Consider the following 233,636-nt stretch of genomic DNA (forward strand, 5'->3'; position numbering starts at 1 on the left):
CCGAGGGGACGAGGGCGGCGGGGGACCGCCGGGAGAGAGGGCTGTGCCGCGTCTCCCTTGAGCTCCCCGGGTGCGGGGCCTGGGTCCTCCTCACTGGTGAACCCTGCAGCTTCAGCAATGCATAGGACTCGGTTGCATGGTGACTGGCTGACTGACTTGCACAATGAATAAATGAATGAATTTGGTGCCAAGTAATCTCAATTGAATTTAAAAATTGTGGAGCAGCAGAAAAAGCCCAGCCAAGAGTCAACAACTTCACGCTACTTTCCCCACGTCTCAGTAACCTGAACAGATAAGACTGGGTGTTTCCTCGGCTGGGTTGGCAGATGAGAGCTACAGGGAAAGAAAAAAAAAAAAAGAATAAGGAGAATAGTAGGATATACAAAGCATTTCTGAAATGTCTGACCGGCGGGTCCAGGCAGCGCAGCGGGGAGGACGACACGACGCAGGCGGAGGACTGAGAGCGCGAGAGGCGCCGACGTGCTTGCCATTGCGAGTTTACAAGCTTTGCAGGTGGGGCCTAGGGTCAGTGCTTGTGGAGCCGCCTCAAGTACTTCCAAAGTGCAGTCAGGGCTGGGTTAGAGGGAACTGGAGAGAAGGTTGGCAAGTTCAGAATCTGCACCACTGAACAGTTTCAGGTATGAGTCCAAGCCCACGATGGTGACTGATTGGGGTGGGAAGTCGGGTAACTGGAAGTGGTGATTCTGAGCTTGAGGGAACTGTAGGGGCATCTTGGTTCTGATGCCTTTGGCTAAATCATAGGATAGTGATTTTCACTAAAGGAAAAACCAAGAGTCAACCCTAAAGGACTATATAGTCAGGTAAAATCTGTAAAAAGGGCTTAAATCATGACTCATCCAGCAGTCACCAAAGCACAGGGAAAAGGCACTGGGCCAGCTTAATATCCCTTCATCTATTTGACACCCTCCCCGCTCCTGGCAGGTGCGCGCAGCTGACAGCTGAAGTCAGATAAAGTGGCAGATTTGGCTGGAAGGGCAGATGTTACAGGTAAATCAGCCAAGGTTTTGATGAGCTTCACATTCCAGAATTAAGCTATGATTTGTTCTTCTGCCAGCTCACTGTCTCATAGTACTTTGGCGCATGTGTACGTACAGCTATAAATGTGTGTACACGCACATACATACATTTAAGGGAAAAAATAAGTCTTCCTGATTCTACCTTAAGATATAGAAGTCTGTTAACCACAATGTGTATCTTGTTTTTGTCTCTTGTTTTAGTTTGTTACTTCTCTGAACTTCTCTTAGTTATGGGGGGTGAAGGAGTAGATGTAGGAGGGACAGGACAAAACTTCACATACATTTTTTCCATATGGATGACTACAAGCACGTTTCTCTCCTACCGTTTAAGAAGGTTAAGGAACACCTTTCTAAGGCATTTGTAGTATTCCTCACTGCATGATAGCTGAAATTCATATGGTAATTGAGCTAAATCTAACCATACTTTTCATATCCATTTTTTCCCCCCAGAATGAACAGAACTTGTTATGTTGCATGCGGTTTGAGGTCAGGATTTTGGTGCCTGAACCGTACCGGTTTCTGCATTGCAATCCTGCCAAGGAGGCTGTAACGGTAAGGAAGATGAGCCAATGGAAAAGAGAGCACCACTCACATGGTAGCTTTAGAAGAGCGCCCTGACCGCAGGCCTGCTCAGGTGAGCTGCAACGGAACAACTCAGAGTCCCATCATCCCCTACCCTGAATAGAGAAAGTCTGGCTCAGGAAAGCCCCAGGTCTAATTCCCCACCTCGCTTGGAAGAGATGATGGCAGGCCTGCCCACTAAGAGGGCAAGAGTGAGTGACTGCACGTGGTTTCTGCAGTCATGTTCATTTGTAAAAACACAGCCCAATGAATAGCTTGGGCTCACTGCAATCTGGTTAGTAACTCCTCTTCCCTTAGGAGGGGCGACGAGGAAGGAGACAGGTGGGGAAGAGTAGAACTTCCTAAGTACTACAGATGGAGCCCACTCAGCCACACTGAGCCTTCAGTGCCACACCAAGTGTGAGTCATGTTTTGGTTTTATAGCAATTCCTTTGCTATACCGCTGTTAAGCTGAAGAAAAATTTCAGTTGTCTTATTTTTAAAAGAAAATATTGCAAGTTGTCAGCCACGTTAGGAGATGTCTTAGACCTTCCAGATACACTCAGCTCCAGCTCAGTAACCGCCGAGTGACCGCGTTTGTTTCCAAGTAGAGCACAAGTCACCCAGCCAAGCCCTGAACCCCTGGATCACGAGATACGTAATAAAATGGTGGTGGTTTTGAGTCACTGACTTCTGGGATAATTTGCTGTGCAGCAGTAGCTGGGATGGATGTACACCATCCGCCACCCACCACCTGAATCTCAAGTAGTTCTGCCTTTCTTACGGCTGGTGTTCAGTATTTACTGGCAGCCTTTTCCATTTCAGAGTCTCCTCCACTGTTACATCTGAGCTCGCCTTTCACAGGTTTGAGATGTTCCAGTTCTTTGATAAAGCACTCATCTGCTTAAGGCATTTAATTACAGGTCATGCTATTGACCTTGCTCCTTGGACGCTACTAGAAATTGAAAGCATTCCTTCTTCACTTTAAAGCTGGAAACATTTCTTGTTTTTAAATTGACTAACAATAAGACCTGAATTTGACATTTTAGTCAGATGTGTGGGGAATTGGTTAAAAAGCATTTTGTTTCATCCTCAACTGAAAACATTCAGTAAAATGTTGTAGTTATTCTGAACAGTACTGTCATTGCTCGAGAGACTGAAATGAATGAGTACCTGCACATACCCCAGAAATGGCACTGAAAACTTTTTCCATGTTTTCTTGTAACTTGCTGTCTCTGAGAGTGGGATCCCTTGAGTTTATCCCCATTACTCAAGGTTTTATTAGTTTCTATACAGACTTTCCTTCTTTTTTCCTTCCTTTTAAAACCCTGCCATATATCCTCTGGACAGCCAAGCACGCCTGTAGTGTGACATCCTTGTTACAGGGACCCATGAGACATTTTCTCCTGTCTTAATAACAGATGTAGTGTTTCTCTAAAGCAGCTGATTTGTTTTTATCTTGCACTAAAACACTGAACACAGAGCTCATGTTCTGTGTTAGATGCCAGGATGCGCAGAGCTTACCTTTATCCACTGTTGGCTTCCTAATTTCTTCCACCTTCATTTTCCTTTCCTTAATTTCCTGTTTAAAAAAAAATAACTTTGCAGATTTTTCTTAATAAGCTGTCTTAAAAGCATTTTGGAAATCTTTCAAGATCTTAAGGTATCACGAAGGCCCTCCTTTCTCTAGCACACCGTACCAGCACTCTGTATGCTTTGTAATGCTTTTCAGTTGAGAAGAGGAGCCATCTGGTAGTCATTAAGCCTCAGAATAATTCCAGTAAGTGAACTGAGTTTAGTGACATAAGCCAGTCACTAAACTTTTCTCAACAGTTGCTTTGCTTAAAAAAAGACAGATACAGCCATTATTCAAATACACATTTTTGTAGAAGGCTAGGAGTACTGAGACGTCCTTCTGATCTTTACCTATGGTTCTACTTTGATACTCTTCAGTTTTGACGACTTAAATTTGTGAAGATCACATGTGAGATGAAGCCATACATCTTACCAGTTTTAATTCCTTACAATAAATGTTAAGGTGATTTTAAATGATTTTTAGTTGAATAATGTTTATTTCACTGATAAGTATTTTACATTTGTTAAGAACTCTCTCCTTTTTCCAAATTATTTAAGTGGCTTACAAAAATACATACAATTAAAAAACCAATCAATGGAGACAAAAAAGAGCATGTTAAAATATAACTATAATACAGCTGACCCTTGAACACAGGTTTGAACTGGGCGGGCCTACTCACGCGGATTTTCTCAGCAAGCCCCCACTACAGTACTGCATGATCTGCAAGCACTTGGTTGAACCCTCAGATGCGGAACTGTAGACACAAAGGGCCTATGGTAAAGTTTTTTATTTTCAACTGTGTGGGGCTCAGCACCCCTAACCCCCGTGTTGTTCAAGGGTCACCTGTCCTCAGAACACTTGCTGTGAGGACCTCTAAGGTGGGTGTGCGAGCTGGACTTGGCACCTAGGTTCAGTTCTCTCTCCTCATCACTGCTTTCTAATCCAGAAGGCTTGAATGCTACGTGTGGGAAAGATCACAGGTCACTAATCTTGTTTTCCCTGTAAAACACACTATCATGTTGCAAATATCTGTCATAACTACAGTTTTGAAGTACCAGATAATTCAACCTATTCTAGCACTCAGGAGTGAGAAATCAGCATAAAAGTTATGATAAAAAGTTGACCCCACCTTGAGTCTGACAAAACCTGGGTAAGTCCTCAGTTGTCTGCAGAGAAACACCATACACAATGATTGACAACTTTGAGTCTTCTTATAGCATGGTAGTGTAAGTTGAAGAAATGTTCTAACAACGTCTCCTTCTGGAAGAACGTATAAAGGGTAAATTAACTATTATCTCTTCTTGTTTTGGTATTTAATTTTCTCATAGCAGGTCCTTATTTTACCCAGAAGGCAAAACTTAATATTCTTGGAATGAAAGCTTTTCTATAAAAGAACAGACACAGATGCTTCCCTAACTCCACCTATGAATGTCATTGTCAGTTCTGTTAACTAGTTTGCTTTTGATCCCAAGCAGTAAACACAATAAAGGAGACTTCTAAATAAGTATTTACTGAAATACTAAGGAAGCAGTATGCTGGAAAATAGGACATCCCATGAATAATGACATAAAGGAAGCAACAACTCGCTAAGACGTATTAATGGCAGTGACCATCGCTCCTTGGGTGCCCTGTGTAGCTTAGCCAGGATGCACATTTCTGCCACTGGAGATGACGTTGAGTCGGGCCACTTTGCCTCCTGACCAAGTTAAAATTATATTGCTTTAATCCTATCATTGACTCTGGGTAAAAATCTCTCTCCTCCTGTTTCAGTTGCTAAGGAAGGAAAAGAGCTCTCCTGTGTCTAACTTTGACCCAGACTTTCTAGGCAGTCTCTCTTTCAGGTCCTTTTTATAGCTTCATGTAGTTCTCTGGTCATACACTAACATACATTTGCTCTAAGAACACTTGTATCATTCCTTTGGTTTCAACTATGACTTTTATACTGGCCAACAAGATCTCTGTATCCCAGCTTCGCCAATTTTCTGGACTTGCATGTGCAACCAACTACAGGCCATTTCCTATCTATCTGCCATCTCCCCCTAAACACACATACCTCTACATAATAATTATAATACTGTTTATATATGTTTGATCATATTGAAGTTTTGTGAATATGTTAGCAAACTTTATGCTTTCTAAATGTTTTTTAATTCAAATTTCTTTAAATAACCAAAGGTTGAAAACTTTACAAAAAAGTTAATTATCTTTAAATCGGTGAAGTTCTTTTCCATTTCTTGCCCTCAAAGGGTCTAAGCACGAGTGGATCTTTGTAGATATACCAAGGGGCACATGACTGATCCTTTCTCAAGTCAACTTTTTCCAAACAGAAATCTCTACATAAATAGGATCAGCCTATGTTAATTTATGTGGTGGTGATGTTACTTTTCAAAACATCGTTAGTAAATAAATACAGAGGAGGTGTAAAATTTTGTGGTTTGCCTGGTGAATCTTAATTGCGAAATTTCTTCTTCTTTCGAAACTTCTTTCCTGCTGCGTTTGCTGCCTTTTCAGCCATGATCTCTGAGTACTTTCTTCGGTTATATCTAAAAAGAAAAACCAAAAAGTATATGAGACACCAGACATTAGATGTTAATGTAACCTTTTATGGGGGGGAGGGGATGGGGGGGCGAGGAGATTTCTTTTTTTTTTTTTTTTTTTTTGCATTTTCACTATTCATCACAGTTGCACTAAGTTCCACCATGTGTAAGGAGCCCTAACAGGAGTTAGGGACAGAGCTGTGAACCAGACAGCCACAGCCCCTGCCCTCATAGTCTGCAGTCTAGTAAGGGAAAAATGGCAATGGGAAGGGAGGCTTTTGAAAACCTTCAGCCACTAGAGACCCATGCACTACATCAGCTACCAGATGGTATCAAGTGCTTTAAATATTTTTGTGGGATGAAAATTTAAAATAAGAACTAAGCAAAACCAAAGGTCTACACTTACTTGAAAATACAATATATTTCTTAGAACCTTAAGAAATATATCACAAATGGTTTTCAGAATGTGATGTGGGAATGAGACTCTTTGAAGGTGTCCATTAAGTAAAAACCATATTTACAAAAATACTAAGGCATTTAGTTGCTTTTTTCACTCTTATGCTCTCAAGAGTGTATAGTGGAGTTTTTCAGAGGCTACACGAAGTGTGGTATCATGGCAGACTGATGCAGAAGCAGATGGGAGGCTCCAGTTGTCTTTAGGCCAGACAGTAAAGAGATCTGCACTAAATTATTTTTGTTTTGTTCATGAAAATAAATGTTAATGTGTGATGAGTTATTATTTTTAAATGAATTCATATTTTTAAGGTTTCTTAAGTTTAACTTCCATTTGGCAAATATTGATAATTGTAACTGACAAAACAGAAATCTTTGGGTCTTCAATAATATTTAAGAGTTAAAAGGCATCCCCCCCCCCCCCCCCAAAAAAAGGCATCCTCAGACCAAGGAATTGCTGTTTGAGACTATTATTACCCTTTGGGCTTTGGAAACACAGAAGCACAACTGCAGAAAAATAATGATGTTGTAATTAGAAGCTTCAGTAAAAGAAGGGCTTTCAGTTCAGTTACTAAGGAAAAGTTAAAAATTCTGTAAAAATTCCTTTGTTCTAAAACACTTTCACTGTTACATAAATCTGTTACACATTACTAAAGCTGGGGATTAGATAATATTCTCATTAAAACAGAAGCTATTTAGGCCTTTTACAACTTTAAGCTCACTCAGTGCCACAAGAAGTCAGCAGCAAAATTTACAGACTTTCTAACAAACCTAAGGTTAGATTAACAATGAAACAAAACCAAATATACACAATACAGGAAAGCACATTTTCTCCTATATATTACGCTTATTTCTACTGTCCCAGGACAGTCCTACTAATGAACATATAGTTAAAGATGTTCTGTGGAGTTCCTTATCCCAAGGTATTTAGAGGCCAGAAAACCTCTTAAGGAGCACGTTGTGGTAAGGATTAAAACATTCCATGGACAGATGGGCTAGTGGAATGTTTCACACGGTGTGCTGTGTAAATCTGTGTGACAGACAATATTCATTTTAAGTAATGTAATTATCATATTTATCATAAGTTAAGATGCATTTATCTTAATGTATATTAGCAAAAATATGTCAACAAACTCATTTTCAGTAGTAATACAGTTTCCTTTTAAAACAAAGTAGGCAGCATACAGAGAAGGCAAGCACAGTGGAGATGGTATTCCGTGATGGGAGTACGGGAAGCAATGAACCGACACGATAACCTCTAACCTGCAATTTTATGAGTTCCAGTCTACTAACTTTCTAGCTTACTGCCTCAACTTCCTTATTCTAAGATGACTTTTTAGCAAAAGCACCAACACTGCTGTGATTTCTGACACTGCTGTCGTGAACATTACAAAGCGTAGGTCAATTTTTATCACCAATGTATAGTGAACACTTAGGCAAGCAAAGATTCGATCAGCTTGTACCACACCTCTGTGGGGAAGGAGGGAAAGAGAGAGGCTTCAGAGACGGGAAAATGGGAGGGACTCTGACACTCCACACATGGGACTGAAGGGAGGAGTGTCAAGGACTTGCCCTGATGGATGGATGATCGGATGCCATTCGGTCATGAGATACAGAACACTGGGAGCGGACTAGATTGTTCAGGGCGGCCGGGGTCAGGAGAGACCACAAGGTAGCTCCCACAGGGGCTTGTGGGATGCCCATAAGATGTTCTGAGGCAGCAGCTGGTTACGTGGGTCTGGGCTTGGGAGAGACCCAGACCAGACTTACACATTTGGAAGCTGGCAGTATATACAGATGATAATCAAAACTCTGTGGGGATGAGATCTCCAAGGAGAGAGCAGTGAGAAAAGAGTGCTGCTTATTCCTACAATCTTTAAAGCGCTTACAGGACACGTGGGTTACATTTGTTTTTCATGCCTGTATGTTACATTATTTTTTAAACCGTTGATAAGTATTTTCACTTTTGCTATTAAGCCATTTTGGAAATTCAGCAGAAGTTTCTATATGAGGATGCTTTTAAATCTGTAATATATACGCACCTACTTCAAGAACATTGAAACATACTCAAATTTCTCCCAGCTCAAAAAAAAAAAAAAAAAATCCAACTCCATCCACATCCACCTCGCCCTTGTTCCTCACAACCAAACTTCTCCAAGTAATTCTGTTTCTTCATTTTCAACTCACTCTCAAGTCCTCTCCAGTCTGGCTTCTTCCCCATCCCTCCCTTAAAACTCCTCCTGCCAAGGTTGCTGTGACCTCCATGTACTAAATCCAAAGGAAGTTTTTAGTTCTTATCTCCTCGGCGCTCTCAGCATCATTTATTCCTGTGACCCTCCCGCTCCGGCTTACACCTGCTCACAGCGTTACCTTCCCTTGACTTAACAGCACTGTGCTCTCCTGGTTTTCTTCAACCCCCTTGGCTGTTCTTTTCCAGTCTCCTTTGCAGGCCTGTTCTCCTCTAGCCAGTCAAATACTTTCACCTTCCCTGTAAATCACTGGTTCTAAACTGGGAATGCTTATGTCCCACAGAGGATAAAAACCTGAAAATGTTCGAAGACATTTTTGATTGTCATGAATTGGGGGTGGGAGGAGGTGTGTCTGTTACTGGCAAATAGTGGATAGAAGCCAGGGATGCTGTGTGACATCTTACAGTGCACAGGACAGTCCCCAAATAAAGAATTACCCCATCCAAAACGTAACAGTGCTGCTGTTGAGAAATTCTGTGCAAAACGTTTAAAAGTTACCTAAAATTTCAAGTTTATGAAAATTCTAAAGGAAAGCACACATATTATAAAATGAAACATAAATTCCATTACCTTCTGAACTCAGAATCAGCCAGCAGTTCCTCCACAATAGTTCTCTTCCTTTGTTTCTTGGGAATTCGTGAATGGTAGAAGTCAGCTGGATTGTCAACAATGGTTCCAACCTACAAACGATTGACTGAAGTAAGTCATGCAACACCTGAAGGCCAAGTTCCTTGCGTATCTCAGGGCAGCACTAACAAAGGATATTTACAGAAAGCAATGGAAAACAAAGCTTACATTTTACCAATATTGAAGTTAGCATTGCCATTTTCAAAGGAAAATAATCACTTATTCAGTCTGCACTGGGCCTGACATTTCATTAGAGTTATAATAAAACTGAAGTTCCTTTTATATAATTTAGTGCTACAGAGCAACTTCCTGATGAACAGTGTAACTAGAGGAGAAAAGTGAGACAGATAAAAATAAATCTTTTTAGTTTCCCAATTTAATAAAATTGACACATAAATTCTATTACCTATCTATCTGACCTCCTAGATTATCATAAATGCTGCCAGCTTAGAACCTTCTCAAAGTCCACTCTGCGTTTGTTCATACATTCAACCAAGTAAAATTCAGTGTCTGCTATGTGCCAGGCACTGTGCTCAGTGTGAGGGAAACAAAGATAGAGAACGTCTGGTCCCTGCCGGTGTGGAGTCTAGGGTCTTATAGAAGACTCATGGACACGCAATTAAAAAATTAAAACATAACCTAATATAAGGAAGACACACTCTAGATGCTCTGAAAACCAAGTGACCCATTCTACCTACTGGAGGTACAGGTTTCACAAAGGATGACATTTTAGCTTGGATGTATGGGTAAAACTTCACCAAGCAAACATGGCAGAGCCAAACACATGCAAAGTCAGAATGCCAAGACCAGTCTGCACGTATTCTCAGAAGAATGAGCTGAGCGTGCTGGAGCTTAAGAGGGCTGTGTGACGAAAGAAGGGTTGCTGGGCTGGCCAGGGTGCAGACTGCAGAGGGCCACATTAAGGAGCACAGCTTCCATCCTACAGGTAATGAAGAATCATTGAAGGTACCACCCAATGATATCTTGGTATCACTGAGCAGAGATGTATCATGAACAGATTGCTTTTTTTAAAGACTAGATGAATGGCTACAATGTGAGCGAGGAACTGAAAGGGAGAGCAGACCTGCAGGCAAAGGACTACTACAGTAATCCATGAGTGACAAGAAAGGTGGTCAGGAATGAACTTGAGAGCCAGAGGGTGAATCACTGGACTTTAATCTGGAAGCACTTTGGAAACCAATTCTAATTTTCAGAATAAAGAACCTTGAAAAAAAGAAGAGTCTGGTACAAATGACCCCTCTTCCCCCCTCCACCCCGCAAGGGGTCTTGCTCGTCGGGCTCATGTTATTTACGTAGGACACACCCATCTTACAGGCTCCGTAACTTCTAGAAAGCTGAGCGGGAAACCTAGCCGCCATCTGGAACGCGGTCTTTCCACATGGAAAGCCACTGCAAGTGCTGGCTGTCTGAGCTGGGTTCTGGCCATTATCTTACGGGCTAAGCCATGGAAACATGCATTTATTTTAAGAGTAAACAGATCACTACAGTGCTTTCCAAACTAAAGTCCACTGAGCGTCACTATCCTTATTCTGTTTGCTTCATACCTGGAAGTACTTGGGGAAGCCGTCTCTATCATTTTTCTTGTAAAACCTTTTTGGGTCCATGCTCGCTCGCATCTTCAGCGCTTTGAGATCGTTTTTCAGTTCATCTGTCAGTTCCGGTGCCTTCATACCAAACCAGCCATCACCTGCTGTTTTTTGTCGCTCTTGCTGAAATTCAAATTTCAAAACCAATTAGACAGAAAATTCTAATTTTAAGGAGGAATTAAATCACAAAAGTGATTTCTTGGTAAGTTAGGCACAGTACTATCAGTTCCATGAGGGCTCCTTAAAATTTACTTTCTATCTTAGTAAGAATTGCCAACTTGATGGGACAATAACCCACAGCTTCAATTTTTATTGTCTAAAGTAGCCTACACAAGATATATAAAAACATTTTTACTTCTGGAGCTTATACATAAACATTAACACTTACTCACTCATTTATTTTAGTTGTCTCAGAAAGTTACTCACTTCAACAGTCCAGCAATTGGTATTACTTTTAAAATTCAAAAAAAAAAATCCTATTCTTTCGAAAACTCCTAGCAAGTTATTTGCTTACTTTTACCTTTGTTCATTCATGTAACAACTATTACGGAGTGTCTACCGTGAGCCAGCGCACTCCAGTCATACTAGCGACAAGACATTACTGGGGCACCAGGCTCAAATTTCCTCCAGCCTCTCTTGACAACGTCTTTAGTTTTTATTGGTTAAAATGGCAGATGGAAGTAACCCATATATTTTACTATAGAAGATGGTTTCTACCCCCTCACTTAGCAGATGAAACAGACCAGTGTTCTCAGCCAGTTACGTTCAGTTCCTGACGACAGCCTGCGGCAGAGCTCCTGACCCGCCGTGAGCAGGGTCTGTGAGCCAAGAGGCATGGCAGTGCCCTCGTGTGCTGGCTGCCACTTCTCAAGGAAGGAAAGAAGGAGCTGTACCTACGGGTGCCCCTCCGTGTACTTTCAACTTCGTAAGAATCCGTGAGGTGTGTTTATGGAACCAAATTTATGGGCTCTTAGATATGTGTGATAATTGTCTTTGGAAACGTATTTTAATGTACTTATTATACACACTGAACACATTTATAGTCAAACACATGTTAACACTAGAAGTCACTGTACTCACTCTGCGTTTTTTCTGAAGTTGATGCTTTGATTCACTATATGGTGGGATGCAGTAGTTTTTTTCAAAATCAGGAGTAATGATGGCCTTCTGCAGAAGCTACAAAAATATAAAATTAATTTGAAAATAATGCTGGAATGTCATAATTTTTTCAACATTTTTGCCTTATAAAGGAAGTATCTTCCACACTGAAGACTATTCCAAAAATACTAACTTTTTTCATAGTTAGACATACTACTGCAAAAGTGTTCCTGTCCTTAAATTCGTAAATTGTATCAAAAAACGCTTTAGGAGACAAGCTGAAGGATTACTTTAGGGACTCTATAAAATCAACATTCACCTCAAATTTCTTTTTCTAATCTGAATCTGCACACACCAGATTCACATTAATGCGCCCGCTTGCATTTCATTGGTTCGCAACCAGCTACCAGCACCAAACAACTGGAAAATAAAGACAACAGATGCAATGCCGTAACAGTTCTTAAACTCCCTGAAAAACCTGACTAGGCTTTAATGAGTTCTTATAACTTTGGTACTACGGCTGCCTGTGATCTGAGGAGACTGGCTAGACTGTTAATGAGAACAGCGGTATAGATGTCCATTGAACAACATACGCTTTTTATGTTTTACCGATGAGATCCTTCCATCAAGCAAATCTGCTTTTTGTAACTCAGCATATCAGAGGTGCTCCTTCAGTGTCAGTTCATACACAGATCGACCTCATTACCTTTAATAGCTATTATGCACAATTTTTCTTCTGGATACTCAGTTTAAAGGTCTCCGTTAAACTTTTTTCCACTGAACAGTGTAAACATCATCTCTGCATACTTGTGATTGTTTCTATAAAACTGATTCCAAAATGTGTCACTTAGATTTTGATAGGTACTACTAAACTGCCTTACATCCAAGTAGTCTGAACTCCTACCACGAGTCAATCAGTTCCCTCTTCTTCCCACGGCCAGCACTGGGACGTGGGGTGTTATCTTTCTCTGTGTTGTCGCCGGTGCCTCACGGATGTTTCTATTTGCTGTGGATCACCTTTCTGTGTATGTGCATGTCTTCCATGGAATGCCTGTATTTTGGCGGGTTCTTTTTCATTTTTATATAGGGTTGTGTTCTTATTAATTTGTAGAAATATATTTGTATCTTAGTGGTATTAACCCATGGTCTTTTATTTGTCTTTCTTAACGTGTTTTTAGTTGCGTAAGTTACAAAACTTTATGTAGTCAATCTGTTCATCTTTTCTTAAATGTCTTCTGCATTCATTGTTAGTTGCCTAGGATGATTAAATACTGTCAATACTGTGAGTGTGACTAAAAGGAATCTCAGGGTAACTAGTCATTACCCTCAGTACAAGGACTAAAGAGGACTTCTCCTTAGCTCTCAAAACAGTTTGAAGGATCCCTCAGAGAGCATGACATTATTAAGAGCCAGTTGTGTATAAAGTACTATGCTAGGGTTTAGGAGAGTGGTTCTCAACTGGAAACATCTGACAACATTTTTGGGGTGAGAGAGAGAAAGAAAGAATGAGTGTATATGAGTGAGTGAGTGAGTGAGTGTGTGTGTGTGTGTGTGTGTTGGGAGTTGGGCACCAGGGAGGATGGACGCTACCTCCTTATACAAGGTAGGTGCCAGAGATGCTGCTGAACATCCTACAACGCACAGGACATTCTCCCACAACAAAGAAATATCCAGCCCAAAACATCAGTTTTGCCGACGCTGAGAAGTCCTGTTTTAGGAATACAAAGAAAGATAAAAGACAGTAAAGTAACAGTGACACCACATGATCAATGATCACTTACATCTATACTAGGTGTTGCAGAAGCAGGGAGGAGGTGGGGGAAGGACCAGGGTCAAAGAAAGTTTCCCAAGGGTGGTGATCTACGACCTCTGCACTGGCCTGGGAAAGCGTAGGGTTTGTTCAGGGAACTAGAGCTGTTTTCAGTGGGAAGGACACAGCAGATGGATGGTCAGAGCCAGAGCAGCAGAGGCACCCTGAAGGCTCTGAGGAAACTTTGAGGGACTTAAACAGAATATCATGGTCAGATTTGTGTTTTTACAAAGAGAAGCCTAGCAGGACAATTGAGGATGGCTCGAAGAAGAAAGAGTAAGGAGGACATTGCAGTCGTCTAGATGGAAATTAACTAGATGTCACTAGTAAGTGACAGTGGGGTAGAAAGGAGCCAAAAGGAGGTAAGGAGCATCGTCCCCTAGGCTTAGTGACTGACTGTAAAAGGGAAACAGGTTTTGGTATCATTAACCAGGATGAAGAAGACAAACGGAGAAGCTGCTTCAGGCAGGGAAGAGAAGGGCAGTTAGTGAGGTCAAGTGCCCGAGCACCCCTGAATAAACAAACAACAGCGCCTGGATTTAAAGACCCGCGCAGGCTGCAAGGCTAGAAACTACCTCAGGTATGGAAGCCACGCAAGGGGGCAGCTGAAACTGAGGGTTTGGATGAGGTTACCTACCCTGTAAATTCTTCTGAAATTATATGTACAAATTTAAGTCTGTGTGCACATGTGCTCTTTTACCTGATGGGGGCAGGTGGGCACTCACAGCTTTCAGATTCTCAACAGAGTCCAGAACAGTTAAGAACTAAAAGTATAGCAGGAAAAGAGGAGAAAAAGAAAACACAGTCCTTGGGATCTTAACCGGTGGGTGCAAGAAGAGGAACACCAATCCTACGTTACTTTAGCCTTCAAGTGTCATCTTTTATACCTAGGGCTTTATGATGACTGTTCTGGAAAAAGGGAAAAAAGGAGAACAGTAGGAAAAATAGTAGGAAGATTAGTTTCTTACCAAGGACTAATCATTTCTAGAAGTGACTGGTTAACTCTATGAAAACCAGTGGGGGACACTGTGCAACTTACCTCATTTTTCTTTTTCTCCTTGATCTGTGTTAGGGTTCTCTTGTTCAGCTGCAGCTTGTCTGCGTTGAAATTAATATACAAACCACCCAACTGCTTAATACTTAGGCCAGGGTCTATGCTGCTGCTCGTTAACTTCAGACTGAAAGAGAAAGGATCACTTAAAGATCAAGTAATTCAGAGTGGAAACAACTGAGACTGTGTTTTGAATTAGAAGCAAATTACGGGATGAATAATGAATTAAAAAAGCTTTTGGGGAGCACATCCAAATTATTCCTCAGATTTCCTTAAGGAAGATTAAGACCATATAATATGCCAATAAATTTCTTAAAGGGGTTTTATAAAGAAAAGAGGAGGAAATACATCTGGCAATTTAGCTCAACTTCATGTAAAGGTAGTGAGTTAAATGCACATAGCCTTTGATCTGCTAATGAAAAAGACAGGTTCTTCAATTGCAAATTTCCAAGTTATCCAAACCTGGAATGTTTTTCTGGGCAATTTAAAGGCATTTGGTAGTACCTCTAAGTCAGTGAGTTTTAAACAGCAGAGAACATCTGTATTTCCCACATGAGCTTTTAAAAACGATTAATGTCATACCCGAGATCTACCAAATCACAGTCTTCTGCAGTTGGCTTGGGCTTCTGCTGTATTTATCTAATGAGAGTTTCTACTTTATATTACCAAAGAGTCCTTTTTATAAGCAAGGACACCCAGACTTATAGTCACTTTCTTCCCTAATTACTCATATAAACGGAGCCGTTGAAAGCTTTGATAATCTACCTCTACTGGAACGTGAAGTCATTAAATTGCAGTGCGCTGGCAGTGATTCTCAGCTCTGAGTGTATACTGCAATTATCCCAAACAGGAGAGCGGCTTTTAAAAAAAAAGTACACCTGAGACTAGCCTCAGCGCTCTCTCTGGTTAGAGTGAAGACTGGGCACCTGTTAATGGATAGTTCCCAACCAAGGATACCTGCGTTTCCAGTAGATAGGCTGCCACCTGGGACCTGTGCTTAGGAAAAACAAACTCACAAAATGGAAAAAGACTAAAACAAACAGCCCCAAACAGTGCTCTGCAATGAGTGGCAGATGGGGTTACAGGGTGTTACTTTACTCAGGCTCTTCTCTGGTTTTCAATTTCTCTACAATCAACACATAGGAAAAAAAGTTCCTCCCCTTCCCTGTCATGTTGCTCTTAACAATCATGCAGGAAAGTCTTTTAACAGGTGGTTTATAACACCCCAATGAGAGGTGCCGGATGAAAAAGCTCTTCCATAAAGAACCCAAGGCAAATTTTCTCAACTCCTATGCTTTGTAATATTTTTATGGTAAATTAGCCACTTGAAATATGTATGAAAACCTTACTTTTAAGAGAAAACTTACAGTTTAGATTTTGTGCTGTTTAGTAAGTTGTCTTCATCACTAAACTCATTATCTTTACTGTCATGTTCTGATGGTTCTTCTTCACTTTCTTCTTCCTCTTCCTCCTCCTCCTCTTCCTTTTCTTCCTCAGTGGCAACCTCACTTGCCTTGTCTTCTTCATCCAAATAAAAATTTTTATCAGCACTCAATCCAGGAGTTGTGTCAATTACAAACAATGCCTTGTCACGTGACGTATCTTCTGAGTTCCCATTTAATGTCTCCTTCTGACCACTGTTTTCAACAAAACACAGAGTGTCCTCTTCATTCTCACTGTTTTCGGACTGCTGGCTTTCATCACTGCTGAGAACTAATAAAACAGAATCATCTTTATCCTGAGATGTTTTCAGCTCAAGTTTATACAGTTCGCTATCACACACAAAATCAACATCCCTTTCTTTGTTCACGTCTCCACTAACACCTACAACTGTGTGCTCTTCTTCATCACTACCACCACCATCACCAAATTCTGTCCAGTCACTTGTTTTCATGGTGCTCTTTTTCTCTTCATTCCATCTGTCCACCTCCACAACTGCAAATGTTTGAGCTAATGATCTCATCACAGCCTCACAGTCCAGATTTGAGGGCCTTGATGTGGTTTTGTTATTTTCAGGGGTTGAATGTCTTTGAGAAACCAACTGTGGAAGGCTAGTGTCCTTATGTTCAGAAAGACTCTTCAACTGAGAATCTTCCTCATTAGTTTGTTTTCCCTCATCTATTATTCCTTTGGCTTCTGCATCTAAACTCTTACAACTCTGCTTTGTTACTTCTCTGAAAGGTGAAACAATGTCCTGCTTTTCCTCTCTCATATTAAAACACTGGTATTTTTGCACTCTCAGGTTTTTTTCTGAATTTTCACAGAAGGAATCATCCTCAAAGTCCTTATATGTTTCATTGTTGTAGAAATTTGGCTTCTTTATCTGAGAAAGAGATCTTGCTAGTAAACGAGAACTTCGCCTGGTATCGGAATCCTCTGAACCCACAGGTGTGTTTACGACTTGCTTTCCATTTCCAAGTACAGTCTTAGTGTCTCTCTCCTCGGTCCGTGCCTGTAACTTCCTTTGCATACTCCTTGTTCTTCTCCTCGTTGCAATTCCAGAAAATGAAGAAATGTCTGAGCACGATGACTCAGCATCAGAAATAGCCTCCATATGTGATTCTTGGCTTGGCTTTGTCAGGGATTTAGCCTTACTTTTTCTGGTTCTTGGAGTTACTGCTGTGGGAGGCACAATTCTAGAAATACCCGAAACATGTGATTCTGCTTCAGAGACTTCTTCAGTATGAGACTCCTTTACTGGAGTTATTTTCATCCTTTTCCTTACACTGGACACTGGGGTGCCCGCAACTAAGATCTGTCTTCTCCTAGTTACTCTTAAAATGGGACCCTGGACCTCAGACACAGAAGAACAGTTTGACTCTGCTTCAGAGATCTCTCCATCAGCAGGTTTGTTCATTTCCGGTAATGAGCCTGTAGTTCCGCTCTTCCTCATCTTGGTTCTAGGAGCCGGACTTTGTTTCCTAGTGACTTGTGATTCAGCAGTTCTAGGATCCTCAGATGGAAATTCCTTCTTGCCTTTTGGATGCGTCTGAATTCTTCTAGCAGCAGAATTCTGTAAGACAGTGAAAATACATTGTAATTTAGGTAGGGCTAGGACAAGGGCAGAGTGAGCGAGACACTCCCCTCAAGCAGATTTTAAGAGGGCATTAAGGAACTCAATATACAAGATTAATACAAAACAACAACAATCACCGCCCACAATTAAAAAAAAAATCAAAACTTAAATACTGAATCTGACTTTGCATTTGTAGGCACTGCCTCACTAGCATCACCTACGCCTAGGATCTGACTTTAGGGAACAAAATAAGTAATTGAAAAAGAAAATCTTCTCCAGTTACATATGCTAGGTGGACCTACATTCCGACACGTATAGGGGAAAAGGGAAGAAAGGGACTATTAACTGAGCAAAAATATGTTTAGGAACATACCCCCCCCCCCCGATAGAATCGGTCGCTCCCCTTACCTTTTCATACTTAAGTGAATTAATGCTCTCTTCCCTTCATCGCCGCATCAAAGGCAGCAGACTAGAGCCACTGAGTCACCAAATGACCTCACCGCAGCCCTCCCAAAGTCAAGAGGAGGTGCTGCGGAGCCACCGCCAGCCGTCCCAAGTGAAAATGGTGCCTTCTCCAAAGCAGCTAAATTAGGCTCACGCTTGGTGGCTCAAATTAATCCTCCTTAACACGGTGTTACCAGTAAGATGAAAAGTTCTGTGCATCTACATTACGGAGCTGAACTACCCAAAGCAAGTTACCTAATCTCTCTAATCCACGCTAAGCATTGACTGAAGACCCTAGTGAGGTATGAAAAGGAAGCTACAGGCTTGGCGTGCAGCTCGGTACACAGTAGCGCGCCGCAAGCAGGGGTCCTTTCTGCCGCACCTCCCCGCGCTCCGCGGCACCCCTGCGCCGCCACCTCCACGAACGACGCTCTGCGAAGCCGTGAGGAGGAATGAGGGAGACTTGCGATCTCCTACCTTCTGCCGGGAGCTTTCAGCCGACGTGGCTTGGACCCCGGCCTGAGGCCGCGCAGACCTGGTGACCACCATCTTCCAAGCGCGCGGCGCGGTCTCCCACTGTTCCGGCGCCCCGGAAGTGCGTCAGAGAGGCGCGTCGCTCGCGTTTCCCGCGAGAATCCCGGAACTCACTTCCGCCCCTCCGACCTAGGTCAAGGCGGATGGACCCGGGGATGCCCGAGGGCGCAGGTCTTAGCGTTCACTACGGCGCGGTAGGAGACACATCAGGTTTGCGCCGGGAGGGACCTTAGTGGGGGCGGCGAAACCCAGTGGCCTAGGGCCTGTTTCACATGAACGCTTTGGAAAGTAGCAACTTCTGCCCCACTCCGCCCATCTTCTTTGTTCAGCAGTTCTAAAGGTCTTAATGTAGCCGTGCGTGTGGCCGAAGGAGACGTTTGCATTTGTAATACCTTTAAAAAGATCACATGCTCATGTAGTACTTGTGAGGTTAAATATAAATAAAATTTAAAGACTTGGCGGGGAAGAGGAGGGAAGGGATAAATTGGGAGTTCGAGATTTGCAGATACTACTATATTTAAAATAAACGGTAAGTTTATACTATGTAGCACAGGGAAATTCAATGTCTTGTAGTGACATGGTTAAATATGAAAATGAATACGTGGATGTTCCTGTATGACTGAAGTATCGTGCTGTACCCCAGAAATTGACCCAACATTGTAAACTGACTATACTTCAATAAAAATACACCATTAAAAAAAAAGACTTGGGGTAAAATATATCGCTGCCCCAGGAACTTGTAGACTAATTAGTTATATAATCTAAAGGTGAGATAGTGAGTAGGGGTTTACCCAATTTTAGGTAAATACAATATAAAAACAGTTGTTATTACTCCGGCCCAAAGGGAAACTCTTAATAGTCTGTATGTTTTACTTAACTAGACCCTTAAATTGTAGGGTTGAATCTCTCCCCGGAATTTTAGGCATTAACCAAAAGATAAGAGTTTCAGTGTATAGGCCTTTTAAAAATACACACTATTCGTGGTCATTTTGCATTATTACATATAAGACATTACTTTTAAATTAAGTTGACTTGTAAGATGGTCTCCAATGATCCCATCTTCTGGTCTTCAAACCTTTGAATATGGACTAGATCTAGTGACTTATAATGAAAAACTATAACAAAAGTGGTGGCTGTCACTTTTCAAGATTAGGTTACACAAATCTCTGACTTCCACCTTGCACTTTCTCACTTGTTCATTCTGTGGAAAGCTAGTGGCTGCTTGTTATGAGCTGCCCTGTGGAGAGGGCCACGTGGCAAGGAAGTGAGGGAGGCCTCTGCCTGCCTTATAGCCAGAGAGGAACTGAGTCCAGCCAACAGCCACATGAGCAAGCTTGGAAGCAGACCAGCCTCAATCAAGATCATATATGACACTATGGTCCCAGATGACCTCTGTGGCAACGTTTTGAGAGGCCTTTAGGTACCCAGATGCAGCAATAGATTAACAGTCACGATTATTTTTGTTCTAAAATTTAATGCAAAGGAAGTAATTTACATACTTTTTCATGTCTAACTTCTTTCTGCGCGTTTCTGAGACTCATCCATGTCACTGTGTATACTAGTAGTTCATTATTTTTTTATTGCGGAGTAGTACCCCCCTGTATGATTATACTACAGTTCATTTATCCATTCAACTGCCGACAGACATTTGGGTTGTTTCCAGTTTTCAGCTTCTATGAGTAAAGTGCTATAAACATTCATATATACCTTTTTGGATATGTGTTATATTTCTCTTGAGTAAATACCTAGAAGTGGAATTGCTGGGTCACATGGTACATGTACATTTAATTTTGTAACAAATCCCTAGTTATTTATTTATTTCAATATACATATGTATGTTTACTGGCATATAGTCAGTTTACCCAAGTTATTTTCCATAGTGGTTGTACCATTTTACATTTCCACCAGCACTATAGGAGAGTTCTGCTTCCTTCTTGTCCTTGTCAACACATGGTATTGTCAGTTTTTAAAAATTTTAGCTATTTTAGTGATATTTGTTTTAATTTGCATTTCCCTTATGACTAATGGTGTTGAACATCTTATAATGTCCTTATTGACTATTCGTATGTCTTCTTTGGAGAAAAATCTACTCTTAACTTTTTCCCTACTTTTTATTGGGTTATCAGTAAGTTGTAAGAGTTCTTTACATATTCTAGATACAAGACCCTTATCAGGTACGATTTTCAAATGCTGTCTCCTATTCTGTGGGTTGTCTTTACTTACTTGATGTTTTTCAAAGTGTGATTTTGAAACCTGATTATGTCCAATTTATTTTTCATGAGAAATATTTATTGCAAATACTTCACCTTAGTCTGTGGCTCACATTTTTACTTTAATAGTATTGTTTGAAGAACAAAAGACTAATTTTGATTAAATCCAGTTATCAATGTTTTCCTTTATGATGACTTTTTTGTGTTATCAGAAAACTTAGAAGCCAGTTTTAATTTTCTTGCTTTATTCTATTCCCATATACATCAAAATGAAAGTTTCAATTGAAAAAAGTGACCAGAGGGAAAGACGGATATTTCTAGGCAAGGAAGTCCAGATTTTTATCAGCAAGAGTATATACGCTGGAAATCAATGGAGTATTATCTTCCAGATGCCAAGGGAAATTGTCTAGTGTCAAATGATCATTTAAGATTATTAACAAAATAAAGACATTTTCAGGCAAACAAGACCTAGGAAGTTTATGGCCCAAAGACCTTCAGTGAAAGAATTACTAAGGATATATTTTAAAAAGTAAACTTAAATGGAGTAGGATGCAAGAATCAACAGTGGGCAAAGAAACAGAGAAAACAGCGCTGAGTCCAAATAAATAATGCTCACTGTAAAACATGGACCTTCTTAAAATAATGGACCAAAACACACACCAAAATCTTGCATGACATTTTACACTTTTATTCGTTGTTGAGGGATACATGTTAAGGTTTTCTTTGACTTTTCTGACAGGCACACCACATACAGCCATATCCTAATATATTTAGGGGATTGGGGCAAGTTTTTGTCTTTTACAAAATGTGACTTTTCAAACCTCACCTACTCTTACAAGTCTCACCAGAAGCCATTCCTTTCTATCTGATAAGAACAAGCTCTTAAAGTGTTTTCACTGAATTTCTGAAGTTTACACATAAACTGTTCACCATTCAATATAAGCAAATTTACACAGCAGGCACACCCCACGCCCCATCCTCGGATCTTACTCTAACACTTGTTTCTGTGGGGGAGACTTCTTGTCCTTACCCTGCTTCCTGGTGGCCCCATTCCTTCCCCATTTCCCCACTCCCTTTTTACCGCTTCCATCATTAACAGATGCAGCCACCTGTTCACTGCTCTCATTCACATACAGATCTCTCTCCCTCTCCAAGTATACTTATCTGCTCCTTGAAGATAGGGCTGTTTTCATCTCTGTGTCTATCTGCCGGCACCTTGTACAATGCCTGACACACAGGAGGCATTCAATAAATCTTTGCTGAATGAATGTATGAATAATTTTATGGCCTGGATATTTAAATTTTTTTCATAATTTATTTTCAAATCACGCTAAGTTTGAGTTCAAATAGTTCAAAATCAATATAATGTTCCAGTATGCTTCCAACTATTGAAACAACTCAATTAAAAAATGTACAACTAACACTTTATCTTAATTGATAATATAGGTAAAATTAAAAACATTTAATAATGCTTTATATTTTGCATTTATTTTATAGTATACTACTACAGACACATAAAAGTAGAATTATCTAATTAAAACATTTTCCCCTCCTAGGTATATTTCTAACTCTGAAAACTATAGAAAGTATTAATGAAAGTTATAGTACATATTTTTTAAAAATAAAACTGACATATCCCGCCACCAACTTTATGGGGAAACAACAGGTACAAGTTCTGGTACGTTAGGAATTTTGGGAAAAAAATAGGTTTGGAATCATAAGTTGGTATATTTGAGTATGAAAACACAATAGATTAAATTCTAATTAAAACAACTTCAGATTTCTCTAAATGTACATTTGGCAGAAAGATGAATTGTTGGCCAGTATACAATAAATATATCAATTGCTTACATTCCCAAATATTAAAAAGGCTGGGTGGAAAAGTTAGAAAAAAAATCTGTTCTAAAAAGAGACATACTTAAATGAGCCATAGACCTTTTATCACTGAAAATCGAGGATCCTATTTCAGTTTCTGCTTAGCTCTGGTAGGGAAAAGTCTGAACCACTCATTCAAAATAGAGTAACTTCAATTTCCATTTCACAAATAGCTGTCTGAGTGATCTTATCTGTGAATGGGAAAATTATTAGCTATTACTTGTGATTCAAGTTCTAGCACTGGCCATTCCTAAATGGATACTCTATTATCACACTGGCACAATGTGGTCTTCAGAATTTATACCATGTGAACAACTTTTGTAAGACATCTTGCTCCTTTTGTTGACTACAGTTTCTCAGATGAGAATTCAAGATAGACTAATCACAGGACGAATTCCAAGTTACAGTACGCTGTGTTAAAGTAAGGCTCCAGTGTATTTTGGACATTTAATAATAAGCTGTGGCTTCTTGTCATGTTTACTGGGAAAAAAATTATATAAATTCTTTCTACCTTGGGTCGCTGGATACACATCTCCCCAGAAAAATATCTGTTATATATACTATCAGTAACTTAGCTTTCAGCAATTATTTGGTAGTATTACCACTCTTTTATTTTATGGCTTTTTAAACATTAAGTCCTTAAGTATTTGAGAAGCAGTCACTATATTGATGGTTCACCAAGAAGAGAAACGCTTATCACCTTAGAAATGATAAGTCCTTAAAAAAATCAGTTTCTAAACAAAAGGTTATTCAATAACAGAAATTAAAGGTACAGAAGCAAAACAAAGACAAAACACATTTTAAAATGCCATACATGATCCCCTTCACAAAATGAATCCATAATCTTGCTTCTTTGTCAAGAGTAGGGGGAAAAACACAAAACAGCTCCTGCTCAAGTCTGCATATATTAACAATATACCTTGTTTCCTATTTTCAAAATAACCTTTCAAATAGTCCATTTTTGTAGTCCAAGGTATTAAAAAATAATGTGATATTAAAGTTCCCTCTTAAAATATTTTGGCCAATTCACTGTATAGGCTAAAATTAAAATGAGCATTTGTTTAAACACTTAGGTTACATGAAAAAATGTTGTACATTTCCAAATAAAAAAGTTAATTACACACACTTAACAACATTACATACAATTAATATAAAGGCTATATAAAGCTTTAGGAGGCTCAAAGTCTAAGCAAGTCTTAGCAGGTAAATCAGCTGATTTCACATTACAATTCTAATGATCAAATTATCCAACTAGTAAACTATAAACCCTTACTTAGGATAGGAAAAAAGTCTACTGTATTTATTTTGAATATGGAACCACAGCTCTTTTTCCTAAGATGAAAACATTTGGGCAAAATTAGTTTTATATATTAGTTTACATATATATAATTATATAATTAATTTCATTTTATAAACCATGTGTTAACATGGTTTAAAAGTGTTGAGATAGGAGAGATTTTTAAAGAAATTTTTAAACTATTTGGGTTACAGATACAAATTTATAGAATTACAAAGACCTATGGTATACATCAAAGATCACAGCTTATTTGCTATTTTCTGGTTCTTAAACTAATGAGGAATTATATTAAATGAGCTATAGTCTCTTCTAGCTCTAAAGTTTTGGTTATATTGCTTTGCTTTTAAATAGTTAAGACCACATCTCAAATAAAGTTGCCTAAATAGACAACACTGGCCCTGAATTAAGTATTTTTTCCACCCCTCTTTTGGCTTTTAGTCCCCTGCAGTCGGTTACCAGCGGGGAGCAAAGGCTGCGCATTTTACTCACCTGACTCTTCATCCCCATGCCCCTGCCCCTCTCCAGAGCCCACGGTGCCCAGCGCATGGTAAGTGCTCAATGCCTACTGAACACTCCTGATGAGCAGCAAAATAGTAAGGATAGACTGAGAATTAAAAAGAGTCTGGAGGTGACAACAGCTGCTTTTATAAAAACCCCAAACAATAATTTCAAAGCTTTTAGTCTCCTTTATAGATTTACTTTGGCTTGTTTTTGTAATAAGCAAGAGCAAATATGGCACAAGAATATAAGGTTAAATCGTTATATGTCAACTATAAGCAAGGACACATAAAAAAATTTAAGTTTCCATTCCTGTACTGAAGAAAGGAATTTTATTTACACTACTAGTGGATCCCAGCTACTCCGGTTATGCTGAGATAATAATCATCTCATCAATGACAGGAAAAATATCTTCCAGTATTTCAGTTTTAACAATTGTAATTAAGTCGCTTAGTTATACTGTAGAGTAAGGAGTAATTAATGAATTTTTTAGAAATAAAAAATATGTATAAATATGTAATATATATACCTGATGCCTAGGCCAAAATATATCTAACAACAAATTTTCTTGATTTCTATTGTCATAAAAATAAAGGAAAAATATATTGCAAGTGTTTTCTTTATAGACAATTTCAATTAGAAAACAATAGTTTAATGAAAACAATACAGTGGTTCATGTGAGTGAACTGACACGGAAGCAAGAGAAGTATTCAAAACTTGCCAGTCAAATAGAACGAAAGCATGTCTGCCTCAGTGACACCATTTGCAGGCAGTAACTAGACTGTACACATCTCAACTTTGTCTCACGTTCAAGGAAAATACAAGTCAGCAGGATGTGCTCCTAAGACGCAGTTAAGAACCCTTCCTCTTAGCCTGTAAGATGTAGCCTTTTGACTTGATAACTCCCCTGCTTTTAACGATGACCGAGTACCGCAGCAGCCACAGCGGCGCCCACTCCCGCGCCTGGATGCCGGGGATGCTCTCCTGAAGAGCTTCCTGGAAGCTTGCTTCCGAAAGCAGTTCTTCAAACAAACAGACAACAATTGAAAACCCAAATTGTTAAGTTTGAAAACAAAAGCACTTCACTATGTAGGCAAGCAGTTAAACACAACTAAAGCAACACCTCAGAACTGAACATAAAACACACTCATCCTTAATATGTGCTATGAGCCTGAACCAGAGTGTCAGAAAGACCCCGGAGGTTCTTCAGGAAGCATCTACACCTGTACCTCAGCCAGTTTACTCCATAGTTTCTAGCGAGTGGAGCCTGGAAGCCTGTGTTTTTTGAAGATTTCCAGGTGATTCTAATGTACAGCCAGGGACGATACAGGAAAGTACAAAGAAGGAAAAAAAAAAAGTATTCACAATCCTGTCAACCACAGATGGACCATTTCCATTGCCATGTATTTCCATCCAGCTTCTATTATGCGTGACTTTATGTGTGTATGTATTTATCTATCCATATCTTAAAAACTAGAAATCATATCGTAGTTATAGCCTAATTTACTTATTTTTTACTTGCATTATGAATATTTTATCGTGTAATTAAATATTCTGTGAAAACATTATTTTTAATAATTCTCCCAACATTAAATTTTATAGGTATCATAATTTATACACTTCCTTATTGTTGACAAAAAAACAAGTTTTTTCTTAATATTCCGCTAATAAAAATAATGCTTGATGAACATCCTTAAAATGCATGCCTGGCTATGGAACAAGGTCAAAGTACAAGTACACTTTGAAGGCTGGTTACATAGCATACCGCCAACTGCCTTCCAGGAAGGCTGTGCTCCACACGCAGCAGGTAACACTGGAGTGCCGACTGTACCATGTCCTCGCCAGCACCAGCGCTCATTTTAAAAATCCTTCCCAATGGGTGTATTTTAATCTGCATCTCTTTGATGAATCATTATTTTCCACCTCTACACTGATGTCCAAGCCACTGTTCTGAATTACCACTCCCCTCCTCGCTGCCCCTGCCCCAGCCCCTCTGGCCTCAGAGCCGGACCCTGAAATCCTCAAGCGTATTCACACCCTGGGGACTGCGAACCAGCTGCCCCCTCTTCCCCGAGCACTCTTCTTCCAGATGCCCACACGGCTCGGTCCATTCTTGTAGGCTCTGATTAACGTCACCTCAGTGGAGAGGCCTCCCTGACCATCAGCCCTCCCATACAGAACACCAGCCCCTCATCTGGGCACTCTTTTCTCCCCCAGCCATCTTGTCTCCATAGCTTACACCACTGCTTACCATATTCAACTTTATTTTATTGTGTCTTCTCCTGTCAGAATATAAATTCCGTATAGGTTGAAATTTTTCCGACTTGGTTCTGTATTTCTAGTACTTAAAACAATGCCTGGCACAGAGTAGGTGCTCAAGTAAATGTCTACTGAATCAGTCAATATGGAAAGATTCCCCGGGTTTAGAACCAACTCTACAGACAGGGACTAAGCAGTCATCTGTACAGTAAGACACGGGAGCGTGAAGAACCTGCCCCCCCAGATGACCTGCTGTGCTATTAGATCAGCATCAATAGCAAACTCTCAGGAAGTATTAGCTGTTACTATGTGCCAGGCACTTTGCTGAGTACTTTACATGTATTAACTCTTTTAATCCACAGGTTAATAACCCAATGAGACAGATAATAATATTTCCTTTTACATGGGGAAACTGAGACAGAGAGATTAAATAACCTGCCCAAGGTCACACAGCTAGCAAACGGTCGTTTTCATGACTGAAATGCAAATGTCTTTGGATAAATAACTGTAATATGGCTTCGTCTATCAGACTGTCCAACAGAGAAGAAGACCGTGAGGGCATGAGGCGTAATACAGATTAGATTCAATGGGAGTAGGGGGAGGAGCAAGGCCAATAAAAAGGGGAAAGTTCTAAAGTCAGAATCACCTACTTCACAATTTTACCCTGACTGCAGTTAAACTGTTACCACAACTTCTAGGACAAAGAGTAATGGAAAATAAACATTTCTGAGGAATAAGGGTAATTTTAGAACAGAGGAAAGCCTTTAGGTGACTTATAAACAAAATCCTACTTTAGATGACAAGCAGGATTAAATGTTTTACAACTTGATCGCTTAAAAAAGTAAATTTGACACAAAATCAGGACTATGTAATTCATTAACTACATACTTTTAATTTCACTATGTTAACTCGTGAGAATCAGTAAACATGACAAAACTTTTAAGAGAATTGCTTCATCACAGATCGAAGTGTCTGAAGATCAGTTAACAGTATATGCGGGATCGGCCTATAAATTCTAATTACAGAGTTTAGAATTAAAATTAAAGAGACACCCAATGCCAAATTACACCAGTACAGCAAAAACATACCCTCCAAAAAGAACGAAACCTCTCTTTTCACATACACATACATATGCATATGCAACGCATTTTTCCGCAACAATGATGTGTTAGCACATCACCCACACGCCAACATTTAGATAAAGTGGAAATAAAACACGAGCCATCTAGTCTTTTCCTGCTTCCTTTGCTACTGGAAAAAGGACAGTGTTTTTCTAGTGGCGCTGGAACAGGGTACAGGCTCATCCAGCAGCTGTTGGTAATAACTACTATTGGTAATAATTACTGTTGGACGAACTCCACCCCCAAAGTAAACAGAAAAATGGTATCATGTCTGCCAACATATGGGAAGTTAAAATTTAAATGGCTTATATATTTTAGAACAAATCAGTCAAGCAATTCTTTGTTAGATTTTCACTAAAATGACCTTCTTTTAAAGAAATGAATCTAATTACCTGCTTGTGAAAGCTCTGCTGTGGAGGGGAGGCAAAAGTCACCATCTCCTGTTCTGGTAGGACTTAAATGGGAACTGATAAGAAAGTAAAGTTTCAGACTGAAATACTGTAACAAGAACGTTTCAAATCAGAGGTGGCTCGGTATGGTGAGGAAAAGCTCCACCTTCAGCCAAGACTTAGGTCCAAGTTCAGACTTTGCTCTGTGCCAGTGCTGTGACCTCAGTTAGTTGCTTAAACTCTATTTTCTCATCAATAAAATGTCTAGTTTCAGTAGTTGTGAGGATTACAGATAATCTTGGAGGCATCCGCGTGATGCCTGGCATGTGAGGAACAACATTAGAACTCCTCCTGCACTTCCTACAGAACAAGTAAAACAATGGACTCGGCAGACTACTAATGCACAGTATCAAGTCTTAAGACGCTACCCACAAGCATCCTAAAAGTAAACCGACGCTAACCACCAACGTAACACCACAGTTTCAGAAATGAAGTAAAAGCTGAAGGTTTTCTCCAGGAATTACCTACAAAGTGTAATTTCCTCCAGTTAAACCAGAACTTCTGTAACACTGTCATGGAGATTTAACACTCCCACAAGATATCTCACTTAAGTATACCAAAAATACTGTTTCCCAGAGCCTGTACATTTACTAAGTAAAACTCTGCCTCTGCTCCCTATGAAACGGTGAAAAAGGGAGCATGGAGCAGACTGCTAATAAACAGGATGAAGTGTAAACTACTTCCTTCCCAGATCTCCAAGTTATCTTGTAAAATGTTGATTAAAAATTATTCTATAAAAGGAAAATAAGCCATAGTCATTAATCAATGTTTCTGATTAACAGCAAACATTTATGTCTTGATATACGATTAATAAAATAGCTAATCAAATACCTAGTCTAAGATGCTTAAGTTTCAAATTAAATTTTATCTGCGTCCTTTTCTAGACATTTGTCCTCTTTAATTAAGTGGCTCTTTGATACAATCTTTGCTGTACTAGACAAGATTATATGTGATATTATTCAGAATATCTTAAAAGATCCTTTCTGCGTAGCTTAATGCCTATAAACCTCAACAGACTGAAAGTTTAGGAAATGAGTCCGTCACTTCTTTTCCCTTTGGTACAAACATGAAGCTGAAGCTTTCTGAAACTAAAATAAAGGCATATATGTTTTGAACTAATAATTAAGGATAGTTCTAGGTAACAGCATTGTACCTTTCACTGTACACAATTAAAAATTAAATTTTAACAAGTAGCTTCTTGTAAGATAAAACCTCATGACCAATTTCTATAAATGAAAATCTCAGCCTTACCTTTCGGATCATTATGAGTCAACAGCTGTATGTCAAATTGTTTAGCAAATGCAGTTAAATCAGGCGGCATCACACAGCAGGAGGCAAGATTAACTTGGTTACTATTTGGTTTTACCTAGAAGTGGAAAAAAAAATCATGACATCTCGACTAAATTAAGTGCTACAAAAAGTAGAAAGCAATAAAAGGACTCAGTTTTAGAACAGAAGAAGCATCACATTCCACAACGTTTTTATGTGAATATATTACTGAATGCTTCTCTAACTCACGTTAGTGGTAACACGGAGGGGAAAAATAGCTCTAGGAGAGGGAAAAGCCACAAGTACCACAATATTAAAATGCCTCCTGCCAGAACCTGCCACCTAATACATCTGCCTGGGAAACAAACATGATTCTAAGTGTATGGTTTGAGCTACAGAGGGAATATGTCTTAAAAGACAGAGAATCAAATATAAGTAAGTATATTTAATGTTAATGTTAAAATATGGCTATTAATCAGGCACATTTGAAAAATAGAAGAATTGGATAATTTCTAATAGATGCTCTGGTAAATTTACAGATACATTTCGGATCACCCAAATCTCTTCAGAAGGCTCTTAGCCACACTCTGGCTATCACCAAGTCAAAGTGACAAGCGGCCACTTCTCTCTAGGGTCTTCCTGCCCATAAGAAACTGAAAGCTCTGAAAAGGAGAAGGCTGGGGATGAAGTAAAAGGAATAAAGAAAAACAGAGAATAAAGGTAAGATACTAGTAAGCAACTTCCCTAATAATTTTGTAGGTTATTAGGCCAGAGAGTGTCCGTGATTGATTTATGATTCCCCCTCCACATCAGGTTATACAAACTGAGGGTCTTATATAGCTTTAAATAACAGTGAGCAAAATACTTGTTATATATGATATCCTCTTACTTAGGAAATAAGAGCCACGGACTAATAATACACAAGAAAAATGTAATACTTTTATCACGTAACTAAAACTGAAGGAAAACAGCCTTAATTCATTTGGCTGTGAATGCTTAACTAAACACATCTTCAAGTGTTTTTGTCAAAGCCTGCCTCAAAAATTCCCGTATTTGGAACAGCCAACCCGCGGCAGTGTCCACTAGGTGCACGATGTTTAACGGGAGGCATCAAAGACTGTAAAAGACAGGCTCCCCCTGAGTGCTCGTGATCTAGACGGCCTCTACCTGTGCCCACTGATACAGCTGCTCCAACTGGGTCTTGTCCAGATCTGAGGTGCCTATAGCAACGATCTTTTTGCTGTGAACTAAGTTTTGTAATTCCTCCCAGTAAGGCTGCAAATGCTCCAAGGAAAGGTTAACGCCATCTTCAATGGGAGGCGAAGCAATGATCACAGAGTCCAGCTGTGCAACTCCGAGGACTGAACAGGCTGGTGTGAAGGGAGACACGGAAGAGGATAGATGTTTATTATTTAATAAAAACAAGTTGTTTCTAATGTCTTTCAAGTACCCCAACTGAATTCTGTCCGTACAGTTCCCTAGTTTTCTATATAACAGATGGTCTCATTTGGTTTCATAATTTACCTGCTACTTAGAACATTTCCATCTTTTAAAAAAAGTGTAAGTGCACATTTCTCTACTTGGTCTGTGTGGCAGACAAGTGGGCCTCTCTGGCCTGCCTCTTCCTGGGGAACTCACAACCCCTCCAGGCACTGCTTCCTGGGGAACAGCGCTCCTTGCTTCCTAGGCCCCAGGATTTTTTGGTAGCTTCTGACCTAATATTCTGTCATTGGTAATCATAGCAAAGAATAAATCTGAGATACTGAAAAACTCAATTTATGGTCTTAATCTGTATTTATAGAGGTAGATAATTTCTTAATTTCTATAAAAATAACTTGAGTATATTTTTATGATTATTGTTCACTCCACCATTATATTAAAGAGCTGCACGGTTCAATGTATATAGATACTGGAAGAATGTTATAAAAGAAAAAATACTAAGCAACTGTAATGCCACAATAACCTAACCAAGTGCTGAAAATAGATCAAAATGCTTGTTTTTGTTGTTGGGACTGTTTTGGTATTTCACCTGCAGTACTGAAAGTGTTAAAAGTATGATTAAGGAGAATTTCTATCTCCAAACATAGTTAACATTTAGTAATGTTACATCTTTTACATTCCTCTTATATATCAAAATATGACCTTACACAAGTTGATGTGATCTACAGAAGCCATAAGGAACTGGGCTAGAACCTTAAAAGGTAAAACTGGAATAAACTTACTTTCTTTTTTTCCTGGACCTGAACACAGGATATAGCTACTACACCTACAAAAATTTAAAGTCCTCTATGAAAATAAGGTTAAAATTCTGCTTACCCATGTCAACTGCATTTCTAGTTGATGATGAAGAGTTTGATCCCACAATGAACAGCTTTGCTGGGTAACAAAGGAAACAAAACTGATTACTACATTTGAATAGCATCCTACCTCATAGCAGTAACACCGCAAACAATACTAAGATGACAGATAATCCTGAATGAATTATTTTTCTTTTCCTAGTCACATTGTTTTTTTTGTTTTCATTTTAAGATCTAAGAGTATATATCCATTGTAATTTAAAAACTATATGCTAGTTGACAACAAACATCTATTTGTCAAAACAAAAAATCAGATATTAACTTCCCATTTATTAGAAGGCAGGTCAGATAAATACAGAAACTGAAATTACTTAATTTGTATATTTTAAAGTGTATATTTTTTATGAATTAAACATTAATGGAGTGTATTATGTATTTTCTCCAATAAACTAAAATCTATATAAAGACTAAATTAAAATTGCTTGTAATGAGAAGAAAATTGGGAAAAAAACCCCACAAAAACAAAAACACCCCATAACCCCACCTTCCAAATACAATCATTTTCATTTTTAGACGTTGCCTTCACGTTCTCAGTCATATGAAGGAGGGTATATTTTTCTACTTCTATTTGGTTTACCTTTATGCAAAAATACTTTTTTTACATCTCTATGCAGTATTTAGTTATCTTAATTTCTTTTATCATAACAATATTCACTCTAGAAACGAGGAAAACCTTTAAGAGTAGAAAGACCAAAAAAAAAAAAAAAACTGCCAATAGTCTTATCACCAAAAGTAATTACTGCTTAGATTTTTATGTACTCTGTATTTTTAATGAATAATTGTACATACTCTTTTTTTTTTTTAATTTAACTGAACCATAGTTGATTTACATTGTTGTGTTAGTTTCTGGTGTACAGCTTAGTGATTCAGTTATACTATATATATATTTCATATGCTTTTTCAATATAGGTTATTACAAGCTATATTATGTATCACTTATATGTGGAATCTTAAAAAATGACACAAATGAACTTACTTGCAAAACAGAAACAGACTGACAGACATAGAAAACAAACTTAGGGTGATCAAAAGGGTAAGGGGGCGAAGGGAGAAATTAGGAGCCTGGGATTAGCAGTTACAAACTACTATGTATAAAACAGATAAACCACAAGGTCCTCTGTATAGCACAGGGAACTATATACACACTCATTTTTAATGGTTGCACATTATTCCATAATTTTGATAGGGTACAATTTACCAAATGATTTCCTGCTTTGTGACTGTTTAGATTAGTTCCAGTTTTTTGTTATCACATATAATGCTGAAATAAACATCGATAGTAACTTTTTGTTCAACTTTATGCCTGAAGCATTTCCCAAGGACAAATTGTCAGAAATGTGATTATGAGTCAAAGGATATGATCTTTTTTCTGAGTCTTGTTCTATTTTATTTACCTCCTACTTTAGAAAAGATTTGTATCAGTTTACCAGACCACTAAAAGTTAGGGGTTACTCTCCTAACAACATAGAATGCTATTAGAAACATATATATAACATACGTATATATTTGCTAACTTGATAAATACAAAATATACCTGCCCAGGACCACATTAACTGGCATTTCTTTGGTTATTAGGAAAGTTGAGTCATTTTTCATATTTAAGAAATTGAAACTTTGTCTTGATTTCAACTCAACTTTATATGCATATGTTCAAAAATCTCAATAGACAAATAAGTGGAGTAAGAGGAAAGCAGGAAGAGAGAAAATCAGAAAGGGGAACAGAGGGAAAACAGGGTTCATGAAACATCCTTACGTAAAGTGCCTGGCATTCAACACATGCAACAAATTTTCCTTGTACACTGTATTTGTCATTTCCTTTCTACTGCTGGATAATTGTCCTAAAATACGGCTTTCCTCATGTTACTGCTCTACTTACAAGCCATCACAGCTTCCTAACCAGCTGAGAGTCAGTCTTCACCACTGTGGTCCACCCTTGGCTCCTGTAACTACACTCTATGAAGACCCTCCCATTACTGCTCCTTTGGCCATGAATTTGTGCCATTTGAAATGGTCTCCTCTCTCTGAAAGATGAGGCATTTTTAGGTAGATGGAGAGAGTAAAGCTCTTCACAGGTAGAGAGCTTATCAAAAATCTCAAGCCCTCTAGGAACTAAGGACAACTCGTAAGAGCTCCAAGATGGATCCCTGCCATGAGGAGCTGCAATCAACTACAGAGAAAATGTTGCTTTGATGTCCTTCCCAACACAAATAGCAATGTGAAATTAACAGAAAAAAGTGGGGTTTGTAGTCAGGCATACCTAGATGGATTCCTGGTGCAACCACTTACTTGCCGTATGACAGCTTTCAAGTTATTTAATGTCACTTGTGCAATGGGGAAAATAAATCTACCTTACAGAACTGTTTTGAAAATTCTATGAAGAAGTATAACCATAAAGTGTCAAGTACAGCGCCTTGTATAAAGCAAGACTCAACAAATGGTAGTAATTTTTAAAGTCAAATGGCAATGCCCTATCTCACCTTACATGTCCATCCCGGTAACACTAACAATATAGAATGACCACCACTACAACACAGCCACAAACGGTAATAAGCAACAGCTGCCTGGCACTGACTCCGTGCAAGCACTGTGCTAAGCGTTTCTTTTGCTACTTCACCTCACTTACAAAGAAGCCTGTGAAACAGACGTATGCCCATTTCATAGACGAAGAGTCTGAACCCACAGAGAGTAAATCATATGTTAGCCCAAAATTTTATCAGTCAGTAATCTGCACGTCTGGGAATTTCAGCCTACTTAAGCTCAAGCATTTAATGACTATGCTACGCTGACTGTGAGCTGAGGGCGAGAACAGCACATCTTTTCATTTCCTGAGCTGACTAGTGCTGCCTCTGGAAAGAAGGAGTCACTCAATACATCTGCTGAATGGGCACAATGTCTGTTTTATCTACCTTCATGTAACCTGCTGCCCGGCCTTCTCTCCGTGCTCCCAGGCAACCTCAGCCACTGCTCAGCAGTGTCGCACCAGGACGGCAAGGCTCGCGCTTGTTTCAGGGAGCCGCTGCTCTTAAGCCTTCCCTTTATTCTTTCCGTTTCCTCCACCTTCCTCTCCCTGCTGCTCTGACGTCCCACGCGACAGTCACTGAGAACACGGGTAAGAGCAGCAGGGTGCAGCTCTATGCTGACTTCACTGATGGAGCCAACAGGGACCTCCTGCAACTCCTTTTTTAAGGCTGACTTTAAAATTATGTTATAAAGCTTGCTATTTGCCACACTTAGTGACTGAGGTACTCAGTACCAGAAGCAAAGAAAGCAAAAAAAAGTGACAAAACCTCACTTTGACTTCTGTATGACAAAATGAATTTAAGGCTGGACTTTACCAGAAACTTTCATTTCTTCTCTTTCATCGGGATTTATCTTTTCCACTGCATGAGACACAGTACATTCCAAGACATCTGGAAACTCCTATAATAAACACATGATACTTACAATAAATATAAAATTAATGTTTCTGATTAGCTATATATTTTCTATTGTCCATAACACTCATTAGAAGCAGAGAACCCATAAAACAACACGGTTCTTTACCTGAGGTCTGTATGGGCTTCAGAAGGTTTGTAAAGCCCTGAAATAAAAGTAAAATGCTCTATGTGTGTGTGTCTTCGTTTTCTGGGAAAAAGTGTCTTATTTTGATCAGCTACTCAGAGGGATGTATGATCAACAACTGGGCAGTGTGTGAGGAGTTAGAACCACTAGCACAGTAAGTAATTTTATTCAGAAAAGAAACCAATGAAAAATAGTATTTTCCTTCTGGATCCTGACAAGTTAAAAACTTTCTGTATCAATTACAAACGTCTTAAGGCAAAACTTTTTTTTTTTCTGAGTGCAATGAAAAAAAAAGTCATTCCAATACATAATAATGAATAATTAATGAGTGAAATTATAAAAAGTTAGTACATATAGATCAGAAAGATACTAACTCACATTTATAAGATTAAAACAAAAAGTAAATAGTGAGGACTTTTCCATGGTTCTTGAGTGTATTACAATGCCTGGCATGTACCAGGGGCTCAGTAGCATTTCCAAGTCATGCACAGAGTGAATGGTCATTTCAGAGGAACGGAGACTGATAGAAGACATTAATTAACAATTAACGTCTACCTAGCAGATACAGTTACAAACTTGTAGTATGCTCAGGGGAACACTTATTTTCAGCACATGTCCTCATTTATACTTTTAAAGTAGTCTATGTAATTTGTTACAAGCCTTTGTCTAAGCTGGGTTCTAAAGAGTGGTTTACAGACAGGTATTCTGTATATTAACACGTATGGTAATAACCACACATGAACATTTAACAAAACACAGCTTCTTACTTTTTCATCTGAATCTGACATTTAAAAAATTATTTCTAGTGACTGTATTTTGGGTTATATTCTAACAAAGCAATCTACTAGTCAAAACTGTTTGATAGTCATTCCTCTGCTAGACCAAATATAAACTGGAACAAAACACACTGTGAGGAAACTGCGGTGGGAATCCTTGTATCTCGTCTAGTTGACTAGAAAGTCTGGATTTTCTCTTTTACGCTAAGTCTAGTGAGCCAGACTGCTATCTCAGCAAGTCAACCACTGTGAGTTTTATGCTAACTGCCTATGTGACTTTCCTATCAAAACTGAGGAAATTAATTTCCTGCTTATTTCATTTCCTTTCTGACCTACATGACTCCTTTATTCACATTTCACTCACCCTGACCAAATCCGGGCTGATTTGGGAACTCCACTCATTCAAGGTCTTTTGGATACAATCTCGAAGCTGCAAAAGAAATGCATTTTGAAACTGTTAATCAAAGGCTACACACTGTTCTGTACGTCTACAGTAAGACTGTGCTAGTCTGATAAGGAGGAAAAAGAAGATATCAACAGGAAATACCACACAAACCAAATTTTTAATTCAACAGGGTTTTTGTTTCCTTTAACAAAGATAGACCTATTTTTATCCTACTTTCAACCCTCAAAGGTTCTTGACCTAAAGCAGTAGTCTAATTATTTAAAATGTTTTTGTGGGGGGAGGTTATAGCTCAGTGGTAGTGTGTGCTTAGCATGCATGGGTTCAATCCCCAGTACTTCCTCTATAAAGAAACAAACAAACCTAATTACCTCTATCCCACAAAAAACATTATTAAAATAAAAAAAAATACTTTTGTACCAATGAAAATTTAAGTAAACTTATGAGACATAATAAAAACATTCATAAAGAAACATTTTTTTTTTCAAGAATAAGGTTTATAAATGGAGGAACTTGGATTCAAGCCCAGGCTACCTGACTAGAGTTGATATTAACCACTATGCCGTATTCCTCAAAGACAGACTAATGACTCTCTAAGGTGGCCAGAGAAACTCCTGTATCAGATTCACCTGTGGTGTTTATTAAAAATTTAAATTTCTGAGCCCTATCCTAGATCTGCTGAATCATTCTCTAAGAGATGCAGAACTTTCATTTTAACAAGCATCCAACTAATCAAAATTTACTCTAAATATCTTGCAGAAGTCAACTTGCATACAGTCAGTCCATAAGTCATTTCCTAACACTTAAGTACACCTTAAATCTGTCTTTCTTGTTGTCTTACATAAACAAACATTTTTACACGAACATTATAGTATTTTGTAAACTCATTAAAGTGTTTACTAATCTTTTATCTCTTATGAAAGTTTCAGACGCATTTAATAGTGGTCCAAAGTAAGACATACACTCACAAAATGAGTAAGGGCCTACATACACAGGACACAACAAAAATTCACAAAATGATATTTACACTTACTACATGCCAGATACTCTGATGGCTTCTATTCTATTAGTTAGGGAAAAAAAATGCTGCTCCATGACTCACGAAACTGATTTATGACCATGAATGGGCCAATACTAGCAGTTTGAAATCACTGCCTTTTAAATACTAAGGGCACAGTGCTTTGCATTCTGTGGGCAATCAATGAAAAAATAATGAGTGAGTAGAAGTACGTCCCTGAATTGCAAAAGCACTTTCCTAACACCAAAAACAGAGACTAAACTCCTGAACTCACTATTTGATCTAGGATTGTTTATGATAAAAACTGATATAAGTACTTTATTGCTTATATCTTAGTTCAGATAATTACAAGGGACAACTGGTTTATCAATTTAAGAGCTCAGAGTCACCTATGTAAGATTTATAATCTACAATAGCAATTTATGTGCTAGCCACAATATCCCACGTGAATTCAATTTACAGGGTCTATATCTATATTTTTGTGGAAGGTATATTCATAATCAAGTTTAAGCCAGTAGATAAAAATTAGTTGATAATCATTTTAGATAGAATTACAAGTCAATATTCTTTGAAAAGTTAATAAAAGTTGAGGCAGCAGGACCAACTAGAAGGTAAAAATTCTTTCAGGAATTCTGTGGTTCAAATCATGGAAAAACTTAGAAATTTTCCACTGAAAGGATGCTTCACTTGCATACTTAAGGCTTTCCTGGTGAATTTCTTAATTCATGAAGACAAGTGTGTTTTCAGAGTGTTCACCCCTTTCTGTCAGGACAAATCATAGAACAGTCCAATGTTACAATAATATGAGAAATTCACTGACCATATCACAAACCTAGTGATTTTTAATCTTGCACATGCTACCTGTATTGACTTAACATTAACCTTGTACTTTTTTGTTCTCTGTTCTCTTCATTCTTACCATACACACATAGTATCATGGAAGATCAGTGTCATCATAATTTAGTGTATCATTAGATCTGCAGTTGTATAAGAGTTTTAAAAATGCCCTTACAACAAGTAACTGGTTAAAACAGTCTTATAATGGCCCATTTAAAAAATTAGATTTGATTTAATAAAATTCTAGTGAAACAAAAAGTCTGGGAGGTCACAGAATAATAATAAAACCAACCAACCCAAACAATAGAACTAGAACAGACCTTTTAGTAAATTTAATGATCTCTCTATCCAATGTGTAAATGTTCTCAACGAGTGATTTATCAGTTTCTTTATTCAAAGAGGTTAACCTGTTTCAAGTAGTATATCCCAATTTAAAGTTCTGGTTGCTACAAAATTCTTCACATAGAAGCAAAACATGCCTCTCCTATTCTAACTAAGCTGTCATATTTTCTCTACATATGCCATCATATCTTCAAGTTTTCCTTAAATGTTTTCAATGTTTCTTTAGTTTTGTTCCTCTTATATAGCACCCAAAATAAAACACACAAACCAAAATCAATCCTTTTAACGGTGGGGTGTGACTCATTACTGCATTAGGAAATCGAGTTTCTAAAAATTAAAATAAGATACAAAAAATCAGAATACACAGTATAGAGTAAGGGTTAAAACCTTTTCATGAAAACTGTGTGTGTGTGTGTGTGTGTGTGTGTGTGTGTGTGTGTGTGTGTGTGTAAATTATGAACTAGAATACAAGGCAAAATGTATTTTTTTTACTGGCTTTGCAGTCAAATTGAAAACCACTACTTTAGCATGTGTTAAGTGAGATAAGGGAGGGAAAACTTCAGCCAACATTATCAGTATACATGCAGAATGCTATACTGAACCACCAGCCCTGGAGGAAATGCAAGGTCTAGTACCAAACACAGAACTATTTATTTTTGGCAGAAATAGTCCAAGTGGGGGTAGATTAAAAAAAAACCAAAACATACAAACTGAGCTGGATCCTAGACACAGAACGCGGCATGGATTCTGACTCCTATTAAAGTTACAACCGAGAGTTCTCATCTCCGGATGGGCCCTCACTCCCAACACCAGACCTGGGCACAGGTCCAGCGCATACTCAGGGAGACGCCATGTGCTCCTGCACAGCGTACCACCACCATCTCACACAAATGAGCCGAAACGGACTAGGAACACGGCTGATAACATATGACACAGTGTAGGAAATATTTTCCTTTAATCAAGCTATATCTTCCTGACTGAGCCAGATGATAAGGGAGATAAATGCTTGCATGGTATTTTCATCTACTATCTCTTTCATTCCTCGTGAAGATATTATCCAACTTGAAAGTTATGTATATAGACTCGCGATGGTCAGCTTCCTAAAGTCACCGAGCTTCTAAATTAAGAGTTTATGTATTGTTATTCGTTAATACTAAAATCATCCCAAACCACCAATATGCCTCAGCGATTACCTGCATGATGACCGGCTCTCTCCTTAGGAAGGCCCCGCTGTGTAACAAACATGTAGTAAAGAGTGTAACTCCAGATTAGTCTCGGCCACTTCAAAATGGTGATCAGTCTTTACGTAGATAACTGAGGCACATTAATCTTCGGCCAGAGAAATACATACCTTATTCTAAAGCCGGATTTGAGTGTTTAGACATTTGCCTCACAGCAAGAGAGAAACTACTGCCAACACCCTAAAAGCTAAGTGGATTATTACTGCTACCTCATCTGAATCCCCGAAAAGCTCGTCTCAAACACACTTCTCTAGCCGGACCCCGCTGGGGGACAGGGAGCGGGGCAGGGAGAGGGACGGAGCGACGGGCCGGCGCTCTCGGACTCCGACAGCCCGGAGAGGGACCCCATCGGCTGGAGAGTTCGGTTACCGGCCGCGAGCACCGACAGAGGCGCTGCTCGGCGTGAAGGTGCACCTGCCGACTTTTTTAAGCCGATATGCCCCCACCAGCAGGTCGGGATGCCACAGCGCCCCAGCCTCGTCCCGCGGGCGCAGCCCAGGTGCGCGCCTCTCCCGCGTCCCCCGCGGCGCCCGCCCTGGCCCGGCCCGGCCCGCGGCCTGGCCCGCGAGCCCCGCGTCTCCGCCCGCACGCCCGCCGCCCTCACCTCCTCGCTGTGCGTGGACGGGCACTTCTTCCGCAGGCGGCCCCAGTTCAGCAGGTTCCCCGTCTGCAGGTGCAGGGTGCTGGCCCGCGCCAGGAGCGCCCCGGCCGCGCGGCTGTGAGTGCCCATAGCAGCGGCCGACGGAGCGGGCCCGGCGGCGACGGGGCCGCAGCTGGGGAAGGAGGCCGCCCCGCAGGCCGGAGAGCGGAGCGCGCGGCTGCTCGCCCCGCGCGGCGGGACCCCGGCCTGCGCTCGGGCCCGAGGGCGGCCGGGCGGCGGCGGCGGCGGAGCGGCGGCCCGGGAAGGATGCGCCAGTGGCCGCGGTTCCTGCTCCTGCGGCCGCCGCAAGGGAGAGAGTTCACTCACAACTGAGGAGCCGTTTCCTGGAAGACAATGACTAAGCAGAAATCGCGGCCGAGAAAGTGCTTCGTAACCGTTACCCGTCCCGCGGCGGGGCGGGGCGGCGAGCGGGCCGCGGAGCGCCAAGCCGCGGGCGACTGGCCCTCGGCCTGCGGCGGGCGTGGCGCCGGGCGGGCGGGCACGCGGCGGAGGGAGAGCGGGGCGCGCGGGGCGGGAGGGGCGGCGCGGGGCCGGCGCTTGGCAGGGCTCCCCCTGCCGGTCAAAGGGCGCGCCGCCCCCGCCCGCCGCGCTCGCGCTCCCGCTCCCGCCCGCCGCGCAGCCCCTGCGCCGTCACGCCGGTGACGCCTCACTCACCTCTTTAAAAAGACAGCGCAGGTATCCACCGAGGCTTGAGATGCCAGCCGGTTTCAGCTCTCCGGAGCGGGCGCTAATGCCCAAGGGCCCCCTCCTTCAGCTTCACTTGGCTACCCTCTTACTAAGTTCACTTCTTTTCTCAAGAGCTTTCCCCCAAACTGCTCATTCTTCGCCACGTCCATTCATTAAAGGTTTACATTGTAGGCCAATGTGTGCAATCAAAGAGTAAGGGAGAGAGTTCAGCCCCAGCTGAAGAGCCGCTTCCTGGAGGACAATGATTAAGCAGAAATCGCGGGCGAGAAAGTGCTTCGTAACCGTAACCCGTCTCCCTTGCATCTGGAGAGGCTTAAACTCTAGTTCCAGACACGAGGCCTAAGCCAGTGGAACAATGAGTAACAATGTAAGAATATCGTAGGGCAGTTTCCAGCTGTGTTCAGACTGAAGAGCACACACACCGGTGTGATCAGGGAAGATACGGCCCGTTCGCGCAGAGGCGGCTGATTCGTTACTTCTACTGAACTTCCTATATGGTGGACTTGGTATGAACCTCAAATTTCACAGAGAGTAATCAGGTATATTAAAAGGCAAAATGCTATTAAAAAGAGATGAAGGGGTACAGATATACGTCTGCAAGTGGTGTGTAAAGTTGTCGTGGGAATGATTCAACGCCAAGAGACCAGTGCGGAGACTCGGTCACCTAGACATAGGTTACTGAGAACCTGGCCCACGGTGAATGAAGGCTGTGAAGATGCAGCAAAAGAGAATCGATGTGCCTTCCTTTTGCCCTAGTTAGAGGAAAGGAGGAATCAGGTTACCATACGGGGTTAGAAAAACTGGTAAGATTTACTGAAAGCAAGCAGAATAGAAAATAGGGCACAGAGAAAAGTCGGAGAGCCAAAACGTAGCAATTAGCCTTTAGTGTGATATTTTCCAGATGGATAAGAGCACACCAAAACTATGGAATCCTAACACCGTCTGCCCTTCATTGATCATACCCAGTTTTCAGGTGTGTGCAGTGGGGTGGAGTCACTTTATGATAATTATTACTTAGCAGATTGAAGATTATAGGAAGTATCCAAAGGAGTGATCTGCTTGGTCCTATAGACAGCACTCCTGTTAGCACAAATCAAGTGCCTGGTATGTGGTAGGTGCTCAGTCAGTATCTGTTGAATGGATGAATGAGTGAGTGCTGTTTCTGATTTGTTTCAGAGCTGGGATGAGTGTCACATTTTGTTATTCTCTGAGGTCACGATCATCCAGATAAATCGTCCTCACCCTGCTAAGCTATTACTATAACAGCTGGAGCCTAGGGGGAGAAAAGGCCCCCAAGCAATTCTTTTTTCTCCATCCTCCAACCCTGGCCTCACCTCCTCCTGCCCCATTATGCTGCTGAGGGGTCTAGGCAAAGGAGGGGAAAACACCATTTCTAAGAAAGCAGGCAGGATAGGCAATTTCAAATGGGTTATGCCTGCTAGAAAAAGGGAGGTAGACTCCGTCATTCACAAACTTTATCCTGCGCAGGACCACAACCTCCCTGGAAAATTAATGGCATAGGTAGCATTTATTCAGTCATTCAGGAAGTCTTGGTGAATATCTAATGTGTCATCTAAGAACTTCTCCAAGGGAATGGGGTGTCTCTGCAAGATAGAGGGCCCTAATTTCAGTACAAAAGACATATATGTATATATATAAAACTTTAAAATGATTTCAATTAATATTTAAGGCTATGAAGAAAATAAAAGAATATTGTGATGAAGCGTATGGGAGATTGGCAATCTTTATAACAGTGCCTATAATTTGTTCGTTGCTATGCCCAGGCATTGTGCACTTGAGTTGCACCATGATAGCTTCTACTGTTATGTTTTTCCATTACTGGGAAGAGGAGATCTAGGGTTGAGTTACTTCCACCGAGAGTGAGCAGGTTTTTAATGAGGCTGTGTAGAGTTAATTTTTAGAAGGTAGAACTTTCCTGAGAGTCCCTCTGGCTTTCACATAGTCCTGGCTGACCGTCACAAAGCAGGTCAGACCCATTCTTTTGATATCAGACAACTTGGCAAGAATTCTGGGCAATTTACACTCAAATCTAAATTGCACGAGACTATTCATTTCCTCCCACAATCCCCAACCCTGGATATTGTCAGTCTTTTTAATTTTTGCCAATCTGATGGGTAATAAGTGGCATCTCATTATTCTTTGATTACCGGTAAGATTTTTGTTGTTTTATGATATATTGTGATCATGCTGTATGTAATTTTGCATCCTTTTAAAATTAATATGGTATCATAAGCATTTCCCCATATTATTATGCTGAATTATTTTCTAGTCTCTGTTGACACAGAAAAAAATGTTGCTAATTCCTGTTTTATCTTTTTGTCCTTAGAACATATTTCATCAAGGCAGCTCTCTCATATCTGTTGACAGTATGTAACCTCGTGAGACAAACAAGCTTTTAGCAAGAGATGATGTAGACAATTTAAGAAAATCTGCAATCCAAGTTTCTTTTCCCTTAGCCCCTGTTTGTGTAGCGATTCCAATGGAGCATGTTGAATAACATTGAATAATCATACCTCTTCATAAAGCACTGGAGGCGGCCATCCATTGATCGAGCTGACGGTTTGCCGCGGGCCTCAACAGTGCCTCGCAGCCATGGGAATTCAGTGCTGTGTTATCTGATAACGTGCTCTGCGGTGGAAATCTTAAATTGCCACTCAATCCCTAAATTCCTTCTGGGATGTCTTCCTGTATGACACAGCCCACAACACTGTAATGAATTCACAGAGTCCTTACAGCTCTGGTTCTAAGTACAAATTACATTACATAAATTTCACGTACTGGTTTTGGATTTCAAAGGTAGAAGCACGATGGAGAGAATCTTCCTGCATTGTCAACTGTCGAATTTTGCTGCAGCCATGGTCTGATGTCCAATCCCCAGCTTTGCAGATGTCAGAGGGCAGTTACAGCCACTTTTTGATCCCTGGGCCACAGCGATGGCAACTCCGTGACAACCTCCTGATTGCTCATCCTGCTTTCTGTGGGGCAGGAGCAGCTCCCCTGGAAGGACAGCTGAGCAGTGTCATTGTGGGGGCTATCCCTAGAAGCCCAGTCCAGAGCTGGTTTGTCCAGCCTTCAATTTTATAAGCACTTAACTTCCTGTATTAAATAACTTCTCTTTAACAGAGTGATTTCTTTTTACTGCAGTCGAACCCTGACTGATACCATTCTTGTTCTTATCATCACATTTTAAATGTACTATTACATTGAAAATGTAATATAACATTTTTTCTCATCTCTGGCAAACAAACATCACTTTAAAATTCTTAAGTATACATTGATACAAGTGTGTCTACATTTGGGCAAAGTGCTAACTTTAGTTGGCAGTTATACCCACAAAAATCACATGCGTAAGTATGACGCACATATTTTAAAATTATTATATGAAAACATAACAGGAAAGTTTTAAGAAGATTAAAAATAGGGAAAAACTCAATTCTGATGTCCCTTTTTTGCGATTATATTCATTGACAGATAGATGAATGATAAATGACAGCTAGTCAGAGAAACACGTAGCAGAATGGTTAGGAGAGCAGGAACGTTGTGTCAGACCAGCTCAGTTCAAACCTTGGCTCCAGTACTTGCCAGAAGCATGTGTTTGGGTAAGCTTTTTATTCTCTCGAAGCCTCAGTCTTCTCATCTATAAAATGAGGGTAATGCTAGCACCCAACTCATTCAGTTGTTACATAAGTGAGATGTTGTATATAGAATTATTAGCATAATGTCTGGCATATATAGCTCAATAAATGTTAACTGTCACAGAGACAGATAAATTACTTTTTTTTTTTTTGCATGGCTTACTCAGAAAATACAGGACTATTAGGACAAAGATTCTAAAAGTTTTGGCAAGGAAACTATACTTACTGGTTTTGGTTATTTCTGTGCATCATTTCATACACTGTAAGGTATGTTGGCTGTCTTCTCCAAAGAGCCGTCCAAAATTCCTGAGGAAATGCTAGATGATGAAAGAAATTACCTTTAAATGTTTTCAGAACTTGCTAGTACTTGCTAATTCTGCACAAGTTATATTTAAAATCTGACTACAGTTGAGTCAGCTTTGGGCTTTTATTAACCCAGGGCGTGTTGGTTTGGGGACCGCTGGACGTTGGCAGTAGCGTAGGTGTCAGCGCACAGCGGAATGGGGAAACCCAGATTCTGTCTAGAGTCTGTTCCCGATGATGTCTCCGTCCCAAGACGAGCGTGGACTAAAGTCAGAATAACATGTTTGCCATTAAGCGACAAATTACCATTGAAAAGCTGAAGGGGCTGGAGAAAACTGGGTTGCTGGGGAATCAGGAGGAGCCCGGGGAGCAGGCGAGGGGCTCAGGCAAGCTGCAAACTTTCTCTGGGGTCAGAACCTCATTTGTGAAGTGAAGGGACTGAACTGAAAGATGCTGTTTCCCAAGAGCTGGCCAATACAGAATTTTCTTTCTTTTCTTTTTAAACAGAGGGTCTGGGATTGAACCCAGGACCTCATGCTAAGCGTGCACTCTACCACTGAGCTATACCCTCCCTCCAGGAAGAACTTTTCTGAATAACTGGCCACTGAGAAAGCAAAGTCTTAAATGCTCATTATCACAAAGGTTGAAATTCAAAGATAAAATGAGGAACAGAATTATAATACTTGGAGAGACAATGAAAAATTTGTCCGTATTAGAAGATACTGTGTTGAGACATTCCCATTATGCTATTTGGGACCAGCAACTACAGCTGTGCCGCAGGAATCACAGCCGGGCAGCGCTGTGCCGCCTGCCGCGTTATCTCGGTTTGGGGGACTGGAAGCGGCCTTTAAACAAGACTTCCGGGTGCCTCCTGGAGTCACTGCAGTTTGAGGACCATGGGTCTTGCGTATGTATTTTCTTTGACATCTGACTACAGAGACAATTCAATTTGTTAAAGGATCCTAAATTATTTTGCCCAGCATTTTTCTTTAGAAAATATTTTTTAATTATAAAAAGAGTATAACTTAAAATCATTTACACTGTTCAAAGGCATCTACTTTGGTTTTTTCAACACTTATTTTTTTACATGACTATTATTCTTACTGTCTCAACAACTGTGTATCTTCCTTTTTGAACTTAATATTATAGCAAATATCCCCGTTATTAAAACTATTTTAAGCATCATTAACATTTTTAAAACTGCATTTTTCTTATGACAAAATTAATGCCTACTTATTATAGAAAGATGAAAATATACAAGTGGAAAAGAGAATGAAGTCCATGATCCTACCCTCCAAAAATCACCATTGTCTCTGGTGTATCACTGTCGAGACTTTTGCTGCATATATAATACATACATTTATTTTTAAAGCAAAACTTGATCATACTTTTTGAATTGTTTTATACTCTGTTTCTATTTACTGTTCTGTGAGTATTTTTAATGCCAACAAATATGCACAACATAAAACTCTGTATTTCCTGAAACGTGGGTTAGTTTCAGTTCTTTTGTCATCTCCAGTTTTAAAAAGGTCTCCTAAATGCTGCTTTTGCCACGTATTTCTATGTCCTGTTAATGTCCCTTATTGTTGGGCTTAGGACTCTTTCTAGGTTTTGCTATTACAGAGTACTTTGTGTTGCATATTCTTGTGACACATTGTTAGGCTGTCACACTGGTAAGACTGTAGAATAGAAAAGTGAGGTTGCAGGGTATAGGACTACGTGTTATAAACGTGCAGTCACCCTCTGGAGGATGACACCAGTTTACAGTCCTCCATCAGAGTCCTGAGCCGCCTGCTTCTGATCCTCACCGACACCAGATGTCGTTAGTCTGCAATTGCCAACCTGGTAGGCCACAAAGGATACTGTATTTTTGTTTCAACTTGCATTTTCCATGTTAATAATGCTGCACTTGTTTTTCACATGCTAATTGGTCATTTGTCCACGTTTTTCAAGTAGCCCCATTGATACCTGCTGTCTTAGACCATTTGGGCTTCTATAATAAATTGCCACAGACTGGGTGGAGCTTATTTCTCACAGTTCTGGAAGCTGGGAGGTCCAAGACCAAGGCGCCGGCAGGTTCAGTGTCTGGTGAGGATCTGCTTCCTGTTACAGACGTCCTCTTCTTGTTGCGTAGTCACATGGCCGAGGGCAGGAGAGCTCTCTGGGCCTTTTATAAAGGCAGAGCCCTCACGACCCAGCCACCTCCCGAAGGCCTTGCCTCCTCACACCAGCACGGGGCGGGGGGGAGGGGGGGTTAGATTTCAGCGTATGAATCTGGGAGGGACACACACACTCGGTCAAGTGTTGATCACCTTCCCTTCCACTAGCAGCAGAATCTATTTACACAGCCAACTAAGGTGAGGCTTGGGCATGTGACCTGCTGATAAAGTGTCAGCAGAAGATTTGTGACTAAAGGTCTGAAATGTGCCTAGGGGGTGGGGAGTGTTTGCTGGTCCCCTGCCACCCCTGTGAGAAGCACGTGCCCTGGCCAGCCTGCCGCCAGAAGCGGGAGGAACACAGGGGACGCACCTGGACCCCACCTGCAGCCGAGCCCAAGCCCGAGCAACCTGAGTTGCCCTGTGTGTCGTACTAAGAATAAGTGTCATTTCACACTAGAATTCTGGGTCTCTTTATTACTCATCAAGTTTACGGCAATAGTTAACTGAGACAGTGCCCCAGCCCCTTTTCCACTGTTTTAGTTCCTTACTGATTTGTAAGAACCAAGGACACAATTGCTTTGTTAGTCTGATGTCACATGTAATTTCCCCTTTTTGATGTTTTCTTTTTAGTTTTGGCTCCTGTGTTTATTGATTTACTGAAGCTTTGTGTTTCTTTGTAGACAAATCTGGCATTCTTTTCCTTTATGGCTTTAGCCTTTGGTATTATCCTTAGAAAAGCCTTTCCACCTCAAGATACCATAAATATCTGTTTTCTTCTAGTACTTTTATTGCTCCAATTTTTACAGTAAATCTTTAGTCCATTTGTAATCTGTTTTGATAAAGGATATGAAATACCTATCAGCTAATTCTCTTTTTATTTAAGTATAGTTGATTTACAACGTTGTGTTAGATTCTGGTGAACAGCAAAATGATTCATTTATACATATATATACATTTTCTTTTTCATCTTCTTTTCCATTATGGCTTATTATAGGATATTGAATATAGTTCCCTGTGCTATAAAGCAGGACCTTGTTGTTTATCTATTTTATATAGAGTAATTTGTACATGTTACTCTCAGACTTCTAATATATCCCTCCCCAACCCCCGTGCCCCTTTGGTAACCATAGGTTTGTTTTCTACATTTGTGAACTTATTTCTGTTTTTAAATAAGATCATTTGTGTCATATTTTAGATTCCACATCTAAATGATATCATACGATATTTGTCCTTCTCTGTCTGATTTACTTTACCTAGCATCATAATCTCTAGATCCATCCATGTTACTGCAAATGGCATTATTTCACTCTTTTTTATGGCTGAGTAGTATACCACTGAGCATATGTGCCACATGTTTATCCATTTATCTGTTGAACATTTAAGTTGCTTCCATGTCTCGGCTATTGTAAATAGTGCTGCTAAGTAATCATCTAATTCATACACATACTTGGGCCTATTTTTTTTATTGAGATATAACTGACATTTTAGTTTCAGATGTACAACATAATGATTCAATATTTATATATATTGTGAAGTGATCATTACAATAAGTCTAGTTAACATCTGTCACCATATATGGTTACAATTTTTTTTCTTGCGATGAGGACTTTTAAGATCTACTCTTTTAGCAACTTTCAAGCAGGTGATACGGTATTATTAACTATACTCACCATGCTGTGCATTACACCTGCATGGTATTTGTTTCATAACTGGAAGTTTGTATCTTTTAACCCCCTTTACCCATTTGACTCACTCCCCACACGCTGCCTCTGGCAACCCCCAATCTGTTCTCTGTATCTATGATCCTGGTTTTGTTTTGTTTTAGATTCCACAAATAATGAGATCATATGGTATTTGTCTTTCTTTGTCTGCCTTATTTCACTTACATAATGCCATCCATGTTGTCACAGTGCCGGGATTTCATTCTTTTTTTATGACCTAATGATATTCCGTTGTGTGTGTGTGACACACATACACATATATATTACATATATATATGTTACTCCATTTTCTTTGTCCATTCATCCATGGATGAACACTTAGGTTGTTTTCATATCTTGGTTATTGTAAATAATGTTGCAATAAACATAAAGATAAGTATAGTTTTTCAAGTTAGTGTTTTCATTTTCCTTGGATAAATATTCAGGAGTGAAATTGCTGGACATACAGTAGTTCTATTTTTCATGTTTTGAGGAAACTTCATGCTGTTTTCCCGGGCGGTTTCACCAATCAAATTCCTATTAACAGTACACAAGTGTTCCCTTTTCTCCATATCCTCACCAACACTTTTTATTTCCTGTCTTTTTGATAATAGCCATTCTAACAGGTATGAGGTAAGGTTGTGATTTGCATTTCCCTGCTGATTATTGACGTTGAGCATCTTTTCATGTGCCTGTTGGCCCTCTGTGCGTCTTCTCTGGAAGAATGTTTATTCAGATCTTCTGCCCATTTTTAAAGTGGATTCCTTTTTTTTTTCCCCCTGCTATTGAGTTCCATGAGTTCCTTATATATTTTGGATATTAATCCCTTATTATATAAGTGATTTGCAAATATTTTCTTCCACTTAGCAGGCGGCCTTTTAATTTTATTGATGATTTCCTTTACTGTACAAAAGCTTTTTAGTTTGATGTAGGCCCAGTTGTTGATTTTTTTCTTTTGTTGTCTTTGCTTTTAGAGTCAGATCCAAAAACTCATCATCAAGACTGATGTCAATGGGCTTACTCCTTATGTTTTCTTCTGGGAGTTTTATGGTTTTAAGTCTTATTTTCAAATCTTTAATCCATTTTGAGTTAGGTTTTGTGTGTGGCGTAAGACAGTAGACCAGTTTCATTCTTTTGCATGTGGCTGTCCAGTTTCCCCAACACCATTTATTGAAGAGACTGTCTTTTCTCCATTGTATATTCTTGGCTCTTCTGTTTTAAATTAATTGACCATATATGTGTGAGTTTATTTCTGGGCTCTCTGTTCTATCCCATTGGTCCATGTGTCTGTTTTTATGCCATACTGTTTTGATTGCTGTAGATTAAGTCTGTTTCTAGTCTTTGAATTCTCTTCCACTGCTCTGTTGTCTGTCCCAGTGGCACACTATCATGTTTCTAAATTTAATTTTATTTATTTCGGTCTCATGATTTATTTAACTTACATTGACAAAACTATGCTATAATTTGAGGATGCATATGCAGGTATTAAGCGTAGAAAGTAAAGGAAGGAAATGGTAGTCACAAAATTGAGGAGTGTGGCCACTGCTGAGCGTGACAGTGGGGTTGTGAATTGGGAGGTGCACACAGCTGGCTTCTGGGGTGCTGCCAACATTTTATTTCCTGACCTGGAGGAGATTTTACAGGGGTATGATTCTTTAGCATAATTCTTTAACTTGCACCAGTGTGCCTTACTTACTTTTTCTATAAAGATGCTATGCCTCACAATTTAAGAGTGTTTTTAGAGGTTCTTACTGTGCTCAGAGCACCTTCAGCATGTGTGCAGAGAGGACACAGAAAGTAGTCTAGGGGGGCGGTGGGTGTGGGTGTGGGTCCTTGTACTCGGGAAGTTCAGAGAGCATTGATATAAACATTATTTGGTCATAGTTCACAGTTCACAAAAGCAGAGGGTCTGTGAGAATGTTTGTTCAAAATCTCCAAAACTTCCCACAACACATTCAGACTTTCAGGTCATGCGCCGAGATGCCCCTCAGTCCCTCACTCCCAGTCTTCCCGGTGCCCACGTTCCCACTGAGGCAGGCACTGCCGCGTGCCCGGCTCCCTCCACCCCTCTGCTGAGCCTCCGGAGCATTCCCTTCCCGGATCCTTCCAGACCATCCTCACTACTCAACTGGAATGCTGGGAATGTTGCCAACTGTTAAGCCGTCATTACTCAGTGTTCTCACACATGACTTCTGATCCAGAAAGTGTCCTTATCAACCACTTCCAGACACTCTCACTGCCTCCTGGGCAAAGGCCAGTCCTCTGCAGGCCCCGACTTGTGCCTGCAGTCTGCCTTTTGCCTCATGCCTCTGACTTCCTAGTCACGTCCTACATTTAAGGCAGCTGGACTTTGCAATTTTCCTCATCTGTGCCACATTTCCAGCCTCCAGGACGTTGTCTTTCCATCTCAACATCCCAAATAGCCCAGTCTTCAAGGCCAACCTCACAGGCTTTCTTCACAAAGGCACCCCTGCTCTGTTCTGCTCTGCTCCTCTCCTGCCCTCACTCTCTTCTCCCCTGGGGTATGATCGGTTAGCAGTCGGTGTGGATATCCCCCTACTCCCACCCCTCTGATGCCCCATGTCCTTTTCTGCTGAGAACCCCTTCTGGGATTGCCCAAGGCCTCCCTGATAAAGTTCAACAGGCATTAGGGCTCTCAGACCCCCTCCGGTCCTGTCTTAGGTCACAGTCTTGTGTGGACCCTCTGCTCCACCCCAAATCACCTCTTTTCTAGTCTTGAAACACCTGGTGGTACCCGCATCACTTTTTCAGTCCATTCTTTCCCTCCATCCTAGCTGCCCTCTCCTTTATTTGCTTGTCCAAACCCAGCTCATCCTTTTACACTGAGTTTAGACAGCACCTCTCTTCCAGGAAACGCTTCCTCATTGCTCTGGTCCAACTTGCTATTTCTTACCTCTGAACTTTTGGACATTTAATTTCTGTTGATGTTTGTCACATCTGTCCTTACATTTTCATTTTGGTACTGGCTTATCTAGCCAATTAATTATCAGCTCCTAGAGCTGATGTTCGATGTCTCAGCCTTTCTCTATTTTTAATATTGCCCATGCTTTGGCGTGTTGTGTCTCAGTACCATGAGTTACTTGGTGGAGACATATTGACTGACCGCTAACCATGTACCTAACTCAGTTCTGAGCAACTGCAGGCTCCCTGGCCTGGGGACTGTACATTTACCTTCTTCATACGCTACTTTTATTGCTTGAAAAATGGCGATAATTTTATTCCATGAAAGAATGGATGGGACAAAGCTAAACTGGACATACACTCTACATTTTTATGTCATGTGTTTTTATTATTACTGAAATTTGTTTCTTAATTCAGATGGAACAGAGGAAGCCAGTTTGTCTGGGGTGTGGCTGCACTCGCCAGCTAACTTGTGGTAAAAGCTGATAGGGTTTGGATTCCACTAGATAGCTTAGGGAAAAAGGAAAGAACCAACACAAATTTTCAGTGAATTCTCCTTATTAAAGCCCTCAGAGCTGAAGGTTAAAACAAGCTCTGTGACACACAGGGGAAACAGGCTGTGACTTTTCCTTTAGAAATTAAAGCTGAGGACAAGCCCAGCCTGTGCTGTGTGCACCATCAGACCCCTACACCCATCTCCCCGCTACACACCTCCTCTTGGAGGACCCACCAGCACCTTGAACTCCTGGCAGCAGAAGCTGGCTCCTCATTTCCCCACCTGAGCTCTTTTTTGTCACGTGCGGCACCACCTTCCAGCAGTTCTCCAGAACCGTGGGAGCCGGGGAGCCCTCCTGTCCCTTTATGGCTCCCCTTCCTCGTGCTGAATTTCCTTCTGAAAACCACCGTTGTCTCCCATCCCTCCTCTTAGTCCTCTCAGTTCAACCATTGCAGAAGCTGCCTCTCGCCGTGGATTTCCACAGTGCCACCTCGGGGGTCTTTCTAAGCTGTAAATGAGCAAATTTGCCACGCTTTGAAAACTGTTTCTGTTCTCTCTGAACCACATGCCTCCCCTGTCCTGTCTACCTGGAGACAAACGCATCCTTGGAAAGCCTGCATGGGTGTCTGTTCTTCTGGGTCCTCTTGGAGTCTCCCAGTGAACTGATGTCCTTGCTTCCCTCTACTTCTGTAGCTGCCCGGCAGGTCCCTGACTGCAGCCTAACACTCTCTCTACTTAGGGTTTCCAGTGTGTCTTCTGTTCTAGACCATGAGCACTGGGGATGGCAGACTGACTTACTCATTTTGGTATTGCTCTGCCCAGTACCTGAGAGCAGTTGCTGTCTGCTGACTTGACCACGCAAGAAGATCATGGCACGCTGGTAATCCAGCAGAAAGGTGGGATATGCTGTCTTGTCATTTAAGCAGCATCTTGGAGCCCCCAAACAGCTAGTAGTCACCGCATGGCTTTGCCCTGCTCTGTCCCTCTGTGCATTTGATAGGCAGTCCTCCTTTCCTGCTGCATCTCTTTGCCATCAGCCACCCCTTTGCAGTAGTAAGCACATTTTCCCTATGTCTGCATAGGGCAGTGGAAGGGTCACTGAATTTGGCATAAGTAAGTAGACCTTGAACTCATCCTGGCTCTTCTGTATGACCTTGGACAAGTCAAGTATTTTTTCTCAGCCTCAATGGCAGGGCCAATGTAGTTAGGTGACCATGAGTGGTTTTAGAAGTGCTCAGGGGTAGGGGGCAGCAGCTGGAACTGGGGCCTGGACCTGGCCTTAAGGCAGAGCAGCTCCATCTTGGTGTGTTTTCATGTGTTCATACATCTTGGTAACACTTAGTTTGAATGAAGCGTTCCTCAGTCAAAACCTGTTTGAAAATCCCTGGCTTAGATGAGTTTTAAAATCCCTTTCCTCCTTCTGTTATCTTAGGAACCACAGTTCCTCACCTGCGACTAAGGAAAAGGCTGTGCTGGTCTTCTGAAAAAGGATGATTACTGGCCGGAAAGATTTCTCCCTCTTGAGTTTCCTTAAAATTGAAAGCTAATCGTGGGTCCCGCTGGTTCTCCGCACTGACCTGATCTGCACAGTGCTGGCTTACTTGGACTTTTATCGTCTTTCCAACTTTTATTCTCAGTTCATGCCGAGATTTGCTAGTTGACTATAAAACACGGCTCTGCAGTGAGGTCATCTTGGAGACTGGCTTCCTGCTCTAAGAGACCAGAAGCAGGCCCAAACTTGCTTTCCTCTGAGTTGGGTGGAAAGAGAACCACTGGGTATTGGCAGGATTCATTTTAGAACTTATCATTTAAAAAGCATTTGTTTAGAAAACTTTGGGATTCAAACTAAAATTCAGTGCATTAAAGGATAAAAGAAAAAAATGCATTTGCTGGATACCTACCACGTGGAAGGGTGTGTTGGGAGCAGTGTGGGGAGTGAAAAACAGAGACTGTCTTCTGTCTTCTCTTAGGGAGCTTTTAGACCAGAAATCACTCAAGAAATGATTCAATTAATATAACAATTTGAGGCTCATCAATGTTTGTCTCCTAGAAAATAGAAAGAGAACATGTGAGCCATGGTGACCTTGTTGGTATAACCTTCAAAGATGACTTGAGTTCAGCCTTGCTCTTTGTGATTTGAGCCTGAATTCTTTGCAGTTCGTACATTAATGGTTCAATGGATAGAAGGCACATTACAAATTCTGTAATAATTGTTACTCAGTGACTGACTTATTGCTTTGTTTTATTTTTAATTTGAAGCAAACTTGCCAAAGAAAGCATGGACTTTTGCCTCTCCACCTTTCCACGTGCTGTTCCCTCAGTCTGGAACATTCTTCTCCCTGTCCTCATATCTCCTTACTACAGTTAACTGGTTCTCTAAGCCTCTGTTTAGAGTGTGGCCCCCTTTGGGAAGCCCTCCTAAGTCTGGGTTTATTCACCCCTCTTGTGTCCTCCAAAAACATCTTGCACTCACCCTTGCTGTAGAGACCGCTTGCCTTTTGTTGTATCAGTCTGTTTCCGTAGCACTAGCCTGTAATACTAGCTTACATGCAGGAGACTTGCTGGTTACTAGGTGTGGACTCACTCAATCCCCTCACTGCTGGGAGGTAGGCGTTGGTATCACCACTGCACGCGTGGGCAGACTAAGGCGCGCTGGGGCTGCGGGGCTTGCCCGGGGCGCACAGCTAGCGCACGGCAGAGCTGGGACTCCAGCCCTGTCAGCCTAGCTCCGGAGTCTGTGCCGTTAAGCTTGCTGCCAGGACAGCCTTGCTGGCAGGTGTATCCCAGGGCCCAGCAAACTGCTTGGCATGTGGAAGGCATTAAGGCATACTTGTTGGAAGAGTGGACGAAGCATGCTCCTCACCTCCAGGGGTTTCCTGCACGGTGGCCTGGTTCCAGAGAGCTGTAATGTGAGGCTGGGGGCAGAGATTTCAGGAGAGGCACAGAGCCAGGGCCGAGGGCCTGAAGAGGAGGGAGAGACTCACGGGGTCCGGGAGCTGGGGACTGACGAGTGGACTCGACATTCTCACACAGGGAGCCGGGGTCTCCACCAGGCAGGGACTGCCCTTTCTGGTTGTGTCAGGGCAACCTGCGATGTGTCTGGTTCGGAATCTTGACCAGATGACCTCAATTTTAAGAGAAATATTATGTATCTGATTTGTAGAAATCTAGTAAAAACAAAAAACAAACATTTTTCTCTCAGTGCTAAGCAGTGAAGAAATTAAACTTGCAGGAACCATCTGCACAGCAGAGTTTCCAAAGCACAAAGAAAGAGCAACTTCCTTTCTAAATGGGTTTTCAAAGAGCTTGTATAGAGGAAGTTGTCATGAGCCACCGCGGTTTGCGAAGCCCCAGGTTCGCGGGGGGCACAGAATGTCCGCAGAGGCTGGCTGAGGACACGGTGGGGGCGACACCCCGCCTGCCCACAGCGCTTTCGTCCCGAGTGCTGAGTGCTAAAATCCACACATGTTTTCGCAGCGCTCACTTACACGTGCTCAGGGAGGGTTTAATCTACAGACAAGGAGCATCACAGCAGGCAGGTCAGCACGTTTTGCCACAACGAGTTCTGGGCCTGGTCTTGCCCTGCTTCCTGAACACGCCTGACTCTTTCCCAGCACCCGGGGTCCTGGCCTCTCCTCCTTCCCCGGGACCCGTCCAAAGCCTCCCCCTTTTCCACTGAGCCTTCCCAAGCAACACCGCTGCTCACCAGCCTCCCAGTTTTAGGGACTACTGCAGCATCTGTCATTTGCAGTAAAATGGCAAAGGCTGTACTAGGTGATCGCCTCGCACATCGGGCTGTGGGCTTTAAGACCTGCTTCTGCCAGTTTCTGGGCACGCCCCTTAACTTCTCCAAACCTTTGCCCCAATAGCAGGTCCCGCAGTCTGGGGTTATTGTGAGAACCAGCTGAAGAGATACGGTGCCAGGCAAGTACCCCTCTCTCATGGGCCGATCCTGTAAGACAGGACCCCAGACGCCTCCCTTTGTCTCTGGGTCCTCTCTGGCCCAGGTGGTGTCCCAGAAATGACTTTGGGGTCAGAGGTCGTCTTACCACCACATACAGCAGACACAGGCACAGGGAAGTTGGACAGGGACTGAAGCTACTCACCCAGTGTCTATGGCCCCCTTAGTGGGAAGGATCCTTTCTGGGCTACAGAATAGAATGTGCTAGAGCAGCTTAATCACTGGCTTATTCATTAACCAGCTCAGGGAGAGTTTGGCTGTGAAGCTCACTTACATTTGGGGCATTCGCCTTTTTTAACCCTACTGCCTGTCTCATCTTGATCCTTTGGTTTTATTAAAAAAAAAAAAAAAAAAAAAGAGAAAGAAAGTGAAGCCAACCCAAATGGAACAAAAAGGCCTATTGCCCCAGAGCTGGCAGAGGCACCTGGGGACCCGCCTCTCAGGCCCAGGTGCCATCTGTTATCCTGCATCCCAGAAAGCGCTCCCTGCTTCCTGGTACTCACTCCTCTGCAAAGCAGGCCCCAGGGATTTTTCATGAGATTAAAAAGCAACTATCCTGAAGGTCCCACCGTGAGTCAGTGCCCGGGTCGGAGGCACTGCAGCCAAGGAGGCAGCAGCCTGTGCTGGGCACCTGGGTCTCAGGGCCCGCTGCAGGGGCAGAAAGACGCAGCAGGTCTGAGCCGTGGGGACCCCTGGGGTTTGGGTCTGCCCCTGTGCTCAGGAACAGGCCAGTCTGCCTGCAGATTTTCATGTTTACAATTCTCAGTTGTTTAATCAAAAGTAATTGAAACTAGGGGGCAGGGTGAGTGGGGGGCAGGGAAAGACTGCCTCTGGGCCGTGGGGGTCAGGATTTGGTCCTGACCATGACACATGGCGAAATTCTTTGGAAAACATAAGCCCCATTGCTCTTGCCAGACATTTCCAGGCTGTCAACAGTTGCTGACATTGGCTAAGCAGCCAGACAGGCCCTGTGCTGTGTGTTTGGTGTTGTTTCATTTCATCCCCGTGACAGGCCTGCAAGGTAGGCCTTCTCGGTAAGCGTTCTGTCCCCACTCGGCCGATTCGAAGCTGAGATGCAGAGTGGTTGGTAACTGGCCCAAAGTCATGTAATTAGAAAGTGGCAGGACTGAGACTTGAGCCCAGGTCTGACGGATGCCCGAGGCTGCGCATTCAGCAGCGCAGAGGGCAAGTAAACTGTCTCCGTTCCCCCGGCTCAGTGACATCAGGGGGCATAGACGTGAGCCCCTCCTCCTTGTAACTGCAGCCTCGCAGCTGCAGCACCTTGGGAAGGGGGCTTGGGTTTGCCTCCAGAGCGGCCTCAGGGAGGGCCGCTCAGGCTGGTGACCTTGCCCAGCACTGTGGGGCCAGCTGTTGCCCGGTCTTGGTAGAAACAAGGTCCATGTAAAACCTGCATGGTGGGAAATGGGGTGTGAAGAGGCCTGTGACCTTCCCCTCAAAGGGCAGGGGCTGGTACGACCTAGATTTGCTTTTTTGTAAAAAGCATCAACGGCAAGGGCCTTGGTCAGGTTTTCGCTCTGTGACCCAGACTGACGTCCGCTGTGAGGAGAGTCTGGGGAATGAGGCAGGAGGATTTGGGGCCGGGCTGACCCAGGGCTGAGGTCGAGGCTGGGTGGAGCCCAAATGAGGCCCTTTCAGATTGCCCAGCCTTTCTCCTGCCTCCCCTCCCAGGGCCTGGCCAGCACCTGAGCAGGCTTCACTTCAAAGGCCCCGGGACTCACAGGCCTGAGAGGCGAAGGGTTTGCCCCAAGCCGCTGAGACTTGGGGCAGAGTCACAGCTGGAGCCTTGGTCCCCTAGTGCTCTCCTGAGCCCAGCCAGGCCATGGGGCTCCTACCTGCTCCTGGCACACTGAGGACGCCGTGTGGGAGGGCTGCAGGCCCGGCTGCCTCCGTGAGCAGTCAGCTCTTTGTTTTGAAGTTTCTCTTCCTGGAAGAGACACTTTAGTTAAGGGCAGTAATTTGTTAGAGTTTTGCCACCATCCTTCCCTTGGGAACTGTGAGGGCTTACAGGTGAGGCAGCGGAACTGCGGGGGGCCTCCTTTGGGGGTGCCTGAGGGCTGGGCCACCCAGCAGGTGCCTTCCTCAGCAAACGTCTATGGAGCTCAGGCCCGGGACCAGAGCCGCCGGGCTCACGCTATCACCCTCGCCAGACACAGAGCTGCAGACACATCGTCCGGCGACCATTGTACAGAGCGGTGATGTTTCAGAGGGTGGCCCACGGGGTCCGGGAGCACAGCTGATGGTACCTCACCCAGTGGGGGCTCAGGGAGGACTCTCTGCAGGAGGTAACAACACGGCTGGGAACAGAAGAGTGAGTGAAGGGGCAGGTGAGGGGTTCCAGGTCAGAAAGAGGACACCATCTGGGGACCACACGTGTTTAAGCACCTGGAGCTGGAAGAGGAGATACATGAGGCTGGAGAGCAAGGCAGGGGCCAGGCCTGGGAATCTCAGTGAGGATGCTGGACATTTTCATGGCAGCGGCAGACTGTGACACCTCGGTGCCATCTCTCCCTTGCAACTTAAACATGTGTGAGAGAGAAACCCTTTGAGCCCTGTGGTGACTGCCCACAGCAGAAGGTGTTTTTCCAAGAGCTCTGGAGGCAGAACAAGTCAGGCCTCTCTGTCAGGGATGGTAACGAACCCTGACACTCCGTGCTGCCACCAAACCAGCTTTTGCCCTTGGACACGGTTCGGTTCCAGATGTTCGGGCCGGGGTAGCTCTGGGGCATCCCACTGTTCTGTGCTTTGTTCCTTGTCACGGGTCACATACACTACATGACTGACTGTGGGCTCATACTGTCACCACCTACGCTGCAGAGGGGGCTCCATCCTTGAAAGCCAAATGCCATAGCCTGCGCATTTTTTTGTTTTTGTTTTTCTAAATGGGACTATCTTTTTGCATGTTACTATTCTGAAAGTAATATATATTCCTATAAAAATTAAACATCCCAGAAATGTATACAATAGAAAGTAAAATTTCCTGTCTCTTCCCATAATCCCGTTTCTCCAAGAAAACCATTCTCTCTCCAGACTTTAAAGGAAGTGTGTATGTATGTATGTCCCGATGTTTTCTGTTGCAGTCTCCCAAGTAAAACCAGGCTCTCAGGCCCCTTAGGAGGTCTTTTGGGTCTTTCTGGAAGTCCCCAAAGGGTCCCTCACATGTGTCCATATGCCTGTCTGTTGGGTGCGTCTCCACATGGCAGCTTCTCAGGTTCCCCTTCTCCCCTGCTTCTTGTGTGTCCACAGCTTGTGGAAGCTTGGAGAAGTTAACAGAAGTCAAACACCAAAGTCCATGCCATGGGTGCTGTCTCCAGATGTCTCCAGAGTTCCTGGTTCTTGTTTGGCCGAGGTAGGGAAAGGGCCACCTGCTCACCACGTGCCAATCATCCTTTATCACTGGGGGCCCCAAGGATGCTTTGCTTAGACCCTCAGTCTCAAGACATCTCTACTGAATGGCCCCATCAGCTCCTCTGCTAAAGCCTCTTGCAGGGGCCTCAAATTCAGTCTGGGGGACACGTGGAAGGGGAGATGCTCTGCCTCATCGCCCTTTTCCCTTTTCTCTGCCTCTACCCACCTTCACAAAGAAAAGTCTCTTCTCTCTTGTCCTTTGTCTTCAAGAGTTTATGTTTACTTGTAGAAGCTCTTAATACGTTGTCACTATTAACCTTCTTATTTATCTATATGGAAAATATTTGCATCAGTTTATATTTAACATTGTCGGTCTTACTTTTTGTTTTTAAGAAGTTTCAAAATTTATTTAGCTAAATCCACCTAGTTTTGCCTTTATTACCACTGTGTTTTCTGTTCTGTGTGTCAAGGATTCTTCCACACCAAGATTACAATAATACTCTTTTCTAGTAAAGTGGGAGTTGTATGTTTAAGGTAAACACTCCCATCTATCTGGGATTTGTTCTCATGAATGTCATGTGTTAAACGGAATTTCTTTAAAAGCCCCCATAGAGTGGGACGTAGAGACTAAAAGCTAAGAGAAGACTCGGCTGGATGCCCTGTGCAGGGGAAGCTTGTTTGCCGAAAACACAGAGGGTGGTGCTCTTGGCCAGCTTGGAGTTCCATCTGCTTCCTGCTGAGAATGACCCTCAAACCTTGTGTCTTAAGGGCCAGCCTTTCCCGTGTGATTTTAATCCAGGCTTGAAGGCATCAGTGGGATGTGTTCAGCGCTGCATTTTGCTGTGTAGTGGGGCAAGCTGAAGAATCACTGGGGACCATGAGGATTGAGTTTCAGAGAGGGTCAGGTCTGTTCTGTCCACAGGGCCTGGCTCCGCCCTGGTGGGGTGGGCAAAAACCCCCGAGTCCTTGAGCTGCTCTAAGACCCACGGCATCAAGTGGCATCCTTGATGCCTCCTGGCTAATTTCATCCATGATGATGTCTCAGTGCCTGGCATGTGTTGGGGCCTCAAAAATCTTTATCTGTTGAATAGTTAGAAAGCCATTAGGAAGGACTGGGGAGGCCCAAGAAGACGAGAGTCAGAACAGGAGCGCTTCAATGGCGACCCCTGGTAGGGGAGATGACGTCCCCCCGTTCACTCGTTCTCAGCAAGTATTAGTTGAGTGTCTGCTAGGAGCCAGCGTAAGTGTGTCATTTCTCCTCCAACAACCAGTTCTCTGCTTCTCCAACCCCAAGTGAGTGTCCAACAATTTGCTTCAATTCTGACACGACTTAGCGTTATCGCAGACTCTGCAGGTTGAGAGCTGTCCCACAAGAGTGCCCCACTTGCGATGCCAGCCACAAAGGGGGACCCCAGGCTACTCACACTTCTGCCTGGCTGACTACAAAACTGGGGTTCCCATGACCCTGTCAGGTTTGATAATTTGCTAGAATAGAACTCAGGAATAGGAATCTGATCACAGATTATTATAAAGGGTAAAACTCAACAGCCAGATGGAGGTACATAGGACAAGATCTGGAAGGTGCTTCCGTCCTGGTGGAGTCGGGGCATACCATGCTCCTGGCACGTGGCTGTGTTCAACAAAGTGGAAGTTTTTCTCTAAGAGTTTTTCTGTGGGGTTTCATTACATAGGCACGACTGGTGAAATCATTGACCACTGGTGCTTCTCCCCTCTTGGAGGTTGAGTGCAGGGCTGAAAGTTCCAACCCTCTAATCACATGGCTGGTTTCTCTGGCCACTAGCCTCCGTCCTGAAGCTATCTAGGACCCTCGCTAGCATACGTTCAGCTACATTCAGGAAAAAAAGTTTGTTATGAGTAACAAAAGATACTCGTATCACTCAGGAAATTCCAAGGGTTTTAGAAGCCCTGTGCCAGGAACTGGGAATGAAGTCCGGGTATATGTATATATCAGAATAAGATACCTGCCTTTGTGGAGCTTACAGTTTGTTGGGAGAATATACACACAAAAAATAGACACACTAAGTTATATGATATGTTGGAAGGTGATAAATGCCACGGGAAAAAAGGCAGAGCAGAGTAAGGAGGGTTAGGAGAGCAGGTGGGTAGGGGTGGCAAATATGTTACATTTTAAAAGTGTTTCAAGCGAGAACTAATTTAGTTTTAGACAAGAACTCAGTTCTGTGGTTGGTGCAGAAAAGAATCATTAGAAGAAAGGACACGGAGGGCACAGTAAGAAATAAAGCATCCGGTTGAGACGAATCGCCTTGATTCCTTCTAGTAGTGAGCTGAGTTCTGCTTCGGCTGGTCAGTGTCAGGTAAGGGTGACGCCGGCACCAACCCTGAATCAGACCCACAGCTGACGCGAAGCAGCTTTGAACGAGAGGACTGACCAGAAGTCCAGCGTGTTGATGTGACGTCGCAGTTGTCACCGAACCAGACTGGGGTCTGCTTGCCATGCCCGGTAAAGCCAGCCTACAGCCAGCAGGCTGTGGTGGAGCAAAGGGCAGTGCTTACTGCAGGGCACCCGGCCAGGAGCCCAGGTAGCTGGAACCCCGAAAGGCTTTCAGGGAAATGTTTTAAGGACAAGGTGGCGGAGGGGGTGCTCTGGGCTGTGTGATCAGCTTGTAGACATTCTTCTGTCTGGTTGGCGGCGGGCTCATCGGGAGTCAACATCATCAGCCTTCTGCTTCCAGCTGGTCTGGGGTCGACGTGCTTGTGGGCAGCACGCAGTTAATGTCTTCCACCTGGTGGGGGTTTCAGCGCCTGCAGAACAGCTCAAGGGACATGGCTCAATTTATGTACTGTCCTTGTGGAGGAATAAAGGTCCTTGACTTGGTTTAATGGCTAAACTAATATTATTTTGTCCTGCTTGGCTGTTTTCCTTTCTTTCTGCATTTTCTCACCTCTCTGATTAAATTCACTGTTGGAATTCAGGGAAGGCCCAGGAGGCTAAGGTTTTCCTACAGACAAGAGACAGGTGGGGAATACGGTGGAGGCGAGGGGGTCTGTTCCGGGAAGACCCATGGGGTTCTGCCTGGTTACACAGTTATGTGGTCTGCTACGTGAGCCAGACAAGTAGAGCATTAGATAGGCGTGGAAGAAGTCCCCTTAAAACGGGGTCCTTGAGGCCAGCACTGAAGACCTAGAGTTTGCATATTTATCTTTTCTTCTCTCATCACAGAGCTGGATGTTGACATGCTTGAGAGGCTGCAGCCATTGTTTCTGTAGGAGGAAGCTTCACACAAACCTTGAGGCTCATCAAAACATGCACATCCTTCAGACAGCTGTGTTAAAGGCTTCTTGAAGTGACGGTTACACCAGTCACCTCCAGGGACTTAGAACTGAGGGTCACTTTAGAAGGCATTTGGTCATCTACTTCAACTGCTCATGTGACAGATGCAGGAATTGCCCAGTGCAGAGACTTCACAGGAATCAGGACTCCTGACTTCTCACAGGGTGTTTTCCCCACTGTGTGTCCTGTCTGGATTATAATCTTATGCTTAGAGTTTAGAGTGAGCTATAGTTTTTTGTGAATCAATATTAGGAGTGACTACTTTCTCTTTGCTAAGAGCTCCGCCCCTCATGAGGGTGAGTCCTGGCAGCCATGCTTCTGCACAGCAACCCTGCTCCGTGAAGACTAGATTAGTTGGAATCTTTCACTTCTCAGTCTGAGAATGTGGCCTGAGTCCTGGAGTTGGGAACTGAGTCATGTAAGCTGCCCCATCTCTGGAAGGAAGGTCTTTAAATCCCCTGACTGAGGTCCTACAAGCCCTCTTGCTCTGGTTCTTGGATTTCATCCTTCTGTTAAAAATCCCCTTGTTTCATTGATACTAACTCAGATTGGTTTTGTGTTATTTGCAACCATGGAAGTCTTAACCAAGAAAATCTTAGAAGCTGAGGACAGAGCACACTAGTGACCTTCAGATGTGAGTGTCAGATTTAGAGGCGATGGTTCTTTTGATGTAGGTGAGTACACCGTGACCCTTTTGGTTATGACGCTGAATCATGAGCGCTTATATGACGTCTTAGCCTGCCTGGAACTATGAAGAGACTGAGCAGTCCTGGGAGGGGTTTGTCCTCAAAAAGATGTATTTTCTTTCATGTTCCGTTAAGAGTCTTGACTCGTGTATTAATAATACATAAGGCAGTGCGGAGAAACACCTGGGCTGAGCATTCCAGAGGGCAAATTCATTCCAGAAGCAACCTCAGGTTCTTTACCTGTAACGTGTCGATAAAAATACCTTCATCATAATGTGAAGAAGAGTTAATTATATTAAGTGAAATAAAGTAAGATAACGTGTGGGTGTTAAGAGAGGCCGACTTTGGTTCAAATTCTACTCCACCTCTCGTTAGCTGTGTGAGCTTGGCAGGTCACTCAATTTCCCAAGCTGGAGCGGCCTCATCTAAAAGTGGGCTAAGAATAAATACTTCACAGGATTATTTTGACTCATGATAGGAACTTGACAAAGGCTAGTGCTCCTCCCCTGCCTTTTATGCCTTTTCCGCCTTCTCTGTTTGCCGTGGGTGGGTCACAGAGTCACAGTTTTGCCACATGATTATTACAGCTGGGTAGTTGGAGTTTATAAACTGAGATGACAATTTGAGAATGGGAAAGACTCAGCCCAACCCACCTGAAACACAATCTCTCAGAGAACCAGGCAGGTGCACAGAAAGCCTTTTGTATGGCTGTTAAGATGAAGGGCAACCCGTGTGTGTGTCATTTGATGCCTGAAAACTCACTGTATATTTCTGGGTGTGTCTCTGAGCTGAGGGTACTTAGGAAGGGTGGAAGCATGACAGTGGGGCCTCCTAATCTTTGGTTCTGTCCTTAATGGCACTGCAGAAATGTGCTAGGGGTCATCCTAGCCCGTGGGTCACACATGACCGATAGGTAGGGTTTTTGTTGTGATTTCTGCTTGCACCAGGTGGATATCCTTGACTATAAGATCAGGAAACAGCTGTGACTTCCAGGCGACTCAGCAAACGCAGGTGTCATAGGTATGGTATATTGGAAAAGAATTGTGGTACAAAGAATACAGGGATTGCAGTAGACAGATCTGGGCGAATCCCAACCTTAGTACTTAACAGTTAAATGATTTTGAATCTTTCTGAGCCCCAACTTAATCCTCTTAATTAAAGTTGGGATAATAATATCTAGAATTAAATGACATAAAATAAATGTCATGTATGTGGAAGTGCCTGACTTTTAACAAAATAGCCATAAAATGACACAAACATGTAATTTTGAAGACTATTTAAAAGTCTACATTAATTAAAATAAACCAATTCCTAGATCTTAAAGTTCTCTTGAGATTTCACGTATCTTTATCTCAGGTCACAATGGATGGTGACAGGGCCCACGAGCTGGCCAGTTCCCAGCCCCTGTCTCCAGGCATCACAGGCAGCAGTGAGACAATCACCATCGGACTGTCCTGACCGCGCGGCCTCTGTGCCAAGACGTATGGGCACCTGGCTGGGTGTCACTGGCGCCAACCACCCAATTCCTCACGTTAATGAATTACAGCGACTTTATTGCTTCTCTTCTTTACAGTAGAGCGGCGTCCTTGTTGGTCATCTCTTCAAGTTTTAATCATGGTATTGAAAATTGATTACAAAAGATCAACTTTCTAGAAACTCATTAATTATAAATAGTTTTGATACCTATGTTGAAACTTACCTTTCAATTAATAATATCAGGTTGATGTTTCTTAGATTTTTTTTCAGTATCAATTACATACTCACAAATGTCACTAGATCTCATACACACACACAAACACACACACACAATGTTTAAATATTTATGTCCTAGAAACAGACAAGATGACATAGAAAAGCCATAATGTTTAAGGTAGGCTCCCCGCAGCTGATTTAAATGGAATCATCTCCTCATGGCTCTTTAAAGCACCTGAACATGACTGTTTTTCCATTTTCTTCTCTAGATTCTTAATGGTGTCCTGCTAGGTAGTCAATGAGGCTTGTTCCAGCAAATACCAGGATTCAGCTGGCGAAGGGGCCATCCTGCTAAGTGTAAGCCAAAAACCTTACCTGGGGACTGTTCAGGAAGCAGATGTCCCAGTTTAGAGCCTGGAGTCTGGGTAGCGGCAGAGCTGAGCTGTTAGTGCTTTGGCTGGGCGCCGAACGTGAGGGCAGGCCCACCCATACAGAGGTCTCTTGGTCATTTCAGACTCGCTCATCTGAGGAGCTGTTTGGTGCAGGGAGCCAGAAAAAAAGCCCAAGACAGGGTCCTTGCCCTCTGAGATGGAAGAATATGAAACAATATGTCACTGAGCAGAGCCTTGTCCAACTTTGGGAGAGGTTTGACCTTTGCTGTGAAAGACCCATGGAAGATGGTGCAAATGCTGGCTCTGAAGGCCCAGGCTTGGATCTTGGGGTGGGCGTGGGTGGTGAGCTGGGGTGAACATCGCCTAGCCTCCTGTGCTGTCGGCCAGCACCAGTCAGCCTGGATTTCTTACCATGCTCAGAGTCCCCAGGTTACAGGAAGGCAATTTCTGCAGAACTACAGCTCAGCCGATTAGGCAGTTCCAAGAAATGAGTGTGCAGGCTTGTGGTCAGCATGTCTTTGTTGGAGCGATCCCAAAATATTTAGCAATGTATTTATCACCATTGGGTGCAAGAAGCTAGACTACGCTAATCTGGATAGATTCAGGTCTCTGAGATGATACCACTGGCATTTCAGGGGTGAAGAGCTGAGCTGGCCTGCACCCAGATCCCCCTGGAGCCTTATTAACCAAGTGAGCCCGGGCTCTGTCCTGTCAGGAGATCCTGCACCCTGACTAGACTAGACACGGGTCTGCTCCAGGCCCCAGCCCCCAGCTGAGCCTGTGTCCTCCAGGATCTGGAAGCGCCTCGGTGGACTTGGGGCCTCAAGGCTTTCATGCTTTCACAACCAGCAACCCTTGCTGCCCTGGGTTTGGGCTAGAAAAGTTCCAATAAACAGTCCAGGAGCAGTCAGGCATGACTTTCCCAGCAGCCTCTCCTCCCAGGAGACGGTCTCTGTCCGAGCCAGCTCCAGGCTTTGCGAGGTCCCGGGCAACAGAAGGTTACTGGAGGATTACCGAAGGATTAGGGGCCTTGCTGAGTGAGCATGCACGGGGTGCTTTCTGCCAGAGTGACTTTTCTGAAACAGATCTGATCACGCCACCCCTCTATGGCACATGTCTCCTGCAGCCGTATTTGAAAAAGTGTCACCCAACCCTACTCTGCATCAAACTCACCCAGCAGAGGGAGTGGTTATAAAAATGCAGATTCCTGGGTCCACTCCCTGCTGAATATGAGCTTCTCTGTGGAGGGTTCAGGAACCACAGTTAAAACACCCCCCCACCCCAACTGATTCTTACGTGCACTCAAGTTGGAGAACCAAAGCACACTGCAGGGGAGAGTCCAACTGCTGAGCCTCGTGCACAGGCCCACCAGCATGTGGTCCTGCCTGCATCTGTCTTCTCGTCCCTCCTGGGAGCACGTACCTGCCCTGCACCTGCGCTTCCAGCCAGACTGACGCACCTCACAGAATCAGGGTCTCCCTCTCGCCTCCAAGATGCTCCCACTGCTTAGAACACCCTCCCTCCCATCCCCCCTTCCTTTCCCATTGTTAGCCTTTTATTCTTAGCAATTAGCTCAGTTATTTTCTCTTCTGGATTAGACGTGCCTCAAACCTCATAGTGGTACTTACACTGAATCATAACCATTTGGTACTTGTCCTTCTCTCCGTTGGACTATGAGCTCCATGAGATGGGACTGTGTCTTGCCCTGGTTCCCAGTGTGTGCTGTGTTCCCTGGCCCTCAGTAGAGGCTCAGAAACAGCTGGGAATAAATCAGGTTTTCAAGTTAGAGGCACCAGAGCTTTGCGTCTACTTGGGTTGAGTCCATTTTCTTAACAAAACCCCAATATTGGTGGTGGTGGTGTTTAAAAAAAATTCTGGTCTCTCAAAGGCAACAACGGGATTAATAAAGAAGTAATAAACCCAAACTATGCGATTAACCAGGTATAGTTTACTAGAGATTCTTTGGCATTAGATATGCAACAAATTTCAAATGGAAGTATGATTGCAGTGTGGCCCCGTCCCAACTGTGCAAAATCACACTCGGGGGCTGGAGTTAGGTGGTGGGGCGTTGGCTGGGTGGGCTACAACTGGGAGCTGAGGAGCCCAGGGGCTGAAACTAAGATAGGGATTCAGGACCTCCAAGGAGATTGGAGTCAGAGGTCTGTGTCAGCACCGGCAGGGTCAGTGCTCCCGAGACTGAGTAACCTTACCACGTCCTGAAGGCAGCAGTTTGCAGAGCCACGAACACCACCATCAGCAAGGGTCAGGAGCTGGATGAAAACTGGGCCGAGAACAGTGAAGAGTTTGGAAAAGGCGGGCGAGCACTGCTCTCCAGGAGCCCTTGGGACAGCACGGCAGGCCTTTGTGATGGGGTTTTATAACAAAGGCCTCATTTTGGGTGGTCAGCTGAAGGTAGCTGTGGGCCCTGAGGGCATGTTCACGGGAATATGACACCTAGGGGTGGGCAGTTGGGAACCTCTGACAAAATTCTTACCAGCCTCCCCGCTCTCTCTCCCTTTAAAAATAAACCTCAGATATTTATTTCTCATGGCTCTGGGGTCTGGAAGTCTGAGATCGGGGTGCCAGCACAGCAGAACTCTGGGAGGGGTCCTCCTCTGGGTCGCAGACTGCGGACTTCTCACTGTATCCTCCTGTGGCCAGGAGCAGAGACAGGAAGCAAGCTTTCTTGTTCCCTCTCTGGCTCTGGCACTGTCCACAGCTTCTGTGGTTTTAGAAAACGCCATAGTCCCTCTTCCTGCTCTGGCCAACCACAGACGGCGACTTTCTTCACTGATTGCGCCCTGCTCCCCCCACCGCCATGAAGTGAGATCGTGAGTTTGCACGTCTGAAACTTTAGTAACTTCAGTCACACTCCGAAGGCTGTGAACCAGTTTCCTTCACAGGCATCTCTGGTAGAAGATGCGGGTCCCTTAACACCCGCTGCACACTTCTTTTTTTTCAAGCTTGGCCTCCCTAGATTACCTGAGCCTCCTCCTGGAGCCCCAGGGGCTGTCAGCACTGGGGTGTTTATTCCAAATGCCTCTCCACACATGCTTCTTCAGCTTTCTTCAGTTCTCTTGTCTTTTTATTTCCAGTTTGGCAAGTATCTGCCATTCTTTTCACCTCATCAAAAGGTTGAATTAAACAATGTTTGTTCATCAGATTTCCCATGCAAACACACTGCTGGGGAGTCTTACAGAGGTGAATTGTTTGTGTCCCCCAGCCTCTGTCCTGGGCCCTGGCGCTCCCTGCTCGGCCGTGTGCATGACCTCCGTGTGGGGGTATGGCCACCCTCCCTCAGTCCCACTGCACACAGTGTCGCCAACACTTCAGCCCCTTCTCCATCCAGCCCTGCTCTTCCAACCCCAAGGTCTGTTTCTCTTAGTGCTTTAAGCGCTGCAACGCTCTTAGGTGGTTAATGTAGAAACACTGTACTTTTGAGTAGAGGGTCTGACAAGTATACACACGCAATTTTTGGCATTTGCTTGATGGTGCTCTGTTTCTCTAGTGCTCATTTTAATTAAAAGGGAGGGAGGTGTGAGCATGGCTGTGGAGACAGGACTGGGGCTGTTCAAAACTTGAGCCTGATCCTGGCTCTGACACTGAGTCTCCCTCTGACCTTGGGCAGGTTCCTTAAATTTTTTTTTCTTTAATTCTTCTGTTCTCTCATGTCCATTCTCACACATGTCTCATTTTCTTTCTTCTTTTATTATTTTTTGTTTTAAAATTTATTTTATTATTATTTTTAATGGAGGTACTGGGGATTGAATCCAGGACCTCGTGAATACTAAGCACATACTCTTCCACTGAGCTAATCGCTCCCCACAAGTTCCTTAAATTTTAAATGAAGACTCTAATGAAGAGTCCAGGCTGTTTCTTGGGGACATGCTAAGTATTGTCAAAAATGCTAATTATTGAAAATATCTTCTCATCCTTGAAAAATTCCAAATTTCTTTTTGCCAGGTCCAGGATCAGATACCCTAGTTCCTCTCTGCTAGGGCACTGTCAGATAGCTGGCCCAGACATTCATTAATTGTTTTTAATTGCTATTAAAAAAAACAAAAGCCCAAACTCCTGAGCAAATTCAAGTAGGATGTGGTTATGAAAGCCAACGCCTGTTGCCAAAGAAAGATGTGTGTGCGCACGAGCTCGTATGCATGTGCGTGTGTGTATTCCTGCTCTGGACCGTGTGCTGTGTTATGTAACATCTAACCCTTGATCCCTGGGTGTTATCCGGTGAGCAGCCAGTTGGATCTGGGGCCTAAACGTGCCTTGGGAGCTGTTTTAGCCTTGCTGGGAACTAAATGACTATAGAGTTCCAACCCTGCTTGATAAGCAGCGTCTTCCCCGGTTCATCTGACACAGCCCAGCTGCTCTGCAGGGCCAGCAAGCTCGCTTACTGTGTCTCTAGAGGAAGTGTTGTGAATGGTCTGTGAGGAGCCACCGCTGAGCTCGTGGCAGCCCATCCCAGGCCTGCAGGAAGGGCTCTGGGCACTTGTCAGGACATCCATTCTTCTATACAGGGCTTTACAGGGTTCCTCTGTTGAGGAACTTTAACATCCTAAGCAGCTCTGAGTTTTTTTTGGAGGGAGTGTGTGTATTACTCCCCGTGAAGCCAGGCTCCGTTTTGGGGCTGGCCCAGGGCCTGATGCTGCCTGTGCACAGGCCCTAGGGGACTGTCACTGGATTACACTTGTCTAACAGGCTGTTGGGCAAGTTTGGATACATTTAGTCAAACCACCCATGAACTCACCGTTCCAAATAGCTTAACTGGCTGCATGGTCAGGTGCCAAGGCACCAGCATTAACGATCTGCCAGACGTCCAGGGCCCATACCGAACTGCTGACCCAGAGGAAGGCTCTCCCGGCGGGCAGATTCCTCTCCCCGGTTCTGTTGCCTGTGTTAGTCTGGCCTCATGTATAACCCGTGCCAGGCTTTCCTCTGAGAAGGGCACGGGGTGCAGTGGGAATACGGTGGGTTCACTCCTAATCCCTTTTTGCTGCTTTCTCATAATTCTACTGTGTAATTTCTGGTCAGTGACTTCCAGGTTTCAAATCTTTTCTAAGTGTTCAGTTTCTACACAACTTTATCACCCCTTAAGAATTAAAAACAATTACATTCTCTGTTCAGCTATTAATACTGGGATTCATATTTACTTTGTAAGCATGTCTCTGTTTTTAGTTTTGTTGTAAGTTTTTTTTGCTTATGCATTTTGTTTCTGTTTGTGGATAAGAAATGTAAGAGTGGAATGTTAAATTTCAGTGTAGTTGTGTAATGTCACGAATTTTAAAATTAAACTTTTTGAGGACAGTGACCTGTGAAGCCACCCCAGGAGCCAGAGCTGTTGTAGCCCCTTCTCTTCCCCTTCCTGTTGCAAAAAAAAAAAGGCATTTGTACCATTAAAAAAAGAATTTAAAAATTAAAAAGTGGATTGGCTAACAACAACCAAAAAACAACAACAACAACAACAAAAAAAACCAAATCAGGAACAAGACAAGGATGCCCACTCTCACCACTTTTATTCAACATAGTTTTGGAAGTTCTAGCCACAGCAATCAGAAAAGGGAAAGGAAATAAAAGGAATCTAAGTTGGAAAGGAAGACGTAAAACTGTCACTGTTTCCAGATGACATGATGCTATACATAGAAAATCCTAAAGGCACCATCAGAAAACTCCTAGAGCTCATCAATGAATGCAGTAAAGTTGCGGGACACAAAGTTAACATACTGAAGTCTGTTGCATTTCTATACACTAACAATGAAATATCAGAAAGAGAAATTAAGGAAACAATCCCATTTACCATTGCAGCAAAAAGAATACAATACCTAGGAATAAACCTACCTAAGGAGGCAAAAGACCTGTGCTCTGAAAACTGTGAGACACTGATGAAAGAAATTGAAGACGACACAAACAGATGGAAAGAGATACTGTGTTCTTGGACTGGAAGACTCAGTATTCTTAAAATGGCCATTCTACCCAAGGCAACATACAGATTCAATGCAATCCCTATCAAATTACCAATGGCATTTTTCACAGAACTAGAGCATAAAAATGCTTAATTTGTATGGAAACACAAAAGGCCCCAAATAGCCAAAATAGTCTTGAGAAAGAACAGGGCTGGAGGAACCACGCTCCCTGACTTCAGACTATACTACAAATCTATAATAATCAAAACAGTATGGCACGGGCACAAAAACAGACACATAGATCAAAGGAACAGGACAGAAAGCCCAGAAATAAACCTGTGCACGTATGATCAACTAATCTATGACAAAGGAGGCAAGAATATACAATGCAGAAAAAGTCTCTCCAATAAGTGGTGCCAGGAAACTGGGCAGCTACAGGTAAAAGAATGAAATTAGAATATTCTCTAATACAACATACAAAAATAAACTCAAAATGGATTAAAGATCTAAATGTAAGATTGAATACTATAAAACTCCTAGAGGAAAATGTAGGCAGGATACTCTGTGACCAAAATCACAGCAATATTTTTTTTGATTCATCTCCTAGAGTAATGGAAACAAAAGCAAAAATAAACAAATGGGATCTGATTAAACTTAAAAGCTTTTGTACAGCAAAGGAAACAGTAAACAAAATGAAAAGATGACATATGGAATGGTAGAAAATATTTGCAAATGATGCTACTGACAAGGGATTAATTTCCAAAATATACAAACAGCTCATATACCTCAATATCAAAAAAAAACCTAATCAAAAAATGGGCAGAAGACCTAAATAGACATCTCTCCAAAGAAGACATACAGATGGCCAACAAGCACATGAAAAGATACTCAATACTACTAATTATTAGAGAAATCCAAATCAAAACTACAATGAGGTAACACCTCATACCAGTCAGAATGGCTGTCATCAAAAAGTCTACAAATAAATGCTGGATAGAGCATAGAGAAAAGGAAACCTTCTTACACTGTTGGAGGGAATGCAAATGGGCATAGTCACTATGGAGAACAGTATGGGGGATCCTTAAAAAACTAAAAATAGAGTTACCATATGATTCAACAGTCCCACTCCTGGGCATATGTCTGGAAAAGACAAAAATGCTAATTTGAAAAGATACATGCACCCCAATGTTCACAGCCGTACTATTTACAATAGCCAAGACATGGAAGCAACCTAAATGTCCATCGACAGGTGACTGGATAAAGTTGTGAGGTGAAATACTACTTAGCCATTAAAAAGCCTGCAATATAATGCCATTTGAAGCAACACGGGTGGACCTGGAGACCGTCACACTAAGTGATGTCAGACAGAGTAAGACAAATACCATATGATATCATTTACATGTGGAATCTAAAAAGATTATACAGATAAACTTATTTACAAACAGAAATAGACTCACAGACAGAAAACAAACAAGGTTACCAAAGAGGAAAGGGTGGGGAACACACACCTCTGGGCCTGACGTCAGGCTGAGAAAGCCGAGCGTGTGTCATGGTGAGCTTTGGGAAAGGCTCTGAGGAGAGTACCTTTCGGGGGTTCTCATACCACAATATGTCTCAATTCTTATAGTAATAACTGAAGCTAAGAAACTGCTACATAATGACCTCCACGGTGACCTAGGTCCAATTCAACTTCAGCGTCTTGGTTTCCTTGGAGCCCCATGGTGGTGGTGCAGGCCCAGCTGCTAAGTGGCTCACCTCTCTTTTCACCGCTTTTCTGTTTTCCCAGGGGCCTCATGTGCCATGTGTAGACTCGAGCCTGTGATCCAGGACCACCTATGACCCAGCAAAGAGGTCCGCCAGGCCCTAGAGGCGGGTGTTAGGCCAGTTTGGGCAGGGAACTCCAGAGTTCTGGGTCTGGTGGGCATGTCTGCTCAGACATGGGAGTGAAGCGACCAGAGGACCAGAGAGGGGCCGGCAGGCCAGCCAAGTACTTCAGTCCTCCCGGGGCTTGGCTTCCTTTCGCACTAAAACAGCGCAAAACCGAGCAATTCTGTAAGGGCTTTGTTTTCGAACACTGAGAGATTTCCTAGCTGTACAAGCCCAGGGGCGTGTGAATCTGAAACTTCTAGTGCCTGTGCGTTCCCCACCTCGACAGCCACCGCGGATGAAATGTGGTGGCACTTCTGCCCTGTGGACACCAGGAGTCATGAACCGTTCACTTCAGAGCACCTGCTGAGGCGCTGAGGGCCCACACCGAGGAAACCAAGCCCCAAGCTCGGTCCAGCGGGCTGAGTCCTGGTGCCTGAAACAGCTGCCTCAGAAAGGGCGTGCTGTCCTCTTTCCAGGGGAAAACTTCCTTTCTCGCAGGCCCCTCGGGGCTCTGGTGCAGAACTTTCTCCTCACTGGCCCAGGCGCAGAGACCCAGGCTGCCCCAGAGGCCCTTTCTCCCAAGCCCAGCGCTTTGCTGACCTGTTTCCTGCCCCACTTTCCTCTTTTTTCCTGAAGAGAGCTACAGTAGCAGGAACAAATGAAGCTCTCTATGAGCTTTTAACTCAAAGTAAAAGAGCTTCTCTTTTGATTGCAGCTGTTCTGAAGTCTCGAGTTCGCCAAAAAAGAATGGAAGCTTAGAAAACCTGGCAAGTCACATTCCTTGGAACGGCTCCCGAGAGGTCTTGTTTTCTGAACTCTCTCTCCATTGTCTCCTCCTGTTCTTTGTAAATCTCCCTTATTAAACCAGATTGGGAGATTTTTCAATAGATTAATATGTTCTCAGGAGATTTGGGCCAAGTTTCCGACTTGAGTATTCCTCAGACGGGAATGTGGGCATGCCTTCTCCTTCTCGAGTTTCCCCTGCTTGGTTCGCGGCTGGCATTTTTAAAGCCTAGCGTCCCCGTGGTTCTGCCTGCCCTTTGCTGCTGTCTTCAGCCGTTTGGAGGCATCATTTTTTGGACCTATTTCTTTTCTGTATTTTGTTTTTCTTGCTGGGTTTTTAAAGCGTTCAGTTCAGCAAGTATTTGTTGAGTGTTTTCTGTATGTCAGGAGCTGGGGAAAATGATGAAGAAGACACCTTGCTGTTGGAGAGCTCAGGTGCAGTAAAGTCAGACGGCTAACCGGAGCCTTCCTCCCCGAGGGAGGGCAAGATCTTACCTACACCTGACTCTTCGTAGTCCACAACCCACCACGAATGACAGCTTGCCCCCTCCCTGCGCAGTCTTCTTCCCTGTGATATCGTGGTATCAATTTACAGAACCAGCCGGAAAGCAGCAGGGCGGTGTAAGCACCTGGTGATCAGGGTGATCGCAGCACATGCCTGGGCTCTGCCAAACTCCAGCCTAACCTTCTTCAAATAAATTATTGGGAGATTTGTAAAAAGTCAAAACCAAATCAAGCTCTAAGTCTTCTGAAGTAGTTTTGTAACCTCTATAGGCAGTTATTTGCCAAGAATCTATTGTGTGCAAAGCGGGAGCCAGTAGCAGTGCAGGATTTAAAGTCATGTCGCCACCTGCCCTCTGTCTGCCTCTGGAGGAGCACAGGGCTCTCCTTGCCCAGGGAACAGGTCACCACTTTGTGTTCACTTTCTTCTGTCCCCTTCTCAGTAAAGTGACTGGGTCTCAGCGTCTTTCTCTTTCCTCCCTCCCTCCTTCCCTTCCCCCCCACCCCGCCCCGGACTCTGGAGTACGCCCATGGTAGAACGTGCGTTGGGCAGAACTGTTCTAGAACATGCTTGAACTAGGAAGCCCATGTGGGTCACGGAGGGAAGACTGCCTTGGCAAGGAAGTCCATTTGCTCTTCTCGTCCGTAAATCTTCTGGAACGATTTGGTTTAAAACTGTTCTTTTCTGATTCTTGGTGTGCCTTCCTGTGAACAACTGGGTGTCCTGTGAACCACTGCCTCTAACGTCACTGCAGAAGATGTACACGTCAGCACTGTGCAAATGGCTTACCCTGTGTGCCTGAGGCCTCGACATCTCTAAACAGTTACAAGGACATGTTGGGCCCCATCCAACCAAAGAGCCACCTTTACTGTCCTTGCCTCTTTGTCTCCTGTCTTAAACATTTTAAAAATCTTTGAGAAAGGCACTCAGACAAGCTGGGCAAACAGATGTGAAGCCTAGATGTAAACCATACCTGGCTGACAACGGATAATGTTTGCATGCGCTGCCAGTTGGGGGTTCTCTTCAAACCCCCTGAAGCCGACTTGATGCGCATATCAACTCGCCCATTCACTTCCCCGCGGTGTTGCAGAGCCTTGCTGTGACTGGCCCTCCCACGGCAGTCACTCTCACAGGAGCTCACACGACGACGGGAAGCCTTACAGGCACAAAGACTGTCTAAACTACACGAGAGGATGCACAGGGAGATGAGTGACTTCTGACAGCTTGTGGTAAGCATGTTTGCATTTTATTTCCTCCTTAAGAATAAAACACTCACACACACACACACACACACACACACACACACACACACAGAGGAAAGCAGATCCACCTGAAATGAGGGCGGCACGGGGCCACGGCCACCAGGAGCCTGAGCTGGGGTTTTTATTCGTGTGGTCCGCGAGGAAAGGGTTCTGTGCTCATCTGGCTGGGTCGGTTCCACCACCAGGTGTTCCAGGGGAGCGAGTCAGTTCTGGTTTCCTTCTGAAAGAGCCCTGTTTGGAGTTCACTGTATGCAGCCCAGGTGTTTGTGTCTGCTGCCGAGGGATTATTTCTGCTGGTAGATCCGATCAGATGACCGTGTGGCAAAGGCTCCTGCCCTTCCAGCTGCCCAGAGTTCCTTTCCAGCTGCAGTGGACGAGCAGTGCAGAAGGAGGTCAGATGGACCCTTCTCATTTCAGTTTTCTGAAGAGATGGTGCGATGGCTGTTAGATTTTAAGTTAAACAGCTGTCAATCAGTCTCTGAAGGAAGCTGAGCTCAGGGTACTGTGATTCTGTTGGATCACCCGAGCTTAGGGGTTAGGCTTGTTTCCTTGTCTGTGAAAAGGCTGCACCAGGTGGTCCCGCAGGTCCCTCTGACTCTACGACCCAGAAGTGCTAATGGGGGCATGAGCCCCCACGTGCGTACTCGCGGGCATTGCGGAGGGACGCGGCACATCCTGCGCTGTTCCCAGTGGCTGTTATGGTGCCTTTCAATTTTTTTTTTCCCCAAGATATTTACTGAGCTTTTGTCTTAAAAGCCAAGAAATCATCATTTAGGTCATCCTTGAGATGCAGAATTCCCTTTGTCCACCTCCTACAGAGGAAAATTGTTTAAAGTGGGATAATGTGAACAAGAACATAATGACTGTTTCATGACATTTATTTATGTACAATGCTGTGCGGGAGGAATTTTGCAAGCCGTTATGAAGGCAGCATGTTGCAGAGTCCGAGTTAACTTTGAATCATGAATTTATTATAGAAAGATACCAATTTAGTTCTAGGAAGTGCTTTTGCTACCCAATTATGTATTACGAGTTATAAAAGGGATTTCTAACTGCAAGTGGCTTTCAAAGAATAATTTTCTACGGGTGTAAACAGCAAGTACAAGATACATAATTGAGAAAGAGTGGCTGCAAAATCTCAGCAGAACTGCCTTTCCCCAGACAGGTGTCTTTCCTTAGGCATTTCTGGGCGAAGCCAGCCTTGCCGAGTAGCATTAGGTCTCCATTACCCAAGAGAAAGGGGAAAATTCATCACACGCGCTGCCTTGGAAAGGACTGTTTCAATCATCACCTCACTTGGCTTTTCTGAGAACGTTATGGGAAATCAGGCTTCGCATGTCTTTTCTTACTGGGAAAATGCTGTGGTTTTCTCTGACTTACAGATAAGTCAGGAGAGAACGGCTCAGTTAATCTGACCCTTCAACGTCCCAGGCTTAATCCGAGGCACCTGGGTCCTGGTGCCTCCTCCACCACTTTATCCAGCTCTCTCACTCCTTCTCTCCTGCTGGGGAACTGGGTGAGTGTGCTCCTTACCAGGGCCTCAGGCATCCATCCTGAATTATCACAGCTTGTGACAGACCTTCTAGTGTTTCTTCCTTCATCATCTTGATATTTTTATAAAGAACACAGAGCCCTCTCCCTAACCAGACAACCGTCCTTGATCTAACCAAATGCGTCCACCATTGACAGGAGTGCCAGTTAATTTCTTTCCTTTGAAACTCAAGCCTACAAGCAGACATGTACGTCAAGTAGCCCGACAACCAGAACATTTTAATATTCTCTCCTATCTTCCCTCCTTATTTCCAAAATCCAAGTTTTTTTTTTTTCCACTATAAGCAAAAAACATGTGGGAAAAGTTCTTTTCAAAAATGCTCTCCCATACCACCTAAAGATTTCCTGATTATCAAAGGAACCCACACAAGTACAGATGGAAAAGCCCTTCAGCACAGAAGGGGTGAGGCGTGGGGAGGTGTGGGGCCCGGGGATGGGTGGGGCTCTCTGCAGGAGGCAAGTCTGGGCCCAGAGGACAGGCTGGGTCCCTGTGCTGAGGATCTGCCTCAAGCAGTGGACTGGGAAGGGGTGGCAGGGGTACCTTGGATTGTCGTCTGGCTCCCGCAGCTCGAGGGTGCAAAGGGAGGTCATGAATTTCAGTCTGCTGTTTAGCAAAGTTCACAAATACCTGGAAGCAAGAAAAGGACAAGAGTAGGTAGACGTTTCCAGAAAAGGGCACCCTCCACCCACCCACTTTGTTTCCTATTTTCCTCAGTTAAGGTACAGCCCTGGCTGAGCAGCTCACGTCCTGCCTGGGGCTTGGGGCTTTTCCTCCCAGTTGTGAACTAAGCCGAGCGCCTGCCTGCAGGAGGATTCGCAGGTAAGCAGGCATGGCGGATTCTCAGGAGCAGTGTCCCCCTCAACCTCTAAAGGAGTAACAAAAAAAGTCCCAGCCCCCCAAAGCAGAAGTTGATCTCTTTTCCGTTCTTCCCTCAGTGTGCGGTGTGGCTGACCCCTGTCCTGCCTCCACCCACTTACACTAACCAGAGGGTGCTGGGCAGCCCACTCCTCAAAGGGCAAGCGGAGATGTTTATTTAAGGATGTTTATTTAAAAAACAAACAAGTGAAAAATAAAGGCCCAGTAAATCCCAGAAACAACTCAAATGTCCCTACGGATGAACGGATACACAAAACGTGGTAAATACATACAGCTGAGTATTATTCAGCCTTAGGAAGGAAGGGTATGCTGACACATGCTCCTACACGAATGAACCTTGGGGACATTAAGTTAATGGAAATAAGCTGGACACAAGAGGGCACGTACTGGATGACACACCTGTATAAGGTACGTGGAGGAGTCAACAGAGAGTGGAACAGTGGTTACCAGTGGCTGGGGGAGTGGTTATGGGGAGCTATTGTTTGATGGACACAGTTTCAGTTTGGGAAGGTGAAAAATTTCTGGAGATGGAGAGGGATGATGGTTGCACAGCAATGTGAATATACTTAATGCCACTGAAGTGTAATGCCACTTAAAAATGTTATACACGTATTTTGTCACAAGAAAAAAGTGATCACGTGGAAAAACCTGACACATGGCACACATATTGATCAAAAAATCACTGAATTGTACACTTTAAATGGGTGCATTCTAGTGTATTTAAATTAAACATCTGTAAGGTTGATTTGAAAAGGAGATGGTCCCCTTTGGCCACCACCACAAACCAGGGGAAATATTGAAATATTGTTCCTGACATTCTGAGTTTTGCCCTAACGGACAGAGTGACTAGAGTGTTGGCCCTTGGGCACGTCCTGCCTCGCGGTCTGTGGATTCCCGCTGGGCGCTGGGCCTTTGCATGCCCCACTCTGTGCGCTCTGCACGGGGTGCCCTGGCCGCCTTGCCTGGTCCAGCGTGGTCTGCGTGACCGAGTACTCCTCGATGAGCAGGCTGTCCTTGTGGGAGATGAGCAGCCGGAAGATCCTGGCCAGGGAGGAGGAGGAGACCTGGAACTGAAGCATGTTGTAGTGCCGCTCCCTCTGCACGCTGCCGGGGAAGCTGCCCTGGAAGAACCGCTCCACGGGGCCCAGGTCAGGGAGCACGTCATCCTTCGGGCACTTGACCTTCATTGTGACGATGTAGCCGTCTCCAAACCTGGGGGCGCATGCGGCGGCGTGCGACAGGCCTGTTAGCAGGAGGGTCTCAGGCAATCCCCAAACGAGGAGCAGACTCATCAGAAATATTGGGTGTGAAAGGCCCAAACTACAGACCTTGTGCGCATGTTCAAAACTAGGATTTTAAAAAAAGCCGCGATGGCTCCTGGGAAAGTGGTGTGATACTAGTTTTTAGGGGAGTAAATGTCTGTGTGGTGACGTGGGGCACCAGCCCTGCGTCCCAGCTTTCTCTGTCCACCTCCCGGAGGCGTGGGTGCTCCCCACCCCCTGCCCTCTAACGTGCTTGCTGAAGTCAAAGGGGGCTGAGCCCTGTGCGGAGACCACAGGCTGCCCGGGACGGTGTGTGGGGCTGGTGCCTACTCAGAGGGGAAGACTGTCTGGCCCTGAAGGAACTGGCCGGGGGAGCAAAGGCTTGGAAAGGTGGCACTTCCCCAGGGAAGCTTCCAGAACAAATGGGGCTGCCGGGCCAGGGCCTTTGCTAGTTCCCTCCTCCTTCTCCAGGTCGCCTGCACGTGGATGGAGAGCGGTCCCCCAGGGCGCGGGGCACGGCCAGTCAGCCTCCCCGCAGGCTCAGACAGGGTGTGCTCACTGCAGCGCTGCCCCGTGACCCCGGGGTGTTCTCCCCTCAACAAAATGCCTTTGCCTTTCAGCCCCGGGGAACTGTCCGCCACACGGGAACACTCCCTCCCTCCCGCTCTCCCCTGGGGACATGTGGAGTGAGCACGGAAAGGAGTAGGCGCATCCATGTGGACGCTGGGAGTGGCTGACACGGGCCTGGTGACCGCACACGCTCAGCGCCCCTAAGTATCTGCGCGGTGTCCGAGCTGTGGTTGCTCAGAAAGTCATGGGTCAAATGCCCAAATGGAGCTAGTTCACTAGAGCTTTCTCTCAATCATCTGTCTGCTTATTGTGTGCTGTGCAAGATGGCCCCCTGGGGACATGGAGATGAGGCGCTTACGCGCTCTTCCTCTCGCCACCTGGCACCATGGCTTTTCTGTGCTGGGCCCTCGAAAAGTGTTGATAAGTAAACGAGGGCTAACTGTAAGTCCACCCTTCCTAGTTTGTAAAGCATATCAGAGTGCAGGGGAGCATGGCAGCTTATCAAAGTCTTATCATAAGCGATGGTCTGCTTCAGTACACACTGTCATTAATAATGCACTATTCACAGCAGTGTACACTGCACAGGGGCAGGATAACCCTGCTGGAGATGACTGGCTGGCACTGCTGGTTTATCATATAGCACACGGCCTCAAACTCAAAAGCATACGGCATGCCAGAAAGGAACCCTCATGACTCAGGCTGTTTGGTCTCCGGATCATTCCTACATTGGTTGCAGACTCTTATTAATAGGTCATAAGTTCTGGATCTGATGGGATCTGGGATAGTGAGGCAGTGGTGGTGACCCTCCTTCATCCCAGCTGGGCTCTGCATTTGCCCCGATGAGAAGCCCAAATGGGAGAGTCGGTGAGCCTTCAACCACAGGCAGTTAGCCTAGCAGAGAAGAGTTTCACTGCTCAGCAGCTTTCTCCATCTGCTGCTGCAGAATGAGGCCCAGACACCACCTGCCTCTGCCCGTGGGATGAGGGGGCAGCAGGACCCTCCACATGTCAGCAGAGAGCACATGGCCTGGTTGACTACCCTCCTCTCCCCAGCAGGTAACAGGAAACCTCCCACCAAGTCCTTACTTGTACTTGAGGTGCTGAATGGTGCCCAGACACTGAAAGGCGCCCTTCACCATGATGGCCAGCCGGGTGCACAGGGCCTCGCACTCTTCCATGCTGGGGGCAGGGGAGAGCAGGTGAGGACCGGATTCCATGGCCCGCCTGCTCCACCCCGGCCCCTGGGGACCTCTTGCCTGTGGGAAGTGAGGACCACGGCTCTCCCTTCTCTGATGATGCTCATGATGGTGTTCCACAGCATGCGGCGTGCCTGGGGGTCCATGCCTGTGGTGGGCTCGTCCTGTGTGGGGGCACAGAGGACAGGGACTCGGGCTGGGAGCCAGTCTCTCCTGGTTTCTGCACCCTCCTTGGCTGACTCCCTCTGAGCAGCTCTGCTCTCTGGCAGACAGTTCACAAAGTCACTCCCCCGTGGGCAAGACCCAGGGAAGCCAGCACAGGGTGTGGAGGCAGGAGTGAACCAGGAGAGTGAAGAAACCTCAGGCACACCTCTAGACTGGCTTCAGCCCATGGGTGGGGTAAGGCTGATTAACGCAACGAGGGAATTATCTTAAAAAAAGAGAAAAGAATTCAATACATATGTTTGCAAGGAGGCAGGAAGAGAACTCAGGTGACTTTTCAGGGTCCCTCCAAGTCCTGCAACCTATGCCTTCATAAACCCCAGACTGCATGGGCATGGGGGCCTCGGTTCGGTCCAACTCTGGCGAGAACCACATGAACATCTGCTCCAGTCCAATTAGGGTCCTCAACAGGCCTCCTCAGGCAATGGTAACTTCTGACCAGACACGGACTTTCTGCAGAGGGGCTGAACTTCCCTGCTGCGAGCCTGCAGCCCCACAAGAACTCAGAGCGAGACTGTGTTGTGACTCTAGTCCCACCCAAGAGCTGTGAACAAAACTCTGGGCTAATCAGCTCAAAATGAGCAGTATAGGGAACATCCCGGACAAAAGCAGACTGCTGGACTCCCCAGATCTGCTGACCCAACCACGGAGATGCAGCACTTGGCGCTTGCAAGCCCCTGGGTGGTCTCGGTGGCCCTCACCAGCAGCACCAGCGGTGGGCAGCCTATCAGCGCAATGGCCGTGGAGAGTTTCCGCTTATTGCCTCCGCTGTAGGTGCCTGCCAGGCGGTCCGCGTAGAGGGACAGGCCCAGGCTCTGAATACTCCAGTCTGTCACCTGGGGAAACGAAAGAAACCTCATCTGGGGGGGAAAAACCAAGCAAACACCCTAACCTCCACCAGTTCAAACTCTTGGGCTCCCAGGAGGACAGACCCCGCTGGGCTGAAACAGAACCGCCTGCTGCCGCGTGGGGCGGCTCGTGGCCTCCAAGGGCGAGACGTCTCCTTTCCCCTCTGGGCCTTAGATCCCAGTGTGGTTTGGTCAGCTCCGTACCCCTTGGGCGCATCCCCCTGAGAAATGGCCTTTCGGCTTACAAAAGCAGGAGAATGCTTCTCTCCCAGTGTCCTGTGACTAGGAGTGGGAGAGGAAGAGTCTTAGCGTCTGTCTGAGAAGATGGTGGGTCCCAGCCCTGTTGACTCCACCCCTCATCAGGGTCACACTGTAGTCTTGTGCACACCTCTAATGTACACTGACAGAGCACCCACCACGAGCCGAGCACGGTGCTGGGCACTGGGGAATAATGGTGAACACAGCCATTGCTGCTGTACCGGCAGATCGGGGGGCAGTGACAGACAGTTAGACACAGAATAACGACAGATTGTAACAGCGCTCAAAGAGAACCCCAAAGTAAACCATGACAGAGAGCACCCCGTGTGAGCATGTGTTCGTGTGCACGCACGTGCTCAGAAGCAAAAGAGGGAAGTTTCTGGAGACAAGCCCACCAGGCGCCTGCCTTCTGCGCTTGTGCCCGCACCTGGAATGCTCTTCCCCTAGACATCCACACGGCTCACTCCGCTCTTCACTCAGAGGCCGCCCTGCCTAAAAGTGCAGACCCCACCCCAACAATTCTTTCCTGCTTTATTTTCTCCCCAAGGACTTTTTATTCTCAAATGTACTGTGTATCTTCTTTATCTTTTTATTGTCTGTCCCTCCCACTAGAATTTAAGCTCCATTTCTCACCCTTTATTTAGAATACTTTCCAACCTACAGAATCGTGTAAGAATAAGAACAGTACAAAGAACGTTCTCTATTTTTCTCTCTCCTTCTCTACACACACACACACACACACACAATTTTTTCAGACCCATTCGAGGGCAGGCTATACATGATGGCCCTTCACTCCTAAGTCCTTCAGTGTCTGTTTCCTGAGAACAGGGACCCTGTCTCCCACAAGCACAGCACGGTTGTCACTGGCAGTAAGGCTAGCGCTGCTGCAGGGTTCTCTCGTGGAGCTTACCGCCTTCCGCAGCCTCCTTCTGTCCATCCGCCCAGGGGTGCCCTTCACAGCGCCATTTTCCCTCCAGCACAAGCTGCGGTCTGGTGTCCATCACTCAGCCACACTGTGTCCACTCAGCTTCCTGGGATCAGGAACCCCTCCCTACCCTTCCTCTGCCATTCTGTCTTTTATGATCTTTATAATTTTGAAGAATATGACCCCTCTATATTTCTTAATAGAATGTTCCTGTAGAGCTTGTCCAATGTTTCCTCACAAGATTCAGGCTGTGCGTCCCAATCAGAATATTACCAGGTGAAGCTGTGTCCTTCTCAGGGGGTCACATCCGAGCATGTGCCCCTCAGAGCTGGTGGTAGTTTCGGTCCCTCAGCTGAGGTACTGTCTGACTCCTCCCCTGTTCCCCCCACAGCCCATCAGCAGTCTGCGGGAGACACTTTCACACCATACAAATATCTTGCTTTTCATGCAAAATTTTCCCAGGACTGAAGACACACAGTCAAATTCTGCTGCCTCAGTTATTTGCATTAGTTCTTTCCTCCCATCTGTCTGACTTACATTCGTTTGAAATAAAGTCAGATCACCTTGCTTTGTTTGCTTTCTGTGTCAGGATTTTCTGTCTTCACTTCTACCTCTTTCCCATTCTTACCGATTTAGTTTTGTGTTTTGAATATGTAGAACGTTAACATGCTTCCAGAAGTTTCAACTAAACCAAAAATATCCCGAGAGAAGCGTTACCCCTTCCACTTCCCTTTCACCTCATTTCCCTCTTGCTGATCATCGCAGTCAGTCGTCCAGCTTATCCTTCCTGCATTTCTGTTTGTGAAGGTAAACGGGCATATTTATGCTTTCTTGCTTTTCTTTCTTACATTAAATAGTAGCATTCTACATGTGCTCCTTTGTACTTTGCTTTTTTCACTTAACAATATCTCCTAGAAATAACTCTGTATCAGTTCAGAGATTTTTATTGTTTTTGTTTTTTTAATAACTGCATAAGACTTTATTGTATATATTTACCATCAGTTATTCAGCCACTTTCCTATGCCTGAACATTTAGCTAATTTCCACTATTTTGTGACTAAAATGCAGTGAGTAACCTTGTGCATATGCATTTTGTGCTGTGGGAGCTGTGCCTTCAGGGTAAACACCCAGAAGTGGGACTGTTGGATCAAAGGGTGAATGCAGATGTCAGTTTTGTTAGCTACGAGGGCAGGAATTTTTTCTTCTGTTTTGTTCACCCCCATTTTCTAGAACAGTACTTAGCACATAGCAGACACTCAATAAGCATTTGCTAAGTGAATGAATGGACAGTGTGCTCGAGCTTTCCCATCTCTAAATACATGCACGCTCATGAAGCAGGTTCATGGTTTACCAAACTCGAGTGGCCACAACAAACCATGTTTTACCCTCTTGATTTCCTCTGCTGGCACGCCTCGAAGCCGGGCATAGAGGTAGAGATGTTCTCGCCCTGTAAGCAGGTCATCAACTGCATCAAACTGAGGACAGTAGCCCATACTTCGATGGACGTCAGAAATATTGGTTAAAATACTGCAAGAAGAAAAAGCAGTTAGCAAGTTTCCCTCGCAAAGGGGGCGACCAGAGATCTGGGGCTGGAGGACTTTCTGTCAGTATGATAAGAAAGCGGCCTCTTCTCTCCTCCCATTGCGCTTCAGAAATGTGCACATTTAGGAATCAAAGCAAGGGTCCTTTGGTTAGACACTGATAAACTCCAGGAATTCTGAGTTTTAAGTCCAGTCAGATTCTCCCAAGTTTCCCCATCCAGGATAAATTGAATACCTGTGACCCAAAGTCAGATATGTTTTTGGATTGGATTACAAATGAGTTTAAAAACAAAGAGAAGATTAAATTTAAGAAAATCACAAGTGGTTTTTGATTCCTTCAAACATTTAGGAAGCAGCTAGAGAAGATGTGTGCTTCCCAACTGAAGTAAACTTCTCCATTTGGATTTATTGGCAGAGATACAGTCAATGAAAGAGGAACCAGTCAGATCACCACCCAGAGCAAGAGGCCGGCAGGAGAGATGAAGAGGTGAAGTGAACTGAGTTCTATCAACTCCCTTTGACCAATGTATTTTCCCCCACTAGAAATACATTGCCTTGATGAAAAAATAAACTGTCCATAGACTGGTCTAATTTCTTTCCCCCTTCCCTTACAGCTTAGGGCCTATAAATAAAGGATGGATGCAATCGGATGGGACAGAGAGAGGTCATGCATTTCCCCACCATGACAAAAAATACTAGGTAGGTGGGTACAGCTGGGCCAATTAAAACCACCCAGGGAAGCAAGGTGGGTGCTTCACCAAATTTACAGGAGCTTTCCCACCAGAGAACCCCAATTCCATGTCTTAAACCTATAGTCTCTTTCTAGCTTCTATCTTATTTTACTTTCTGGGCATCTGACCATGTCTCCCTTGGACTACAGCTTGATGTCTTGTGGTAAATGCTATTACATCCTCCTGCCCTTCACTCCCTGGCCTCTCCCCTTTTGTTACCATCATGAAGTCATTTGCTTGGTTGCAGATTAAGCTGGATCTGCAGATGAGATGGACTCAGCCATGGCCTGGCTCCACTTCTGCTGTTCCTTTTGCTCTAGACCCAACAGGGATGGCTGGGGAAAGCTGGAGAACCAAATTCATCCTGTCTGAGCCAGTAAGGCATGCTCAGGGCTCCCCCAGCATCGGGCCCCAGTGAGCATCGGGCCACATTGAGGATGGCTTTCAGGTGAGGAAAGGAGACCCCGGTCAAGCAGGTGCTGGTTAGACGTCAGCAGTGCCTAACTGCACTTATAAACCAGGGCAGAGAGCTCCTCTGGGCACATCTAATGTGTGTGTGAGCTCTGCTGGTCAAGGAGCAGCCTGGAAAGAGGCAAAAAAGTGCCAGTTCACGTTCTTCGTCCGATCACATTGACAACCAGTCCGTTGCCATGTTCCCTATTACAGAGAGCAGTAGGCAGCCTCCCGGAATCCAGGGGCACATGCCAGCTTTCCCTGTATAAAGAAACTCTGGCTTGCTAAGTCAAGCTTCAGCACAGAAATAGCCAGGGCAGATTAAGGCCCCGAAGGCCCCCGAACCAGCCCCCACCTAGAAACTCAACCCGGTAAAAGGATGCTTCATGACAGGGGTTCTTAATGGGGCCGCGGGGCCAGCAGGGCCATAGATGTGCTTCAGGGCTCAGTAAATTCCCCAAAACTGTTTTCAAAAATGTATGGAGGGAGGTAATGGGAAACAATGGTGCATTTCTGTAGGAAGAAGGTGCATGTATTCATCAGATGCTCAAACGGTTAGATGCTTATGATCCACAAAAGATTAAGAACCACTGATTTGGTGCTTCCCAGAACGTCCCAAGAATTCACACTAACAGAGGAGTCTCTCAACCACAGTCAATTCAACTTCCAGAGAGTCCATGTCTTAGATTTTTTGACCATGTTTGCTGAGAGGTCCATGCCTCTGCACAGGTCTTTCAGGCTCTCAGAGTCACCCTCAGACACAGGGACTGAGGCCCACCCTTCCTGTGGTGGGACAGGGACATGGCTCAGGACCCGGGAGAGACACCCTGAGACAGGATGAGTAGGACACTCACCTCTTGCCTGCTACCGTGGCATCACCTGAGGTCACCGTGGTGTCTCCAGTGAGCATCTTGAATGTGGTTGTTTTGCCAGCTCCGTTCACTCCCAGGAGGCCGAAGCACTGAAGGACAACACACAGAATTGGCCTTGCCCTGGCGCCCGGGGGGTCCGGGCGTCCTGACCCCGGGCCAGGGTGGGGGTAAGAGGAGGTGCTTTAGCCCTGTGCTGCCTTGACAGAGGCCGCTAGCTGTGCTTGGCGTGAGGTAGCAGAATACGCCGCTCTGGCGTAGGGATGATTTTGAGCTGAAGGCAAATGAGAAGATGTAAGAATAGCTCTCTGCCCTGCCCTCATTTGCCTAAAAGCAGGACATCAATTTACAAGGTGTTCCCCTCCCCTCTACCAGGATGGACAAAAGTTCACCTCTGGAGACAACTTTAGATTCTGATCAGCCTGGAAATGCACCAGGGGAATCTGCACAGCAAACTTTACTAAATAGCCTTTATCTACCTTCAGCTTCCCACATGCTTGTCTTCCGACAGTTTGCCACCTAGAAACTGTAAGGTCCTTTCCTTTGCCTTGTAGCTTCTCTAAAAACGTATGGTTCCTTTGCTAAGACGCGATTTAAGCCCAAGTTCTAACCATGGCCTTGGATCAGCCATCTCCCCTGCGTGTGTGCGACACACATGCTGACAAACTTCTCTCTGTTTTCCTCTTGTTAATCTGTCTCTTGGAAGTCCAGTTTACAGAGCCCTGCCTGGGAACCCAAGAGGGTAGTAAGGAGCAGTTTTCCTCCTGGACGGCTACCGAGCGCCAGAGATGTACCTACATGTGCCGCGAGGAAAACACACGCTGGACTTTAAGACAGAACCATAACAAGAAAGAATGTAAAGCATCTAATAAAAATTGTTTTATTTGAATTACATGCTCAAATGATAGCACTTCAGGTATACTGGACAAAATTGATGATTAACATGAATTTCACCTGTCCTTACTTTGCTCACGTGGCTACCAGAAGATTAAAGTGACCTCTGGTGGCTTGCGTTTTATTTCTACTGGACAGCTCACTGGAGAGGAGATGAGAGATGGGCACAGGAGCTGATTTTCTGAGGCCCTTGCGTGTGTGGTATACAGAGTACCCACCTCCCCAGGGCGGACTCCCACACACAGCCTGTCCACTGCTGGGCTGGAGGCGCCGGAATAAACCTGCAAGATCCAGAGGAGGTGGATTGAGGGCAGAAAGAGGGTTAGAGCGAGGAGGGTAAGAGTGAGGGAGGGTCTAGGCGAAGGGTACATGCTGATGCGGGGGTGCACAGAGGTGCTGTGAGCGCTGAGGGGCCTCGAAGCTGACCCCCCATGCAGAAGTGGAACGCAGGAAGGCTGCAGTGCTTTGTGGCAGTGCCCAAGATGAATACTAGGGAAAATCCATTGAATGTTCTTGGAAGACAAGTTGTAACACAGACATGGCAACCCCACATAAAATTAGGGAAAGGAATTCCTTGCATAAGCCTATTGCTTATTCTATAGGAGGCAAAAATTACAACGTTGTGCCATCTCTGGTCCGACCGGCACCTCCAAACCACCACGCCGGCACCTGCTCCCTTACCTTTGTTAGTTCATTCAGCCTTAAGATATCAGTTTTATTTCCTCCACTAGTAACTCTTTGTCTTTCTTCAGCCACATCATCATCTTCATCTATGATGGGCTCCTTCGCGGGCTGGGTGGTCCTGGGGGAAGGAGCGCGGACAGAGTGGGCTTGTGGACGGCGTCCTCGGCCCTGTCCTTTTCATCTTCCCTTCTTCCCATCCCCTCGCTTCTGCCCCAGCCTGGCCTTCCATCCCCTAAAGGCTGGAGCTCGCAAAAGGACTGCCCGCAGGAGAGCCGTCAGGCAGTAGGCAGACAGGGCAAGACCTTGGGTCGAGAGTCAGCCCTGGGCACATCACTGAACCTCTCTAAACCTCACCTCCTTTAACCATAAGATAGGGAGGGGGTAAGAGTGTCTACCTCACAGGATTGCGGTGAAGATGAAACTGGCTCAGTGTCCTACACAGAGTCAGCACTCAAGGCCTGGTGGCTGGCATGTTATAAACCCTCCATCTATGGTGAACCCTCAGTGAATGACAGCTACGAGCGACCAAGCCTCCTCCTCCTTCAAGTCCAGCAGGTTATCTGATGACCCCAACCACAGTTCTCCGCCCGCTGTAGGTTTAAGCCCTAACTCTTCAGCTGCAATCCCAGGGCCCTGCAGTCAGGCCCCACCTGCCCTTCTCACATGCTCCCCTACTTACCTCTTGAACTAAACCCTCTGCCAACCATTTGACCTACCTGTGGCCTCCCAGCCCCTGCCAGCCCTTCCCAGCTCCCAGTCTCTGCAGGCGTTTCCAATGGCTCAGTGTTCTTGTCCTGCTGCCCTGCCAAGTAGAATCCTCCCCACCCTTGAAAACACAGCGTCTTCTCTAAAACCCTCTCTGACCTACAGTCTTTCCATCCTCTCTCATTGGCTGTATGCAGTTCATGACTAAGCCTTGTCTAACAACCTTCCTGCTATCTATCTGATCAGCGTATTCACTCCTTCTCCTAATGCCCCCACTTCTTTCCAGGCTACCACTGTCTCTTGCCTGGGTGCCAAATGGCCTGCCTGGTTTCTGCTTCTAGTCCTGGCAGATCATGTCACTCCCCTGATTAAAACACCCCAACAGCTTTCTGCTGCCCTCAGGCTTAAATTCTAAGTCCTCACCAAGATGAGGAGCATTTCACCACCTGGCTCTGCCTTCCTCTCCAGGCTCAACTCTCATACCCCTCACCCTCTCCTTTCACAGCCACGCTGAACTCCCCACATGCAGGCACGTCCTTTACCAAGAGACCCCCTTCTTCCTCCCACCCCTTCCTCTCTTTGCCTGATTCGCTCTCAGTGAGGGCATGGCTGTGAGCTTCCTGAAGCAGGACATTGTGGAACGCTTCTCTGGTCCTTGTTCCAACCTAATGTGGCAGGACTCACTCAATTGTGTGACATCGGAGTTTGGAGTTAATGAGTCAGTTTTAGTGAATAGCTCCCCCCACCCTCTGCAGCCAAAGCTGCGGGGGAGCCACGGACAACAGCCCCTTACACTGCCTCCCGCTCTACAGCCACTTTCCCGTCCTGTCGTTTCATTCAAGTGTGTTGACAACCATTACCTCATTCAATCCACACAACCCTGTGAGGAGGGAGTGAGATCCATTTCCAATAACTCAATTCCCTGTGGATCAAAACCTAAAGACAAGTCCTTGGAACCTGTATTTACATGTGACCACGTGCAGCCTGAGAGGATGAGACGGTGAGAAACAAACATTGTCCAAGAAAGCTTCTTCTCAGTGCCCAGTGATTTGCAATTCAGTAAAGGTTAGCCTGAATTGCAAAGATGCTGCCTTCTGCAAACCTGAGCGCCCGCGGGAGAATGAGGGAGGGCCTGGGGCAAGAGCCTGGGAAAGAAGGGCACGGCTGGGCTGGATCAGGGTTGGCAGGCATCTCCCTTCCTGCCCAACCAGCGGGGCAGGATCACTGCCCCATCCCCTCCACACTGCACCTGGCTGCCTTCCCTCGGACATCACCCCCATATGACTCCCTTCCTCCCCTGCCCTAACCCCACTCTCAAATCTCTAATTAGCAAAGGGGCCTGTTTTTCCTATTTTCTCATGAATGCATAGATCTCTTTCCTAGTACTTTGGGTACCAATTAACCGTTATCTTTTGCAATGCTATGATTTAATTATGAGTATTTGTTTAATTAATATGAGTATCTGTTAATTAAATGAGTGGGATTAAATATTAGAGATTGTACTTAGCATTGTCTTTTAAACACTCTGAAGTTTAAATTCTTCACAAAGTTTAACGTGCCTATTTTAATGTGTCTCTACTTGTGTTATTCAGAATAGTCCAGGCTTTGAGAGTGTAAAACACATCATGGAGTGGGGCTCATAAGAAAAGAGATGACCACATGGATGGACACAAGGAGGTGGCAGCGGCTGAACGTACCATGGGCTGAAGAAGAATTGGTGCTGGATGAGGAGGGTCAGGAGGAAGTACACCACCCCTTCTGCTGCCATGGCAACCAGGTTCTTCCCAATCAGGTCCCACTGGAACGGATTTGAAGAGTGCTCCTCACCTAGGGACGGAGGCCACCGGAAGTGGACAAGAATTAAGTCCACGTAGCTGCTCCAGCTTTTCCTAAAGACCTAGTTACAGCACTCGGCCCAGCTGGACCAAGCCTTGTGCAAGAGATTAAGTCAGAGCCAAACCCAACTCTCATCTTGGCTCCTCAAGTCAGAGCAGAGAGCAGGAGCCTGACCTTGACCCCTCCGGGTCTCCTCAGCCACAAAAGCAGAGGCACCTCGACCCCTCCTAGTGTCAGGAAAATCCCAGACCAGCCAGGTGCCCCAGCCCCAGTCCAGGCTGCAGGTCCATCACAGGAACTCCCCCTGCAGCCCTCCCGGCCTCAGAGGGCCACGTGGCTGCTACCCACCAAACCGGGCATAGACGTCTGTCACAGCCTGGCTCAGTGCCAGGTCAATGAGGCCCCGGCCCAGGCAGAAGTGGGGGAATATAATGAGCAGCTTCCTCAGCATGGCATTGAACCAGAGCAGCGTCTGAAATACAGAAAAGCAGGGCAGTCAGTAACGGGGGCCAAGCCTGTCCCCTCCTGAGCGGGGTGGGGCCTGGGTGCCCTCATGGGCAGGACCGGGGCGGTTGGGGGGGAAGGCCTGCAGCCAGAGGGGCCCCAGCAGCCAGACCGCCACCGGAGGGATTTGTCAGGCAGATAGGAGGTTTTGGAGCACTCACAGGAGGTGCCTCTGGCCAGGCAGCCTGCTTGAGGAGCTCCCACTGCAGACTGACTTTGACATTACACAGCAGCCCTCCAAGGCCTTAGTTATGAGAAGACCCAGTGGCTGCCCGGAGTGCGGGCTGAGCTCTCTCTTCTCTGGTACAGCCACGAGCCGCCACTGGGGCTGAGGCTCCTTCACCGGTTCTGTCCCAGCCCAGCTTGTACCAGAGGGGAGAGGGGCCCTGAGCCTCTCCCAGCTCTGCTTCTCAGCTCCCACGGGGCAGCGATGGCTGTCTGCGACTGTCACCAGCCGAAAGGACGGCCTCTGTACTGAGCCGGAGGGCCTCGTTTTCAGGCGGCAGACTGGGCTGGTTGTTCTGTCCTCAGGTGTCAGCGGCAGGAAGCGGAGCCTCCGATGGGGAGGGGCTGACCCACTTACCTGGTCCCTCGCTGCCGCACAGCCTCCTGCACGTGACCTCTTCTCTCTCTGCCCCTCCCCACATCCCGTACCCACCCCTCCGGGAAGGCACGATGCTCTCTTGTCTCTAGGCCTTTGCACTTGCAGGTTCTATTAGCCACAGCAACTAGCAGGAAAGAACGCTTTCCCGCCTCCTGCTCTCTGGCAGACGCCTGCCCTTCTTTAGAAAGCTAGCTCAAACAACCCCTTCTCTCACAAGCCTTTCCGGATTCCCGCCGTACAGCAGCCAGTCCCTTCTTCCAGGACTTACCACACTGCCATGGTTAACTCGCTTTCTCACCTGCCTATTTTCTCCACTAGTCAGAGGTCCCCAGAGGACAGGACTGGGCCCAAATCATTCTGGCGTCCTACCTGAACACCTCGCACATTGACGAGCCCGTACGAGGCCCTTCATTATTTACTCAATGGGCTGATAAAATTCTGCTTATTCCAGGCGAGGCTGAAATTAAACTCCTCTCCTAAGATTCTCCTGACCCTCTCAGTCCAGCTCTTCTGGCCCACTTGGGTCTGCAGGGTTTCATCTGCCTCGCTCCTTTGACGTTCTGCCACACGCTGTCTTGCGGGACGTCATGCCCCGTGGCTTATGCCAGTTCCTAACTCGGCGTGCAGGCCACTTCCTGACTGGGGGCAGGACGAGTGGCCACAGCTGTTTATGTCGGCGCATCCATCACGTGGTGTTCACCGTGGATGCCTCTTGACTGAGCAGACACAGCAGCTCTGGGACCCGGGGAGCCTCCTGTGGGATGTGGGAATTCTCACAGCATCTTTCTAGTCCGTAGTTCACCTGGAAGCAACCAACTTTTATGCAGGGCAGGAGGTGCCCTCAGTAGTTGTTGGCGAAGTGAGTGCAGCCCGCAGGAGGAAGGATGTTTTGAGCTGCTTTAAGCTTACTATTTAATTATTCTGAAGTAACACACTCTCTTAAGACTTGATGGGCTGTGAGCCTGTGACAAAAACGGCTATGAAAAGCAGCATTATCAGTCTGCCGGGCTGCTCTGGACATCAGTGGGAGCTGTGGTCGCACCCACCTCCCTTCTGGGGTCTGACTGTGACGTGGTACATTTTTTATTAGTCATGGGACAGATGGGGTTTTGCTTCTTGCTTAGTGGCCACAGAAAGCCCGACAAGGTCTGGGAAAGAGTTGCTGTCAGGAGGCTGTGGGACTGGGGGGGGTGGGGGTCCTCCCAGCAGGGCCCAGAAGCAGGAGTGGGGACAGGGGCCACAGAATGGCAGTGCAGACGCTCTGGCTGGTGCCCAGGACTTACCGACGGAGGGAAAGGCTGGAGAGGCGCTGGAGAGGGGCTGGGGACACAGGCTCACGGGAGAGGTTACCAACCCTGGGGACTGTTCCCAGGACAGCCATGCCGGGGGTTTGGACGCAGCGGGCTGGAAGATGGAGTGTGGGGCAGGACAGCCCTGTAGCCACTGCCACTGTTTTTAGGATTCATTCTGGCCAGCTCTTTCTGGGCAAGGAGAGGCCTGGGGGGTGTGGATGGGACAACTGGACTTCATAGCTTATAAAAATGAATCATTCAGCATTATAAATTCCTAACCCTAACCTCAGGGTAAATTTTCATGTGGAATAGTATATGTTACTCTGTTACAATATGTGTAGGAAACTGGGAGAGAGAATATACGTATCTTTGCGCACGTGTCTCTGGAATACATAAGAAACTCAAACGAAAGTTTGCTTCTGGAGAAGGGAAGCGGGCAAGTGGGAAACAGGAGTAGAAAGGAGACTTTTCATTGCATGCCTTTCTGTTCTTTTTAAATTTCAAAATCACATGATGATTACGTGTGTGTATGTGTGTGTGTGTGTGTGTTTGTATAAAACTTAACACTCAAAAGTCCCCAAGGAAATTTTCTTAAAGGAGTAAGAAGGTCTAAAAGCTTAGGATTATGAAAGGTCATTTATAACTTGCAGCATGAGCCCAGGAAACCATGACACTCAGAGCACACAAATGAACAAGGAGCTTAAAGAAAAAAAAGAAAGAAAGAAAGAAAAGAAGGAGGGAAGGGAAGGAGGGAGAAAGGAGAGGGGGAAGCAACATTCATTTATACGAAGACTGTCCAGACATGGTGCGTGTCCCTCGCTCTGCTTGACCATCGCATCCTCTCCTGTGTCCTAATAATCAAACAAAGAAGCCAAGGAAGTCACGCTTACCTGGTTGTTCTCAAATAATTCCAAGATGAAGGTGATGGCGCTGCTGTTGATGCCGATGAACAGGTTAGCACAGGATAGGGCCACGTAAGCTGTGCTGGGGACATCGAACAGGAAGGACGCTGGGTACATCATGGGGATGACGGCCCACCTGTGTGAAATGACACAACTCAGCGGCCGGAGCTCAAGTTTCCATTCCACCTGCTGTGCCCCTAGACACAGTGCGCTCCCCTCACACAGGGAGTGGTATGTGTGGACTGGCAAGAGTGCCAGGGGGACCAGGAGGATACTCCATCTCTTGGTCTTTGTTCCTCATCTGTGAATGGAGACAGCGGTGCCTTCCCTGACCACCTCACGGAGGTTTGGGAGGAGCAAATGGGATGGTAGCTGTGAACGTGCTTTGTAAATTATAAAGCCTTATCCAGCACGCAGGAGCACTGTCCACCCTGCTTCGTGCTCTGGCCAGATCAGCAAAGGTCCCAACAGCTTCATCTTTACACTTCGCTGGAGCTGACATGTCACAGTCACGCTGGCTCCTGAATCCTGAATTCACCCACTTTCAAGAGAGGTGAATGGAGACCATGCTCTGGCAAGACTCCACTGCCCCCTACAGGAAGGGCCAAGTATCATGACCTCCATTTTACGGATGAGGAAACTGAGGCCCAGGTGGGGTGAATTACTTGTCCACGGTTACACATACAGCAATTGGTGGGACTGGATGTAAGTTGCATGCTTTACTCTATAATTCTACTGGATTTAATTCCTGTGTTAGCTTCTGGCTCTGACCCAGGAGCAGCTCTTCAGCTGTAGTCTTCTATGTGCAAATAACTCTTGGCCGGGACAGATGGAAACACTGAGATGGACAGACTGGCCACAATGAGTCAGACTCAGAGCTTGGTGAGGAACTGGGGAGTGATGGATTCCCACACTTCCACCAGGTCACAGTTTAAGTGGAAGAAGATGAATATTCAGGCCATGTGGGGAGTCTCCACTGTCCCTGAGGGAACTGGGCTGCGGGAATACCTTTGTGTGTGGAATCAGAACAGAAACCAGATGGACTCCTGGCCAGCACCCGCAGACCCTGCCGGGTGCTAGAAGCCCAGCTCACCTCTGGAAGCCTGGTTTTCCGCCAGAAGGGCAGGCCCCTCTCTGGCTCCCCTTTGGGCAGCATTAGCTGCTGGCTCACAGGACTCACCCGTACAGCATGAGCAGGGCCACAAGGGCTGGAAGGCTGTCTGGAGAGGTGTAGGCTTTCTTCTGGAACCCGATGAAGATGCCCACCACCAGAGCCGCGCTCACGGAGTAATTCATCTGGAGGGGAGAGGAGGGGAGCACGCACCTCACCTCTCGGACCTCTGCTTCCTATTCTGGAAAACGAGGGTGGGGCCAGGCCCCTCCAGCACGCATGGTTTGGGGTTCTGATTCTATTTGTCTGAGCAGTTCTTGGCTAGCAAGCATGTGTTAAGCTGTCCTTAGTCCTCCTACCCCACCCTACCCCCACCTCCCTCCACTGGGACCCTCCAGGCTGTATCTTTTGAAAGAATGAATTATAAAACTCCACTTGATCTCCCCTTCTCTCTCTCTGATTGGTCACAAATCCTCCTGACTCTACTTTCTAAGCAACGTCTCCAGAATTCAGAAAAGCATGCAGCCCTTGGCCTCACAAAGGCCAAACAGTTGATGCCCTTTCATCACTTCTCTTCCTACACGATCCAGACCTGAAGCCGCCAGGACAGACGGGGGAGGAGGGCAGCCTCGTGTGGGCGGAGGAGAGCCACACGCTCCCAAGCAGGCTGAGAGCCTGAGGAGCGGGAGGGGGCATGCGTGCCGACGGACTGGTGTGGGGTGTTGGGGCCCCAGTCAGGTCAGGAGGGTGTCCCTCTGGGGGGTCAGAGCCCAAGCGGAACGAGGAGGGCCTCACGTGGAGCGGAGGGTCCATGCAGGGGAGGGGATGAGGGCGAGATGGGGGACTTACTATATACAGGTGATTGCTCAGGTAGGTAAGTGAGTCAGGGACAGTAGAAGCCAGTTTCTCACTTTTGGAGAAGGGAGTTACAGATATGGAAAGACAGAAAACCAGAATGAGTCAGTGTTACTGGGTTGGAACTAGTGGTTTTAGTGAATGTCTTGTTCAGTGTGTAGACAGACAGAGAAGTATCGGTTAAATGTGTGTGTCCACGTATATGCATGCGTATCTCACCTAGTTCTCTGAGAAGTCCTGGGACCACTTATACCCAGTGGCAGTGACCATATCTAACACCTAGATCTTGGTTTTTGAGGGACATTTTCCACTGGAAGGGACCAGAGCTCCTTGGGGAGATGGCTGATTCCAGGGTGGAGCTGTGGGGAGGTGCAGGATGAGCCCGGGACATCTCGCTGTGCTGGAGAACACGGAGGGGCTCAAGAAGTGTGGGGCACAAGTCAAGAGGACACAGAAGCCAGCGTGAAGGGGCTCCCACTGGCAAAACGGGATAACTTGAGCACCAAAAAAGTAAGAACGGCATCAGACTGCAATCTGTTGATTAACCCAGAAACCATGACTCCATACAGGCATAAATAAATAAATAAATAAATGAATAAATGGAAAGTTTGATAACAAACAGGGTATTTACATAGCTTCAAAGTACTGCTCCCCCAAATCTTATTAACTCTAAGGGGAACAGAGTAACCTTACAGTGGAGAAGCTCAGCAGATAGCGTCTTAATCAAGTGACCAAGGTGAGCATCACCAGTAACAGGATGAACTGAAACCGGAAGCTACCTGACAGGAGACAGTGAGACCAGAGCGTCCTTTCATGAAGCTGCTGCCAGGGCTTAAAGCTAAGGAACCTCAGGCAAAACCCGATTAAGGGACAGTCTGCAAAATAACTGGCCTGTGGTCTTCAAAAGTGTCAAGGTCATGAGTGTCAAGGAAAGACTGAGAAACCATTCCAGGCTGAAGAAGACCGAAGAGACGGGACAACGAAGTGCAACGCGCAACTCTTGAGTTGGAGCCTTTTCTATAAGAGGCCTTGTTGGGGCAAGTGACGAAGCCTGAGTGGGTCTGGGCATTAGATGGAGGTGACGTGTCAGTGCCAGCTCCCTGATGCTGACAGTTGTGCTGTGATCGTAGGGGTGTGTCCTCATTTGCAGGGGGTGCACACTGGAGGTGCTGGTGTGTGTGTGTGTGTGTGGGCATGTGCGTGTGTATGTCTATGAAGGGGCACTTGTTAGGAAGTTACTCTCAAATGGCTCACAAAAAAGGTTTTGAACTGTATTTCTAATGTTTCTGTAAGTTTGTGATTGTTTCAAAATTTAAAAGAAAAACAGGTGACATAAAAAAAAGAACTCAAAACATCATATATGTGCTGAGGGAATGATATAAACAATAAAGGTTTGTTCATTTATTCAACAATGACCCCTAGGGATATGTTATCTTTCTGTCACTGGGTTACGAGGGTGCTAAGCTCCAACTGTATAGGTGTTAGGGTTTAGATTCCAGGCCAGCCTTAAAATTCTGGAGCATCAGGAAGCCTGCTGGCATCATGTTCACTGTCTCCTAACTCTTCAATAGAATGCCAGGTGTCTACTTTGCTAGCATCACCCCCACCACACACACCCTTAAATAGAATTCTCACTGCCCTCTGTCCATCAGTTTCTCCTTAGGCTCAGAGACCTCTGTCTTTAGCTAGGCACACGCATGGGTCAGCCTCTAATCTAAATACTATTGCTTGTTTTTTGAAAAAAAAGTAGAATGCAAAATCCAGCACTTTAATAGCTTTTCAGTGCCGGTGAGCCAAGCCCCTCTTGTGCTTAGAGCACAGGGCCAGCGGGGTGACTGCCAGCAATGTTCTTGTCCAGCGCGAGGCTTATTGGCTCTGACCTCCTCCTGCGTGTTCATAAGTGTTACCTCGTAGACAGAGGAGAGAGGGAAATTCGTTGTTGCTAATGATTTCTGGTTTTGTTAAGTGATGGCTGCTTGGTAAGTTGAGTAAGATTAAAGAAATCATGCCTTCATGAACCCTAGTATTTGCCATCATTATGAAAAACCTTAGTGGAGAAGGTTGTCTGTGTTGGTCTCCATCGTGATTGGTCTTTTCATCACATGAAGTGGAGACTCACGTTAGTCTTAGAATGTTGAGATAAAACAAAACGTCGTTTCCCAAGACGTCCAGCGTAGCCTGGAGTTGGTGTCATAATGACCCCTGCTCCACTGTTAACGAGGCCACTGCTGTCAATTCAGTTTGACCCTGTGACCTGTCACAAGGTAACCCGCCCTGGCCCCTCTCTCCCCCGCCAGTCCAGGTTGTGAGAGGTGATAGTCTGCTGTTGACTTGATGAGTAATTTTTCCCTCGTGTTCCTTACAGTGGTAGCTAATCTGATAGAGTGAAGACCTGGTTACTGTGGGAAAGCAAAATAAGGCCACCGGACAGGGCTGCCAGATTTAGCAAATAGAAGTATAGGAAGCCCTGTTAAATTTGAATTTCAGGTAAACAACCAGTACATTTTTTTAGTGTCAGTTTGCGATATTTGGGGGTGGGTAGGATAGACTTATATTAAAAATTAGTCATTATTTGATCTGAAACTTAGATTTAACTGGGTGCTCTATATTTATCTGGCAACTCTACCATGGGGGCGGGCGGTGTCCCATTTTTACCCCTTTAAGGGTGGGGCAAAATTTAAGAGGAGGGAGCAGAGTGAAGGACCTCTCGCTGTTACTGCTTCAGCTCCAGATTATTCCCCGGAAGGCCAGCCTCCTGCCAGCAGCGCAGAGCTTACTTGGTGGGTCAGAAGGCCCCTGTGCAGGCGTGCAGAGCCCCCACTCAGCAGCCGCTAAGCTGAGCCCCGCATCTTCCTCCACGGTGGGCGCTTGGCACAGCACCTTCCAGCAGCCCAGGCTGTACGAGAGCCCCACAAAGGCCCGCCCTCCTCAGCCCACGGAGGTGAGGGAGATGCCGTGATGTGGCACTTACGATGTCCCAGAGGAAGTTGGTCAGCCAGTAGGTGGTGGGGCTCACTCCACTGATAAACTGGAGGTGCCTGGCTTTGTTCACTCTCTCCTGGATCAAATAAAGGACAAAGCTGGCGGGGACGAAGGACATGGCAAAAATCACGCAGATGGCCACCACGGCATCCACCGACGTGGTCAGGCTGCAGAAGGAAGGAGACGCAGAGAGAGAGGTGAAGGAGGGGCAGGAGGAGGACAAAGCCAGGTTCTGGGAAGGCATCTCCACACCCAGGTGACGGCCTCCAGGAGCCCCTTCCCCAGCCTGAGGTTCGCTGTCCCATTCAACTACCTAAATCAAACTGCGTCAAGGTTAAGTGGATATTGGTGGGTTTCCTGTTCCAGGTTATCAAATATGTTTAATATGAAGATGTGGATAAAATTTATTTTTATTACATTTTATAGTTATTTATCAATTGTGCATAGAAAGGGATTTTTATATTAATCTCAAACAGTACAATGCTCTTATTCAAATAACTTGTCTATGGATACCCTTGAATGTTTTATGTAGACAGCCATATGGACTTGGAAAAGAAATAAAATTTTAAGAGAAGCAAATTATCTTGTTAAATCATGTATTCAAGAAACACATCATAATGTAGGGAAATGTTACCTTATAATGTAAGTTTGAATGAAAAGGCTGGTTATACAGGAGTTCGGCTCTATTCACTCTTTCCTGGATTGGATGGAAAGCATCTGGCTAAGGCGGCAAGTGTGGGCCGAAATCCAGCCCGGACTTCACACCCAGGCCGTGGCGCCTGGTGTGGGACAGTGCCCGCCTCCAGAGAGGAGCACCTTTCACCGAGTCCCAGGGGCAAAGACACCTTATGTGCTAGTCACTGCCCTCTTAAAACCACAGATAGCCTGACCCACACACGCAGTAAGATTGGCACAAACGACTGGAAGGAAAACCCGAAAACATTTAGAGAAAATACCCTAAACCGTGTCTGGTTATAGGTAATAAGTTCTTAAAACTCTATTCTGTGTACTTTAATGAACACGTACTCTCTCACATGTTACTTTTATACTCACAGAAGGCTCCTATTTCATACTCAAGAGGCTTAACAGGAGGTGTAGAAATTTGGGCTGAGTGAGGATTAACACAGGACAGACTGCTCTTCCTCAGTCTAGGGCCTGAGAGGGCGTTGCGAGGAAGGCCCCACAGGCCCAGAGCCCCAGTTTACCCTGACGCTGGGCATGTTCGGGGCCAGGGGTCAGGGCACTCCGAGTATATGTACCAGGATGGGAAAGGGGCCCCTCACAGCCTTTCAGATGGAGTTTGTGTTAACAAAGGCATTCCCATCAAACGCAGGCTTTGAACAGAGCAAATATCCTACAAACTGCACAGAGTGATGCTTTCACTGCCCGAAGCCAAGCCTAGGCTTGAGGAAGGTGAGGATCTGTCAACAGCTCCAAAGCCTGACCGTCAGAGGGAAATTACCAGGAGTCTAAGATCATTATTGCTGGGAAATAAAAGATTTACCGAACTTCCCAGTTCCCGGCAGTCATTTTGCATACTGGAAAGGAGAATGCTTGTGTAAGCTCCAGGAGCAACGTGTCATCAGGAGCCAAAAGGGAACGGAACCAAATGGATGCTTGCTTTCCAAATACATCCGAGCAGAAACAATGGCCAAGCAGTTTGGTGCGCGAAGTCTTAACGCTCGTGTGTGCCTGATGAAGCAAGCCTGCCAACCCGCCCAGCAGCTCGCGTTAGTGGGAATGCTCCCGGGGCGCTCAGAGCGGAGGAGGTGACAAGAATGCTGTGGGGCTGGGGCCGCGGTGGCTTACACTGTGATCTCTGAGAGCTGCTCCTTGGTCAGGTTCAGGGGCTGGCTTATGACAGTGATGCCATACTCCTCGGGGTTCCTGTCCGCGGGCAGGCTGGCCCGGAGGACGGCGTTGTGGGCCACGTTGAGGAAGCTGACCAGGGCATGCCAGCCTTTGTTGTTAAACCACACCTAGAGGGCGGAGACAGGGCTGTGTCAGCCTCTGCCACCCCCTGGGGGACTCTGCCCTAACGGCGCTGTTTAAAGAAAAAATGAGCCGCAGGAAAAAGAATGTGAGAAGGCGGAAGGTTTTGGCAGCTGGGAGACGTTCCAGGCCAGATTTCAACAGGAGGAGGGACAGAATCTAATTAAGTTGGGAACATAAAAATAGAAAAACCAGCTCATGTGAGTTTTCAGCTCTAGGGCAGGTTCTGCAGGGCTAGTACCTTAATGTTGTCTTCGGTTTCTAGATGTTTAAGGAATGCAGACATTTCTTTAGAGGCCTCTCTGGTGACAGGGCCCTAGAAAATCATAATAAGCAAGCAAGAGGGTTTTTTCCCCCTCCCTTTAGCACCCGGGATCATTTCTATTTCATGATAACTGGCACAGTGGAAGTTCTACCGAATCTCCAGTCTGTTTACGTACCCCGCTCACATTCATTAACTGGCCAAGGTCACTTAGAAATCCAACAAGTGCTTCCGCAGTGATGGGGAGACCCGGGAGCTTTCCTCCGACGGAAATTCCTCCGTACCTGACAAGGGAACAAGCAGCACTCAGACCTGTGCCATGAACTGTGTGCGGGGCCTCAAGGCTGCCGAGCTCAGTTCTGCAGGGAGTCGTGTGCTTTGCAGGGGTTATTTGGGCTATCCAGCAACATGGCTCTACCTTACAGACCAACTTCAAGAGAGATACTTTATTTATTATTGCTTTTTTTTTTTTATTTTGTGGGGAGGAGGTAATTAGGCTTATTTTTAGAGGAGGTACTGGGGACTGAACCCAGGACCTCGTGCGTGCTAAACGTGTGCTCTACCACTTGAGCTGTACCCTCCCCCACAAACCAACTTTTACCAGCTTCCTCATCGCCTCCAGGGGTAGTCCTGACCCCTTCTGAGCTTGGTGTCTGCCCACCTCTCCAGCTCCACTCCTCCTCAAGCCTCCCCTAGAGGGGCCCCCTCCAGCCATGACCAGTCACTTCTGGCGCCCCCAGGGGTCCAGGCTGCCTCCAAGCCTGCCTTCGCAGGGCTGCTAGCTTCCCCAGGTGCCTTTCCCGCTCATCTGTCCTATGCCATTTTCTCTTTGAAGTCTTCCCTGACTCTCCCCAACCCTTACCAGTGATTCCTTTTCTGTGCCCTTCTGTGCTTTGCAGGTGTTCCTGGTGTGCTGGGCCCACCACCACCAAGTCCGGCCCAGTCCGGCCGTGCCCGTCGGTGCCTCTCACCACCCCCACCTTGACTCCTGCTCTGGTCTTGAAGTGGGATCCCAGCCTCGGGTCTCTCCTGCTCTAACCCATCTTCCTCGCTGCTCTGGAAATTTCCAGGGGTGGTACTCAAACCCTGTGGGCATGTCACTCCCTGGATTAAAACCCTTCCATGGCAGCATAAAAGCCAAACTCCTCGACAAGCAAAATTAATTTGCTGGGTGGGCAAGGCAGAGGAGGACAACTTCACTTCTCAGGGACTCACCTTGTTCCCCCCATCTTTCTGCTTCAGCTAAGGCCCCCTCCCGTCCCTCCAGGGAGCGATTCAGATTGGATTTCACTAGCATGGTCTAGAATCTGCCCAGGAAATCAAGTCAACATCAGCTCTGCATTCATTCTAAGGGCCCTGTGTCCGAGGGTGCCTGGGAAGCCAGCCCACTCCTAGACCATCCCTGGGGGATTCACAAGCCTTGGGAACCACCTGAGCCTGCAGGATGCCTCAGGAACAGAGTGAGTCTGGGGCTGGGCCACAGCCCCCGAGGCTTAGAAGGAACGGGCCACAGAGCGCCAGCGCTTAGGTCACACGTCCTCCTGCTCTGAACTGTTGCTGGCTTGGAGGTTTTAGAACCTCCCTGGAGTGAGAGTGCCGGGAACTCCTCTTTGGGGAACACCACCTTTCACTTACGACCTCCACGGAGATCTACCGCTGAGCACCTCTGGGCCCGGGGTGTCGGCAGCTACACATCCTTCCAGACAGGTCTCATGAATTCCTGAGCACATACGGAGCAGCCCATCCACATGGCTTCGAGGGGTGGCTTTTCTTCGTGCAATTATTTTAAACAGATCACCCTGGGATTTTTATTTCTTACAAAAATAGCTTCTTACCTCTGTTCATTGACCCAGTACTTGCTCTTCAGGCTGAAAGCCAAAACAAATCATGCAGTGAACGCCACGAGAAGGACAGCAGCGTTAACTTTCTTTCCCAAACACTCACTGGGGCATCCCAGTCTTCAGGGGCATTTCTGCACTTCCTGATCTCCAAGCAACGTGGAAACCTTCCAGCCCAGGGACTGAGTCTGAACACACAAGTGGAGAAAGGACTCATGTCTTCCGTTCCTGGCTCTTCAAGCCACATCCTGCCTCTGGGCTTTCTGGGTGGCCCTGTTGTCAGGCCATCTGTCAGATCATCTGGACCCAGAAAACATGGCAGTGACCACGCCCGAGAGGAGTGAGGGCTGCAACCTTCCCCTCTTCCACTCTGCACAATGAGACCCTCACAGTCAGTCACCTGCACACCTGGGGGAAGTTATGAATTACTCTTAGCCCAAAGTTAAGAAACTAATTTCCAGCCAATCAGGGCAAAATTACAAAATAGGAAACGGGCAGACACTAGCTCCAGCCCTCAGAGTTCAGGCCCACGAACCACCGTTGTCATCAAGCCCAAAACCCAAAATTCCGTGTCTCAGATTTGCTGCCAAGAGCCAGGTTTGGGATGATGGTTGTTTACTGCATTATTGGATAGATTCTGTGCACACTCCTTATATCGTTGTGCTCGGACGGCGTCCTACGTTGCGCTGACCGCAGGCTTGGCCCTGCCTTCCCAGCGGCTGCTTTCAGCACCTGCAGTGGACTGGGGCTAACTGAGTCTGCTGACCCCGTGTTCAGGGCTGGGAGGGGAAGCAACTGCAAACACTACTGAAGTTAGGCAGTGTGTTTTATTTTGAAGCCCCAGAGAACAGGGGCCTGGGTCCGCGCAATCCTCTCTGCAGCGTGTGCCTGTCGTGCGGGGATGGGGCTGCTGGAGCGGGGTCTTGGTGAGGGCAGCGGCAGAGCTGGGAGGATCCACTGGGAGATGGAAGGGCAGCGACCCAGACGGCACGTCACAGTCAGAGGGTGACAGGTGCCCCGCCCGGGGTCCGGCAGACACCACCCTGCTGCCTCTCTCCTATCTTGGCCTAGCTGTTTCCCTTCTTTTTGCTCCTTACTTTCCCTCTCGCATCTCTTTTTCCTCTACCTTTTCCCCTTCCTCTCCTTCTTCCCTCCGAACTCCATCTCTTTTTCTTAACTAGTTAAAAGATGAGGCTGTATTATTGGAAAAATTCTATACTTTCTTATTTTATTTGTAATAGTGCATGGGTTAAACTTGACTGCATGGACTACAAAAAACAAAAAACAAAACAAAATTAATGACCGGGACATTGTGCTGTACACCAGAAATTGACACGTGGTAACTGACTACACTTCAACTAAAAACAGAAGTTGCATTTTACTGTAGAGGCCTAATTGTCTTTTTTACTAATTTGAGGACCTCAAATTAGGAAAAGGAAATCCCACTGCCCTGACTGTTGGTAAGTCACGAGAGGGAACTATCTTTGCTCCTAGTCAGTGTTTCCCACGGGGAGCCAGGATGAAAGTGTGAAAGGGTCTCCTCTTACCTGCTTCGTATAAGAGCAGGATACGTTTTCACCAAGAAGTCGGAGATGTTCCTGTCCGTAAGGTCTTGGAGAATCTCAGTGCTGCGCTGCATCCTCTGAGGCAAGGAGATATCTGTGTTAGTTACTTTGGAATTTGAGATGAAACTACTTGTTCTTCTCCAAAAATTATTTATACACACAGAAATTATCACACACAGGGGGGCCAATATTGAGCAAGGCGCTGGTATCTCCCTCGTTCCCACAGCAGTGATGTGGTAGCCACCTTGGCTTCCTCTTTTCTCTGCTTCACTAACAAGATGGGACAGTTCTAACTTTAGAATGAATCCCCAGTCCATCTGTCTCTCTCCAGTTCTGCCGCTGTCACCCCAGCCCAAGCCGCCACTTCCAAACTGGTCTCCCCAACCCCACCCTGGCCCTCCACAGTCCTTTCTCCATTCAGCAGCCAGACTGAGCCTTAACTATGTCGATCAGAACACCCCGCTGCCGTCCTGACCACACTCCATACCCCTGGGATCAGATCCAAGTTCGTTCCCGAGGCTGAGCTACTGCTCCCCCTCCCTCCCCAGCCTCCCACAGCCTCTGTTTCTCGGAGGCACACCTCGTTCTCGCTGTAGTTCTGCGCTCGGCAGCATCTCCCTCTGCCTGGAGTGTCCTCCATGGACAAGCTCACGTGGCTAACTAGCATCATTCAAATCTCAGCCAAAGTTCCCTCTTCAGAGAAGTACTTTCTATTTCTAGTCACATATTGTATCATCTTTGCGTTTTCATCTCTGCCTGAAATTTTCGTTCCAACTGATCTGCTTGTTTTTGTCTAGTACCCGCTGTGTGGTATAAACTCTGTGAGAGCCAGGACACTCGGGCTTGTTAGCTACTGTGTCCCCCACACCCAGAATCTTAGCTGGAATATAGCTGACATGGTAAATTTGTGACGTGAGTGAAAACTCAAACAGTGCCTTACAGTTTACAAACCATTTTCCCAAATACATCTAGAACTCCGAGTTAATCAAAAGATCGCAGAGAACTCAGAAGGGCCTGAGTCTGGCCTCCAGGTGGCAATGTTACTTTAAATTTGGGAATGCAGAGTGCTTCGCTTCTGGTTCATCATGAACCTGGTGTGTCAAGGGTGTCACCCAGAGGCAGCCGAGGAGATTTCTGGCAGTGTTAAACCACCGTCATCACACACCATTCCTTTCATCTTTACGTGGGGTCTCTCTCCTTCCCGCGCCCTTTCCCATTTTACTTCCCTCTCCGGTTCCCTTTCTTCACCCTCCTCTCTAATACTGGGAGGAGAATTAGCATCTACTGAACGCTTACTGTGTGCCAGGCACTGTGTTAAATGATGCTCTACGCACATTATCTCCCTTAATCCTTGTATCCCTGTGAAAGAGGAACTGTCGCTTTAATTTACAGGTGGAGGAACTGGTTCGGGAAGTTCAGCTGACATGCCCCCTCGGGGGCGAGCCTCCATTTGCCTGACCCCCCCCCCCCCCCCCGTAGCCTTGCTTCCCTTGCTCTGTCACCTGCTTCTCCAGCTGAAAACAGCGCCCAGGTGAGCTGCCAAGGTGCCCTGGAGGGCTCTAGGCTGGAATAATTGCTGGGGCCTGGGACTGTATGAGACACTAGTTTCTAAAAATTCTGTCGAGTGAGATACTCCTACCACCTTGTCCGCATGCATTGTAGAGGTCAGGGACGGAGCTCGGCCCCTCAGGACCCAACACCGTGCAAAGAATGTTAGAACAGGAAGGGAGGAGACTAAATCCCCCACCCCGTTTTCTAGACAATTTCCTGAGGGCCCCTGAGTCAAGCCCGCCCTCCGGCCTTTTCCCAGGCTGAATGGGAGAGCGTGTGTAAGGGAGTGTGGTGCGTGGGTGTGAGCATGAGTGTGTGTGTGTGCGTGAGAGAGACACTCACGCATCCACAGAGAGAGACACTCATGCATCCACAGAGCAGCTGCAGTGCTGATGCCCCCGAGAGGGGCATGAATGACAGTGAGGAAAGGCAGGAGCGACAGACTCACAGACACTGACTTGCTTTTGACCGTACTTCGGCCAGAGTGGCCTGTTAAGCTTATCCCTCAAGGGCCAGGCACTAACCACTGAAAATACATTTCTAAGCGGGCAGGCAGCCTTGAAGTTAGGAGTTGCTGAGGAACGAGTCCCCACGCCCCAGCCAAGAGCTCACTGTCCTGGGTCACAGCCTTGGTGTTCTGACGCCGGATGGGTCTGAGCAGAAGCAGCCACAGGGTTTGCCCTCAGCAAACCCAACAGAAGCAAAGCTTCCTCTGGGGACAGAGAACTGGGGCAAGGTCTTGAGTCCCTCTTCTGGGGCCCCCAGGATGCTGCAGTGGCTGAGTTATGACACAAAGGGAGAATATATTGCTTGAGAAATAGGTATGTGCTTTCAGCATCAAAAAAGAGAAAGACAGGATGTGCATAAGCACGGAATCATTTACAGGAGGCACCTGTGACCGACGCTGCAGCAAAATGCAGCCATCCCGCATCACGGCCCTGCCTTCCGCCATAGGCCATAGGAGCAGACCTTTTCTCTGGGTCAAGGCTCCCAGAATAAAGACTACAGCTCCCAGTCTCCCTTGACGTTCAGTTCTGGCTAGTGATGTATCCATGAACGTGATGCGTGGTAGCTTCTGGGGACCTTCCTTGCAGGACAGTGTATCCACACACTTCGCCCTCCCTTGTTCTGCACTGTCTCTTCCATCTGCTACCTGGGAAGCAGACTCTGCCATCTCAGCCAACAAGGTGGAGGCCTGTTTACGGTAAAGGAGCAGCAAACCAGAGTGCCATGGGCCACCCGCATGCACTTCCACACGAGAGAAACAGATTGTGTCCTATTTTTATCCACTGTTAGTCTGAGGCTGTCATCACTGGAGTAGAATCTATTTCTAAATAGCAGCTTCTTTACCTACATTATCTCATTAAATTCTCATAATAACGTTAAAAAATAAATGCAATTGTTCCCAGTTTATAAATTAAGGCTCAGAGAGGCCAAGTCACCAACCCATGGCTCTCTGACGCCAAAGCCAGTGCTCATACCACTTGCCACACTGCCTTTCAGGGCATCATTCATTCACTGGCAAATCATAAGAGAGGACCACGTAGGACTCAGCTCAGCGCAAGTCAGCTGGGAGGCCTATGATCGACCCGAGACAAGGTGAGACTTCCTGGTTCCTTTCACTATCTCTGAAACCCATGTGAGAGGCTCCTGTGATATAGCATGAGTTCTGAACTCCCAAGAGAGGATGCTGCTCAAAGCCAAAACTGTTGATGTCCCTGCAAAACGTAGGTTGCTAACTGTGTGTGTGTGTATGTGTGTGCGTGTGCGTGCGTGCATGTTAATGACACAGCACATAGCAAGCTTTCTAATCAAGATTATTAATAAACGTGCATTTGGATGGATGCTACAATGCTGTTTATAATGGAGAAAAATTGAAAACCCTCACGTCCAAGAGATTCGTTAAACAAAATAACCCAAACTGTAGGATAGTTTACAGGCATTAAAAATGGTGACGTCGATGTACATCTGTTTACGGGGATGTAGGTTCCTGACGTGTTCTTAAGTGAAAACAGCAGTTTCAGGGCAGCATTTTGAACTTAATCCTGTTTGAATGGATAGAAACCAAGTGAGACTGGTAGTCATCCCCAAGTGACAGGACGATTATTTTTTGTTCTGACCTGTCTGTATTTTCTAATTTTTCTATACTGAACATGCATAATGTATATATTTTTTTCAATATGTAAAGAGACTTTTTTTTTTTTTTTTACTGGATCAAACAGGAAGTGTTTGATGAAATGAAGCTTTTGGGCAGTGACTTCCCCCAGGTGGCTGTGACTGAGCCTCTGGGAAGCCCCTCATTTAGTCCTTCGATTAACTGTCAGTCTGAAACGTTAGCTGGCTAGGAAGTCAGGAGGCGCAGTGGCTGGGCTGCGGGCACCCCGGGGGTGCAGGTACCTGAGGGGGCGGGAGCCCCCCGGCGCCCTCGGGGCACTCGGGGAGCATGGTGAGCTTCTCTCTGGTGCTGCACCTGCAGGAAGGCGAGGGCTGGTCTGCTGTCCACTTCTGCTTCCGAAACAGGTGGGCGATGTCTGGGGACACAGAGGGGGTCTTCCAGGGGGTTGAGTTGCCGCAGGGGAACTCCCTTATGGGGGACAAGAACACATTCCACAGTCAGAGCCAAAGTTGATAAAAATCCCTAAAAATGGGAACTAGCCCCCAACCCTCCTTCTTAGCCTTTCCTCCTTCTCCTCAGCCCCACGCATTCTCTTCTATTCTTGGAGGTTAGTTGCTGCACAAGAAAAATGAGGACGAGGATTTTGTTGCTAGCTATGGGGCTGGGGAAGATGATCTAGTTTGTTGGTTTACGCTCCCTTTTATCTGCTGGCAGCTCTAGCTGTTGAAAGAAGAAATACAGGAGGAAGTTGAAATTTGTCTATTTTGATCCTTATCAATAACTCTGAAAAAGACTGGATGAGAGGAGCAGTTAAAATTATATTGAACTTTTTGGATTTTTGGTGGATTTCAGCTGCCCTCTGTGACTCCCTTCTCTCCACTTAAAGCAATAATTGAAAGTTGGCCATATATGTAACTAATGCCATCCTAGGTCCAGTTACACTACAGCACATCCCTTTGTCCCTCCTTCCCCTGTTCAGATTCCTTTCAAATAAGTTGTAAGAAGCATATATCAACTCAGTGTGGAACTTTCTATATTGAGAATTACAGAAATACAGTGCTGTCCAGTGATGGGGGTGGTTTCCTGAGGGCTAGAGAACACCCTTGCACACGGGTGAGTGCTGCTCAGGGGTATGGAAGTGTTCGGGTAATGCAGGGCAGGACTGAGATGGGGTCCCTCCCAACTCTGCCACCCGGCCTCCACCACTGGTGTCTCCCGGGGCAGCTGCTGGTGTCAGGGCAGGGGTGCACAGGGACTTACGGAAGCCATCCTTCCTTTAGGCAGCGGTTGCCAAAGCCTGGCTTGTTCACGAGGACGTCTGCAAGTGCCACGAGCCGTTCGCTGTCCGGCTGGTCCATGCTAGACAGAGTGAGGGGCTTACTCGAAGGACACGTGACCGGGACAGACAGATAAAGCAGCCAACATGCAACTGAGCAAATGCCTGCCGGATGGCTGCTAGGTTCCAGGCATGTACACGAGGCACAGAACGCTGCCGTGTGGTGGTTACAGGTCTCCTGGGAAGGGGGTAGGCGACCTGAACATGCCCAGCGGTCTGATGGCACATCATGTCTGTGCCTCAAAAAGACGGGACTTCAGCCCGCTCGTCCAACTTTCACTTTCTCCTTCCTCACTCCTGGCAGTCCTGGGTGTCCACCTGGGATCACCTTGCCCAAGTGGCAGGTACATCAACTTCCTTCTGAGGGCAGCCCGAGGCCCCCATCATGCTGGGGACTGTCCCAGAGAGTGGGATGGTCAGGGCCCCGCCAAGCAGCAGGTGACCCGGCAGCCCCACAGCCCACGGAGGTGAATGATGCCCTTTGGGGATGTAGTCCACGCACCTGAAGAAGGTGTACTGCTGCCCATACATCCAGGGGTGAAGGGTCAAAGAAGGATATTCACCAAAAGGAGGGATGATGATGGAAAGCATCAGAGCCAAAAACACAAAAGTGGCCGGGAGCACAATCTACAAAAATAAACATGGCAATGTGGGCTGTGGAATATGGTATGCTACACACACACACACACACACACACACACACACACATTTTTAAGCATTTATCCTGCAGCCTCATAACTGGGCCCTGGTGGAGAAGGTCAGTTCTAGGGGACATGATGGAAGGAGGCACAAAGGCAGTTGTGCAGGAGAAAATAGAATGTTCCGGGAACCTCTGAAGGATGGTTGAATCAGGCCAGCAATGAACAATGAACACTGAAGCTGGCCAGTGCTGAGCCAGAGGTGAACCAGAGTTTCTGTTTCTGAATAAAAAATATAAAAAGAAAAAGGGGACCATGACCTTGAAATACAGAGTCATTGCAAAAATGAATGAAAACATGACTTTATCCTTCTCTGTAAAAATAAAACCAAGATCAACATATTCATTATTATTCTGTTTTCCCTGCTAAGTGAGATAGAAAACTTACAAAGAAGCACTGTGTTACCAAGAATCAACCTAAAGGTTGGCAAGGAAGAAGCAAAGGTGACAACCCAGAGAGGGTGCTCATCGCTGGGTCTCACCCCCACCCTGTGCACGAGACAGCCTCGGAGAGGCCAGGGAGGCCGGGGAAGGGCCACCAGCACACAGCGCGGCCACAGCCTGCGGCAGTACCTGGGCCAGGAAGTCCTTGCGGCTGCGGACGGTGTGCTGGAACCGCTTGACCAGCAGCGCCTGCACGTGCTGCAGGACCAGCCGAGCTCCCGTGTGGAGTCGGCCACGCCCCTCCCGCTGGGGGGAAGGCGGGCCCTCGGGCTGAGGAGACGGCCCCCTGCCCTGAGGAGTGGGTCTGGCCCCCTCACCAGGACCCAGACAGGGGTGTCGGAGGCTGCTGTTTTCTCTTTTCTGCTGAGAGCCGCCTGGTTTGGGAGATGGAATTAGTAATTTAGAAAAACATTCATAAGGTCTGGATCTCATAAGCCGTTTTCTCTTAATGTGTTGATTTTCCCTTCACTTAAGTCAGCAACGAAACATCAGTCCAGGAAGGTAATAAATGCTTAAAAATTCTACTTTCTAGGATAAATCATCTATAGACAGAATTGCCTGAAATTGCTTAACAATTCTCTATAGCAGTTAAAAAGGACAAGACAGAGAGGTCTAAACCACATGAGTAAAAATAATGCTGCAGAAGGATATGTGTGGTGAGACCATATGTATGTTAGCGAGCACACAGCTCACATATACACATGCACTGACAATGTGCACGCACGCGCAAAGCTCTGAGAGAACACCCATCGCTGTTAACACAGGTTACCGCGGACAACGACGGCAGAGCTGGGTGAAGGGCAGCAGAGGAAGTGGGAGGGGTGATTTCAGCCTTTTTTTGTATTATTTGAATTTAACAACAAAATGCATTCACATATAACCTGTGCACACAAATACGTAAAAGTCAGAGTCGGTTTTTTCTAAACTTTTGGAGGCTCCTGAAAAGTAGAGGAAAGACTGATGAACTGGGAGTTAGGAGACCTGGGTTTGCGCCCTGACTCTTACCAGATGTGTAAATCTGGCTGAGTGACTCAACCTGTCTGAATCTGAGTTTTCTCATCTGTAAAATGAGAACGAGAATATTTCAAGGGTTGTTATGAAGATTAAACGAACTAACACATGTGAATGCGCTTTGTAAACCACCACAAGTCCTCAGTTTTATTGAAGCTACAGTTGACCACCAATGTTTAATACCCATTTGCAGAGCATGTGGCTGCACGTGGAGACCCTAGAGGACCGCTGGGTGGTCCCCGGCTGCTTGCTCCTGAAGTCCCCCAGGACAAGAGCAGCTAGAAAGGGAGCGGGTGAGCTGAGCTGTCCCTTCAGTGGACGCTCACAGGCACCTGCGGTGCACCAGGCCCGCTGCTCAGAGGGTGGAGAGTCCCTTCAGGCTCACCGACTAGCTGGCGCCAGGTCCCAGTTCAGTCTCCCTTCTAATCTGGGCTCAGACCTGAGGTCTCCTGTGGCTGGCCCTCCCTCTGGGGGGTTTCTGTTGCCTCTCCTCATGTCTGTCCTCTGAACTTTGCTCTCCCTGACGCCCCACCCAGACTGGAGTCCACCGCCAGGGCCAGAGGTGAGGGCTCCAGGCTTGTTCAGAATCAGTTTGTCTCTGGCTTTCTGCTGCCCTCTAGAGGCCACTGGCAGTGAACCACCCTTCAGAACCGGCTTGGACCCTCTTGGTACCACGTGATGTGTGACTCCATAGACAGGCTCCTTAGACTCTGAAGACAAGATCAGAAAAATGCCATCCTCTAAAGCAGAGCCTATTCAAAACAAATGCACTGAGCCATCTGAAAAGTGGGAGACGGTGGGAGTGTGGAATTGCGGGTCTTAGACTTGAGAGCTGTGGCCAGGGAGTAAGACTCAGAAGCCTGAGTGACTTTAAGGCAGTCATCCCATTTATATGAGCTCAGTTTCCCCAGATGGGGCCATCCCTGCCCTACCAGCCTCATGAGGTTACAGTGACAGTCAAATAAGACAATGAATGTTTAATCTTGTAAAGTATAAATTAGGGCTAAATGGGTTTGAGACACGAGATACTTGTAAATGTTGAGATCAGGGTGTTGCCGAGTCGTAATCAGAAATTGCATACTGTATTAAGACTTGGCATGTTTTAACTCATTTAATTCTCTCAATAACCTTAACAGGTGGATACTATTATCCCCATTTTGCAGATGAGGAAACTGAGGTACAAAAAAGCTAAAATTAATAAGTACTAGGGATATAGGGTACAGCATGATCAATATAATTAACTCTGCTGTATGCTATACATGAGAATCTTAAGAGTTCTCATTTAAAAATAAAAAGAGGCCAGATATTTCCCCAAAGCCACTCAATTAGCAAATTATAGAGTTCAAGTTTGATGTTCAGTCTGCCTCATTCTAGAGGCTAACTCTTAACCCCTACCCTTGACTGTCTCTTTAGAACATCCTATTCTATGTCCAGAATGACCAGTCTTCTGGTGTGTAATTTATTCTTCTAAGAGGACCTACTTATTAAGACGGCGTATTGTGTGCAGATTAAAGTCCCCAATTCTTGAATCTATCAGGGCATCTAATATAAAAGCATATTTTCATTCTGGTCTTGGTTAATGTAAGTTTTTGCCTTTGGGTAAGCTGAGAGAATTCAGTTCCTGTGTCTGCAAAGCTGGAAGGAAGACCTTGGCCCTGTGGTGGGCTGCTCGCACCCCCTCCAGAGCGCTGCCTTTTCCTCCGTACTCCACCTGGACGGCCACCTCTTCTGGCCGCCACACAACCTGCCTGAGCACGGCACATGTTTGGGCTGATACATTTGACCATTGATAGTTCTAGGCACAGCTGATACATAAACTTCTGGGATCGCTTACAAAGCAAGATGAGAACCATAACTTAAGAGTTGGCACCAGAAGCCCTCAGAGAGGAAAGAGCCTTTGCACAGGAGAATACTGTGAGATGCCACACTGGGTAGAAAGACGTAACCAAAGGCAGGAGCCCAAGGCAGCAAAGGAGAATTGCCCCACAGCTTTGCCTGCAACCTGGAGAAAGGAAAATGGAACGGGAAGAGCGAAGCCAGGGAGGGGATTTCGTCGGTGTGGGTGGATGCCTATTGCTCTATCAGCAGGGGCATGTGTTGTGGCAGGTGACCCCCTTCTGCACGTCCACCTCCCTATCCCGCACTCTTCACAGTAAAGTCCACTGCGCTCAGGAGTGTTTGAGTGGCTCTGGGGTTTTGTAGAAATTGTGGAAGAGGATAGTTGCGTCCTAGGCTCACACATATATAAAAGAGAAACCCCCAGAATCCACAGCAATTATTGGCCCCACAGTTTCAAAGTTCCACAGGGCACTACATGAGGGCTCAGAATAATTTTATCTCCACGTCAAAGGGGCCAGGAGGTCCAGCTGGCATCTGGGTTCTATTTACTATCACCATCATCCAACTCTGGGCTATCACTCATGCAGGTGGGCGGGGATCGGAGGTCTGGTCGGAGGTAAGAGGGGATAAGGATGCTGCTGTGGCAGGAACAGGAGACGGGAAGTGGGGTGAGAAGCCTGGGGCGGGTGCAGCTCCCAGCCTGAGCTTCTAAGAATCCTGGTTGATCCACTCTCCCTACCAAGACCTAATTCTACTCGTCTTTCCTTTGTCGTTCAAAGGAACTGAGAATGCAGAATACTTGTTATTTGGGGGTCAGATAAATACTCTGGAGGAGAATTTGCTTGCTCTGTTGTTTCATGAGTTTTTCCTTAGACTTTCAAGACAGAGCTTGGGGTTGTGGCGCGGGAACAAACTACGCACTCAGGCACCATACCTGCAGACAGAGGTCCTGAATCAGAGTCTTCCGTGACCTTCAGAAAAATCTGTCAAGGAGGAAAAGAGAGAATTTGGGTCAGGCATGCCCCTCAGAAAAATCTAACCCAAGCTCAATTTTGTTGCATACTGCTTCATAAAGGGAAGAAAATACATTGATTCTTTTTCTAAGAACATAGTCTTCCATAAACACAAAAGTGTATGCTGTGGATTCTAGGGGTTTCTCTTCTAAAATATGTGTGCAGATGTACAAAGGCAGGAGGAAGTAAGCCGGAAATGAAGCTAGTTGCTATGCTTGGGTGAGGAATTATGGCTCTTTACCTTTACAAAACTTCCCTCTAGAGTTAGACTTTGGCAAAGAACCACCTCTTCCGGTACCGGACAGAAACCAGCTGGAATCTCTGCCTTACCTCTTCCAGGGGAGTGTCAGAAATCCCAAAACTGCTGAGCCCCAGGTCAGCCAGCGTCTCCTCCAGCTCTCTGAAAAGGCTGGCGTATGCTCTCTGCTTGAAATTCTTATTTGGAAGAAGGAAGATGAGTTCTTGACCAATGCACTCCACCAGCTTTGCCTCTGGAACGTGGTGGCGAACCATATCCATCAGCTCGTTCACATCCCCTAAGACAAGGGAAGACGCTGACGTCGACTCTGTTTTCCAGAACCTGCGAGACCGTGAGCTTGCCCAGGTCCCCTGCTTTCTTCTGCCTCCCGTCTGAGGAAGGGGCATTTCGTTCTTCAATAGTGGCTCTTGTGGAGGACTGACGCTCGCTCCATCCTGCCCATGTTTAGCTTAGCTGGCCCTGTGACAGGCGCTGGAAGGGAGATGGAGATGGAGGTGGGAACAAAAGCGCTCCCCGCTAACTCACTGCAAACCTGGGGAGGTCATGTAACGTCCTGGTGCCGGCTTTCTCCTTTGTTCAATCAAATGTTCTGTCCTTTACAATCTACATACCATCAGGCAAGTCATACCCTAGTTTCCTCGTCTGCAAAAAGGGGGAAACAACAGCACCCACTTCATTGTTATCAGTGAGGCTTGGATGAGTTAATACACAAGAAACACCGAGAACCCTGTGCCTGGTGCGTGGATGAGCGTCGGCTGCTGTTGCTAATCACGACCGTCATCTCAAGTGAGCAAGCTCTGTCATCACTGTTGCTCATTCTCGTTCACCACAAGACTGAGAGTTAAGTCAAGGCCGCTTTCATTTTCAGGGTGTGGCCCAGGCTGCAGGGGACTCGCCCAAGATGAGATGCTCATCTGGACCTAGTGACCAAGCTGGGTGAGAACCCTCCTTCCTGACTCACACCCAGGCCTGGCCTAGCTTTTTGGGGGACTGCATCATCCCCCTTGGGCCTGCATCTGGTGTCTCAAACAAACGAACGAAAAAACTTCTCCATCCCCAGCTCAGAGGAAATGCAGAGGTGGACTGAGGAGCTGCGGAGCTGGACCAGGGGATGGAGTGCAGGGTGCACGGCATGGGGTGTGGGGACGTGTCCAGTGCCGAGTATGTACCTGATACCCTCATAAGTCAGAATCCAACTTCACGAACAAGCATGTGTTACTTTAAAATGAAAAAAAATCTAATTAAAAAATGTAAAGCATGCATTTAAAGAAGCCGTTCCCCAGCACGTTCTCTTGAGAGGCAGGCAGGTCAAAGGGAGCAGGGGTCTGGGGGCTCGGGCCCCCGCCCCAGAGTGTTTCTGCAAGCAGACCACTCAGGGTCAGGGTCACCCCGTGAGTTCTTTTCTTTCTTTGTTTTAAAAGTGACTCATGTAGAGGGATTTCATGGCTTTCAATCCAAATCCTTCTGCCTAGCTGGACTGGAAGGCTTGTTTCATGTCAGGCATGCAAATTAGACTCAATTGTCTTCAGCGACGAGGTGACTTCATGCAGGGGCCGGAGGGCTCCTCGCGGGAGGAAGCAGCTCGGCCCTAACAGCTCTCTGGGGTCACGGTCATTGTTCTCTTAGGAAGGAAGTGGAGCCTGAAGCTGCTGGATTCCCAGGAATTGTGTCTTAGGCGTGTGTGTCAGCCTTTCCAGGGCAGCAGGGCTCTCAGGGCCTGGCAGGGAGGTGTGTGTGTGTGCGTGTGTGTGTGTGTGTGGTACGTGGGTGTGTGCGTGTGAAAAGCCTTCCCAGGGGCTACTGGGGATTGCAATGATCTTCCTTCTCATACCTGGGGCACAACTACTTACTGAGCTCCCCACCGTTCACAGTATCCCTCTTCTATTCAAAGAAAATAAACCGTTGTTTAGAAATGAAGTCCTACTAGCCAGCAGGCTCTGTTTCCAACTTAATTTTGGTGCACAACAGTAATTAATTGTGTTCATTTAAAAACCATTCAGAAAGCAGAGAGGGGGCCTCAGCAAGGCAGACTAGGGAAAAACAGAAATGTCCTAAAAAGATGTGTTTGTGTTCATGATGGGTTCTGTCAGCGCAAAGAGAGGGTGAGAGAGCAAGCTTGACGCAACTCTGGGCATTTTTCCTCAGATTTTAAGCATAATTGTCTAGTTTTCTTGTTTCACCAGATTTGGGTTAGAAAAAAATTTGTGCTAAATAAGAAACTTTGTTTTTTCTTTGCTAAGCAGACACACCCTCTCGTTAACTTGGATGAGTACATAGGTTTAATTTTGCTCACATTTAGGAATACGGTGTGTGGGATTCCATCTGCAAGGACACCCCCAGGAGAAGGACGAGAGGCAGGCACTCACCCAGGACGGAAAGACTTGTTGACAAGCACTCTGGGGCCAGGAGGTCAGGTCCTGGCGGGATGAGCGCTTCTACAGGGAGAGCCTCTCTTTGGTGTCTTCCTGGAGGTTTAATGCATCCTCACCCAAGTGAGAATAGAGGAAAACTGGGACTGTGGGGAAAGCTAGGGGTGTAACGGGGATGTGTGACATCCCACAGACTCGGCAACCACGCCGTGCGACCTGACGCCATGGAAAAGCGCACTGTGAGGGCTGCGCGTCACCACGGCTCCGCCATAGGGCTCCGTTTGGCACCTTCAGGAGCCCTTCTCGCCAGACACCGAGGAATGTGGCTTGGAGCCAGGAAGGAGGACCCCGGGAATGTGGGCTTACTATGGACAAGGGCAAGGAATGAACAAAGACTGGATTCCTCGTTAAAGGTAGGCCCATGACCCTAAAACCCCTTGGGGAACAGAGGAGAAGAAAGAAGCTCACAGAAGAAGAGGGGCAATTGCATGACCGTGGGCTTGAGAAGCACACAGCGTGTTCTCTTTATTTGCGTCAAAACGCACGACAACAGAACACAGCTAAGACCACCAAGAGATGATTGCCGGACAAGAACCAAGCATGGGCTGCCCCAGTCCTTACCATCCAAGGCTTGTTCGGGAGCTAAACCGTCAGCACAGGCTGGACACCTGGTGGAGAAACCCTTGGAGGCACAGCCGCAGGTCCCCTACGACAGAGGGACGTCAGTCACTCCCATGACAGCATCTCCCTGTGTCCACCGCTGTCACCACCAGGCTTTGTTTGTTTCTCATGCCAAGTGTGGTCAACACATTTTTCTTCACTGGTTTAATCTCTTACTTCATCTGAACATTTTGAGGGTGTGGCTGTTTGATTTCATCCTGGAGAGCGTGTGAATCAGGCACGAGGGAACCTCAGAGGATCCCTCTGGCCCGTTACTGCTCATGTGACAGAGTAGGTCCACCTGTGCAAGACGTCTGACTCCTCCCTCCCCGGGGATGCGTGCTGGGCTGTGGAAGTCCACCCAGGACAGGAAAATCCAGAAGCAGCCAGACACAAACTACAGGGGCTGGAGGCGTAAATAATGCTCAATAAAACAAATGGGACGAGGCAGCTGGAGCATGAGCAGTGCCTTCCTCAAGGAGCTCTGAGCACATGCGTGATACTTGACCCTCACCACATCCCCCAGAAGCAGCAGCAGCAAATACCAGTTCCATTTTCTACATGGACAAATCCCCAACAACAGTGAGGGATTAAGTAATTTGCCCAGGATGACACACTATGTTCACCTTCAAGCTCAGACTTGAATGTGGGGCTCCTGACGCGCTGTGATGGCCTCTGCTGGCTGGTATTTTTTCCCTTCATCGTTTTCAGGTTATAGTTACCAGGGAGGTTTTTTACTAGCTTTCATTTACCAGTAAATTTTGGGTTTAATTAGGGAACATAATGTTGGAATGAAAAAAGGAAGCTTAAATGACTACTCTCCTTTAAACAGCGTAACCTTGCAGTGTAAGACCCTCCCTTCTGCGCTGCACCAAACCTCCTGTGTAGTTTAGGATTCTTGCATGTAATAATCTCAGGTCATTTAAAACCAGGCGTTTTACTTGGGGTAAAGCATCTGTGTAGGACAGTTCAGAATGTCCTTTTATCAAAATCTGCAAATGGTTCCAGAAACAAAGAGCTCAGTTCTGCTGGCTGGAGCCTGATTTGGGTAGAGATGTCTGGAATGACAGTGCCACCCTGTACGTCCCTTCTCAGCCAGGATGGGCTCTTCCCCTGGACAGACACATACCTCGCAGCCTCTGTCTTGGCTCTGGACGGTTTTCATCTTGCGCACCAAGGTGAGGTAGAAGCCTGTGCCAAAGCAGTTCTTCAGGAAGAGCGGGGTGCCCGCGCAGTAGAGCCGTCCCTGGGAAATGATGGCGATGCGGTCCCCGAGGAGGTCGGCCTCGTCCATGTGGTGAGTGGACATGATGATGGTTCTTCCTGCAAGGCAGGGGTCAGGGGAGTCACCTGGCAGGCCTGGGCCGGGTGTGGATGAGAGAGGATGTACAGCTCCCTCCCTGCTACACGGGTTACAAAACCAGGAGTTAATAAATAAAAACAAACACTCTGCAGCACCGTCTAGAATACTAGAACAGCAATGGCAGCAGCTAATGTTTCACAGCATCCTGCATGCTGCAGAGCGCTGCTCCACAGAGTGTCTTTTCATCAGGTACAGGGCCGGATGCACGTAAATCACTGCATATGGGACATATTTACTGTCAGTCAACATCTGCTGGCTTCTATATGTGTTACTCCGGATCACTGAGCACTGCATTTATTTTTTGTTGGAGTGTAGGCAGTTTACAGTGCTGTGCTTCTGGTGTGCAGTGTAACGTTTCAGTCATACATGTACATACACATACTCCTCTTCATATTTTCACCATAGGTCACTACAAGATATTGAATATAGTTCCCTGTGCTCTACAGTAGAAACTTGTTGTTAATCTGTTTTATATATAGTAGTTAGTATCTGCAAATCTTGAACTCCCAACCTATCCCTTCCTACTCTCTTTCCTCCGTGGTAACCCTATGTTTGTTTTCTATGTCTGTAAGCACTGCATTTGTAGTCTTTCCAAAACACACACACACACACACACACACACACACACACACACACAGCACATTCTTTTATAATAGCTGGAGATGTCATTAAAGGAAAACAGTAATGAGGATTCCAGAATGGCAAATCGACCACAGGCTTGCACACATCATCACTTTCACGGGCACTCAGCTCTGCTTGCTGTCTCTTCTGGGTCTGCTCCTCTGGTTGGCAGGTGCCACGACAGAGGAGGGAAAGTCCGTGTCGAGACATTTCCACCTGCAGCAGTCCTCTGTAGCACTGAGTACAGGCTCATCGCCCTCACACCTGGTTTTTGTAGGTGGCTTGGGTCCCCTTAGTCAAAGGGGAAAGCTGTCTGTGTTCCAGACAGTAGGGCAGCAGGTTAAAAGAACTTCCGAGAGAATTTTGGGAAGGAAGCTGCTTCATCAGTAACTCCCTGCCTGTATTTGTGTGAAAAATCTCAAGAGATTTCCCTGGAACTCAGACTCCCCCAGTGAGAGAGAAAGCGCTGTCTGAACGCAGTGATGGCTGTTACTGCACTGAGCTGCAAAGCACCCGGCGTGAGGAGGGCGCGAGGAGCGGCGAGCACACATAAAGCCCCCGAGCACACAGGCGCTGCGCGGTGGCCCTTACCCGAGCGATACTTCAGGAGCAGGTCCCAGATGGAGCGCCTGGAGTAGGGGTCCACCCCAGAGGTGGGCTCGTCGAGAACGACCACCTTGGCATCTCCTACGAAGGCGATGGCAACGGACAGCTTCCTCCGCATCCCACCTGGAGGCACAGGCGTGGGGTCACGGGGTGTGGAGGGCGGGACGAGAGCGAGGAGGGCACCTTAGATCCTGCACGTTCGATGCTGCCTCCTTAGATGTTCACATACAACGTTCAAAACCCTAGTGGGACCAGCCTCATGGTGCAGAAAAGAAAATCCCTGCCTCCTAGGATCAGACCACTTGAAGACGGTTCTCACCTTTCAGTTCAAACACATAAACATCAGAGCTAATACAGCCCAGGCTGCCGCAAGATAGCGTCCCATGTGGGACATAATCCAGAGGTGGGCGGCTCGTAGATGCTCAGCGTAACTTTATAGAATGTTCCAACTCTTAGAAGCTCTCCTGTTGTAAGCCTAAGAAAACACACACACACACACACACACACACACACACACACACACACACACACACACACACAGAGCCCTGTTCCCGGGAGACAGTGGATGTGCCATTGGAAGCCCTGTCCTTCTCCAGCACCAAACACCTGATAGATCCTGAGCTTCCTCATTCCTCTTGTGGTGGAGGCCTGTGTCCTCCAGCATGGCTTCCACCTCCAGCTGGGCCTCCTCCCAGGACCTCCCTTTCAGCTGGGTGTAGAAGAGGATGTGTTCGGCCACTGTGAGGCTGTGGGGACAGGGCAACAAGAAAGGCAACGTGCTTAGCAACTCCCCTTCAGGAAATCTGCCTTACAGAAATAATTGAGGGTGAGCAGAAGGATTTAGCCGTCAACATGTCCATCACGGTGTTGCTTATAATAGAAAATGAGACCAAAAGCCGACCCTGCCAAAATATCTAAGAGGACACAGCTTAAAAAGCACATCATACAATGGAATAGTATGTGTATAGTAAAAATTGCTTTATAGAAGAATATGTAATAGCATGAAAAGATGGTCATGATATCTTAGGTCAAAAAAGCAGTCATATTTAAAAAATAGCAGGTTACAAAGTTGTATGCAGTTTTACTCTCTTTTATAATTAAAAAAAATATATCTACACATGCACTAGAGAAAGGTCTGAAATATTATATATCAAGGTGTTAACAGTGGTTTTCTCTGGGTGGTGAAATTACAGATGACCTTTATTTTTCTTGTTTTATTTTATATTCCCTTCCTTCCTTTTCTTCCCTCCTTACTTCTGTATATAACTTTTTAGATAAGAAATAAAAGTATGGAAAGAACCCAACTGAAAAGCCTGCTGAAAAGTCCATTTTTAGCACCTGGCTTAAGAGGGAAGAAGGAGCAAGGGTCTCCTGTCCGGTCGCTGAGAGGGACTAGACTTCCGGGCAAACACTGAGCAGGGGGCCCTGGGCCCAGCCACCCCGACAGAGAGAAGGCGGCATCACTCTTCTGAGCGGGAAGACCTCAGCTCCGAGTGCCTGAGGCACGGTCCTAGGTTCTGAGGGACCTTCTCATGGCAAGCAGGACAAAAGACCTTGAATGTGGATGAGCTGGCCTGGGAGAACACGTTGCTGGGGGCCAGGTGAGGGCGAGGTGAGGCGAGGGTCTCAGTTCCTGTTCTACTTACTGGTGGAACAGGATGTTGTGCTGTGGACACACGCCAAGGCTCTGCCGGACTGCATCCAGGCTGGTTTCAATATCCTTTCCCCCAATGAGCACGGTCCCAGATGTCGGGGGCAACAGGCCCGTCACGATGGACCTGCCAGACGCAGGAGTCAGGGGCAGAAAGGATGGCCTTTAGGAACACCTGGGGACGGCAGCCCCCACCCCAGGGCCGGTGAGGACGCTCACAGTGATTTCTACCTGTGCCTCTCATTAAACCCAAGCCATCATTAGCTGTGGGAACCAACAGTTTCCCACAAGAGGCTTAGTGCTCATGTGCACATCTGCCTTCCCTCTCTGCTTCTGCTAATTCCCAGTGCTCCCAGGCAGGCAGCGATGATTCCCAGCTGCCCAGCATTCACTTGCAGCCAAAGAGCCCTCCCCAAGCCCCCTTGCAGCCATCACAGCTCCCAGCTCCGTTAAAGGTATTCAGTGCAGGGGTCAATGCTTTGCCTGACGTCACCTTACAAAGGGCTGGGTCTTGCCGAGACGCCCAGGCACTCAATGTGCATTTGTTGACTAATCGATTGAAGCCAGGCCTGGGAATTACCACCACGAAAGTTCTGGATCCAAAAGTAATAAAAAGCCCAATAACAACGTAGGGCTTTTTTTTTTTTTTGAAAATGAGAAATGACAACTCTCACCTTGTGCTGTTGTTGTGGAGATTAAATGAGTCAACACCTGTACAGCACTTAGAACAGTGCCAGAGCAAAGCCAGACTTAAAAGTATTATACAACTTTTATTAAACATTGTGCTTCAGCCCCCAGGGGACGTTGCATTTCACATTCATGAAGTAATGTGTTTGCCTTCGGGGTCCCGAATGGGGCTTCGGGCTCTCTGACCGTATTAGCTAACAAGGAGGGAAGTGGGATGGGTCAGCACTGCCCCTCCCAGCACTGCCTCTGAGCTCAGGCTCGCTGAACTCGTGCTGAGAAGCTGAAATCTCTGTTGATCGACCGCTAGAGGGAAACAGAACCAAATATAATGGCACCAGCCCCACATTCCATTCACACCGAACCGCCCTCAGGAACATTCCAATGCAGGGTGTACACTGCTGTTCCTTCCTGGGGCTCTGTAAGAAGCCGAAGGACTTGCAGGCTGGGTTCACAGGGCTCCCTGCCCCTGGAGAGGGCCGCCGCGGCTGGCCCTGTTCTCCTCAGCAGCTGGAGCTCAGGCCCCTTAGCAAAGTAAGGGGCGCTCCCTGAGCTGAGGTCCACGCAGAACCTCCCCTTCCCTGAACGTGGTCTTCAACTCCCAGGTACCCACAGCCCCTCTAGAGACTGCCCCCTTTTACCTTCTTCCAGAACTACCACCAACCCGCACAGGTAGGAAAAGGGATGCTCTTGGAAGATAAGCAGTACTCTGCAGACCAAGGGCATGTGATGGTGGTGGCCATGACTTTAGCACAGCCATCATGGTCCTAGTGCTGGCGAGCCTGGGCGTAGGGGGACAGGTCCTCAGCATCAAACACAAGAGACAGTCATGTGAGGACCTGGCTCCTGCCTTCACTGAACCGTTACACCCTGGTGACCTTGGGAAAGTCACATAGCTTTCTGGATGTCCACTTCCCTGATAAACCCACGACTCCACCTCCCTCCCCAACTTCACTTGAGGGTCAATTACAATGATATACGAGTGTAAGCTCTGAAAACTGCAATGTGCTTTACACATTCCTGGGACACGAATGCAGAGCATATTTCTGTCATTAAGATTCAGTGGGAAAGAGTAGGCTGCAGCGAACAGAGGAAGAATAGAGCCAGAGAATGACAGCACAGAATGGAGACCCCAGCCTCTTTGCCTGAAGACTCACAAGGTAGTGGTTTTCCCTGCTCCATTGTGACCGAGGAAAGCGGTGATCTGGTTTTCGTAGAAGGTAATGTTAAGACGGTCCACGGCTGGCCTGCCGTAGGGCTCAAAAATCTTCACCAGATTCTTCACACATACCCCAGGCACCAAGCCTGGAAGCTCACGTTCAAAGAAGCAGTCTTGTTGGAAAAAATAAACGTGGTGTAAACACAACGCTTTAACGTACACATTCCCCAAGGTTCTTTTTTCACACCATTGTCTTCTGCCCACGTGGCTTGAGCTATGACCTTTGTAAGGAAGACTATCGAAAAGCAACGGTGACCACAACATCTAACAGTTACTGAGCAGCTACTCTGTGCCAGGGACCGCTTCCCGGGCCTTATGCGGGTTTCCTCATTTCGCCCTTCCAACAGCCCTGGGGAGGGAGGTTCTACTGCGCCCATTTCTCCAGGGGAAGGAACCTAAGACACAAGACATCAAGAGTCTCACCAAGGTCGCACGGCTGACGAGGGGCAGACCTGGGGTCAGAACCCAGAGAGCACTCACTGTCTGTAAGGAGAGCAAGCCCTACGCTCACCTTCAGCCCCAGGCCTGCGCTTCTGACTCAGTTCCTCATGGATTCCTTGTAACAGCTCAGGCTCCTCATCTTCTTCCCCAAACAACTTTTTCCTTCAGACTCTCCTATCTCCAAGCTACCATTCTCCTAGTCACCTTGGCTCAAATCTTTGAGTCAACTCCGAGTAAAGCTGACTTTTTGCTCCTCAGAACTCCAGAGCTTCTCCAGTTAGCTGGGGAGGGCAGTCCACTCCTTCTCAACCCTGTCCCTCAAACTCTGTCCCTCTGCCGATCTCCTCCCACACTCCCCTCCGGCACAGACCCTCATTACCGAATGTCCACGTCTCCCTGGCCTCCAGTCTCTCCTGCTCTAGTTCATCCTATACAGAACTGCTTAATCTGTCATCTTAATATTGTAGTTCTGAGCACTTAACTCCCCTGCAAAAACAGTCTCAGTGCTTCTTCTCTCTGTGCCTCCTGACCTCGCCTATAACTCAGGTGGGACCAGGCCTTAGCCTCCTGCTTCCGTTCTTGGAATTCTACTCTGGGAGAAGGGTCTTCCCACAGGCTCGGCTGACTGGAAGTCAGCTAAGGAGCCACAGGTCTCTGACCTCAGCTTTGTGAAATGGTGCCTGGGGTGGGCCAGAGGAATGGAGGCTGGACCCTTTCATGCAACACCAGGCAAAGTCCAGAGGCCATGCTGCCTCTCTAAGCCCAGGGTAAGGATAGCAAGAGGACTTTAGCATTCACAGAGAAATTCTAGAGAAATGTATGTGCTTAGGAGTAGAGAATATGGGGAGAAGTTCAGCACTGGTTCAAGAGGGACGGTAAGGGAGGCAAAGGCCAGGGGAACACTTGCAGACTTAGCCATGAGTTGAGGAATTATTAAGTAACTTCCAGGGTCAAGAAAGGCTTTTGATGGCTTGAATGAATGGGCTTCCAGATTTGTAAACCGCAAGTGAAGCGTAGTCAGCTCCACTAGACTCTTTCCCCCTGGGCACAGAAGCATTTATTTTTGTCTTTCCTTATAGCTCATATCCGCTTTAAGTCCCAGTGACCCAAGTTATTGTTCTTGCTAAATCCTCGGAAGTCAGCACATTTGTGCAACTCACTTGGGGTTTGCCTAACAAGGGCACAAACACACCACATACTTGGGATCTGCTTTCTCCAGGAAACGTGTGTTAATGTCTGGCTGGACCATCCATTCTGCACATGTGCAGCTGGGTCCTTGAGAAGCTGTCTGATTTAACCCTTGTCAGTGGAGACGGTAAGTTTCCCAGGTTCCACTTCACCCCAGTCATGAGGTGTTTTGCTCTGGCCCTTTGCAGTGTTCTGAGACTTTTCCTTGCCTCTGCTCTGCATTCTTTATTGAGGTTTTTGTTTGTTTGTTTGTTTGTTTTACCATTTATTCCTTCTGGGTGTTCCGGGTCCTCCATTTCCTCTGTTATGGGTTCCGTCTTTTCCAGGGCCCTTTCTTCTCTGGTTGAACACCCTGCACCAACCAGAAGCCACTGTTACTTTCCTGGTGAGAACTGAGAATCAGTAAAGGGAGGAAAGGAGGCAAGAAGAGGGGGGAGCAGAGTTTCCTACCATAGCTGGAAAACACCGTTCTCAGAAGGCCAAGTGGGCGCTCCCAGGATCAGCCCCAAGCAGGGCTCCGCCCGCCTCTGACCCGCGGGTCTGTGAGGTTCCAACAGTGGCCTGCGGGGCCTCCCAGCTGCCCAGAGGGAGTTTTGTAACAGAAGTTTCACTCACCATCCTACCATGCCAGGAGGGGCCCACAATGTCAGAAATTGTGATTAAAAAGAAAATTAACAAAACCAGGACTGACTTTGAAATGGGTTAATTTTCTTTAGCTCACCAACAGTACTTTTCACTCCAAGCCAACACGTCAAAGTCATGGTGAACCTGGAGTAAAAGTCCATTCAAGCTGCTATGATGAGCAGCCAGATTGAAAAACGGTTTACCTGAGAAATCTGCTTTTATGGGTATTCATGTATTTGGGGCTTAACACCAGGGTTGATCCTCACTGACATACAGGCTTGTGCAGATTGTGAATTGTGGTGCAAACACACACACATTCTCACACTCACACATACTCTCTCACACACAGCCCCCCCTCTCCCCCCTGCACAGGGGCACTTTGGCACTCAGTTTGCGAGGACGGCAGGACATCCTGGAAGGGGAAGAGGAGCAGAGGAGGGAGCCAGCCGCAGAGGAAAGCAGGGGCAGGAGGAAACCACTGCTGCCAAGCGTCTACAGGTCTGGCCTCGCATGCACACCCATGGGCAGGGTGAATTTTTAATGCAGCAGCCAGCCAGGGCTTCTCTCTGTCCACACTGCCGTCGGTAGATTTTCAGGCCATGTGGTGCAGTTGTAAGTAATGGGCCTGGTGGTCAGGGACCCACCACCGCCCGTACGTCTATTTCTGTTTCCTGAAGGACTTTTAGATCTACTGCCCGCAATTTCTTTGGTCTCCTCCCTGGCCATCTTACTGCACTAACGTGTAATAATGAAACAGCAGGGGAATATTCTTCCAGTCATTGGAGTGAGTTCCTGGCCAGAAAATACGTGTCCCAGTTCAAGAGTTTATCCCAAGTGACCAACAGGAACTTGAGTGAGACAGTGGATGTCTCTTGGGCTCCGTTCCTTCACTGTGAAAGGAGGGGGTCATGTGGGAAAACTCAGCTCTTCCGATTTTAGAGAGATTTAGGAACCTACTTCAGTCTAGCCTGTGAGACAGGTGAAAAATATTTGGCTTTTGCTGGCAAAATATTATGTGACTCATTTTTGAAGGAATACATTTGTCTTGAGATTTTCTTTTCTTTTCTTTTTTTTGAGTGGCAGAATATCTGCTGAGCTCACGGAGGGAAAACTGCCCACAAATCCTGGTATTCACTGAAATTGGAAACATTCCAGGAACAAACTTCTGTGTTGAAAACTCCCATTCGGGTTGTAACTTTATTACAGCAGAAATTTAAAAATTTACAGATAGACAAGACAGACAAATCAACATTAAAAAAAAAAAAAAGCCTGAGCTGTTGAAGTGCTGTTTGCTTGAACCATAAAAAAAGAAAGTCTCCCCCTGCCGCCCAGTCACCCAAGCCTTTAAAGGCCCTAGGCCAGTCCCCTAGAGAAAGCAAACACCTGTCCTAGTGCTGAAAGGGCAAATCCTGGCCGAGGCCCAATCGTACAAAGCAAAGAGCAGGCAGGTGAGGAACAAACAGTTTGGAAAGTACTTCCTTGGCTTCCAGAAACTCCTAGCTCTGGGGGAGTCCCCTGCTCCCAGCTCCGGGATTTCTCTGCTGCCTCATGCCTCACAAGAGTCTGTGGTTTCCCCTACTTCTTGGCCTCCTGTCCTGTTCAGGAGGAAAGGTATGTTTTATCTATGATGCCTTCTGGGCCACAGTCCTTTTAGCCCTCTTCCCAACCACAAGAGAGACCAACACTAAGAGAGTCTGGGGATACTTGCCTGGAAGATCAGGGATTGGCCCCAGCCTCCGCATGGGCCCTTACCTTGGGAGAATAAATTCATTTATATTTGAAAAAGTGAAGAGAAATGAAGCAGCAAAAGAGGGGAGGCAGCAGAAGATGAACGCAAAGGCACCTTTGTGAGTCTCTGGATCTGTTTGCTTTAAATGAGAAGCTGCAAAAGTCATTTGCACCCTGAAGTGGTTTGGCCTCTTACTAGTGCAATTTACTCCACTGGGCACAACCTGTACAGGACGCAAGGGTTTACCAATGCTGTGCCACTCACCCTGGCCCAGTGACTGAGAAAAGGTGGGCTACCAGAGGCAGCACCGAGGAGCAGAGCCCCCAGGGGACAGCTAACCAACCAGGAACTGCACGCTTCGTGTAAGAGCCATCTCTACAGTCACACACGCCCATGCATAGCCAAAGGGGTGGATTTCAAACGTTTAAGGTTTTTTTTTAATTAAAAAAATTAAAAAAAAAAACTCACCTTCACCGCCAAGCCAGTAAGACTCTTGTAGAAGGAAGTACCACGGGAGTGGGGTTCCATAGTCCCCTAAAAATAGACAGGCAGATAGAAAAGGCTAAGCAGTTTCACCCACCAGCTCCGTAGATCTGGAATTTGTCCACCTGCACCGTGGATTACAGCGATAGACATTTACAGCTCGTACGCGGTGCACGGCTTTCCACGTGCTTCCTCAAAGACTACTCCTTCCAATGTGTTTTAATTCAAAGGGTCATGTTTTGGGAAGTGAACCCAACAACACTAAGACTGATGATCTTGGCTGACGTTAGTTTTCCAAGAAAACATTTCATTAAAGAATTAAAGCACGCCTTTTTCCAACAGTTACCCAATAATAATGATGATGACAATCATTAACATTTGTTGCATGCTCTTTCTGTGTCAGACATTACTGTGAGCACTTCCCATGTGCTAAATAACTCACTCCTCAACACAACACGAGGGGATAGGTAGCACTACTATTTTTGTGAAGAAGGAAGTTAAGGCACACTGAGTTTGAAGCATTTGCCCAAGGTCACAGCTAATTGAACAGAGGTACGGCAATTCCAACACAGGTATTTTGATTCTAATACCACTGATCTTAACCACTCCATTCTACTGGGTCTGTCTGGGTTTCAAGGGAAATACTCCCAAACTCCTAGTCCAGTTCTCTTAGCAGGCTTTGCTCTTATGAATGTTGATTCTGCGAGAACACTATCTTTGTTTGATAATTATCCTGTGTTTCATGGCCAAAGCTAGACGGTAAGCTCCTCAAGGGCAGGCCTCCCTTGCTGCATTCTATACATTGTTATGTAATGTTTCCATTTTTCATTTGTCTCAAGATTTTTTTTTAACTTTCTTTTTTGATTTCTTCTTTGACTTATTGGTGAAGCAATAGCATGTTAGTTAATCTCCACATATTCATGAATTTTCCATTCTTCTTCATGTAATTAATTTGTAATTTCATATCACTGTGGTCAGAAAAGATGCCTGATATGATTCAAATCCTCAAATTTTTAAAGACTTCTTTGTGACATTACATATGACCTATCTTGGAAAATGTACCGTGTGCACATGAGAAAAATGTGTATTCTGTTGCTTTTGGATGGAATGTACTGTAAATATCTGTTAAGTCCATCTGGTCTAATATATTACTTAAGGCCAACATTTCCTTACTGATTTTCAGTCTGGATGGTCTGTCCATTGAAGCAAGTGGGGTATTACAGTCCCCCAGTATTACTATATTGCTGTCTATTTCTCCTTTTAAGTCTGTTAATGTTTGTTTTATATATTCAGGTGCTCCTGTATTGGGTGCATAAATATTTGCAAACGTTATATCCTCTGGTTGGATTGGTTCCTTTATCATGATGTAATGGCCTTCTTTGTCTCTTTTTACAGTCTTTGTTTTTAATATCTGTTTGTGTGATATAAGAACAGGTACTCCAGCTTTCTTTTGGCCTCCATTTGTATAGAATATCTTTCCCCATTCCTTCACTTTCCATCTGGGTGTCTGTACATCTAAATTGTGTTTGTGGTAGGCAGCATATAGATTGGTTTTGGCATTTTAGCCATTCAGTTACTTTATGTATTTTAATGGAAGAATTTAGTCCATTTACATTTAAAGTAATTATTGATAGGCGTATGCTTACTGCCATTTTAAGCGCTAAGTGTTTTCTAGCTGTTTTTGTAGTTCTTCCCTGTTCCTTTCTTCTCCTCTTGCTCTCTTCCTTGGCAGTTTGATGACTTTCTTTATTGGTATGCTTAGTTAGACTTCTTACACTCTCTCTTGTGTGTTTACCTGGAAACACCTGGTCAAAATACCAGGCAAGCAAACCATAGAGAGCAGCATCCAGGAGCATCATCTTCATGGACATCAGAAAGCTGAATTCATCCCCCTCCGTGGGACTGTTCCCAATGTTGCTCCACTGCAGCCCCAGGCCTTGCTCCTCAAAGCGAGCCAGGTACTCGGTGCCAAACCCAAAAGCCACAGGAGACAGCAGGCTCTACAGTGGGGCAAAGAGGGCATGAAAGATGAGCAGAGGGTCTGTTTTCCCAACCCAACAGAGCCACACGGTAGGAGGAGGACCAAAAGTGGGTCCAGGTTGTATCCAGGTGTGAGACCACCCCAGGGAGGGGTTAAGGCAGTCTTCCCACTGGAAGATAATTCTGGGAATGCCTCTCAGGCCTCAGGGACACATGCCCAGTCCCCAACAGGCCACCTCTCACCTGTCCAATGGAACACGGTTGTGCACTGGGGAAGACAAACACCACACAGCATAACACAGCAAAGGATCAAAGGTCCTCATGCTCATCTTCCTTCCTTTCCCCCTTCTTTCTGTCTCTTTCTTAAGATCACACAGTTCTTGGTAGAGCAAAGAAGTTAACTTGAACTGCTTTGTGAGAGTCCCATCAGAAGTGTCCATAAAGTCATCCATGTCCTAGGGCAGGCTAGGGAACCAGGCAGGGGATGGGCTCCCAACTTCCTGAGCTCTGTCAGGCTAGAAAAGCCTCAGGTTACATTGACTATCACCTTTTCCCATCTCCAGGCCTGGGACGATCATTTTCGTAGGTTCTCTGTGGAAGCTGAAGTAACTGAATAGGTGGCATGCAGAAGGAAGACTGAAGAGGAAGTTCCCCAGTCATGTCCCTGGGGGTGGCCCCTGGCATGGCAGAAAGCACACAGGCACATGAAAGGGTTGAGTTAGTCCCACTTCCTCTGTTGGGAGGTCTCCCTGTAGTTCGCAGGACCCAGGGTGGGGTTCAGAGTATCTCTCTGCAGAAGGAAGGAATTCTCTAGCTATATGTTCACAGAAACCTTTTTGAAAATCTCACCCCAGCCCTGGTCCACAGAGCGGCCAGAACTGCAGCTTCCTGGTGGAGCCACACAGGCAAGAAACTAACCATGCCTTCAAGGTACCAATTGTCTACCCAGTATACCGAGATAGCCCAGCTCTGCCCACAGGCTGAGTCATAAGGATTTCTTGCCCATTGTGATCATGTTAGAAAATTGAGTGCCATAAATTATAGCAATTAATTTTTATTTAACAGGAGAAATAAAAGGCAGATGCCTGGCAGCACTAGAACTAAATAAGTTTGAGTCGTGTGAACAGGTTAGACTGAGATCTTCCCCAAGGAGAGGCAAGCGGTGGTCCTTTCTCAGCTGCACCACGCGGAGAACTGTGGACAGGGACGTTCTGGGGCACGAGGGAAACTGCACCCGCAGAGCTCAGAAGCTGTTTAGCCTGGCTAATGAGAGGATGTAAATGGCTCAGTTGAAAACAATTAGAGAAAAAGAGAGTGTTGTTTGGGAATGGTGAAGAGGCCTCTCAGGCAATCAAAAGTCAATTTCTGGAGACCTCTCCGGGCAAGAGGATCTGACTCTGGACTGGCTCATTTCTGTAGCCCTTTCTGAGTGCACTGATAGAACATTATAAAGACACTGTAGAGCTGCCCCGATTCAAGTTCTTTTGGAGAGAAACCAAAACTTTTCAACTTATGGAAGCATCTTTTTGGACAGAATGGTTACAGGGCAAGCTTCCTCCCTAATGAATCTTCTCAAAAGCTAGGGAAGAAAACCTGAGTGAAATGGGCTTGGATCTCCTCCTCTTACGGATACACAGAGGGACCCACGAGCTGAGCTGGCTTTCAGTTACATCCCAGGGAAGACAATCAAACGGGTTTGGTGAGGAGGAACCATCGGGTTGCTTAGGGTGAAGACTGCTCCCCCTTTTGCACCTGCGCCTTCAAATCTTGTATCCCTTTTAGCCCAAAGGCAAAGTGCATCCACAAGCCAGTCCTTTCAGGCTGCCACCTGCCCCGCAGATGGAGTGTAGCCTATGTTAGGAGTGAGCAAAGATCCCTCACCACAGCCATCTTCAGGTCGGCCGTCATTCGGTCCTGCCAGGCGAAGCAGAGGATGTGCGGCAGGTAGAGGGTGAAGTAGATGACGCCGCTGCAGGCTGCGGCCAGGCTGGCCCTGGAGAAGAAGGTGCTGAGCAGGAAGCACTGCATGATTGTAGCGGTGGAGAAGGCCAACAGGAACAGGAAGAGAATGAACGGGTTGCTGTAGTGTAGGATCCTTCCATGCTGAAACCAAAGAGGCAGTAATTTCCACCCACGTCCAGGGGCACCATCCCTCTCAGGGGTGACCTCTGTGCTGTTATTCTGGGGCCTTCAGGAGCCCTCTGTCCCAGAGGAGTCTCTCCCACCAGCCTGTTGCTGGTGTCTAAATTTCCACACTTAAGACTCAATGTGTTGAGTTCTGTAATTCTAATTATGTCATTTTTCCCTAGGAGGGTAACACATGAAGCTGCCTATCTGTACTGAATAATTACTATGTGCTCAGTAAGCAGATCCTTGGTGGGAAGGGCATGGTGTGGAGAGATAAGCATGGAGCAGGGGAGGAAGATCTGCACAGGGGGGTTTGGAGCATCAGTGGTTCCTGGGATACACTGAGCAGATGAGGAACAAAGAGGGAGGTGGGAGACCGCCCTGCAAGCTTTAACATCTGCCTGGGCCTGGCCTTCTGACTCAATCGTTTGTACTTATATTCTGAGATTTGCCTCTCACATGGGTGAAAATGTCAGTAATTAATCCACATTGCTTGGAAGTGGCTTAATCCTCCACACCCATAATAACTTCATAGAACCCGTGGGCAATATTCAGTATCTTTCACATTAACTAGAGGGTCAGTCACTTTGGCTGTATAGAAAGTAGGACCAAATTAGCTATTTGTAGTAAGTGAGCTGCTGCCCAGTTGTATTAGAGGATAAACTGAAATGTTCGGATTTATCAGGCCTTCTTGGTTCTCTTCTGTCATAGGCAGCCTGCGAGGATTTTCTCCCTTTGTACATAACTCCAAATACATGTAGATCAACCTGTTCTTTTCTTGGGAACATAAAGGTACAAATTGGTTCTTCTCTTGAATTGATTCGATTAATTAGTGGTGGTGCCCTGAAGCATTAGGTTTCTCTCAGTAGAAAAGAGACACCAATTAGCAGTGTCTGTAAGGGGCCTGTAAGAGCTGAGAAGGACGAATGTGCCACTCACCTCCCGCTGCTACCATTACTTTTTGGTTCACACGCTCACGCCTGCCAGGCACTGACAGAATGGATCGAAAAATGAAATAAAGCAAATGGCAAAGGAGGTAGAAGAGAGCCATGCTTAACTGGAAGCAAGCTTTGAGGAAATCTGAATACAAGTCAAGATTGAGACTCAGTGTTCCTGATTTTGTATCACCCTGGGAAACCTATTTCTTATCCTTAATCACACACACCTGGTAAAAGCAAGTCCAGCGCTGAACATGTGGCTTTTGGCTGACAGGACTTTAGGATGGTTGTTGCTGTTCTCAGAAGAATGAAATCAATTTCTTATCCCAGCTCAAAGCGAAGTCCTACAGACTTCTAAGCTACCTAATTTCTCACTGACTTAAGGCAGAGATGAAAGTCATTTGGCTGACCCAACAATTTCACTGGCCTTGGCTCCTTCTAAAAACTACTTTTCTTTTTCATTCTTAATAGTGTGAGTAACAATGAAACCTTCCCATTGCCCCAGGTTCCAGCTTCTTTCTTGCATAGTTGAGGTGGGAAGGAAGGACAGGGGAAAGATGAGAGCGTCATTCAAAGGAAAACCCTATTTTGTTGTGGAAAGCTCTGTTTCCGCAATCACAAGAACAATGTTCTGGTTCCCACAAGGAGAAACCCCTTTGTGCAAGTGACTCTCGGTAAACATTCTTTACCTCACGTCCTAAAAGCTTTGAAGTCCTAATACCCATTCTTAGGGAGGCAAATCTCAATGCCACTTATTAGCAACAAATCTTATGGCCATAATAAGGTATCGCGCATGTTTATGCATTTTACATTAGTCAGATGCTCATGCATTTTGACTCCTTCAATTCTGAGGAAACAAAATTTCTCACTAGTGAGGAAAGGAGCAGAATGAAGGAAGGGAAGGAACAAGGGATCCCCAGAGGAAGACAGGTTGCTCAGCTTCTCCCCACCTCTCTGTAGAATTCCGGGACCCTTTGTGTATTTAAAGCCACACCTCAGTCTGGTCAGATTGAGCGGATGGACCCCTACATCAGCACTGGTTTTCATAGGGCGCTAGCACAGGGTTTGACTAAGGCCACAGCTCGCTGACTCTCAGTGCAACACTGAAACCAAAACCCTTCAGACTTAGTACACTTTATTACAAAAAGCAGGGGCAGGACTGGGCTTAACTGGATACGTGTTGATTGGACAGGATATGTGATGGAACATCCTTGGATCAGGTAGGCACCAGGTATGGTCGGTCCAGCATAAGATGGGACACACTTAGCCAGAGTCTGGGTCAGCACACATGTTGCTTAGTGCAAGGGGCACTTAATATGATGACAGTAAAGAGGCAGAACAAGCTTGATGACACTGTATCAGGGGCTTGCAAAGCCTGAAGTCTAAAGCTTATACCAGGAATATCACTCAGCCATAAAAAACAGTGAAATAATGCCATTTGCAGCAACGTGGATGGGCCTAGAGATTATCATACTAAGTGAAGTAAGTCAGACAGGGAAAGATACCATATGATATTGCTTATATGTGGAATAAAAAAATGATACAAATGAACTTATTTGCAAAACAGAAATAGACTCACAGACAGAAAACAAACTTATAATTACCAAAGGGGAAAGTGGAGGGAGGAGGGATAAATTAGGAGTTTGGGATTAACACACACACACTACTGTATGTAAAACAGACAACCAACAAGGATCTGCTGTATAGCACAGGGAGCTGTACCCGATATCTTGTAACAACCAAAATGGAAAAGAATCTGAAAAATATATACACAACTGAATCACTTTGCTGTACACCTGAAACTAACACAGCAGTGTAAATCAACTACACTTCAGTTAAAAAAATAAAGCTTATACCAAATCCTATCAAATAAATAGAAAAAACGACCTTAATTTGTGTCCTATCATTCAACAAGTACCAAAGATCATCTTTTGTGGAGGAGCTAACCGTGAAGCATAGCAGTGCATTATGACATAAGGCTTTCAAGGGAGCTGCAGGTTTGCAGAGGATGGACTTACGTGAGCTGCTACACCTGTAAACTGAGACAGGATGGACTCCAAATTCCATCCTTTAAAACAGAGGTCTTGGAGATTCTTCAGGCAGCAGAATGTTCTTTGGTCAAGCCGTGAATAGTGTGACCATGGTGGTAATTAATAAACATTCTAGATCTCCTTTCCTAATACACTGAAGTCTTCCCAGGTGACGGATGGGACAGTAATCCCAGGAAAACACTTTTTGGATTCACTTCTTTTTTGTTTGAAAAGAGAGAACATTTTACACATAGCATCACCCTGTGCTGGGCTCTGCTAACAGCAGCTTCTCCAGGTGGTTCGCAAATGGGGCTGGATAATCTATGTAGAGTGTGGCTCCCAGGCAGGAAATGGGAGCAGGGAAAATGCTACAATATAGTGGCTCCTCGGGGAGGATTTTGTCTCTCTGAGTGTCTTCTGCCTTGGCTGAAATGGCTCGGCAGCTACGTGTCGTGCTATCTTTGGTGCCAGATGACTAATCCAGGCACAGGTTCATTAACAGGAGGAAAGTGGGAGGAACAGACTATTCAAGATTTTCTCAACCCTCTGCGCCTGCCTTACCATGATGAATATGGTCAGGAGGCAGATGCTCATCAGCATAACAGAGACGCTGTCCAGGAACCAGGTACACCAAATCACTGTGTTGGAGACACCCTGATTTTTCAAGGTCTCCTTCAGTCTCAACTCCTTCTCCAAGACGATGCTCTTTACAGTCATGGAGACAGAGTAGGTCCAGGCCAGCACCATGAAGGCAGGGAGACAGCGGTTCAGGATGATCGTAAAACTAAAGCAAGAGAGAGAAGCAGAGTGGTAGACTGTCCTGTACCTGGTGGAGGGGGAGCAAGTGTTTGCTGAGGACAAAGCCCAGGTGGAGGGAAAGGCAGAAGAATCGCCACTGGGTATTCAACGGACTTGAATGTTTTAATACATTGCACTTTGCCCTGAAGGGTTATGTTGCCTTTAGAGCAAGATGGTAGCCTTTGGGTTAGCCTAGATGAATGTTCTGTGAGTAAAATGTATAAATAAAATTAGACTATGTATGTTACACAATATAGGCGCTCTTGTAAGATCTCAGGTAGCTTTTTGGTTAGTCCAGATGAATGCTCTATAAGTAAACTATGCAAGTAAAATCATACTATGCATGTTACCTAGTATAGACCTTGTAAGATCTCACGGGAAAGGACTACAGACTTGACAATGTGGAATATGCCTGGAGTAGGTAGGTATAAGCTAACTAACACTGAAGTCCAGAAGGTGGACAAAGGGAACTGGTGGTGGTGAGAGCAATAATTGGACTCCCCAAGGGGTCAGCATTGTCTACCCTGGAGGGTCAAACCCCAGTTACACAGGGAGCGGCACAAAACGACTAATCAGTGTGGCACTTTCAGAGGCAACTGACCCATCAGTAAACCAACCAGTGACTTGGCAGTCACCAACCCCACAGCCCTGTACCAGTGGAGTGCATCCATGGGTGTTCCGTCTGGAATGACTCTACTGTGAACTTCATGTATGTTTTCCCTGTGCTCGGTGTGCTAGTAAAGCCCTTGAGATTATCATCCACTGAAAACTACTGGGTGTCACAGGAAGGGCCCAATTCCAGCATGGGGCGGGGGGGGGGGGTTCTCTCAAGATGGCCCCAGGGAGGCTGAATTCTGAGGCTAAATTCACAAGTCTTCTGAGACGGGCCACCAGAGGGCTCTCCCACACTGAATGGCCAGAATTCTTGCTGCCTCCTCACTCCCTACTTCACTTCCCTGCCAGTCACCTCTATTCTGATCTTAAAAGTGGAACCAGGCTTTTGGCTGGGCTCCACTTCCGATTTCTGCCTATTGTCCAAACCCAAACCGACTGCAGAACAGGCCTGCTGTCTCTTTTATTTTTCTGTAGAGCTGAGGAACGAGAACCGATTAGACCAAGGTGTTATGCCCATACTGGGCTTTATTTTACTGCCTTGCCAGCTGGCAATTTGACTCTTCCTCTCTGCAGGCTGTATCTCTCTCCTCCCTGAACCCCGCAGATATACACATACACTATGGTGAACATCTCAGTTTTTATTTTTTTTCCCTAAGAGTTGAGTCTCTAAGTCAACTGTAGATCTCTGCTGCTGTCCTGGGAGCACCATGGTAAGTGAGCCCTCCCAGCCACTCTTCCTCTCTGTCCCTCTCTCTACCACCCCCCAAATGCACTTTCAGAAAATAGTAGGCTACTTGCTTAGCTTGCTACTGGCCATCACATGCACAGGCCTGGGAAAGGGGGTGGGCAGAGAGGGAGGGCCCAAGCTCATCCAACACATCCCTCTACCTTTTCATTAAGCACACATCATGGGAATGTTAATTAGGGATGGAGCTGCATTATTCCAAGGCTCCTAGGAACCGGCCCTACTTGTGATGCAGAGTCCTAATCTGCTGATTTGGCAATCACTGGGCAAACACTGACCTGAACCCTTCCACATACCAAACATACTACGTAGTGGAAAATTTAAAAGCCTTTGTCCCCTCCCCCAACCTCACTTCCCTGCTTTAATTTTCACCTTCCCTTCTCTACCCACAACACCAACTCCTTTCTCCACTTTACTAGTCCACCGGGCCCTGCCTGGAGGGAGCCGGGGAGAAGCAGGCTCCTCAGTCAGAGCTCGGTTCTCCTCGAGCTGGCCCCAGGCCCCAGGTTGTTCTCCAAAAAGATTGAAGCCTGGGGAGCACCCCTTCCCTGCCCCACCCCAGCAGCCTGATTAGCTTGTCCAGGAGGGGGACTAGGACCCTGGACTCACGAGTCATCCACGAAGCAGGGGTAAGGCATCTGCTGGAGATAGATCCCAATTGGAACCTCAGCCTTGGCCTGGCTCCTCGTGATCCCCTGTTCAACCATGTCCTGCAGATAGGCAAACCCTCCCCAGATGTACCGGAAGTCTTCCACGGGGTCAGCTCTGGGGCCAGAATCCCAGTACCTAAGAAGAAATCACAGGAAGGGACACAGGATGCAAATGGGAACAGACAGCTCACTCCCCCTTCACAAGGGTGAGGGGATTTGGTACTCACGCTCCGAAACTGCCCCCTGAACTCTTTCACACTATCCGATTCTATTTTCCAGTTCACAGTTTAAGTCTCAGTTATGAATATTAGCTTCTAATTGCTTTCATTCAAGGACTCTCCTCTGAGCTTTATAAAATATCTTATTTCCTCTGATTTAACTTAATTTTATTGATTTATAGGCTCAGTCCAGTCTCAGTCCCCTACTCTGTACCAAATGTAATTTTCCAGTGACTTTGCTGAAACCTCATTTGCAGAATCTCTATGTGAAGATAATTTAATACCTAGAGATTTTTGCCTCCAAACTACGTGAAGGCCAGCCAGGGACAAGTGCTGAGTTGAGAGGGTGAATGCAGAGTAGCTGAGCTCTCCTGGTCCCACCAACCAGCAGGGCCAAGTGGCTAGCTTAGTGGTTCGACACCAAAGTGTTCCTGTGCCTTTCCAAGTAATCCTTCTGCCCCGGGAGGAGACGGATGGCCTGAGCACGCAGGAGCCCCTTTCCTTGCCTCACACTTCGTTGGGGACACCCAGGGTCTTCTGAGAGCGCCTGAGACGTCACCTGTCTTTGATCTTATTGGTCTTCTCCACCACGTCTATGTCCATTCGGATCTTGTACTTCACGTGGGATGGCAGGGAGCTGGTCCAGGGATACATGTCCGGGAATACCACACCAGCCCAGAACCTGTTTTCCTCCAGCAGAGACAGGGCTCGTTGGGTGAGCTGAAATTCATCATCGTAGCTTTCAAACTTATCCAGGATCAAGCACTGCAGATAATCACAAAGACTGAAACAGTCTGAGGGATACCAACCACAAAGACTCAACTGCAAAAAAAGACAGAGGATCAGGGCTGCTGCCCCAGGGATGGGTCAAAGGCAAGGAGACCTATAAACCTACTGTTTGCTTAACTTTGGGTCTGATGTCAATTTCCAGTGTGTCTAGATTTGGGGGTGAAAGGGGGGGCTTAGAAAAGCTGACTCGCTCTCATCCCTAAAGATCTACTGCACTATTGGGCTGTCCAAACACGCAAGTCGTCAAAATGACAAAAATGCTCACAGCTCTCCCTCCCCAGCGCGGGGAGTCAAGGGAGCGGGGTCACATCGGATACAGGCTGCTTTGAAGATCAGAAAGCCTGCCGATAAAAGAGTTTTAAAGAGAGAGAGAAGCAGTCCCAGCGGTGAACCTTCCTGCCTCTCTGCAAACACACAAGGATGGCCAGCTGAGGGAGGAACAGGATGACGAGAGAAAATGACAGAGAGCCAACATGACCTTGTCAGAGAGATCATTTCCAGCTACAACCTTTTGCCAGATAATGAGAATGGAGGAGGAATTTCCCAACATGTCTTTTTTCTCCCCGGGAAGAGAAAAAAATCATTACTCACAAAAGAGCAAAACCAAGCCTTTCTTTTAATTTGAGTATTGGGAGTTGTTTTGGTAAAGCTTTCTGTCATACTCAGATGTGCTTTTTTCCCCTCAACTTCCTATTTCTGTGATACACTAGGGTTATTGTGTCGATGTTTCTTTCTTAGAATGGAACTCACAAGAGGTCAGCTGTCTTGATTAATCTGTTCACGGAATACTTACTGAGAGCCTGCAATGTGCCAGAGCTGCTTGGCTCCGGGGTTACAAGGAAGAAAGATAAAATCTCTTCCTGAAAGAAACTCCAGACCTAAAGAGGGAGAAGTTTGGAGTAAACTAACAGTCAGTACAAGAATGATCAGGTTCGGGTGGGAGCAGGCCTAAGGTAGTCTGGCTGCCCAGCAGAGGGAGGAGGCTAAGTCTACCTGGAGAAGTCCTCGAGGGCTGCCTGGAGGAACAGACTCCTGAGTAGGATGAGAATGAGCAGGAATTAGTCAAGAGAAGAAAGCAGGGGAAAGGTCAGCTCAGGCACAGGGAATAGCTCACGGGATTTTCAGAGGCCTGCAAGAATGGAGCAGCGGTTCCCTTCCTTGGCTGTGCTTTCAAACCACCTCAGAGCTTTAAGAAGATACTTACACTCAAGTCCAACTCCAAACAATGAAATTAGATTTTCAAGAGACAGGGCCAAGGCATCAGCATTTTATCAAGTGTTCCCCAGGTCGTCCCAGTGTGCAGAGAAGCACGTAGGTATGCAGAGATGAGTTGTGAGAGGTGTGCACTAGGAAGGGGGGCATGGGGCCCAGATCAGCTGCCCTGCGGGCTTTGCAGGGCTTTCCCTGGGACACAGGGCTTTCCATCCTAAAACCAGTTTTCCTGGCAAACCCTAAAGAAGCCACAAGAAGCCACTGTAGGTTCTAAGCAGGGGAATGACCTATGGGATCAAATCATGTTTCTGAAAGATCACTAGTAGGGAGAAGGGGAAAGCAGGAGGCCTGGTTAGAAGGCTGTTGATGTAACGCAGGATTAAAGGAACGCATTAACTCCCCCACAGAGCCTGCGAGTTACCTGGAATCCTCATTTTACTAAAGAGGAGACCTGCCAGAGGTCACGCAGCTAGACAGTGGCAGAGTCTGGATTCTCTCCCCACTTTTCAACTCCAGGCCCAGACTTCTTCCCCACACCAGAAGCCACACATACAGCCTGGTCCGCAAGCCCTCCCTGTGCTCACGACTGTCTTGTAAAATAGGGGAGCACACTTTGACTCGCCCTTACTTTGCAGCCCAGGGAACTTAGGCTCACAAAAGCTGAGTTCCCCAAAGTGGTAGAGTAGTCGTCAAACAGCTCATTTGATCCCACAGCAATTACCAGGAGAATGAAGAAGCTAGACAAGCGCACAGATCACCATGACCTGACCAGAGAGCCCCGCTCCCGCTGCACTGGTGAGAAGCAGGCCCACACAACTCAGTCACCAAAAACCCCTCACTGCTGAGTCCCACCCGGAGGCATCAGAGGGTGAACCGGAAGCCTCTTTCTGCTGAGGAGCTGAATTTGAACAAAGTGCTGCGAACCCTCCCTCCTTGGGCCTTCTGGGCTAAATCGTCCTGCCTCGGGCTCCACATCCTGGGAGCCGGTCCTCTGTAACCGTCTCAGTCTTCTGAACAAAAAGAAAGAAAACGAAAGAAACTGTTAACTTTTCCAGCTGATGTGGGAAAGAGGAACACAGGTAACAAGAAAACCTAGAGCGCCAAGGCCTGGGTGACACCATGCTAAGGAGACGGTTATTTTAAAGGGAACCGGAATTGGTGTTCCTTTAAGAACTACCAGTCACTGAAGTCGCAGAGCTCAGGGCAATGGACAGTTTTCTTTAGTCAACTATTCTTTTGCAAATAGCCATTGTCCAGACTGTCACTGGCCAGTCCTTTAATGAGATCAAAGACTTAAGTACGCCATGACACTAAAGGTCCTCAATTAATGGTCATTTTTTCCTGAATGGAAATAACATAGGGCTTGCTATTTTATGATTTTTTTCTCTTTTTTTGTGGGGAGTCTAATATATAGACTTTCTCCGCGGTCTAAGACCGAGGGCCTGGCTCCCGGTGTGTGCCAGTATTTAACTCAACAACAGCGCCGTGGGGACAGAGAGCTGGCAGCCTGCTGCGTGGACAGGGAGGCGTTCAAGCTGTGCTGCTGGAGCACATGCGAGAAAAGGAACACTGGCGTCTCCTGCAGGGAGACTTCAGTCTTCTACAGACAGGTAATAAAATAATCTCTCTCTTTCTCTTAAATCAGTTTGTCAAACTTAGGACTACATGTATAGAGTTTTAGTATTGACAAATAAAGGAAATTTGAAAATTAAATTTCTGAAATAAAAAACAAAATTATTTGGGGAGATGGGAATTCTTTGCAGTTTCTTTTAGCTGTCATACACACACACATACAAACACACACACACACACACACACACACACACACACACACACAGAATATTCTTCCAATTACCCCACAGTGTCATAAGGCATTTGGACAGAAGGGGTCCTAGAGGCCATGTGACCTAATGTCCTTGCTTTACAATGTTGAGGAACCTGATGTCAGAGGGGCAAAGGGCCTTGCCCAGGGTCAACACAGGTCAGAAGCAGAATATGAATCCATGTCTTCATGGGTCAAGCTTGAAGGGTGGTGCTGCACCCTCACGGTGCTCTAAGAGTAAGCCACACCGCAACCACAAAGTTGCAGCAATAGGATTCCTAAAGGAGATGGTCTCTTGCCCCGGTCCAGTAGACTAGTAGAACAGAAGTTTCTGCAGCGATGGAAATGTTCTGTTTCCGCCCTATCCAGTGCAGTAGCCAGGATCACATACGGCTACTGAGCACTGGAGACGTGGCCAGTGCGTCTGAGGCACTGACCTTCTCACCTTATTTACATTTATGTAACCACGTGTGGCTCCTGGTTACTGTACTGGTTAGCACAGCTCCAGAGATGGCAAGTTGCTGGAGGTCAGAGGCCGTGTCTTCTTCATTTGGTCTCTGGAATAGCATTTCCCCGTGAAAGAGGAACTGAATTAATTTAATTTTAGAAGTCCTGAATGCCGCAAGAAATACAGCTTCACTGTGGTGTGTTTTGAACATAATTGTACGCACCCCAGATTCAGATGACAAACTAGGAGAAACTAGTGGAAAGTGAATTTTTGTTACAAAGTTAATGAAATTATAACTCCTATTGAAGCAAGAAAACTAATAAAAACAAATACTTTTTAATAATGTGACTTTCCGAGCAAGGCAGCCGTTTTCTCTGAACTCTCCTTTCGTGTCTTAACGGGAGATCTAAGTGCTGGTGTTTTCAGGGACATTGCTGAGGCCTGTGGTGACGTGGGCCCCAGCCTGGCTGTTTCATCAGGCGGCTGATTCACAGTCACGTTTCCTGCTGCGTCCCCCTAGATTGGCACCATGCTACTCTCTGGAAAAACAAAACTGAAAAGGCTCTCAAACATTCATTTCTGCCCGGAATCATGTGATCTGCTTTCAAGGTTGAGTTATCATCCCCCAGTTGGAAAGGGGTACAGGGCATTGTTTGAACGCCATCTCCACTCTGCTGCTTCCTAACTGTGGCCTCTGTTTTCCTGTCTGCAAAATGGAGATATGCCTCCCTCGTAGGTATGTTCTAAGGATCACAGGAACACGTTTGGGAAGGGCCAGCCAGTGCCTCCTGGTAAGAATAAAAGCTGAAGATTACTGAAGTTTTACTGTGTCCCCAAAACTGGTCCAAAGGCTTTGCTTGTATTAATCCCTTGAATTCTCACCACCACTTTACGATTATCACTCCAAGCTCTCCTGTGAGGCATAATGAGGCAAAGTTCCTCTGGAGTGAGCTGGTATCTTAACCATGTAGGGTGCTCAACTATTTCACAAATAACAAGGACTTGATGAATAGCATTTTTATTACTGTTTTTGCGAAACATCTTGAAAGTCAAAAAAGTCTAGTGGCTTTTAAGCCCCTGCCGGGTTACCTTTCATTCATCATAGTTATTTGTCTGGGGAGGAAGGCAGTTATTTTTTTAAAAGAATGCAGCTGGGAGCACAAGCCATCCCCAGCTGATCTACAGCACCTCATCTGGTTAGAACAGTGCTATGGACAGAAGCCAAAGCCCCACGTCCACCTGGGCAGTGGGGGGGGGGCAATGGGGCGGGTCCTATCCCACTGGTGTTCACTAGCTTGCTCTTCGGCCATCAGGTGAAAGGCGGACAACTCTACTCAGAGGAGGATCTGATGAAGCTAATCTGGAGCGTCATCCTCACCAAATCTTCCAGGTCAAGGCAGAGCAACTGTGGATGCTGCTTTGGACATGAGTCAGAAGTCCCCGGGTCATCCCCTGAGGTGTGAGTCATGAGGCACCCTGGCATTCTCATGTGGAGGCCACCTGCCTCACAGCAAGGGGCCTCGTTCCCTACTGGTACTTGCTTTGGTGGTCCCTGAAGAGCTTGGCTAATGAGCATGTATATTCATGCAAGTGTGTGCGTGAGTGTATGTGAGAGGCAACGATGAATGACTAACCTTTAAGCAAAGCAAGATCATAGAGTTTGACATATCTGGTCTGGTCTGATTAGCTTGTAAGTTAAAACAGTTGGTTTTAATGAGGCTGAGGCCACATATATTTATAAAAGCTATTTGGTTCTACACAGAGAAACTGTGTGATCGTGGATGTTAGGGATGAACCCTGTAGGTAGGAAAGAACTGGCGAGTGTAAGAGACTCAGCATAAAGCCACTACTGGGAAAATCCAAAGGGCATCTTCACTGATTAGAGAGACAGTGTCTTATGGCCTCAGAGGCAGATTCTGGGCAAATTTTGCAATCAGAGTTCAGAATCATAAAGCAAACCGTTATAATGCCCTGTGACAGCCAAAGGCAGTCAAGCAAGAGAAGAGGTTTCCTTGTCTCCTTCAGTTCCCAACTATTGCGGCCAAAATCCGAGTGGCAGGGCCACCACCGTCTGAAGTCCACACCAGTCCTACGGTTTCTCACCAGCAAGCCGAGCTCGCCCTGCGGAAGAGGTGCGGCTCTCCCCAGCGCAGGCAGCTGTGCTCACGACCCCTGGAGAAGGCAGTCATTTGTTTACACAGCTAAATCAGACACTGCCTCACAGAAGAAGCCACAGTAGCAGCAGGCTTCCTTCTTCAACTGCGACCTCTCCAGCTCTAATTCAAACACATTAAGTAACATAAATTACCTATGAAGTGGGAACCGATGACTAGCAGAGGCAGAGAGAGAAAGAATCTCTTCTTCCTTGCACTTGATAATCAAAGGGGCCTGGCACTCGGTGCTGATGTGTTCTGACTGATACCCAGGACATGCCAGGAGGGAGTCTTCAGGGTAAGAAGGGCGCTGCTGCACACTTCAGAGGCTTTGGCTCTACCATCCTGCCTCTCACAGATCTAACTTCCACACTCAGGCTGAGAACAAAGCGGCTGATGAATGTCAATGGAGGCTTCAAGTGGTCCTGCTGGTGTTAATGTAGACACCTGGGGTTCCTTTTGAAAAATGCCAGTGGATGTGGGCAAACATCCCAGAATGGATTTCCTGGCAGATTGAAACCGTAACACTAAAGGTTCGTTTCCCACCGCAGGGAAAACGCCACTGGAGAAAATAGCTCTGGGCCGCGAGAGTTGGCCGGGATGGTGAGAAGGAGGCAGAGGCCCTGTGGGGAATTTTATCTAACACACCGGGTGCTGCGGACAGACGGCTGAAATGTTCGACCACGGAGAGTGAGGAGATGCACCGCGACTGAAGACAAAGGGACAGGAAGGGCACAGCCGTTCAAAAGACCGTTTCTAAAATAAATAAACACAACAGTGACACACATAAAAAGGTCGGGTCGGAGCACAGAGGCTCCCGCCAGGGCAAAGCCACCCGGTAGTGCTTCCTGTGCAGTCAGATCCAAGGAAAGGCCGAAGAGCCGGGCTGACGACTGCGGGGGACTGTAGCTCTCAATGCTGTCTTGTTTAGTCATTCCTACAACTTTGGGAAGTAAGTGTTACCATATTCAAAATAGTTCATAATCAACAGGGCCGGGCACTGACCATGGAAAGCATATTCCGGTCACGAACACCTGGTCCAGCCATGCCGGTGACACTGCCCTAACTGTGGCTCCAGTGACCACCCTTATTTTTCAGGCAGTGGACCAGCGACAGTGCCCCAAATCAGAGCCCAGAGATGAGCGCCGGGGGTGGCATTCTGCTGCCTTCGGGATGGAGCTGTCACCGGCCGGGCCAGCTGACCCTCCTGGCGCCAGCTCGGGACTCTGCTGCCCCTCTGCCCGGCCCCCGCCCCTGACGCTACAGCCACACCTCTGCCCAGACCGTCTGCCTCTCAGGAGCCTGGCTCGTTCACACCTCTGCACCTCACGTACGCTCTTCCTTCTGCCTTGCTTAGCAGGCACATTCAATCTTTAAGGCCCAGCATAAATGTATTTTCAGCTTTAGATTGGCATGTATGGGTGTAAACTTCATGCCACTGCAGCTCCAAGAAGGTAAGTTGGGAAATCAAAAGATAAATAAGATACTTTCAGCCCTTACGGGGTTCACATCTGTGTGGGTGGGGAGGTGTGTGAAATAATTATCATGTGCTGTGATGGAGGAATACGGTGCACACGAGGAGGCCTGACACACAGGCGCTGAGTCCTGAGTGGAAGAAGGGGTCGGCTTGTGCAGGGCGGGAGGCCTGGGCAGCACGATGTCCCATATGACATGGAAGAGCCGTGAAGGGACTGGAGGAGCTGGCCTTCACCGACACAGCAGTGAGGAGTCACTGGGGCACTTCAGGCTGGCACGCCATGGCTGGTGAGACTGGGGTTTCATGAGGATCTCACTGGAGGCAGCGTGGGAGCTGAACAGAAGCAGCGAGAGACCAGAGGCCACGAGACCAGCCAGGAGAGATGGTACAGGCCTCTGTAAACAGGCCATACATGGAGAGGGCGAGGAAGGGGGGATTTGGGAGATAATGTGGAGGATAATTGACAGTCCCTGGAGGATTTGTGGCATTTTGAATTTGTTTCTACTCTGCCAGACTGGATTCTAGCATTCCCTTGGGATACCACCATATTTAATGACATGCTTATCTCTCCCAATAGAATGTGAGCTTCTAGAGGTCAGGGATTCACAGTATTTATTTGGATGTAGGTAGTTCAATTCATGCAAAAACATGAATGACTGCATGAGCGCAAATTTCTTTGGCTTCCTCCTCTAAATCTAGTTCTTTCTAAGCAGAAAAGACTGAATCAGAATAGTGTCAGTTACCCTGACTATTACAAAATAATTGCTGCCTTCATCCAACTCATTATGTAATTTATCCAAACAATACTTACTGAACCCCCTACTCATGTACCCCTTATGGTAGAAGAACTTCCTCTTCAGAGGCTGAGAGGTCTAGATTAGAATCTTGGATCCAGCTCTTACCTCCTATGGCATGTTAGGCAAGTCAGTCTTTGATTCTATAAAATGGTAACAATTATGTCTCTGGGCAGGCAGTCAAGCGTGCTGCATGAGGTGACAAGTAAAAGTGCCCAACACAGTGGCTGGCTCACAGCAAGCTCAAATGCAAGTTCCTTCCCTTCACCCGTCACTTGAGCCCCCAACCCCCAACGTGTGTTCTCCTTCCTCAGCCCAATTCTATGTTTCTCAGAGACTGAAGAGGCACAAAATAAGGCCATTGCCCATGAGTTGCTTATGATCCAGTTCACGGCTCTTGAAATAATATTGCTCTCATGGTACAGGCTTTTGCACCCTTCTGACCTCTTCCCCGACTTTGCCCTTGCCCCTTAATGCACATTTGGAGTCAATGAATCAGCAGAAGAAGGCAACAGGTCAGATATTATGCAACAGATGTCTACGCTTTTGACTCTAAAGTAGGTGACATGATCAATAGCTCTGTCTTCTTAATCCTATTAGGCCTGAAAACTACACTCCCTGAGCACGTACTGGTTGGGTAGTGGTGAACTGAAGCCAGGGGCATGCTAGGCACAGAGGAAAAGTAGTCCAAAACAGCCCCCTCCTGATCATTCATCAAGAAGATAACCACCGTGTTGATAATAAAGAGTTACACACATACACTGACTGTGCTGACAGCAGAGATAAAAGCAGTTAATGAATACACGTCTCCTCAAGACTCAGGGAAAGGTCGTTAACTAGTTAAATTTTATGCCTTGATCAGAGGTATTTTTATACTAAAGTTTGGCTGAATTCAGCTTCCTGATGTGAAACTTAAGACCTGGAATTCAAATACACTATAAAATTAAAATACACTGTGAACTCTAAATAGCATTCCATCTGTGTCATGCCTAACCCTCGATCAGGAGTCCTACAGAGATGAATCCTTCCACCTGGTAGAGAGATGAGGCTCCCAAGTGTCTCCATCATTCCTTTCCCTAGCTGACTGCCCACCTGCAGACCAGGAGGTCTGCCTTTCATCCATGTCTTGATTTTTCCCTGATAAGGGCAGGGCATCAGGGGAAAGACTGGACATGGTTATGAGATGAATGAGATGATAGAAGCCCCTTATTGAAGAGGTGCTCTAAGAGCAAGAGAAGTCCTGGATCCACTGGGCCACGGTCCACAGAAGGGCCAGAAGGGCTCGAGAAACAGCCCTGATTCAAGCCAGTTCGCCAGGTTAACGTGAATAACAGCTCCACAGTCCCTGATTGAGACTTACACAAAGCCAGCCTCAGGAAAGCGCATTCCTCACTTGGTCTGTGGTTTGGGGTGCACGTCCTTGCGGTTCACAGCGAGAGCTGCCACGCACATGGCGCTCCTTGGTGCCAGCCCTCTCCCATTTCATCCTCACAGCCACTGGAAAGGAAGGCATTACCAGCCCCACCTAACAGACGAGAAACCGAGGGCAGAGAACTTACACACACGCCTAACTCACTGATGGCACGCGTGTGCTGGGCGCCCTGCACACTTCTCTCACTCTACCCTCAACAACAACTCTGTGGGGTCTGCTGTGTTATTACTGGGTTTTACAGGTAAGAAAACTGAGCCTCGGCAGGTGAAGTGGCTTTCCCAGAGTGACGCAGCTCAGAGGCTGCGTCCAGGCCCACTTATCCTCACTGTCTGGGTGAGAGAGTTTCCTCAAGCAGCAGCCTAACGTGGCATCGGATGGCGCAGGCAGGTGGCTCCAGGGGAATGGGACACTCTCCAGGCTACTCAGTGGGATGGCCAGTAACTAAGGCCTCACCCCAAGCAGAAAGAAAGAGGATTTAGCCCTCCTTTTAGGTGAAGAGAAACCCTTTTGACTCACCCCCCTTTCGTATAATGACAAAAGGCTTAAAAGTTTGCTCTTAGTTCCTGGAGTTTCTGTTGTTCAGTGTCACATCTGAGTGCCACACTGACTTGGATCGACATAACTTACATTTTAGAGTGTTTTTGCTGAATTTTCCTGAATTGACTTTTTTTTTTCTTTTTTGGAATAGTCTGGGAAGTATCGAGGCTGGCCCCGGAGGAGGTTCTCAAAACTCTTTAGTGCCTGTCTGCTACTGAGTAGTCCTCAGAATGAGAGCTGGGGGGTCTCCAAGCCGCCTCCAGACTTCCCGAAACACAAGAACAAAAGCAGAGACTTCCAGGACCAGTTGCAGTGATTGAATTTGTCCTCACTGCTCATTCCCCACCCCAACCCCCTCCTCCTTTCAGGTCATCCCCCTACTTCCCCCCTCCCTCTTCACCAAGGGCGGAAGGTCCAAACCCCTCTTAGGAACCCCTGGGGCAGCCCACTGACCCGTGGCCACAGTGGCCTTCACTTAGGAGAGCTTTCCTTGGCTAATGGGATTGCAAAGCCCCAGGGAAGTGTTGGTGGCTGATGTGACATGTGATTTGCAGTTCTGTAACCCCTGGAGGAGCGCCAGGAGCGGCCCAGGGGCTGGGCCTGATTTCACCAATTCCACTCTTCTCCTCCCAAGTAGCATTTCTGGGTTTGTTTGTAGTTTACTAAAGACTTAATATTTACTAAGTGCCTACTAAATGCCAGCCACAGTCTTATGTGCTTTGCATGAATTAACGCAGTTAATTCTCACAACAAGCCTGTTAGGTAAGTATTATTCATACCCCCATTTTACAGATGCAGAAACTGAGGCACAATTAGCAGGGATTTGAACCCAGGTGGTCTAGCTCCACAGACTGAATTCTTAGCCATTTAAGCATTTAATATATATTAAGTGTCTTTTGTGTGCCTGGTGCTACATTAAGCACAAACTACATGGAAAAAATAATCCTACAAGAAAACAAGTCCTTTACATCACCACACAAGTGTCAAGTCAAACAAAAGGCAGGAAATATTCTTTGTTACTGATAGTACCTCACAAAAACATTGTGAGAACCACTGAGCTCCAGCTGACAGAGTAAAGGAATAGAGCCCCTCCATCCACACCCCCTCCAAAAGTTTGGGCTATGTTATAACCTAGCTATACTATAACCTGGCTATGTTATAACTCAGCTATGGTATAACCTGGCTATACTATAACTTGGCTATGGTATAACCCAACTATGGTATAACCTGGCTATAATATAACCCAGCTATGGTATAACCTGGCTATACCATAACCTGGCGGTGAATGGGGGTGGGCGTGGCCCAGGATGGGGACTTAGCTGGTGGAAGCACCGTGAGAAGAGACGATGTCAGCTGAGTAATTGTACAAGGGGACTGCAAGGCCCCCACCAACCTAGTAGGTCTGTAACTATACAGATTACCAGGTCTCCTCCCTGAGAATTCTGAGTCAGTTGATCTGGGTTTGTGTCCAGGAATTTGTTTTGTAAAAAAGCACCCATGGTCATTCTTGCCTTCAGACAGGTAGGGAATCACTCTGTCATGACATGAACTTTAGTGCTGATGCTGCCACACCTGGCCCCTCTGAAAGACCACCTGGGGAGCCCGTGCTGCCTCCCCATGGCCCTGGAGAAGGAGCATCACCCACTCTGGGGGGTTCTGGTGGCGCCCGGGCAGCAGGGAGTCTTCAAGAGCCCGGTGGTGACAGGTGGAGCTGGGCTTTTCTCACTAGTTGGGGACCAGGACCATGGGGTCTGGGGCAGGGCTGGCTCTTAGGGGCTTAATTCCCTCTCTGTCGTCCAGAGCATCTTCTACCACTAATGGTTCTACATGACATGAGGCCCTGTGGCAAGTGTGAGACACTCTCAGACAGAGATGTTCCCTAGGAGTTTGAGGTTGAGAATTTAGAAATAACTAGCATGTGCTCCCTGACGCTGAGAACTCCAGTCTGCTGAGCAGCCAGAGGTGGATGTGTTGGCAGCTGACCTGCATCTGACTCGAACAGCACCTGAGAGAGACTGGAAGAGAGGCCTGGGAAGCACAGGGGAGGGAACGACTTCCCCTGTGTTGAAGCAGAAGTGACGCCTGAGAGCCGAGTCTCAAAGAATGAACGAGCAGAAGCTCAGCAAACAGGGAAGGAGAAGCCCTTTCAGACCCTCTGCCTTGTGTTTCTTCTTTTGGGGGAACACCCTCCCCCTCCTCACAGCAAGCTTGCTCAGTCCAGGAGATTCAGATGAAGCTGCCTGCTTTCCCCACCCCGCGGGGGTACCCATCCCTGAGGCACTCCCGGGAAGGTAGGGTGGCCAGGCCAATCAGAGAACACGTCAGGAGTACTGCTGATGCTCTGGGACGGCTGCTCCCTCTTTCTGTGGAGCTTTCTGTGTAAAGACGGCCACTGAGGACTGTGAGCAGCTGACACACTACCGAATGGAGAGGGCCTGGCTGAGATCAAAGCCGAGCTGAGGCAGACAGAAAGGAGAGATGGAAGGACACGGTGTCCGAGGTCCCCTGGGCTTCCAGGTTATGCCAACCAATAACTTCTCTTTTTTGTTTAAGCAAAAAAGCTCTAACAAATAGGTAGAGAAACAGCCAGTTGCAAAGGATGAAATCATGAGAAGCCAGGGTGTGCCAGAGGGTGGTGGAAGGGCCCACAGAGCAGAGCCGGAGATGTGTGAGTGAGCAGTGGTGGGAAGGTGGGCTGGAGCCGGGATGAAGAGGCAGATGGAGAGATGATGACAAGGCCTTTGGGCCTCAGAGAGCCTGGGAAGCAAGAGGCAGAGTCGAGAGATACTTAGGAGATGAGGAGACAGAGCGAAGTGATGTGACAGAGGCAGTGGAGGGGCCAGGACGGCAGGCTCTGAGTCAGGCGCCAGATCTGCATCCTGTCTGCTCACCCACAAGCTGTGGGATGGGATCTTATTTAACCTCTTTAAGCCTCAGCTTCTGCATCTGTAAAGTGGGGATGATGATGGTGCACTCCTGGTGGAGCTGCTGGAGGACTGAGAGAACCCACCTGTCTGATGTGCCTGTAGGGCCCGGGGGTGGGAGCGTCCCGCAACAGGGCACCTCAGAGCTCGGGGTGTGGTGGACACTGCCAGTGGACAGCCACTGAAGCCACGGCAGCCAGGAGACAGCTGAGGGCGGACACGGACACTCCGGGGGAGCAGCAGCCAAGGAGGAGGCAGGAAGCCGTTTGTCAGGAGGCAGGAGATGTGAAGAAGGAACTGTTTCAGCTGAGGAGAAGCTGTGAGAGAACAGCATGCACCGCTGTTCGGGGGCTGTGGGAACGCTTGTTTCTTCAAAGGGGAAGATGAGAGCTGAAACCCAAGACCACTGGACTTGCTAAGGGAACTTGGCTCCACACACAGGGCCGTCCTGGAGGGACCGAGTGCGGCCCTCGGGTGACTCGCTGCCCTTACCTCCAGGTATTGATTAGCCAGGCGCAGGGTGCGGTCAGTGACGTTAAATACATCCCTCCAGTCGAAGCGGGCTGAGTCGTCAGCCCGGCCTTCTCGAGGACCCTTGTGCAGGAAGCTCAGCACCGCTTCGGCAGTGACACCGTCCTCACCAAGATGTCTGTTCAAAAAGGCTTTCGCTGTTGGGTTCTCCAGGGCGTCCTTGGGGAGAAGCAACACAGTCATGGCCTTTAGAATTCCACGATCTTTGGTCCCGTCTTAGGCCATTTGCAATTTTTAATGAGTAGGGATAGACTCTGAGGCTTCCTAAAAACCTGGTGGGTTTTCTTCCATCGTAAGTCATATCCATCTATATCCTGTTTCCCTCAAATACACAGGCCTCTGTAATAGCAGGGAGATGTGTATGGGGGTGGGGGAGAGAGAGGCAGGGAAATGGCATATGGGAAGGCTCCTGTTTTAAGGAATTTTTTTGATTCTTTTTAATCATCCCTGCTGGGTAGGACTCTTATCTCTTGGTTTTGCGAAACTGAAAACGAGACCAGAGAGACACACTCAACCATCTTTGCAGTTACAGACCTGGCCCCTTGGGGAGAGGCCCTCACGTGAATCTGTAACAGCAAGAAGCCTCAGGAGGTCACTGGTCTTAGGGCAGTTTTCATACTTCCCCAGAGCTCTAGAAACATATGTCCCACCCAAAGTCAGTGACTCTGCTGGGTGACAGCTTCAGAACTGGTGCTTGTTTTATATTTACATATTTATATAAATATATATACACACACACATATGGTATAGTGTTTTATATATATATATACACATGTTGTATGGATATATATATGTAGTATGGACTCATATGGTATAGTGTGTGTATATGTATGTAGTATGGACACATATGGTATAATGTGTGTGTATATGTAATATGGACACATGGTATAGTGTGTGTATATGTATGTAGTATGGGCACATATGGTATAGTGTGTGTATGTAATATGGACACATATGGTATAATGTGTGTGTATATGTATGTAGTATGGACACATATGGTATAATGTGTGTGTACATATGTAGTATGGACACAGATGGTATAGTGTTATATACATATAGTATGTTTTATATATGTAACATGGAATGATATTCCTACGCTTGTTGTATTTTGACCTAGCCCCAGGAGTGACTAACCCTTCACTGGGAAAAGGAGACAAAGGGAACTTCCTTGGCCCTGCTCCTCCTCCTCTCCCCCTCCTCCTCCTCTCCCCCTCCTCCTCCTCCCCCCCTCCCAACCTCTAACGCCATCCGTACTCTGATCATGGTCATCTGTGTGCTCTTGTCAAAGAAGTACCAGATCTCCGGCCCTACTTCTTCCCAGGCTTTGACCAACTTCCTGAGGCGCTCCAGCTCTTCAAAAGTCGAGTTGGCCTAAAAGCAGACAGAGATAGAAACAGCTAAAGAATGGAGGGGAAAAAAGTGAAAGTGGGCCTTTAGTTGCATCTTTCTTGCTCCTGTCACAAACCCTCAATGTTCAGGAAAGGCTTGTCAAGAAGTGTCTTTATTTTCTTAGTCTATCAGTATTTCCCAGAACAGTCAGCTGCTTCCCAGCCTCCCAGACTGGCAGAATCTCAGAATCTCAGAGGTACCCATCATACTGATGACGCTATTGTCTCCGAGCCTCTTTAGGGCTAGATCTGGACTCCGTGTGAGCAGATGCTCTTCCTCCCTTCCTCCCTATCTTTGTTGCGGGCAGCCAGGATTTGGAGACCTGTGACCCCTTCCTTGGGGTTATAATTCAGGTGTGGCAAGAAAACCTCACTGTAGGCTGCATAGGGAGGGCGGGGCCCAGGCAGGGGCGCTGGCGCATGGCATTCCAGTGATGACTGTGGATGGGGGAGGAACCATGAGCCTGCTTAGCGAAAAATACGAGGCTCACTACCAGGAGGGCATGGTGAAAAATACAGACACACAAGCACACGCGCACGCGCACACACACGCATTCTCATTCTCTAGGCAGCCCAAGGCAGAAGGCACAAGACCAGCTGGGAACTTACGCTCTTTAGTATCCTGCGTGTTGCAGGGGAATCCGGAGTAAAGAGGATTTTTCCCATCAGCAAAGGCTTTGCTGCCCTCCAGGCTATTTTGGTTAGGGGGTCTGACTCCAGGTTCTGGATCAATGCATTACAAAAGGTCGCTGTCAGGAGAGAAGGGACAGATTTTATAGAAACTCCCCGTTGCTCAGAGCTAAACATAGTCATTAGTGTGTTCAAATCACATGTCTCATTCAACTGTATGCTGGAGGATTTGACAAATAATCTAAATTAATAGGCTGCACCCCACCAATAACAAGCTCATCATTAGTAAGTAACAAAGTGCCCCAGTGCATCTCAACAAGGGCCTCATCAGAGAAACAAAGAATGGGGCTTGCCCTGCGGTTTTTCTGCTTTAGAAGGAGGCTGAGAAGCCTGCTTGTGATTACTGCAAGAAACAGAGGCCATTCTCAGATGAAAGGGGCCGAGAGGCCAAACAAGGCCTCCCCTTGGAATCTCGGCTTTAGTCTCAATAATTTCCCCTCAATTAGCTGCTTAACTTCTTTGTTGTGTGCGGCTACCTTAGGGCCCAACTGCTTTTGGTGTGAGCCTTGCCTCCTTTCAGTTTTTAACTAGAGGGTTACCCAGTTGCATTTTGTCCACACCCCACCCTCCTTCACTTCACAGGAGCCAAAAAAAATACTGAAAGGTGGGAGAGATGGCTTGCCAGTGCCCTGCCATTTGGAATGGAATTCCGTACTACGCAGACTCTCACTGCATTGTGTTGGTGAAAACATCCCACAGCCACGTTGACTTGCCAGGGCCCTCCGACCCCTGCTTGGCTCATAACTCGGGGTTGCCTCCTCATTTATCTTTCTCTTCCTCTAGAACTTAACCCTAGTTCAATGAGATCAGTGGGGAATGTCCCCTCTGTTCCCTTTCCAAGTGGGTCTCAGTTCTTTCCATGGCTCCCTTCCAGAATTCTTTATGAGCACTGCCCTCTTCCCACACGGGAAATGGACTTGCTGGACGGAGAAGCCTCTCTGCCTAAGGCCCCTCGACAAGACCAAGGGTAAGTCCACCCCAGGACTGATTTCACCTGGAAGTGTTAACCCATCAGCTCATCAGAAGCCGATTTATACGCAGGACTTAGAAAACTTACTTGCTGTTTTGTCATAGGAATAGACAGGATCTTTCCTTGTGGAGTCAACCCCCAGGAAGGCCTTGTAGTTGTTGTCCTCGTACCAGTTGAAGGAGAGCACCCGGGAGCCTCCGCCCTCTGGGTAGCCACACAAGAGGTCAGACAGGGTGCCCACCAGCTGTGTGAAGGTCTCCGGACCGCCAGGCTGCACAAGGGGCCTGGTCACCCACAGCAAGTCTTGCACACTCCGCCGGTGGACGAACTAGGGCAAGGCAAAGGCTGCAGGTTATTCTAAGGCACTTGGAGTCACAAATCTACGGTGAAGCCAAAGCTCCAAAGTTTGGGGCGACCTCGGCATGTGTTTGCCACATTCAAAAGAAAACATGTATGTTCTCAGTAATCCTTAATCCAGCTGTGAAATGAAACCTACTGCCATCCACTCAGGGCCTGGGAGGAAAACAGCCTTAAAGAGAATAAAAGAGTTAACCTCCTAAGCATTTCAATATTACTTCTCTTTACCAGTCCCTTTAATTTTAATTCCTTGGGACTATATCCTTGGGGAAAATTAGAGAGCATTTCTCTGTTAGTCGGTTCTTAGGATCTGTTATCCCACCAAGATGGGGCCACTGGGAAAAGAAATCGGGAAATAAAACGGCGGAGTAGCTCTGTCCTAGAAAGGCAAAGTCAGGGCAAGTTCCTCAGCCAAACAGTTTAGAATTTAGTTTTTATATTTGGAAGATTATCTTTTATTAGCTTAATTTTACCAAACATGAACTCTTCCATTTCCTTGAAATGTGTGGTTTGTGGTTTCTCTCTCTCTCTCTCTCTCTCTCTCTGTGTGCGCGCACATGTTTGTGTGTGTGTGTGTTTGTGTGTGTGTGTTTGTGTTAAGATCCAAGCAAATATAGAACAGACGAAGTTTCCATTCTTGGAAAAACTCTTTAAATTCTGCACCAAACTAAAACGAAGCTGGCGGTCTTTCCTCTGCTGGGCACCGGTGGCGCTCACGGGCCTCATCCTCTGAAGGCAGGTCTCTAATGCTGAGGGCTCAGCTGAGGGCTGCCAGAGTCACCAGGGTCTCAGTTCCACTAACACCATTTGACTTGACTTTAAAGGAAAATGCAAAATAAAAGCCATGCTGCCTTTTTCCAAAAACACATTTGGTTACTTATTTTGCAAGGCACTTGGGAATTAAAAAAAACCATGAGGATTCAATCAAGTCAGACTGAAAATAGTTCCTCCACTGCAATGAGTGATGTTTACCTGTCATCTGCTCTCTGTCCACATGCCAGCACTTGCCCCTCTGAAACCGCTGACCGCCGTGTAGAAGTCACATGGTGAGTCGGGCCTGTCATCACAGTCTAGGCTTCAGTAATAAAGATGGAATCTCACGTTGCTTCAACAGCAGCAAGTCTTATGACAATTTTGTAAGGGGTTATTATCATTATTATGTTGCTCATTTGATCAAAGTGCTCAGAGATAAAGGGGCCGTTCCAGGGTCAAATGGTCTAGTGTCAGTTAGTATAAACTGGGCCCTCTGCTCCAGCCCAGCTCACAAATGCTAGGCTTGCCATCCAGACGGGCAAGAAACCTTCTGGAACTGCCACACGAAATTAAGAGCATTGATATACTTTGGGGATTTTTAAAAAAATTCTCTATCAACTTCAATCCTATTACACTGATACAAATTTTTTTAATGCTTATGAAGAAAAGAATGTTAAACAGAGACTTCCACTGCAGCAGGTGGCCGTCAGTACAACAGGCCCTTCTCTGACTTTCCCTGCACAGCACTCTGCCCAGGCTGAGCGAAGTTTTATGAGGACAGATTCCAACCACGCAATTTTCCAGGCTGGCAAAGCCCAAGTCATCTGCAAGTACTGGAGGGGAAGAATGTTTTGAGAAAATTAAGCTTCCTCTTTCATCTCTCTTTCATAATATTCATCACACTCGAAGGTAATTGTTTCACATCTCTCTTCCCTGTTGAACTGTATGTTCACAAGGCAGCGACCATATCTATCTCTTCATCATTATGACCGCAGTATGTCTCATCTACTGAGTGGAGAATCATTTTCTATATGCGCAAAGGCTTGTGCAACCGGGCATTAATTGTAAGGTGCACATCTTTCAAAAAGCAACACACAAAAGTCAATTAGCCTCTTTGTGACAATGTGAGTTGATGTATAAATGACACTTAGTGTCCATAAGCACTCTGTAAGTGTATGCTATTACTACTAGTGGTATAGATCTATGTGGATTTTAAGAGCAGAGTAGAATATTGGACCACATCATTACTGGAAAGCCTTAGATTCCATTGTCAGTCCACTGATAACCTGCTCCACCAAAGTGGCATTTCTTTCTAGGTGTGAAATTAGACAAATGGTCCCTTTCTTTCTGCCTCTGACCCAGGAGCCCAGATAATTAAGGTTATGAAGAGGTGCTTTGAAGTTGCTAGATGGAAAGATCAAGTGTATTTCTCCTTGAACAGGTTTGAGGTACAATTAAATTATTTGACATAACCAGTGTGATAAAATGGTAGAAAGATACAGTGAAATTATATTACTGTCAACAACCCACTTACTTCTTGAATTCTTGGTGACATATCAGAAAATATTTTCCCCCAGGATCTCAGATTGATACCTTGAGAACCGCTGTCCACGAGTTTGGGAAGCTGTAATTGATAGGAAAAAAACTTTTTAAAAATAATATGGCACATATATGTAGTCCTACATACACACACAGATGCTGTCTGAACTCCTGTATGCTTGAACAACATTTCCTCCCCTCTTTCTGACCACAGGACCTCTTCTGCAAGATTGCTTCCAGAAGCAACCTTTTTTTGTCTACTTGAGAAAATCAAAGTTCTTATTTCAAGTCACCCTGCTGAGATAGTCCATCACAAACAGTTCCATGGTGACATTAAATACGCCGAGGTGATTCTGACTGCTGGTTTAGTGACGCCACACAAGACTCCTGGAGGAAGGAAAGCAGAGCACAGCCCCCGGGGTGTAAAGGAAGACCCGTGCGGAGGGCGTCCATCTGTTCACCTCGGGCTTTGTGGGCACTCTCAGGCTTCCTCGTCCCTGTTGTCCCTCTATGTCCTTTCCAGGCAGGCTGTGTCCCTTCCTCTGTGCAGCACTACCCTCTCATGGAAGAGCCAGCCAACCCCAGCACCTTTCCTTTTAAAGCTGTTGCTGGCAGCCTTAAAGGGAGAGAAGTTCCCTTGCAGGTTCTCTAGCTGACGCCAGTGTTCTGGTGGCCCCGGGCACACGCGGCAGCACAGGGCTGTTCATGTGTTTTCAACCAGGGCGGGGAATGTCAAAGTTCACAAGTCTGCTGGCTCCAAGTTCCAGAGTCTAAGGTCAACACCTTGTTTTCCGGAAATCAAGTTCAAGTCCTGAAAGAATGACTTCATTTCTGCATAGTCTCAAAAGTGATCGAATCTCTGATTCTCTGATTTTTAGGACTGAATTCTAACTTTTAAGATGGTGATTTTTAAACTCAAGTTTGCATCTCGAGTAGCCTTCAGGGGCTCTGCACTTCAACAAGCTCCGTGCATAATTCTGATTCTTGTATTTGTGGACCACAAGCCACAAGCCTTGCCTTCTTATTTGCCAGTGCGGCTCTCCTGAATGATGGGTGGACCGATCTGGCTGTAGCAGTGCAGAGAAGCAGGTGGAGTTAGGCTTTGAGCAGCCCAGCCTCCTATTTCCAGCTGTGGTCCGGCTCCCCTCTCTCCTGGCTATAAGTGCAGGGGCCCTCATATTTCCTCTGACCCTGAACTGAAGGACAGACGCATGTACACTCCTGGGGCGTTAGCATTTCAGCCTTACTTTCTAACTGTAAAATGAAAGGCTTTGTTGTGCATGAGACCTGCAAAGCAAGCAGGAGGCGGATTTTCCAGAGGAAGGAGCCCCAAAGCCACCATTGAAACTATATTCCTGAGAAGTGTCTTCTCTCCTTAGCCTTGTCCCTGCACCTACGCTTTGGTTTTGCCATGACTTCCTTTCAAACTACTTGAAAATAGCTTCAGTGTATGCTGGGCAAAGGACTTTAATTTCTGTTTTTCCATAGCAGGGAGGGTGGGGCTGAAAAGAGTAGGTAGGAAGGGAAGGGAGGAAGCCGCAGGTGAAAATGTGCGCCAATGGCAAGCTGTCACCCTGCCCTATTCTCCCTCCTGACTCCCTCCAGTAAGATGTATTACAGATAAAAGGGATCCAAGAGGTACCTCAGTTAAATGCCATTGTGGACCTTATTTTGATTTTGATCTAAACAAACCAGCTCTAACAATCAGAGGAAGAGTGAACGTGACTGAGTATTAGGTAATATTAAGGAGTTAAATTGTTAATTTTGTTGTGTGCCATCATAGCATTGTGGTTTTGTTAAAATAAGTAAGTTTTTATCTGCTAGAGATACATAGGGAAGTGTGTAAGGGTGAAATGTTGTCTGTGGTTTGCTTTAAAAAAAATTCAGGAAAAAAAGAAACAGATAAGACAGAAACAGCCAAATGTTGATAATGGTTGAAGCTGGGTGATGGGTACATGGAGGTTCATTATATTCTTCTTTCTACTTTTATGTTGGTTTCTTTAATAAAAAAATTTAAAAATAAAAAGATTTTTGCATGCAAAAATAAATGAATTGCTAAATGAATGAATGATGAATGAAAGAATGAATACTAAGTCAATCCTCTCATTTTTCCTTCCTCCTCACTAGATTGCCTTTGCTAAGGCTTTAATGGCTCCTCTCTCAGAATGTTTTATTGGAACAGCCTTCTTGCCGGCCCCTGTGCCTTGTCTCCTTTCTTCCAATGCACACACCCCCCCCCGCTACAGCCTGAGTTACCTAACAGGCCAATCCAATCGTGTCACTTCTCCTGCTCAAAGATCCTCCATGGCTCCCTACTGCCTCCAGGAGAGGTCAGTCCCCGTGCTGGGCACACATGGCCTCTCGTGAGCTGGTGCGTGGCTCCCTTCTCTCTTGCATCTCCATCATCTAGACTTCTTTCTACATCTCCTCCTGTGCTGGTCCCTTTCTCATGCCTCCTGGCTCTGCCCATTGTTCCCGCCCTTCTCTGCCCAGAAAGTTCTCCTCACCCCTAAGTCTCATTCCTAACACCGTCACCACCGTGAAAGGAGACAGCGTCCCCACGGTATACTTAGGTGACACTCCTTTTTCTGTGTTTCTTTCCTTGCCCTTGCCCCGTTATATGATTTTAAGGTGCCTTGTTTATTTCCTTCTTTGTACTCTTCACCCCTGGCAATTATTCTGCTGATTACTTGTCATCTGTCTCTCTTATTAGACTCTAAGCTCCACATAGACAGGGACCTTGTCTGTGTGCTGGGCACACAGTAGACACCCACTCACGCATCAAACATAAATGAATGAATACTCGTATTATAGCAGCGAGCAGACTGGACTGTAAGTGTTTCTATGCCTGATACTCTGAAATATATACTCACTAAGGGTGTTAATAGGGGTTCCCCAGAGAAACAGACCCAATAGGATGCATAGACACAGGAAGAGAGTATTATAAGGAATTGTCTCGCACAGTTAGGGAGGCTGGCAAACCCCAAGACCCACAGGGAGAGTCAGCAGCCTGGAGACCCACAAAGAGCTGGTGGGCAGGGAAAAAGCCAACGTCCCACTTCAAAGCCAGTCAGGCAGGAAGAATTCTCTCTTGCTTGGGAGGGGGGTCTTCCCTCCTCCATCCTTTATTCCTGCACTTCTTGGAAGAACTGTTCACATTTGGTGTTCCATGTCTTCACCGACACTTCCCTCTTCCCACCCTCAGCATCCTACTCAGATGCTTTCACTGGAATCCCTGGTTTTCAGGCCTCATGGATGCTTTCGGCTCTTATCTTTTCAGACCTCTCTGCTTTTCTTGACACTTTTGGTCACGTTCTTCTCCTCCATGACACTCATCTTGCCTGGCTGGCTGTCCCCTTGCTGCCTGTCCCACCAGTTCTGCCTCCACCTTCCCCTTTCGTGCTGAGGTCCGTGAGGACCTCCGCATCCTGCTCCCCTCACCCTGTACACTCTCCCTGGGTTTTCTCATCCCCTCTGTCATTTGATCTGCTACCTTTTTGTTGACGACTTTTAAATCTGCATCTCCAACCCTCAACTGTCTGTTGGACATTTTCCCAAATCCAGCTTGTCCTAAACTGATCACATCATCTTCCCGCAAACCAGCTTCCATTCCTGGATGTCCTTCCTCAGTTGGTGGCACTGCCTCCTGCCCACTCACCAGAGCTGGGAGCCTGGGAGTCATCCGTGATTCTGCCCCATTCCCGTCCCATCATCAGAATCCCCAGACTGGAGATGCAGGGACTGGTGCTGGGCCTGAGTGTGAGGTAGGGTGAGCCCTCAGACTGCAGAGAGCAGAGCCGAGAGACATCTGAAGGACCGCCTTAGGAGGAAGCTGGGATTAGGGAATGGAGCCTAAAGAAGCTGTGCAGAGGAAATAACCAGGGTCCTAGATGATGGGGGCACCTAGGAGGGACTAGGAGCCCAGAGACACCGGAAATGGGCAGCTGTCACCCTCAGGCATCAGCAGTCAGTCGGGCACCAGCTCCCAGTGCGTGTAACTGCTCTCTCTCCTTGCTGAGTCCGTGGTCTGTTGTCCTCGCCTGACCGTGCACTGGAGATTGTCTGCGGCTGTGTTCTGCCCCAGTGGGCATCTTCTTTCCACCCCCTGACTTTTGTCTCCATAGGCTCTGTGCACACGCTGTCTTAGAACTCCATCCCACCTCAACTCCAACACGTTAAAGGCATTCATGCTTTTGTCTGTATCTCTATGCACCTGTCTACATGCTGACATAGACAGGCACCTGTACATGCATTTTTAAGGCTCTTAATTTTGCTTTTGAAATTGTTTGACCTGGACTAACTCATTTAATGAATGATTTTGTACGATATCTCACCAATCATTGCAAATACTTAGGAATGTTTGTAAAGGGGGAAAACCTGAACTCTAAACCAGTTTTCAAATTTAAAATATCATGAATATTAAGTTTAAACATAAAGAATAATATGACCTTTCTTAAACATTCAATGTAATGTTTATTAATTTCAATTCTAAAGTTTTTCTTTGTATTTCAGAACCATCACCTTGTATTTTCAATTCTCAAACATTTTTGTAGGCTTCTGCAAACCCTGCTGCTCTTAGATACTATGCCTATCGCTTTAGGGCCTAATAGATGAAACAGCCAGCCCACCCATCCCACCTCGTCCCTACCCTACTCGCCTGGCCAGAGTCCACTCACCCGAAATCATCTCACCTTGTCCAGAAAGCCTTCTGCCCCCACCCCCCGCTCCTCCCGTGCTCTTGCCCCGTGGACAGGCGCCCCTCAAAGCTCCTCTTATCACTCTCAGTGCACTTATCTGTCACTTTCATATTGGTTTGCTATTATTTTTTAAGACGTGTGTCTTTCTACTACACTGTAAACTCATTAAGCACAGGAATAGGCTTTATTTTGTTTTTATATCTTCAGGGTATGGTACACAACAGATGCTCAAGAAACATGTGTTGTACTAATTAATACAAAAATAAATATAATCTAGAAGAAAAGAGACAGAGTCGACCGAGGTTTTAGGTTCCACGAGAGATGTGTTTACACAGTGACTTACAGGAAGGGACCAGTCAGTTCCACCTGGGGACGGCGATGGTGACGCTGAAGCTAATGTTTGAAAGAAGACAAGCCTATGATCATGAGGCTGAGAGCAGTGTTTGCGGATGGGAGGGGAGAGCCAGAAACTCCAGGTGGGGGGAGGGATGTAAGGAGAGATGGCAAGAGAGACTGGAGAGACAGCCGGGCAAGAACAAGCCCAGGGATCTGGGGGAGAGGGAACGGGAGGAACAGCTGGTGGAGAGGCAGTTTTGTGTCAAGTGAACACCTTCTTGTTCGATCTTGTTAATAATTTAATAATAGTCATTATTCAAATATTTACTGAGTTCCAGCTCTGTGCTTGGTACCATAGCTGCAAAGCCTCTTCTAGCTCTCTCCGGTGGAGGTGGTAAATAATGAGGGTCTTGTACTCCCACCCTCATTTTAGATGCCACCTGCACCTCTCAACAGTGCCTGCCCCTGCAGGAACCCTCCACGTGTATCTGGCCACCAACTGTCTGACTGATGTTGCCACAAACTATAAAATAACTTTCCCAGGGCTCCCTCCCCCATTATTTATTCAAATTCACATGGACTGTTCCTGCCAAAAGAACCAGAAGAGACAGTAAATTTATCTGAATGGAAATGTGAAAACATTTCTGGAGAAAAAGGTCACAGACCAAAATGGCAAGTATCATCTCACACACACACACACACACACACACACACACACACACCCCACTGCTTCCTATGCCAAGCAAGTTCTCCTAATTTCTCAAACAACAAGTAACCCTTCCACTTCACGACTGGCCTCGGCCCTGCCAACCCAAGTTCAGGTCTGAAGAGACTTCACAGGGGAGACTGGACGCACAAGCAGGGCTGCAGAAGGTATGCCTCCAACATCTCCCACCAGCTGTGGTTGGTCTGGGAGTCCCTGGCCCTTGATCTGGTGCTTAAGAAATGGAATCAAGGTCTTAGCCAGCAGCCAAGAAGATTCCAGATACATGAAGTCTTTGTTTGGATTCTCAAGGGACAAGATATATGTCTGTCCTGTAGGACTGTGCATTATTTTTTCTTAAGACAAAGTAAAGCCTTTTAGCTACTAAAAAAGTCTTGTTTGAGCAGTATTTGCTGCTGCTTTGGATCCAGTGGGTTAATCAAACAGATGCCTCTGCCAGCACACAAAAGGAACGTTTTATGAGCTGAAACTTTCGTTTGTTTTACTTTCTCTGATTCAAAGAAGACCATCTGAAACAGACTCGCAGACGCAGGAAACAATCTTATGGTTGCCGGGGGAAAGGGGTGGGAAGGGATAAATTTGGGAGTTTGAGATTTGCAAATGTTAGCCACTATATGTAAAAATAGGTAAAAACAAAAACAAAACAAAATCTCTTCTGTATAGCACAGGGAACTATACTTAATATCTTGTAATAAACTTTAATGAAAAAGAATACGAAAACGAATATATGTACGTATATGCATGACCGGGACATTGTGCTGTACACCAGAAATTGACACGTTGTAACTGACTGTACTTCAATTAAAAAAAAAAGAACAAAAACCAAAGAAGACTATCTAGAGAGCAGTATTGACTTATAAGCTGAGAATCTACCTAACATGGGTAAATAGATAGTCTTAGGTTAAAAGTGTCTTTACAGGGGTGATGTGGCCTCTTGGAGCCGTGGGAGGTTCTAGAGTGAGTGAGGGATGAGCTGCTGTCTTGAAAGCATCCAGACAGAGGTGAAAAGCAGATGAAGCAGTGGACAGACAGTGAGGGGCCCACTGTGTTTAATTGTGGGCTGCTACAGGAAATCCAGATTTATCCAGGAGGGAAGTTGTTGCTAGGCAACTGGGGGACTGTAGATTTGAAGCATGTTTGTTGCAACCTGACAGTTGTGAAGCATCAGATGAAAAGAGAGGAAGCCAGCTTCAGCAGTGAGGGGCAACCAGGAGGGGACACCCTGAGTAATAGGAAATGCGTCATGAGTGGAGAACTCAGACTAAATCACTCAGAGCAGGGGGAAATGCCAAACTGCCTCTACCGGCAGAGGTCACAGACACATGCTGCCTGCCAGGACTGGAGGGGGCCGAGTGTCTGAAGGGGAGGGTGGCTCTGGGGTATGTGAACAGACAAGTTATGGGACTCTCTGGCTCAACAGAAGCTGGGCCTTTTTCTCTCCGCAGTGACTCCAGTCCCGGTGCTTGTGGTTGATGAAAGCAAAACTGAATTTGGCATCTAGGAGCAGTCAAAAGATCAGTCCATGAGACAGACCTCTTCCTGGTCTGAGGGTCTGAGGGAGGAGAATGTCCCCCCTAAGTGTCTGAGGTGGGCGTTTCTGGGAGGGGCAATGATGGAGGCACGGTGGGGGCCCTCCACAAAGCAGCTGCATCCTTGCTTTTGTAAGAGCAAAAATGCTGTTTGTTTCAAAGTGCTTTTTCATCTCTTCTCTAAGGTGAATTTCACCACTGGAGCCCATGAGATACATAGAAAAGGTCTTGCTGTCCCAACTTCACAGATGGGAAGGCTGAGATCCTTTTAAATGACAGCAAGGAAGGGGTAAATGCAGAGCTAGGCCCCAGTCCCTGGCCACCAGGAGATCTTTGTGGGCCCCGGCGGGCTGTCCACCCTCTGGTCCCCTCACTGTTGGGTCCTGTGCTCAGGGGATAAGCTGATTATAAGGAGAGTTAAGGAAGAATCCATGGCTATATTGAGACTCTTTAGGAATGGACATATATGAATGGTCGGTAGGGAAGAAATTTTAAGGCAAACTCTCTTAGCCTGGGATCTGACTTCAAAGGCTCCTTAAACTTCCCCACTGCCCCACCCATGTGTCTGTGTGAACTTACATTTCTCTGGGGAAAAGGTTTAGAGCTGTTGTCAGATTCTCAAAGGCAGTCCTAACCCATGCAAAGATTAAGAACTACTGTTCTGTAGAGATAAGAAGTGTCGGAGGCCAAAATCCTTCTTTAAACCAGTTTTCCTTAGAGAAAGCCTGATGCCACCACACTGGCACTCGGTCTGCTTCTGCTGAACAGAGACCAGACCTGGGACCCGTCATCCTCAGAGCGGCCTTCGTAGCAGCTTGTTTGTGTCCTAAGCAACTTTGGTTTTGACCTTTCAGTCTCTGTTCCTTTTAAATTCATAAAAAACCATCTGATTGGTCATGAAAATAAGCCCTGGGCTCCTCATGCCTGGAGACTAAAGGAAAAGAAGGCAGGCCAGCGGCAGTCACGTCCACAGGCCTAGAGTACGTTTAGTGCACATTAATGTTCTCTCTTCTATTTCCTTTTGTTTCTTCTTTTTCAAAATCAGTTCACCAAAATTGTGAATTGTAATAGACACACAGTTGTGTAGAATTAGGAAGAATAAAACTAACGCTGTAAATCAACAATTCTTGTTGTGGCTTAATAACTTTCAAAAAACCAAAAAAAACCTATCTTCTGGTTTGGTTTTGTTTTTGCTCAATGGCCGCTCTGCGCCTCCCTCCATGCTGCTGGCACTGGGCACCACTTTTTTCGCTTCTTCGCTCCCCAGAATGGGAGGAAGTTGACAGCCCAAAGATTCGGAAATCAGAGGGGAGAGGAAACCATGACGTTGGGTCACTAATGGGACCTTGTTGTAAAACCCTGGGGACAGGGGGCTTTTCCAGAGAATTTTGACACAGCAGTGTCACCTGAAAACTGAAATGCATAGTTGAAATTAAACAAACTGCAGCGAATGATCCCAGAGAGCAGAAACCATGGCCAGCTCGCACTGGGCAGGGGCAGTCCACCCACATTTATTCCCAATGATTCAGGAATTCAGGGAGCAGAGCCAAGAACAAAGCAGGACATTGAAAAGAGCATGCAGTTAGCACCTCCGGGACCGGCCTTTCTTCTGCGGAACTCAGTGCTCAGCCACCCCATCGTCACAAAGACAAGGGCAAAACGAAGTCAGAAAAGTAAAAACCGTGACAGAATACTAGATGAGGAAAAGGAAGGAGAGCTGAATCACGCAAGTCACACTGGAAGCGACTGCAAAGGGGAGAACCGTGGGCCAAAGTGCCGGGGAGGCCAAATTCCTCTATCAGCAGCCATTGGGAAGGGGGCGGGGAGGGAAACGCAGATTTCCCAGCAGTGTGGCAGGTCTTGGCACCCGCCTCGGTTCCCCTGCTGAAACTCCACAAATAAACACACAGAGCTGGAGGGACAGATTTGCTTCTCAGCAAGATTTCAAAGCTGTGCTCCAGGGTCGAGGGAAAACAGGAAGGATCGCAGAGGGAGGAGGAGGAGGGGGAGGGACACATGCCTTGGGCCAAATCAGATGGGAAACAGCCCAACCTCTCACCCGAAACCGACACACCATTTTTTATGAGGTGTGAAACGTTTCAGGTAGTGTTGGCAATCACGGTACCCTGAGCCCAGGTCTGAGCAGCTGGGTTTCAAGTTGGGGGCGTTAAGCCCGAAAAGGCCACAGGTGAAGACAAGCTCCTTCAAACTGTCTCAACCCAGGTGAAACCGAGAAGGGCTGAAAGTCCTTGGAGAAAATCCAGCCAACTGGCTGCTTGTTTTGTTCCCAGACCACCTAGGTCACTGGGCACCCAGTGTGTGTGTGTGAGTGTGAGTGTGTGTGTGTGCGCGTGCAGGCAAGAACGTACATATGGGGGTGGGTGGGTGGAGTAAGGCGTGGGCACTGCATTTGGATTATTTGAGCATGACAACACTCATTTCGGATCTCCAAGGGGCCGAGGGAAAACACAGCTGGCCCCAGCTGGCGCTGTGTCCAATCCCCCTCCCCACGTCCCTTGGCTCCCGGTCCTGGTCTGGAGGTTACACTTCTACCCAGCACGCCCTGACACAACAGGGCAGGTGCTGTCACAGTGGTTTACGGACATGGCCCTTCTGTCTTTGTTAATGAGCACCAACTTGATATTTACTAAAGCCTTATTTACACACCAGTGTATGTGCACACGAGAAACAGCCCAGGAAAACAGAAGGCGCAGCCTTCCCTGCACAGGACCTAAGCATGGCTGCCCGCCAGCCAGCTGCAACAGCCACCTCGGCCCGGAGCGGCCCCTGCCCGGCCATGACCCTCGGACAAGGTTGGAGGCTCTGCCTTGGGCTTTTCTGTGCCTGCCTCAGGGTTGCTTTTCTAAAAGCACTGACAGGATGGGTACAGGAGTAATAAACGCAGGAGTCCCATCTTACTGTCTGCAATTCCTTTTAGGTTTCCTTCTTAGGAACTTTTTTTTTTTTTTAATGTTTAGCCACTCGGTCCATCTGTCATATGGAAAAGCACATCTCAAGGGCATTAGACAGGGTGTTTGTCCCCTTGCTTGGGGCCCATGCGTCCTGTCTTTGTCAGGTCCTTCCCCACAGAGACAAGCAAGAAGGTGGGCAGGCCGGGCCACACATCTCCCGGGTGAGCCTGCCTCCTGCCAGGGCTTTGTCCTCTACACTCTGGGCAGCCTCTGGGGTCACTCCCCAGCTTTGTTATGGGGACAGCAAGCAGGAAGCATCTGGCCGTAGGGGTGATCGCATGGAAGTGCTTTGAAGCCTTGGGGCATTTGGGCACCATTATTACTGTGCTTGGTCCACAGAAACCAAGACTGTAAATAAAACTCCTATGTTGTAGGTCAGTGATTCCCCGGCTGGACATTAGAATGATGTGGGAAGACTTTAAAAATGCTAAAGGCATCCAAATCAGAATCTGGGGGGCGGAGGAGTGCCTAGGGGGCCAGGGTATTTGTAGCTTTTAAAGGCTGCCCAGCTGACTCCGTGTGCAGCCAGGCTGGGAACCACCACTCCAGGGGCCAAATGTTGTTGATGTTGGTATTGCTAAGCCTCAGTGCTGTGACATGGCCTGCTTGCTTGTCTCGGGGTAATTGGGAGTTCAGGGAGGGCGGGAAGGCCATTGCTGGACCCTCGGCCTCAGCACAGTGCCCAGCCCAGTGCAGGCTGGAGGGCACGGACGTGTGGGCACGGGTGGTGAGCAAGTGTGTAGGACCCATCTCGGGTCAGTGAGGGTGACTGGCCAAAATTCTCCTCTGGCTTCTGAACTCTGACACTTGCCTGAGCAGCGTGTAAGGGCAGAAAGAAAGACATTCTGGTCTTTCTTGTCTGATAAGTAAACATTCTGAAGCCAGTGTCCTGAGTTTTGGGTCCAGTCCCTGACAAAAAGGGTTGCCCAGAACCCCCTTTCTCCTGCTACATCCAAGCCATCCTCCCAGAATTGCTGGTCGAACCTCAAAGGCACATTTACTGCACCAGGGGCCAAGGTGCTTCAAAAAGAGGTGTATGACCCTGCCCCTTTTCTAGTGACCAGAGGGCTATCCCAGGCACCCAGGGAGCCTCCAGCAACTCTGCAAACAAAGGTACCGATCGCCCAGCTGTGCGGGGGTCCAGCTGCCCAGAATAAGGCTCCTTATCACCTACGCACCCTCCTGGCTGATTCTGAAAACAAGCTAAGATGTTTATCTAAGATCCAGTTCCTCCTTGGAACTCTGGACAGAGACGTTTGAATGATAAGGCTTTTTATTTTCCCTGCAGAAAACTTTTCTGGGGCCTTTGGCTCCCAGTGGTGGTGGTGTCCAGAGGTCTGACCCCTCCTACCCACTCTGGAGGCACCCCCCCCCCAAAAAGCTGGAAAAATCATGGAGTAACATTCCAAGGAAAAGTCACTCGTTGAAATGGATGAAGTGTGAACTCTGCCAGAAACTACAGGGTCTTGTTTTATTTTGTTTTTAAAAGTCTTCAGCTTGCTTTTTAAGACAAGCTGAGAGTGGGTTTTCTGGGATTTCAGAAAGCAAATGTAAAAAAGGCAAAACACAAATTCCTCAACCAAGTTCTCAGTGAGTGACACTCCCTGCAACACAGTTCCAGAAATTAAAATGTAGGCAAAAGAGAAAACACAATTCATATATGTCACTTCTCTGAAGGATTCTAATTTTGAGTTTTTCTTAAAGCATGGCCTGCAACGACCTCCATCACATTCACCTAAGGTATAGGGCAGATCCTGGCGCAGCCCCTGGGGGCAGGGATTTGGAACTCGCTTCTTTAACCAGCCTCCCTCATGGTTTTCATGCTCTCTGATGTGCGAGAACCACTGCTCTACGCGACCTTTATATAATTCCCCCTCAGCTTAGCCTTCTAGCAAAACAGGAGATATGATTGGGTCCCAAGAAGCCTGTCTGATGCAGTTCTGAACGCAGCACTGAGCTAGATCAGGCTTTTCAAATTTTTAGAAATTTTCTATGAGATTTTCTGTTATATTTTTTCTATCCAGAAACAGCGAGCGTTGGGGTCAAGAGCAGACCCACAGGAGCGAGCAGGAAGTTCTCATCCGTTGACATCTATTAAATGCTTTGCATACATTTTTTATGTATCTTTTCTGCCACTCTATAGAGCACTGTATTTGCTTTACAGGTGAGCGATGGGGCAAGGAAAGGTTAACCATCTTGTCTATGATCACCTAGCTAGGATGTCAAACCAGGGGTCACACGAGGCCTCCTTTTCCTTTCCAAGCTGCCAGAGGTGGTGGAGAGGGCTTGGCCCACACTTGGGGTGGCCCTAGACCTGCCACAAGCACATGTCTAGTGTGGACCCCAAGGGTGACTCCTGGATGCCGGGGCCGCTAGTCAGAAGTGCTATCAGCTGATTCTTGGGCCTTTGGGGCCTGTCTGGTCTTGAACAAGGATTGTCCTGAGCATCAGGCTCATGCGCACCCCACCCGTCAATTTGTGAGTCTCCGAACGCCTGCCGCCAGGCCCCGCTGCGCCAGGAAGTACCTCCTGAGGGGCGAGCAGCCGAGTGTCTCCCTTACCACATGGAAGAGCTTGAAGAAGTCCACGTTGGCATACAGTGTGTCCTCCATCCACTGCAGGGCACCCTGGGAGAGGGAGCACAGGGCGCCACGCGCCATCTGCCCGCCGCGGCGCTGGGGGAAGATGAGGAAGCGCTCCAGCAGGGCCTCGCTGCAGGCGATGTCCTTCAGCACCAGGTCTGGGACTCCGTGTGCAAACTGCAGGGAGGAGAGGCAACGCTGGAAACCTGCCCGCGGTCAGGGAGCGGCGGCCCTGCAGAGCCGCTCTTGTCCTAACCCACGGAACCCGTGAACACGCTGTGCGGCACGGCGAGGGAACGAAGATTGCTAGTCAGCTGACTTTAAGACAAAGAGAGTATTGGGGGGGAGGGTACATAGTTCAAGTGGCAGAGAGCATGCTTAGCATGCACAAGGTCCTGGGTTCAGTTCCAGTACTGCCTCTGAAAGTAAATAAATAAGTAAACCTAATTACCTCCCCCTGCAAAGAAAAAAATTAAAGAAAATAAAATAAGATAAAGAGATTATTTTGGATAATTAGGTGAGCCCAATGTAATCACAAGGGTCCTTTCGATGTGGAAGAGGGAGGCAGAAGACACAATGTCAGGGTAGTCGGACGTGGGGAAGACTGGACAGGCACTGGTGACCTTGAAGATGAAAGGAGGCCACCGGCCAGGAATGCAGACAGTCTCCAGCTAGAAGCTAGAAAAGGCACCACTATGGATTTTCCTCTTGACCCCTCAGTGAGGAGCACAGCCCTGCTGGCACTTTGACTTTCAGATTCTGACCTCTAGAACCACAAAATAATAAATCTGTGTTGTCTTAAGCCACTGGGTGTGTGGTAATTTGCTACGGCAGCCATAGAAAGCAGACACACTCCTAAGCCTCATTTCATTAGAGGGACTTCACAATTTGAGCCATCCCTTCTTAACACACAATGCCGAGATACCGCCGGGACCTCCTCCCTGGAGCGGAGGTTGGGGGTGGACAGAATGGATTTGAAATGATGGCAAATGACCACCCCCACGCCTCCTTTCTCATTGGATTTAGCAAATAAAAACACTGGATGCCCAGGTAAATTTGAATTTCAGATAAACGATGAACAACTTTTAGTGCATTCATGTCCCAAGTGGAGCCCAAGTGGGACACGCATACGCTGAGAAAGCACTCGCTGCTTCCCTGAGGTTCAGATTTAACTGGGCGCCGACCCCGGGAGAGCCCGCACTACAGCTGCCAAGGAGCGCGGGGACAGCGACCTGTGAAGCACGACGCCCACGACGGCGACTGGCCTCCTGGCCTCCTGGCCCCCAGTCTGTGGACAAGACCCTGAGTGGCATGAGCAGGATGGGCTCCAGAGCTTCGCGGGCCTCCGTGGCCCCCTCTGGGGGGAGGGGGAGGGGGCAGGCCCGGCCTCTGCTGCCCTCCTTCTGGAACCTGTCAGGCCCCGCACGGCAGCCCAGCCCCTGAATGAAGTCCAGGTCCCAGCTGGTGCTGAGCTGGTGCGGCCGCCTTCAGTCTCACGGACCTGCAGCTGGGCGCCTGTTCCAACTGAGCCCTCCTGCTTTGCTCGCACCTCACTTCTCACCTCTGGGCAAAGCCTCACCCCAGCTCTCACCCCAGAGTCTAGAACATCTGAGGTGCAGGGGATTAAGGAGCTCGTTTTGCCCAAGGCTCTAAGATTCCGGAGAAGGGGAGTGCCGGAGTGGGGACTCGGTGACTGGGGAAGGCCACACAACAGGCTGGGGGGAAGCTGGGACACCAGGAAGGTGTCACTCAGCCATTCACTGCTCGCTCACTGAGCTCTTGCTCTGCAGGGAGTAGGGTAGTTACTGGGGATACACAGGGAATAAGAAGAATTTTCTGCCCTCCAAAAGCTCCCCAGCTAGCTGGAGATGCAGGCACTTCAAAGCAGTAGGTCCCAGATTGAATGCAGTGAAACCAGAGCACAGAAGAGGGAGTGTTAAGAACTGCTACTGAAAGATAGCTGGTGCTTACTGAGTGTTTATTACGTGCCAGGCACTATTCTAAGTGCTTTATGGATATTAATTCTTTTAACCCCCACAGTCGCCCTATGTAGTAGGCACTTTTATTATCTCCATCTTACAAATGAGGAAACAGAGGCACACAGTGGTTGATTAACTTGCCTGAGGGCACACCGTTAACTTGCTGAGCTCTGAAGCCGAGCTTGTGCTTAACCATTACCTATTAGCTTTCTACTGAGCAGGGGAGGGTGGGGGGCAGGACAAAGAAAAGGGAGTTTGCACACCATTTCACTGAGGAGGCAACGCTGGAGCCGGGCCTGCAGGAAAGTCCAGGAGTTTCCAGGCTGGGGGCGGGGCGGGGTGAGGGACGAGCCAGAGAACTGTAACGGTCTAGTGATGCCCCAGATGGGGAGAGGGGGGTGCTGCTGTTCCCTTCGGAACTGTGCTCAGACAGCAGGCAGAAAGGCGGAATATCCAGTCCTCCTGGTAAAGAACAAAATTCCATGTTTAAGGAGGGTAATCAATCAGAGAGCTGCAAGCCACATGTGACTGTTTAAATTTAAAGTAATTAAAATTAAATAATATTTAAAATTCAGTTTCTCAGGTGTACTAGCCTCATCTCAAGAGCCCACCAGCCACTATAAATAGCACAGAGGGAACACTGCCGTCATGGAGGAAAGTTCTAGCTGACAGCGCTGTCAGGGAGTCACAGAGCTGGACAGAGGCCATGACAGAGGTCAGGAGGAAGGCACACAAGGCCACTGGGCTGAGAAGCCGGTGGGCATGGAGGCAGAAGGGAGGCTGGGTCCATGAGACTGGCCTCAGCAAGCTGTTCCCTCTTGAGCTCTGGGTTTTGTTGATCAGGGAAGGTTCAGCCAGTCCGAACAACACTAAATAAAGCCCCATGTCCAATGACTGTGGCCCCACCTCCTCACACGAAGGGCCTCAGCCCAGATGCCAGCAGCACCGCAAGCGGAGACCCCAGTGTCACGCAGGCGAGAAGCTGCAGAGAAGTTTCCCCTCAATTCCTGCTCTTATCTCCAGCTCCCTTTCATTACCACCTGGAAGTCATCACAGGCATTTCCAGGGCTTGAGTCTTATGAGCTGAAGAGAAATCAGAAGGGAGAGTGAGCAGAGGATGCTGCCCGCCCCTGGGCGGGGAGAGGGAGGGGAAGCCGGGCGGGGCCAGGAGGCCAGACCGGACCCCAAGGGCCTCGCCAGGAGTGCGTGGCCGCCAAGCCTGGGCACCGCTGACACTAGGGTCCTGACACACTGCCTCAGGGCTGACCCTCAGTTCCCATCAACTAGTTTCGGTGAAAACCTCAGGTTCTGAGAAGCCAGAAAAGCAGGTATGTGCTTTCCCACTGTTGCACAGGAAGCCAGCTTGAAAATCCCCTTCGATGAAGCCAGCCTTAACCAGGCAAGCGGGTCCTCTCCCTCCTCTGGGCTCAGACAGCGCCCTGTGCAGACCTTGCGTGGTGACTGCACTGGCCCTGAAAACCTCTGTGAGGCCTGGCTCTCCCCTGGAGTCTGGAGAAGGCGCAGGCCCGGCCAGGAGAGGGGAGAGGAGTGTGTGTGCTTCAGCCCTCGTCTCTTGCTCGTTCTCACTGTGTTTACCACACAGAAACCCACACCCCCAGCATGCTGGCCCAGGAGCCTGTGAGACCCAGACAGGAGCAGTGGGCCTCACCCCTGAACTGTCAGAACCACCTGGAGGGCTTGTGAAAACAGAGGTTGCTGGTGGTCTGGGGTGGGTCCCGAGAACGTGCTTTCCTGACAAGCTCCTGACCTCGCTGATGCAACTGCCATCAGACTCTGAGAACCGTGGAGGGAAAGAGTGACGCGCGCTGCGTTAGGAACGAGAGGGCCTGGACTCCGCGCGGCCTGGGACAGCTCTGGCTCTGCTGTGCGCAGGCACTCAGCCTCGGGCCCTGCACGTCCCCGTCTCTCTGACCCATCTCAGATGAACGAGAGGAACACAGGCACTGACAGGTGTGAAGTCACACTCTGGTGGTAAAAGTGGTCTGAATAAACGCAGGAGATTATGAAAACAGACGAAATAGATCTGACAGGGATGGCAGGAGTCTTCCTGGCACAGCCTAGAAGCGGTCCGGGAAATCAGGCTCCACGCGCTGCCCTCAAGGCTCTGTGACCCCCAGGGCCACCGTGGCGCACTCGGTCCTGGCTCTGCCTGTTTCTTGGCCAGGACTCTCCTCTCACAGGCACCCTCATGGTGCCTTCTCTCCACCTAGATCTGCTCAAATACCGCCACCTCGGGGAAGCCTTTCCTGAGCGTCTCATTTAACGCTGCCCCCTACTCCCTCCCCAACTCCCCCCGCCTCCTGACCTTACCAGGCGTTCCTCACCGCCCCTCTCGCAGCCTGGAACCCCTGGAACCTGACTATGGCCCGCCGCCCCCGCTCTAACGTAGCTGCCGGAGTCAGGGGCTTCCCGTACTGTTCTGCCGTTCCCTAGCCCCTAGGACACACTACATACTTGATGAATACGTGGATCAACCTCCGTTTCCTCAACTACAAACGGAGTGTAAGCCACGTGACCTCTAAGTTTCCTTCCAGTCATAAAAATCTGAGATGTTTAAAGTGTTGCCAGGATTTGCGCCGCTTCAGAATCTTATGATGGGAAAGCTCGTCATCGCCAGTGACGCCAGGTATTCTTCTGTGTGTGGCATGAGTCACAGACTCTGAATGTGGAAGCAAGAAGGAAAAGACCCAAGGTCTCCCGTGGCTTTCTCAAGCTCCGTGCCCACTCCTGCCCTCAGGGACCACTGACCAGCGCCACCTCCCTACCTGCTCTGGACGGACTTGGGAGTTGACCAGCAGGTAGACAACCGAGTCAGACAGACCAATGTTCTTCACAAGAAACAGTGTCAGTGTTTCCTCATCCTTTAGGATGTCCCGAATTCGTATTCCTCTTCCTGTGTATGAACAAAACAAAAAACAGGGTGTTGAAGGGGAGATGAGCCAGAAGAGGGGAAATCTGGAATTAATCGGAAAGATTTCTAATTGACTCTCAGAAGAAGGCTCTGTTCGCAGGTGCCCTGGCAGCAGGTAAGGGTCAGGGTGCCTGCCAGCAGGCTGTCGCCAACACAGTCACAGCACTTACTGCTGAAGCAGATTCAGTGAGAAGGCATAAAGGGGGAAAAGGTTAGGTCAGGGTTGGGATGAGGGTCATCAGAGGCTTTGTGGAGTTGGTCTTGGACCATGGGGTGGGGGTGAGGAGAAATTTTGTTGCCCCTGGAAATATTTGGCAATGTCTGGAGACATTTTTGGTTGCCAGAAGTGGGGAAGTACCAGTGGGTAGGGGCCCGGGATGCAGCCAAATCTCACAGTGCACGAGACAACGCCTCTTCCCCGACAAAACAAACATCTGGTCCGAAAGGCCGGCAGCGCTGAGGCTGCAAAGCCCTGCTCTAGAGCTGGGGAGACACGAGTTCCGTCCACGCTGCCGTCCTCATGGCGGGGAGGACCCTTCCTGGTGTTTCTGTCATCTCAGCGGAGGCTCTAAGCTCAGGGCACAGACACGGACTAAGACAGGTGCGGCTGTCTGGGGCAGGAAAATCTTCAGGTGGGGAAAGGGGGATGCCCGTTGCCTGGCTTGCAGGCTCATGTCCTGACCAGCCCAGCCGCGTTCTCTCTGCCTCCACTCAAAACCTGCCAGAAGCAGAGATTTCTTATAAAAAGGCACAAAGCACTCCCAGAACTCTCTGCGTCTGGACTTTCCACATCTATCTCTTAGCATTGTCGTGGGAATGCAAGGTGCTTAGCTCCCAGCTCAAAAAAGGCTTGTTCTGATTGCTTTAATAGTATGCTTACCCTTCCCCAGGGACTCACACCCATCTTCTCCACCTGCTTCCAGGCACAGCTCTCAGCTTCAAGCCGGCCCCTGCTACAGTTCATGAGGTGCCACGAGAGAAGCGAGTGACAGGCCCAGATAGTTATGGAACCATTTCAGCATTAAGGGAAAGCACCTGGGTTGCGTGAAAATGCTCGTCTCTCTATCCCAACTTCTCCGGGAGCCTGGTTGACGGCTTATCTCTGTTCCTCTTGAACTAACTCCAATCATCAACCCTCCCTGCTCCTTCCAGGTTCTAACACCTCAGCGCTCCAACTGCTCCCTCCCACTTTCTCCCCTCATCAGGCAGCCAAGAGGCCTAGCCTCCTGAGTGTCTGACAGCCATTTCTTCACGTTCAGGCTGTGACTTCTCTGTACATCCCTGGTCCAGACTGATGTTGCTGCTAACTTCCTCTGGAAAGGAGATGGGCCAACCACAGGCCCGCCCAGGCAGCTGGGGCAGGGGAACCAGCCCTGAGGTTCCACTGCACGGCAGCCCCTCTCGCCATGATGGGTGCCCCTTAGAGTTGTACCATTGCGTAGTCAGTCCAGTATCACTACCTTTTGCATCGGAAAAGGCCAAAGCCTTTAGGGGGACCTGAATATAGCTGTCCCTTTTATCTTCAGTGGGTAGATTCCAAGACCCCCAACGGATGCCTGAAAGCACAGACAGAACTGAACTCTATTTGTACTACGTATTTTTCCCTGTACATACATACCTGTGACAAAGTTTAATTTGTAAGTTAGGTACAGTAAGAGACTATCTGAATTGCCAGCACCCTTGTGCTTTGGGGCCATCAGTAAGTAAAGAAAGGTTTACGTGAACACAAGCACTGTGGTGCTGTGATAGCCGACCTGATCACAGAGACTTAGGTTAGTGAAGTGACCAACGAGGGGGACACCTAGACGAAGGGAGGGTACAGGTCTCCGGCAGGAAGGAGCAGGAGGATGTGCGATTTATCACTCTACTCAGAACGATGAGCAACTGAAAATTTAGGAATCGTTTATTTCTGAAATTTTCCATTTAGTACCTTTGGGCTGTGGTTGACCACAGGTAACTGAAACCACGGATCGGGGGACCACTCCAAGGGAGCAGTTCTGGGAGGTGCTGTTCTATTTTATTCTTGTCTTCCCCTCTTTTCCATAACAAATGTCCTGTCATCTACCTTTTCCTTCCCCTGGGGTGCCAGCTTGGTTGTTCTCCAAATCATTTCTTTGTAGACAGCATTGCAGTGTATCCTCAGCCTCCAGCAACACCCCCCCCACCCCCAGCACACACACACACACACGCACGCACGCACACACGCACGCAGAGTCTCCTGAGAGCAAGGGGCAATGGGTCCTGCTTCTCTTGTACTCCCCGTCACGCCTACGATGGTGGGCATAGTGGTGTAAGCCCTTGAAGTCCCCTCTATCTGACACCCAGCATTAGAGCCTGACATGGAATCAGGGTCTTGGTAAATGTCTGTGGAACAACAGGAGACACTCGGTAAATGCCTGTTGTCCTGACCTGAGCGTCAGGACCCTACCTGGCCGTTTAACTCGTCCTTGTTCTTTAACTCCCTCACCTGACCCTACATACAAATACCTCGCTGGGGAGAAGGGACAAAACAAGGGAGCCTGGGAGCGATTTCGCCCTGGCCCAGTGTCCCGCCCAGGTGCCTGGGCTGCGGGGCCCCTGGGAGAAGGGGCAGGAGCGTGCTGGCCCAGCGCACCTGAGGAGGGGTGGGGCCACCCTGTCGGGAGAACGTGGGGCCCAACATGTACGAGATGGCTGATAGCAGACAGAAGCCCCACTAGACTCCCGAGGGAGAAATGTGAACTGGGGGCCTCAGGAAAGAAAAATAAATGTGGTCTAAAATGTGGTTCTTCTTGTTCTCTGCCCTGGGAAGACTAGAGGCTGGGGGAGGGGGCTGCTGAGGCCTGGGGGTGGAGGGGAGCTGTGGTCGGGGTGGGAGGGAAGGCAGGAGAATGCGTGCGTGCAGCTCAGGGGAAGAAGGTGCTTAAAGATGACTGAGACACCGCAGAGCCGGCTTGGGGGGGAGAGCGGAGGGCTGCCCGGCTGGTCTCTTACCATTAACCCTCCTCTGCTGAGAATGCAGCACCACAGGTTTGCTAGGAGGGGAAACTGCCCCGGGTCACCGCAGGCATCCTCTCCCAGGTGACTGGGAGCCGACAGGCAAAAGTGCACACCAGCAACGGCCCAACATCTGGCTTTCAAAGGCTTCACCCTCCACTGCGGCTGTGGGGTGAGGAGGCGGTGCTCGTAGGGAGCGAGGTCCCCAGGTGGCCCCGGGACAGACCCCGAAGTCGTCTTCAGTGCTGGCGCGGGACTTCAGTCCCTGGCCTGCAATTCCTTTAGAGCCTTTGTCCCTCCAAGTGGGGACAGTCCCCTGTCCCCTCCCATGGCCACCAAGGCCGGAGTTCTGCAGTTTGGAGAGCCCTGGCTGACCTTTGCTGACCCCGTCTCCTCAGACCTGAAGCTGCCCTCGCGGAGGGAGTGGACATTCTCCCACGGCCTGAAGGCCAGCAGAAGGGGCGCCTGCGGCCGGCTCAAAGCTAGCCCAGCGTCTGATTAGGAAGCAGAGATTTTGGTTCTCATATGCAGGCTAGAAAGACCACAAAAGACTTTGTGGTTTGAAATGGCTTCCTTTATTCTTCCTCCCAGCTGGACTCCATCTCACAGCCAGACAACAAAATGAAACGTCTGCGGGGTGGACGGGGTGGACGGGGTGGACGTCAGTCCCGGGCTGGCCAGCCCCTGCTCCCCTGCTTGTTTAACCCTGGGGGAAATGCCTTCTTGCTGGTGCGGCCCTCTACTCCCGTTACTGTGAAGGTGCTGGCTGTGCACACACTGTACGAGGCCCTTCAAGAGGGAGCTAAGTAAACTCTCCCACCCGGGGCAGCAGGGAAGATGGTGTTTGTGATACGGCTTTACCGCTGCGTAAAGTATCTGCATGACCATTCTGAAAGAATTTCAGTGCGGTGAAATAGTCTTGACAGTCATCTACTCACACTCCTGTCCTTTGTTACTCCAAAGGGGAGAGAAGGGAGGAGGCGGCCGGTTGGAGGACGATCAGGTCCTCCTTGGACAACTTTCCCCTCCTGACCCCCTGTGCTCTTTGAAGCCCCCCTGCTTCCCTCCACCAGCCCAGATGTGGTATGGCCTCTGTCCCCTCAATCCTCCCGCTTCTGCCCTGGGAGCCCTCGGGGAGGGCACTGCTCTGACCTGTCTCTCTGTCCCCAGGGACCAGCACACTTCCTGGCTTGGTAGCCACTCACCAGACATCAGATAAAAGCTGACTAAACCACGTAGGGGAGGGGTCCTAGGGGGCTGCTGCTCTGTCCAGCCTCTCCTGCCCCCTTGTTCCCTTTCTTATCCTTGTCATCCTCTAAGATCATCTTGACAGACCTCCCCAACTTCATCCCAGTAGCAGACATCTCCCATCAGCTGCAAAAATGCTTCCTTCGCAGTCTCCGAGCCCCAGCCCTAAACAACCTTCCCCACGCTGGCAGCTTTCTCCCAGCCCCAGGATGCAGGAACTCCTGGGGTCCCAGCAGGCCCTGTTCCCTCCCAGACACTCATTTGCCTCTCCAGGGGGATGGGGTCCAGCTGGTGCCCAGGCCCCAGCATGGCCATGCTCCACGGCCATACACAGGGGAGACTACGTGGATGTGGCAAACACACAGCACCCACTTGTGCTCTAAAAAGAGATGTCCGAGTGGGTATTAGGGTTGGGTTTTGTTTGTTTCTGGCTTGTCCCCTGGGGAGGAGCGGCCTGGACTCCATGGGGCTCTCCTCCCTGCACAAACTGAGCGTCCATCCAGTACCTGGCCTCTCATTTCCTTTGTCTTTCCATCACATTAATCTTCACCTCTGCTCCATTTCAACCACCATGGCCACACCTGGGGGCTTGATCTCATCTGTTCCACATGCCTCTGAAATCCTGAATTTGCATACTTCACATTCTGACCATAGCTGTCAGTCTCTCCGCCTTGCTATTTCGCAGTCCTTAAGCAGGGCCGTGGAGCCCTCTGCGACCTCTCTCTGCTGCCCCTCTGTTTCCCTGGGGCAAATGCAGTGCTGCTCACTTCTCATTCGTCCTGTAAACTGGACTGAGCTCAGGCAGGCCAACCACCTCCCTCAACCCCTGGCCTCCCGCACTCTCCGTGGCACCTCCCTGCCAGCCCCCCGCCCTGCACCCCCTACTCGGCACCTGCTCTGCCTCAGGGCCTGGGATGCTGAACGTTACCAGAAGAAACAGAACTGTACATATTCACGTATGGTAAACGTACGCTCTGACCCCCCTGGCTCCTTGCCGCTGCCTGGAGTGGTTTCCGCGCAGTCCTGGGTAGCTCGCTCTCCAGGACTCTGGGAAAGTGTTCCACACCTTCACCATGCTCTGCAGACTCCCCCCTCTGCTCCAGCCCTTCACCTGGCCTCACACTCCCCAGAGCACCGTCTCTCTCCGCATCCTCCTTTCCGTCTCTGGGCTTGCCTGGGATGGGACCTTTCCTGCCGTCCTTCCCAACTTCCCACCTTCAAGTCTGGCAGAAAGAGGAGTTCATCCCAGGGCAAACCTCATGCTGCCCCTACAGCGCATCCCTTCCAACATCCTCTAGTATGTTTTCCCACCAAATCTCCCCACTCTTTCCTGTATCTTCAGTCTCTCAGATGAATGAGGCAAGTGAGAGGCAAGTGATGCTGAAGAACGTTGAAGCCCATCTCACCTGCAATCCTCTCGGGGTGCATCCGGAGGGTGTTCATGAGTTGCGACAAAGTGCGGAGCTCTGTCCAAACCTGGCCGAGGTGCTGCCTCTCTGGTGCGTCCAGGAGGAGCTCTTGAAAATCTCGATACACCCTTGCCAAGCTGCAAGAAAGATACAGCTGTCATTTTCATAATAATAATAAAACAATACCTTGTGTAATTTTTTAAGATACCACCTAGCTACTACATCATACATCCTCACAATACTGCCAAGGGGAAAGGAGAAAGGTATTTTTACTTCCTTGTACATATAAGATAGTAGACAGGGGCGGTGAGCAATTTGTTGTCAAAAGCCTTCCACCTCTGGCAGGGTCCCTTCTCTGTGTGTCCCGTCCCAGGAAGCCTTAAACAGCACGGTATTAGGAGATATCACTGGAGGTTCTTCCCAGTGAGCACCCCCTTCCTTGAGTAACCACGGATTCCTCCCCGCACGCGTGCACACACATACCAAGGCTGGCTGGACACGGAGAATAACGCCAGTCCAGGCAGATGTGCTCCCGGGGACCTGAATGGTACTCAGGGATGCTCTTCCAATTGCCCAAGCCGAGCCGCTGTGAACAGGGCAACTAGCACCAGCCCAGCCACTGAGAAGCAGCGGCTACTGGTCCACGGAGGGAAGCAAGTGGAGTAGATGCCCAGAGGGAGGAGGGAGCTGGGCGTGCAGGCCCAGGAGCAGCCCCTGCTGGGCTCCGGCCCGTGCCCCCTCCCTCGAGACCTGCCTTACTGCCCTTGGCTTTTCAAGAAGGTCTAGTGTCCAAACCATCTTTCCCTCTGGAGCTCAGATGTGCTTAAGTGCTTTTCTGTGCCTGGCAAGCAAAAGAACCTTGAATAAGCCAACATTCACCCATAATGTGTGTGAAGTATGAAACCCCGATCTCCTGCTTCAAATGCTGAGCAGAGCAGGAGTCCCAAGTCCCCGCCCTCCCCAGCTCCCACCCCACAATCTATAGACTCTGTCAGTACGGTCCCACCACAGCTCCGAATAGCCTCCACCCAAATGTCTCCGACACCCCCCTGATCTCACCGTGCGCCCCATGGGGTCTCTCTGGATGGGCAGGTGTTTCTTCTCAGCTACCTCAAGGAGGCTCGAGCCAAAAGCATAGGTCGCAAATTAAAGCTTCCAGTGTTTGCAGCCATGGGAGCCCAACTAAAATGTCATCTGCTCACTTTCCCAGGAAGATGAGTGTTTCCTGTCCCCTCTTCTATCTTCCTGTAACCCGGGGGTCAGCAAGCATGGACTTGTGAGCACGCAGTCACCCTCACAACTACGCAACTCTGTCATCACAGGGCCAAAGCAGCCACAGTCTGTTCCCAGAGGGAAAGGCTACCTCTGAGCTTTAAGCTGACTTAGCAAACGTTCTTTTTATTTCAGTCAAAGTGCAGTTTTGTCCTAGAGGAATTATATCCAAAGCTCCTCTAAGGAGAGAATTGGAGTAACCAAATACCTCAGTTTCCATCCAGCTTTGTGCTTATACAAGCAGGTGAAGCCATCCCCAAATGAGCCCCTGTTGGTGGCCGACGGATGTAAGCCTCACACACTGCAGCTCGAGGGCAGCCCAGGGGGCGATGGGCAGCCCGTCCTCATCCCTGAGCCTCTGTCTGCAGCACATGACACATCAAGTCCCCCTACTTCTGCTGACAGGGACCCTCTTCTTGTGGGATTTGACTTGAAATTTGACCCCAGACCAAAGGTTATTAGCTTGGAGTCCGCGAGTCCCCTGCAATCGTACGCACAGCGTAACGTTGTGTGTGTGTGTGTGTGTGTGTCTGTTCTTCCTGGGAGAGGCGCTGTCAGCTTTCATCAGCTTCTCAGAAGGTTCTTCAGAGCCACAAGTTAAGAACAACTGCTCTCAAGCGATGCCCTAAGATTTTGCTGCCTGAGGGAACTGACGGTATTTATGACAGAGGATTTGGAAACTGCCTTTTCCTCCCAAGAAGAAAGCTTCACCTTGTAAACCTGCTTTCATTCACCCTCACGAGGACCCTGACATTCTTCTTAGCCTTTATATGTCCAAGAAGGCTTTTAAAGGAACAGGGGTCTGTCAGAGTTGACCCATGGTGGAGAGTGATAGAAAGAAACAGAAGGGGAACTGAGTTTTTTCTCCTCCAGTGACTCCGCCCAAGCAGCTGGATGACCTGGAGGCAGTGGGCCCCTCTCAGCAGAGTGCTGACATCAGACTCCCAGTCACATCTTGAAGATATAAGGACCAAGAAATCACACCACGTGGCCTGAGTCTGATGCTCCCCACCCGCCAAGTGCCCCGACAGCTGACAGAAGGCTCCAGAGAGGAAACGCACCCTGCGTCTCCGAGTTTAAGTTTTCGGCAAGCCACAAAAACACTCGGGCAGCGTTCCACGGTCTGTGAGCCCACACGTGGGCTCTGGAGCAAGATGAGAACAAAGGGTACACGGCCTCCTCCCCGTGTGGTGGGGATCGCAGCACTTACATGGAGTTGTTGTAGTTTGACACAATTCCAGGAGATTCTCCTGGGGTGGGACTTTGAAAACAAGGATTGTTCACATTGCAGAAAATTCCCTGGAGCCACGGCAACATTCCTGCTGAGGGCATCGCCTTGTTGGGAAAATGGCCTTTAAGACAGGAAATGAAGGCAAGGAGTTACTCACTGACACCAAGTGGGATGCAGGGCCTGGAAGCTGGAGCCGCTGCAGGAAGGAGCCCGGCCCCTCTGGTGCTTGCCTTCATGCATCAACATTTGAGAGCAGGAGCATCTAATACATGCCAGGCTCTGTGCTGTGTGCCGGAGACAGGGTGTCTTCTCTCAAGCTCCCAGTGTAGCGGGGAGAGGGACAGGTGTCCTGCTGGAGGCATGGACGGAAGCGTGGAGGGGGAACAGAGGAGAAACACGTGGTTTTGGGAGGGGAGAGGGGTGGAAGGATGTTAGCTCAAGAAGCCTCCTCCAGCTGCTGGTGCTTGAGGAGAAGAGGGTCATCTAGTCCTTCGACAACTGTGTACTGAGTGTGTACCTCTACATGCAAGAGGGACGTAGGTTATGGGCTCCTTGGGGGGGGGTGAGGTAAAGAAGCAAGGGTTAGATGGACAGGAGGCTGATTCAAAACTTGGGGCCTGGGACTCGTGAACAAGAGGGCGAGGAGCAGGAACCAGGAGCTGTGGCAGCAGAGCTCATCCTGGCCAGAAACCAGACGAAGGCTTTCTTTGAGGGACAAAGTAGAGAAGAGGCACTCACAGCCTCATCCTATGTCCCAGGACACCTCTGGGGTCTGAGAAACACCATATTATTAATATACTATTTTATGCCCTTCTCCTCATTTCTCTTTAGCACCATGTATAACAAATCCCTAAATTGTCTCCATACTTTTTTAAAGAACTCATTCATAATTTGCTCCCTTTAAAACTGGTAAGAGTTCAGGGATAGGGAAAAAAAAAATGAAAACAGAAACAAACAAAAAATAATTACACAATTCTTCAGTAACCACTACAAGTATTTGTGTAGAATGTGTAAGATTTAAAAATTAGTTTGCATAATGCTGATAAATCTCTGTTTCCTGCACTGTAGGCATGAAATGGTGATAAGCAGATCCGATCCTGGCACCACCAACCCTCCAGACCTTTCTAAACAAATGAAGCAGACCTCCAGGCCTGCCAGGGCTCCCCCTGTCATGCTTACATTCGTGTTGGCTGTAGAGTGGGTTGACATTCCTCAGCCAGATCAAGACCAGGAATAAAGATAAAGGCCACACCAATTCCACCACAAAGCGAATCTGGAAAAACAAAATGAAAGAAAGGCCAGAGATGTTAAGAGATTACTGCAGACATACCCAGAGCAGACACACTTCACCTCCACGTGGTATATTTACTTAAAGGACTCCCTTCTTTTATCCCATCTCCCACACTACCTCTACTCTGATATATTAGACTAACAAGACATGGTGTCCATCTAGGTTCCACTCTGCATTTATTTTAGAAAATTGCAATGGCCCTGGACTTTCATCAAGAATCATCAATATGTACTTCAGTGCTCTTCAGATGTTACTGTGCACAGGAATGCCAATTCTGACTCTGTAAGACCCCACCAGACTCCGCGCGTCTGACAAGCTCCCAGTAATGCTGATGCTGCAGGTAGTAAAGGTCTGTGTGTAACCTCTCCTTCTGCAGATGAGGAAACAGAAGCCCATGAATGGCGGGTGACCTGCGCAATGTCACATTGGCTGTGACAGCCTTGGAACCAAAATCCGGTCTCCTGCTCCAGGGCCAGTGCTCTGCCCCTCCCCCCGCCCTGTCTTCTTCTAGCGCACACTAGACTTTGCAAGTGTGGTCACTGCATGAATGTGTAAAGGCACAAATGCCTTTGTGAAATACTGTGATCCATGGCAAAGTCAACGGAAATCTGGATTTACCAACATTTTCCTTCAACAATGTCTTGTTGCTTAAAAAAACAAACCAGGGCATACTGCCCTGGGTTTTTACAATACTGGAAGAGGCTGCTGATACCAACGTACGATTGAAAGTCGGGATTTAAATTTAGGTGCAGTTTAGAGTTTAAGGACTCTTGAGTCCAAAGGAGGAATAAAGAATTGGTTGCTGCAGCCCACGCCCTGGGACGCCACACAAGAAGGTGGAGTTGGAGAGGTAGGATTATTGGGGGCGGGGGGCAGGGAGGGATGTGTACCCGGGAACGTAATAGTTCTTTTACCCTGTCCCCAATCCGAAGACCTTAGGAAGGAAACTCATAAAATTCAAAGGAGAATTGAAGCAGATGCTAAGAACAGAGATGTAAGTATCTACAGATCAGCTAGGGGCTGTGCACATGGTTTTAAATGTAACCCTTTGTTGTTTCTTCCAAAGAAATGCACCTAAACTCTCAGCAAAATGGTAGACGTCATAGCAGGTGCTCAATAAACGTTTGTTCCTTCCCTGTTGGTAAGGTCTACTGGCAACAAAATGATTACAAACCATAACATAAGTCAATGAGCAGAAAAGGATAATGCATTGAAGAACAGGCAAAAAATGTTCAGGGCAGGCAGTAATTATGCAGTTGTAACTTTTCACAAACTGTTTTACTCAAAATATGTCTAGGGAGGATGTGTTAGAGGAAACACACAAACGTTATGGGAAGAAGAAAGAATAATAGATTTTTCCTTAAGACACTCATTTTCAGGGCTCCCCCTACACATTCTCCCACAAAATGGCAAAACACCAATATTGGACAATTCCCACCCAGTGTTAAGAGGACTGACCCCAAGCGTACTTGACAGCCATAGGAATGTTGGCAGCTCCCCGGGCCATGTACATCAAGGGAGGAGGCGCAGAGACTCCCCGGTACCCTGGCTCACTGTTAGCAGCCTCGCTCATCCTTGCTGGGCACGAGACAGCACAGCTGTCCCCACAGCAGCCTGCACTCCTGTCTTATCACTCGTCCTACCTCAGGTTCATTGCTCCTTTGTAAAGGCGGGTCCTTCACTGCTCTAAGCTCCCTGAGGGCAGGGACCACATCTATCCTTGTCACTACTTGATTCTAACACCCAACACAGCCAAGCTTATTGTAAGTGCCAGTAAATATCGGTGGAATGAGGGAGACTTTGTCAACTGGTCTAGGAGGCTTTTCCAGGAAAAGCTGGAGGTGACACAGAGGCTCAGGTCACCAACAGTTTGCAGACTTAAAAAAACTGTTTCCCCCAGGGACACGTATATTGGCTTCATGCCTTCCATCCCTGGACCTCCCCAGGTTGGGGAGCAAGTTTGACAAGATACTGATGTGAGTGATAGGTGCAAAGGAGGAAACCAGAAGTTGTTCCTGGTGTCCTTAACAAAGACATGAGACAACCAGTCCAGATTCTGCATATTTGACTATGACAATTGCTTGCAACACTGGCTTTTCATCTAGTAAGTTGACCACCTTCCATGTACCGATGTCTATCTGGGAGTAGTCTGGTAGGTTAAATGTTGATACTGACTTGGGAATGTGAAGATCTAGGTTAGGAATCACTTTAAGGCTTGCTTAATTTCTGAGTCTCAGTTTTCTCATCTGGGAAATGGAACTATTCTGTCCTACAGCTTCTATTGAGGGTTAAGAGTGCATTAGTACCAGGGGTTCTTGGCTGGCTCTGCCTCCTACTAGCTTTACAGCCTTGGGTAACCTCTTCTGCCTCTCCATGCCTAAGGGTCTCATCTGTAAAATGGGGTCACGTGATATTGGGACTGACCTCTCAGAGCAGTTGTGAGGATAAAATGAGCTTACTGTGTAAAACAGCTAATGCAGAGAATGGCACACGGTGACATTCCACAAACAAGAGCCATTTATTATTGACCCTCAGTTCTTACAAGTGTCACAGGGACAGTACAGGTGACAGCACATTGTAAGAGCCGAAGGACAGGAGTTATTAAAATTATCTGCACACTCTCAGGCCTGCCCTTCACTCACGTTCATGTCTGCTCCTTTTCTCCCTTTCTGGAGTCAGAACTGCCCAGTCGCCAGTTTGGAAATGTGGGGCTTCCTGAGAAACTAACCACACACTGTTCCCTATTCTGTATGTTAGAGGGGCTTAGACCAGGGGAGGGTCAGCCTGTCTGGCCTACCTGTCCCGTGGACAAAGTTCCCAAACCTAACCTAGTGCATCTCACCCCTCTTTGCACATGTGAGTCACACACTCTCTCATCCACTCACCCACTCACTCACTCACTCTTGTGATTTGAATTACCCGGCCTTTGAACTGTCTGTCACCCACCAGAGGGAGGCCAGATCAGACTTTCCCCTTCCTCCTCCACTCCTTGCCTAGCCCTAGCACAAGGACAGCCTGGCCGGGGTTCCTCGCCACCACATATCCGAGTTGGGGCTGCCGTTTTCTGCCTGTAGCCCCTGACTCTCGACTGACCACCTACGCTAACCTAGGCCTACGGTTCTCATAGGAATCTTGTGGGGAGCTCAGGCACGCCCCACATCAGTTACACCAGTATGGCCGTGCGACATCAGTTTGATGGGTTTTGTTTGTTTGCTAACATTTCTCAGGTCATTCCAATGTGCAGCTGGGGCTGAGAACCACTGACACAGGTAGTGGTTGGTAATCTTTGAAAACCCTTTGTTGAGGAGTCAGGGTTATTTCTCTACCTCTGCCAGAGTTTGTTTTGGAAGGGCTGCATTTCATACCTCACTGCCAGCACACAGACCACCAGCAGTTCTCTTCTAGCCTGGCAAGGCCTCACAACGGCCGCAGCTCCCTCCCCCAGAATCTGCCCAGCGCCCCCAGCCCAGAGCGGCATCTTTGTCCCTGATGCTCAGCTGCGCACAGGCATACCCTAGGGAGAAATTCCACAGTGTAATTAAAAACATGTTTTCGGAGTGGCTCTGACTCCCCCATCCCTTCTCTTTAAATATGTCTGTAACTTTAATTAAGCCCAGCCGAAGCTCAGGAGGGGCCGGTGGATATCTTTTTTTCCCCAAACTGGTATTTCCTTGTTCTCTGTCTCTCTCTCTCTCTCTTTTTTTCTGCCTCCCCTCCCCCTCCCTTTACCACTCAATCCATTTTGGAGGGGGGAGGGGGTCTCAGGGAAGGGCAGAGTCGTGCTTGCTGTTTTCAATCTTGGCCAGTTAGGTTTTCTTCCCTCCTACCCTGTTTTCAGTTTGAAAGCGGGTGGCCAAGGCTTGAAATGAGCCGCCGGATTCTCCCTTCTGCCCTGAGAGCCCAGACAGGGTTCTGAAGCTGGGTGAATATGACCCAGGGCCTGGGAACCCTTGGAGCTGGCTGCCCAGCCTCCTCCCACCTGCCAGGTTCACCTCACCTAATTCTGGGCCCTAGGCCAAAGGTCATAGCTATACCAGATGCCCAGGTCAGGGGTCCAGGAGCTGAGAAGTCCCCCATTCTCATGAATCCTCAGGCCTCCCCAGATATTCTGCCCTAATGCAGAAGCTGAGGCTGGGGGATGACCCCAACGGCCCTAGACTCCAAGGGCTCTAAGGGGCAGGAGACACACCTAATGGTCTTCATAAACCCTCCAGTGGGTGGATGTCTTTTGTCCCCAGCAGTGGGGGAGCTCTTATCACTGGAAATACATGCTCTGGGGAACAAACTCCTTGAGGAGACCTCTCTCACCCCTTCCAGTTCCAGTCTCCCTTCTGAGCTCCCAGAGCCCAGCCTCGTCCCCCAGCCGGTGCTTTCTTCTACCCCACTGCTGCATGTGTCATTCTGCTTAGAAGCTGTGGGCCAACACCTGTTTCCACCTGGCTCCGAATTCCCCCAGGGCAGGGGCTAACTCACCTGGCCATACAGGACACAGAGGGGGACCACACAGCCCAGTCTGCCAGGTCCAGTGTCAGTTTTCGTTTACTGTCCTAATGTAAGTATTAACAGTGCATCCTTTCACTTTTAAGGGTGCCCTGGATTGGATGATAAATTAGATGGTCATCCTATCATTGTGGTCTTCATAACCCATTTATTAGACAGGGCTTGAAACACAAGAGCAGAATCGGGTAACAGCCACGTCTGCCTGTTCTGGAGCCCCAGGGCTGGCCCCACCAGTCACAAATCTTCTCCAAAGGCTCATCAGTACCCATGAGGGGTAGCAGGAGCGGCTCTCACAGGATTGAGGTGAGGGTTAAGTGAGGTGATACTTAATGCAGTGCCAGACACTTGGTAATACTAGTCAGCAGAGGAAGAAGAAAAAGAGACGGAGGACAGCAGGGACAAGAAGACGTTCACTTTTTGCCCTCGGGGGCCGGGAGAAGATGGATGGGGAAACTCGGCAGCTGTTTTTGCAGCAGTAACACCCCAAACCGTGGGAGTCTGAGGAATTAAAAACCTAGGAGCTGAGTTATCAGCTGGGTGTGTTGCACTTTGCTTTCTTAGAGTCACCATTATGTGAAGGCAGAGACCTCCAGAAGAACCAAAAGTTTACAGAAGGAGCCACAGACCCCTAGTCGGAGCTACTGGGAGCTGTGCGGATGTCTCCATCGCGCCCAGACATCCAGGAAATTCCTGGAATGTGGGAGCGGTGGGCTGCAAGTGTGCTTCCCCAGGAAGCAGGGTGTGGAGAAGACAGAGTCCCAGAGCAGGGGACACCCACCAGTGCCCGGGAAAGGAAGCAGAGATTGTGAGCGCCTCGGAGCCAAACCCTGTCTTTGAAAACTGGGTTATTCTCTGTGACAGCAACGTGCTTGCCACAGGAATGGGATCAATTCAGGCCAGCAGCTGCAGACTTTGGGTTTATTATTTGAGGGCCACGAAGAGCACATTGAGAGCAGAATTGAGAATCTTAAGTCTCTTACGGAGAAGAGGAAAAACAGTCACGTATTGAATTTCCTCGGCATTCCATAGGCTGCAAACATCACTCAGGCAGAGACCGAGATTGTCTTGCTTGTCATTGTGTACCCAGCACCTGGCACGGTGCCTGGTGAACCATTAAGTGTTTGTTAATTGAAGGAGCAAATGGATAAATGAATAAATTTAATAATGAGTCTTGTTTCAGTTTTGCCTATTTTCATTCTAGAAGGGGAAGCTCCTGGAAATAAGAGACTGAGTCTCATTACTGGCTCCTGGCTCCTGGGGTGACAAATAACTTCAACTCTAATTTGAACATCACACCAGCTTTGACAAAGGAAAGCAGCCTGAGGACAGTGGTGTCTCCCAGGAGGAGGGGGCCTAACTTGGCTTCTCCTCCAGCCTCCCTACATCCCGTCCAAGCCACACACAGCAGGAAGGATCATCTGTGCCCGTGGTTGGGTTGGGTCCTCTTCTGTGCCAGCTATTAAGCTATTGTTCCCCAGCTCCAAGCCCTCCAGCCGGCGAGGGCTCCCCCTCCTGGGTCGGGCCGACACCCCGGCAGCAGCCTCACCACGCCCCTTCCTCGCAGGTCTGAGCTTCAGCTCTCCTGACGTCCCCTCTGTGTTTCCAAGACTTGACGGTCCCACTCTCTCCCCCTGGTTCTCTCGGCTCTGGGGCGGCTGGCGCCTCCTGCGGCGGCCACCCCTGTGCCACCCTGGGCCCTTTCACCCGCTTTGCCCCAACATCCCCTTGTGGTAGACGCCCTCTGACTGGGCCCCGACTGAGACGCTCGCTGCGGGTCTTCAGATGGTCCACCTGTCGGCCCCCACCCTTCTCTGACCATCTTTACAGTGGCCCCCAACCCTGTCCCGCCCAAGAAAACCCTCTCTGAACCAAGGCTTGAACAGACCTGCTCTCTTCCTCCCCGCAGCCCGTCTTGCTCCCCGTCTCCTTCCAAGCACTCCCTGCTTTCCCTGGCTCCTCCACCCTCAGCCCTGCCCACCCCCAGCCCTCCTGTGCTTCTCCCTCTCTCGCTCTTTGAGTATACCTGGCATTTCCTTGTCCCTGAGGCCATAGCAAAGTCCATTATTTCTTTATAATCATATACTCCCTCTTTACTCTTTCCCCCAGAAAACTTGCAGAGGCCAGTCGGGACCTACACATCCTCCCCTGGGCTCCTCTGACCTCCTGTGGTCTTGCCTGTTCTTCTCAGGGGCTATCTGATCTATGCTCCTTTCCTCACTCCCAGTATCAAACCGTACTCCGAGTTTCCCCAGCCATACTAGAAGTGAGTCCAGGGTAGGAGCTGTGTCTTTAAGTCCCTGGTCCAGGCTAGCCCCATGCCTGGTCACTGAAAGGCTCAATAAATGTCTGTGAAGGTGGATAAGGTGTCGGAGCTCACTGAATCTAAGACACCATCACTGGTAAGATGCACTGTTATTTTTTGCACATTAAGGGAGAAAAAAGTGTCACTTGAATGTGAGTTGCAGTCTAATTTCAGAAATGTGAAAAATCAGTGTGCCTCGTAGAGCAAATGAAACAGTATCACCGGGCAGGGAAGCACTTGGAGAACATGGTCTTCCTTTAAGCCTGATCCTCAGGGCTTAGGGCTCTTCCTGCCGCACAACAGAGATGGGCAAGGGCGTGAGGACTGAAGGGCAGGTTTAAAAACCAGGGACAGGGAAAGGGACGGGCAAGAAACGGATTTATGTGCAGGGCAGCAGAAGCGGACTTTAATATGGCTACACTGGGCTGCAGGTGGAAAGCGGCCACCTCAGGACAGAGAAGCACATCTTCCTGCAAAGGACACTTCTCAGAGAGGCTCACGGAGCAGCCAGACAGTTACCCGGTGCGTCCGTGATAACTGTCCCTCCCCACTCCCGCGCCACCCACGCCCTCCGCTGCCTATCTGCCCCACACCTCACTTTGAGATCACAGACTGCACCTGTTACCTTCTGCCTTTTCCGCAGGGTCCAGTTCTTCCAGAGCAGAAGCTTGATCTGCCTGGCGAAGCGCATGCTGGTGACCACGGAAGACCGGGAGATGGCTCCCAGCCCTCTGTCTACGGCTGGGGCTCACGGCAGCGATGGGCGTAAACAGCACCCGGAGCACCTCCGGCCCAGGCTGCTGTGTCCTTCTCTGGGTGATTAAAGGCTAGTTTCTTCCTTCAAAGCATAATCCCTTTTAATTACATGTAAGCCCTTTGTCGAAGAAAGCAGGCTGACGCTCTGTTGGCTCCTTTTCAGAAAGACACTCGTGGCTGTGCACTCAGGGAACTGAGGTGGGGGCGCTGCGTGGGAAGCCACGACCCTCACACTTCCTCCCTGGGGATCCTGAAGAGGGTGGTTTTGGGGATCTCTGACCTTTCAGTCTGGGACAAAATCTCTTTGCACAAGTATCGGCCGGGCTGTGTTCCCTGCAGCAGCCTGCCCTGAGCCAGCACCCAGGGATCGACGGCTACTTTAAAGCCCAGCCAGTCCACTCGCCAGATGTGAAGTCATCCTCCCGTTTTTCAGCCCTTTATTGTTCTCTGTAGTGACTTTAGGCCAGGGATTTGCAGGTGTCTCTGAGCTTAGTGGCTGGTAAATGGTTTTTCTCTATTGTGCAGAAATTGGTCAACGACTTGGAGCTGTGTCTGAAAAGCCGCTGGAACCCTCCATGCCTAGCAGGACAGAGCTGTGACTGACCAGCCATGTCTGATGCAGGCCAGGCTGGAGGAGGGGCAGCCAGTGGGTCAGCCACTGTCATTCCAGCTCACGGTAGATAAATTCGCCATCTGGAGGCAGATCTGTGATCCCAAGGGGCATCCCAGACAGAAGACATCCTGCTGTTTCACCACCGGGAACTTTTAGTCGCCGCCTCTTCAAATCTTAGAAGTTGCTTGTCTTTCAAAGACTGTAGACCCAAGAGAGTTTGACAGAGTGGATGGAAGGCCATGGAGTAGGAATGTACCCTGATTCATGGGGTTTATGCTGTGGTTGTCGAGCTGAGGCCGGAACTTGGATAAATTAAGGAGCCTGGTGGAATCCAGGAAGACACATGGGCTGTGTGTGGTGGAGGGTGGTTTCTGCCTAGGATGTCAAAAAGGCCTCTTGGAGGTGGTGACATTAAAGATAGGCTTTGGTGAATTACAAAATAACATTTTATGGTTTACAAACTGCTTTGTGTATGTTATCTCATTTTATCCTCATCACAATTTTATGAGGTAGGCATTTGCACTATTTTACAGAAAAGGAACCTGAAGTCTAGTGGGATTAAATCCTCTGCTTGGGGCCACCCAAGACAATGCTGGGTTTCTGAACAAGTCATTAAAACCGTATGCAAAGACAGGGAGGCAGGAATGGCTGATTCTGTCCAGGGAAACCACGAGAAATGAAGCGTGGCTGGAGTGGAGAGTGTGGACGGAGGAGCAGTGAAAGAAGAGGTTAGGAAGGGAACCAGGAACCAGGCTGAAGAATTGATGATTATTATTGACCATCTTGAGATTTCCTGAGCCCCTGTGAAGTGATCTCTGAGTGGCCTGCAGGTGCAGGGCACACCCAAACAGAAGCAGGCTCTGTGCAGAATCATCAGTCTTAAACACGCTATAGAGTGTGGGTTTTATCACCCAGGAGCCTACTGCAGATTTTAATCCAGTGTCTGCCAAGAGTAGGAAATTCATTCTGGAAGCAGTGCTGGGGTGGTAGTGGGAGCAGAAGGCCTGAGCAAAGGTGGTTATGGGGGGGACTAGAATGACAGAAGGAAGGAGACACAGCTGGCTGGTGCCTTATTGGAAGTGGGTGATGAAGAAGAGGGAGAAGGCAGTTATAACGACTGGGTTTTAGGGCTTGGTGGCCAGGTCGTGAGGTGGTGGAGCTCAGAACTGAGAGGAGAATGCCAGGGGAGGGCCCTGGGGAGCAGGAGGAAGTGGGAGGGAAGTCGGGCTTGGATTTGATACACTGACATTGGTCCCCATGATGACATCCGAGTGGAGGTAATAAGCAGGCAGTTTTGGCACGGAGACGTAAAATTGGGAATCATCAGGATATAGGCAGACGGTTAAGTCCTGGGAGTAGTTAAGTAGATTCCCCAGGGAGGACTAACTTGGAGAGTGTGTGGGATTGCTGTGGGGAGCTACAACTGGTGAAGGAATAGGTCTCCTTCCAAATTCCCAAAGGGAAGAAAAAAGTTGTAGTCATTAGGTATCAGCTATGTAATTGTCCTGTCATAGTTTAAAAACAGTCCATTCTTCATAAATCTCAGCAATGCTCTCCTAGGACAGTCTACGCAAGCAATAGAAATAAAAGCAAAAATAAACAAATGGGACCTAATTAAACTTACAAGCTTTTGCACAGCAAAGGAAACCATAAGCAAAACAAAAAGACAAACTATGGGATGGGAGAAAATATTTGCAAAAGATGAGACAGATGAGGGCTTAATTTCCAGAATATATAAACAGCTCATACAACTTAATAAGAAAAAAAAAACCAAACAATCCAATCCAAAAATGGGCAGAAGACCTAAACAAACAACTCTCCAATGAAGCCATACAAATGGCCAATAGGCACATGAAAAAATGCTCAATATCACTAATTATCAGAGAAGTGCAAATTAAAATTACAATGAAGTATCACCTCAGAACAGTCAGAATGGCCATCATTAAAAAGTCCACAGATAATAAATGCTGGGGAGGCTGTGGAGAAAAGGGAGCCCTCCTACACTATTGGTGGGAATGCAGTGTGGTGCAGCCATTATGGAAAACAGTATGGAGATTCCTCAAAAGACTAAAAACAGATTTACCATTTGATCTAGCAATCCCATTGCTGGGCATATATCCAGAGGGAACCTTAATTCAAAAAGACACATGTGCCCCAATGTTCATAGCACCACTATTTACAGTAGCCAAGACAGGGAAACAACCTAAATGTCCATCAACAGATGACTGGATAAAGAAGTTGTGGTATATTTATACAAGGGAATACTACTCTGCCATAAAAAAATAATAAAATAACATCATTTGCAGCAACGTGGATGAACCAGGAGAATGTCATTCTAAGTGAAGTAAGCCAGAAAGAGAAAGAAAAATACCATATGATATCACTTATATGTGGAATCTAAAAAAAAAAAGGAAACTTATTTACAAAACAGAAACAGACTTACAGACATAGAAAACAAACTTACGATTAGCAGTGGGGGAAGTGGGTGGGAAGGGATAGACTGGGAATTCAAGATTCGCAGATACTAACTACTATATATATAATAGATAAACAACATTGTATAGCACAGGAAACTATATTCAATATCTTGTAGTAACTTATGGTTAAAAAGAGCATGAAAACAAATCTATGTATGTTCCTATATGACTGAAGTATTATGCTGTACACTAGAAACTGACACATTGTAAACTGACTATACTTCAATAAAAATATATTAAAAAATAAATTAAACAATCCATTTTTCACTGAGTTACAATAGAAAAATTAGCACTTTGTTATAATTCAATTGATGACACTCCACTGGCATTACTCTCAACTATCTGATGTTCTTGCTGCACAAATGTTTGTTGAGGTCGACACTCTTTTTATTCTGGCAAAATACACATAGCATAAAATTTGCCATTCTAACCATTTTTAAGCGTACAGTTCAGTAGTGCTAAGTACATTTACATCATTGTCCAACCATTACCACTATCCAGTTCCAGAAATTTTTCATCTTGCAAAACTAAAATGCTATACTCACTAAACCATAATCCCATTCCCTCTCCCCCTGCCCCTGGCAACTACGATCCTACTTTCTGGGTCCATGAATCTGACTACATAAATGAAATATGATGTTTGTCCTTTTGTGTCTGGCTTATTTCATTTAGCATAATCTGCAAGATTCATCCATGTTGTAGCACACGTTAGAATATCTTTTCTTTTCAAGGCCAGATGACATTTCACTATATGAATACACCACTTTGCTTAGCCACTCATTGACCCATCGCCTCTTGGGCTGCTCCCACCATTTGGCTATTGTGAACAATGCTGCTGTGAACACAGGTGCACAAACATCTGTTCAGGTCTCTGCTTTTGGTTTTCTGGGGTAGGTACTCAGAAGAGGAGCTTCTGTATCAAATGGTGAATCTAGATTCAATTTTCTTAAGAACTACTGTACTGTTTTCCGTGACAGCTGCACCGTTTTACATTCCGCCTGTAGGACACAGGTGTCCCAGTTTCTCCACGTCCTCACCAACACTTGCTATTTGCTGTTTTGTTTTGTTTTATAATAGACGTCCTAATAGGTATGAAATGGTGTCCTGAGGTTTTGATTTGCATTTCTCTAATGATCGGTGATGTTGAGGACACTTGCTCTTTAAATATTACATCTATTTTTAGGTGTGATTTCCACCCCCACCCCAGGTAACTACAGTTGTTAAAAAATTATGTCAAAATAAGAGCCTGTGTTCTCAGTTTCCTCAAATATTTCTGAGAATATGCCTAGTTAGTCAAGAATGGTGCTGATAATTGTATATTTTATTCTTGTAATTATCACCAATAACACTAATTGATCGCAGTAAATCTACAATTGATGTAAATGTAGGGAATGCAGTGGTTTTGGGCTAGGACCCTACATGTGATTGGGAATTGTAAAGTTAAGTGACAGATCATATCAACCCATACTTATCTTCAGAAGTACAAAAAATTCAAGACAAATGGAGTTTTAAAGATTTCCTCACTCCTATCTGAGGGTTGAAATGCAGTGTTATCAAGAAGAGACATTCTGTACCAATTATTCTGCAAAAACTCAGTAGTGGAGAAAAATAATTTATAACTTTAAAAGTTTCTATTTGGAAAAAGAGCTCTGGAAAACGTGTTAAGTTACATGAGTGAGAATCGCTGTAATTTGGAGTGGAGATAGATTTGATAATGAACTAATACCGACAGAGAGCCGTAGTTCATTTGAAACAAGCTGAAGAAAACAGGATGTCCCCAAAACACACTGCTGATTATATTACATTTCTTTGAAAACAGTGGTTATGGGTGGGGGGTAGTATTATGAACTTACAGCACAAGCATAAAGGCAGCTTTGGGATCTTACAATGTAAGATAAAGGGAAAATATCTTGATTCTAACTTTGAGTTCATTCCTAACAAATTTAAAACTAAATCATTGGCAGTTAAAACCTGAAGCTCCTTGTATCATCACGAATCACATAAATATTTCTTCAACTTATCCAATCATATTTGATAATAGTGTGATAAGCAAGTGTCAGTTTATGTATTTTTCTCAGAAAAAATATCCAAGCCTGGGTAGAAGCTGCCAGCAGACTGGTTGCCTGCGCACAAGGATCTGTTCTCTTGTGGGGTGGCCCAAGGCCCAGGGAAAGGTCTACAGTGGACTGGTAAGTGCTGTGGGTCCCTGGCCACAGTGATTGGTCACGAGTAGTTTCCTGGCCTTCACCAGGCCAGTCAGAGCCTAGTCAGAGAATTTTTGACTGTGCACCTGAGAGAAGCTTGAGCTCATTATTACAGAAGTGCAGAAGCTGCCAGAGAAATCAGAAGCCATGCGGGGTCACTAGGTTCGGTCTGTACTTGGTGCAAAGGTGCCCAGGCACCTCAGAGTAGAGACTGAAATCCCACTGGCTTTTACTGACCAAACCTTGGGCCCTGGCATAGGGCTGCATCCAAGCAAGAAAAAGAAGAGCTTTTTTTTTTTTTTCCAATTCACAAAGTTGCCTCTGCTCACCAAGCCATGCGGCCTCCACCCAGAAGTCTCATTTGCACAGCAGTGCCATAGCGCTGGCAGCAGCCCCAAGGCTAGGTACCCCACCACCGAGAGAAATCTGATCTGCAGCAAGAGGGAATGAAGGGAACGCATAGGGGAGGCCAAGGCAGAGAGCAGGGGTCCCCGCTGCAGCCCTGTGCCTGCGTCCAGCTGTCCCAGGGACACAGCTGCTCCCGGCTTTTCTTTCAGGCAATTTAGCTGTAAGACACCCCAGTCCTTCCAATAAAATCCCCCTTTGCCTAACTGAGCTCAAGTTTGGCTTCTATCACTTGCCACCAAAAGACTCCTGACTAATGTGAGTTATCCCCATCAAGGGGAGCGTAAGACCTGGACAACTGACATAGGGCAGAAAATGTATTTGCAACCTATGGAATGAATCTGAACACAGTTCCCGGGTAGAGTTGCAGCAAAGTTTAAACAAGAGCTAAACATGAGGATCCTTTAAGAAAGCAAAAGAACTCCAAAATATTCAATGTTGTCAATGCCCATATCTACTAGGAAAAGGCTGGTAGTTTCTGAAATCATGCTAAGCAGCGTGAAGGCGTAGCGAGTGGGAAGATGTGTGGCAGGTTCAAAACACATCACTCAAGCTGCGTCATTAGCTGGGACTGAAGCGCTTTCATGGTTATCAGAACTGAAAACGGTGTCAACCGGGTCTTCAAATGCTGTACGTTGGTGGCCAATGGATCACGTGTGACATTGTTACTTGTTTCCAATTTTAAACCAACTTTTTGTTTAATGTTTATTTGCCGTTCACCAAGTGTTACAAGAATTCTTTCTAAAAAGCCTCAAAGGGAAACTGTAAACACATTTTTTCTTTGTTTTTAAAAGTAGAAGCAGTACTACATAGTCTATCATCAGAGAGAAATGATGAATGTTTCCAAACCATTTGGCACAGACTAGAGGAATTCCTTCAGAAAAATAATCTCTAAAAGTCTTGTATTTAAAAATATCTTTGGAGGAGAAAAATACTGAAATCATGAGAATTTTGGTAGTGCATTTTTTTCTACCTCCTCAAGACAGTGTAAAATTAATATCTATTACTATGGATTCCTAACTATATTATTAGATCTAAATTTACATTTTTTCTGAGAATGGTTATGCCAAAATAAAAATAATTTCTGAATTATCAAGTAAAACACATTAAAAATTCCTTTACAGACTTAATGCAAGTGTAATCCTGGAACTTTGCTTTTACCTAAAGCATCTGTTCATCAGTCTTGACTCTTACTTGACATGGTGTTGCTCGTGAGCCTGTGGCTTGGAGCTATCTCACATTGCTTTTGCTTGGCTGATCATTGTAGCAAGACTGGCACACCCATTTTCCACTCTGCCTTGCTAGAACATCTACCCAGTGTCATAAAAGAGGTCCATCACTAATTTCTGTGCAGTAGAAGCTAATGACCAAGCTAACAGAATGTAAGCATTCGGTAGGTATTATGGAATCATTGGCCCTATATGCTGAAAAACAAGTAATATTTTGCTGAATTACTCTCTCCTATGAGAATCTTGCACATTACCTGGCACTAATTTAATCTTTCCTGTAAGAATTTTGGACTTCAGGTTGTTGTTGTTGTTGGGCTAACATGCAGATATTGAATTTTAGCTTTTGAAAATAGTAATGTTTGAAAAAATATTCATGTGAAACATTTACAGGAGCTTCCTGCTTGTTTAGTGGGACCCTGCTTTCATGTCTAAGACATCTTTGCCCATCTACCCCGGCAAATATTCCAGAGCCTCTCTGGGGTACTATGTAAAGGGACAGGTTTAGGATGGAAATCTAGGGAATTCACCATGTAAAAAGCAGATACACGAGTGTTTTATCACACTGTGCCTTCTAACAGCAAAACCTGGAAACTCACCAAAAGCCCATCACAGAAGCATGGGTAAATGAGCTGTGCCGTATTCTCTCAGTCAAAGCTCATATGGCCATGAGCATCTAGGAAGTTACGGATAATTCTCCCAAACACATGCTGAGCAAAATAAGCCAGATACAAAGCATTCATAGTCCACATTTACATGAAGTTCAAGCACAGGCAAAACTCATCCCCGATTTAAGTCAGGATGGTGGCTCCTCTTTGGGGAGGGCATGGTGCCTGGAAGGGGTTATCTCCATAAAGGACATTTCAGGGGGCACTGGGAACAGCCTGTCTTTTGATCTGGGTGCATTTACTTTGGTGCGTTCAGTTTGTGAACGTTATTGGCCTGTAAACTCGGGATCTGTACACTTCTCGGTACGTATGTTATACTTCAACGATAATAGTTTCTTAAAAAAGCAGGCACCAGGGAAGGTGCCTGAGCAGGATGAGCCAGAAATGATGGGAAAAAGTCTGGAAAGAAGAGTGCCCTGGAAGCCAGGAAAAGAGGATGTTTCAAGGAAGAGGAATTGGTCCAAAGGACCAAGTGACTCAAGAAATTCCCAGCAGGATGAAGACTAAAAACTGTCCATTGATTGGATGACGGACCTCTGGGAGGACAGTTTTAATGAGATGGCAGAGGACCGCAGAGTGGGACGGAGACACACAGCTGCTCTCTCAAGCAGCTTGACTGCAGAACGAAAGAGCGACACAGTCGCCAGAGGGACACCCGGTTAAGCAGGTCTTCTTCCCTGAAGACAGGAGATCTGATCATGTTAGTATGTGGGAAAGAGCATGCTGAAAGGAAGATGCTAAAGTTAGCGGGGATGATTAATGAGGCCCAAGGAGGGGGAGGAGACGGAATTAGCCTCGGGCAGGGGCCAGGGCAGGGGGCAGGGGCCGGGGCAGGGGCAGTTTGTAACCCACAGAAGCTACAGGGAAGGAGGCCAGGAAGGTGCAGGTGCAGATTCATTCAGGGAGTGGAGGCCGGGAGCTGAGGGCGCTCACCCTAGTGGTTCGTATCTTAAATGTGGCAAAGGAAAAACAAGGGGGTTAAGTGAGATAATGTGAAAATACCTTGTGAATTACAAATTGGTAACAAACATGTAAATTTATTGTCTCATCTTTCATTTGTCCTCCTTTGAGCCTTTGATAAGCAAGGTACACGTTGGTCAGCCATTTATAATGGGAGAGTAATCTATGTTCCATGTGTAGAGATCTTATGGATCGAATTTTTTATAAACAATCAACCCCCACATACTTGCTATTATATTCATCTAAGTAGTTGGGAAATCACAGGTAGAGTCTTGTAATCAACTCAGCTTGACAGTTTAAATCAATAATCAGCACCAATAAAGTGTTTTCTGGAATTCTTTTCCCAGTTGTAGTTACTTCTGCTCCAGAAGAGCTGGACCCTTTGAAAGGGCAGCTGTCCCAGTTTCTGGGTCCGACCCTCCCCTCAGTCTGCATGGCTGCTCCACCAGGCCTGACTGGTTTCCCTCTTTTTCATGGACACCCAGCCCCACCATATCTCTGGAGTAGGTCTGAATTTCTTTTCATTCCTCAGACTGCAATGAGGCTTCCACTGGCATCCTCACTTCTATAAAAGGTAGATTAATTTGGGGAAATTATCATGTGGAAATTAAAGCTCTAGAAATGTATTCACATTGGCTGTCTTGGTCTGATACTTTGGAAAGTCTTCGTGGACTTTTGGAGGCCAGGGAGGGGGTAGCCCAGTATGGAGGACTCTTCTTTAGCAGAATAAATAAAAGTAAATCAAGCTGTTATCAAAAATGAGGAGGCAGGTTGCTTTTCCAAGCACATTTTATGCACTCACTTCAAAAGCTGTTCAGAGTTTTGCTGACTTGACATTCACAAAACGCACAAGAGCCCAGAGATTTCACATTTTCTGAGTATTAAGTACTTGCCAGATAACAGAGTTTTAGGGGATGCCAAGGAGTGTTTCATAGCAGACCATTAGTCTGGGACGTTATCACATGAGCCTCAGCAGGGGTTTGAGCTGCTGTCTGTGCCCAGAGTCTGGTAACACCTGGGTAACCTCACTCCTGGGGCCAGACCTGCCACTCTGCAATCTCAGGGCATCATGAGCTTGGCTTCTGGAACTAGATGTTCAAACTTAATAGAGGGAAAAATATTTCAGTGCCAAAAGTAATTTTGGGGAATCAGGGACATGGACTAACTCAGAACAAGTTCTTCATGGTGATCTGTTCAATAAGATATATAATCTGAGTGCCTGTGTGGCAGGTGTGTGCTCCTTACAACGCTAAGGAAGACTCGGCGCCTGTCCCCGGGAATTTGCCTTCGGGAGGTTAACGAGTGAGATCTCGGCAGACCGGGCTGAGCGTGTCTAAGTAACTCAGCGACAGTGCAGAGCCTGCCTCCCGTGCAACCTCACAGCAGGCAGACCACCAGGAAGAGTCTGCTCCAGTTTACCTGCCAAGGGGAAAAAACACACAACAGCCAAAAACGAGGTTGCTTTCCAGTTACTGTTTGACCTTGAGCACGAGAAAACAGGAGGAAAATGGAAACCCCTGAGGCAGCTTTCTGTGGCGGTGGAAGTGGCGTGGGAAAATATTTCTCATGGTTTTGCCTGCTCAGCCTGACAAAGAAAGCTTGTGGTTTGCTGTCAGATTCCTTCAGCTAAACTTGTCAAAGGGAGAAAAACCTCTCTCGGGTGAGGGAAATCTCTCTTCAGACAGCCTCACATCACCCCTCTCCTTAATGACTCACAGCACCCCTGGCCCTCTGACTCCTCCTCCTTTACATCTTTCGGGGCAGGGGGACAGGGAAGAGGCCCACGTGCTTGGCTACAAACTGCGTGTCAGCCTTTGTCTGCAGCTGCCCTGCACTCATCTCTGGCTCGACCCTAGAAGGAGTGTGGCTCGGTCATTTTTAGCAAACACAGAGAGCCGTGGCAGTGCTGGGGTCCAAGCGGTTTCCCAGCAAACTCCCGGGAGCCCCCGTGAATGGTGAGCAAGCTCTCCTGCCCCCGTAGCTTAATCAAATTCTGATTCTCTCTTCTCCTTAAGGAAATTTAATTATTTTGGAAGTGCTACCCCTTGATATCAGTTAGTGAAGATTTGAATACGAGGACTGTAATATGGTGGAAAGTTCTGGTCTTTGGAACCAGACAGAACCTGTTTCGAATTTCGGGCTGCCCCTTAGCTGTGGAACCACCGGTGAATCGCTAAACCTCTCTAAGTTTTAAAAATCAAGATGTTGCTATTAAAATGATGAGAGAAACTTCCTGCATTAAACCAGGAGCTTCTCAAGAAAATACATGAAGGGTATTTTTTTTTCTTAATAAATGATTCTTCTTTATTTTATTCTCAACATTTAAATTGCCAGATTGTATTTGGAGAAAAACTGGATGTGGTCCATTGAAGCCCCTTAATATAGAAGACTATGTTGCTCTCTTTTGAGGTCACATCAGGTCAGTATTGGCTTCTCAACAAGCCTGGAGAAGCCATCCTGAGTGAAACCCTGTCATCAAAGACAAAGCAAGCCTTGCAGCAGAATTATCACTGCTTTCAACCTTCAGCAGCTAAGACGCTGCGAGGGACTGGCAAGTACTCAGGGCCTGAATGGAGGAGTCCGTCCCCGACGGGCTGTTACAGACCTTCCCAGAGCACTTGGGCTTTTCCTCTGGGGTATGTTTAGGATACCAGGAGGAAACTGTCACTTTTTAAGGTAGGGATACATGCCCTGTGTAGAGGTGTATCCATGGTTTGAATTCTCTGTGTAATGCAGGGTAAAAAGCATATTTCTTAGAGCAGGAATAAACGCTTTGGCTCAAAGTGCCTTCCTTATGGGGTAAGTGCATTCAACCAGAAAAGGGGAGGTGGGGCCTTGGGGTGAGCTTTGGGGGAGAATGTCAACAGAGCTCTCTACTGTCATTCTTACTGTCACTGAAGACATGAAGAGATCGATCAGCGATAGTCCCGACAAGCTCCTCTGGGATAAGACCTTGCTTTCAAGTAGAGCACTTTTGTCAGTGCTTCCCAGAACCACGTGCCTCTGCCTTCCCCATGTTTGCCAGGTCCGCACAACACCTGTACTTTGCTATATTCATTTTACATTGGCTCACTTTTTATACCTAGCTGAATTCTCAACAGTAATCTGGGAAATCAGTTTTTTAAAAAAAAAAATTTTCCTAGAGTACTTTAGAGAACAGAACTATTAAAATACATTTTCCATGTATCTCTCCATTAGTAGGTATAACCATACTTTGAAAGATACTTCTTTCGATGATCAAATGTATCATGAAAGGAGTGACTGTTACAGGCAGGGAATTAATGGTTATTTTTCTTTTTCTATACTACGCACCAAACCTTCTCCCAACCTCTTTCTGGTTGAAGAGGCTCTTAATACAGCCCTCCCTTTCTTCAGGATCTAAACACACTTGTATGCGTACCATCTCACTTGATCCTCACAACTCCCCGTGAGGTGGGCTGGATAAATATTGTGACTTTCACTCAAAGAGGAAGTTAAGGCTCAGATTTTAATTGCTTACTCAAAGACATGCAGGTATTCAGCCACAAGGCAGGAACAAGGGCCAAGGTTCCTGACTCTACCAGTCAGTTACATCACACTTCTCCGTCAGGCAAAGTTCTGGCTGACGCGAGCCAGGTGTGAGGGAGGGCTGCGTGTGTGTGTCTAAGCTACTCTCATCGTCACGTACCAACTTCAGAGACAGGAACTTAAGTCAAAGTCAACTTGTCACAGAGAAAAGACTTCTGTTCCAATTCAGTGGAAAATCGTGTGGCTTCCGTTCTCCAGGATTTTGGCAGTTAAGGATACATGCTTCAGGATCAGACCCATGTGGGTTTGAAACTCTATTCCACTGCTTATTAGGTGTACGACCCTGGGGGATTTTTTTAAATTTAATTTTGATCCATTTCATCATCTGTAAAGTGAGGACAGTAATACCTATTGCATAGGGGTGTTGTCAATAGTGGCCGTGAAGGACTTCTACACCGCAGGGCTGCGACTCAGCGCGACGGTATGAAAAGAAGAGCTTATTACCACTGTGCTCGGCCTAAAGGGAGCATTAAATGACGGTCATTATTGCTCTGATAGGAAGTGTCTGCTGTTGATACAACTGCTACCTAATATTCTGAAATCAGCGGAGACATGATCGAACTTTTCAAATGGAGGTCCACCTTCATACATATAAAAATACCTGCGGTAACAGGTATGTCCATTCAAACATTTACCATTTCCCCTCCAAATGCAGTAACAGTTCACTGACCTCTCTCTCACCTCATTTCTGTGACCCAGTAACCATCACCAGCCCCTCCAAATACCTTCAGAGCAGCAAAGATGCTTTACATTTTTATGGGGCTTAAAACGTGCGCTGACTCAGGTGCACTAAGTCACCCCTCCTTCACAACTGCCTTGTGATGCAGATACCATCTCATTTCACAGGTGAGGAAACACTCTCAAAGGGGCTGGACGACCTGCCAAGGTCACACAGCGTGTAAATGGAAAAGCTGGCACAGAGACACAGGACTTCTCATTCTTTCCCACCACATCAGTCTCTGACAAAGCAGGAAACAAATACATGGCTGAACCTTCCTTTGATTTACATCTCCTCTTCCTGGTCTTTAATGTCCGAAGCTCCTGCAAAAATTCACCCAGTGCTCAATGAGTGCCTGCTTTTCCACTGACATCAATGCAGGGAGCAGCTGTTAACTCACCATCCCAGATGCCATTGGTCAGTCGTGGTTTTTATCCCTTTTATTTAAACAGGGAAACCAGACAGCTGGAATTGAACATTTTCTAGAAAGGAAAACTGAGTCATTTGTTTTTTGCTGATTTCCATCCGAACCTCCTCTGTCCTGCTGGATGGCAAATAGCTCCCAGAGCTTTTGGTGACTCAGCCACAGATTGGCAGCTTGTCTGGGGTTCTAATTCAGTTTCGGGATGCTAGTGTCTTATTTCCTTCCTGTTTCAGAAAGTATTACAATGGACTTTAATTACCACTATGGGCATGCAAAGGAAGGAAAAGACGGGTTGTGTTTTACAAACTGTTGTGTCCATTCAATCTTGAAGATGAGACCTTTGGGAGCCTGCAGATCAATGTATCAACCAGCCATCTTTTTAAAAGGTCAAATACCCTCCTTCAAAGGGCTCTGGGGCCCAGACTTCACTTACAGTCCTAAGAAAAAGTAAGGGAAAGCAAGGGAGAGCGGAGGAGAATGACAAGAAATTTGAGGGCAGACAGAAAGGGAAGGTATTAACCTCAGGTCCTTCTCACAGTCCCTAAACCCCAAGTAGGGAAAATCCCAGTGGTACTTGGAAAGCATCACTATTCCTTTTTTCCTCTCCTCTCTTCCCACAAAGGCTTCACAGCCCAAATCACCATTTCAACTGAGAACTTTTGTTTACCAACTGCTCTGCACTGTAGAGAAGTGCCATGGTGTTAGATGACTTCTCTCTTGATTAGATTATGAATTGTATTTGCAGTTGTTTTAGTGGTGGCTGCATTCTATTTTCATTTGGATTAAAGTGCAGGATTTGTAAAGCATTCCCAACAGCTTTGGTAACAGATTAATTCACTGGATTTGAAAACATTGGCTTCAAGACTGAATTTCAACCAGGAATGAATGTCTCCAAGGGGCACATAAAGTTCTTTGGTTCTACAAATACACTTGTTAAAAAAGAGATTAAAAAAAAAAAAAACAGTTCAATACACGTCTAGCACAGGAAAACTCCCACGATGGCCTAGGTCATTAAGCCCTTGCCCAGGTTAAATTCAGATACTGGAAGTAAACAAACAACCCTAAAGCACTATCCAGTGCAATCTTCCTGTGGGTGTCACGCCCCGTTGCATCAGAATCAACCTGGAACAGCTGTTAAACACACAGATTCCCAGGCTTGGTGGGTGAGCTGCTCAGTCAGAATCTAGGGGAAGGGTTGTGGGGGGTGTTGAGGCCCAGGAACCTGTACGTTATAACAAGCTTTCCAGGCGATTCTGGTGCACGTAGCATTTAGAGAAGCACCCTAGAGATCAGAAAGATGGGCCAGTCTTCCCCTAGGGTGCCAGGGGTTGCCTTCAGACACTGTGGTCCAAGTCGGGTTAATTCTCGTGGCTTTGGGATTGCTACAAACCAATCACTGTTGTAGGAACCATCAAGAGTGGAACTGGTTTATACTAAGAAAATATAATGCTGACTTTCATGACATCACCTGCAAACTTTTGGGAATTATAACTTATTGAATCATATAACTCAGTTCTGGGATCTTTTACATGAAGCTTGTATTTGAAAACACAATTATTTACTCATTTTTAACTCAAGGAAAAGGACTCCGTAGAGACTGTTTATGACAAGAAAGGCATATTCTGTCTGCAACCTTAGATTGTTAGCAACCAGAATCTCCTTATTAAAAAAAAATTTTTTTTTAATTACAAAAGATTGGGCCCGTCAGGGTTAAGTCAATAATTTGGTGGGCTCAAATGACACAATTCAAACAAGTGCAGCTGTGGTTTTGTCAGCATTTTATTTACTCAGAATTATTGGACTTACTTGATGTTATGACGGCCAACGACCCCGTGAATGAAGCTCCATCTCAAACCAGCCCCCCAGGTGTGCAAATGCCACTGGCAAAACCCACTAACAATTCCCAGGAAATAAAAGTAGAATTGGATGATAAAATAAAGTCTAATCTTTTCTTTCCTTAGCCTAGCTTCACTCGCTCACAGGGAGCCGTGTGTGCAGAGTCCCTTCAGACTGGAGTTCCTAGTGCCAAATGGCTGCACCTGGCCCTGCAGCTGGGCGGACCACGGGCAGAAGCTCTGAGTGCTACACCGCAGTGCAAGACGGCAGGGCACTCCTTGTGCAGAGATGCTTGTCCTGGCACTTGGGTTTGGAGTGCCGTGAGCAGCACCACTACACTCAACCTGAAAGAACTCCACGCCCCTCCCCACTGATGAGAACACTATAAAGCAGCCCACCCACGGCCTTTCGGGGAGAACATGTGCTCTAGAGCGCAGCCTGGTACCTCTCCATTCCTTGATCAGAGAATACAGCCTTTCCTTTGCTTCTGAACTGGACTCGGTCTCATTCTATTGGCACAAGCAACCCCGGGCAGGAGGACCCTCAAAAGGTTGCTAACAGATTTTGGTGACCACAAAGGGATGGAACATGGCACCTATCTAGCAGGCTTCAGGCTCATTCTAGATCAAAAAGGAGGACTTGGAGGCTTTGGGAAGTTCACATGAGGACGGCTGACTCTAGTCTTTGAGTACATTCCAACAGGGCAGAACAGCAGCAGCCTTCAGCCACATTCAGAGCAGCTCTGCCCAGCACCCCGACACCTGGTGTGGTGTGCACACAGCATAGCCCCCAGAGTGATCTGGACGTCACCCCCTTGAGGGGATCGTACTATGGCATCACCCGGGAGACTGAAACTCACGCATGTCTGCCCACTGCCTCTGGCTGACCTTCCTGTGGTACCAGACGTCCGGGGACAATGGGAACCTGTGACGAGAGGCAGCCCTGTGAGCTGCTGGCAAGAACAGGAAACACCCACCACCCGACCTCTGCTCAGGCCAACTTTGGGTGATTGTTGATCAAGATTCCATGGGCTCTCCTCCTGGTATCAGCTGCCTCAGAGGGCTAGTGAGTGCCCCAGCGGAATCCCACACATTCACCTGGTTGAAGTCCCAAAACTCCTCCTTTTTGGCTAAAAGGAGGAAGGAGAACATCCCCATTTCAGACAGCTGTGCCACTCCCTAATGGACCAAGCTGGCGAGGAACTAACGTGGCTAAGCTGCTCTGGCCTGGAGGCAGTCCTGCTTACTCTCCTGTGGGGCATTCTGACTGAGGAGGAAATAAGTATCTCAAGTGTGAACCGTTACAAATTCAAGGGGGACCCCCAAGTTACATCAGAGTCCACGCCACTTGGGCGCCTCCTATTTTGATCTTTGGAGGAATCCACTGACAGTTTGGTGCTGGTTCCAAACTTCCCTAACCAGAAATGCTATGTAACACAGCCTGGCCCCAATACTGACTGCGAGATGGGGAAAGCTGGCCTGTCAATGGGTCTTTAAAATACAACACCATTTTACGATTAGACCCGCTAAGCCAGAGACAAAAGAAATGGGATGAAATCCCCTATGTCCAGTTTTTTATGGTCTTCTATCAGAACAAAGGCCTTCAAAAATGATGTGGGGTCCCCTCCACCGAGGTAACACCAGTCCTTGACCCTCCTCCGCCTGAAGGCCTTCTTGATCTCCTCCCTGACCCTCCTCCTACTGCTCCCACCCAACACCCTTCCTTCATGTGTCCCAGCTAGGGCCACAGGCCTGGGGGGCCCTCTCCACACCAGTCCCCCCTCCCCCAGAACCCAGTCTGGCAAGGACAAGTGGGACTGGTTACCAGCCAGGGTCCAAAAACCTGCCAGGAACTACCCGCTGGGAAAGCACTCCCTCCGAGACAGGGCCCCATGGAGGGGGGGCTCCTCCAGTTTACCACAGCTGATCTGTGTAACTGGGAAAGTCATGGTAAGGGGATGAAGGGAGATCCAGGAGGCTTCCTGAGTCTGCTGGGGGAATCTTTCAGACCTGTGAGCCCACCTGGGCTGACATCCGGAGCCCCCTTAGTGCACCCCTAACAGGGGAAGAAAAGGGCACAGCCTTTTCAAAAGCCTGAGAGGAAGCAGACAAGAGAACAGAAACAATGCAGGTCGTGCTATTTTCAGACCGGGGAATCAAGTGGTCCCAGATAACGAACCCAACCGGGAGCACAGAGACAATGGAGAACAGGGTAGAAGACAGAGGCCAGCTCATTATAGAACAGGATCCTAAAGGGAATCCAGGCTGCAGGAAAGAAATCTGCCAATTGGGGTAAAGGATAAGATAAAGGAAGTCAATCACAAGCCAACAGAAAACGCTTTGGCCTTCCTAGAGCGCCTCAGGGAATGCCTCCGAATCTGTGAATCTAACCGCCACTGACCCAGAGTCACCGGTACCGCCAGTGGCCCCAAGCCACCGGTACCGCCAGTGGCCCGGGGTCATTGGAAGGGAATGCAATCCTGAGGTCATAATTGATTTCCCAAAGTGTATAAACTTCAGAAACTGGAAATAGAACCAGTTACCCCTACCTCTCTCCTGGTCGAGGCTGCCTACTGGGTATCTGATAACCAAGATACAGAGGAGGACAAGTCAGAGGCTATAAAGGCTCAGAGGCAAGCCCACCCATGGGCTGTTGGCCTCCGATGTCAACCAGTCAGCATAGGGATCTGGATTAACTGCCCATGGAGACTCTCAACTCTGGCGAGGGGCCCCTGGCCCCAGCAGACCAAGGAAACTGGGACCCAGTCAGTGCACCATATGTAAACAAGAGGGACACCAGAAGAGAGAATGCCCTTGGCAGCCCTGAAGGAGGATGGAAATGGCAGGTCCTGGCCACACCCATGAAGGCAGATGGTCCAAACAGACCAAGATTGAGGGGCCAGGGGCCTCCTAAGCTTGCAACCTAACCGACCCCCGAGGGGCCCTGGCTGACTTTGGACATAGAGGGAAAGCCTTTCTAATTCTTACTGAACACTGGTGCCACTTACTCAGTTCTGAACACCAGGTCAGGTAAGCTCAGTCACAAGAGTTATAAAACCATGGGAGTATCAAGGAAGGCCCAAGAATGGGCCTTCACAGAGCCATCAGAATGTAAATTGGACAAACACACGCTCACCTGTTCCTTCCTGTATGTCCTCGAATGCCTTATACCCCTGCTACGAAGAGATATTTTACCTAAATCGGGGGCTACTGTCCCCCTAATGGGAGGCAAACTGGAGACTGGCATCTCCTTAGTCAAAGGGCACAAGATGATAATGTTAACGGCTAAGGACCAACCTCCCCGGACAGAGCAAATCGATCTCTCTGGAGTAAGTCCTGGGGTCTGGGCCCAGGGATGGGTGGGATGAGTTGTAGGGCCAGCCCTGCATTAGCTCATAGTCCATCTAAAACCCGGACATACACGGCCCAATAGAAAACAGTACCCTTTCCATCGGGAGGCCTCGTTGGGCACTGCACCTGTGACATAGAGCCTAACTGACCAGGACCTTATTAGACTACGACAGTCAGCCTGTGATACCCCTATAATCTCCCTGTGAAGAAACCCAGTGGGGAATCTTGGATGGGACAGGACCGCAGGGCAGTCTGTGAAACCACCAAGGATGTACGTCCAATAGTCCCTAATCCCCACACCCTGCTGGCCACTCTACTGTCCACCAAGACCTGGGATTCTGTATTAGATTTAAAAGATGCCTCCTTCTGTATTCCATTAGCCCCAGAGTTATAAGAAGTTCTTGCTTTTAAGTGGCAAGACCCAAACATGCAAAAAACTCCAATAATACTGCTGGAAAGTTCTGCCCCAAGGGTTCAAAAATTCCCCATCTTTGGGGAAACTTAAGCTAAAGACCCAAAAGTTCTACATCTGGAGAAGAAAACCCTCCTACTGTATGCAGACAACATTCTGACTGCCAGCCCTACCATGGAGGCCTTTGACAGAAATACTGTAACCACCCTGAACCACCTAGCTGTTAAAGGATATGAGGTGTCCAAGAAAAAGGCTCATATATCACAAACTACGGTGACCTGCCTAGGCTTCATTCTCACAGACGGTCAGAGAAGCCCACCCACGGGAAGGAAAGACACCGTTTGCAGCCTCTCCCCTCCAAACCCAGAAGGCAGCCTAGGGCTTTCCTGGGGGTGGCCGTGTCGCCACATCTGATCTGTAACTGCCGTCTCACAGCGAGGCCTCTATAGGAAAAGTTGACAGGAAAGGATGATGATCCTTTTGAAGGGAATTCAGAATGCAGAAGAGGCCTTTCAAGAACTGAAAATGCAATTACTTCAGGCCCCTGCCCTGGCCCTCCCAGTTCTAACTAACCCATGTGACCTTTATGTTCATGCCAGAAGGGGAATTGCCCTGGGGTATTAGTGCAAGAACTGGGACCCCTTACTTGAGTTGTTGCTTATTTCTCTAAACAATTAGATCGAACCTCTAAGGGGTGGCCTTCTTGACCACAGGCAGGAGTAGCTACTCCAACCCGCTAAAGGAGGCTGGAGAGTTAATGTTTGGTCAGCCAGTCTCTCTATGGACTCCATACCAGGTTCAATCTTCAGTAAGTTCTAAGGGAACCTAACAGCTGTCCCTCAGGGGGTAGACTCAAGTTCAGGCTACGTTTTTAGACAACCCAGTGGCCACCATAAAAACCTGTTACGCACTAAATCCCACCAGCCTGCTACCCACAGAAACGGGGCCCCTGGAGCATGACTGTACAGAAACAACAGACATGATCCATTTCTGTCACCTCACCCTGGAAGTGAGCCTCTCCCAAACGCTTAAGACGAATGGTTCACAGGAGCAGTTTTATGAGAGAGGGAAAAGGCCGGTGGGGTGCCTGGTGACCTCCCAGACCCAGGTCATAGAAGCAAGAAGCCTACCCCCAGGCTACTTCTGCCCCAAAGGCGGAGACGGCAGCCCTCACCGGAGCCGCAGGGCTCAGGACAGCGAAGGTCCTAAATGCTGACAGGTTCCCCGTGTGCATATGATATCCCACAAGCACACGGGGCTTTTGAGAAAGAAAGGGGGTATGCTCACTGTAAACAGGTGAAACATGGCTTAAGTGTACTAAAGCTCTTAAAAGCAGTTTCACTTCCAAAAAGTGGTGGCAGTGATTCACTGTAGGGGTCACCAGAACGTGGATGCAGAGGCCATAAAGGGAAACGACAAGGTGGAGGCATCTGCCAAAAGGGCAGCCCTGGAACCAGAGGCTCAGCAACTACTCCTCACACCTCCAAGGCCAGACGCAGCCTACTGTTCCCCAGTCTACACAAAGGGAGGATTAGACAGAGCCCGAAAACGGGGCTTCAGCGGAGAGCTAGGCGGCTGGGGCGGCGAGGTAACGGACACGAGCAGGACGTCTTTCCCCAGGCTGCAGCTTGTCAGGCCATCAGAGAGGCTCGTTGTGGGACTCACTACGGGAGGGAAGCCCCATATAACTGGCTAGTTGACATCCTGGAAACTCCTGGCATGAAAAATACAACCAGCCCAATAGGTGAGACATGCCCCACTTGCACAATGAACAACCCCGACACCAGATGCCCCTCCCTTCCCCAGGGGCCCCCAGATAAGGCCCATTCAGACCAGAGGGACAAGCCCTGGGGAAGACTGGCAGGTTGATTTCTCTCATGCTGAGAGTACCAGGCGACTTCAGCTATCCCTTGGTGCCAGCAGACGCACTTTCTGGGTGGACAGAAGCATTCTCTGCTAGAACTGAAATGGCAGCTGACGTGGCTAAGGCATTACTAGTAGAAATAATCCCCAGATCTGGACTCCCAGTATCTCTATGAAGCGACAGTGGTACCGCATTTGTGTCTCAAGTGAACAAGTGCCCTGGGCGTAACGGACCTTGGCTTCAGCCTGGAGACCCCAGTCATCAGGGAGAAAAGAAAGACCCCATCCAGCCTTCGAGGGGGCCTTAGCCAAGCTATGTCAGGAAACCCAAGAAAACTGGATTAAGTTGCTTCTAATCGCCCTGCTTCATGTGCAGTTAGTGCCAAGGAGTAAGTTAAAATTAAATGCGTTTGAGTTCATGTATGGTAGACCCATCCCCCAACCAGAGAGAAGGGACACCTTCACCCCCTTGAAATGGAGCAGCTCAGCTATGCCCTCCAGGCCAGAGAAGCCACGAAAACCCTCACTGTGTGGTAAGCAGATGCTGCCCACACCCGCCGGCCCGGCCCGCCACCCCTTCCGGCCAGGAGACCCTAACACCAGGAAGCCCGGCCGCCCACGGACCAGCTCGCCCCCCAAGTGCAGCAGACCCCACTGGGTGACCCGAACCACCCGTGCTGCCCCGAAGCTGCGGGGGCCACCCCAGGGGTTCATCACACGCAAGTGAAGAGGCCCCCGAATCCCCACCTCCGGAGAGACAACCTGGGGCACAGGCCCCCTGGCTACTCGTGTGACCTTCTCTCTGACCTGAAGCTTCTCTTTCAAAAAATAAGAAAAGTGTGAGCAGAGACACTCAGCCCCGGCAGTGCGCCCCGGCACCAGGGCAGTTCCTCCTACAGGCAGAAGGCTAGATGCCTTCCTGTTCAGGAAACTTTGACATAAGACCATTATTCTCTCGCTGATATTTGGGCGATATATCCGAAATTGTCTGGTGTCCCGTCTCCAAAATGTTAGACAAATGGTGGTCCCTCAGGGATACGAATGGTCGGGGTCGCGGCCTGGGGACGGTAGGAGCGGCTCGTCCCCCCAGGTTGTGATGCTGCTGCCGCCGCCACCGATCCGGAGGCAGTTACAGACCGACCTGCGCCCCTCCGCGCCCCTCAGGAATGAGGCGCGGGACCAAAGGCAGAGGAGGGATTCGTCACCGGCAAAGCCCCTCAACAACCCCCAGGATATAAAAATAGAATCTGGGTGATAAAATAAAGTCTAACCTTTTCTCCCCTGTTGTGCTTAGTCTAGTTTCACTTGCTCATAGGGCCCCTTCAGGCCTGGCGCCTCAGCCAAGGGTTCCTAGTGCAAATAGCCGCGCCCGCCGCAGCTCTGACGCGTGCAGAAGCGCTGCGCACGCCCCGGCGAATCAAGATGGCGGCAGCGGGCCGCGCCCAAGCCGCTGGGCCGACGCTGGACGCTGCCGTCTGCAGCGAGTGACGCGCCTCTGAGCAGCGCGCCTGCGCGGGACTCAACCCCTCCACCCAGTCCAGGGTGCTGAGACCCCTACAGCGCAGCCCCGCCCGCGGCCTTTGCGGAGAGCGTGTGCTCTAGAGCACCATCTTGCACCTCTCCATTGTTTGATCAAAGAATAGCAAAAGAAAGCCTTGCTTCTGAATGGAACCCAGTCTCCTTCTATTGGCATGAGCGACCCAGGGCAGAAGGAACCTTGTTGCGGCCCTGATTGGAAAGGATCAGTAACATAAACCGTTTTTGAGGGTTGTCTGTGTGCCAGTTATACTGGGTGCCGATCGATGGAATTAGGCGAATTATTTTTAGAAGTGTCTCCTAACTCTTAGCTGTGCGTCAGAATGACCTATAAAGCTTTTTAAAAATACTGCAATACACCCCACGTCTATTGAATCAGAACCGTCAGGGGCAACGTCCATGTGCCTGAATGTGCAAACCTCCCCAGGGGGTGCTAATACAGAGCCAGGGTTCAAAATCAAGGTGTTAAAAATCTTACCTTCTGAGAACTTTTAGTCTACAATGGAATATTGATGTAAATACATCTGTCATAGAACGTGTGGTCAGGACATGTTTTAGACAAAACAACAGTGATAGATGGCATCCAATTTGACACAGAAACAAATATACAGAAGGAAGGGTAAATGCAAAACTGCAGAGGTTAGCGACAGCAGAGACACCTCTGGGTGGATTCTACTGCAGCTGCTTGATGGGAGGAATACCAGATTGTGCAGTTGGGTTTTGTTTTGCTTTGTTTTGAATAACAAATTAGAGGCCTAATGTCAGAAAAACTGGTTCTAGTTTAAAAGGGAATGCTTTAACTTTTTCAGAATTCTGATGTATTTGAAGTTGTATTAAAATAATACAAAAAACGCACCGAGTATATATAATTTGTATTAAAATTGTATGACCCTTAATTTGTATTGTAGGGTAGAGATGCAAATAACCAAGTTCTGCATAAGCCTGCTTATGTTGTCCAGGAAAAAGGAAATGCTAAGCCAATATGCTGTGAACATATATGAACACGTTACACCCATGTTTAAATGAATTCGAGGCAGTCGTGTATCAAGTGAAAAGAAATCAAAGCTTTGCAGTCTGGCTAATGAGAGGTTCTCTGAAGGGCATTCTGTGGAATGCATTTCTCTTGGCAGTTGCTTTGTGGACTCAATTCAATACTAAGCAGATTTCTTTAATCCTTAGCTCTAACTGGGTCAGCATCATCTGATTTTAAGTATTATTATAGGAGACATATGCCCAATGATTATTGAGATAGCAGCAACAACCTTGCTTGGAAAGTTGCTTTTTCTGTGAAAATGCTCAAAAGACCCAATTCACATAAGTTGGAAAGTTTCAGGTAGGACCACTACTATTACAGGGGAGCGAACAAACCGAGGTGGCCCTCACATGATAAAAATGCCAAAAATTCCACTGAGGTTTTTTTTGGGTTTTTTTTGTTTGTTTGTTTTGTTTTTTAAGTAGACTGCTTAGGAAAAACACTTAATTAGCTTACCTTAGTCTCTGTGTTGGTTCAGGAAGATTCTGTTGGGTAATTTGAGGACATGAAGAGAATTTTTCAGAGTTGAGAGGATAAACGTGGTTTTTAATCAGAAAATCTAAACAAAACAGTCAATTGTATGTTTACCCCTCATCAGAGACAGTTTTCACCAGGAGTGTCAGTGATACTGTTTCAAGATAGCTGTAAGGTGCTACTTATTAACTTAGGATCCTTTTCCTGTGTTCTCTCGTCTTACCAAAGTCTCTCATGGCTTAGTAGTTTGTCTGTGATTCTCTTTGAGGTTTTAGTTTTACGATCATATTTCATCTACAAATAGTGATTATTTTATCTTACCATTTCCAAATTTTTTTCCCTCTACATTCTTTCTCTTGCTTAATTGGCCAATATTTCTAGTACAATGTTAAATAGTAGTTAAATAATAGTAGTGACAGGTATTTTTGCTATGCTTCTCTAGATCAGGATGCCTCTGGTGCTGATCATCCATTAATTATGATGCAGATATTTTAGGTTGCCACCCCACTCCATCCCCAGATAAAATTACATTAATAATTTTTATGTTACAGGACCATCCATGCATTCCTGGAATGAACTCTAGAGTTTATAAATGGAAGAGGCATTGAACTAAGGCATTAAATTAAGGAAGCCATAGTACCATTTCTCAAGTAAACGAACTAAGGAACAAAGGATCTTATTCCATTTGCTTTTGAGGTCTCAGGATAGAAAATTCATCACAGGAAACAGTCTTTGTCCATCCCTGTATCCATAAATAGTCATTGCCCAAATGTGCACTTTAAGAAACATTTTCAAATGTCCTCCCGTCTACGTAATTGAGCCTTCGAGTCAAAAAACCTGATGGCCTAGAGGAGTTCTCCAAGCCTTCAGGGACTTTTCACAGTGGCCCAGTGCACGAGCCCCGAGGACTCCCGTAGTCAGTGGGCTCGTAAGCTCAGCACTATTGTCCTTTTCCGTCAGTCAGCTCTCCCCGCCCATTTGTAATGTCACCTTCCAAACTAGTGATTTCCACAATAGAAATAGCAGCGTTTTTTCTTGTTTAATGGCTTTCAGAAGCTGGCAAGTGTGTACAAGCTGAGGATTATAAGTAGAATGAGATGCCTGAGACCCAGAAGGCAGGATTCCTGGCTCATCTCAGACGATGAAAGTTGGCAGGTCATAGGGAATGGGAACAGGAGACCAGGCAAGAAGGAAGGAATGACAGCAAGGAGTGATACCCCCATTGAGGTCTGCCAGTGAGGGGAAACGGAGGTGTCAGCTTACCATTATGTCCTCTGGCTTGGCTGTCTAAACATGTTAAAAGACATCTGAAAGTGTTTTAAAGTGCCTAAGTTGTAACACCTATTATCTCATAGTAAGATTAAGAGCCCGGACTTTGTAATCTGACATTCTATGTGTGAGTTCTGGCTCTGTCAGGTACTGGTTGTGCAATCTTGGACAAGTGTCTTAATTAAGCCTTAGTATCCTTATTTGTAAAATGGATAATACTTCCTTTTTCCTTCCTTCCTTCTTTCCTTGGTTTCTTTCTTTCTATTTCTTTCTTTCCTTCCTTATTTTTATTGAAGTATAGTCAGCTTACAATGTTGTGTTAATTTCTGGTGTACAGCATAGTGATTCAGTTTTTTATATATATATATATATATATATATTCCTTTTCATATTCTTTTTCATTATAGGCTATTACAAGGTATTGAATATAGTTCCCTGTGCTGTGCAGTAGGACCTTGCTGTTTATCTATTTTATATATAGTAGTTAGTATCTGCAAATCCCAAACTCCCAATTTATCCCTCCACCAACATATTTCCTAAGCTTGTGTGGATGAAATGGGAGAGTGCATCAGAGAACCTAGCAATGCCTGACACATACATGGAGGCTGTCAATGTTAGCTCCCATGATCTTTTTAAGTTTCCATAAGTAATATAATTTTTTAATATTTCACACAATGAGGTCTAAAAACAAAGCTCCAGGGCAAAGAGGGTGGGCTATTCATTTCCTTTCAGTTCTTAAGGCCATTCAGAACTATAATACAAATTCCCATGAAATGTATTTCATCTCACAGCCAAGAGAAGTATGATTCAAGATATTGAAAACCAAGTGAATGGCTCACAAACTTGAATAAAGTCTAAGAGACCATGATTGCAGAAGAACCATGGATCCTTGAAATCAGTGGCAAAAACCAAATTCATATATATGTATATGATATATATATATATATATATATATATCATATATATATATATATATCAGCTCTAACAAGGCCATACGAAGCATTTACTATGCACATACTAACAGACAGGCTAACTTGGCTAGTCGTATATTCTATTTTAGACACATTAGTCAAAACCCAGAAGAGGGAATTCCTGTACATAAAACAAACACTTATTAGAATAGCAGGTGTAATATTTAGCTCACAGTCTGACTCATTCATCAAATCCAGAGGTCAGCAAACTTTTCTGTAAAAGGTCACACAGTAAATATTTTAGGTTTTGCAGGCCACAGGGTCTCTGTCCCAACGAGTCAACTCTAATGTTGTAGCAGGAAAGCAGCCACAGACGATATATAAATGAATGGGCGTGACTGAATTCCAATAAAACTTTATTAACAAAAACAGGTGGCAGGCCAGATGTGGCCTGGGGGCCATTGTTTGCCGCCCCTGAACTAAACCATATATCATACTCTAAATAGCGTGACTTACACAACTATTCAGAAATGAGCTTAAACTGATTTGATCTCTGTACTAGTTAATAACTTGTACACTGTTCACATTTGAAAATACATAATTATATATTATATATACATATATAATTGATATAATTAGATAACAAAGTTTTAAATGTTTTATATAATGGTGAAAAAGCTTAAAACTATACTGTATTTATTTTATGCCCATATTTCAGTTGTTAACAGTTTTATATTGTGTACTTTTACAGTGAAAAAACACAGTTAAGCTGGTCTTTGAATTGTGAAGTTCAGGAAGTGATATTATTTGGAATGTGGTTTGATGGCTTTAAAACACTCCTCCCTCTCCCAATATTCCATCTTTGTTGTACGTATACGTTGTTTTTAAATCTATAACCCAAGTCTGAATTCTTTCCTCCATTACATAAGTATCTGTTTTCACACTGAATTTAATTGGAAATTTAAAATTTACATGCATCAAAGCCTAAGTGCTGAAAGACAAACTGTTAGCATATTTTAAAATTCAAGTAATGAGATTTAACTAAACCACGTGTTTCAGAAACAGGCTTCATTGCACCTTCTGTGTGCAATCCAGATGATTGTCACTGGTAAAAATTAAAATCCTGGTACGAAAATATATAAATCATACTCTAGTTGCTAGCCTTTGACTATTACGCAAAATAATGGAAAATGAAACTGTCAGGTGTCATTTGGAATACAAAAGTTTATGTTTAACAGAGGACAACTGTTAAAAACTCTTTTCATCTTTTTTTAGAACATCACCATTTATACCGGAGAGGCTTTTTATCGTTCTTAACCATTGTAGTCAGAGACTTATTTCTGTAAGTAAGCACTTAGTTCCACTTAAGAAAGTGAAACTGCTTCTTACTGATTATGTCTATCCACTTGACAACTGTAGTTTACTGAAGATAGATTTAAAAGGATCATTTTATGGGAGCAAAAAAAAAAAATCAGTGTCACTTTACAATTTAAAAATCAGCATATTGTATCTGTAAGTTTCAAAACACAAAATGTGTTGAAATTTGTACTGCTCAGAAGTCGCCCAGGAGACTCACCCAGGAACATCATTGCATGTTTGGGCTGCAATGTTCTCAGCACCCTGAAAGCAGTTCAAGAATCTGAAGCTGAGCAAGATCTGGATATTTATGGGCAAGGTGTTAGACTCTGTAGAACAACCTTGCAAAACTTGTTTTAATTTACATTTCCTATTCCTGCCTTTCTGTCATTAGGAGGACTTGCAAGAAGTCTGTCTGCAGGCAGAGTTACGGGGTCTAGCCAGATTTTAGAGGAAATTGATTAGAGATTTTTTCAGACATTTTTCATTTTAAGGGAGGAATGATGTTTTGAGCTCTTGGTCTTCACGTAGGTATATAACGTCATCTGACAAGAAAAGAAAGGGTGGTTACTTTATATATCAAAATCAAATTTGTGTGGCACTTAATAAAAAACCTGGATTGACAGATGGACTCATTCTCAGAACAACAGAGAAATTATATACTTTTTTAAAACAAGTTATTCTCAGTATAAAAGATACATAGGAATTAGTGAATTCCTGTCTCTGATTAGCAGACAAAAACTCTTCCCTACTCAACAGGAATACTTATCCCTAAAGTTATATTAAAGGATTAAAGGTACCTTTTGAATGAAATTGTAAAATTATATATATGTGTGTGTGTATTTAAATTAATGTAACAAACAACTACAAAACACTGTTTAAAAAAAGAAACAAACCTTGCTTCTGTGAAGTTCCACTTTATGAAAATTTCAGAAAGAATTTACACAAGATAAATTCACAGAAGTGAAATCACTGGGTCAAAGTGTTATCATGATTTCAGTAGGCAGACATTGGTAAATTAACCTCAGAAAAGTTACATCCATTTACACAACAACCAAATGTAAGTGTGCCCTGAATCCCAAGACCTTTGCCAACTCACTTAATCTGCTTTTCGGATACACTAACCCTATAGTGAGAGCAGATCGTAGTAAACGCCTTAGATCCCCTTCTTAATCTGATCAACTAATAAGTCACTGTAACATTCATCCTGTCCTATTAAGATTGAACAGTTCTGTATTAAGTAAAAAATGCCATTCTCCCCATTAACTGTTTTCTCAAACTAGAACCCTGGGCTCATTCAAACCCTGTCTCTTTTTGCTGTATCTCCCCCCAAAAAATTCCCATTTCTGGAAAATTCCGGCTCTCTGCTCACACTCCTTTTACTGCTGAAAAAACAACCAACAACTCTGAGCCATGGCACCACCCTGCCTTTGAGTTTCAGCAGGCCCAGGGCACAGCACGCAGGCCTCCTCCCTGTCGCCAGGTCCTCCTCCCACGTGTCTCAGGCAGCGGTCTGCAGGCAGGAGCCCATCAGAGTCACTTGAGAGTCATCATCTCATCTGACCTTCCTCCTCCCTGAGACTGTGGACCTCTCTTCCCTGGCGTCCAGGGCAACGCCCTCTTGTTTGCTTTCCCAGGTCCTTCCCTGCCTGGATGGAGCACTCTACGGGGCCTGACACATTGCTGCGGGGCTGTAAGCGCCAATCAAAGTACTTTCTTGAGTTCTCAGGGAAAAACTTATAGTGCGATGGCTAGGAGTGCAGACTCGGAAGCCCTGTGGCCGGGTTTAGCTCAGCTCTCCCCCTTTCGCCCTGGGTGAGACAATCTCACTGTCCCTCAGTGTCTCCATCTGTCAAAAAGGAAACATAATTCCATCTATGATGATGTGTGGCCTAGATGACCTAATCATGAAAGTGCTTAGATTTATCTAGTATATACTAAGCAGTTAAAAAATGTCATTTCTCTTTCCAACAGGTGAGGGGATAGCAAGAAGATGGCCACCTGGAAACCAGAAAGAAAGTTCTCATCACATGTCGAATCTGCCAACACCTTGATCTTGGACTTCCCAGCCTCCACAACTGGGAGATATAAATGTCTGTTTTTTAAGCCAAAAAAAGGGGACATTTATTACTATTCATAATTGGGAGCCCTAGATAGTACGATAGTGGAATTAGCCCAGATACTAGAATCAGACTGGGTTTAAATCCTGACTGAACAGTTTACGAGGGGCGTGATACGGAGCACATTATGACACTGACCTTGGCCTGCTGGACTACGTGTTTGAGGGGGCTAATCCTCCCGTTTAATATCACAGAATTGTTCTGCGGAATTAAGCACCCGGTGCAATGCCCAGCATAGAGTAAGTAGGAAGTTGCTGTTTTTTATTGCCACTCTTCTTAGACCCTGTGATTCTTGATAGTGTTTTGTCATTGATACTGGATTTTAGAAATGATACTAGATCGCAGATAAAACTTAACATATAGGGCTCCATTTTCAAATATAAATTAGAATTTAGTTCCATTCGTGTATAAAACTGCAGGTAAAAGTGAAGACTTTTCCATCAGGATCAATGAACTCTGCAGCTAAAAAATTATAGAGAAAAATAGTAAATAAAATGGTACATTCAATGAAATGACAAATATTCATACACATAAGTGTGTATAATGAGCTAAAGGCAGACCACAGCTAAAAGCATTTAGAAAAAACATGTATGAATTCCCAAAGTCTCATTTGACCCCTTTTTTTGAACAGTTAGACCACTGTACTGAACTGTGAAACTGAAGGTCCCACAGAATTCTCACTCAACACAGCACATCCTTACTTGGTGTTGATTCACGGCAGGATTTCCCATCTGTTACAATGCATATTAGATAAATTAGTTTTATTGGTATTCTTATACTTGCATTTGTAACATCTGGTTAATATATTATCAATGCATATTTGTACAAACCATCAAGATGTATTTGTCATGAAGATGACTTTCGTATACGCACAATAAAGTAGCTATTTTTCAAATTCTCTGTTTTCCTAGTATCACGTATTGTGACTGATTCAAGTCATTTAGTGGGAACTGAACCAGTTTAAGAGAATTCTAGTCAGTTTGCTAAGAGTTTTTAATCATAAATGGATATTAAATTTTTATCAAATGCTTTTTTTTTTTTTAACATCTACAGTACCAGCTTCTAGATGTAATGGTTCTTTAGGGCAGCACCAACAGAACTTTCTGCCATGATAGAAATGTACTAAATCTGTACTGTCAGATATGGTAGCCACCAGACACATGTGGCTGTTAAGCACCTGAAATGTGGCTGGTATAACTGGGGAACGCAGATTTTCATTTTATATAATTTTAATGAATTTAAATTTAAATTTAGATTCTGCCTACTGGCTACTGTATTGATAGTTCAGATCTAGATCAGTGGCAGAAGACATGTTTCCACTTGGATAGAGTTTGTGATGGTTTTCAATTAAAGTTTCCTAAAAGGAAATTGTGGATATGACTATCCCAATTATTCATTGCAGAATTTTAGAAATGGGTAATGATGATATTTTAAGAGTAAGTCATATTATTTTAGCTTCAATATAAAATTTTGTTTCTATTCCCAGACTTTATACATAGGGGAATTCTGCTATTCATTTCTGGGAAAAAATAGTATCTAACAATTCTGACTTTCCCAAATCTGAAAACAAAACCTACCGAGAGCCAACTTCTGATAGCATTAGGTTGTAACTTCTGCAAGGACAGGAAGTTATTTTTTAGTATCTCTCTTGTCTCTATGATCTGGTTTAGTGGATGGATGGCACTTGGTAAGTTGTCATTAAATACTTGATGAATTAATTAATAAAGAAATGCTTACAATGTAAAGCTCTCTAAAATATACAAAAATCAACGTGACATTTATGCTGCTGTAAGACAGGAGACCAGGCACCAGGAACAACGATGCCTGGCAGGGAGCTGAGGGCGCCAGACACACGCCGTCAGCCAAGGGCTCTGCCACGTGTCTCAGAGCACGTTCAGCAGCAGCCTGACCAGGTGAGGAGGTGTATCTGCTCCCTGCTGGTATCGCTAACAGGGCTGTGTCTCAGTGGGGGACTTCACCTAACTCAAGGCCTTTAACAGTCTTAGGTTCAGACTTAGAAAGGGCTCTACAAACTATTGAAACCACAGCCTCTCTCCCCCAAAATTCCCAGCCTTCCAACTATTCTTAAAAAGTGGCCGTCTAGTTTTTGTTTTGAATGTGTCCCCTGATGACTAAGAAGTCATGAGGCCACATTTCATTTTAGAACTATTCTAACTGTAAAATTGCTTCCCTAGATTACTAAGTAGAAACCTGTCACCTATAAACCCAGCCCTTGGTCACATTTCTCCTAAAGGAGCAAACAAGCCCTCTAACGCTAATCGCCGCGTATTTCCAGTGTCTGAGGACAGCTGTCATGTCCCCAAGTTTCCCCTTCCAGGCTATGTATCCCCGAGTCTTCACTCATTTGTCATGTGACCATTTCCCAGATTCTGACCATTCTCTACCTTGTCCAACGCCACATTCACAACAGGTCACTAAAATCAATTACGGTTCCTCAGTTTCTTGAATTAGTCCTTAGTACTCCATCCCCATTGCCAACAGGTGTATGCCTACAGTTTTATAAATTTATACACTTAATTGTTACATATTATACTTTAAATGTTGTCTGATCAGTGTGGACTTTAATGTGATTCCAAGGGAGTCGAATAACCCTAGGGAAACCCTGTAGAGCTCTGGGCACATTATTTTATGGGGAAACTTGTGTCAGATAATAGCTTAGCCCAAATAAGATTACGGCTTTAACAAATTCCCTTTGAAATTAAACTTATCTTAGGGAGAAGTAGTGAGGAAAGAAGAGACTTATTCAGTGAATAAACAGAATAAACTGTAACTAACACAACCCACTCAACTCCCTTATGCTAGAAAAATTTTGTCTTTATTGCATAAAATCTTTACAGGATCCTAAATAATTTAGGGCTTGCTCTAGATTGGGTCTTACTTTCTGGGGATAGCTAGAACCATTTTGTTTTTACAAAGCTAATTACAAATATTCAGTTAAGTATTTGGACTCACATCTCCAGGTTGTCTCTTTAACAGCATTAATTTTAAAGTAGGACTCAAAGTAGTTGCTGACAATCTGCCTATAAACCCAGTGCTGCATGGAAGTTATTTCTAACTTTAAATTCAAGGGCTTTTTAAAACGAATAAAATTTCTGTAATATATAGAACCTCCCCCTGCACCCCCCTAGAAAAGGCCTTGGACTTTGGGGTAGGTTAAATTCTATAATGTATCTCCCACAGTGCCAAGATCCTAGGAGGAAGGAGGGTAGCTGGGAGGAACAGGCTGGAGCAGCCTTTGGTGGAGAAGTGGACGAGAAACAAAGACGTCCAAGTCAGAATCTCATGGGTTCAGGTACTTACTCAGTGAATAACCAGAATAAGCTTCTTAGCCATCTTCTCCTGCTGGCTGTGTATCTTATGGCAAGTTATCCTCTTTGGAGCCACCAAGGGCACGCTTAAAGCACCTAGTCTACCTCTCTGACGGTCATGAGACTGGCTTTATCAAAGCACCTTAAAGCACATTTGTAAAAAAATTAACAAGAGTAAAGAAGACTGGGTTGAACTATCTTTACAATATTGAATCTTTCAATCCACAAAAGTGGCATATCCTTCTGTTTGTTTAGTCCTTTAATCTATATAAAAATATTTTGTGTATTTCAGTGTATAGATAAACATCTCTACATATCCCTCAGATTTCCTAGCTCATTGATGTTTTGATGTTATTTTAAATTCCATTTTCTATTTGGTGTTGATATATAAGTATTAATGACTTTTGAGTACTGAACTGATAAGCAGGTTGTTCAGTTTACCTACTAATTCTATCAGTTGGTAGATTCTTTTGGATTTTCTCATCTGCAGACAAATGGCTGTTTTATTTCTCCCTTTTTAATCTTAACTGCCTTTTATTCCTGCCCCTGCGCCCCCCGCCCCCAGTTTATTGCATGGCTAGAATCTCTAGTGTAATGTTGAGCAGAAGTAGGGATTGCAGGCATCCTTGTATAGTTCCCACCTAAGGGGCAAAAATTTCAATATTTTACCACTAAATATATGGGCTGTACACTGGGTTTCTATCAGCTTAGGGAAGGTCTAGTCATAGTTTGCTACAGATTTTTTTTTTGTCATGAGTGACTGTTGAATTTCGTTAAATCCTTTTTTCAATTTGCACCTATTGAGGTATTTCTCTCCCTTTAAAAAATTAAGGTGGCAACTTGCGTTGACTTTTTCAAATGTTAAGCCACATTTGCATACATGGAAAGGTAACCTCATGTGGTAGTGATATGTTACCCTTTTTATATATTGCACATTTCTTTTTTATATACTGTGATGTCCTGTTCAGGTTATGGTATCACAGTTAAGTTAGATGGACTTAGAAAGTTTGGAAGTGTTCCCTTTTTTTATTTACTGGAAGATTTTATATAAAATTGGGGTAATTTATTCCTTAAATGTTTGAAAGAATTCACTAGTAAGGATTTATATTTTTTTGTTTTTTGTGGAAAAACTTAATAACTGATTCATTTTCATTAATAGAGGAAACTCTCCAGATTTCCTATTTGTCAGTTAAATTTTTTTGAGGAATTTGCCCTTATTCAGATTTTCAAATTGACGTTAAGTTGTTCACTGTATCATTACGCCTCTTCAGTGTTTGCAGTGCCTCTAAAGATATCCTCATCCTCATTCCTAATGTGACTTTTGTCTCTTTTATTGATGTCTTACGAGGGGTATATCAATTAAACTTTTCAAAGAACCAATTTTTTAGCTTTATTTTTTCTTTAGCTTTGCTTTTTTTTTTTTAACATTTTTTATTGATTTATAATCATTTTACAATGTTGTGTCAAATTCCAGTGTAGAGCACAATTTTTCAGTTTTACATGAACATATATATAGTCACATTTTTTTCTGAGCTACCATAAGATCTTGTATTTCCCTGTGCTATACAGTATAATCTTGTTTATCTATTCTACAATTTTGAAATCCCAGTCTGTCTCTTCCCACCCCCCCGCCCCCTTTCACATATTTCTAATCTTTATCATTTCCTTTTTCCTATGTTCTTTAGGTTTGATTTACTATTCTTGCCTCTTGAGATGAAGTTTAATTGATTTTAACCTTTCAGCTTTTATAGTAAATGTGGTTAAGTCTATAAATTTCTAAGCACTGCTTTAGTTGCAGCCCACAATTTTTGATATGGTACATCTTCATTATCATTCAGCTTAAAATATTTCCTAACGTTTGTTATTTCTTCTTTGATCCATGGGTTCTGTAGAAGTGTGTTCTGTTTAATTTCCAGGCACTTGAGGATTTTCTAGTTATCTTCTGTTACTTATTTCTAGCATAATTTTCCTGAGGTCAGAGAGCATATTTTGAATTATTTCAATTCTCTGAAATGTTCTGGACCTTTCCTTGCAGCCTGCTTATTGTCAGTTTGGGTAAATTTTAAATACGGGCTTAACTGAGATATGAATTCTGTCATGTTGACAGTGTTCCCTACGTGTCTACTAGGCCAAGATTGTTAACTGTTCTTCAGGTCTTTTTCTTACTTTTTTGGTTTTCCTTTTGGTCTTTTTTTGTTGGATGTATGTTAAAGTAACTCTATGGTTGTGAATTTGCCCACTTTCCCTTTTAGTTGTCTATTTTTGTTTTATACATCTGAAACAATGTTATTAAAAATGATAACATCTTTCCGGGAGGTGGACGTCTATCATTACAGAATCTCTGTCTGTCTCCAGCAGTGCTTCGTTGACGCGCACATTTTGTCTGACTTCACTGCAGCGCTGTCACGCTGTCATCAGTAGCTGTACAGTTTTCCTTTCTTCATCCTTGTACTTTCCGTGCAGCTAAGATAAGCCTCTTGTAAACAGGCTGTACATAGGTTTTACTTTGTTCCCTAGTCTGATAACATAGTTTATTACTTGTTTAGTCCTTTTCCATTTACTGTAACCACTGATCTAGGTGCTTTTATATCTGTCATCTATTTGTTTTCTATTTGACCCACTGTTCCATTTACCTTTTTTTCTTCTGTGTTTTCTTTTTTTGGGATTACAAATATTTCATTTTCCTCTCCTTCTACCATTCTTTTTGATACTACAGCACACATCTGGACTAAACTTAATTCAAATCATTACGTTCAACACCTCCTTGATAATGCTAGAAACTTATACTTCCATTTTTCCCTCTTCCATTATTGCTGTGCATTTGAACTCTACATAAATCTTGTACTCCACATTACTAGTATTTTTTAGTAACAGTAAAATAATCATTTATATTCACCTTTCCTATAGGTCTTCATTCTTTCCTGCATTTCTGTACATACATCTGGGATCATTTTCCTTCTGTCTAAAGACCTCTCTATAGAATTTCAACTAACGCAGGCCTGCTGATGACTAATTCCCTTTTTTGTTTCAAAAACATCTATTTTTCACTCTATTCACTAAAATAGAGACGTTTTAATTCTACATAGAATTTTGGGTTAACATGTTTTCCCCTAGCACTTGAACAATGTCCTTTAGGTAGTGAGGTTTAAATGCCTCCTTGCTGACATCAAAAACAGCGACATAATGAAAATACTGAAATTGCTCAAGGCAATAATTTCAGGATTTGCACCACCAAGGAACACTTCCTTCACTTTAAATTCAAGGTTATAGAATCATCAACAGAGCTTGAAAAGATTTTACAGATCGTCTAGCCCAATTTCCTCTCTAATAACAATCCCAGTAGGAGGTAATTTGTTTTTGCCTTGAACACCTTTCCAGTTTGGGGGAATTCACCAAATCACAAGATAATGCATCCTATTTAAAAAAAATTGAATCATAAATGACTTCCTTAGAGTGTACTGAAAATCTACCTCTGTTTAACTCCCAGTCATGCAGCCTCATTCTCCTGAAGGAGCAAGTAAGGTATTAACTTTAATTATTTGTTTTCACTTTCGTTGTTTGAGGAGAGCTGTTATGTACTGGCTTCCAGGTGAAGCATGTCTTTCCCCATCCTGCCAAAGTCCACCCTCAACCTTCATCAACTGCACATTCATGATGGGCCACTAATCCCTGTCAGTTATGCTCCTAAAAATAAACTGGAATTTAGGCCACCATCCCCACAGCCAGTAGCTTAATTCAGGGCCTCTTTGTCACCTGGATTGCTGGCTCTTTCCCTGGTTATAAGCAGAAGCTAAGAGGTCTCATGCAAACTCCATGTCTCTGCATACAATCTTTAAGAGCTCTCCATTATAGCATTATTTTCCAAACTGTTCTTTCGAGATAGAGTGTAGAGGGGGTAGAGTTGCTTTTTTATTCTGTAGTCTGCTCTGTTGTTCTCTCACCAGCAAAGTTTAACCTACAAAACTCACTATGACCCAGGAAAACTGTAGCAATTTTAGATGCACTGGTTTCAACTAAATGAATAAACTCTCTTTCTCTCTCTCTCTCTCACACACACACACACAGCAAATGATCTTGGAGTTGGGATATGATAACCCTAAACTTCAGTATCCTAGCAACTAGAAAGAAAAAAATACAGCCTGAAAGTACACAATTTATGAAAGCCTCTGGTTGAAAAAACTGAAGATGAAATAATTTAGAAATGATAGAACTTATAATAAAGACAACTGGGCTCAAATCCTACTACCCTTTCTTACTAGCTATATAAATTATAGTAATTTATTAACCTCTTGGAAGGCTGTTTGTCTGAAAAAAGCAGTTAAGAATACCTGCCTCAGTAACAATTAAATGGCATAACCAGCACAAAACAATTTTAAGTGATAGAAAGAAAAAGTAAATATTAAGTTTTCAATGCAGCATTGTTCATAGTGATGAAAAATTAGAAGCAACCTAAATGTCTATCAACGATAAGATGACTACTAAATTGTAGTATATTTACCACAAGAATACTTTAAAGTAGTTAAAAAAAAAAAGGAAAAATATGTTTGCAGCTACAAACATCTACATGGATTGATCCCCAGAACATGTTGGATGAAAGCCGGCCAGCCACAAAAGGATCAAACATGATTCCACTTGTAAAAGCATCAAAACCAGGCAAAACTAAATAACACACAGGTAGCGATTTTTTTTTTTTAAACCAAGGAATGGTTAACATAGAATTCAAGATAGCAGTCACACCCAGGAGTGGAGGGGGAGAGCGCCATGCAATCAGATTGGGGCGCGCTGCTGGCTTCTTCACACTCTATTAAGGGGATTGAGGGCTAATGGGAGTTCATTTTATAATTATTCTTTGTATGCTACATATATTTTTATACACTTCTGCATTTATGAGCCAATTAAAACAAAAAAAGCATTTAAAACTCTCACTGAATCTGAATTATTACGTATGTATCTACACTTGTGGATGGAGAATTCATAGGTTCACTGCTTTCTCCTGTGCTGAATCACAGTGCATTCTGATTTGACTGGCAATTGACTAGATTAACTCTCACAATGTTGAATAACTAGATATAAAAAAGTTTGGATTTCATTGGACATAGATCTCAAAAAGCAGATTTCTGATGTAAAATGAAATGAGATAAAGGTAATTAATTTAGCAGACAGCAACTATCATCCATCAGGCTCTGTGCCTACGGTTGTAACTAAGATCTTACCACACTTAGTCTATGTCCTGATTTTTAAATTTCAGGGCCATATTTGCTTAATTGGCACTCCCTAGATAATGAAAAACTCACTGGTCTATTCACATTGCTACACCATCTCTTCTTTCCAATTCTTTCAACACTATAAGGAAGACATAATATCCTACAGTGAAGGGGCAGGACCACATCCAGAAACCTGAGACAGGTTTCCATGTGATGTATGGCTATTATTTATTTGTTGTTCATTTGAAAGCTGACAAAGAATCCAAATAAAACTTGTAACTCAGAAACATGGACAATTAGTCTCTTTTACTCTATCCTCTGAAAAGTGTGCTAATTTAATGTACGCAGAGTAATTATGCTGGTTGACTGTAAGGCACTGAAGAACAGCATGATATGCAATATGGTTTAGTTATTACAGGAAGTATTAATGTCTTACATTCACTTGAAACTATTAGAACTGAGACAAAAAAAGAGACAGCAAAGTCATAATTCAAAACTTTCTATATATTTCATAAATATATAGTGTTTAGGTATTCCTGATAAATAGGTATAATTGCTCACTTAATTTTTTCCTAGTAAATTCAATAATCAAATATTTAAGAATTGCTCTTTATCAAAAGATCATGAATTTGTCCCATACCTCCCTTTACACTGGGGTCAATTCAGCCAGATGGCCAGGATCTAGGATTAAAATGGCGTGGTCAGGGCTGACATCGCTGGGGTCAAGGATTCAGCTGGCCTGGTCCTCCTAGGATTCTGAGTGGTACGTTAGGGAGCAGTGTGGTCGTGACCAGTGCAGCAATGGCTGAGGACTCCTTTGACATATATGAGGCTGGTGGGTCAATGCAGCAGTTGGCATTGTCAGGAGGTTGGAAACATAAAGAAAGAGTAGGCAAATGATATATTTAGGATTATAGGAGCCAGGCTTCTCACTATGAGAGAAAGGAGTTATAAACATGAAAAGGGAAAGACTAAATTCTGAAGCACTGAATTAGAAATGAAGGTATCAAGGTGAGCTCAAGGGTATCAATTTAAATGTACCTACAGAGATGCATACAGATGTATGCTTGTGGATGTGTATACTCACAAGTATTTCTTTAATCTATCCACCAGTAGGGCTTAGAACCAATGACTTACCAGGAGCAGTGAGTACTTCTCAGCTCTTGGTTTCCATATACTGCTTCCCATTGACAGGAACCAGGGCTCCTTGGACACATGGCTGGGTCAGGGGAAAGTACAAGACAAGCGTGGGACACCTTGATGTGCCGACAAATCAGAAAAATCAAGAGCTCAAAAAAGTCAAAAGGACATAGATGCAAGCTTGAAGAGACTCCCGTAGACGAAGTCTGGGAAATGTTCAGTATCAA

The 233,636-nt window shown here is 46.4% G+C and overlaps 3 protein-coding genes and 2 long non-coding RNA genes across 8 annotated transcripts; 1 reads left to right on the plus strand and 4 right to left on the minus strand.

The window, feature by feature from the left end:
- Positions 1-3,650: 3,650 nt before the first annotated feature.
- Positions 3,651-18,669, minus strand: DNTTIP2 (deoxynucleotidyltransferase terminal interacting protein 2). Its single transcript, XM_010975523.3, has 7 exons — positions 18,544-18,669; positions 15,974-17,619; positions 14,595-14,733; positions 11,728-11,823; positions 10,606-10,770; positions 8,984-9,093; positions 3,651-5,717 (listed from the first exon to the last, which is right to left on the minus strand). Exons 1-7 carry the CDS (start codon positions 18,613-18,615, stop codon positions 5,624-5,626), a joined length of 2,322 nt encoding a protein of 773 aa, XP_010973825.3. The 5' UTR covers positions 18,616-18,669; the 3' UTR covers positions 3,651-5,623.
- A 33-nt stretch (positions 18,670-18,702) lies between these two features.
- On the plus strand, positions 18,703-31,353 carry LOC105085265 (uncharacterized). 2 transcript variants are annotated; one of them, XR_836786.3, is made up of 4 exons: positions 18,703-18,810; positions 24,421-24,529; positions 30,118-30,298; positions 30,849-31,353. It is a non-coding gene; the product is annotated as an uncharacterized LOC105085265 (long non-coding RNA). The 2 variants fall into 2 exon arrangements; XR_010382172.1 differs by lacking the exon at positions 18,703-18,810 and adding an exon at positions 18,817-19,129.
- Positions 21,476-41,213, minus strand: GCLM (glutamate-cysteine ligase modifier subunit). The gene is made up of 7 exons (XM_031457626.2): positions 40,718-41,213; positions 36,637-36,702; positions 35,271-35,355; positions 31,895-31,954; positions 30,746-30,948; positions 29,561-29,675; positions 21,476-25,502 (listed from the first exon to the last, which is right to left on the minus strand). Exons 1-7 carry the CDS (start codon positions 40,841-40,843, stop codon positions 25,333-25,335), a joined length of 825 nt encoding a protein of 274 aa, XP_031313486.2. The 5' UTR covers positions 40,844-41,213; the 3' UTR covers positions 21,476-25,332.
- Positions 41,214-42,930: 1,717 nt separating this feature from the next.
- Positions 42,931-56,852, minus strand: LOC135321992 (uncharacterized). 3 transcript variants are annotated; one of them, XR_010382174.1, is made up of 5 exons: positions 56,804-56,852; positions 55,561-55,864; positions 54,599-54,743; positions 45,344-45,434; positions 42,931-44,491 (listed from the first exon to the last, which is right to left on the minus strand). It is a non-coding gene; the product is annotated as an uncharacterized LOC135321992 (long non-coding RNA). The 3 variants fall into 3 exon arrangements; XR_010382173.1 differs by lacking the exon at positions 42,931-44,491 and adding an exon at positions 44,593-45,119; XR_010382175.1 differs by lacking the exons at positions 42,931-44,491; positions 45,344-45,434 and adding exons at positions 52,566-53,205; positions 54,147-54,445.
- A 19,545-nt stretch (positions 56,853-76,397) lies between these two features.
- Positions 76,398-194,249, minus strand: ABCA4 (ATP binding cassette subfamily A member 4). The gene is made up of 50 exons (XM_031457627.2): positions 194,184-194,249; positions 186,645-186,738; positions 185,445-185,586; positions 182,960-183,099; positions 177,184-177,311; positions 172,398-172,595; positions 159,574-159,663; positions 157,017-157,257; positions 155,879-156,018; positions 155,136-155,252; positions 153,843-154,040; positions 140,322-140,527; positions 139,504-139,680; positions 137,298-137,520; positions 133,523-133,744; positions 131,457-131,661; positions 129,647-129,712; positions 127,088-127,177; positions 125,135-125,309; positions 123,289-123,420; positions 122,249-122,388; positions 121,628-121,765; positions 120,182-120,375; positions 119,014-119,098; positions 116,095-116,300; positions 115,686-115,734; positions 112,031-112,275; positions 111,263-111,387; positions 110,685-110,783; positions 109,706-109,892; positions 105,740-105,834; positions 104,190-104,222; positions 102,533-102,638; positions 102,334-102,408; positions 101,910-102,079; positions 100,090-100,267; positions 96,333-96,448; positions 95,141-95,288; positions 92,199-92,322; positions 91,712-91,841; positions 89,307-89,427; positions 88,844-88,906; positions 87,717-87,823; positions 85,523-85,664; positions 82,808-82,942; positions 81,945-82,048; positions 81,775-81,867; positions 79,820-80,069; positions 78,522-78,608; positions 76,398-77,241 (listed from the first exon to the last, which is right to left on the minus strand). Exons 1-50 carry the CDS (start codon positions 194,247-194,249, stop codon positions 77,206-77,208), a joined length of 6,831 nt encoding a protein of 2,276 aa, XP_031313487.2. The 3' UTR covers positions 76,398-77,205.
- Between the last annotated feature and the right edge of the window lie 39,387 nt (positions 194,250-233,636).

Source organism: Camelus dromedarius, chromosome 9 (genome assembly GCF_036321535.1).
Source record: "Camelus dromedarius isolate mCamDro1 chromosome 9, mCamDro1.pat, whole genome shotgun sequence".
NCBI classification, from domain to species: domain Eukaryota; kingdom Metazoa; phylum Chordata; class Mammalia; order Artiodactyla; family Camelidae; genus Camelus; species Camelus dromedarius.

Excerpts from the sequence above, each read along its gene's own strand:
- DNTTIP2 (XM_010975523.3), bottom strand. The coding sequence starts at position 18,615 with ATGGTGGTCACCAGGTCTGCGCGGCCTCAGGCCGGGGTCCAAGCCACG. Across the intron at positions 14,734-15,973 it reads AACAGCACAAAATCTAAACT|TCTGAAGTTAACGAGCAGCA; the intron begins GTAAGTTTTCTC and ends TTTCTCTTTCAG. Across the intron at positions 11,824-14,594 it reads AGGAGAAAAAGAAAAATGAG|CTTCTGCAGAAGGCCATCAT; the intron begins GTAAGTTGCACA and ends ATATTTTTGTAG.
- GCLM (XM_031457626.2), bottom strand. The coding sequence starts at position 40,843 with ATGGGCACTCACAGCCGCGCGGCCGGGGCGCTCCTGGCGCGGGCCAGC. Across the intron at positions 36,703-40,717 it reads CGTCCACGCACAGCGAGGAG|CTTCGAGATTGTATCCAAAA; the intron begins GTGAGGGCGGCG and ends TTTCTTTTGCAG. Across the intron at positions 31,955-35,270 it reads AGAAGAAATGAAAGTTTCTG|CAAAGCTGTTCATTGTGGGA; the intron begins GTAAAGTCCAGC and ends TTTGTTACCCAG.
- ABCA4 (XM_031457627.2), bottom strand. The coding sequence starts at position 194,249 with ATGCGCTTCGCCAGGCAGATCAAGCTTCTGCTCTGGAAGAACTGGACC. Across the intron at positions 157,258-159,573 it reads TGTCACCAAGAATTCAAGAA|TTCGTCCACCGGCGGAGTGT; the intron begins GTAAGTGGGTTG and ends GCCTTGCCCTAG. Across the intron at positions 133,745-137,297 it reads TCCTGACCATATTCATCATG|CATGGAAGGATCCTACACTA; the intron begins GTAAGGCAGGCG and ends CTTTGGTTTCAG.